This window comes from Balaenoptera musculus, chromosome 3 (genome assembly GCF_009873245.2).
Source record: "Balaenoptera musculus isolate JJ_BM4_2016_0621 chromosome 3, mBalMus1.pri.v3, whole genome shotgun sequence".
Lineage (NCBI taxonomy): Eukaryota > Metazoa > Chordata > Mammalia > Artiodactyla > Balaenopteridae > Balaenoptera > Balaenoptera musculus.
This window is the reverse complement of record NC_045787.1, coordinates 125,217,665-125,500,618: the sequence shown is the minus strand read 5'-3', so window position 1 is coordinate 125,500,618 and position 282,954 is coordinate 125,217,665. Positions and strand designations below refer to the sequence as shown.

General features: G+C 48.3%; 9 protein-coding genes, 1 non-coding gene and 1 pseudogene across 25 annotated transcripts; 5 read left to right on the top strand and 6 right to left on the bottom strand.

The window, feature by feature from the left end:
• Positions 1-7,184: 7,184 nt before the first annotated feature.
• Positions 7,185-27,483, bottom strand: SLC6A7 (solute carrier family 6 member 7). Of its 5 annotated transcripts, none has more exons than XM_036849109.1 (14): positions 27,272-27,483; positions 22,384-22,567; positions 20,561-20,692; positions 20,191-20,425; positions 18,376-18,514; positions 16,920-17,054; positions 15,872-15,975; positions 15,625-15,749; positions 14,822-14,934; positions 14,353-14,484; positions 13,761-13,860; positions 13,469-13,569; positions 12,723-12,890; positions 7,185-8,962 (listed from the first exon to the last, which is right to left on the bottom strand). In XM_036849109.1, exons 1-14 carry the CDS (start codon positions 27,302-27,304, stop codon positions 8,753-8,755), a joined length of 1,911 nt encoding a protein of 636 aa, XP_036705004.1. In that variant the 5' UTR covers positions 27,305-27,483; the 3' UTR covers positions 7,185-8,752. The 5 variants fall into 5 exon arrangements, with proteins under 5 accessions (XP_036705004.1, XP_036705007.1, XP_036705006.1 ...); XM_036849112.1 differs by lacking the exon at positions 27,272-27,483 and adding an exon at positions 20,907-20,934 and having other exon boundaries at positions 7,858-8,962; positions 22,384-22,523; XM_036849113.1 differs by lacking the exon at positions 7,185-8,962 and adding an exon at positions 10,798-11,339.
• On the bottom strand, positions 10,800-10,961 carry LOC118893726. Its single transcript, XR_005019575.1, has one exon. It is a non-coding gene; the product is annotated as a U1 spliceosomal RNA (small nuclear RNA).
• A 5,257-nt stretch (positions 27,484-32,740) lies between the features above and the next one.
• On the bottom strand, positions 32,741-48,573 carry CDX1 (caudal type homeobox 1). Its single transcript, XM_036848984.1, has 3 exons — positions 48,059-48,573; positions 34,321-34,466; positions 32,741-33,764 (listed from the first exon to the last, which is right to left on the bottom strand). The coding sequence occupies exons 1-3, from the start codon at positions 48,489-48,491 to the stop codon at positions 33,552-33,554; spliced, it is 792 nt and encodes a 263-aa protein (XP_036704879.1). The 5' UTR covers positions 48,492-48,573; the 3' UTR covers positions 32,741-33,551.
• Positions 48,574-59,398: 10,825 nt separating this feature from the next.
• On the top strand, positions 59,399-98,155 carry PDGFRB (platelet derived growth factor receptor beta). Of its 5 annotated transcripts, none has more exons than XM_036846639.1 (24): positions 59,399-59,803; positions 75,480-75,634; positions 75,873-75,918; positions 77,038-77,361; positions 77,890-78,156; positions 78,877-79,004; positions 79,120-79,291; positions 79,836-80,028; positions 80,736-80,851; positions 82,187-82,310; positions 82,741-82,955; positions 85,380-85,474; positions 86,531-86,663; positions 87,212-87,316; positions 87,669-87,779; positions 88,828-88,987; positions 90,053-90,213; positions 91,128-91,246; positions 91,489-91,611; positions 92,413-92,524; positions 92,962-93,061; positions 93,612-93,717; positions 94,614-94,846; positions 96,114-98,155. In XM_036846639.1, the coding sequence occupies exons 3-24, from the start codon at positions 75,879-75,881 to the stop codon at positions 96,289-96,291; spliced, it is 3,315 nt and encodes a 1,104-aa protein (XP_036702534.1). In that variant the 5' UTR covers positions 59,399-59,803; positions 75,480-75,634; positions 75,873-75,878; the 3' UTR covers positions 96,292-98,155. The 5 variants fall into 5 exon arrangements, with proteins under 5 accessions (XP_036702534.1, XP_036702535.1, XP_036702536.1 ...); XM_036846640.1 differs by lacking the exon at positions 75,480-75,634 and adding an exon at positions 72,048-72,136 and having other exon boundaries at positions 96,114-98,154; XM_036846641.1 differs by lacking the exon at positions 75,480-75,634 and having other exon boundaries at positions 82,744-82,955; positions 96,114-98,154.
• A 27,669-nt stretch (positions 98,156-125,824) lies between these two features.
• Positions 125,825-126,911, bottom strand: LOC118893101 (chromobox protein homolog 1-like). Its single transcript, XM_036848307.1, has one exon. The coding sequence runs from the start codon at positions 126,866-126,868 to the stop codon at positions 126,377-126,379; it is 492 nt and encodes a 163-aa protein (XP_036704202.1). The 5' UTR covers positions 126,869-126,911; the 3' UTR covers positions 125,825-126,376.
• Positions 126,912-145,591: 18,680 nt separating this feature from the next.
• Positions 145,592-146,003, top strand: LOC118892726 (60S ribosomal protein L36a). The gene has a single exon (XM_036847585.1). It carries the CDS (start codon positions 145,621-145,623, stop codon positions 145,939-145,941), a length of 321 nt encoding a protein of 106 aa, XP_036703480.1. The 5' UTR covers positions 145,592-145,620; the 3' UTR covers positions 145,942-146,003.
• A 3,294-nt stretch (positions 146,004-149,297) lies between these two features.
• LOC118892542 lies at positions 149,298-150,674 on the top strand (annotated as a pseudogene).
• An 8,403-nt stretch (positions 150,675-159,077) lies between these two features.
• Positions 159,078-189,140, top strand: CSF1R (colony stimulating factor 1 receptor). The gene is given in 26 exon segments (XM_036845457.1): positions 159,078-159,290; positions 163,240-163,409; positions 163,412-163,463; positions 163,466-163,511; positions 163,933-164,009; positions 164,012-164,064; positions 164,067-164,217; positions 165,909-166,049; positions 166,719-166,835; positions 166,838-166,876; positions 171,116-171,302; positions 173,504-173,619; positions 173,772-173,892; positions 173,988-174,175; positions 175,870-175,985; positions 181,324-181,450; positions 181,566-181,670; positions 182,155-182,265; positions 182,975-183,137; positions 185,202-185,293; positions 185,384-185,481; positions 186,140-186,262; positions 186,342-186,453; positions 187,079-187,178; positions 188,045-188,153; positions 188,243-189,140. Coding segments are annotated over 26 exon segments (2,994 nt in total). The 5' UTR covers positions 159,078-159,139; the 3' UTR covers positions 188,372-189,140.
• Positions 189,141-189,222: 82 nt separating this feature from the next.
• HMGXB3 (HMG-box containing 3) lies at positions 189,223-281,242 on the bottom strand. Of its 7 annotated transcripts, XM_036845449.1 has the most exons (21): positions 250,833-250,960; positions 248,085-248,223; positions 247,029-247,203; positions 243,279-243,776; positions 242,026-242,124; positions 235,861-235,992; positions 231,288-231,434; positions 231,016-231,191; positions 228,365-228,540; positions 228,130-228,227; positions 225,827-225,925; positions 224,125-224,274; positions 219,548-219,849; positions 218,912-219,039; positions 200,287-200,418; positions 199,183-199,367; positions 195,607-195,826; positions 194,226-194,359; positions 193,308-193,424; positions 191,613-191,822; positions 189,223-190,614 (listed from the first exon to the last, which is right to left on the bottom strand). In XM_036845449.1, exons 2-21 carry the CDS (start codon positions 248,219-248,221, stop codon positions 190,147-190,149), a joined length of 3,783 nt encoding a protein of 1,260 aa, XP_036701344.1. In that variant the 5' UTR covers positions 248,222-248,223; positions 250,833-250,960; the 3' UTR covers positions 189,223-190,146. The 7 variants fall into 7 exon arrangements, with proteins under 7 accessions (XP_036701344.1, XP_036701342.1, XP_036701341.1 ...); XM_036845447.1 differs by lacking the exon at positions 250,833-250,960 and adding an exon at positions 281,199-281,242 and having other exon boundaries at positions 231,016-231,434; XM_036845446.1 differs by having other exon boundaries at positions 231,016-231,434; positions 250,833-251,244.
• Positions 251,468-255,774, top strand: TIGD6 (tigger transposable element derived 6). The gene is made up of 2 exons (XM_036845455.1): positions 251,468-251,527; positions 254,117-255,774. Exon 2 carries the CDS (start codon positions 254,200-254,202, stop codon positions 255,772-255,774), a length of 1,575 nt encoding a protein of 524 aa, XP_036701350.1. The 5' UTR covers positions 251,468-251,527; positions 254,117-254,199.
• SLC26A2 (solute carrier family 26 member 2) lies at positions 264,788-281,284 on the bottom strand. 2 transcript variants are annotated; one of them, XM_036845454.1, is made up of 5 exons: positions 281,199-281,268; positions 279,523-279,553; positions 272,794-272,974; positions 270,382-271,078; positions 264,788-268,537 (listed from the first exon to the last, which is right to left on the bottom strand). In XM_036845454.1, exons 4-5 carry the CDS (start codon positions 271,051-271,053, stop codon positions 267,017-267,019), a joined length of 2,193 nt encoding a protein of 730 aa, XP_036701349.1. In that variant the 5' UTR covers positions 271,054-271,078; positions 272,794-272,974; positions 279,523-279,553; positions 281,199-281,268; the 3' UTR covers positions 264,788-267,016. The 2 variants fall into 2 exon arrangements, with proteins under 2 accessions (XP_036701349.1, XP_036701348.1); XM_036845453.1 differs by lacking the exon at positions 279,523-279,553 and having other exon boundaries at positions 281,199-281,284.
• Positions 281,285-282,954: the final 1,670 nt, after the last annotated feature.

The following is a 282,954-nucleotide window of genomic DNA, read 5'->3' as shown; positions in this document are numbered from 1 at the left end:
AGAAAGTCAGAGGGGGAGGAACGGTCTCTTTACCCACAAACTATCTGTGAAACTAGTGTCGGGGGCATTTTCACCTGTGTGGGGGCTGGTGAGAGGGTTGGTGGACCGGCTCCACTGGAGGAAGGGAGGCCTCTGCTGCATTAGAGGCTAGTTTGGTTCCCTGAGCCCAAGCTGCTCAGGCTGGGCCAGGGGGGTGATACAGAGGCTTTGGCCCCCTCAGGCCATGACAGGGTGACCAACCATCCCGTTTGCTGACATGGAATTTTCAGTGCGAAACCCGACAGTCCCAGGCAAAACAGATGAGTTGCTCGCTGTAAGCCATGCTCCCCCCCCCCCACCTAAGAGGCCTGATTCCACAAGATTGGGGTGGGGGGTGACTTCTGGAGCCTATGGTCCTCTCCAGACCACGCTATGGGTGTCTGGGCTCCAGAATTCCCACACCAGCTGCTTTCTGGGTCTGTCCTGCCTGCTGGCCTGTGAGGTGGCCAGGGGGCATGTCTATGGGGCATGTGGCCCTCGCACACGTGAGGACCTTGGCAGTAAGGCTGAAGAGCACAAGGAAGCGGGTCGCAGAGGGACCTAGGGCTTTCATTTGCACTCTTGCCCTGGAGCCTGGCACGGCAGTGCCAGGACTGCTTGGACCTGAGCCTTCAGGCGCCTTGGATCTCCCGCCTGGGCAGCAGGAAGGACTTGAGAACTTGGGCTGTCATTGCAGGCACTTGCCGGCAGGAGGCAGCCCAGGAGCAGGTTACAGGAGGTCCGGGGTTCTGTGTGCCTGTGAAGCCCTGGGAGCTCCCAGTAGACCTCAGGAAGTATCCTTTACCTCGCAAAGTGCCAGCTCCACTTAAAGCACTATTATTATCTACAGGGGCATGATCCTTTACAGTTCACAAAGTGCTTTCACACCTCTTGTCCCAGTTACAACAGCCCTATTTTGAAGATGAAGAAAATGAGGCTCAGAGGCAAAGAGGCTTCTTACAAGACAGAGAGCCGGGACTCAAACACGCAGAGCTCTGTTCTCTCCAGGCCCCTGGTCTGTGTTTCCCCATCTGTGGACGGCCAGCAAACAGTGGCTGGGATTCTCAGGAACCCCCTCTCTTTGACCCCTATCCCTTCCAGCTGCTGCCTCATCTCTTAGTGGTCTACACCTGTAGTCTCCCCCTGTTCACTGCCCATTTACGCCAGAACTCACTGCAGAGGGCTGGTTTCCCTCTTATTCCTTGCTCAGTGCATAGCAACGCCTCCGCACCCTTCAGGACACAGCTGCGGTACCTTCTCCGGGAAGGCCCCGCCTCCTTCCCAGCATGCATTGTGTTAGGTTCCCTCCATGAGCTCCGCGGCCTCCTCTACCCACCTCGCCAGAGCTCGCTGGTTTGAAGTCACGTGAGCAAGTGTCTACATAACCGTGTGCTCCTTGAAGGCGGTCAGCACTTTGTCCATGCTCAGGATGCACGCAGCAGGTATCATCATCCTTGCCCCGGGGTAGACCCCTGACAAATGTGTGCTGCTGGAATGTGTGCACACCTGACCTCCTTTATATGTGCTCTCACAACTTTCAGTTCACCCCCCTCCTGGGCACTACTATTCTCTTCATTCCACGAACAAGGGGACGGTGGTGCAGAAAGTTAAGGCAGCACTTGTCCAAAATGGCCCAGGAAGGGAGGGAGGTGAGACTCAGAATTGGAACCACTCCGAACACCTGCTAGGGCATGCGGCAGACGGGCTGGGCTCTGAGGGGCACCCAGAGATGAGCTAGCTTGTCTCCTGTCCCCAGGAATCCCTGATGCCACCCGAGAAAGTGAGAACCAGCATTCAGGGTGGGCTGGGATGAGGGCTGGCCCTGGTGTGAAGGTTGTGGGAGCTAGAAGAAGGAGCAGGAGGGGCATGGCAGTGACTGGGGGTTCTGGAGAGGATTTGTGTGGGTGCTCAGCAGATTGAGATGTGGTGGAAGAATGCAGGCAAGAGCCAGGCTGAGAGCCTAGAACGGTGGGTCAGGTAGGAGCTGGGGGAGAAGGGGGCCAGAGGTGTCAGAAGACTGAGAGTGCCCTGAACCTACCGTGCTGGAGGTGTGCCTTTCCAGGGCATGGGTGGGTCCCCAGCAATGGAAATGGCCTTTCTCAGACCAGGGCCATAGTATATCTTTTAGGGAACATCCCCCAGCAGGTGCTGGGAGTGTTTGCAGAGGGCAAGGTGGGGCAGGTCCAGTCCTGTGGGAATGGCCCCCCTCCTTGTCCTTCCTCCTGGGATGAGCCACACCCTCCCTTCTCCACCTGGGCCCGCCAAGGTCTCAGAGGCCACTTCCCTCTGGGCGGCCATCCCTTCCAGGGCCTTGGGCCACAGCAGATGGTGAATGGAGTTATCTAGAAGTGGACTATCTCTTCCCGCAAGAAAAAGGGGGGGAGATTATCATCATTCTCTCCTGGTGTGACCTTGGGTGTGTTACTTTCCCTCTCTGGACCTCAGTTTCCTCATCATTACAGCAACAGGGGTGAACCCGTGGGCCCCAAATGTATATGGGAACTCTGCTGGCTGCTCAGAATCACCCAGGAAGTTTGCTAAAAATACAGATATTTCAGGCTCCACCCGCAGGGATTAGGAAATGCTGGACTGGGCAGGGCTCCAGGCGGCTGTAGTCTTAGCAAGGACCCAGTTTGGGAATTCTGTGTTGAGCACCCCGTTCCCTGGTTCCCACAGTCACACTGGCAGCTGGAAGATCCAGTTATCGGCAGGCCCCACCCCAGCCTTCCCGCTTCCCCATCCTGCTCCCCTGACTCAGCTAGATCAATATTGACCATCGGCCCCTCCCCTGCCTCTGACTCCCATCACCACAAGCCCCCAAACTCTCTGAGACCCTGACCCTGGGTCAGCAGAATCAAGGTCAAAGCAAGGCTTTTGGCCCAGAGGATTTTATTCCTGTCCCACTCCCCCCAGCCCCACCCAGCATCCTCCGCCTCTGACTGGTTTGGCAGGGCATCCCAGCTCACTGCAGAAACCATCAGGGCTCCTACTCATAACTCCATCCTACAACAGGGGACAAGCCCTGAATCTGGCTCCAAAGAGGTGGTGCTCCCCCTGTAGCTCTCCACGGCATGGTCACTGGCAAAAGCCTGAATTGGGCAGGCAGGGGCACAGAGCTCCCCTCTGCCCACGGCTCTCCCTCCAGCCACCTCTGTGGGGCACAACACGGTTCCTGTCCAACCCATTCATCTTACTTATGGGGACGCTGGTCTAGCCTCCAAGGCACTTGCCATGGAGCTGGAAGGTGCAAGCCGTGGGCTCCATCTTGGCCGTCTCTGGCTCCAAGCACACCACCCCCGGGTTGGTTGGTTGGAGGAGCGAGCTAGGCCTGTTTCTTTATTTGTACAAGGGAGAGCAGGCTCTTGAGAACCAGGACACCTGGAGAATTTCTACGTGCCACGTTTTAGGTTAAGCATTCTGATCTTTTTTAAAAATTATTTTATTTATTTATTTTTGGCTGTGTTGGGTCTTTGTTGCTGCACACGGGCTTTCTCTAGTTGCGGCGAGCGGGGGCTACTCTTCATTGCGGTGCGCGGGCTTCTCATTGCGGTGGCTTCTCTTGGTGCAGAGCACGGGTTCTAGGCGCACGGGCTTCAGTAGTTGCAGCACGTGGGCTCAGTAGTTGTGGCTCGCGGGCTCTAGAGCACAGGCTCAGTAGTTGTGGTGCACGGGCTTAGTTGCTCCGCAGCATGTGGGATCTTCCCGGACCAGGGCTCGAACCCGTGTCCCCTGCCTTGGCAGGCGGATTCTTAACCACTGGGCCACCAGGGAAGCCCTTTTTTTTTAGTTTTTTTTTTTTTTTAATATGCATCAAGCAGCTATATTACCTCATATAATCCCCTGCCAGGGGAAAGTTATTCTCCCCATTTGACATCTGAGGACACCTGGGTTCAGAGAAGGGCAGTAGATTCAGCTGGTCACACAGCCAGTGAGCAATGGAGTCGAGATTGGGCTCTGACCAGTGGATGTCCAAGCCCTCCTGGGCTGCTACCCACTCCAATACTCGAAGGGATACAGCTCACAGATGCTGTGGGCTTTAGTGGGAAAAGACTTTTTTCCCCCAAATGAAAAGTGATCCTGGATGGGGGCGCTGGGAGGAGGCCTCCATGTGGCCAGAGGGGGCGGGCTGCTGCTCTGTCCTGGGGGAGAAGGTCAGGCAGCAGGAAGTCAGGCGGACATGCAATAGGGGTGCTGACCAAGGCTCTGCGGGTGGGAGGCGCCCCTGGTTGCCCTTCCAGGGCAAGACCAGCGTCAGCGAGGCCTCAGGCCCCAGAGGGAGTGGCCTGGAGCTCAAGGAGCCAAACTTTCCATGAGCCACTAGCAAAAAATGAGTCTGGAGAACAATGTCCACCGCAGACCCGGAGGCTCTGCAAGCCGGGTCACGTGGAATTCGGAGGGGCTGGGACTGTCTTAACTCTTCGCTCGCTGTCCCCAGAGCCACCAAGAAACTGCTTTTAGATTGATGCTGCATCCATTGTGCAAAGCTGTGAACTGGCACTGTGGGTCCCCAAGGCCACACAGCCAGGAGGGGCAGAGCAGGGACTGACCCCAGGTCTGTGTGGCTGAGCAGCACACCCGCCCCCCCATGGTGCCCCACTGCTGCCCCAAGCACTCTGGGGTCCAAGGAGCGTGATGTAAGGGTCTTAACTGCACGGAAATTAAATGGGTTGTCTCAGAAGACCGTGAGTGCTCTGTGCAGGCTGGGCTGGGCAGGGCTGGGTTGCCAGGGCTCACCAGATGTAGGGCTGAGCCAGCCCCCCTGAAGACCCCAGGAGTCCATACCTGGGGGTGATAAAGACTGTATGGAGGTGGGACCTGAAAGGATGGACAGTATTCCAGTGGGTAGATGGAGAAGGCACTGGGTCAGGGAACCTGGGCCTATTCAGGGAACCATGCGGAGATGAACTTGGCGGGGGTGGTGGAGGGGGCAGGGCCTACTGACGACCAAACACCAAGATAACCAGCGGGACCCCCGGTGTTATCTGTTGACCCTAACTTGACCTTGGGAATATGGCTGCCCTAATGGTGTGGCCTCTCTCTCCTCTGCCCCACCCCCACCCCCATTTGCTCTCACAGATCATAGGCTGGAAGTCACGGCAGATGGTCCACGGCCCCATCTCAGTGCCTCTCGGTCTCTAATGACTCCCAGAACAGGAATGAAGGGCCCCAGGTCACCCCTCCATCACACCCCAGCCAGGCACATCCACTGCCTCCCGGGGCCCCCCATCAGCCTCCCAGGGTCAGGGGTCCATGGACACAGAGATTAGCGAAGACAGGAAGCAGAGCGCTGAGCAGGGCTGGGGAGCCCTGGGCCTGGCTTCAGCTCTAGGCCACTCTCACCGTGGATCCCCAGGCAAGCTCTGCCTCTCTGACTGCTAAGCCCCTAATTCTGCCGAGCTGTCGGCCTGCACTGAGAGGCCGACAGGAGGCCCTAAATGCTCTTTTACACTTTCTGAATCAGTTTCCCACATTTAAAAATGGGAAATGTCTCATGAAAATCCAGATTTCCCTCTTCTCTTAAAAAGCCAGGATATCTGGAGACCTGGGCCCACACTTCTGAGGGGTAGCTCCCCCTTAAGGGAGGCATCATGCCTTCTTCTCCAGTTCATCACAGTCCCCACCAGGCCCTTTTGTCTCTCCAACACTCACTAAGGGTCAGTTGCCACTTACTCTCCCACTTACACCCACAGCTTTGCTCGCCGGGGTTCCCTGCCTGGCCCTGTAGGCACTTGGGTTTGGCACCTGCTGGGACATTCTAGGATTCCAGGTTGGGGTTCTACTCCAGACAGGGCTGATGTCTCCTGTCTGATGCGTACTATGCGCTCAGGGATGCCTCCAGCTGTGGGTCCCTGGTCCTTAATCAGCTCCCACTGCAGTCGGGGCCTGGCTGGCATCTGGTATGAGGCAGGGAGACCTTAAGTCAATATGGGGATCAGGATGGGAGCAGTAGGGAGATGGCATGGGCAGCAGAAGAAGCAGAAGCGTGGGGCAGCTGGAAAGGCTGTCGGAGCAGCGGAAATGGGAAAAGCAGGACAGACTGGAAGACTGGGCCAGGGAGGACAGTCCAGGAACCGCAGGGCGGTGAGCAGGGGGAGTGGAGGCAGGAGGAAGCAGGGCAAGGGAGGTGAGGCTGGAGGAGCTGAAGCTGGTGGAGTCCGTAGATGCCTAGAATCCGCCAATTGCAGACTCGGAATCTGGGAAAAGAAAAGCCTAGACTCCTAGGATCCTCCACTCCTGACTTCCAAGATGCAGGGCTACAGCCAAGAGGCTGGGTGAAGAGTACTCACAAGCCACGCTCAATCCTAGAGCTCAGGCTCAGTCCTAGAGCAAGCCCGGAGCGCGCCTCCTTCCGGGCCAGAGGTGGCTCTGGGGGTGCTGAGAGGGCCAGGCGCCAGGGGCTTTGTGAGCAAGGCTGGAGCCCGCCCCCGGGGTGTGGGAAGAAGCATTCTGAATTGTGAAGGCCATTCCTGCATCCTCTGCAAATTAGCAAACCCATCTCTCTTCCCCCACCTAGAGCCCCAAACAAAGGGGGGGGGGGTAGGAGGGGGTCCTGGCCCTTTGTTAGGGGAAATTTATTAATATCCGAAATATGCAGCAGCCCTTCCTCTCCACCCGCATTCAAAGCCTTTGCAAACACCTGGGCCTCGCATTTGAAAGGCACTGGGGCCCTTTTATATTGGCAAGGTCCTGCCAGGTGGGGGTGGGTAGAACCAGGAAATTCTTCCGGCCTGGGAAAGTCTTGGCTCCTCCCAATTCTACTCTTGGAGCTCCAACTGCAACTGCAGGTAAGGCTGGGAAAGAGCTGGGGAGGGAAGGAGGGCAGCTGGCCAGGGAAAGGAGATGGCTGACGGGCCCTGGTTTGTCCCCAGCTCTGCCTGTCTCTGCTGGGTAACCTTGAGCAAGTCTCTTCCCCTCGGTGGGCCTCGGTTTGTCCATATGTATAATGGGAGACTAGGTGGTCTTTAAGGGCCTTCCTCATCTTCATCATCCTTTCTAAGCCCCACCCACCGACCACTGCCACGGAGAAATGGCAAAGCTAGGGTCAGAAGCCAGGTGGGCCAGGAAAGGAGACAGCTGAGCCTCAGTTCCCTTATCTGTCCGATGGGAACCAGAAAGTTCTGTGCTGCCCACCTCGTGGCTCTCAGCAGTAAGGAGACAGGGTAAGAAAGATGACTTCATTGGCGTTTATTAACAGAACACAGATGGGTTGGGGAAACACCAGCAGAGAGGGCACAGGGGCTGGCACAGCTGCACCAGGCCACCCTGCCCCACTGGAGGATGCCATGTGCAGGGGACCTGATCAGGCGTTTTCCCACCCCACCCTCATCTCTCAGGGAAGGAGGGACCCCAGGGCAGCCCCTCCCAAGCCTGGGGATTGAAGATGCCAAGGTCTCTGGCTACAGGCCTGGGGTGTCACCTGCCCTCTGCTCTCTGCCTCCACTCTCGTGTCCATGCCCAGGGACCCGCGTGCTGAAGCAGAGTGGGCAGCGCTGGGACCAGACAGCCATATGTGTGGACCACCTCCGAGTCTCTTAGTGGCCTGGTCGTCCACAGCCAAGGCCAATTCCCCAGCAGTGCCTGGAGCTGGAGGAAACAGTGAGGGCCGCCAGGACAAGGGAGGAGGGAAGAGAGGGGCCCTGGGTCCTGACTATGACCCCTCGTTCCCACCTCCACAGTGCAGGTCAGGCACCTCCCTCCCTTCCCCGGTTCTAAGCATGCCCAGGGCTCCCCACACTAGAGGGCATGGGGTCCAGAGAGGGAAGTTGTGGGGTCCTCCTTCTGTCCCTCCCTCCACCCTCCTAATACCCAAGCTCAGGCAGTAGCCCCTCTGGTCTGTCCTCTGTCCCCTCTATTCCACCTTGCACGCTGAGCCAGAAGGATATTCTATCTAAAGCACATGATCATGCAAATCCCCTGCCCGCCCACGTCCCTGGCTTCCCCTCCCCATCAATCTTCATTCCCACTTGAATCCTTTTGTAACCTGGTAACACCTGCTTCTCCCACCACTCTCCCGCTCTCCTCGCTCACTCACCCTTGGTCTCTCCCCAGGCCGCCTCCTGGTCCCAGGGGAGGAGAAGGGGGCTATATTCTGACCTCCACACCTTGGCTGGATCAACGCCTTGGCCAGAGGCCCTCCCCACCCTGCCGTCCTCTTCCTCTCTCTCTCTCCAAACTTGCCCATCCTCCAGGGCCCTCAGGTCCCACCTCCTTCAGGAAACCTGGCCTGCACACGTGAACCCACAGGGATCTTTCTCCCACTTGACTTGATAACCCTTGATGCCCGGGGCCTCATGGGCCTCGAGACAACCTGAGTGTCCCTGCCCAGCTCAAGATTCTGATTCGTTTAAGTGTATGGGGCAGGCTCCCCAAGAGAAGAGAAGGGACTGGGCCCTGAACAGAGATGAGAGGGTGGTGCCAGCTGCCACATGAGAAAGGGAGCTGGCTGGTCAGCAGGCCTGGGGTCCAGTCCCTTCTGTCGTGTGACCTTGGGCCTCAGTCTGTCCATCTGTGAAGTAAGGGCTGAGCTGGCTCATTCTCAGCTTTGAGTGTGAGTGTGTGTGTGTGTTGGGAGTAGACAGAGGCTTTAGGAGAGGCAGAGGCCACAAAGAGGGTCTTGCTCTGGGGACCGGCATCACCATGGCAACCTCCCGCAGCCTCAGGCCTCTCAGAACCCCAGAGGGTGCGTGGCAACCCTTGGGGGCCGGCAGGGCCTCCTGTCTGCCTGCTTCCCATCTCACATCATGGATTCCTCCTCCTCTGCAATCTCTCGGTCCACCTCGATGGCCGTGTTCTCGAAGCTGGTGATGCCCCCGTACTTGCGCATGTGCACCATCAGTGGCTTGGGGGACTGGCTCCCGGCCAGCGTGGCCACGTACATGCCTGTCCGGTTCTCCTCCAGCGACGGGCCCCAATCTAGGGCTGGCCGGCTGGCCTGCTGGAGCCGCTGCAGCAGAGCAACCACAGGGCTGAGAACCAGGGCTCAGGGACTGCTTCCAGGGTCACCGGCAAAAAACTTACCGCATCACCTGGATTAGTCTGTGCAACAACCCGGGGAAAGGGCGGGGGCACTGTCACTTCCCCAAGGGAGTGAGTCACATGCCTGGGGAGAATTCTGCACTGCCACTCACAAGTTGGGTGGCCTTTGGGCACGGAATTTAAGCTCTGCTTCCAGCATCTGTAACTTGGGAATCATGATGCCTTCAAAGGGTGGTTAGGAAGGCACTGGGGCGAAGCACTCAGCAGGGTGCTGGGAACAGAGTAAGGCTCAGTAAATGGTGGCTGTTGTTATGGTTACATGGCAGGCAGTCCAGGAGTCCACTCTGGGTCCCTCCCCTAAATGCTGAGTCCTGAAGAGCTGGGAGCTTTGGGGAGAGAGCCATGCACTGGGAAGATGGAGACAGAGTGGCCATGGTCGGTCTGACTCAGATGTCTGACCTTTCCCTCTCCAAGCTCCAGTTTCCATGGAAGGAGGGAGCTAAGGTGATGACTAAGCCTGGACATTCTAAGGTTCTGTCTTCCTCAGACCAAATTCCCAAAGCCCTCTGCCTGCCCTGCCAGGGAGAAGAGCCCCAAACTCTTCAATGAAGGGGGACAACCAACATTAAGTGGAGCCTACTGAGTGTACATTCCAAGGGAGATAATGTGTGCCATGCCCTTAGCGTGGGGCCTAGCACAGCTCTATACTCAAAGCACGGTGATGCCCATTAAAATGTATAGACAGCAATGTTATCCCACCACTCAGGAACCTGCCAAAGGCTTGTCATCTCACTTGGAACGAAATCCAAAGTGCTCACATGGCCGCCATGTCCTGACCCCTGTCTACCTTCGTGATCTTGGCTCCCGCCACTCTCTCTCCACCCCCTCTGATCCAGTCTCGCTGACCTCAAACTTGCCGGCCCCTCCTGCCTCAGGGCCTTTGCACTGACTGTCCTTCTGCCTGGAATGCTCTCCCCTTAGACATCTAAACCAATCACCTTGGCGATTTCGTCAGGTCTCTGTCACCTCCTCAGAGAGGTCTCCCCTGGTCACCCTGGCCAGAACACCGTCCTCCATCACTCTCTATTCCTGTACTCTGGTTTTGTTAGGTTTTGTTTTGTTTTTAAGTATTGCACTTACCACTGCCTTCATGTGTTTGTTTGTTTATTGTCCGTCTCCCGCATTAAAATACAAGCTCCCTGAGTTTAAGGACTTAAATTTGTTTACAGCTGCACACTAGTGCCTAGACCAAGGTTTCTCAACCTGAGAGCACCACTGACATTGTGGCCTAGGAGGTGTTCTGCCCATTGAACCCTGTGTAGCAGGATCCCTGACCTCTAGATGCCAGTAGCATTCCCCCTCCAACCCCACCCTCTCAGGACAATCAAAAATGTCTCCAGACATTGCCAAGGGTGCCCTGAGGGCAAAATCACCCCTGATTTTGAGGTGAGAACCCTCCAGCTTAGAACTGAGCACTCACCGGGTCCCAGCTCTGTGCTGAGTATGGACTTATTTAATCCTTACACTATCCCTATGAGAGGGGTATTATTATTACCTCCACTGCCCCACACACAGATGCTGTCTGAAAGTACGGTTCAGAGACATTAGTTAAGTTGGCCAAGGTCACACCGGTGGGAAGCGGTGGTGTGGCATTTGAATCCAGGCAGTCTTGACCCCATCCTGAACTTTAAAAATACCCTGCTTTTCTGCCTGTCACAGTACTGACTTCGTTGATGAGCTTTTTTTCTTCTCACAGCAACCGTATGGGCAGTTATCACTGTACTCATTTTTTTTCTTTTCTTTTTTAGGGGAAAGCACAAACGCAGTCCCCCACTACTACAAATTCTGCAGTCGAGTTTCCCACGTTTGGGGAAATCGCAGGGATCAGCACATCAGAGTGCAATGGATGAGCCGCGCACTGCAGAACCACCTTTGTGATCACGGTATCTCCCCTGACAGGTAAGGATCACCGTCCTCATTTTAAGGACTGAGAAAGCAAGGTTCAGAGAGGTGCGTTCACTTGCTTAGGGTCACAAAGCTGGCAAGTGGCAGACCCAGGATTCCGATCCTAGTGTGTCAGTGCTGGGAAGCTTGGTCTCTGAAGGTGGCACCCCTGAGTGGGGCAATGACTCCTCTGGGGGGCTCACCGATCCCCCAACAACCTGTCCCCTCCGCCTGGCTGTGGGCAGCGGTGGCAGCAGGACAGGAGGGAGGCAAAGCAAGGCTTGGGAACCATGAGCTTCCTGGGAGCTCCCAGGAAGCCCTGGGGCCCTCCTCCTTCCCTTCGCAGACACCCTGGCTCTCAACACGGAGACAAGTTTCCTTTAGCAGCACAGGTGGGGCTCCTGAGGTTCAGAAAAGGAAAGGGGTTTGCCTCGAGTCGTACAGCAGTTGGAGGCAGAGCAGTGGCTGGACTCCAGGACTCTCCTGTGATCTGCGCAGTGTGACCACGGCGCACTTCTGCCAGGCAAGGGCTCTGAGCCTCCCTCCAGAAGCTGGAAGGTGGGGCAAGGGACAGCCAAGGAACAGTGGAGGTGTATGAGGTAGGGGGGTGGGCAGTAGTGAGCTGGTTAGCAGGCTGGGGAGGGGTGGAGGGGCACAGGAGCCCTGATTTGTAGCCAATCTCACTGTTGTAATTATCCCCACCCTTGTCAATTTCAAGCTCTCAATGGTTTAACAGCTGGGTCTCCTATTCCTGAATATTTAACAATTAGCTCTCATGAAGCAGTACTAGTGGCTCCAGCACACCTCTGATGGTGTGTGTGTGTGTCCCAAGGCGGTCTCTGGGCCCTAGCAGGCTCACTCAGCTCTGCTCACTATGACAGCCTCTTGCCACCAGAGGACTCCAAACCCACGGCCTCAGAGGTGGAGGGCTCAGACACAGATGTAGAGAACAAACGTATGGACACCAAGGGGGGAAAGTGGGGGTGGGGGTGGTGGGATGAACTGGGAGATTGGGATTGACGTATATACACTAATATGTATAAAATAGATAAATAATAAAAACCTGCTCTATAAAAAAATACATTAAATTAAAAAATTTTTTAAAAAAAGAAGAAATGGAGGGCTCAGTGTGCAGAGGGCACTTGAGGCTCAGAGAGGGGCGGGATCTCCAGCAGCTGCACGGCATCCCAGCATGTCCACTGGCCCACAAAGGGTCCCCATTCCCCTCTTCCGAGCCTGCAGAATCCCATACCAAACAGCTTGCACTCTGTATGCTTTCTGGGTCTCTCCACAAAACCCTGGCCGTGGGCAGGGCTCCCCGTCACCGGAGGAGGGTGACAGCCCACGCCTGGGGTCCTTCAGTGTTGCCTCTGACCCTGAGTTCCACAGGGAAGCTAGCGACCCAAGTTCAAGTCCTGACCCCTGCCCAACTCACCATGGGACCTTGGATAAGTCCCTTGTCCTTTCAGGTTCCCCCAAGACACGTGGGCACTGGCCAGTATCCATGGTCTTTGGATTGTGCCCCTCCCTTGCCAGGGGCCCCGGGTGGTGGGAGGGGCCACAGGACAGGACTCTGGCCCCAGAGCCTGCCACAGACCAAGCAGATCTGAGCTGATTCATAGCCCAGGCTACTGGTTAGAAAAAAATGCTCTTCCCAGTTAAAAGAATCCTGCAGGCCCTGGAAAAGGTGTTGGAGCAGATGTGTTTTCTGTTCTAGAGGTTGGGCCCAGGGCAGGGCCACAGGTCGGGGGGGCTGGGAGCAGGCAGGGGTGGGGCAGACTCACCTCCCAGAGCGAGCCCTCCTCTCGAAGCACAGCCACCAGCATGCCGGCTGGGATCATGAGGCAGGACAGCAGGCCCATCAGGATGCCCAGCAGCTCCGCCCAGGCTGGGAAGCGGTAGCTGCCATATTCTGAGGGCTGGTACTTGACGATGCTATACACCAGCAGGGCCTGCAGGTGGGGGGCTCCCAGCATCAAAGTGGGCCTCGGGCATGGCCCAGGGCTCGGGATAGCCCAGGTCTGAGCTACCTTAAAGCCTGAGATAGCTCAGCCCAGGGCCATCCCAAGGCCAAGAGCCCAGCCCAGAACCACCCAGTTTCTGAGATATCCCAGTCCTAAGCTGTACCAGAACCTGAGATGGTCCATCTTGGGAGCCTTTGCAAGTCCTCAGACAGCCCTGCCCCAAGCTGACCCAACGCCAAGACCTGAGACAGCCCAGCTCTGAGGCGCCCTAGTTCCTGAGACGGCCTACCCCTGAGCTGCTCTGACCCCAGCCTTAAGGCTCTGAGGCCTGAGAAAGCCCCACTCATTTTGCCAGCCAAACGCAGGACCAGGCTCAGCACAGCTACAAAAGCTGGGGGCATCAAGGGGGAGGCGAGTAGACCAGGATCCCGGTGCCCGCTCCACCCCTCAGCCCCGACAGAGGTCCACCGTGGGCCAGGGCAGTCCTACCAGACTGAACGCCCAGAGGGGCCCTGCTCTCAGCCCTGAGTCCCCAGCCAGCAGCCCTCCCTCCCACCCCCGGTTACCAGGAGCGTGGCCGGGGACAGGAACAGCCAGCAGGCCCTGAAGTAGAGGCCCGGCTTGAAGCCCAGCATCATGTGGATATCCCGGCAGAACCTCTGGATGCCTGCACAGGGGAGGGAGGAGAATGGTCCCACCCGCAGCCCCACAGGCGCCAGCAGCCCCTCCTCCACTCCAGCTGCCCCCACCGGAAACCCTGGCCCTCGGGACCAGGAACCCAGTGCAGGGGGGCTCCAGGGTAGACTCCCACTCTCCCACGGTGGGGAGCCTGACTCCGCCTCCCACGGCCCCTCTCACCATACACCCGGGTGACAGCGAGGCACGTGGTGATCACCACCACCATTAGCCCGAAGCTGGCGCTGTAGTCGTCCAGAAGGACCAGCCAGTACATGCCCCCCTGGAACACAAGTCGCAGCTCTGGGGTCCCCTCACCCCAGCCTCTCTCCCTGATGCCACCCCTTCCCCGGGCAGGAAGTGAGCAGGAAGCAGCCAGACCGGCGGGGAGGGCAAGATGATGACAGCGTGACTGCTGTCTGCCTGCCGAGCCCTTTATACACATCGTCTGATTGGAGTCTCACAACAAGCCTAGACGTAGACCCCATTTTATCAGTGGGAAAACAGCCTCAGGGAGGTGAAACCACTTGTCCTGAGGTCGCTTAGCAAATGCAGGAGCGAGGCTTGAACCCAGGTCTTTCAGACTCCAACGTCAGGACTCTGGGTCATAGGCCAAGCTGCCCCTTGGGAGAGAGGGCCCGGGGTGGATTAGGTTCCTCCCAAGGAGGAAGAAGCAGGTAGCTCAGGGAGTGCTTGGCCTGGCCGCAGACGGTGCCGCAGGTGTGTGCCCCAGCCTTGCCCACCAGCTGCCCGCCCACCCCGCAGCGCCACTCACATCCGTGGTGAGGACCAGCCCCATCAGGTACATGGCCACACAGATGAGCCCTGAGAACACAGCCTTCTTGGGCCGCAGGTAATACGGGAACTCATCTGTAACAGCTGTCACAATGGTCTCCAGGAAGGCAAACTGCGGGGGAGAAGGGGGGGCGGTCAGAGTTCTGTCCCACCACAGACATACAAACACACACAGATACACATCCCACAGACACAGATACACACACGCCACACATACACACACAGGTACACACATATACATAGATATACACAGACACATCACACAGGTACACATCACACACATGCCATACACACAGACACATCACACGAAGACATACACAGATACACAGTCATACATCTCACACACGCACAGACACACATATAGATACACACATCACACACAGATACACACGCATAGAGACACAGACACACACCACAAGGTGCACCCCCACTGGCGTGGAGCAGCTCACCTGGCTGTCCAAGCCAAGAGTCAGCAGCATGAAGAAGAAGAGGAAGGACCAGAAGGGCGATAGAGGCAGCATGGTCATGGCCTGTGGATAGACGACAAAGGCCAGGCCAGGGCCTGGGCCAAGGGCACACGGGGTCAGCAGTCTGGGGAACGCGGGGGTCCCACATACGTACTCAAACGCACATGGTCGCTTACACCCACTTGGGCACACTTGGTTCAGCCAGACCCAGAGATGTACACTCACTGCACACTTCCAACACTTTCTTAATTTTTAGGATACAGTCCAGCACACTGTCGGTGCTCCATAAGCACAGGTTGATAAAATAAATGAATTAATAATGAGTACACGAGGTAACACAAGACCAAAGAGAAAACCTCATTTGAATACACTTATGTACACAATCATTTGCACAAACAGTTCCATGAACACACATACTCAGACACTCCCATTGGCAAAAGACACTGATTCACATCATTCAAACCCTCAATGAACTTGCACAGCCATCTGCACACAGGTTGTGACTCATCTGGACAAGCAAGGCAAGTTCCTAAGATGCGACAAAACAAGACAATCTCCTACAGAAAGTCACTTATCTCCAGACACAGGTTGACACACACTCATTTGTACACTCATCCCTTTGCTCTAGGACACCCAGAGAGCAGCTAAGACACATTCATTCGTGTGCACGCACACGCACACGACATACCCATCCACAACCTTGCTGGGCCACACGTATGTTAACTTGCCCAGCCCAGCTGTCCCCGACACACTCTCCACCCACCAGGGCTGGGCAGCCTGCTCACCTGCTTTGGCTACTTGGTCCACAGGCACACCCAGCTCCTGAGACATGTAGCCCAGCACGGAGAAGATGGCAAAGCCAGCCAGGATGCTGGTGATGGCGTTGCCCAGGGTGACGATGAAGGTGTCTCTGCCGGGAGAAGTCCAGGCACAGGCCAGGGTGAGCGGGCCACGGCCTCGCCCACGAGGCCCTCCCCAGCCAGCCACTCTCCTCCCCACTCCAGCCCCTGGGGTCTGGGAGGCAGCCCTGACCTATAGATGTTCTGGTGAAACGTGTTGTAGGACGCAAAGGTGAGGAGCCCCCCGAAGCCCACACCCAGGGAGTAGAAGATCTGAAGAGCAGCTTCGATCCACACCTGTGGCAGGAAAGGATGCAGATGGAGGGCAGAGAGAAGGGGCTGGCACCCCATGGTGTCCAGAGGAGGAAGGAGGTGGGGCAAGAGCCGGTCGACAGGTCCAGGGATGCTGTGGTGACGAGCCTGGCTCACGAGTGACAGCGGCAGGAAGCAAGCCCTGCTCCGACACTTACACTGCAGGACCTGGGCAGATCCCTTCCCCTCTCCGGGCCTCAGTTTCCCCATCCAGGATCTAGGAGATACTCTCTAAGCTTGGTCCGGTTTTGAAGGAAGTAGTGCCTCGTGTAAATTTTCAGTAGATGCATACTGACAATAAGCCCCTGTAACCCCTTTACTTCCTCCCTAGAGTTGGAGGGACCTGAATTTGAATCCCAGCTCTACCATTTTTTATCTGTGTAACCTGGCCAGGCCACATCACCTCACCAGGCCTCAGGACCCTCGTCTGTACTGAGGAGATAGGCACAGTACCTCCCTCATAGGGTGGTGGAGGCACAGTACCTCCCTCATAGGGTGGTGGTAAGGATTACATAACTACATACATGCAAAGTGCTAGAGCAGGGTCAGGCACAGTCATCCATCAACAAATAAGAAACGTTAGGTGTCAGTACCATTGTTGTTTCTATTATTATTACTAATGCCCTCCTTGGGGTTTGGAGTCAGACAGATCAGGGTGGAAATCCCAACTCTGCCAACTCCCTAGTCATGTGACCTTAAGCTTATCACCAACTCTTTTGCGCCTCAGCTTCTTCATCTGTAAAATGAGAGAATAATGTCTACTGCATAGGATTGTGAATAATAATCAAGGAAAGTGCCAAGCACAGCGCCTGGTACAGGGGGCTCACCATGTGGAAGATCCTTCCCCCCACCCCCTCTTTTCCCAGGGAGCCCTCTTTCCACTCCCCAGCCCGACTCCTCCCTCCGCACGCAGGCTTTGAGGGCCTCACCTTGGAAGACAACAGGTGGTGGAACTGCGGGGTGAGATAGAACTGGATGCCCTTCCAGGCCCCTGGGAGGGTGACTCCACGGACCAGCAGCATGAGCAGGATGAGGTAGGGGAACGTGGCCGTGAAATACACCACCTGAGAGACAGTAAGGGGGGTGACCTTCCCTCTCCTCTGCTCCTCTCACAAATCCCCACCTTACCAACTCACCTGCCCAACCCAAGCTGGGACCAGCCACCGTGCTCTGTCTCCTTCCCTCACTCCCTCCACACATCACTGCTGTCCAAGGCTGTTCCCACCCTTCCACTCTCTCCAGCTCCACTGCACCCTGGTCCAGGCCCCCTGCAAACCCAGCCTGCATGGTCATCAGACATTGGACACGCCCAAACTCCCCTCTGCCCCGTCTCTGCCTGTTCCCAAACCTCCAGCCTTGCCCTCAGCAAACACCATCAAGTCTCAAGCCCCTCGCCGCCTTGGGTTGCACCACGATGACCTCTCCTGGCTTTCTAATGGTCTCTACAGTGTCTTTCTAGTCTTACTTTTAGTGGTTCTCTTCCTCGTGGACAACGTCTCTCAGCACTTTGCAGAGGGACAAGTTCTAATTTATAAATGATTGAGTAAACCACTCAGAAGGTTTCCAAGTCCTTCTGAAACAGCTTTATGGCCCTTCCTGCCCTTCATAACCTAAAACGGGCGTCTGCGGCTTTCTCTTCCCAGCATCTAGCTGGCCTTCTTCAGATAACAGTCGCCTGACTTTCCCACCTGGCGCTGACTCCATTCCCAGCCCCAGCCAAGCCGAGCACTCCACCCTCCTGCCCACGGTGACTGGTTCAGGGATGGGTATAAGACCTATGTATCCAGTGAGACTCAATTCTAGGATTTTTGAAACTTGGGGCAAGGGAGAACACTAAGCAGGTAAGATGTAAGCCTAGAGCTGCTAGTGGCAACCTCATGAAAAACGTAGCCTGAGAAGGAAGCCAATCTGGAGGAAAGTACTGCTGAGACACCAAGAGAACGACATTCCTGATAACTCCAACTGAACCTCTAGATCCAGCCATGCCTGAAGCAGACCCTCTAGACTTTCAAATTGAGTGTGACAACTGGGTTCTAGTGCTTGCATTTCAAAGAGCCGTCACTCATACCCACCCTCCAAGCATTCAATGAACGCTTGCTGAGGTTCTTCAAAGTGCCAAGCACTAGGTTAGGAAAGAAGCTTGAATAACAGATAGGTCCCGCTCTCGGCGTGTTTCTAGTCTAGTGAGCCAGCCTAGCCACCATCCAGGCTCACCTCCACATCTTTCTTCAGGCAGTGCCTCCCTCCCCCAGTCTCAATGCACTCTCCCACCCCCTCTTCCCAGTTGAAGTCCATTCATCCTCTCAGGCTCAGTCCACACCCTGCCTCCTCAGGAAGACCTCACCCTTCCCAGCCTCTCAAGCCTCCCGGGCCTCCCAGCTTCACCTTGCCCGAGGACTTCACACCCTTGAGGATACAGAGGAACACGATGACCCAGGCAAGCAGCAGGCAAAGGCAGAGGTTCCAGCGGATCTGCCCAGGACTTCCGATGCCCCGGCTGCCTTGGATGTGGAGAACGTAGCGGCTGTGGGAGACAAGGTCTGAATGTCCTCTGGTGACCCTGCCATGCTCCACAGACATGGAGTAAAGCTGTGGCCAGACTGCGAGACTATCCTGGCTTTTTTCTATTTGATTCCTCTCCATCCTTCTCTGACCAGCTAGCTCAGCACCCACGAGGTGGGCCTCTACAGACCCCATCACGCAGGCTGCCTTCTTCTTCAATTTCTATCTGGGTCTGGCTAATGGGAGGCAACAGCAGGAGACTGGATGATGGGTTGGGGTATTTGCACACATGTGTACACATGTACACGCATACATGCACGCACACCATCAGAGGGTCTGGCTGTGACTGCCTTCTTCTATAGCACAGCTTTTGTTGGGCAGCCCTTCCTCCAAGGCTTCAGATTTCCCCTGGTTCCAGTGACACTGCCTCCTTGCCTCAGGGGTGGTATGGCTGTCCCTCTTGCTGGTGCCTCACCTTTCCATGTGGATCCCCTCTGTAAAGTCCCTCCACTCACTCAACTCCCTTCAGCCCTGTGAGAGTGCCAGTCTGCTTCCTGCCTGCTCCCCAACTGATGCAGTGGGCCATGGCGTTGCCATGGAGACCCCTGGCAGCTGCCAGTGACCATGTCATGTTCTTTGGCTTTTAGCTGCAGACCCAAGCCCTTCCCCACTGGTCAGACATACTCCTCAGCAGGTGCAGACACTTTGGATGGACTTTAAATGGATAAACGGATGGACCATGTAATATGTGAGGGTTGGAGATTAAAACATTTCAAGACATGGGGCTCATTTGGGGGAAAATTCCTAAGAGCAGCCTTTTGCAGGTAAAGGGTTGGGGGTATCTGGTCTGTGTCCTCTGGTCAACCAATGGTCCCTACCTAGGAACAAAGCTACTCTGGAATGTTCCAGAACAAGATCAGGGATCAGGAGGCCTTAGTTCCAGTACTGCCTCTGCCAGTAAGTACCAAGCAAGCCTCTGGGCCTTGTTTTCTCAGCTATAAAGTGGGACTTTGGGACAGGCCAATGGGCAGTGATGCCCTTTTGATACCCACCATTCACAGGAGCTTGCAATGTGCCTGGCACTGTGTTAAGGGTTTTACCTGCATTACCTGCATAATTCTCATAGCAATCCCTTACTCTCCTATAGTCTTCTCTCTCCTGTTAGACTAACATGAGATGGTCCTGTATGATCATGGCCTCTGCTAAGTGCCTTACCCACTAGTACAGTCGGTACTCAATAAATACAGATTGAAAGAACGAATGAGTGACTGACTGACTGATACCATCCTGTGAAGCAGGGACTCTTATTACCCCCTTGAGCAGAGGAGGAAACTGAGGCTCCAAAAGTTGACGATTACTGTTATCATCAGCATCATTACTATCAGCTAGCATTTATTGAGCACTCACTATCCACCAGGCTGGGCAGCACAATTTATATGCTTTCTTTCCTTTAATCCTCACAGTAACCTTCAAATACTATTAGCACACCGACTTCAAAGATAAAGCATCAGAAGCAAAAGAAATTGTTCAGGGTCACACAGCTGGCCATGTGAAGAGCTGGGATTAGAACCCAGAGTCCGCCTAACACTAGCACCTGAGCTTGGCTTTTGACGTGCATGCTGAGCCCCTTGGGGACACGGGCACACTCCTGCCCTCTGTCCCTCCCTCTGACCGCTGCTGGGCCGGTGGGGGCCTGACCTCCAGTACTCCTCGCTGGGGCTGACGGTGCTGGTGAGGTTGAGGGGCAGGGCCCCGTTGCCGTCCTTGGAGCCTCTGTGCTCGAGGCAGAGGTCCGTGTTCCACCAGTTGCCACAGTGCTCCCAGGGCAGGTTGCTGGTGAGGGAGGCGAAGAGGTAGAAGAGGACGTAGGCGATGATCATGTTGTAGTAGATGGCCACTAGGCCCACGATGAGCAGCATGGCCGCGCCGGCACCTGGGCGGGGGAGCGGGCGGCCTTCAGGCCAAGGAAGCCATCCCCTTCCTGGGTTTCACTTCCCTCTCTGCCTACAGGTTGTGGCGGGAACCTCCCCGCCTCCCTCAGGCTCAGAGCACCTCACTGAAGCCTCACCTTTGAAGAGGGGGCTGATTTTCCAGACAGCCAGGGGTCCCAGGCTGGAGAACTGGCCCAGAGAGAGCTCGAGGAAGAAGAGGGGGATGCCGCAGATGGCCAGCATGAGGAAGTAGGGCACAAGGAAGGCGCCTGCGAGGAGGAGGAGGAGGAGGAGGGAGGGTGGGGAGGGTCTGGGGGTGGGCTCCCCCTAAAGCCCAGCTCTAGCCCCGCCCCGCCCCTCCCCTGACTGGCAGGCACCACCACTTCTCACGTGGATTAGGGCTGGGCACTGCAGGACTGTCTTCTCTTATGCCAGGAGATCACTGAGGGCCAAGGGGCCGGGGTGGGGGCAGGATTTACTCACCTCTGTAGCCCCAGCGCCCAGGCCAGGACTGGGCTCAGAGCAGACATTGAGTGAATGAATGAACAAATGAGTGAATGAATAAGTGCATTCCCTGCCGGAGAAAGTACAAACCCCTCAGTACAGAAATCAATGCCCTGCAGAACGTGGCTCCAGTCTGCTGCCCCTCCCCTCTCCCCAGCGCCACCTCAGATGCTTGTGGCTGCCTCCTATGGTCCCGTGTGCCCAGCATCCCTTCCCCTTTTCTTCTCATATCAGCAGCCAGCTCCTTTACAGGACTGCCCACCACCATATGGCTCTGGAAGTGCTGCCAGTCACACCAGCCAACCCCTGCCCACCCCTTCCTGGGCACACATCCCGAGGCAGGCCAATTAGATACCTTCCCTGCAATTCTATATAGATTCATTCAGAGAGAGCAGTGCTGGGAAGGAAGTCATTCCAGAGTTGTCTGTGGCCACCCCCGACCCACCTGTAAGGAGGAAGCCTGGTCCAGGGAAAAAGGAGGTCAGCACACAGAGAGGGAAGAAGCATCAGAACCAGGGAGAGGGAGGACAGAGACAACTATGGACATCCCTGAGTTCCTGGAGCTTTGGAGGTCAGCACTCGTCCCACACTTCCCAGTCATCCCAATTCATCTCGTCCTTGCTTCACCTAGTTTTACTTGGATTTCTGTCGCTCTGCCAATATGCGCTTCTTTAAGGAGTTTGGTAGAGTTGGGAGGAGACACAGTGCTGGTGGGAGCACATTGGCTCTGGAGACGATAGCCCTGGAGTGGAATGTTGGATCCCCATCGTGTGACCTTGGGCAAGGAACTTGGCCTCTCCAAGCACTGCTGCCTCATCAAGACGGTGCCCACCTAGGTGGTTGTCATCAGGGTTAAATGAGACAGGCCTGGAGAGCACCGAGCCTGGGGCCTGGCCGATGGTGAATGCTAACCCCAGCTATTGTTAATGAGACTTAGAACAGCCACTTGATGGAGAGGCAGGGACAGAGAATCTGTTTAAGATGGAAGAGATGCTGTGTTTGCAGCGTGAATGGAAGGAACAAGAGAGGAGGCTAGATTGAAGATTCAAGAGCAGGAATGACTGATGGAGGGAGCGAGGCTCCGGAGGAGGTGAGGTGGGAGAGGAGGGTGGGGAGAAGAGTGAGAGCCCAGTGATCACTGACAGGCAGACACGGCCCTTCATCACGAAGTAGAGGCAGCCCCCTCTGCCCATCACTCAGGGCCCAGGACGCGCCAGGGCTTGTCGAGAGACCCGAGTGAGTATCCATGCTGGGGATGAGACAGGAAGGAGGGGACTGGGAGAGGAAAAGGGACACGGCAGGGTGAGCTCCCCCTTCCAGCCCCAGGTCACCGCTTCCAACTAATTCAGCCCAAGGTCACATAGGAGACAGTGGCCAAGGCCACTTAACACCTCACTCCACCCTGAGCCTTGGCCCATTGGACTAGATGCCCCTCATGCAGGCATCAGGCCCATACCTCCTCCGTTGGTGTAGGCTCGATAGGGGAAACGCCAGACATTCCCCAGGCCTACACAGTAGCCGATGCAGGACAGCAGGAAGTCCAGCTTGCCTGTCCAGTTCCCCCGGTCTGCGGCAAAGTCCACGTCCAGGTCTACATCGCCCTGGTCACTGGGGGTCATCAGCAGGTCTGGGATGATGGGCTGCCAGTAAGAGAGACCAAAGGGGTGAGGGAGAAGGTGAGGCCAGGTTGAACTGGGACCCCCAAAATAAGAATATGGAATCAAACAGGGCTAAGTGCAAAGAACTCTGTTGGTTCAGATAATCAACCACTCTCACCTCGGCTGACAGGTTAATAGGCAGGAGCTCCTTGGGGTTTCAGGGGACTACAAACTTTTGAGACTAGCAGGGTGGCTCAGGCACTAAGAAAGCCACCTTGATCTTAGTTTGGCTAACACAGAGGTCCAATCAAGGGATGGTCCTATTTTGATGACGACGACGACGACGATCTTAATAACAGTTACCATGTGTGAGCGGTTACCACGCACTCACTCCACTAAACATTTTGCTCACATTACCTGATTTCATTCCCAGAACAACTCTATGAGCTAAGTACTCATCTAAGGGAAACTGAGGCTCAAAGAGGTATTATGACACACCCACAGTTTTTACAAGGCTGGCTAGTGGGAGAACTAGGTCTCAGGCCCAGAGCTTCCTGATGCTGAAGCCTGGGTCTTCAACCACCCAATGCTGGAGTTCTGCTACTCCATTCTGGGCACCATATTTTAAGAAAGACACTGGCAGTTTGGAGCATGTGCAGCTGACTAGATTGGAGTGTATTCAGGAAAGGCAGTTACAGGAGGACAAGAGGAAGAAGTGGGGCCCCTTAGCATAGAAAGGACGGGGCATGGAGGGAATGTGGGCTCCCCTGGGCTTAGATTTATGCTGTGTGGCTCAAGAAGGCCTACTGAGGACTGTGAATTTTAGCTCACAAGCAGGAAGAAGTTGCTGAAGCCCCAGTCTGCCTCAGAAAGTTGTAATCTTCCTGTCTCTGGAGGGAAGATGCATGTTCAGAGGGGAATGGGAACCAGCTGTCCCTAAGGTCCCCTCCTGTGATTTAAGGAGGGCAGGGAAGTCCACTGGGCATTCTCCCTTCAGGCTGGGGCTGGGCGATGGAGGCCTTCCTCCAGGTGCTTGGAACCCTGGCCCGAGAGATGAGTTAGTGTGTCCATGAGCTGTCCAGGCTTAGGGCCGGGAAGGAAGCCCAAAGTTACCAGGATGACTATCTAAAATTCAGACAGCAGTTCCCAGAAGTGACTCCAGGAATGGGGCAGGAGAAAGGGGCAGCTACACCTTTTCTGCTTGCCTCTGAAAGCCATGCCCCATTGCAGAGGAGGACAGAGCTGCAAAGAAGGCCCATTATCAAATCATGTTCATGGTTTTCAGAGAGAAGAAAGGACCCTCCTGCTTCCTGCTGAGGAACAACTGTGGGGAAACAGTGATTCTACTGGACTGGGCATCAGGAGACCACGATTCTCATCCCAGGTCTGTACCAATTCACTGTGCAACTTTAGGAAAGACTCTTTTGAGTCTTGGTTTCCCCGTATGGACACTGAAGGGATTGGATAGATCACTAATTCCAAAAACACGTCACTTGAAATGTTTGTAGATGTTTGGTGGAACAAAGGATTCTTGAATCAAAAAAGTTTGGGGAAAGCTGGGTTATCACAAGGTAAAACAGGTTTCTTTGCTGCAGGACTTGTCAGATCCTTTAATGGACCAATATGCGCTGTGACTCTCCAAGTAGGGACTAGAACAGACAGTATTCTCCAATTCTACTTAAGAAAAGGGTCTCAAGGAGCTAGGATGTCGGGATATACTTGGCAGAAATGCAAGTCTAGATAATCTTTAGCTAATGGTCTTCTGGCTCTGATGATCTGTGAGGCAAGATTCATCAAGGAGATTTCACCACAGTGGTCGAGGACCAGATCAGATCTCAGCACAGGGACTCAGCAAATAGCTACCACCCGATTTGTTTTATCCCCTAAAATTGCCCTTCCTGACACCAGCGCAAGTAGGTGTCTGCACACAAATCAGGTGACAGAGGAAACCTTGCTGGGGATTTGTCATATGAGCATTGCTGGGATGAGGATGTGAAAGGAGAGTCCGAGTGTCACAGGACTGGAGGTGACAATGACACGGCTGCAATGACATGGTTAGGGCAACGGGCTCAGGTGGCAGAAATGTGGTAACAGCATTGGGCTCTCAGTGATAATGACAACCATGGTGGTGATCCTGCCTGAGGCTGGCTATTGGGCAGAGGGGCAGTGGTGAGGGGGGCAGCCTGGCATGATTATGGGTGATGCTGACAATGATGAAGAGCATGAAAAAGCTGCTTTTCAAGCAACTGGGCTCCAAGGGTTGAAACAAATACGTTGCTGGTGGTTCTTTAGCTGTGATCTCAAACATGCTGGGGTGAGGATAGCAGCAGCTCCTAGACCTGTATGAAACCCACCCCTTCCCTCTGATGCCCCTCTCCCCAAGTCTTCCTCTCCAGCTGGGTGAGCATCAGCCCTCTGGAACCGCTCCCTCCCAGGTGAACTCCAAGAGGGATGGGGTAGCAGCCAGTTGACAGTGGCCCCTAGTATTGGGTGGGGAGGCAGACCTGTCACCCTGTGACCGCCCCCCCCCCACCAGTCCCATTCAGGCCAGCTGGCAGGAGGCCGTGATAATGAGGTTCCTCTGATCCCTCCTGAGAAGTTGCTGCCCTTTCTATGTTCACAGAGCAGTCCTGGCTCTCTGTTTCCATGGTGACAAGAGTTCCAAGAGCAGGATGCTGCCAGCTCTTCCGTCCCCTCCTCCCCCAATCAGAGGGAAGCCTGCTCCTGCTCCAGGAACAGGGGATGGGGTCCTCCAAAGCTGAGCCAGTCCAAAGCCCACATGGAGCCTCCAACCCCACCATGTGGTAAATCCCAGGAGGCTGGCACAGAGAGGACAGAACTAACTGAGAGACAGAGAAAAGCGACAAAATCAATGGGGCAGGGTTGGAAGCTTGATGAGTTGCTTCACACTTCTGCCTGGGTGTGAGGCTCCCACCCCTGATCCCCCCACTCTCCACCCAGAGTCACACAGGAACACACATCTGAGTTTGCCAGACTACACCCCCTCTTTTAGGGGCCAACAGAGGTAGGTCACCAGCAGTGTCAGGGCTGGGAGAGGTACGACTTCCCAAGCCAAGGCTTTCATACCTCCTTCAGGATGAGAGAGACAGCAGGAATCTGGAGTCTGACTTCATCATTGTGCAGATTAGGAAAGTGAGTTTCAGAGGAGAAGGGGTGAGCCCAAGGTCAAACAGCAAGTTAAGGGCCGAGCAAAGCCAGGACTCAGACCTCTGACGCTCAGTCCTGTGCTCATCTCTGAATAACGTCGCTGTAGCTGGCACTTCCTCACTCCCCGACCCCCTTCTCCTGGAGACCAAGGGAGGGGACACTGAGGCCTGGGGTCCCACCCCTACCCTGCTGGCCCTAGGTGGCTCAGCCCACCTTCAGGAAAGCAGTAACCTGCACCCCTCAGTTTCCTTGTCTATAAATTGGGGATAATAAGACCTAGGGCCCAGAATTGTTGGAGGATTACTTGAGCTAAGGCTTCATACAACATGGCTATTTACATAATGAGTGGCCCCGTGCCAGTGAGGGGCGGGAGAAGGAAGAGAGGAAGGAGGAGAGAGTAGGATGGAAAAGAACAGGGGCTGGACTCAAGAAGACCCAAAAGACCCACAAATGACCCCAACAAGTCACTTATGTCAGGAAACAAAAAGGACCCACTTATCACAGTGGTTCCATGCTCAGCTGCCCAAGGGCAGAGAGCTTGAACGAGTGTATGGTGGCGGTGGGTCTTGCGGGAGAGGGGACCGTCCACCACACCAGCAGCTGTGAGTTCACAGTATCCCCCGACCCCAGGACTGTGGGGCCTGCTTTGGTGCTACACACTGGGGATGGACCAGCAATGGTCCAGGTTAGAGAACAGACTTGCCCCAAGTCACAGGGTAAGCGGCATCTGTAGAAACAGTACCCAGGCGTTCTGACTCCTTGGCTAAGACTGGTACTTTTAAGCCAAAAGCTAGAAAACTTCCCCTGAGACTCTCCCTCTCCACATACATGTGACTTGGCTGGCAGGTCCAATCCCACAGGACAAGGTGGGGAGGGGCTGAGGTCTGGGCCCAGGGCTCCAGGAACACATAGACTTGGCCTTCTCTCTCATGCCAGCTTCCACCCCACCTCCATAGCCCTTGGGTCTCCCATTTCCTCCCTCCTTGCCTTTGCCTCCCTTGTGCCCTGCTGAGGGGCAGCCTGGGGTCTTAGCAGGGAAGCCAAAGCTGCCAGGAGAACGAAGGGGGTGGGGAGGGAGCAGGTGGTGGGCACTGCAGGGCAGGAGCACTGGCCGGAAACCAGGGCCCCCCTGCCGGCTTCAGCGCAGAGTGCACGGATGAGGACCTGCTCCAAGCCCCCACCCCCGACCAGTCCTGCTCAAGGCTGTCTCAGCTATTCTAACATCTCCCACCCCCCCACATCAGCCCCTGGGGGAACTGGACCCGGGTACTGGGGAGGGGCGGGTGCCTGGCCCCAGCACCCCTACCTCGTGCCTCCTGTGGCTTGAGACACCTGTTCGCAGGACCTGGCCCAGTGAACCCCAGGCCCCATCACACTGCATCCGGACCCCCGGAAGGGGAAGGCCACCCTCCACCCCATGCAGGCTGTGACCCCGCCCCTCCCTGCAATCCAGCTCTGCCGGCCTCCTCCGGAGCCCTGAGCCGGTTGCAGGTGCCCTCTCCCACCCTCCCAGGGGGCTCGAGAGGGGGCGGGCCTCCGCACCCCTCCCTCAGGTGCGCCCCTGCCCTCGTGCCCTACCTTGCTGAGGTGAGCTCCCTGGAGCTTCTTCATCTTGGAGGGTGGGTCTCTGGGGCTTCCCGGCTGGGCTTTCCCTGAGCGCAGAGAGCGAGCGAGGGAGCAAGAGATCTCGCCGCCAGCCGGCTGCAGCGCCTTGGCCTCGGCGACTCCCGAGCACCGGCTGGGGAGCCGCGGGAGGAGGCGCTGCCGTCCGTCGGCTGCCGGGCGCTGCGAACGCCCTGCCTCTCCCTGCGCAGCGCCCTAGGCTGGGGAGGGGAGCACCGCTGCGCCCGCGTAGACAGACAGACGGGCTGACTGACTGACAGCAGGGGGATGCGCGCCCCCGCACGCAGAGCTGCCGATTGGAGGGGCCCGAGCGCGTGGGGAGGGGGGTCCGCAACGGAAACCCTCGGAGGTCTCCAGGCCTCTGCCACTGTCCCCTGCGTGACCTTGGGCAAGTAACCTGTCCTCTCTGGGCCTCCCTTTCCCTAGATGGGCAATGAGGGAGGCAGGCCATGCACATGGACGGTAACAGCCCTGCCTTGGGTTCCAACATCTCTGTACCTCCTCTTTGCTCTGTGACGCTGCCCACGTTACTTAAACTCCCTGTGCTGCCATTCTCTGTCTAGAAAATCGGGACAAGAATCTTACCTCCCTTACAAGGATGTGAGGAATCCAGGAAGACTGTGCATAGAAAACATTTAGCACAGAGCCTGGCACATCATAGGAGCTCAGTTAACATTTATGGACCCACTGTGTGTTGTCCACTCTTGCCAACAAATGAACAGCCGATAGTCAGACATTTATTCAATCATCCAATCTACCAATATTTATTGAGCACCTAAAGTGTGCCAGATCCTGGGCTAGGTCTTATTTTTCTCAACACAGTGACCTGCAGGAGATGTTATTATCCCTGTTTTACAGAAGAGGAAACCAAAGCACAGAGAGGTTAAGTCACTCACTCAAGGTCACAGAGCTAGTGAGTGACACTAGTGACAGAGTCAGGCCTCATGGACCTTCCGGGCTAGCAGTGGTGCTGAACAGGCCTGTTTCCTTGGGATGAAAGTGAAACAGGGAGTTTGGGGTGAGGAGAAGGGACAGGGCAAGTGCCACTGTATGGTTGTGATGGTTTGTGACTTAGATCATGAGCACCTGGGTTCCTGTCCCCAGCAGTATGACCTTGGGAATGTTAATGGTTTCCTATCTGTAAAGTGGGCCATCAGCCAATTTGGGCCTGGCTAACCTCTCAGAGTGTTGTAAGGGTACAGTGAGCCCGCAGCTAGGATGGGAAATGATTAGCTAGAGTGATCATATGCGTTGGTTTGTGGAACTGAACCAGTATTTGCTAGTGGGCCCAGCATATACATTACAAATCATGCTCCTTTCACGCTCAAAAGTGTCCCAGTTCAGACACTCATAGCATTGCCCTACCAGCAGCCAACATGGGGAGGCCTTTGGGCAGAATGAGATCAAGTGTCTGCTGCCCCTCCCATCCCTGGAGCAGGAGGCAGGAAGGGTTTAAATCAGAGCACAGGCTTGGATAAAGGGCCTGGCTGGGTCCCAGGCCCACCTCTCCTCCCCAGGTCCCACCTAGCTGCTCCTTCCTTTAAGCCTGGCCTCACAGGGCAGGCAGGGACTCTCCAGACCCAGGAGGAAGGAGCCCCTTGGCCATGAATGTAAAGGGAAGGGGCATTCACTGAGCCCTACTGTGTGCATTAGATGAGCTCATATCCAATATCTAAGTTTTAGCTCTTTCCAACAGCCTAGAAAGACAAGTTTGTGTGTCCCCCTTTTGTACCTAAGGAAACTGTCTTGAAGGAGTGAAGTTGTATGCCCAAGGTCACAAATCACTGAATCTCTGAGCTTTGGAGATAAGGCGAGGAGGGCCTTGGGGCCGTGCCTGGGGAGAGGCAAAAGCTAAGAGGCCCAGACAGGACCCACCTCTCCTCTCCCCCAGGGTGTGTCACCACACCTCTTACAGGACAGGCAGCTTTGCTGAACCACTCCCTCTCGTTGGCTTGTGGGTTTCATCAGACGCTAAGGAAGGAAGAGAGAACCATGGGAACAGGGAGTAGAGGCGAGGCATTGGCTCAGGAGCCCTGGAAGACTAGCCTTGTTGTGGCCTCTTCCCAGCAGCACCTGCTCCCCCAGATCCAGCCCTGGAGGGAGCCAGCCCTAGGCGAAGGGAAGGGAACAGGGCTGGGACTTTAGCCTTTCTCAGACACATCATGGGGTGACCACTGAACATCAGCAGCAGTCACTGGGGCTCTGAATACAAATGGGTCTAGGCCCATGCCTTTCAGAGGGGAAACTGAGGCCCAGAGGAGGCAGGACTTGGAAAATCACCCTGTGAAGCAGAGGCAGGGTGAGGCCTGGAATCTAGGTGTCTGACCCCACCTAGGCTCTGCCCTCCGTATCACACCTTCTGCCATCCCCTCCCCCATCACCACAGCACTTGTTGGAAAACTCTATACTTCATACAGTAAACAACCCCCCAACATTTTTTACAAGACATTGTCCACATGAGTCAGTCTACCCTCTGAAACCCTAGTTTTATGATCATACAACTGGCCATGAGTTCAGCTGCTGAGCACATTTGACAATTGCTCTCCATACCACCCCCTCTCCCCCATCCCAGAGGAAGTTTGGGTACCACTTGGCCAAATAACTAGTTAGCAATTTAAACCTAGTAAATAATCTATTTCCCTTTCCCTCTCCCCTCCCTCTCTATTTCTCCTGGTCTCACATCAAACAAGAAGAATGGGCATGTGTGCTGATTTAAAGAAAATGTGAGATGAAAATGTACTTCCTTTTATTATATAGGGAGATATTTTTAAATGCATATAAATAAACATTTTTAATTTGCTTAAACGTTCAGACTTTATCGCTGAAGAGCATGTGTTTTGTTACACCAGAGTGGCGACTGAAAGACGAGGATCCAGACTGCTAATCCATCTGGTGAGAAAGTGGTTCTGGAGCAGCCGTGCCGGGACAGGGTTGCCCTCCAAAGCCGCCCTGTCCTACACCTGCTCTGCTCCCAGCTTCTGCGTCCCACTGGCTGGGCATCTCATCCACCCTGGGCCAGGCTGGTTTCCTTTGCTAGAGACCTCCTCTGTGAGGGCACTCCACTCCCAACCCTGACACCTTCCCTAGTCTTGAGCTGTGGCCCTCTCCACTCAGCCCACACCAGTCTCTTGGCAGTCAGTGGTGGGAGTCTCATCCACAAAACTCAGATTCTCAACATGGTGTCAGGGGTCTATAGAAACATAGTGCTGACGCGCACGTTTCTGATTTGCTAGAGGCCATGATCAGGCCCTGGGCCTTCCACAGCCAGGCCAGGCCAGATATCATTTTTGCCTGGACGCCCCCCCCCCCCACCTTCCATCCCCCATCTCTAGCATCAGCTCAGGGCCTGCCACCCAGCAGGGGAGAAGCATAAAATCACTATATGCAAAGCAGAAGCAGCATCGGCCATTCCCGATAGGAAAGCTGGAACACCTCTTAGCACTGGGGTGGCTGCCGGGTCTGACAGGACATAATGGGTCCTTTTCCCTGAGACATTACAACACCCCTGCCTCTGGTGGAACTCTCTGGGTGGCAGGGAATGCATTACTTCACACCGCAGCTCAAGACACTGCTTGGAAGTTGTCTTAGATAAAAGTTTCCTTTTCCACGGAGCTCAAACACCAGTTGACAGGTGATGGCCAATCCAACCTGTGGGCCCCACCCAAGGCCCTGACCGCCCACGTAGACAGCAACTGCAGCTCACCCAGCCTGCTCGGCCTGGCGACTGACCTCCAACCAGGCAGACGTCTTCCTGTGGCTGGGGGCAGGCTTGTCCTGCCTCAGATCTTCCCAGCCACCATCTGTCCTCAGCACTGGGGATGGGGGTAGTTAGAACATCAGTCAGGCCCGCCAGCATCACACTAGGATGCAGCAGCCCAGGGAACAGGTGGCTAAAACACAGCACTTACTGTGTGCCAGGCCCTGTGCTAAACATAACTCTGAGATAGCTTAGATAGCTTAGAGTATTTTATTTCCATTTGACAAATGGGGAGGCTGAGGCTCAGAGAAGCTAAGTAACTTGCCTGAAGTCTCACAGCTTGGAAGTAGTCAAGCTGGAGTCCAGGCCACGTGACAACAAAATCTGCTACTCAACACTGAGTCGCAGCTGAAGCGTGGCCCTCCAGCCCACAGCATTCCCACACTCCAGAGTGGTGTTCAGTGGGGTGCTGGTGGTGCTGGTAGGGGGCTCCTGGGTAGTGAAGCATGGGGAATGCTGGATTAAAGAAAATTCAAGGGTTTTCTTGCTGTGGGACTTGTCAGAGCCTTTGATGTGTTAAGGCACCACTGTGACTCTCCCAGAAGGGTTGAGTCTGCAAAACTTCTCAAACTGACTTGACCAGAGTCATTTCTTCTTGGTAAACAAGCTCCCCAGTCTTACAGATGGGGAAATGAGGCTCAGAGGGGGGAAGCAATTACCCCAGGGTCACACAGCAAACGCTTTTGACGATCAGAAACCTATATTCACTCACCGCTAGCCACCCTGCCACCAACCCTGTTCCTCTGCTCCTGGAACCCTGGTCCTCTCCCCTGGTACCACCTGGTTCCCATGCCTTAGATGTCCACCATCCTCAGTGAAGCCATGATGTCTCCCAGGCCAACAGCAGGAGGAGGAGAGAGAAGTGCCTCTGCTCTTCAGGGGCTCATGTGAGGACTGGATCCACCTCGTGCATTGTTGTCATGTGCCCCAGGAGCAAAGGGCAGGCAGGCAGGCTGCATACACTTTTTATGGCTAGGCCACCTCCCAGAACAGTAAACAGAGGGGCAGGCAGCTGGCACCAGAGCCCTCTAGGGAGTGAAGGCCCCAGGGAGCAGACTCCTGCCCACCTCTGGAAGGGAGTTCAAAATAGCAGCTTTTCTCAGGAGTTTTTAAAAAGTATAATTCAAGTTCATATTCCTCTTAATCTTTTTTTTCTACCTCCTTCTTGGCCTGACAGCACCTACTAGTCCTTTAGGCCTCAGTTTAAAATCACCTCCTCCAGGAAGCCTTCCAGACCCTCCAGGATAAGCTGGGAGCTCGCTCTGGACTCCCTGGATACTCTGCTACCCTGATACCTAGAGCATAGCTCAGACTGGGAACTTCTGGGTGGCAAGGACTGTACATTCCCTGGGCCCAGCCATGCCTGGCATATGGGGTGCCCAACGAATGTCATCTGTTGACAGAAAGCCCTGAGTTGAAAGTATTTGAAAAATTCAAAAGACTGAGATATTGAATCTGATGATTCTGCTTACAAAATGGACTTAAAATTTAACAGTCTCATAGACTTACCCTGATGTCCTGTTTTGATCTTTCAGAAGTATTTTAAAGGTGACCTTGCTGTAGGCCTACAGAGACTAGGAGAGACTATGCAGCTGCTGAGAAGGGTGAGGATGATTTACACTTCTTTAACATTTTCCCTTCGTGCTATGTATAATGATTTTCATACATTTTTAAAAAGAGAAAAAAAATTTTATTCTTGAAGCTGCATCCAAGAGATTCCACTCTCTGTGCAACCCTTGCCCAGCTGTGAGTCTGCTTGGTCCAGAGAAAGTTCTCTGGGGGCTCCCTGGGGCCTGGGCCCTGAAGGACAGCCTGGTGGGGTGGTAGAGACTTGGCAGGATGGACTCTGCCCCTCTGTCCCCCTTCAGAGGCCTCCCCCACAATCTGGAATCTCCACTGAGAATCTGAGTGAGGGAATATGGCTCTGTGGCCCAGAGCCTCTTGCTCAGGCCCAATCCTGCGGGCTTTGTGCTTCGCATCCAGCCTGGAGAGGGTTTGGTGCATGTTACATGGGGGCGGTGGGGGGGGCAGGTAGAGGTGAGGCTGCAGGAAAAGGCAGGTGTGAGCTGACACCCTCCCCCCTCCCCCCTTCAGGTCACAGTCAGCAAGCCTTCCATCTTCTCCCGGTTCCATCTCCTTTCTCCAGGAGTCTAGTCCCTGCCTCCCACCTTTGAGCCTATGGAGGAGCAGCTGGGTGGCCCCCTCACCTAGCCCCCTGGGGATTAAGACCTCCCACCCCAGGCTCCCTTGTCCGCCTGAGGCCTGGATCACCAGAGCTGGAAAAGGTCCTTATCCAGCAGGCTCGCTGCACAGATGGGCCCAGGGGATACAGGGGCTGGGTGGGTGATTGGTCCAAGGTTACTCAACAGGTCAGTGGCAGGGCCTGGGACTCAGACTAGGCCTCCTGGGCCCCCACAGGAGCCACATTCCTAGCCCCTGAGTCCTCAAGGCCCCCAGCCCACAAGGCTGGTCGGGCGGCTACGGCAGGTACTCCTCCTTGACAGGCATTGGGGAGGAGGTGCCCAGGAGGCTGGCAGAGCTGGGGCACAGGCCCCCCAGGGGTGGCCCCGCTGGAGTGGCGGTGACGTCGTGGGCTGCCGGGGGTGGCTGTGAAGGTTGCTGCTGCTGCTGTTGCTTCTTCTTGTTCACTTTGCGCTCTTTCGCCCGCCGGTTTTGGAACCAGATCTTTACCTGTGGGGTCAGAGAATAGAGATGGGGAAGGCGGTGGGGAGGCGGAATGACAGATCAAGAGGAAAACAGGAAGGGCAGTGGAGCTCTTGTTTTTCAATGTGGCGCTTGGGGCTTCCCTCTTGCTCCGGCTACCCCAACTGTTCATGGACCCTGAACACGTTCTCCCCCTCTGGAACTTGCTCCCCTACTCTTAAGACAACTTTCTCTGTAACCCTCTTCCTCTCCATCTTCCAAAGCCATGCTCTAACACCCCTCCTCCAGGAAGCCTTCCCTGTTCTCCCTGTGACTGCTCCCTCCTCTGGATTTAAACAGCACTGATCAAAGCCCGCTGTAGCCTATAGCTAATCAGGCCCCCATCCCCCTTTTGGTGGTCAGGGGTATTGGGTTTTATTGGCCGGGGGATTGGCAGCAGCTCAGTTTCTATTGTGTTGTATGACCATGGCTGGGAGACAACCTCTTTGTTCTTCTCCCTCGACTGAGCTCCATAATCTGCCTGGCAGCCTGGAGGCCAGACTCCCGGTACTGTTCCTGTGGCTGAGGTGGGAGCCCTACACACCTGACGTTCAGTGAGTCCCAGATTGGCGGCCAGCTCTGATTTCCGCCGTATGGTGATGTAACGGCTGTAGTGGAATTCCTTCTCCAGCTCCAGGCGCTGGTGGTCGGTGTAGACCACGCGGTATTTGTCCTTGGTCCGGGTCTTACCTAAGAAGCAGAGGCGCCAGGAGGAGAGGTGAGTGGGGAGGGGAGCTTGCAAAAGGCCAAGGCGGGGCTCCCAGGAGGAAGAGCAATCCAGGCCCCCTGAAGAAGGACCTTGAGGGAGTAACAATCATTCTCCCAGGCTCAGGCTTCGAGACTCCCAACCTAGGAGGTAAGCACTGTTCTCATGCCCATCTGGGGGCCTAAGGCTCAGAGAGGGGAAGCAACTTGCCCAGGGTTACCCAGCAAGCTGCGGGTGGAGCTGGGGGTTTCAGGCCAAGTCTCCGGACCCAGAGCCCTACTCTGATCGCCAGGCCCAGCTGCTTTCGTGCAACAGTTCCCAGGTGTGGCTGCACAACAGACATGAGGGGAGCTTGTGAAAAACAAAGCTTCCAGCGCGTCACTGAGCACGTGAAGTAGAAAGCCGTGGCGTGGAATCTGCATTTTTCACCAGCTCCCAGGTGGTTCCAATTTGGGGATCTTCAGACCGCAGGTCTGAGCACTAGAGACTTGGAGGAACACCTGGCAGCAAGGGTAGCTTGAGATAACGAGACGTCAGCTGCTCCTCTCTCCTGTGCACAAGGAGAGCAGGAAGGGCCGCCACAGCCGGAGGCCGAAGCAGGAAGCTCGCAGGAGCTGCCCTGGGGTATATGCTCCTCAATTCCTGTCAAATGCCTGGTGGTTGGTGGCCGCACAATCAAACAGAAAGGACTGGGGCTGCCGGTGGCTCCCCAGGACCTGTCAGGTTCCTCAGGAGGCCCCGGTTCTAGGCGCCAAGCCCTGAGCTGGGGCTGCACCAGGGGCCTGGGGACCGCGCTGCCTGGAGCCATCCACACTCCAGCCTGTGCCCAGGCACAGAGCAGGAGTACTCAGATCAGCCCGCAAATATTTACTGAGTTCCTGCTGTGGCCAGGTGCTGGGTACAGCAGTGAGCAAAACAAAAAGTCCCTGCCCTCATGAAGCTTAGGTTCTAGTGGAGGGAGGTGGACAAAAATAAATAAATATGGAAATTATTTGATATGTTGATTGATGACAAGTATTTCAGAGAAAAAGAAGGACTGGGAATTTAGGGAGGAGTGAAGCTGTGATTTTAAATAGAGTGGTCCATGAAGGCCTTACCTTGAAGGGGAACTTAAGCAAAGATCTAAAGGAGGTGAGGGAAAGAGCAATGCAGCTGTCTGGGGAAGAGGTTCCTAGGCGGAGGGAACAGTAGGTGCAAAGGCCCTGATGGGGGGCATGCCTGCCGTCTGAAGAGTAAGGAACAGTGAGGAGGCTGGTGCGCCCGGGGTGCAGTGAGCCAGGGGAGTGGACAGGTCGAGCTGAGCCTACGGGCCCTGGAAGGGACTCTGGGTTTTACTCCGTCTGGGACAGGAGCCATTGCAGGGCTCTGAGCAGAGGAGACAAGAGGTCTGATGTAGGATTTAAGATTACTCTGGCTGCTGCATGGAGAACAGATTGGTGAGAAGGGGGAAGTGTGGGGAGACCTGCCATAACTCAGGCAGGGTTGGCTTGACTTCCACGCGAGGCTCAGCCTGGGGCCCGGAAGTGGATTTGAGGACCGACTGGGTTAATGTCAGGGATCTCTTTCAGGATGGGCTCAGAGGTCCGTCTGGAGAGAATATTAAGAGTCATGCTTGGCCTGGGCTGCTGTGGGGGCCGGACTCAACACCAGTTTCCTTGTAAGAAGCTGAGCCCGCGGCTATAAACAGGAGGCACTCGTAAGCACTTTTTAGACCCACCCATGTGTCCCACCAGGGCATGGCAGGTCTGCATAACCATCGACCCCATCCCACTTCAGCCAAGGGCCCCCGCAGTAACCTGGCCTTCACCTCCCTGGTTCCAGCTCTGGGCCTGCCCGTTCCTCGGCACCCCTGCGCTAACTACCCCCCCACCAGCGCCATTCCAGCCCACACAGCTTGGCAGGACAGCGCTGGGCTCCTCAGAGCCAAGTGGTTTGTGGAGAACAGGAGACAGCAGATGTTCCTCGGCTCTTTTCCTTGGGCTTCCTGCCAGAGCAGCAGAACCACACTGGACTCTTCCACAACCACTGACCTCAGCACACTGCCCGACGCAGCACGGGACAGCCTCGGCCCTTGGCCAGGCCTAGCCCAGGAAAGGGACAAGGGAGTGGCCACCGGGGCCTTGGCTCCAGATGGGACCCCTCCTTGACCTAGAAAATTTAAGGCCGGCTCAAAAACTGTTCTGCCTAATGCACCACCACTGAAACCCAGCAGATCTCTGAACCCACAGCCCCACTGGGTTCACTGGGCTAAAGCCAGAAGGGGTCATGGGAGTTTAGTCTCCTCCCACTTTATAGATGAAGAGACTGACGTTCAGGATGGTTATACAGCGTCCAGAGGTCCAAATAAGACAGGCCTTGTGAGTCCAACCTCCCTGTACAGTCAGGGTCATTGAAGCCCCAGGGTGGCGTGGACTTGCCCAAGGCCATGTCACCAGGCCTGCAGGTCTCGCTCCTGCTCTAGTGCACAACTCCTCACCCCACCAGATTTAGGGTCCACAGAGACTGCTATAGGGCCCTCTAAGCATTGGCAGCAGAAGCTCAAACAACAGACCACTCATCTACTTGTATTTCTGGGAAGAGAGGGTCCAGACCATGGTGAGGGCAGATGCCTGAAAGCCCTGGGCTGGGGCTAGATGGCCCACAGGTTGAAAATGCCTAGAAGATTCACAGCCTGAGGTAGTGGGAGGAGGCTCCCTGCCCACTCAAACCTCAGCCTGAGAGATTATAAAGACACCCCCTTCCCTCAGGCACCCAACCCTCGGTCCCATCCTTCCTAATGAGCAAGTGGGGATCCACTGCACCCATTTCATAGTTGGGGGAAATTGAGGCTCAGAAAAGGGCACTTGCTGAGGGTCATCCTTTCTGGTAGTGGTATAAACCTGGGCTCAGGTTTCCTGACCTCCAGCCCAGGCTCTTTCGGGTCAGGGGACGGAGGGAATTAGATGAGAGATGGGACTCTAGCTGCATAGTTACTCCTCTCTGCATAGTTAGAGACTCTAGCAAGGCTGCCAGTGAAGACCCAGCCTACAGGCCCTGTCACCCCCTCCCTGGACCCAAGAGAAGGGCTGGTGGGCTCAGGAACACATCGGCCACTTCTATCTGGTGGAGTTGCTCAAAGCACACAATTTTATTGCTAAGAAAATGGCTCTGCCAAAAACCAAAATATTTGATATCGCACTGTGTGGTCCAGGAACCAGGGAGTCCCACTTGCTGTCCAGAGGGTGACCATGGTAACACCCTCCTTGGAGCCCAACTTGGTGATCTCAGCCTCATTTAACATGCACATGCCCTTTGACTCATTAATCCCACTTCTAGGGATCAATCCCACAGAAAAATGCCCAAAGAGGTAGCTGTTTCAAATAGCACAGAACTAAGGACAATGTACATGTCTATGAGTCAGGACTGGTTAATAAGATAAGAAATGGTACATCCATGGAGAGGAGCACTACGCAGTCACTAAAAAGAAATTATAAAGCTCCATAGGTGCCAATATGGAGCAATTTCTAAAAATATATTGTTAAGTGGAATACACACACACACACACACACACACTCAAACATGTTTGTGCACCGAGTTCTTTCTGAAAGAATACACAAGAAACCAGTAATGGGGGCTGGCGTGCCTTGGAGAGGGGACTAGAGGCTGGGGAGCCATAGGTAGGAGGGAGTCTTTGGGATGTTTAAATTTTTACCATGTGCAGATGTGAATTTGTATTTTTAGTGACAATCAGGAGCCCTGGGCTCCAGTCCCAGCTCAGGGTCAGAACTCCCCACTGCCATGAGCAAACCTCCTTTCTCCTCCTGTGAACACCTGTGCCACCCCGGGGGCCCAGGAGAGAGGGGGCAGGGAGGTGCGTGACAGTGGTGGGGCAGGGAGAGGGCCCAGGATGAATGATTTACAGGTCCTTGGGACACTGGGCCTAAGAGGGAAGTCCGGGCTCCTGTAACAGGTGTCTGATGGGGGCCAGGCCACTCCCAGCCACCTAATGAATAACCCTCTGGGCCAGATGCCAGTGCAAGTAGGTGGGAGGGAGGGTGGGAGCCCCCCTACCAGCTCTTAGGGGTGAAGCATGGGGAGAGAAGAGCCTTGGATAACTCTCCAAATGAGAGGCTCTCTCTCTGCTCTGGCTGTGGGATGTGAGGAATGGCCCGTCCATATGCATCAGGCTGCCATGGAGGTAGAAAACTTCCCATCCCTAAAGCATGCACGGTAGAGGTCCTGGGAAGCTCCAGGCTAATGGTTCTAAATACCTGACCAGCAGCCTCAGAACTGCCTGGGGAGCTTTTTAAAAGCACAGATTCTGGCCCAGAGGTTCAGACTCAATGGGACTGAAGTGGGACTCTGGGATTTGATACTTGAATAGCTCTCCAGGTGACCCTGACATGTGGTTGTTTGGGCAAGTAGACCTCCGGGGCTGTGCCATGCAGCTTCTCAATGGCTGGGTGATCTAGGACACCTCACCTCTCTGAGCCTCAAATTCTGTCTCTATAAAATGGGGATAATTATTATTCTAATAATGGCCAATATGTCCATGTGTCAGGCACTTTTCATATATCTCTCAACAACCTATGAAGCTGTGCAACTGTTATCCCTAGTTTACAGATGAGAAAACTGAGTTTCAGCAAGGTCTGCACATCTGGAAGGTGGGATTTAGCCCAGGTCTGTCTAGCCTCAGAAACAGCATTAGAACCTATGGCCCAGTGTAAGGTCTCCCATAATGATCTCCAACCCTCGGGTGTACAGGGGATCACTTGAGATGGATGGATGAATGATGCCTAGCACAGTACCTGGCACACAGTAGGTACACAGGGAAAGGTAGATCTTACTCATTTCCATGGTGGGATAACCACATGGCAGGGATCCTGGGAAATGGATCTGAGCAATGGGCTGTGTGTTGGATGAGACTGTTTATTTATAAGGTCCCTTCCAACTTGGAAACATGAAGCTCCCAATGTTTGTTGATGCTCTGATTATATTTGTTATTATTGCTGAAAGAATTCTAAGACTGATTTCCCTGTCTGAGAGTCTAGAAACTGGGCCTACCCAGCTGGAGGATAGGGGGCAGGAGCCTGGCGGTCTGCAGTGGGGCCTCCCCATCTAGCCTGGGCCAGAGTTCAGCCTCTGCCCCCAGGGCGGGGTAGGTGGCTCCAGGAAAATTGAGTGGCCTCTGGGTCAGCACTTCCTTTGACCTCTTCCTGCTGGGTTTGTGGCCCTGAGGGATGACACTGCCAGCTCTGGCCCTAGGGCTTGGAACACAAATCCATGACCCCTCTCTGTGTGGTCCAGCCCCACTGGCTGTACATCAAAATCCCCCCAACCCCGACCGACACACATACACACACACACAAAGAAATGCACATATGTATGCATGGATACTTGTTAAAAATACATATTCCCAAGCTCTCAGATCTATTGCATCCTGGTCTCCCTGCCATCTTTAACAAGCCTACCAGAGGGGATTCTGAACCACCAGCTGGAGTCAGTAGGTCCTGGTCCCAGTTCTGTGCCATCTGTGTGGCCTTAAGTAAGTCCCTTCTCCTCTCTGGGCCTCAGTTTCTCCTGTGCATCAGAAGAAGGTTTGGTGTCAGCTCCAAGGGCCCTGAAGATTCTGAACTTCTGTGTAGCTCTGAGTCCTCCCTTAAGGACCTGGGTCCAGGTCTGCCTCCTTAGCTAAAGGACTTGACAAGTGATTGAATTTCTCTGGGCTTTCCTTCCCCCGAGGAACAGATGGGTGTGAAAGCAGTTTGCAAAGGGCAAAGAGCTATGGACATGACAAGGAAAACTGAGCTATTTGCAGAAGTGGATGTTGGAGGGCTCCCTTGGGAGAGGGAGGAATGCTGCTGATGGGGAGCCGCAGGGCAAAGAACATTGGCCTGGGGGTGGGGAGGTCTGGCCAGGCCACCAGCCAGACATGTGATGTTCAGCTTGGACCCATTTTGTCATCTGTACCACCAGTGGGTGGGACTTCTGCTGCAGCAGCCCTGACCCACCCAGTTCAATGGTGGACGGATATCCTCCCTGGGCAATGAGGCTCTCTACTGGGCCCATGACTGGTCCTTGTTCCAGCTGGTTTGCCAGTCCCAGGCTGCTCTAGCACAGTTCCTCATTCACCCCTGCTCATTCCTGGAGCAGGGGTGAGGCTGGCATGGGGGCGGGGGTGAGATGAGAGGAGGATAGGCAGGCCAGCCACACTCAGGGGCCCTGTAGCCTTAGGCAAGCTTCTCCACCCCACTGTCACCCTCCTTCCTAGTCACAGCACTCAGTCAGCACCGCCCCCTCCTCCTCCCAAGCCTCTTCCCCTCTCCTATCTTCTCAAGGAGGTCTACAATCTGACCTGGCTACGAGAAGCAGTGAAGAGGACAGAAACTTCAGAGTCAGACAGACGCAGTGGTTCTAATCCAGTCAGGCCAGGTGCCAGCAGTGGGAACCCAGGCAAGTCACTGAACCTCTCTGAATCCCAGTTTACTCATCCGTGAAATGAGGACATGAATGCCTCCTTTAGACATGATAGCTGTGGAGATGAGATGTGATCATTTCTTTAACAAGGTAGTTAGTAATAAAAGCTATCTGTGACAATGATGAAGAAGAAGGAGGAGGAGGAGGAAGAAGGAGGAGAAGATGATGACTGCAGAGACAAAAGAGGCAAGAGAGATTCCTCAGTGGAGAATAAGGAGCCCACCTGGAATGGATTACATTCTAGAAACTCTTGAGAGGGATTTTCCTTCACTGTCCTATATGACAGCTACTAGCCACGTGTGGCTATTTAAATTAAAATTAATTACATGGAATCAAAAATTCAGCTCTTTAGTCACACTAACCATATAGCAAGTGCTCAATAGACACGTGTAGCTAGTGGCTAGCACACTGAACAGCATAGATATAGAGCTATAGAAAGTTCTATTGGACAACACGGCTAGACCAAACTCCCAGCCAGGGCCAGATGCCCACACCCTCATAGCATACCTAACCAGACTGCTTGGACTATCTACAAAGCAGCCTGTTCTTGCATCCATCACCCATTTATATTCTTCCCAGGATTTTCCACAAGGGGCACCAGAAATAAGGGGCACCCTTGGCCTAGAACAGCCCTTCTAAGAGTTGCAAGCAGCAACTGCATCCCTTCATGTCTTCTTCCGGGCTGAACAACTTGAGGCCACCAGCTGTTTCCTGGTGGAGTTTCCAGGCCTCTGCCCTACCCCGGCCATCCTCCTCTGGTCTGGAGGTGAAGTCCCTGCCTAATCATCCACAGGCGTGGGTCCTGAAGAGTCACATTTGGGGCGGAGGTGCAGGGTGGGGCTCTGGACTCCAGCCCTTTTCTAGCTCACTGAGGAACCTTGACAAATCCCCTCCCCTTGGTTCCTGGCTCCCTGAATGCTCTGTGAGGGTAGAGACCATGCCACCTTGCTCATTTGGTTCCACAACAGTGCCAGACACACACAGCGAGTACTTGATGAGTCCTTGTTAAACTTAACACAGACCTACTGCTTCCTGGTCTTCTCCTCGCAGTAAATGGCCCCCATCCTCCAGCCACTCAGGCCAAAAGCCTAGGTGGCACTTCCCCTGCTTCCCACATCCAATCCCTCAGCTGGTGGCTCAACCTCCAAAGGACATCCTTCTGTCCAGCTCCACTGCTCCCACAGCCTTAGTCAAAGCCACTAATCTAATGGAGAAATGTGCTGTTCTGGGGTCGAAAATACCTGCACTTGAAAAAACAGCCAGTACTCAGTAGATGCTAGTTCATATTATTATTACTATGGAAGGTGCTCAGTACTTATTTGTTAAACAGTTCATTCCTGTTTTTCATGGGTGGGGGGGTAGATTAAAAACAAACAAATGAAATAATTACAAACTGTGATTAGTGTGAAGGAAAGCAATGGAGCTGAGAGCTAGATTAAGTGGTGGGGGGCGGTGGGGGAGGGAACCTACTTTATTTACCTTGGGGCAGGTCTCCTGGAGGAGGTGACGTTTAAGCCAAGATATGATGGTTGAGAAGGTTTCCATGTCACCAATGGGGAAGAATATCCCAGGAAGACAGAACAGCATGTGCAAATGCCCTAAGGCAGAGAGCAGCAAGGGAGGACCAGTTCTGTGAGGGACCCTGTCTGCTTGTTCTGGCAGGAATCTCTAGCACCTAGCAGAATGTTTGGCACAGAAGAGAGACTCAGAGACGATTACCGCCTGCCTGCCTACGTGAATGAATGAGACAGGCATGTGCTGAGCCTGGAGAGGCTAGCAGGGCTTTGAGCCCTGGGGTGAGGGGTTTGGATTTGACTTCAAGAGAAATGGGAAGACATCAGAGGGGGTTGAGCCTGGAGTGTCAGTCTCGGCTTTCACTAACGCCTGCTCCCTCTCTCTGGTGATGCTGAGGGATCTATGTGGGGCATCCCTATAAGGTTGATGGGCAAGTATGGCATGGGGAGGGCTTAGCGTGTTAACATGGTGATGGACCTGACTCCAGATGTAAATGCTGTTTCCAAATCCCAAGAGCTCCAGGACAGAAACTTGAGGGGTCATCTCATTAAGATAATTCCTCATCGACAGGCCAGGCTTGCTGCTAACAAAGCTGTTTTGGACCTTCAGAACAGCTCCCCAAGCTCTCAGCAGCAATATCTGCCAAAGTGTGCATGTGGGGGAACACCCAACAGAAAAAAGCCTTCTGCCACCTTCTAACTGGGTCACTCCCCCCTTCCCAGGTACATCTGAGAGATGAGGTGTCAAATGGAGTTTCTGCCTTGAGAACCAGTTTTAAACAACCCGGCACCTGCTGTGCCCATCCTCCCCCTCCAGCCTCTTATAGCTCATCTCTGACTGGCCTCCTTTTCCCCACCTGGATTGGAATGCACATGGGGAGGGGGTCTTGGGCTCCCATTCTGAGTGTGTTGCTTTATTTGATAGATGCTCATGAGGCTGTAGAGTCTAGGTTTGAACCCTGTGCAGCACCATCCCAGCTGTGTGAGCTTGGGCAAGCCACCTTACCCTCTCTGAGCCTCATTAACTTTATCTGTAAAATGAAGCTAATAATAGATCCTCACACCTCTTAGAGTTGTTATGAGACTTAAGTGAGATCACCCATGCAAAGTTCTTGGCACAGTGCCTGGCACATGGTAAAGACGCAGCTGATGCCACAGTTATTAGCTTTATCGTGAGCTCCTACAATGTGCAAGGTATGGTGAGAAGGACAGGACTGATTAGCACTGCTCCTTGAGGGGATAACAGATGGTAGATGACAGGGATCAACAAGACAGTCAGTGATAAATGTTGTTCAAACAAGGGCCTGGTATAGTGTTTGCAGGGGAGGGAACCAAGGAGGGCTTCCTAGAGGAGGTGGCCTTGGAGAAGACGCAGCATTTGACCTAGTAAAGATGTAGGAGAGGGAAGGGAGGGCAGTTCAGGTCAAGGGACCCATAATAAAGAGGCAGGGAGTGTGAGGTGTGTGCTCGCGTGCACCTGCTAAGGACTGGCAGAGATGGTCACAGGCACCAGTGCACTGAGCGCCTACTGTATGCCAGGCTCAGGGCTATGCTCTACTGGCACCATTGCTTCAAGGTGTAATCTTATTATCTTAATGTTACAGTGGAAGAAGCTGAGGCTCAGAGAAATGATCCAAATTAACTTGCCTGAGGCTAATGCAGCTTCTGACAGAAATGCAATCCCAGGCCTGAGGCTCCCAAGCCGGACTCTTAACTGTCCCAGGTAAGCATTTCTGTATCTCGGCAAACTAACGGGAGAGTGGCTTCAAGAGAGGGTTGGGGCCAGTTCTCAAGAGGGCTCTGAAATGGAGCTGGATTTTACAGCATTGAAATGGCATAAAATGAAATGGCAATTCCATGGCAGTGGGGAGCCACGGTCTAGAGGGTGGCTAGGGCATCAGAGAGAGGCTGAAGGTGAGAGGCCAGGTTGGTGACTGTGGCAATGGGCCAAGGGAGAGGGTCTAGGATGTGGTGGGGAGAGGAGGGTTCATCCCCTCCACGGGCCTCAGTTTCTCTATCTGAAAGCTGACGGGGATGGACCAAGATCTAAGCCCTGCTGCAAGAGTCTCATCATCTGAGCGGACATCTCCGGACTTGTATGGGACCTCAGCCACCCCAATGAGCCATTAACCTGTGAAAAACTATTCACAAGGAATTGGAGGCTGAGCCTTCAGCAGAAGGATAATTTAGAACCTTCCTAAGGAAAATGCTGATATTTATAGATGTAAACGGAGAAGACAAAAAAAAATAGAGCCCCTTGTAGTCATTTCCTATCCTGGCCTCAGTCAAGTGAAAGTCATCACTCAGAACTGGTTAATGGACAACGTAACAGCCTCTCCCACATCTTCCTCATCTTCCCTGCCCCCTCCTTAGGGAAAGCTGGCATCTTAGTCCCAGCCTCAGCAATGCCAGTTCCCCAGGTGAGGATGGAGTACTGTCCCATCCATGGAGTAGGGAGAAGGGGACAACCAGGCTTCCACCACTGGCATGAGCTGCTCGGCTGGACAGTCGTGGGTCCCATCTCCAGGTTGAGATCTCATCTCTCCCCTCTTCTCCCAGAGCTGTCTTACTGTCCCTCACACTTGTCCTGTTCATTCATTCAACAAAATGTATTGAGCACCTACTAAATGCCACACACTGAGCTGGGTGCCTGGAATGTAGTCATGGGTCAAATAGATATGGTTCTGGACTTCATAGGAGTTTACCTTGGTCAGTGGGTGTGGGAATAGACAACACACAAACACACAAATAAGTTAGTGCTCTGAAGGAAACATGGCAAAGATGATCAATGGGTATTGGGGGAGGGGGAGGTGCCTACTTTGGAACATCATGGAGGACCTCTCTGAGGAGGTGGCCATTAAGCTAAGACCTGAATGGTGAGAAAGAGCCTGCAAAGAGTCTGGGGAAAGAGTTTTCCAGGGAGAGGGAACAGTATGTGTACAAGACCTGCCTGCAGTAGCACATATAGCTTTGTAGCCCTCAGGAAGGAGTGTAGGTTTTGCCCTAAATATACTGGGAAGCCACTGGAAAATTTTAAACTGACTCATCCAACATATATCCCAGCCCAGCCCCCACTTGTGTGAAACTGGAACATGCCTTAAAATCTCCAGGCTTCAGTTTCCCATCTGTATGTCTGTTCTCTAACTGTTCAGTTCAGATATTCTAGAATGCTAGAGGCACAGAAGGGGGAAGAAGGAGCAAGAAGGGTACAATAAGACCAGGTGACCAGCAACATTTGGGGAGATGGCATGCACTGACCTTCCCTCTGCTGTCCCAGACAACAGCCTTACCCAGGAAACACCCCCAGAGACCCTGTATCTTCATTGCCCAGAAGGAGAAACTGAGGCCAAAGAGGAGAGGGGCTTGGCCTCTCTCTCAGGGAGGGTCTGTAACCCCACCCCAATTCTGTCCCCACCTCAAGAGTCAGAGTCAGATGCTGCCTGAGTGTACAGGCAGCAGCTTCTACCTTCGAAAAGGGAGAATGGCTCTCACCTGGCTCCTGGGGCGGCCACTTTCCTCAGGAGCCCCCAAACCTCCCTTGGCCCTTCCTTTTACTTTCTGGGAGTGAGGGTGGAAAGAACGTTTGTCTTCGGGCAGAGTTACTCCTAGGCCCCCTATGTGCCCAGGGACAACGGTTTCCAAATGACTTCCGAGACCAGACCTGAACTGAGTTCGGCAGCTCCAGTGCCCAGAGGGACGTGACTTGCCTGACATCACACAGCCTGGAAGCTCCCCAGGGCTCCTGCCAGGGCTCTGACCCCCACTGACCCACTCTCTCCCCCTCACACAGTGATGGGCTCTCTCCAAGTCCCCGCCCCTGGGGAACCTCCCCATCCATCTCCAAAGTCGCCTGATCAGCAGGAAGTACCAACCAGAATAAAGGAGCAGGAAAAGTGGGCTTCCTTCTTCAGGGAACAGACACAGAACTGCAGGACCCTGAGGGTCAGTGGCTCCAGACACTTCCTCTCATATAATCTAATGCAAAATTCTCAACCGAGGTTTATGGATAAAGCTTCTGGGGGCCTTTAGAACCCCAGAAATTGTCTGCCCGATTAGGAAACACTTTTTTTCTAGGGAGAACATTTATACTTCCCATCAGATTTCACAAAGGGGTCCTTTTGTAACTCAAACAAAGGTACAAGACCCTTCCCTCTCATGGGATGGTCAAACTGAGACCCAGAAAAGATGGCTGATTTAAGAGACGCTGTTTAGAGGATTAGAGCACAGGCTTGGTCAAATCCCAGCCCCACCATTTACTCGTTATGTAGGTATAACTATACTTGCACAGCTCTGTAACCTCTCTATGCCATAGTTTCTTCATCTTGAAAACGAGGGTGATAATAGCACCTATGATAAGGTTATAAGAATTAAAAGATATTAGGTCAGTGCCCGCTCCGTTAGTAAGTGTTCCATAAACATTAGCTGTTATTATTTAGCCAAGGCCACAGAGACAAGTGGCACAGCTGGGACATAAACCCCAGTCCTCTGAGGCCTCCGGAGGCAGACAGGAGGTTCTGCGTCCCTGGGACTCCCAAGGAGGTGGTACAATTACAGCCAAACCTGTAGCTGCCGATCAGCCCTCCGCAGCGTCTGCTGGGAGTGTGTGGGGACATGGAGGTGAAGAGAGAGAGGAGGTGGGGGATGTCCTAGGCTCGCTCCCAGCTGGGGGAGAGGGAGGAGGGGCTGGACATCAAAGGGTGGGCAGGCCAACTTCCCGCCCCTAAGGCCAGGTGGCCTTTGTCAGGACAGGCCGGATACAGTCGGGACAATGGGTATCATGTTCACTTTCTGGCCGACAGGAGTCACTACCGAGCCAAGGCCCAGCCTGTTACATGACAAAGGGGGGACCTATGGAGGAGGTCAGGCCGCCCCTCATTAAAGCTGAGCCTTTGTCCTGCCCCCTCCCCTGCCTTTGAAGAGGGTGGATCCAAGAGGCCTGCCTGGGGGCAGGAGTTTCACAGGCTCAGGAGCCAAACAGTAGCCACCTTCCCAACTGCTCCTACTTTCCCCTCCCCCAGGGTCAAGAGTTCAGGGCGAGCCCTGGGATGGTAAGGTAGGGACCCTTCACCACCACCAATCTAACCAAAGAGGGCTCTTTTTTAGTCCAAAGGATATGACCCACCAGTCTCTTCCTTGTATGGACGGGGGACTGAGACCTGGAAAGGGAAGTGACTTATGGGTGTTCACATAATCAGTGCATGTCCTTTGGGGGTTTGCAGCCCCTCTTTGGGGCTGGGATAGGGGTGCATGAAACGGATGACCACCAGGGCCAGTGTTGCTAAAAGTTTACCCTGGGATGAAGGTCTGGGGGCCTGTGTCTAGTTCCGGCCTTGCCACGCAACCACAGGGAGTCGTTCTTCATGGCTGGGGTCTCAGTCTCCCTGTCTACAGGGAAAGACAGATTGTGCTTCCCAAGGCTCCAGGATTCAGAAGGGGGAAGCTGAGAGAACAGCCCCCAGGGACAGAGTCGGGGGGGTGGGGCACACTCTGGAACCCAAGCAGGGCCGGGGCAGAGGTCAGACAAGGGGCGGCCGGGGCCTCGCTCTAGCACCTGCCGGCGCCCAGGGGAACCGTCCAGAGGCGCAGGGCGAGGGAGGGGTCCTTACCGCTGCCACCGCCGCCTCCAGCCGCCACGCTGCGCCGCATCCACTCGTAGGGCGTCCGCCTTTGCGCTCCGGGCGAGGACGGTGCGCCTGGGCCGCCGAGGGGCTGCGCCAGGAGGCCCGGCCCAGGCCCCGGGGGCGCGGGCACCGCGCTAAAGTCCGGAGGGGGCCCGAATGCCAGCGGGGCCGGGCTGGCGGTGGGGGCCGCGGGGCCCGGGCCGTAGGCGGCGGCCCATTCGTCCTTGGGCGCAGAGAAGGGCGCGCTCCAGGCCGCAGGGGGCACGGGGCCCGGCTCCACGTGAGAGTAGCCGGTGAAGTCGGGGTACTGCGGAGGCGGCGGGGGGCCGTAGGCTTGCGGGCCCAGGCCGAGACTGGCGGGCCTGGCGGGGCCGGGGTACACGGGGGATTCCTTGTCCAGCACATAGCCCACGTACATGGTGGCCGCGGGGCCCCCCGCGCATGCTGGGCCCTGGAGCCGCCGCAGCCGGCCGCCCCGACGAGCAACTGCTCACCTGAACTCCCAGCCCTGCCGCCGCCCGCCCCACCCAGGCCTTTTATAGCTCCGGGCCGCCGCGGCCCCAGCCGAGGCGGGTTTGCATTTCAAAGCGGGGGGGAGCCTCCAGGCCGCGAATCAAAGGGGGAAACCCGTCGGGGGCGGGGGGTTCAAAAGGAGACAAATTGCCGCCCCAAGCGGGAGGTGGACGCCGGGGCCAAGGGGGGTGTGGGGGGGGCGGAGGGCGCATCCTGAGCGAGCGTCGAGGCATCGCTAGGTGTGGGAGACTCCTGCGAGGCCCCAGCCTAACCGCCCGAACACCTCGACCGCCCCGCAACCCCCTTTTACAGGTGGAGAGAAGGGATCCGAGGGGTGTGGGGACCCCAGGCCAGCGTCACGCAGCCACACCGGGCCTGTGGGGCAGTCCGCAGGGACCAGTTGGAGGTGAAGGGGAGGAAACGCTGACTTCAAACGGGGTTCCCGTCTTTAAGGTAGCGGGTCCTTAATCTTTTGCGGGGGGGGGGGCGGGGAGAGGAGGGGTCACGACCCCTCTGAGTGTCTCATGAAAGCTGTGGATGTTTTTCCCCCGGAGGGAAAATGCACATATGCACATACACGAGTCTGCAAACAATTGGGGAGTTCACCTGAGTTGGCTCTCTAGGGAAAGTTCTTAGAGAGGTGGTGTAGCGACATTCTTTTAGAGACATTCTAGAGAACTTCTCACAATTCTCTTGGCAACCCCCCTACCCCCGCCCTCACTCCCACCTTTATTTTAATGAGACGTTTCAAACATACACAAAAGTAGAACTGTAGAGTGAATCACTATATACCCATCACCAGTTTCAACCGTTATCAAGATTTTGCCACACTTATTTAACTGACTTGCTTCCCTTTTTTGGCTAAAGTATTTTAAAAGAAATTTCAAACATCATGTCATTTTACCCCTACATACTTCAGCATGCATCTCTAAAACACATGGACATTTTCTTACATAATATGCCATTATCACACCTAACAAAATTAACACAAATTCCTGGATCTAGAGACTGTCATACGGAGTGAAGTTAAGTCAGAAAGAGAAAAGCAAATACCGTATATTAAGGCATATATGTGGAACCTAGAAAAATGGTACAGATGAACCGGTTTGCAGGGCAGAAATAGAGACACAGATGTAGAGAACAGATGTATGGACACCAAGGGGGGAAAGTGGTGGTGGTGTTGGTGTGATGAATTGGGAGATTGGGATTGACATGTATACACTAATATGTATCAAACAGATAACTAATAAGAAACTGCTCTATAAAAAAATAAATAAAATAAAATTCAAAAAAAAAATTAACACAAAGTCCTGGGTATTATCTAATACCCAGTTCATATTCAAAGTGTTTCATTTGATTCAAAGATGTCTTTTTTTTTTTTTAATTTATTTATTTATTTATTTATTTTTGGCTGTGTTGGGTCTTCGTTGCTGCATGCGGGCTTTCTCTAGTTGCGGCGAGTGGGGGCTACTCTTCCTTGCAGTGCGCGGGCTTCTCATTGCAGTGGCTTCTCTTGTTGTGGAGCACGGGCTCTAGGCACACGGGCTTCAGTAGTTGTGGCACGCGGGCTCAGTAGTTGTGGCTCGTGGGCTCTAGAGTGCAGACTCAGTAGTTGTGGCACATGGGCTTAATTGCTCCACGGCATGTGGGATCTTCCCGGGCCAGGGCTCGAACCTGTGTCTCCTGCATTGGCAGGCGGATTCTTAACCACTGTGCCACCAGGGAAGCCCTCAAAGATGTCTTTTTAATAGTTGGCTTATCCTAAAGCCCTGATCCATTTATTATAGCTGGGGCTCTCTTGGATTTTAAATGTATCGTGCATCTCCCCGCACCTTGCCCAATTAAAGACTGCCAAACATTTCACAGCTACGGGGGTGGAGGGGTGTTAAATAGTTGAGAGGCCATCAGTGAACCGGGAGTGGGGAGCAAAGTAGAGGGATTTGGGGAAGGATTCATGAAGGACAGGGCTTTGGATCAGAAGGCCTGTGGGAGATGCGTTCCCTCCCCACAGGAGGTTCCGGGCCAAGGAGCTGCACAGAAGCCCCCTATGGGATTTGATCCTCCAGCGTTTCCTAGGAGCCCCCTAAATGTTCAGGGACATGTGGCCCCCAGAAGGTGGGCAGAATCAGGGTCTTATCTATTTAAGCTGTCCGTCCCTTGGGTCACCACATTAGCTAGGGCAGATCAGCAGCATCTCAGGGCTAGACAGATGTGTCAGGATCAGGACACAATTTACAGGGCCCAATGCAAAATTATAACGTGAGATCCCTTGTTCAAAAATTATTATAAATTTCAAGATGGCAACGGTAGAGCATTCAACCAAGCATGGGGCCCTTCTAAACACTGGGCCCTGTGTGACTGCACAGCTGACTCACCTATGAAGCTGGTCTTGGTCAGAATCTTGTTCTTCTGCAGCTCTGATGGATACTATAGCAGAGTGAGGGACATTATGCCCAGGGTGCCCCTTCCTGCTTGGAGGAGCTCTTTTCATTGCACAGATGGAAGTAGTGAGACCCCGAAAGGAAAGGGGTTATGCCCAAGTTTATGCAGCAAAATGAATGTTGTTCGTGGGAGGGGGGAAGAGGGCTGCCTGGGTTGTGGCTGACATGGATGAGCTCATCATTGCCTTAGCAGGGAAGGTCAGGAAGTGGATGTGTTGGTGAAAGTTTGCTCAGCAAGTCCTCTGGAGTGCTGGGCTCTGCCCAGGACCCATTTTTTCAAGGGGTCAGTGAGAAACTGGGAAGTATACAGAGAAGGGAGAAGAAACCCAAGAGGAATGGGCTCTACTCTCTGAGTTGATGTAACCAGGACTGCTCAGAATAGAGGAAGAAAAGACCTGGAGAGTGACTTGAAAGTCTGAGTTTGGGGTTGGGGACAGGGCAGACCTAAGTAAGACCTCAGAGAGAAAGCTGCAGGCACAGAAATGGATTCCAACCCACCCATAGTAAAGTGCCCTCTAGAGGGCGGTCGTGAAAGAGAGGTGAGCTCACCATCACAGAAGGTATGCAGGTGACTGTTGGAGGTCCCCCGTCAGGGATGTTGCTGAAAGGATGCCTATCCCAGGGAGTGAGAAAGTTGGTGCCCTCTAGGTGCCCTCTAATTCCAAGAATATGCTACATCAGACCTAGATGGAAGGCTTAAAGTTTGGGACTAGGTATAGGAATTCATTTGTTCATGTGTTCATATGTTTGACAAATGTATATTAACATTCCTCCTTTGTGCCGACCCTGTGTCAGGTACTGAGCGAGGCTCTGCCCTTGGAGTGCTTACAGAAGGGGAAGGGGGAGAAGCAGGTATGAATCAAATGATCACAAATAGGGGCAAAATTACATCTCGGTGAGGGCCAGGAATCCGGAGAGTTTTCCCAAAGGGAGGAGACATGGAAGTCTTGCAAGAGGAAGTGACATATGAGTCAAGGCCCTGGGGAGCAGGGAGGGACACTGTGGGCAGAGGGACAGTGTGAACAGAGGGGTTGAGGCTGGAGGGGACACGTGGTCCTCCAGAACTGAAAGACCAATTTGGAGTTCAGTGATGCGGGGTGGGGGGGCACAAGACGGGGGCAGGAGAGGAGTGTGGAGAGAGACAGAGCAAGGCCCGGCAGGACAGACCTGATGAGGGGTATGGGAGGTTGTTATCAAGCGTTTTGTGTCGTGGGAAGGGGGCTGTGGCTGGTGTGTGGAGAATGAGCCAGAGGAGAGGTGGGGAGCCTGAAAGCTGCAAGGAAGCTGGGCAGGGGTCCAGGAGTGATGAAGACAGTGTCCAGGACTAGGGTGGTGGCTGAGGGATGGGGGACTTTCCAGGCAAAGCAGGGACTATTTCCCTAGCCAGGGAGAGAGCAGAGTTAGGGAGGCCTAAGGCCTGGGGGGCCATCCCAGCTGCTCCGTGGTCCCCTCCGTGCTGTCCTCTCCCAGGGTGGAGGCAGGAGGTGACTGCCGCTCCACACACACCTCCCGGGGCCGGCCTCCACCCACCCCCACCCCACACTGGGTCTGCTCTTTCCTGAGCCCTGGGTACTGGGAAAGGTGGGACAAACTGGCCCCATTTGCTGGATGAGGAAAGGAAGCAGGAAGCACAGAGAGGTCTAGGTGCCTGGCCAAGGTCACAGAGGCACAGAGCTGGACACAGAAGCTAGGTCTCCTGACCCCACTGGCCTTTCTTGCTGCCCAGCCAGAGCGCCCAAGGGGTCCTCAGCCAGCCCTGCTGGTCCTCCAGACGGCACCCCTGGTCCGTGTAGTGTAGGAGAGCAAGGCTATCATACATTTCGTAGCATCCTGATCATGTAAGACCCTTAGAGAGTCAACTCACTCATTTTACAGGTAGGGAAACTGAGGGCCAGAAGCCTAAAGAAAGAAAGGATTTTTTTCCAAGTTCCCACAGCAGGTCAGTTCTATACTGGAATCAGACCCAGGTCTTCTGATGCCCAGCTCGGCGCCCTTTCACTGCATCTCTCTGAGATTGCAGGGTTTGCCCTTTTACCTGTGCTGAAATAATAACAAGAGCACCATTATTTATTGAGCATTTACTAAGTGCCAGGCATCATGCCAAGTTGTTTGCATGTGTTAATCTCATTTCATCCTCACGGCAGCCCGGTGAGGTTGGGTCATTGTTATCCCTGTTTTGCAGATGAAGCTGCTAGAGCTCAGAGAAGTGAAGTTACCTGCCTGAGGCCACACACAGCAGGTGAGTGGCCTGTCTGGAAGTTTTTCTTTCCTCTCCAGCTGAGCCAGGTGGAAGGATAGTGAGCCTGTATGTGCCTCTCCCTTCACCCCAGGGTTTTGCTTAAACAAATACCTGATTCCTCTTCCTCCTCTAGCTTCCTCATGCAAAAGAGCCTCAGCTCCCCCCTCGCCCTCACCCTTAGATGGACCCCTCAGTCAGAGGCCTGAACTACCCCTCACGAGACACCTCTGAGGACACTGTAACCTTGTTTAGAAATTCCAAGCTAGGCGTCTGAAATCGCAGGTCTTCCCCCACCTTGGCCTCTGACTCGCCAGGTGACCTTGGGTCCTTGCCTCCCTGGGCCTCAGTGTCCCCAGGTGCCCACTGGGGACTTGTTGCTTTGGACAGCCGTCCAGCTGTGGCGCTGTGACCATGTGTGGGTGGAGAAGCCGCTTCCTCGACCATGTGGCAGCCTCTTCCTCTCTGACAGCCCCTTATCTCTGGGAGCGGCTGTTTATTGGAGCCCTCCTTCCCTCTGGCTCCCCGGGTGGGCCCCTCTTCCCTCTGGAAGTCCTCCCTCTGGGCTGCTCTCACACACCCGACCAGGGCCTTCTGGGGTGGGGCTCAGAGACGATGGCCTCATAAAGATCTTGGTGATAACTTGGTTTTTAAATCAGGTTTATGGCCCTGAAAGAAAGAGGTTCTGGGCTCAGCTTCCTGTTGGAAGTGATTTGCTTAAGAGAAGCTTGTGGGCACCACGGCCAGCGTTAGGCTTACCTAGACTGCCCCGCCATTCCCAGCCAAGCTTTGATCTCACTCTGCGACCTTGGGCAAGGAACTCTCCCTCTCTGAGCTGTTTCTGAGGTGGAAGTGAGGATGATGATCTCTGCCCACCTTCAGGGGGCAGGTGTGAGGCTCATGGGTGAGTGCTGGAGCTGCTGGGAGCCCCCTCCAGAGCCCCCTCCCCCCTCCTCTCTCCCCTCCCATCACGGTCCTCGCCTCCTCCTGCCCCCTTCAGAGGCTGGGGCGCCACCTGCTGGCCCTTTGAGGTACTACTGGAAGGCTCACTGGCTGCCTAGTCTCAATCTTGACACAAGATGTGCTGATTCCCCTCCCCCTCCCAGTGGAGAAACAGAGGCGTGGCCTGGGTGGGGGGGCAGTCCCTCAGTACACAGCCACTTAGGGAACGGAAAGGACACTAGAGCCAGAGACCCAGGGGCAGAATGTGCACATCTGAAGGAGCACTGTGTCTGACCCATTGTCCAGAGGAGATACAGAGGCCAGGAAAGGAAGGTCACACTGTGAGTCAGTGGTCAAGCATGGACTGGGGCCCAGAAGTCCCAACTCCCAGTTGAATGCATTCCCGCAGCCTCTGGGATGGATAGAGTCAGGGTGGGGGCAGTCAGCCCACAGTCGACTACCATAGCCTCCCTACTAGCCCCTTGCCTTGCCTCGCCTCTTGCCCCTGTTAGCCAATCCTCCACAGCGTACCACCATGATCTCATCGGTGCCCTGTTTAAAATCCTACACTGGCCCCTCCTGACCCTCAGGACAAAAGCCAGACTCCTGTCAGGCCCACAAGGCCCCTTACTACCTCTCCAGCCTATTCCCCACCATGTCTCCTCTCTGTGCCTCAACCATTCTTTTCTTCCTGTTCAGACACACCAGGCTCTTTCTGGCCTCCAAGCTTTTGCACATGCTGTTCCTTCTGTCCAGAACACTGTTCCTACCCCTGCATTGTAGGTGGCCTCTTAACCTCAGATCTCAGTTGAACTATGTCTTCCCCAGAGAAGCCTTAATCTACCTAAACAAGAACCCCACCTACCCAGCCTGTTATTCTGACTCTTTCATCACATTTGTCACAATTTTTATATTATTAATTTGTGGTTTCCTTGGTGTTTGCTTATGAGCTCTATGAGGGCAGGGCACATAGCAGGTGTTCAGTTAACTTGAATTGCATGGATAAACGGTGGGAGAAACAGAAGGGCCTGGGAGTCCGAGGCCCCATTCCAGACCCGCTGTGTGCCCTCAAGAGGGTTCTGGCCTTCTCTGGGACCCAGTTTATCCAGTGAGGGGGAGATATGTGGCCTCTGAGGGCCCTGCTGTTCTGATGGTCCTTGAGCCATCTGTGTACCAGAAGGACATACTCTTGTTCCCTGGGGCACTGAGACCAAGGCCAGCTGGAGGCTGGGGAGAGGCTGAGGTGGGCAGGGTCTTGAAGCCCTTGTTAGGCCTTGGTGGTGACAGCCTGGGCCAGCATAAGCAGTTCTAGGAATCTAGGTTGGGAATGTGGCCTGAAGTCGCCATTGGTCCCTCTGCCCCACCAGCCAGCCACTATGCTGAGTGTCCAGGAGGGGAAGGGGCAGTTTCCACTGTGTGCCTCTTTTCACTCCCCCACCTGTAGGTACAGGGACCTACCTGCTCAGGGTGTGCAGGGAGGAAAGACACGGTGCTGGGGGTCAGGAGTCCTGCATTCCAGGCCCCTTCTGTCTCTGCTAACCTCAGGCGAGTCCCCTCTGCTCTCTGGGCCTCAGTTTCCATGCCTGTCCCTCTTAGGACTCTTCAGACCCTGACATCCAAGATGACTGTGCCAATGCCTGGGACATGTGTGCTGCATCCTCGGCCCAGGCCGGGGGAGCTTGGGAGGGGGGGCAGCGCCGGGAGCGTGGGAGAGCCAGATGTGGTGGCCGCTGGTGCTGCCTGAGTGAGCACTGAGCTGGCCTACTGGGAATTCTCCCACTCAGGCGCCCTTTCCGGGCCCCCTCCCCCGCCCCACGGAGAGCTCTGGCTTCCGGCTCTAAGCAGCGTGGGTTGGGGGGCTGAGGAGGGGATTCAGTTCAGCCCAGTTCCCTCCTTCAGAGAAGAACATGGGCCTGAGAGTCTAGACCAGAACCTGGGTGTCTGTCTTGGTCTCATATCACAGTCACTTTCCATCACTGGGCCTCAGGTATCCTGGCTATACAAGCAGCGGTTGGACCAGCTTCCCTCCAGCCTTGATGGTGGACTTTTGTGACAGCAGCTCAAGGCGACACCTGAGAATCAGGCACCTTCTGTGAAGCTTTCTCACTCTGCCCTAGTCCTTGAACAAAACACCTTCGGTGCAGGTGTTATTCAGGCCTCTCAACAACCCCATTTTACAGCTCAAAACACTGAGGCTCTTTGAGCTCAGATCATGTAATTCGTCTAGGGTCACACAGCTAGGAAATGGCAGAGTTGGGTTGGAACTACCCATATCAGAGCCCAGGTTCTTAATCCCCAAGCATGACACTGTGCAGTGGGAAGGGGACGTGCTGAACCCCAAGGCTTGCGGCTCCTCTCTCCCTCTGTACCCCATTGCACTTCACCTCAGGCAGGGCTCCCCACGCTCCACGCTCCACCCACCCACTCTCAGCCTAGCCTCTCCCAAGACAGGATTGTCGGAGGCTGGACCAGGCTCCCAGCGTCTGGGCAGGTGGGAGACTGCTCATGGCTTATCCTGTCCCCAGTGGGGCTGGGGGCCACGCTGACCACCCCAGCGTGACGGCACTGCACTGCCCACTGCGCACTCCTTCAGAGTACACAGGGGAAACTGAGGCCCAGAAAGCGGAGAGCTCAGCCTAGGGGTACACAGTGGTGGGCTGCAGCTGGAATGAGGGAAACGCACTATTTCAAGAACACTTCAGACACTGTACTTAGGCCTTGAGGTGTGCATTACAAATCACAACAGTCTTTCAAGTCATTCCTGGAATTATCTTCATTTTTCAGAGGAGGAAACTGAGGCTGAGAAGTTTAAGTGACTTGCCCAAGATCATGTAGCTTGGAACTGCAGAAGCTGGGATTTGAACCCAGCTCTGTCTCCGGCTCCAGAGCCTGCCCTGTCAATCATGACCCTTCTTCCTCAACTGTCCAGCCCTCAGTGAGTGCCCTGCGGTGTTCCATGTGGCTCTGCATCCCCCAACCCCATCTCAGCTATGAGGAGGCATAACAGTCCTGGTGCCTGCCAAGGGTTAATGGTGGTAGGGGCTAAGTGATTCCAGATGGGCCAGCCGGATGCCTGGGCTGGCCGGAAACCGGCAGCCGCCAGCTTCCCAGGGGAGCCACCAGCGGCCGCCCCCTCCCCTCTGTGCTGCATCTCTGGCCCCCAGCTGTCCCCTTGCCCTGGGGTCCACCAGCCTCCTCTCCCTAGCTAGAGTCCAACTCTAAGACACTTGTAGACAAAGCATCCCAAGGGCCCTCCAGCACAGTGAGTCCACCCCTGTTATGAATAGATGGGGAAACTGAGGCTCAGAGAGGACATGGTACCTATCCAAGGCCACACAAGAAGTGCACAGCTGGGTCTCCTGACTCCCAGACTATCTATTTTGGGTACTGGGAGTTGAAATGCCTCCTTGTTCTCCCCCACTGACCTGGTCCGAGAAGTTGGGCCAAGGCTTTAGAGGTGAATGGCCAAGGCAAATGCCTGGAGGAAAGTTATAAAGACTGATGGAATCTTTGGGCAGGAAGGCCTGACCCTGTGGTCTCTGGAGTCCCCCGTATTCCCCTGTGACTCCATTGCCACCAAGCTGGACCAGGCCCCCTCTCTTGGGAGGCTCTCATGGCCCCCACCACATTGCCTGGAGCTCGTCTGAGAACCCTTCTCCCTCTGTGTGGTCCAGCCAGATGCTCTGCTGGGCAGTCCCCACTGGGACAAGACCAAGAAATGAGTGCAAGATAGGTTACCGTGGTTGGCATGAAATCCCAACCTCCTTCCCCCCATGAACAGGAACCTGGGGTGAGGCCCAGGAGGAAAAGGGTGTAGACAGAGGGCAGGACGGAAGGAGCTCTGGGCAGAGTCAGGCTCTACCTGTGTGACCTGGGACACCTTTCTTCCCCTCTCTGAGACTCCGTTTCCCCATGTGTACAGTAATGGTGGCAGGGTGACACAACCCAACTCTATGCCCTTTTAAAATGATGCCCTTGGTCAGAAGTCTGTGATTAGAGACATGTTCTGATCCGAGGAAATGACGGTTGAAGAAGTGAGGGGGTAAGAAGCCGAGGGGCTCCTAGAGGAGCCTTGGCAGACCTTAGTGCAGAGGATGGAAACGGAATGCAACAGGCACTTGAAAATGAATGAGAGATGGGGAAGGGATAACCCAAGAAGAAGGTGGGACAGGAGGGCCAGTTGACACTGCAGTGTGGGTCTTCGGCTGGGGTCAGATCACCTGTATCTGTTCCACCATGTGACTCATGAGGCCTGATTCTGCTCTAGCTCTGCCATAACTGTGTGAGCTTGCGAAGCTCATCTCACTCCTCTGGGCTTCAGTTCCTTGTCTATACAGTGAGGAAATAATTCTTTCTTGGTACTCCAGGGGTTTTGAAATGATGGAGGAAGATGTCTGGAAATCTGAAGTCTGCTGGATGACCTTGGGCATGTCTCTTTCTCTCTCTGTGCTAATTCACCCCTGGACCTTGATTTCTTCTTATGAGAAGCGACTGATAACCTCAGAAGGGCTTTCTCTCTCTTCCAAGTCACCTTTTCTCAGAAGCCCTTTCTGACTCCCTTAAGCCTCTGCGAGTGCCCCTCTAAATGCACTCTCAGCCCCCCTGCCCTCCCTGGGCACTGTCTCTCCCACTAGCCTAGGTACCCTGAGGTCAGGGACTGTAACTTACTACTGCATCCCAACACCCAGCACAGTGTCTGGCACATAGTAGGTGCTCAACAAGCTTGTTTAAGGAATGAATGTCGACGGAATCAACCGGATAGGTTATCAGAGCTCCTTTTACAGATGGGAAAGCTAAGGCACAGAGAAGGGGCCCAGCCCCAGGTGCCACGGCAAGGGGAGTCTGCCACCCGAGACAGGCATCAGGTGAGTGGGGCCAGGCCACTCTTGAATAAAAGTGACTCAGCGGCTGGCTGGCGTGGGCTGCGGAATTTCTAAACATCTCCTCACATCCTGAGTGAGCAGGCTACGGGAGGGAGCAAGCAGAGGGAAAAGAGGAAGAAAAACAAGAAACTTGGGGGAAAAGAAAGAGGGAGGGGGAACTAAAATTGAAAACAGACGCACGCGTCCACCCTCCCCGCCCCCAGCCCCCCTTCCCCCAGCTGAGCCAATCAGAGGCCGCCCTGCAGCCTTTCCCCCAAAGTGGGGGGGGGGCAGGGAAGCCCACGGTGGTGTGAGCTCCTGGGGCTGCCAGCAGCCCACAGTCCCTGCCCGCCCAGTCTGGAGCTGGAGAGAAGGAGGGACTAGGAGGAGAGCGCCCGGGCCCCTCTGACCAGCGGCACCAGGCAGCAGCCTGTGCCGAGCCATACAGACAGACAGATCCAGGGCTGCCCCTCCTGGCAGCCCTGCTCCTCCAGAGGGATGCTTTGAGAGTGAGGCCACTCCTCACCCCCGTAGCCCCTCACTCCCTCCATTCTCCTGAGGCTCTGGGAGCCTGCAAAGGTCCTCACTGCCCTCCTACCCTGCCGCTGCCCAATTTCGGGTCCAGCAAAGTCTTTCTGATAACAGGAGAGGGTAGGCAGTGAGGAGGTCTTCCTGGAGGGGGTGACAGCCCAGCGCCCAGGACCTTGCCCACACTTCAGAAGGCATCAGCAGCAAGGTAAGTGCTGGGAAGAGGAGGGAACCCCAGCCCCTTGTCCTGTTCCCTTGTCCCAGACTGCGCCTTCTTGGGTAGGTCAAAAAATGGAAAATATTTTTAACCAAACCAGATGGGAGGAGGCCGGGAGGCTGTCGGCGACATCAGGGCTGGAGGAGCCAGCTCTCTCCTGCTCAGGCTGCTTCTGGGGTGGGTGCCCCCTGCCCTCATCAAACAAATCCCACAGGTTTCTGGGTGCCGAGCAGGGTAGGGGGGGGGCCTCCAAAGCAAAGCACCGCCTGTTGGGGGTTGGCGGGGAGAGCTGGGAGGAGTGTGAGAGGGGAATTGAGAGATGGCCAGCAGGGTACATGGCAAGAGGACCTAGCAGGGAACGGGGACCTCAGATCCACTGCCTCTTGTCCCTGGGCCCAAGCCTTGTCCCTAAGAATCTGTCTGGCTCTAGGCCAGTCGGCCGCCAGGCAACCTCTCAGGATTTAAATGGATTTGCAAATTTTCCAGATTCCTAAGATGTCCTTCCAAACCCCCAGCGGCTGGGAAAGTGCGAAGGCGAGGGGGCCATGGCAGGCCCGTCCTAACAGTCACAGTCATGTAGCCTGGGCTGGGGGTTTGGGATCTGGGGGCCCCTCTGTGAAGAAGGGGTGTTGGCTGCTGGGCCCTTTCCTCTGGTCCCAGGCAGCTGCTCAGGCCTCCTCACTGTCTCCCCGCTTCTCCGCTCCATCTTAAAATATGAATCTGATTCCTTCTGTGAGTCTCCCTAGTAGAAGGTGCCTATAGAAAGCCCAAACTCCTAATAGCGGCTGCCACTGATTGACACTTACTGCATGCCAGGACCATGTGGAGTGTTTTATAAGCATGATCTCATGTAACGCTCACCAGCAAATCCAGAGGCAGGGACTGATTTTATACCCAATTTACGAGTGAGGAAACTGAGGCTCACAGCAGCCACAAAACTGTACCACACAGCTAGTAGGTGGCAGAGCTCAGGGAGATAGTAACCTCCCTGCCCCATCACGCCAGACTTGGGCTTTGTGTTCCTGCCGGTCAGACCCCAGGATTCCCGGAAGGAATGTTCATGATCCTGCCAGTGTGCATGCCCTTCCTTACCACTTTCCCTTTTCCTTCAAGGACCCTCCCTATTCTACCTCCTCCAGGCAGCCTTCCAGGGTTCTTCTAGTCTTCCAAGAGCTTACCATGCCCGTCATCCTGGAGCCTTGTTGCTTGACCCTCTCTTTCTGTTCGTGTTCTGTTTACACATCAGAGGTTGTTTGGGTCCCAGCCTTCCCCATCTTGTGTTCTGGCCCCAGTGTTCCCAGGAGGCCAGTGGGGCTGAGAAAATGTGGTTGTGAAGGGGAGGAGGGACTGACTGAAGACCTTGTGTTCCCAAGGGTGAGCCCAGAACCCAGGCCTCTTGTCTTCCTTCAGGTGCCTTTCCAGAACCTTATGTGTGTCCTCCAGACATTTTCCTATATGTCAAGGGGGGGGAGTGCCCCTGCCTCTGTGATCCCAAAGTGCACAGAGGCCTCTAACGAGATCTTCTGAAATCAGGCAGTCCTCCCCTGCCTCCAAGCATCAGGGCCCTGAATCCACAGCACTTGGGGACATGCAGACCATGTTGGTCACCATCATGGAGTGCTTACCCTGTGCTGGGCCCAGAGCCTGGAACCTCGTACGCCTTATAATCCCCACAACAGGTTTTTGGAATCGGTATTATTCTTACCCCTGTTTTGTTTTGGTTTTTTTAACATCTTTATTGGAGTATAATTGCTTTACAATGGTGTGTTAGTTTCTGCTGTATAACAAAGTGAATCAGCTATACGTATACATATATCTCCATATCCCCTCCCTCTTGTGTCTCCCTCCCACCCTCCCTATCCCACCCCTCTAGGTGGACACAAAGCACGGAGCTGATCTCCCTGTGCCATGCAGTTGCTTCCCACTAACCATCTATTTTACATTTGGTAGTGTATATATGTCCATGTCACTCTCTCACTTCGTCCCAGCTTCCCCTTCCCCTTCCCCTTCCCCGTGTCCTCAAGTCCATTCTCTACATCTGCGTCTTTATTCCTGTTCTGCCCTTAGGTTCTTCAGAACATTTTTTTTTTTTTTATTCCATATACATGTGTTAGCATACGGTATTTGTTTTTTTCTTTCTGACTTACTTCACTCTGTATGACAGACTCTAGGTCCATCCACCTCACTACAAATAACTCAATTTCGTTTCTTTTTATGGCTGAGTAATATTCCGTTGTACGTATGTGCTATATCTTCTTTATCCATTCATCTGTCGATGGACATTTAGGTTGCTTCCATGTCCTAGCTATTGTCTTACCCCTGTTTTGAAGACAAGGAAAACAAGGCTCAGAGAAGCTAAGTGACTTTCCCAGGGTCACACAGTTAGTTGGTAGAGTTGGTATTTAGGCCGAGGTCTGCCTGAAACCAAAGACTTAACCCCCTTGCTCCCAGGGAGCCCCTGGTCAGAGCGGAGAGTCTCCATCCTCCCACAGAGCCTGCTCCTGGCTCCAGCACTTTCTCCAGCAGAAAGATTAGCTTCAGGCCTGACCTGCTCCCGGGTCCGCCCGGGCCCTGGCTTGGTCCTGAGTGAGGAAGGAGACCATCTGGTGAGTCCCCTCCCTTCAGTGGTGAACGGGCAGCCCTCCCTCCTCTGTGGGAAGAAGAGCTGAGACTTCTAATTGCCCACAGATGTGGGGCAGCGGAAAGCACCATGGATTCAGAGTCAGGAGACCCAGCGCTGGTCCTGGCTCGACTCAAATCCACTGTGTGGCCAACCTCAGGCCCCCACGTCCTCTTTCTTGCTGCCTCCGCATCTGGAAGGCAGTGGGCACGGTGGGTAAACAACACCAGGTTTGGGCATCTGATGAGCCCCCCTTGGCTCTGGCTGACTGTGTGACCCTGGGCTAGCGCTCTGCCTCTCTGGGCATCAGACCCCTCCTCTGTAAGCAGTAGGGTGGGATGTGGGGTCCACATAGTAATAATACAGATAAGGTGCTTAGCACAGTTCCTGTATCTCCTGGGGCTGGACTTAATGCCGAAGGCTAAGAGAGAGCAGCTGCTGTCCCCGCCTCCTGCACGGGACGACCTGGCTGTGAAATTAGTCTGCACCTCGTGAAGTGCTATGCCCACAAAAGGGAAGGGACCTGGGCACCATGGGTGTGCTAAAGGCTCAACTCTATCCTCCAGGCACAGTCTGGCTCTGAGACCAGCTGCCTTCTAGGTTGAAGGAGGGGACTCTGGAGGGGACTCTGGGTGCTTTGCTAGGACAGGCTACTGAGTGGTGAGGAGGGAGGAAGGAATGAGAGGGGCCCCAGACATTCCTGAAATGTACCCCCTCACCCCATTTCTTGCACGTGGTTCAGAACCCTGCAGGCAGTGGACCCTTGGAAGGGGGAGATCTTCCTGCCCTGTTTTCCACAGCTCCCGCGACCCTCCACCATGTCTCCCCAACTTCAGAGCTTGTAACGCCTCAGCTGGGAAGCCATGTGTGCAGGATGACAGAACTGGGACCAGCCCTCTCTGGGCACTTTCATTGTGCTTTACATCCATTACCATCAAGTCCACTGCTGTATTCCTTAGCGCTTGGAACAGGCCTGGCATTCAGTGAGTGCTTAATAAATATTTGCTGATCTAATTTAATCATCGCAAACCACCTCGAGGAGTGGATATAAGCTCTCCATTTTACAGATGAAGAAATGCCCAGAGAGGTTAAGAGGTTAAGTCAGTTGCCCAAAGTCTCACAGCCAGGATGTGATGGAGCCAGGATTTAAACCGGGTGTTTTTGACTCCAGAGTCCACGATCGAGAGGCTGAGTGGGGTCTGGGTCTCGGCTGTGGTGCCCCTCAGAGCTCCAGAGGTGGTCATCAGACCCAGGAACCCATCCTGTGTGACTGTGGGTGAGTCAGTCCCTCTCTGGGTCTCAGTTTTCCCATCAGTAAAACAAGGAGGTTGAACAAGATGATCTCTGAGCTCCTTCCAGACCTAAAACAATTCCAGGATTCCAAGCCACGCCAGCCCAGATTGGCAGCTGCACAAGCTCTGTTGTGTACTCAGGGATCATGCATATTTAACTTCACAGTGAAAGGGTTTTTTCTTACCCTTTTTCTACACATTACAGAAAGTGGTCAGGATCGATGACCGCTAATGGAAAATGGTGCCCTATAACAAGGAGGAGGAACATTCTGACAATCAGAGCGGCCTGTTAATGCACTCAGTTTCTTGGGGAGCTCTGAGGTCGTGTTTTCCCAGCGCCCACAGCCCTATTTTCCTGCGATACTGAGGAAGGAGGGTCAGGAGGAGTGCCTGTGAGGGGGTGTGTGTGGATACTGTGACCCTTTGCTGATTTTCGAACTTCATAGGCTCTGATTTCAAAAGGAAGCAAGGCTTTGGCCCATGGTAGATGAATGAATGATGGGCTCCAGAGGCAAGGGAATGAATGGATGCAGAGACCCACCTCTAATGGGAGGAGTGTGGAATTCACACACTAATGTTTCCAGTGTAGAAGCCCCTCCCAAGACTTCAGGCCCAGAACCTTCAAGCAAAAGAGCTTCCTGAATCCCCCAGGCCGTGGCCCCAGGATCCGCCTTTCCCAGATGCTTTCTGGGACGCCCCAGCCCAGCCTAGTGCAGGAGGTTGAAAATCAAAGTGTATTGCTTTAACTGCATTAGTACCCTCTCTTCTCCTCGCTTCAGATCAGAGCTATTTAATGTCTCAGGTGTCCAAAACCTTTCATCTGCCAGAGGTACCAGCTTCTCTGCCCTGTGATGGAAAGGGTTGTCGCTTGGGAGGTAGGGGCAGCAGGGCCAGGGGGGTCAGATAGTTCCTGAAGGTCAGAAGTGAAAAGGACCATGGGGATCACTGTGTTCAACTTCCTTACTGTATGCACGGGAAACTGAGGTCCAGAGAAGAGGACGGATGTGCCTCAGGTCCTACAGGTTGTCAGTGATAGCACTGAGCCCAGGACCTGGCCTGCAGGTCTGGACTTTCCTCTGTGCCAGCGCATGTGCTGAATCTTCACCATCCACCTCTGTGGTCCAGGGCTTGGGCTCCAGCTCTCCCCGGGGTGAGGCCACAGGGCAGAGTTTTGGCTGAAAAGGAGCAACACCATCCCGACGAGGGATGGGAACCCCTCTTGTGGACCATGGAGCCTTTGGTTACATCACTTCTCCATTCTGGCCATAATTTCCTTTTACATAAAGTGATGGGGTGGGGGGCAAGGGGACATTTCAGTGACCCCAGAGGTTCCATCCAGCTCTGTTCTTAGCCCCTGAGAGCTCCTGCCAGCCTTTGTGTGGCTATTTCACATGTTGTTGCTGCCCTGGTTACCTTCTGTCCTGGGAAGTGGAATCATAAGGGCTGTGACACGCCCTCTTCTAGCTTCTCCACTCCTGAGGCTGAGCCTAAGTGGTCATGGATGGTGGGGGGGAAGTTCCAGAGTCAGCCCCAGAGGGCAGGGCTCAGATTTACAAACCTGTCACTGAAGCCCTAAAGGTAAAGGCTCAGGTGTGACTCAGTGGACCGTGGGCTACTCCTGTCTTAACTGTATTTGTGTCCTTATCAGCCCCAGGCTGGGGCCTTTCTGCTGAATGGATAATGAAAGAGTGATAAATAAGTGTATGGAGAGATAGATAAACAGGTTGGTGGATGCCTGCATGGATGGATGGATGGATGGATGGACAGACAGATGGCCTCCCCTTTAGTCCAGGGAACAGGGGTGACTTCATGAGCATTCAGCATGTGCAGTCACAGCGGGCTCCACGCTTAGAAGGGCCTAGCATTACCTTGAAATGCTGAATAGTTTTTTAACAAGGGTCCCTGCCTTTATATTTTGCACTCGGCCCCGCAAATTATATAGCTGGTCCTGCCAGGGAGTTCAGGCTGGGTTTGAGATGGCTTCATCCCTGAGACTGGTCTCGCTGCCTCCACTGTCCCATTCTAATCCACGCCCTCCCACAAAATGCCAACCTACTCCTGTCACTCTCCTTTGTGGAGGCCCCCCATCCCCATAAGGGCTTGGAGTTGCACCATTGTCACTGCCCAGCCAGCAGCTAGCCCCCTACTCTCACTGTCAATACCCTGACAAGTTGGCATCCCAGTGCCTCCAGGGCAGAGCCCAAGTCCTTACTCAGTACCCCAAACTTTTCCCAGAGTGGCCTCTGCCCTTCTTCTCTGCCCATCCCCTGCCTCTTTGCTGAAGAGCCCCAGTTTCTAGCCTAACAGATCTCTCTCTTGCCACCACCACCCGGATGCCTCGCGATCTCCCCCTTCCCTAACTGCTCATGCAGAGCTTCTGTGGAATACCCTTCCCTGGCATCGTCCACCAGAGAACCCAACTCAAGGCCACCCTCTCCCGCCTTGAAATCGTCCTATAATCATAATAATTACCATTTACTGAGCGCCTGTTATACGTCAGGAGCCTTTCATCATCATCTCTAACCCTCACAGCAATGGAAAAGGATATCTCTTTTGCTGTTTTCCAGAAAATTGGGACTCAGGGAAGTTAAACTCAGAGAGGTCACATGTTTATGAGGTAGTAGAACTGGGACTTTGACCTCGATTAAGTGGCTTCTAGCTGGGACTGCAGCCCCTGGCCTGGCTGAGCCCCTCCATGTGCTTTCACTGCCCCGGGAGGCGTCAGGCACAGCCTGCTGGCATCAGGGTCCCATATGTCTGTGCTGCCCCCTCACCAGCCCTTCCCATCACCTCCCTGGAGGGGAAGGGTCACCATCGCCTGCCTATCCCAGTTTCCCAGCCCAGGGAATGCTGAGTTTTTAGGGGGCAGCTGAGGACCAGAAGAGCTGACTCTACACAGCCATTTGATCTCTCATGCTGGGTAAGCATCTATTGAGCACCTACTGGAAGCCTAATCCCATATGAGGAACTTGAAGGCATCCCCCAAATTGTTAGATGGGTTTCCTCATTTGTGAAAAATCAAACTAAGAGGCCAAGACAAAGGTAGAAGAAAGAGCTGGTTGGCAGACAGTGGACTGGGAGTCTTTAGACTTGGGTTCTGGTCCTGGGTTGGCCTTTAAATCCTTGAGTGCGCCAGGAGGAGACCCCACCCCACCCAAGCTGAGCCTGCTGACAATACCAATAACAAGTGCAGCTACCCTTCCTGGCTTTCCCATCACCCCATTTCCCACACGCATCCTTTGCTGACAAGCTTAGCCTAGCGGGGTCTCAAGGCCAGCGAGTGAGTGAATGAGTGAGTGACTTATCCTCCCGTGAGTGAATGAAGAACAGTCACGTGGCCACTGACTTGGCCGAGGGCTGTGCGCCAGGCCCAGCTCTGAGTATTTTCCTTGTATTAACTCATTCAAAGGCCTTGACAACTCGATGACGAGCCCTGACTTACAGATGGGAAACCCGAGGCACAGGGAGGCTGAGTAACAGTTAAGTGGGAGACTCGGGGTGAGCGACTGGAGGAAGGGGTGAAAGAACAGATGCTGGGAAAGCCAGAAGGGAGTGAAACGAGGGCATTTTCTCCCCTCTGGCTCTGCTGCCCAGGAGGGCTCTGAGGGGAATCTCAATGCTCCGTAATTGGCAGCAATTAGCGGCAGGTTCTCCTTAGCTAGCTGCCCTGCCCGATGTGCGGGCTCTGGGCTGCTGGGGGAAGGCCGCGTGCTGGTGGGTCAGTCTGAACGGCCGAGGCCTGCCCCCTGCCCACTTGGCTCTGAGAACCATTCTATGTGTGGCCCCCAACCCGGCCCAGGGCTGATCTCGGGCTGGCAGCAGCCAGGGGAACAGAAGGTTTGCTTGTCTGCGCCTGCTGCGCCCCCCTCCCCAGCCTCAGCCTGGGACCCCTCTCAGGGGCTCCTCTGGCTGCCAGGGCCTGACGCTCCCCGTTGCCATGGCACCGGCTGGAGATGAGACTCTGGGGGTTGGCTGCGGGGGGCGGGCTTCAGGGAGGACAGCCGAGGGATGGTGGAGGCCTGGAACTCTGCAGCTACAGAGGCCCCCAGGCCCTCTGTGAACAGTGGAAGGGGTGCTGGAGCTTCAGCAGGGGCAGGCCTGGACCCTGAGCGCAGCAGGCCTGTGGCAGAACTGACCACGCACCTAGCCTGACTACCGGGATGCCCTTTCTCAGAGGCGTCTGGGACAGGCCTCATGGTAGACCAGAGACCTGCTTGGGCACTGCCTCTGCCAGACCCAGGCTGTCCTCAGCAGGGACTCCTCTTCTCAGCCTAGACGCTGACCCTCAGACTCTGCAGTGACGTCGCAGAAAGGTTCTGAGTTCTACCCTTACTTGACTTCCAAATTCCTGGGTGAGCTGGGGTAGATCCCTTGCTCACTCTGCCCCTCAGTGAGGGAGGGACAGGACTGTAACCTCTGAGGATCCCGCATCCCTGAGAGCCTGGGTTCAGTGTGGACCCCCTTAGGGTGAACCCATGTGGGGGTGTTTCTCTGTGATCAGACCTGTTTCTGGGCAGAAGCTAGGCAGTCTAGCAGAGCAGTTAAGAATACAGGTTTGGAGTCAGATGGGCCCGAGTTTGCATCCCAGCTTATCATTGGCTTATTACTTATTGGCTGTGTGACCTTGGGCAAGTTGCCATACCTCTCTGAGACTTAGTTTCCCCCTCTGTGAAATGGGAATAATGATTGTATCCTCCTCACAGGATTGTTGTGAGGATAAAACAAAATCCCCAGGTCATCTCATTTAGCAGAGTGCCTAGCTCTGAATTAGTGAGGGCTTTTGTTTGTTTTCAGATTGTGGAGCATCAGAAAAATGAATGGGAAGAAAAAACGTCCTTGTTGCAGGGTGGGGGGCACTGGCATTGGTGAATGGAAGCAGGACCAATGGGTAGAGGATATGATGAGACAGATTGTGCTCAATGGAATAAAAATTTTCAAATAGTCTGACCTCTGAGGATCCTGGGCTGTCCAAGAATGGAATGGGCTGCGGGTGAGGTAGTGAGATCCCTATCATGGGAGGTGTGCAACTGGAGGCTGGACAACCCCTTTGTTTGCAGAGAGGGTGGGGGAGATGTGAATTGGGAGTACTTACAGCCCCTCCCAGCCCTAAGATTATAGGGCTCTGTGAAAGATGGTGTGACTTTCTCCCCACCTATCCTGCCAGGTTCACCTGGCTAAAGGAGACTGAAGGAGAGGTTGGAAAACAGAGGGTGAAAGAATAAACCTGGTGAATTGTATATTGAGCTCGTACTGTGTGCCAGGCACAAGCTTGACATCTTTGCCTCCTGCCTGAGAGAGGCTGTCACATGAGTGTTGAGCCCGTGTGCTGTCAGTCTGCCCAGGATCGAGCACCAGCTCCAGTACTAGTGAAATCGTTGGGCAAACGGTCTGACCTCTCTGTGCCTTGCTTTCCTCGTGTGTAAAATGTGGAAGCAACACTGATGTCATGGATTGTTCTGAGATCATTCACATTCAGGCCTTAGCCCAGGCTCTGGGTGATAAGAACTAAATCATGGGTAGTTATTCTTCTTCTTGTTGTGATTTTCAAGGCCTTCTAAGTCCTTGTTCCTTTTTGAAGGGGCCACTGGGGCCTAGCTGGGATCCAGAGGACTCTAGTCCAGGGATCACTGGGCCTGGGCAGAGCCAGGCCACATGGGCCAGGGAGTGGCCATGGGGATGAACAGGGAGGCCAGTGAGGCGCCGGGGGAGGCAAGCCGTGTTTGCTCTGCAGGCGGGTGGACAGGCGTGTGCAGTGGGCCTCCCTCCCTCCCTCCCTCCCTGACCTCCTTCTCAGGGCCGCTTCCCAGCCCATGTGGGGACCCAGGCCCCCTCCCCTGGGCCCCCAGCGGCCACGAGGCACACACTGAGCGCTTTCCCATGAACTGTTCCAAGTAGCTCGGCCTGCTCCCCCTACCCCCAAGTGCGGGTGAGGGGGTGTGCCGCAGGAGCGGGGGCTCGGACGGGGGGATCAGCCCGTTCTTTATCAGCCTGACTCCGATCCAGACAGATGTTTCATCTTATTTTGAACTTCCAGAAAATAGGTCATTTCTTTCCATTGTGTCCCTGGGGAGGCCTCCTGGGGAGAGGAGCACAGAATGAGTGACGAGAGCATGGGGGCCTCACTTGGGCCCCTGGGGAGCTGGGAGGACAGCATCCTCCCCCCTCTGTCATGATGAGCCATCTGTCAGCAGGGCCAGGGCTTGAAGGGTCTTAAAGGCTGGGCTAAGAAGCTGGCCTTTACTTAGGGCGGATGGAGAGCCATGGAGGTGCCAGGGAAGGACATGGTCAGATGGGGATTTCAGAAATGTTCCTCTGGTTAGCGTGTGAGAACAGGCAGGAGGGGACAGACTGGAGGTGATAGGGGAGGGGTTGGTACAATGGGGCAGGCAGAGACCACCAAGTTTCTGCTGGAGGGGGCAGGGGTAGGGGCATCAGATTGACGGTCCATGGAACTAGCACTGTTCTTCCACTCACTTGGACTTCCAGAACAGCTGGATCCCATGCCAGGCCCCAACTTAGCTGATTTCTGCTGCTTTGTTTGGGAGACCTCATAGGTACCTGGAAAGCAGGAAGGTCCTCTGAGTCTAGAAGCAGCATGGCAGAGAGTTGGGCCTGGGTGATCAAGCTGCATCGCTGTGTGATTTGGGGCAGGTTGCTCACCCTCTCTGACCTCCATGTGATCCTGAGGTCTGTGGGGAGATTCAGTGTGTCGGGTGGAGTGCTGAACCTTTAGCGGCAGAAGGGGCATAGGATGGAGAGGGGTAGGTGGGAGCCGCATAGCCTCAGCCCCTTCCCAGCTTTCTATCCGCTGCCCGTAACTATCTCCCAATCCAACGGAAACTGCTCTCCTTCCTGGCTCCTAGGATGGGGTTCCCCTACCTGTGTTGCAAGATTGTACCTATAACTCAGCCCACTTGGGGTAAGCCCACATGGGCCACACTCTCTGCCATCACTCTTGTACTTTCCCAACCGCTGACGGGAAGACTCAGTCTCCGGCTCCAGATGCCTCTTGCCCCTACACACGCCCAGGACTGGAGCTGGCTGCCTTCTTCGAGCTGAGTCATGACATCCTGGCTAGGGCCCCTCCCCCGCACCCCACCCCCACCCCAGCGTTCTAACTCAGCACAGCTTCTTCCAGAACAGGGTCCTGAGAGTCACACCATGTCAGCCCCAGAAGTGTTCCTAGGACAGCCCTGCCCACCCTGTGTACAGATGGGGAAACTGAGGCTCAGAGAGGGGCAGGACCATATAAGCAGGTGACAGAGCTGAGCTAGAACCCACATCCCTTACTCTCAGCCAGGGATCTGTCCCCGAAGTTTGTGTCAGGGGCTGTGAAGTGTCTGTGGCGTGGAGGAGAGAGGACTAGACCACCGGGCAGGAGACCGGAGTCTGTGTCCTCCTTCTGCCAGCAACTTAGCAAGTCACCTCCTCTGAGTCTGTTTCCAATCCCCGCCAGGCTGGGACGATGCAGGGAAGGTGATGTAAAGGTCTGTGTGTGGCAAGGGGGGGTTGGTATGCTGTGGGGAGGGAGGGAGCAGCAGCTGTGGTTTGAACCCTAGGCCCTGAGCCGCCAGCCTCACGTCTGAGCCGGGGCTGGAGGCAGGGGCTGCCCAGTCAGGTGTGCTTCAGCGCCCCATTGGCCAACTGAGCCCAGGATTGCCTAGGTCAAAACACTGAGACCTATCCCTGTCCTTTTCCAAGCCTCAGTTCCCCCATCTGTACAGTGGGGCACGGTAAGGGGGTTGGATCAGATAGCTGGTCCCTGAGGGCCTCTGAGCTCTGACATTCCAAGACTCTGACCCCACGGCCGGGCCTCCTCCTCCCTCTGGCATCTTGTTTATTCAGAGCATCCCTGGCCCAAGACTGCTGGCCTCAAGCACCCGCTTCTCCCTGAAGCAGGGCTTCCTCCCATCCCCATTTCACTGCTATTTCTGCCCAGCCTGTTCCGCACCTCCAGACTGAGTGTCCCTCTGTCCACTCAGATATGCACAGCCCCTCCAAATTCTAAACCAGCTCAGTGCCAGCACCCAACCCTTCTACTCCACCAAATTCTCATCTCAGAAAATGGTATTGTGCCTCCAGCACACACACACTCCTGCCCCCTAGTACTCTAAGCCAGAAATAGGGGTGGGGCTCATTTAGGATACCTCTGTCTCCAGCCCCCCTACATCAGATCACCAAGTCCTGTCATTCTGGGCTGGATAAACCTCAGTCCGGTCTGTTTCCATCAGTCCCCGCTGGCCTCAGCCCAGCCAAACCCAGTAAACAGAATAATGGTGGCAGAGCAGTCCGCCTTGGCTCAATCTCTGCTCTGTGTTCCTAGGCAACTTCCATAAGCTCTCTCTGCCTCAGTTTCCCCATCTAAAATGGGACGATCCTTGTATCTACCTCATAGTGTTGTCTGAGGAACAAGTGAGTAGATCTGTGTCAAGTGCTCAGAACGGCACCTGGCACAGTAAGTACACAACACGTGTTGGATCTGTGGCTTGTCTGTGCCCGCATGTGCATGTGTGTTCAGGTGAGTTTGGGGTACCGTGTGCACATGCTCTGTGCGTGTTGTATGTGCACAGCTTTGCTTGTGCCGGGTATACGTGTGACTTGCCGCGCATGTGCACACCTCACATGGGCACATGGGAGAGCACAGAGGCTGCAGTCTGGGCGCCGTGGAGCTGCGTGCGTGCATGTGTGGGTGTGCACGTGTCTGGTGCCGACGTGAGGGCTGGGCACACACAGGGCCCGCTGCACACGGGTGTGTTTCAGAGCAGTGTGTGAACGAGCGCGTAGGCAGTAGCCTGTGCTGTGTGTGCACGTGCTCTCCGTGTGCAAGCCTCCCCCACTGGCAGCCATGCAGCACACCCCCGCCCCCAGCCTGCCTGTGTCGTGGGAGCCTCGGGACCCCGAGGGAGGGAAGCTGCTGCTAGCGGATGTGGCCAAGATGGACTGGATTTATTTAGATTAAGGCGGTGGGAAAGGAGTGGAAGCTTGTATGAGCAGGAAGGAGAGAAGGCTGGGGCTCTGACAGTGACTCCTCAAGCACGCTTGCTCTCCTGGGCTTGGGGTCCTCTGCTCACTTGGGGTTCTCCCCTGGACCAAGTGGGGGGTCCCTCTGACTCACTGTGAGGAGCTGGGCAATTACCTCATCTTTGGACCTCTGTACCCCCAACCTGGCCAAAATAGGAGGAATCACGAGAACTCGCCTCATGTGCAAAGGGGGGGATCTCTGAGGGTCCCCTCCCTCTCTCTGCTCCAAGGGCCTCCCCAGGCAGGAGAGTGTGGCAGGAAGGGGAATGCCTCCTCCCTGACTATGACACCCACCTTGTCCCAGGTGGTTCCTCCTTGGAGCGCAGCCCTGCCCCTGAAGAAGGGCAGTGGTCACAAGCAAGTCCTCCACCCCCATATCAGCCACCTGGGCCCCTCTGGGGTCGGCTGGAAATACAGCAGCCCCTGGGAAGCACAAAAGTCTATAAGGCATTGGATGGACAACTGGGGGTGTCAGGGAAACATCCAAGATAGCCCAGGAGGTCATGTCCCAAGCCCCGCTCTGGTTCTTCCCAGTCCACCGGCCTGTGGCCCACACCACGCTTCCCCCTGCCACCTCCTGAGTGTCCACATCACCCGTTTATTTGTCTGGAAGTCATCTGAAAGACTGAAGTTCAGAGACGGAAGCAACTTGTCAAAGTACACGCAGCAAATCTGGGACCAAATGGTCAGGGGATTGAATCCACGGAATGAGATGGGTTATGGATTCTCAGTCTACGTCAGCCTCAGGAATGTTGCCCTTCCTCTCATCAGTCCCCATGTCCCCAAACCACCCTGGCAGGAATAATAGTGACTAGAATCTTCTCTCTGGCAGTTTTAGAGCAGGATGGCTCTTTGAGATGACCCATCCAAACCTCTCCCTGTGTGGATGGGGAAACTGAGTCCCAGAGAGGGCTGGAGACACAGTCAGTCTCAGAGTAGGTCTGAAGCCCCATGTGAAATGCTCATTTCATAAAGAGAGAAGCCAGTCCAAGATCCCTGGGTGTCCATACTCTCCCGAAGGTGGCTGCACTCTCCCTGAGCTCCTTTGCCCAGCCCATCCTCTCCCTGCAGCCTGATTCTGTCTTTTTGCTGTGTTACGGGGCCATGACTCTGTCTGTCTCTGGGCCTGTGCTGCCTGTTCAAGAAGGCCCCTCCCAGCTCAGAGTCTCAGGGGACTAAGCCCCCTTAGCGCCAGGCCTAGCAGGAGAGGAGCCAGGGTCGGGGGTGGTGGGGGAGGCCGCTTGCCCGCCCAGGGGCCCAGCCCGCAGCCTTCCAGAGCCAGGCCAGTCGTAGTTGCCGTGACCTCCCATCTCCAGGCCAGCCGACCAAATTCCTCCTTTAGAATAATAAACAGTGTGGCCAGCCAGGGAGGCCAGGAGGGGAGGGGCAGGGAGGCTGAAATGACCCCCTCCCCCAGCCTCCGCTGCTAACGATTTTCTTTGGCTGAGATCTCTGGTAGGAAGGGGGGATCCAGAGGGGCACCCACCAAGGGACAGATAGGCCTCTGTGGTGGATGCTGGCTCCGCCACGGCGCTGCTCCCTCCTGCTGGAAGAGGCCTGGCATCCAGTTGGAGGGCTGGGGCAGGAGGGATGGGAGAGGAGGGCACTGTGGAGGGGGCCTCAGATTGGCTGGGTTTTGAGTCTAAAGCAACCGGGAGAGGGGACCCTCAGGCAGGCTGGTCTGAAGGGATGGGGAGAACGAGGAGGAGGAGAGCAGATTCATTCAGGGAGCTTCTTAGGGCGCTGGGCAGAGCTGAGACCGGCGATCCCCAAGCCAGGGCCCTTGCCTGTGTCCCATGAATAATGTGTAAATGCAGCCCTGTAAGTGGGATACTTGCCATCGTCCCATTTTGAGAGCTGGAGACTGAGGCCACTGAGATAGTGACGGTGCAGGAGGTAGCCCTTCTGGGGCTCAAACCCAGATTCCAGCCCTGGAATGGGGACTGAAAGGGATGAGATGAGAGTGGAGTGGGAGCAATCGGTGTGTGGCCTTAGGAGCCGGGCCAGGCAGGGCAGCCACTCAGGGAAGGCGGGAGCCCCACTCTCCCGGTCGCCTTGTCACCTGGTCTCTCCCACATTTCTTGCTCTATGACCCCCACCCACTTCTGGCCTTCTTCCTGTTGATCCTGCAGTCAGACCTTTGCAAGCCTGGCTATTGATGGTTATTTTGGACCCTCGGATGGGGCTGCCAAGGGCACGGGTAGGGCAAAGACACACGCAGTGCGATCCATCTCTCTCCATGTCCCTGCTTCTGTCTCCCTCTGCCTCCGTCACCGGGTGCTTCCTTTCTCTCTCTCAGCGTCTTTGTCTTTCTACCTCGATCATTGCAGTCCCTTTGTCTCCCTCCAGGACAAGCTCCGATGTGTAGCCTCGGGCAAACTTCTTCCCCTCTCAGAGCCTCACTCTCCCCATCTGGACCCTGGAGGTGTGGGTGGGGGCTTTGGATTCAACAGTTTCCAAGGACCGCCGAAGCCATGCTGTGCGGGGTGGCCTCCCCTGGGCCCAGCCCCCCGCCCCTCCCTCCTGGGCCTCCCTGGGCAGCTTGGGGCTGAGTAAAGGGGGCCAGTGCGGGGGGGGGGTGCCCCCCACATTCCACAGCCCCCGCTTCCCTCCCCAACGCCGCCTCCATTTCCTGTTGTGCTTGTGGAGCTGTGGGAGTTCTCTGGGTTCTGGCTTACCCCCTCCTTCTCCCCTAGGCCTTTCATCACACTTTCCCAAATATTTGTCCTGGCAGATAAGAGCCTGGTATTGGAACTGTCACCCGGAGGACAGGCTGTTAGAGCTGGCGGGCCCCTGGACACCATCCAGCCGGAGACCCACCCCCCACATGCATGCAGAGAAACCAAGGCCCGGGGAGAAGCAGGGGGCTCAGCCAAGGCCATCAGGGAGGTAGAGGCAGAGCCACAGCAGGGTCCAGGCACCCTGTGAAGGGGCCCGGCACAAGGGAGGGAGCTCCTTGGGCATGAGTGCCCTCTTGGTGGGGGCTATGAGTAGCCTTTGACTTTAGCCCGAGGGATCCAGAGGCTGGGTGGCTCAGGCTGCGGCTTGCTCTGCAGGACCCAGGCAAAGATGGGCCCTGGCGCTGCCTCTGGCTACTCTGGGCCCTGACCCCTGTTTAACTCTGCAGGATACCATGCGGCCTCCGAGTGCCATGCAAGCTCCTGTCCTCAAAGGTAGGTAGACTCGGGGCAGGGGTAGAAGGCCCTGGGGAGCCATCAGGTAGGACCTGGAGCTGGCGGGGTGGTGCATGCCAGCACCAGGGCCCGGGCACTGCTCTGCTCTTGACCTTCAGTTCCCTGCCTTTCCACTTGCTCTCAGTGGAGGTCTCTTTCCACTGCCCACCCCTCAGCTCAGAGGCCTCAGTCGACCTCTGCCTGTCCAGAGACATCAGCTCAAATCCTCGGCTTGGCCCTCCACACCGCATGTCCCCTCACCAGCAGTCCCCACCCCATTCCCCAACAGTCACCGTGGTCTCCCATCTCTTGTCGGCACTCGTTGGTGCTAGTCCGGCCAGTCTGGTTCCAGTGGGGGACTCCCCTTCCCTGCCTGGACCCATCATTGGCTGTAAGCTCCCAAGTCTGGGTGGGCTTCTCCAGGCAATCAATGCTGACCAGGCAATCAGTGACCAGCCAAAGGCCCACTCAAAGATGACTGATCCACTGGCTGAGCACCCACCCATCTAAGTGGGTGCTTATTTTCACCTCATGTTCCCTGCTGAAGTGGGCCAGGGTAGGGAGGGTGAGGCTTACAGAATCCTTCCCCGGGGGGTGTCAGCAAGGGGAGGGGAAACCAATCACTTGACATCCCCTGATCCCCAGTCCCCTTCAGCCTCCAGGGGCCTCAGTATCTTTCGTGCCCCAGTCTGCCTCACTCTGGACTACCTTGGCCACCACTTCCCCAAGCAGGGCCGTCTCTGGGCTTTGGGGCAGAACCTGGACATCTGGGGCAGCTGCAGGGAAGAGGCTCAGAAAGTGACCTGGGAAGTAATGCAGGAACTGGAGGCCTGGGAATTGCTTCCCGAGGATTTCCTGATGCCTTTGAGAGAACATGCCTGCAGCCTGAAAGCTGCACTGCAGAAGGACTCCAAGGCTGGGGGTCTCTAGGCACTGAGATCAAGAGGCCAGGAGGCCAGAAGGAGTCCCTGGAGACCAGGCCCTGGGCAAGCAGGTCTCAGAGCCATGGGTTCCAGTCTGTATTCTCTATGGATTAGGGAGGTGTGTTCTTCAGGGTCAGCTGTGGGGAGAGGTGCTGATGCTCTTGTGCCCTGATGTCTGATGCCTCCTCTCCCAAAGGCCAGGTGCTGTTGCTGCCCTTGCTGTTGTTGCTGGGACCACAGGCCTCCTGCGGCCTGGTCATCACACCCCCAGGTCCAGAGCTTGTCCTCAATCTCTCCAGCACCTTTGTTCTGACCTGCTCGGGTCCAGCTCCAGTGGTGTGGGAACGGATGTCCCAGAAGCCCCCACAGGAAATGACCACGACCCAGGACGGCACCTTCTCCAGCGTGCTGACACTGACCAATGTCACTGGGCTAGACACAGGAGAATACTTTTGTACCTACAAAGGCTCCCAAGGGCTGGAGGCCAGTGAGCGAAAACGGCTCTACATCTTTGTGCCAGGTGAGGGCCCCCGGCCTGTGTACTCACTCCCTTATTCCTCTTCTCAACTGCAGGCATCTGGGGGAAGCTCAGAAAGTGCCTTACGGATATGGTGAAACACAGCTGTCTCAGAAATGCAGATGAATCAGGGAATCCAGCCTGGTTCAGTCCAGGAGTATGTTCACTCCCACCCCTTGCTCTGAATATTTGTCTGCTCCCTGCCAGCCCACCCCATTCCTGGTTCCTAAGAACTCTGCATTCTCAGCTGGTTCCAGTACGCACCCTCTTGGCCTCCACATCTCATTTTCCCCATTCTCCAAGCTCCAGGTACCAGCTGCCCTTCAACTTGCAAGTTGTCTTCTTTCTCAGGCCAGTGCTGTCCATATCAAATGCTAAAGCTAGAAGGGACCTCTGCGAGCATGTTTATTCTGTAGTGGGTAGACTGAGGCCCAGAGAGAGAAAGAGACCTGTTCAAGGTAACAGAGCAAATCAGGGCATAGCCAGAAACCCAGCTCCTCTGACTCATATTCTTGGCTTCACCTATGGCAGATCCCACTGTGGGCTTCCTCCCGGTTGACCCCGAGGAACTATTCATCTTTCTCACGGAAATAACTGAGACCACAATTCCATGCCGAGTGACGGATCCGAGACTGGTGGTGACGTTGCATGAGAAGAAGGTGGATGTCCCGCTGCCCATCGCCTATGACCACCAACGTGGCTTCTCTGGTACCTTTGAGGACAAGACCTACGTCTGCAAAACCACCATCGGGGACAGGGAGGTGGATTCGGACGCCTACTATGTCTACAGCCTCCAGGGTGAGCCCCCTTTCTGGCCTGGTGCTCAGCAGAGGCAAGTATGACCCTCCACAGAGGTACAGACCTTTTTGGATAATACAGTGTGCAATTCCATTTTTCACTGAATTCTCACTACAGCCTTGGAAGGCAGGTGTGTTGCCCCATTTTACAGATGAGAAAACTGAGGCTCAGAAAGAGGATGGAGTATGTCCAAGGTCACAGGAAGCATTAGTGGTGGAGCTGAGCTATATACTGCAGTGGGCAAAGGCACAGGCTTTGAACCAGTGGGGTTTGAATCCCAGCTCTGCCACTCCCCATCTGAGTGACTTTGCACAAGACACATAATCTCTCTGAGTCTGCTTCTTCCTCTGTAAAATGGGGATAATACTGACTGCTTACCTAGTGGGATTATTGTGAAGATTAAATAAAACAGAAGATGGAGAGTATGTGGTTGTGCTCAATAAATTTCTTCTGTACTCAGATGCCCAGAGAGTACTTTGATTTCAAAATTGTTACCCCTTCTAGAATGTCAGCTTCGTGAGGACAGGAATTTTGTCTGTTGTGTTTCCTGCTAAAGCCCCAGTGCCTAGAATAGTAGGTATTTAATAAATATTTGTTGAAAGAGTGAATCTTCCACACCAGTTATCCCTTCCCTCTCTGGACCCCCACCCCCTCCCTAAACGGATGTGCTGGTGGCTGGGGGGTGACTTCCTCAGCCCTAAGCCAGTCTCTTTCCACCAGTGTCATCCATCAATGTCTCAGTGAATGCGGTGCAGACTGTGGTCCGCCAGGGGGAGAACATCACCATCATGTGCATTGTGACTGGGAATGAGGTGGTCAACTTTGAGTGGACATACCCACGCATGGAGGTAATGCCGGGCCATGGGTTGGAGGAAGGGACAGGCAGGGATGGATATTTCAGCTTGTAGCCTGACTTCTTGGACCTTTCCTGATGTGGGTGGCTTGCCCCAACTTTCCCTACAGAGTGGGCGGCTGGTGGAGCCAGTGACCGACTTCCTCTTTGAAATGCCCCACATACGTTCTATCCTGCACATCCCCAGCGCCGAGCTGGGAGACTCAGGGACCTACATCTGCAATGTATCAGAAAGTGTGAGCGACCATCGAGATGAAAAGGCCATCAATGTCACCGTGGTCGGTGTGTGCCTTAGGCTTACCCCCAGCCCTCAGTCTGAACTGGACCCAGACCTTGTCACAGCCCTGGGGTACTGTCAGCCGTGTTCTAATCCATCTCATCCTTAGTGCCAACCACAGCCCCATTTTCAGGATAAACCAAAACCAAAGCACAGTACCAGCCCCCAATCCAATCCTAATCCCAACCTAGACTTCCCACCTAGCCAGAACCCGAGCCCCAACCCGATTTCTAAATCCCAGCTGCCATCCCTGGCCCAGGCAGCCCCATCCCCAAATTCAGCCAGGCTGTAACTCATCTCCACCACAATCCTGAGACAGAACACACCAAAGGGCACTACAACCCCAGTCCCAATCTTGAACCCAGCCCCCAAACCAATATCAGCCCCCAATTCGGCTCCTGCTCCAGTCCATCACAGTCCCAACCTGAACCCCAACTCTGGTAACTCCATCGCTGGTTCAGTTCCTAAAGCCTGAGGCCCCGCCCCCAGGAGGTGCGGCCCCATTGGAGGCCGGGCATAGCCCCGCCCCTGACGGCCCGCCCCTTGCAGAGAGCGGTTACGTGCGGCTGCTGGGAGAGCTGGACCCTGTACAATTCGCGGAGCTTCACCGCAGCCGGACACTGCAGGTGGTGTTCGAGGCCTACCCGCCGCCCACTGTCACGTGGTTCAAGGACAACCGGACCCTGGGTGACTCCGGCGCCGGCGAGGTTGCGCTGTCTACGCGCAATGTGTCTGAGACCCGGTGAGCAGCTGCCTGTCCTCTTCATTCTTGAAGTTATTATTCTCTGCAGCCGGCAGGCAGCCCACAGCCTTAAGCTACTTGGCAAACCTATCGAGGCCCATCTTTCCTGAGAGCCTACTACATGCCAGGCGCCCTACCAGGGGCCTGTGCCAGGCACTGGGGATGCTGCATAGACCAGAACAGACAGTTCCAGCCTTCCTAGAGTTTCCTGTCTAGAGGGGAAAACGGACGCTGGTCATACGATCACCCAGATGTTTAGTTGTCCTTGTGATGGGTGGAGTCAGCAGGAAGCAGCCACGGAGAAGAAGGCAGGATGACTGGAGAAGAGGGTGCCAGGCAGGCCACTGCCACCTATGCAAGAATGGTGGCCCTGAGGCTGGAGATTAGCAGGCTGAACTGAGGTGCTGCATGTTAGGATAAAGCAGTGTCAGGCCTTTCTGAAAGGGATGAGGTGTGGACGGATGGAGATGGTGCTTCCCCTCCACCACGCCCCCCACCCCATCCGTCCTAACCCTCCCTCTCGGCTCACTGGAGCTGCCTATGGGTGGGGATTCAAAAGTCCTGGCACTGCTGCTGATACCCATGTGACCTTGGCACTCCCCTTCCACTCCCTGGACCTTGTTTTTCTGTCTTTACAAGGAAGGTGGGGGCTGTAGGAGTTCTTCCAGCTCTGACAGCTGGGTCTCCTGGCCTGTCCTCCTCATCAGGTATGTGTCAGAACTGACACTGGTGCGGGTGAAGGTGGCTGAGGCTGGCCGCTACACCATGCGGGCCTTCCACGAGGATGCTGAAGCCCAGCTCTCCTTCCAGCTGCAGGTCAACGGTGAGGAGCCTTCCACCCTGCTTTCCTTCCCCTGACCCTCCCACCCCCATTCTCTCGCCATTCCTCCACTGTCCATCCACCCACAGGAGGAGGAGAAGAGAGAGTCCAGGACTCAGGAGGCTGGGTTCTAGGCCAGGCTCTGACACTGAGCACTGCTGTGTGCGCATCCCCTCTCTGGGCCTCAGTTTCCCCAGCTTTATGAGAAGGTCATTGGGCTAGATTGGTGTTTCCAAAACCTCAGGCATTCACATCCCAGTGGCATGATTTTTCCTTCTCACACACCATTTACACTATAGTACTAATTAGATATTTATTGAGCAACTACAATATGCCAGTCCATTCAAGGTTCTTGAGGCCCTGCCATTGTGGAGCTTGCATTCCAGCGCGGGGAAGATAAACATTCAAAAGTAGGGGGAAAAAACAGCAAACCATGTACAAGGTTAGAAGGTAACAAGTGCTGTGAAAGAAAACAAACAAACAGAAAAGCTGGGTAAGGAGGGTAGAGAGTCCTGGGGGCAGGGGAGTGGGGAGAGTTACAATTTCAAATAGCATGATCAAGATTGGCTGCATGGAGATGCCATTTGTGTGAAGACTTGAAGAAGGTGAGGGCATTAGCCAAGTGGCTATTTGGGGAAAGGGCACACCAGGCAGTGCAAAGGCAGGAGCAACGCAGAAAGCCTTGTGTAGCCAGAACAGAGTGAAGGGGCGAGCGGTGGGAGATGAGGTCAGAGCTGAGACGGGGCAGTTGAGGGCACAGGAGAGGGTAGATCGTGTAGGCCTTCCTGGGTGCTTGTATGGACTTTGGCTTTTACTGTGACTGAAATGAAGAGCCACTGCAGGATTTTGAGCAGAGAAATGACACGATTATGACTTACTGTTTTGTGAATTGACTTTCTAAAAATAAATTTATTTTGAATGAAAAGTGAACTTCTCCACTGTAGATGGAAAATCAGCATCACATGTCATAAATATAAAGCAACCACTAAAATAAACTCTGAGAAAACAAAACAGTGCTATTAAATTCTAACTCCATGTTCTTGCAGGTCCAGGGCTCTGATCCTGAGGCCTGCCCTCTCTTTGTTAAAAGGGAAGATTAGCAAATCTCAGAGAGGTGTTAAAGACAGACTAGCACCCTACTGAGATTTTCCCTTTGAAGTACCCAGAAGGGGAATCTGTCAGTTTTCACATGGTGATTCCTGGTATTTAATGTTCACCTGCAGTCTGAAGCTCCCCTCCCCCCAAGGGAGACTCGGACCAGGTCCTCCCTGAGGGCCTTTCTTACTGACTGTCTATCCTGACCTCTCCACCTCCTGGCCCGTGCCCCTCTCCCTGCAGTGCCTGTCCGTGTGCTGGAGCTGAGCGAGAGCCACCCTGCCAGCGGGGAGCAGACAGTCCGCTGTCGTGGCCGGGGCATGCCCCAGCCACACCTCAGCTGGTCTACCTGCAGCGACCTCAAAAGGTGAGCAGACCCTGGGCCAGGGTCTCCCAGGGTACCCATAGCTGACTGGAAGAACCCAATGAAGGTCATCTAGTCCAACACCTTCCTCTGGGAACACTGTTCCAGGCTAGAGCCATATCCTAGAAGATGTGGCTCCTTGGAGATGCTCGGCATGACCTAAATTGTCGCCTTTCCTTACCTTGACCCTGAGGGTCAAAGGAAGGGAGTGGATTTTGCAATCCAGGTTCTCAATTCTGGGGTAGGAGCGCCCCTGCTGGTCAGTTGAGGGATCACGGGAGGAACCAGCTCAGGACCAGGCAGTGGGAAAAAGGAACTGGACACGCCCAGCTTCCTTCCACCACCACCCCGTGGCTCTACCTGCTTTTGGCCTCAGTTTTCCCACCCGCATAGGGAAGCAAGGGACTGGAAGCCGACCTGGCTGGTTCTCCAGCAGGTGTCCGCTGGAGCTGCCTCCCACGCCGCTGGGGAACAGTTCCGAGGAGGAGAGCCTGCTGGAGACGAACGTGACATACTGGGCAGAGGAGCAGGAGTTCGAGGTGGTGAGCACACTGCGCCTGCGCCGTGTGGATCAGCCGCTGTCAGTGCGCTGCACGCTGCACAACCTCCTGGGCCAAGACGTTCAGGAGGTCACCGTGGTGCCACATTGTGAGTCCTCCATCCTCCGTAGCCCCTGACGACCCCTCACCCCCACCTCAACCCTGCTGTACTTGGAACTGTGCCTGTGTGCCCACAGCAGGCTAAAGTCAGCATTCAGGGCCACGGCATTCGGGAGCATTGTGGGTGTATCTTCCCAGGCATTTGCACAGCAACACAATATTGGCACACATGTGTACATCCACGAGTGTGTGTGTATAAACCATGACAATGAACAGTGCTATCTTCTTTTGTATGTACACTGTATGTATGTCCTAAGCTGTGTACGCGAGCATGCCTGATCCCTGGACATGGGTGCAAACCCTGCAAGTGTAGATTTGTAAAGCATGTAATGAAGAATGCCCAATCCCCACATACACGCATAAAGCTAGAGCGTGTGTCTGTAAGCATGTACACAAGCATGTTTATGGGTGTAAACCCACTTGAGGGTATGTTTGTAAACCATGTACATGAGCACCGCAATCCCCGGGCAGGTATATAAACCCACGTGTGTACGTCTGTAGGCGTGTACATGCAGGTGCACAATCCCCATGCAAGTGTGCAGACAATGTACAACTCCCGTGCACGTGTGCACACTGGCATAGTGCACGTCTGTGAGCGTGGAGATGCAGCACACCTTTTTGTAAAACTGTGCAACCCAGTCCCCGTACATATATGCTTGCTGTGCCATGCATGTCTGTTAGCAGGTACACATCCATGCATAACTCTTATCCGTATGAGCAGTCCCTACAGTGCCCAGATGCTTTTGCTACCTGCCAGTCCCTGTGCCTGCATGGACCTGTGTGCATGTGCTTCATTTATGCACCTATTTCCTCATGCAGTAAATAGTCACAGGGTCGCAGCTTCTCACTGGAGAAGGCCCAGCCCTGCCTGTCCTACTAGTGCCCACGGTCCAGAGAGGAGGCAGACAAGGAACTAGGCAACCTCACTGTGGGGGTCAGCATTTGGGGGGAAAGCCTAAAGGGAGAAGGGGCTCCATACCCAGCTGTGGGATTCAGGAAAGTGTCCTGGTAAAAGGAAGCTTTAGGTCAATACCTGAAAGATAACTAGAGTTAGCCTGGTGAGGAATAGTGCTCTGGTCAGACGGAACAGCCTCTGTAAAAACCCAGAGGCAAAGTGGGTTCAGAGAAATTAAAGGAATTCAACCTGGCTGGAGAACAGAGTGTATATATTTAGGGGCTGGGGGAGGAGATAAGGGGGAGGGGACTAGTAAGGGAGGGGACTACAGGAGAAGGCAGAAGCCAGTGCAAGCAGAGCTATGAAGGCTGTACAAGGTGTTTTGGACACACTTATGCCTACACTTAGGTAGGTCCATGGGCTTGTACAGGCAAATACTGCTCTACGCAGACCTGCCTCCCCCTGCCCTGTGGCGGGATGGGTGATGGGTTTGAATGCATTATCTCACCCACACTCCCACACATGCACACATATCCCTGATGAGCAAGTGGGCACCTGCAGACCAGCTCTGAGCAAAGCAGAAGTAAAACTTTTGTGTGCCACTGAGGGGGAAGCCATGTACCAGCCCACGGGGAATTTCCATGGCTGGATGGAGGCCCCTCTTTTTACTTGGAGATGGCTCCCTAGAAGATGCAGGCTTCCTTCCCAGGATGGGGAAAAGGAGGAGAGGAGTGATGTTGGTCTGGGTCCCTGAGGAGGAGGGACAGAGCTCTCTAGCAAGCAGAGAAGGGCAGGAGGGTGACACGGGAGGAGAGAGTGAGTTCCCAGGGGACTTCATGGGTGGCCAGAGGGGCAGAACAGGGGAGGTGAGGGTCTGGCTAGGGTGGATGTGGAGGGAGTGGGAAGGAGTGGGTATGTGCAGCAAAGAGGCTGAGGCTTTGGGGGTAGAGGAGACTCAGGGCTTGGGGGGGCACCCAGAGTTGGCCCTACTTGGTTACCCCAGTTCCCTGGCCCACACCTCGATGTACTTTACAACTACCATCACTATGGGAGAGGAAACCGGCTCCTTTCTGCAGTCTGGATGCCTCAGGCTGTGGGAGCTCAGTTATTGGGTCCATTGGCCTCTCAGTCAGGCTCTGTCCTAGCAGTGACAGCCCCAGTGAGGGTGTGGATTCAGAGGAGAGGTAAACCACAGCCCAGCTGTCAGGAGCTTGCATCCAATCTGGAGCTATGGCAGACAGGCCAGACTGACCCTGGCAAGGGCTGAAGGGATTTGGAGGCCAGTAGTGATCCAGGGGTAGTTAACTGAAGGCCATGGGGTATTTATGCAAGGGGCTGGAGGTGTGGCCCAGAGGGGAGAGGCTAAGGGTCTGACATCATAGGCCAAAGGGGGATGGGGCTGGTTCCATTCTGGTCAGGATGGGCAGAGAGAGATTTGTGGTGCCAGAGGTTGATTGAAGGGAGGGGAGCTGCCACATGCCCTGTTTGCTCATAAGCAGCTCTCGTCTCTGCTTCCAGCCCTACCCTTCAAGGTGGTGGTGATCTCGGCAATCCTGGCCTTGGTGGTCCTCACGATCATCTCCCTCATCATCCTCATCATGCTCTGGCAGAAGGTAAGCCCCACCCTTGCCTGATGGGTGCAGACTGGCACACCATTTTTTGCATGGACCCCCCTGCCATCCCCTATTGCTGGAGGATCAGACCATGGGCGGAGCCCAGCGTGGAGCTCAGGTGTGAAGTGATGCTGGGTGTTTGAGCTGCTTTCAACCCCAGCAGCCTGGGCAACATGGGCCTGGTCCAGGCCATCCAGGGTGCCCTGTCTCTGCTGTGCACCCCGCTTTCCATCCAGAGTCCTGCTCAGGCATCATCCCTGCCCATCGCAGCCACGGGGCACGGGACCTTCAGGGTGGACTGCACGGGCTCCAGCATTCTTCCAACTCTGACCCACAGAGACTCCCAGGATTCTACTGAAAGACATTCTAATCTTATTAATCTGTCATTTCAATGGACTGTTCTGAGATTTCACCATTCCATGATTCCACCAATCATGATTCCATGATTGCAGAACCCCATGATTCTATCATTCTAAGATTCCAATCCTGTGACTCCAACATCCTATGATTTCAACACTCTTAAGGTTATATCTTTCTGAGATTCCCGCTGTGACTGATCCAGCATGGGGAGGGGCCATCCACATCCAGTAGAATGTCCCTGCCTTGTGTTACTTTCCAGGGCTGCCTGTTCCTCTCTTCCCATCCGAGGAGCAGCCGAGGTTCTGGGAGAAGCTGGTGAGGAGGTTCTGATGAGCCTGCCCCTCAGCTGTGAGCTGCTCCTCAGTTGTGAGCTGCTCCTCAGCTGTGAGCTGCTCCTCAGCCGTCAGCTGCCCCTCAGCCGTCAGCTGCTCTTCAGCTGTGAGCTGCTCCTCAGCCGTCAGCTGCCCCTCAGCCGTCAGCTTCTCCTCAGCCGTCAGCTGCTCCTCAGCCACCTCCCCCTGACATCTGTTCCCGTGGAGCCCATGAAGGCCTTGGCTCTATTGACAGCTTGCTGTATGGCTTCAGATATGCCCCTAATCCTTTCTGGGCTTCAGGTTTTCCTGCCCCATCTGTTTCATAAGGAGCTGGACCTAGTGGTCCCCCTCTGATGATCCATCCCTCGTCTTGGTCCTGCAGAAGCCACGTTATGAGATCCGATGGAAAGTGATTGAATCTGTGAGCTCTGATGGCCATGAATACATCTACGTGGACCCTATGCAGCTGCCTTACGACTCCACCTGGGAGCTGCCGCGGGACCAGCTTGTGCTTGGTCAGCCCAGGGAGGCCTCAAGTGGCAGTCTGGGGACTTAAGGCGGGTGGGAACACTGTCTGAGCACGGCCTTGCCATGATTAGCTTTGAGATCTAGGGCTGACGTCTTGCCTTCTCTGGCCCTAGGGCCCCGCCCTCTGTACAGTGGCGGCAAGATGATCCCCCAGGGACCGTCCAGTGTTGAGGTCCTATGATCCAATGATGGTGTGAGATGGGACCCCTTCGTGGCGAGAGAGGAAGTATTGATCGAGGGCAGGCTGAGTGCCAGGCCTGTGCTTAGTCTAGCGGGAGAGGCTGAGAGGGCGTGGAGGAGCTGTGCTCCGCTCTGTGGGGAGAAGAAGGCTTCCAGGGACTAAAGAGGGGCCAGAAAGCAGGCAGGACTTAGGCGAGACCAGGAAGGTCTGCGAAGCACTGTGATTTTAGGAGTGTCCGTCGGAGAAACACCTTAAGTCCAGGGTGGCTTGAGGGATGTCTAGCTTGACCTCAGAGAGTGTAGGGGGGTGCAGCTTCCTAGTGCGCCAGGAGCTGAGAGATCATCTCTTCCCCAGGACGCACCCTGGGCTCTGGGGCCTTTGGGCAGGTGGTGGAGGCCACGGCTCACGGCCTGAGCCATTCTCAGGCTACCATGAAAGTGGCCGTCAAGATGCTGAAATGTGAGTCCTGGGAGCCCGCCCCTCCCTTACCTCTCCCCTGCCCCCTCCCCGCACATTCAGGCACTCCCAGAGAAGGCCTCACGCTGATTCTCCGGGCACAGGAAGTGCAGTCACACCAGAGCCAGCAGCACTCCTGATTCTGCTTTGGGAAAGAGGCTCCCTCACCCTGCCCCCTCCTCCGGGATCTTCCTCCCATCCTGTTTCCTCTTCTCCTGTGCACGGGTCCTCATCACCCTCAGCCACCTGGGTCTTACAGCACAGCCTGGGACAGAAGAGCCAGAATAGGCTCCAGTGGGGTGTCTGCGGGGCCTCAGTGACTGGACCAAGCCTGAGGGCCCCCTCTCTCCCTCAGCCACAGCCCGCAGCAGCGAGAAGCAAGCCCTCATGTCGGAGCTGAAGATCATGAGTCACCTCGGGCCCCACCTGAACGTGGTCAACCTGCTGGGGGCCTGCACTAAAGGAGGTACAACCCACCCCTAGAGGATTCTGGGGAAGTGCCAGCAGCCAAGGCCTGGCCCCTCCCCGCCCCCTCCTCAGTTTACGGACAGGACACTCCAGCTGGAGGGTCCGTGCCCACCCTGTCTAGTGCCCTCACTTCACAGAGCCAGATGGGTGTGGGATTTAGCAAGTCACCAAATCACATCACCTTCAAGACCAAAAGACTCTTTAGTTCACCAGTCCTAGCAGCTTCCAAATCAAGGGGTTCTCTGACATTTAAAAAATTTTCACGATACATTTTATTTTATTTTTACTTATTTATTTGTTTACAATACCTTTTAAAAACTATAAAATGTGACAGCTCATGTGACACTGAAATGAGTTATAGCCCCACCTCTGGAGCCCACCAACCAGCTTGCTCACTGTGAGCTGCTTTCACTCGGATCATAGAATAAGGTCTCTCCAGCCAAATGTGTTTATTTGAAGCTCTGATTACAAGTTAGGCCACAAAAAAAAATGTTTTCAATATTTGCAGCTGCTTATTGTGAGATTTGGGATTTTCCTCGGTATTGTGCAACAAAAACAGAATACAGAAGTACGCTGTGTACGTAGGCCAATTTATGTCTGCAATGATCACACATTTCAAAATTTTTGATTCCACCAGTATGTTTAAGCTGCCACTGATTGACTTTAAGTCAATGTATCGTGTTTGAATTTAAACAGTAACCTGGTAAACAGTTACCTTTGTTTGTTTTGTATTCTGGGCTCCAGAATCAGCTTTATCAATAACAGCTAACCCTGTGCTTGCTACTTGCCAGGCACTGAGCTGAGCTGACAAAGGCATTGTCTCATGAATACTCAATGCAGCCCTTTGGGGTGGGTATTACTAGCCCCATTTAATAGATGGGGAAAGTAAAGCTCAGGGAAACTAAGTGCCTTGCTCACGGTCAGGAAAGTCCAGGTTTGCCTGGCACCTAAGCCTCTTTGCTGACCCACGTGCAACCCCTCCTTAGCCTCATGGCCCTGATGGGAAGTCCCCCCCGGGGACTGTCCCTGAGCCTCTCCCTCCGCAGGGCCCATCTTCATCATCACCGAGTACTGCCGCTACGGCGACCTGGTGGACTACCTGCACCGCAACAAGCACACCTTTCTGCAGCGCTGCTCCAACAAGCGCCGCCCGCCCAGCGCTGAGCTCTACAGCAACGCCCTGCCCGTCGGGCTCCCGCTGCCCAGGTACTGGAGGGAGGGCGGGACCTGAATCTGTGGGGAGCCCTGAGGAGCACCTGCTCACTCCTTCCTTGTCCAGGACAGAAAGCTGAGGTGAGGGCAGGCAGAGCCACTCCTGGAACCAGGTTTCACTTGTTTCACCAGCCAGCCCAAGACGTGGCCCCTGGCCACCCCAGAGGTGGGCAAAACAATAACGGTGGTGATGATGGTGGCATCGGCTACCACCTACTGACTGTCCGTGGTGTGCCAGGCCCTGCGCTGAGCACTCTGGAGGCTCAGAGGGGGTGACCCCCTTGACCCCTCACCCCACCCCATCTCATCTTCTCCCGTCGTCGACAGGGGGCACCTGGGGCCCTCCCGTCCCAGGCTGACCCCTCTGTAGTGCTCCACACTCCACTCCTCCCTCGCCACACCTCCCCCCTCCTCCCCACACCAGTCTCTCCAGTGCCTCCAGGGCAGCTCATCCCCTTTCTTCTTCTTCTTTTCCAAAAATAACATTTCTTTGTTCTTTTGCTAATTACAAAAGCTATAATGTTTATTGCAGAGGCAAGAGTAAGTTCAGAATAGCATTAAAAGACATTAAAACTCATCCATGTCCTCCCCAACATTTTGATTGATTTCCTTCCAGTCTTTTCTCTAACCCTAGAGACACATGTGTACATAGTCCCGCAGCTCTCGGGGGAGCTGCTGCTGCAGGCAGAGGCATTAAGGCGATTCATTGCCCACTTGCAGGGCATCGTGGCTGGACGGTGCTGTAGCGGCCACAGGAAGGCACTTGGGTACAGGCCCTTCCTGTGACCCTGGTCCTGGGGTGCTGGAATCACCCCTGGACGTAAGTTCTCTGAGGACACACCTTGGGTCCTAGGTCATCTTGGCAGACCCAGCGTCCAGCTCAGGGTGGGTCTGAGGTTGGCTGGAAGGGCTCACTACATGGTCATTCATATTGTGACAGACTGTGTGGGCATGCGAGAGTGAGGGAGAGAAGAAATGCATGAGTGACGGGGCCTTGCAGGAAGGGGAAGAGAGGGAAGAGGCTGTGCTTCTCCTTTTGTAACGCTCCTCTGCCCCCAGCCATGTGTCCCTGCCTGGGGAGAGCGATGGTGGCTACATGGACATGAGCAAAGACGAGTCGGTGGACTACGTGCCCATGCTGGACATGAAAGGGGACGTCAAATACGCAGACATCGAGTCCTCCAACTACATGGCTCCTTACGATAACTACGTCCCCTCCGGTGGGTGCGCACAGGGTCCTCACACCTATGTAGTCATGCATTCTTTTTTTTTTTTATTTTTAAATTTTTTAAAATTTTTGGCTGCATTGGGTCTTCGTTGCTGCGCGCGGGCTTTCTCTAGTTGTGTCGAACGGGGGCTACTCTTCGTTGCGGTGCGCGGGCTGCTTCTCATTGCAGTGGCTTGTCTTGTTGCGGAGCACGGGCTCTAGGCGCGCGGGCTTCAGTAGCTGTGGCTCTCAGGCTCTAGAGTGCAGGCTCACGAGTTGTGGCGCACCGACTTAGTTGCTCTGCGGCATGTGGGATCTTCCCGGACCAGGGATCGAACCCGTTTCCCCTGCATTGGCAGGCAGATTCTTAACCAGTGCGCCACCAGGGAAGTCCCATGTAGTCATACATTCTTTTCGAAACCTTTCCTCTGCCCAGCCTGGCAACAACCCTGCTAGGAAGGTGACCTTGTGCCCATTTCATAGATGCAGAAACTGAGGCTAGCCACCTGCCCAAAGCTGCTGTGTGGTGGAACCCCAATATGAACCCCCTGTTTCTGGGTCCAGAGATGTGTACACAGCCCACAGGGAGGGGAGGAGCTAGGGTGGGCGCAGGGGTGCCTGACCTGCTGGGGCCGCGGGGAAGAGTGGTCTGCAGGTGCCAGGCTGATCTAGAGTCCCTAAAGAGCAGGCAGGCCAGGCTGAGCAAAGGTGGCCCAGAGCTAAAGCCAAAAGTTTTTCTGGCCAATGAGGGCTCTGATAAAGAAGGAGAATTTAAGTTAGATATTTGGAAATTGTTTTCCTTTTGCGGGAGGCTTAGAGGATCAGGAATCTTCTCTCTGGGACATTCAGCCTCCACGAGCCAAAGGCCAGGGGTTCTCTAGCCCCAGGGAGACACAAGACAGTGGGTGTCCTTCTGCTCTTCCCTAGCTCCTGAGAGGACCTGCCGGGTGACTTTAATCAACGAGTCCCCAGTGCTTAGCTACACGGATCTTGTGGGCTTCAGCTACCAGGTGGCCAATGGCATGGAGTTCCTGGCCTCCAAGAATGTATGTGTGGTCACAGTGAGCACAGTGGGGTCCTGGGGAGGTGGGTCACCCAGCCAGCCAGGGTGCTCCCAGTACATGGCCCCGTACGGCATCCCTCTGGTGGGTGAGGACGGCAAATGCCCTCACACCTGGTGGCCCGTCACACCTGAGCAGCGATGCATATTTCCCAAAGCCCCTGACACGGAGAGTCTTTCCCCACAATTGCCCCCCACGGTCTCAGCTCCCGTCTCCTCCCTCCCCAGTGCGTCCACCGAGATCTGGCAGCCAGGAATGTGCTCATCTGTGAGGGCAAACTGGTCAAGATCTGCGACTTTGGCCTGGCTCGTGACATCATGCGAGATTCGAACTACATCTCCAAAGGCAGTGTGAGTGCCTTCCACCGTCCTCATGGTTCGCGTGGCTGTGGCTCATGGGAGATCAGGACAGGGTTCTCATGGCCTGCCCTGCCCAGCGGCGATGGGCTCTGCCTGCCTAGCCCTGTGTGCAGGGACGGGAAGGGGAGCCACTAGCAGTGCATGGGGTGGGGGTGAGACGCCGAGGCCCGTGGGGTAGGCCGGGGGCTCAGATTTGCTGGTCATGGCAGGGGCCAAGGGACCAGCTGTAAAGGGTCCTGGGGAGGTTGAAGGAGCAACAGGCCAAATGTGCTGTCCCAGCAGCGATGGTGAACAGAGGAAGAAGCCCAGGTGACAGGCTAAGACAGATGAGTAGATGGCAGGCAGTATTTGGTTCAAAGGTGACCATCCTGCCTCCCACTCATGTCCCCACTTCCCGCATAGGGACAGAACTGGAGGGACACTGGGCCCCAGAGATCTAAGGCAGCTAGGATGAGAGCTGGGTGGCACCTTGGCACGTCTCTTCCTCCCCCCAGCAGGGGCCTCTCCTGGGGTCAAGAAGGGGAGCCCGTTCCATGAGAAGCCTCAGACCCTGGGGCTCTCCCTCCTGGACAGGGGTTACCATGTCCCCAGCTTGTGAGGAAAGAAACTCAGCCTCCTGATCCTCTGACCAGCACTGGGATGGGCGTGGGAGCCGTGCACCAGCAGAGATGGGCCCTCAGGGACCGGGAAGTGAGAACGAGCTGGGGGTGGGAAGTGCCAGGCTTCCTCCCGGCTCCCAGGTGCAGAGTGGGGCCCGGCCCCTCGCGCTCAGCAGCCTCCGCCCTCCCGCAGACCTTCCTGCCTCTGAAGTGGATGGCCCCCGAGAGCATCTTCAACAGCCTCTACACCACCCTGAGCGACGTGTGGTCCTTTGGGATCCTGCTCTGGGAGATCTTCACCCTGGGTACACTTCCTTCTTCCTCCAGTCCACAGCCTCACGGCACAGCGTCCGCCCTGACCGCTCACACCTCCATCCCGGTGGGGCTGTGGGACGGGCTCTGGGACAGGGCTCAGAAGCTCTGCTTCTTTCTTGTTACTGTGTGACCTTGGCAAGTCTCTTGCCCTCTCTGGATCCCTTTACCTCCCCATCTCAGTAGAGACGAATTTGGACAGTGACATCAAAAAGCCTGCTTGGCTCCGGTGTTCTCTGGTTCTCTGGTTCTGGGGAGGGATGCAGTCTCTGTCCAGAGCCTATGAGGGAGCCCACATGTCCCAGTGCCAAGACCACTGCACCCTCACCGACGCTGGGGTTGGTGTGCCTCTCCCTGTCCCATGGAAGAAGATTCTTGCCACTGTTCTGACACCCCTGAGCCTGTGTTTCTTGTCTCTGCTCCCTAACAGGTGGCACCCCGTACCCAGAGCTGCCCATGAACGAGCAGTTCTACAATGCCATCAAGAGGGGCTACCGCATGGCTCAGCCTGCCCACGCCTCTGACGAGATGTGAGTGGAGCACTTGGGAAGATACTTTGGGTGCAAACAGTAGATATCCAACTTTACCAGCTTAAGGCAAAAACAGATTTATTAGTTCAGAGATGTAGAAAAATGTAGGTATAGCTGGATCCTGTTGTTCATAAGACATCATCCACACTCTCTCGTTCTACCCTGGGGCTCTGCTCTCCTCCGCGTCAGCCTCACTTTCAGGTTGGCACCGTCCAAATGGCTACGTCCTAGCTGCTTTCACCATAGTTCCAGTGAAAGGTCCAGAGGTGACTGTCAAGGGCTCGGCTGGGGTCACCTGCCCATCCAGAAAACCAGCCACTGAGCTAAGGGGATAAAAATGCCTACTGGTCATGCCTGTGTCATGTGCTCACCAAGGTGTGATCAATCCCATGCAACCACTGAACTGAGGGTGGTGGGAGGGCTTCCCAAGGGGACATGCAGGTGCAGTAATGGAAAAACCCCTCCCCTCCTAACTCTTCATTACTCCCCTTGTTCTGGGAGGTGGCAGACCCTGAGCCAGAGACCCTGACCCCTCTGCCCCTCTCCCCAGCTATGAGATCATGCAGAAGTGCTGGGAAGAGAGGTTTGAGATTCGGCCCCCCTTCTCCCAGCTGGTGCTGCTTCTCGAGAGACTGCTGGGCGAGGGTTACAAAAAGGTATGTTGAGGCAGGGTTGGGGTGGGGAATGGAGAGTTCTGGTCCAGAAGTAGACACAAGGTACAAGGCTTTGTGTGACATGCTGGTATTTGGGGGACCATCCTTTCCCCTCTCTGGGCCTCAGTTTCCCTGGGTACTAATAGGGGATGGGCTGGAGCTGTGAGTGTAGTTTATTTTAGCAGCATAGAGTTTTTAAAGGTGAAATCCTATGTGGAAGCTGATTGATTTACAGTGGGGGCAGGAAGCCTCCAGCCCCCTTCATCCTGCATCCTTCCTCATGCCTTTGCACCCAGACCAAGTCCTGGGCCTCCGTCACAAGTTTGAACAACCCCAGGCGAGATGACTGCTGAGGGCCTGACCACTTGGACCCTGTGGCGGGCTCATGCAAGGCTTATGGAGCCAGCAGGACCTTAAAACCCTCCCTGCCCAACTACCAAGCTACAGTGAGGGGGATGCACGTGTCCTCTGGCCCAGACTCAGTCCGTTCCTAAGCCCACTCCCAACCACATCTGTTTACAGCTCCAGGACCAGTGAGATGGAATGGAGTGGTCTCCCTTCAGTAGCGAGGGAAACTGTGGCCCCAGCGAAGGAGGCCACGGCAGGCAGAGAGCCTGTGCCTGTCTGCCCTGAAGTGGGGGAAGAGTTAGGGTTGCGGGTGCTAGTCCGATCCCTGCCCCCTCCCTGGGTGACCCTGAGCTCATCTTGTCTGGTGAGAGGCCAGGTAGGAGAGCAGCTCAGCTGTGTGGCTTTGGGCAGTTCTTCCTCTCTGAGCACCAGGTGCCTTATTTACATGAGGCGGGAGGGGCTGGGTCAGAATCTACCCGTTGGATGATCCCTAAAGGCATTTCTGGTCTGACCCTCCCTGTGTCTCGGGTTCTTCCTGCCCTGCTGAGCAGAAGTACCAGCAGGTGGATGAGGAGTTTCTGAGGAGCGACCACCCAGCCGTCCTTCGGTCCCAAGCCCGCTTGCCCGGCTTCAATGGCCTCCGATCCCCCCTGGACACCAGCTCCGTCCTCTACACTGCTGTGCAGCCCAACGAGGGTGACAACGACTATATCATCCCCCTGCCTGACCCCAAACCCGAGGTTCCTGATGAGGGACCACTGGAGGGTTCCCCCAGCCTTGCCAGGTAGCCATTCTGACCTGCAGCCCAAAGCAGTAGTGTGCATAGTGTGTGTGTGTGTGTCTTTGTGTGTGTGTGTGTCTGTGCCTTCATGCCATCAGGCTTGCCTTAGAATTAAGTTACCTAGGGTGAGTACTTATTCCTGCCAGTGAATAGAAGAGAGAATTGAACTCATTTGACCTGTGATGACCTCGAGTGGAAATGGCAGGCTGGTAAGAGAAAGTGGCCTGGGACATATTTGTAAGGTAGCTGTTTTCCTTAAAGGAGCCTCCACAGGCCATCTACTCTGTCCCCTCTCTAGGCCCTGTCCTAGCCCTAAGGAGGAAAATCTAATTCGCGTCCCCAGCACCCCATGTATTACTCTGTGGTCATCGCCAGCCCTGTGGTCTGTCCTTTAGCACCATGCCCTGAGGACCCCAGGGAGCCTGGCACAGGGAGGCAGAGGTACCTACAGAAGTTCAGGCCAGAATTCAGACTGGGGAGGAGATTCGTGCTTTTCTTTTGCCTCGGGATGTGACGTTACAGTATGGGGAGGGCTTTGGAGGAAGACCACCTGTCGCCTGGACTAGATGTTCCCTGTGTGGCCAGACCCACACCCAAAACAAGATCCACGCTATGGTGAAATGGCAGGGACCCCAAACTGGGTGCCAGCTCCATCTCTGCCGCTAGCTGCCGTGAGACCCGGCCTCACATCTTCTCTGGGAGCCTGTATCTCCACGTGCACTGCCTAGTGCACACATAGGACTTAGCAGACCCTCCCCACCCTGTTTGAGAAGCTAATATTCCAAGGCTCCAAGTAGCCAATGTACAGAGGAGTTGAGCTCAGAGTTCAAACAGCTTGGGGTGTGAATGTTGGTGCTGCTCTGTGCCCTCAGACAAGCTGCTTCCCCTCTCTGAACCTCAGTTCCCTTAACTGTAAAATGAAAACAGTAAGAGTACTTCTATTTGGAGGTTGTTGTGGGGATTAAATGAGATCATTATACATTCAGGCATGCAGGAGAGAGACACTGACAGGTGAGCAATCAACTCGATCTGCTCTGAAGCCCCAACTCCTATACTTACCCGCTGTGTGATGCAGGGCCATGATGTAACCTCTCTGAGCTGCACTTTCCTCACAGCGCCTGCCTTGCATAGTCTTTACAAGGATTCAGTGAGTTAAAATGTGTAAGGTGCATGCTGCAAGGGTGGATAGATAGAAAGCTCTACGTTAATGCTGTTATTATTTCACTGTGGTTCCCTCCCAGCCTCTCACTCACTTGCCTTCCACCTCTAGCTCCGCCCTGAATGAAGTCAACACCTCCTCTACCATCTCCTGTGACAGCCCCCTGGAACCCCAAGAGGAACCAGAGCCAGAGCCCCAGCCTGAGTCCCAGGTGGAGCCAGAGCCCAAGCGGCCGCCGGATTCCAGCTGCCCTGGGCCTCGGGCCGAGGCGGAGGACAGCTTCCTGTAGGGGCTGGCCCCCACCCTGCCCTACCCGAAGCTCCCCCTCTACCTCCCAGCACCCTGCGCCTCCTGGCCTGGCCCAGCCTCCCAACAGCCAGGCTGTTCCCATCAGCTGTCCCCTCTGGAAAGCTTTTGCCCCTGGCACATCACACCCCAACCCCTGGGGCTGGCTTAGGAGGTAAGAGAACTGTAGGGACCATGACCGGTCCTCTGCCTCTGGAGAGCGCATGTGACTCTGAGCCAGGCTTCTCCCAGGGGACTCAGTTTCCCCATCTGTAAGATGGGAAAGGTGGGCTTGGCAACCCACAATCTGGGATTCTCACCCTGGCTGACAGATGTGGAGGCTGGAATCCCTGAGGAGATGCTCAAGGTTCATGAGGTGGTAGGTTAACTTTTTTTCTGTTCAGCCAGCTGCCCCTCAAGGAGCTGCAGCTCTCTCCTTGCACTTTTTCCTGCCCAAGAGCTGGGGAAGGGACCCTAGCATCTCTGGCTCCTGGCTGAGCTAGGGCCTGGCCTTGGACAGTGTTGCCTCATCCAGAAGCCACCTCCCCTCAATGCCAGTCTTTGCTTTCCCAGGCCCAAGCTGGTCTGGGGCCTTCCAAGCTTAATTAATGCTGGGGGCTGAGCCAAGGACAGGACACCCTGGCCTGTAGCCCCTGCCCCAGGCACTCGGGGTACACCTCCCCATAACATGCCTGTGTCCGTGTCTTCCTGGCCCCATGGATCCAGGAGTCTTTTTCCTCATCACTGCCAGTCTTACTCCACTCACCAGAGTCTCCAGGGCCAGATGGGCCCCACGTCTGTGACGAGTGTGTTGACGTGCCTGCAAGAGGTGTCCACGCGTGTGGACCAATGTGGCATTGGACCCGCTAAGAGACCTTGGAGGAATCCCTCGCCCTCTGTTTTCCCTGTTGAAAAATGAGCAGGTTGGACTCATTGACTTCTGGTGCCCTGCCAGCACTAACCTTCTAGAATATTCCAGGGGTTGCACACTTGCCCAGATGAAGCAAAGATAAACCCTCCGAACCTCTATCCCGGGTTAGTTGGGGTCTGGGGAGGTTCCAGACTACACATCACACTCCGGGCATTCAGGAACTGTGCCCCTTCCCCAGGCCCCTGGCAAGTCCCCAAAGGCCAGCTGCCCAGGCCTTGACTCTGAGTGACAGCCACTGTCCTGGAAAGCCCCCAGAAGCTGCCCCAGGGACATGGGGAGACCGTGAGACCCCTTTCAGCACCCACATGACCTCTGGAGCTATTCTGGGCAAAGGAGGCCGAGACGGCAAGTCAGACCACCTGACACAGCCCACCACTCCAGAGCCTGCTGTCCAGGTCTGTGCCGCAGGCCTAGAGGACAGCAAAAGGACAAGAAACCTTGGATGGGGGACCTGAGGAAGGGGCGCAAGAGGTGGGTACTTTGGGGGGTGTCTTCCCACCTGCCAGCTGCCCCACCCTGAGGCAGGAACCGTAGAACATGGCTTTGTCTGCCCGGGGACGCTCACCTCACTGTGTCTGCCAGCCCAGTGGGCACTGGAGGGGTCTGGGCCGTGAGGGCTGTGGCCAAGACTGCTGACAGGGGAAGGGCTGGACGGAGGGTGAGGGAAGGTCAGCGCCTCTGGGCACCAGCCCCCTGTGTTGGTTGGCACCTCCCCGCCCCAGGACCCACAAAGCCTGGTCAAGGAGAGGGCGTGGGTTCTCACTACGGTACCAAAGATGTAATCACCTAGGTTTACAAGTATTTTTAGGACTCACATTAACTCACATTTATACAACAGAAGTGCTATTTTGTATGCCATCAACTTTTCTTCTCTGTGTACTTTTTTTTTTTAAGAGAAAGATTTTAATATTAAACCTGGTGCTTCTCACCCACAGACCTTGTGGTGTCTCGCAGGTTTGGATCCCTGGGCCCGGGAGGTGGCCAGAGTGGGGTAGGGCAGCCGGGCTCGCCCAGATGTAGGATCCCTGCACAGGGCCCTTCAGCTCAAGTCTTGCTTCCATCTGTGAGATGGGGGTCTTCACACTCCCCCCAGCTCCTCGCTGGTAGCCGGGTGACCTGGACCTCAGGCTTTGGTTTTCCAGGTTGTGAAAGGAGAATGCTCTTCTGGCTCTGCAGTGCCTGGTTCTGGGTTGGGAGCCTGCGCTCCCCTGCCAGCCCCACTCCGCCCCACCATGTGCTTTGGCTTTGGCCGTTAAGCCAGGCCACCCCCCTCCCTCCCTCCGCTCTGCCCATGGGCCCAGATTGAGGCTGGTGTGGCCCGTGAGAGGCATCCGCTAAAGCCCAGATCCCAGGCCCCGGTGAGTAGTGGTCGTGTCTCAGGTAGGAGCAGGGCAGATGGACAGAGCGCCCAAGGGGTCCAGAGAGCCGGAAGAATGGGGAGAGAGGGTGAAGGAGAGGGAGGAAGAGGAAGGGAGGAAGACGCGGGGTGAGAGCCACCAGCACAAGGCCAGGGGAGGGAAAGGCGGCCCGGCTGGGTCTCTGAGAGCAAAGTCTAGCCAGGCTGGGAGAGGGGTGCGGACCGGCCCCCCACGGCTGCAGCAGCTCGGTGGCGTGGGGCTGGCACGGACCAGGCGTCTTGGTGTCTGCTGGCCGGCTCGGTACTGGACGTCGGCTCCACTGCCCAGCGCAGGCCTGGGAGACCTGGCAGCAGTAGGGGGCCAGGGCAATAGAGCTGCCAGGGGCAAAGGGCAGAGTGCACAGGTCCTGGACCCAGCCTGGGGCTTCCTGGCCCTCCCACCTGAGCCCTTTGGGAGGGGTCACCTGAGATGGAACCAGGTTTCGGCTTGAGATCTGTCACACCTCACTACGTGACCTTGGCCGTTCCCTGCTCACTCTGAACTGGGGAAGGGGCCTCTCAGTCTGTTTCTGGGGACAGGCACCTGGTTTTGGAACCACAGGGCTCCCTGGACCGCCTCCAGAAGTCTGGGGCCGTGGCTGCCAGTGGGGAGAGGAACAGAGACGTGGGGCAGCTCTGACTCACGGGCCCAGCCGCCAACTCAGGGGCGGTTGAGCCACCCCCAGGGAAACCCCGCCTGCTGCAGGGCCCACCCTCCTGGGGGTCCTGGCCTTAGAGCCCGTGACCCTGTCTCTCCTGGCTGTGGTAGGAGATGAATAAGCCATCCCAGACCTGCCCTGTAAAGAGAGTAAACAACCACATTCCAGATGCGGATTATCCTCGCCCGTGGGAGAAGTCTCCATCTGGAGGTCAGGGGACCTCGGCTCCCTCCATCTCAGGCCTGCTCCTGATGGGGCCTTGGGTGGATTATTCGGCCTCAGGCCTCCATTTCCCCAGAGGTAAATGGAGCTAATGATGCCACAAAGGGATGAAGGAGGATAGAGCGCTGGTGCTCACTTGCTGAACAGTTACTCTGTGCCAGGCCTGTCCTGTTGCTGCACACATTTTCTCATTCGCCCTTACATCCACCCTGTGAACCAGGGGCTACTATTGTCCCCATATTACAAAGGGGACACCAGTTCAGGGGGTGTTGAAGTGGCTTGCCCAAGGTCATCTGGTCGGTGTGGCACGGAGGGGATAGGAGCCTGGGCCTGGCCGACCCCCAGGTCAGCCCTAGGGGAGGCGAAGCCCAGGCCGGGTTGCAGGGCAGGTGAGTGGGGAAGCCTGGGTCCCAGCCCCGGTCTCCTGACTCCAGACCTCTGGGTCTGTGGGTCCCCAGGAGAAAACACTGGGGGAGAGGAGAGAGCTAAGTGAGTCTGAGGGCTAAGTGAACATAATAAACAAGAGTCTGGTGAGGGGCTTGGAACCCACAGGCCCCTGTGCAGAGGGGTGTGGGAGCTGGAGGACGGGGGAAACGTAGGTCAACCTCTGCGGGCTCCCGCCACTCAGGCGGGCCCACGGGAACGGGTGAGCTGGAATTTTCCTCCCAGACGATGAGCCACTTGACTACACAATTCTTCCGCCACCCTATTCACAGCCAGCGTCCTTGTTCCTGGAAAAAGAGGGAAAGACTGAAAGCTTTTGCTGAGGGGCCCTGACCCTCAGCTGGTGAGGGGCCCCACGACCGCCATTAATGCCCCTTCTTTGAATTAGAGCACTGTCTCCACAAGGCCTCTTCTATTTCAGTTTCTCATTCAGCTTCATAGTCATTTAGAATTACTTTTATAAAAGCATTTATATAATATATGCCTACACTAAAAAGTATCTATTACCAAATATGTAATATAGAAAGAGACCCTTGAGACCCTGGCTCTGTCCCGGTCCCTCACCATTTAGAGTGGGTTCCTATCGGTGGACCCATGTGATGTTGACAGTACAGCCAGGAGACATGCCAAGGGAAGATCCAGATGGGGAAGCTGAGGCTCAGAGCCATGAAGTGCTGGCCCGAGGTCACACACAGGGAGGCTCATGCCTGCCGGTCTGGTGTCCTTGCCACTGCCTTTCTCAGGGAGTCTCTGAGTCCAGTTCCTGGATGCAGAGTGGGCAGCTGGCTGAGCCTTGGGGTCAGGGTGCTGACCATCCACTCGGGGTGAGGCTCCTGGAATTCCCTGGGTAGGCTCCTCCTTGGAGGGGGCTTCTGGGGCTTCTCTGGGCTGTGATGGGTTCCCACAGCTCAGAATACCATCTGCCATGACCTGCCATGACTTTTGGGGCCTGATAAAGGGGGCCCAGCCTGGGGCAGGGGGTGGCCCTTCTCAGGATCCAGCAGGGACTCAGGGACATCACAGAAGCCAGACTATCTCTCTGTGGTCCCCCTCCCACTGGCTCAGCCCCTGCCCTTCTCTCTGGTCCCCCTTTGGCATGCTTGTCTGCCCTCTCCAACAGCTCCCTATGCCTCCACCCCCCCTCTTAGGGCTCCTTTCCTCCTAACAAGGTTGGGGCAGTTCCAGTCTCTTTCTGGTTTGGGGTTTTGTGGGTAATCACTGCAAGGAACTAGAAAGTCACAAACACAGGGAAGTAACAAAGCTTCTGGAAAATCACAGAATTCTCAGAGTGGTTGTTCCCCTTCTGAAGGGACAAGACGGCAGCTTCCACGCCTGAAAGTTTTTCTTCTTCGTTACTGATCTTCTTGAAGCATACTATGACCTTGGCTCTCCTTTGCTCAAACACCTTTGATGGCTCCCCACAGCCCAACAAACAAAGTCCAGACGTCCTCATGTGGTCTTCAAGGCCCTTCCTGACCCAGCTTCAACCTCTCCTGCTCCCTCTCCCACATCTGCCCTCAAGGCCCATCTACCCCTGTGTGGCCACGAGCTGTCCAACCTTCCAACCGTGCACAAGGCTTCCCTCTTCTCCACATCCTTACCAACACCTATCGCTTGTCTTTTTGATAATAGCCATTCGAACAGGTGTGAGGTGATATCTCATTGTGGTTTTGATTTGATTTCTTGATGATTAGTGATGTGCATCTTTTCATGTGCCTGTTGGCCATGTGTAGATCTGCTTTGCAAAAATGTCTATTCAGTTCCTCTGTCCATGTTGTAATTGGATTTTTTTTTTTTGCTATTGAGTTGTATGTGTTACTTATATTTTAGATATTAACCCCTTATCAGATATATAATTTGCCAATATTTTCTCCCACTTCATAGGTTACCTTTTCATTTTGTTAGCTTTTGCTGTGTAGAAGCCCCACCTCTGCATCTCTGTTGGCACTGTGCTTACCACCTAGGACTCCCAGCCCTCTATGACTGAAAGGCAAAGTCTTGCTCTAACTTCCAGCCCAGCCCAAAGCCACCTCCTCCAAGAAGCCTTCCTAATACTCAGCTGGAAGTGGATTCTTTTCCCAGTCCTTTGCTTGTGCCTCTGATGGGCCCTCATGTTTTTTTGACACCCTCAGTCCCCTGATGTCCTATGTGCTCTCTCACCTCCAAGCCTTTACCATGCTGTCTCTCCTTCCTAGAATTGTCCCTACTCCTCCCTGCACCTCTCCCCAACTCCTTCTCAGTTTAGGCAGACTCTTCCTTGTCTTCAGTGCTCCCAGGATGTCCTGCAACTCCGCTGATGTCCTAGTTCATCTTCACCACCAGGCTGTGAGCTCCAAAGGGGAGGGACCATGCCTGCCATGTTCAGCACTGTCCCTAAGGCCAAGCAGAGAGGCAACACTTGATAAATATTTGTTGAATGCACTTCACCTGCATTACTGTCTCACTGGATCTGAGTTAGTAACCCTTCCCCTGTTTTACAGATGAAAAAAACAGAGAGGCCAGGGACCTGGCTGTGGTCACACAGCTATGAGTGGGGAATGTGATTCCCAGTCTGTCTGGCTCCAAAAACCAAGCCAGTCCCCTCTACCCTTGACCTTCCTGAGAGCCCCAGCCATTGCTGAAGGCAGGTGGTTAAAAACATGGTCTCTGGGGCTGAGTTCCTGAGTTCAAATCCAGCTCTGCCACTTATCAGCTGTGTGACCCTGGGCAGAACACATCTCTGAGCCTGTCTTTCCTCATCTATAACATGGAATAATTATAGCTATCCCCTTAGGCGATTGTGAGGATCATATGAGATGACCTGTACAAAGAGTTTAGTCTGGAGATTGGCACAAAGAAAGTGCCCAATGGACAGGGGGCGACTCAAGACAGCCCCTCCTTATGTAACCATTTCACTGCAATTACTAATGACACCCCTTTTGGTCTGAAAGGTCCCCATTTGGATGATAAATCATAGCAATATAGACTGATGTCAGTATTATCACCTGCATTATAGTACCACCACTTAGGACAGGGAGGGCCCTGGAGGCAGGAAACTGCCCTGAGCCTTCTCCTTCCTGGGCCCAGAACAGGGCCTGGCACGTGAAGCAGTCACCAAATGGATTGGTTTCTGAGAGTGGAGGACTCCTTTTGCTCTCTGTTCGTTTGTTTATACATTTACTCATTTTTTCATGTATCCGGCACAGACTGAGCTCCCACCATCTGCCAGGCGTGGGCCAAGGGCAGAGGGTGTAAAGGAGACCAGGAGAGATGCAGGGCCTGCCAGGGAGCTGTGATGGGGGTGGAGGGTGTCAGGACCATGTTATATCAATAGCCTCCCTCACTGAGAACATCCTGACACTGAGAAGTGCTGTGACCTCAGGGGGCCAGTGGGAGTATGAGACAGACAAAGGGAGGAAGGGTGAGCACAGTCCAGACAGAAGCAGGAGCACATGGAGCAGTAAGAAGGAGCATGGCGAGTACCAGAGCTGAAAGCTCGGGGCTCAGTACAATGGGGAGAACAAGTAGAGAGGGCAGAGGATCTGAGGTCAGATGTGGGCAGGTCGCAAAGGCTCCTGTAAGCTCAGCTAGAGTGTGGACTTGATCTGCCCTGCTGGGCTGGAGTAGTAGATGGGAACAAATACCCCATAGTAGCCTAAAGCAGATAACTAGAACTCATTTCATCCTCAGTCCTAGAGGGAGGTGCAGTAGAAAATCTCTGGCCTGGGGTCGAAGCAGAACTGGTAGCCAAGTGTCCCGATGGTGGGTCCCTGGCTCCTGGCTTGGGCCCCTCCTCTCCCTGGTGGGGAAACTGCCTGCATCCCAGGGCATGGGCTGGGGCTGGGGTTGAGTGGTCAGGAGAGTGGGGGCTGAGCTCTCCCTGCCATGGGGTCCGGAGGTGCCAGGAGCCCAGAGCCAGGCAGGGAGATGAGTACAGGCCCTCAGTGTGTGCAGGAGCGTGACGGGCCCACACAGTGGCTTCAGGATATCCTAATGTTTAGGCTGACATGCAAACCCTTTGCAAAGCTCCTCTGCCACAGGAAGGAGTCATGGCAGTCTGGGGTCCCTGTTCATCACCCTCGCGGCAGCATCACTGCAGCTTCCCCAGTCAGGGTCACCCCATGAGCCCAGGGCACTCCCACCCACATTCATGGGTGGTCAGCACCCTCACATCTGAGAAAGACCCAGGGTCACCCTGTGCATTGTGATGGTCATTAGCAAAGTCTTTGCAGCCAGCTCTGTCACCTGCTGGCTCCGGGACCTGGGGCAAGTGCCTAACCTCTATGAGCCTTGGTTTCCTCATCTGCAAAATGGGGATAATTAATAGAACAGGTCTCCCGGTTGAGAGGATTAAACTAGATAAATATGCAAAGAACCTGGCATGGTGCCTGGCACATAAACAACACGTGGAAGATGTTAGGCCTCCAAAGGCCATATTTCCAGGAGGGTAGAGTGCCTTCCTGCTCACAGAGCTTTGGAACACAGCATTCGTTTGTTGATTCATTCATCCTTCAAACATCTAAAATCAGTGGATCAGAATGGTCAGGTATACCACAGGCTCAGGAGGCAGGAAAACCCTCACCAGCTGTGTGACCTCGAGAAAGTGACTTAACTCCTCTGAGCCTTGGGATAATAACCACACCTACCTCTAGGGTTGAGGATTCAGTGAGAAAATTCCAAAGAGAGCTTGGCATGCTGCCTGACATGTGGCGAGCACCTGATAAACCTCGGAGGGCTGCAAGTGAAAAGAGGACTGAGATGGGTGTGAACCCAGAAGGCTTGGGATGCATAGACAGAACCCCTGCCAGCCTGGCAGGGACAGGTAGGGAGTACAAACTGTTGGAGTTATAGCTGGGTGAACAGAAGTGACAACTTCCTCTGATCTCTGGGATGGAGACAGGTTCTGCTGAGGTGGCCTAGGTCACCCCTCGGGGTCACTGTGTCCTCCAGCCCCCTGACCAGCCACATCCCTTCTCCACCTCAACGCCCTCCACCAGGGAGGGGTCCCCGCAAGCCCAGGTCAGGGACTTTGTGTGAACTGCATGGAACGCCCAGTCCTGAGGCCAGACACAAACTTCACCTACATCTTAGAGATTCTCAGCTTTCCTCAAGGCCATCCGTGGGCTTTGGAGGACAATGGCCTCAGACACAAGTAAGCATCAGAATCCCCTAGAGAGCTTGTTTCCCGTGTAGATTCCCACATCCCACCTCTAATTCCAAAGGCTTGGGATGGCCCTGGAATCTGCATTTTAACAGGTACCCCTGTGATTCTGAAGCTGGGGTCCCTGGACTGTACTTGGACCCGGACTGTACTTGGAGGTACCCCCCTCTTCCAGTTCCCATGAAGAACCCTAGCCTGTAGGATAAAGCCTAAAACTCCAGCCACATGGTCAGGGACACTTTGCACTTGGACCTCGCCCCTTCCTACTTCTGCGTCTGCTCCCTTCCTCTGGCCGGCCACAGGGAGCTCTGACTTTTCGCCCTCTCTGCCCTCATGCCAGTCACACTCCTGGGTTTCCTTTCTGCCTGGAGGACTCCTCCAAGGACCAGCTCCAAAGCCACTGCTCTGGAAACCCTCGAAGCCTCTCCATCCTATCCCCCCATGCCATCTGATGGTGCCCCTGTCACCACATGAAGGGGCTCCTTCCAAACATATTGGACTTGAAAAAGTTAATGTCACACTGCTGACCCTGCATATTGTTGAAGATCTGATGAGGGTGAGGATGACCAGATGTGTTGGGAGACCAGGTCCCAGGAGGACCACTAAGGGATGGAGTGCTTGACCTAGAGACGTGGTGCCTCCGGGGGCCACAGGGGCTGCCCCCACACAGCTGGAGGCCTGTCGGGGGACAGGGAATAGAGTTGCCGGGGGATCCTGAGAGCAGCACCAGGAGTGACAGGTGAGTACCCCAGGGAGACAGATCTGTTCCCTGGTAGGGAAGCATGGGCTACAGCTTTCTAACTACAAGAGGTATGCAGGTGACCTGCCAGGAATGCTGTGAGTGTGTGGGGAATGGTATTGGCCGATTGACCTGGCAGCCAGGAGGGGTGTCCTGGACCTGAGACCCTGAGAATCCCAGTGCTGCCTCTAGGTCTACCCCAAAGTGACTGTGTGACCTGAGTTAAGTCACTTACCCTCTCTGACCTTTCTTTTTCTTATCTCTAGTGGAGATACTATGCACTTCACTGAGTCCCCGTGGCCCAGGCCTCTATGAGAAAATGGAAATGAAAGTGCCTTGTAAACAATTAATGGCTCAGCCTTCCTAAGCAAGACACAAAACCCAGAAACCAGAAATGAAAAGACCAGCAAATTTGACAACAACAAAGTAAAACTTCTGTGTAAATAGAGATACCAGAAAAGAAAGTTGAAAGAGAAGTGGTGGACTGGTGGAGAATATTTTCAACGTATCTGTTAATAGGGTTAATAGACATAATACAGAATATAAATAGTGCCAACAAATCAATAAAAGACAGGAAACAAACGGGAAAATGAGGCAAGGATATCTGTAAAAGAAATCCAAATAGCCAATATACATGTTAAAAAAAACGATCACTTCACCATCAACCTCAGAAATGCATATTAAAATCTCAATGAAATAACATTTCTTTTCTATCAGATTGGGAACATTTTTAAAGGTCAGTAAAAGCCAATGTCAGAAAGAGTGTAGTGAAGCTGGTTTCCCACACACTGTTGATGGGAATGCACATTTACACGGCCTTTTTTTTTTTTTTTTTTTTTTTTTTATTTTTGGCTGCGTAGGGTCTTCATTACTGAGCGCGGGCTGTCTCTAGTTGTGGTGAGCGGGGTCTACTCTTCATTGCGGTGCACGGGCTACTCATTGCGGTGGCTTGTCTTGTTGCGGAGCACAGGCTCTAGGTGTGTGGGCTCAGTAGTTGTGGCTCGTGGGCTTAGTTGCTCCACGGCATGTGGGATCTTCCCGGACCAGGGCTCGAACCCATGTGCCCTGCATTGGCAGGCGGATTCTTAACCACGGTGCCACCAGGGAAGCCCTACCCGGCCTTTTTTGGAGGGCAGTTTAACAGTGCCTCCACATTTTACTGGACCCACCCTTGGACCCAGCAATCCGGAATGGATCCCGCTTAGATGATGGCACACATGCACAATCATTTAGGTGCTCGAATGTGCACCGCAGTGTTGTTTACAGTGGAGAAAAATCAAGTAACTAAACTGTTCATACAGTAGAGGAATGGTGAAAAAAATTATGGTACATTTATCTCATGAATACAATGTAGCAATTTAAAAACTGAGGTAGATCTCTATGTATTGACATGGAAAGACTTCTAAGATGTGTGATTAATTGATAAACCCGAAGCCCCACAGTGCAATAAATAGCATTTACTACTGCTTTTTAAAACCACACAGTATGGCTGAGTGGATGGATGGATGGACCCATGGATGAGCATATAGCTGTGTGGACAAAGGTCAGGAAGGGTAGAGAATATACAGGATTCGTACCAGTGGCTGTTGCTGGGAAAGGGGCTGTGGTTGGGGGCAGGGTTTGTGGGGGGCACTTCCATCCGGGGGGAGAATAGATGCCTCTTTATGTATGACTACCTTGCAGTCAGCACTGGGGGCAAACAGGACTATAGCGTGCTGCTGGGAAGGGATTCCTGGCACTACTGCTCTCTGCCTGGGTTCTGTAACTGCCAGTGGCCGACTAGCTGCTCTGCTAATGGCCTTTGCTGTTCATTTCTTTCTAAATGCCCTTCTTTTTTTCTTCCCTGCCTCTGCCTGGCAAAACCCAACCCACCCCAGGCTTGGCATTTATCCCAGATCAATACATTACCAGTTAGCTTCCCTTCTATAGCATTCACACCAATAAAACCCCACATATCTACAGTAATAATAAAAAGCATTTATTTCTCTCTCATCTACACCTTGGGTGTCTGATCTTGTTGGACTCAATAGGGTTCACTCATGCATCTACAGGGCGCCAGGGGATCCTCCTCCAGGCTGGGCTTAGCAGAGGTACCTTAGCTGGTGCAGCTCTGCCTCACATGTTTCTCATCCTCGCCTTAGGACCAACAGGCCAGTTCAGTGATGCTAGAAGCATCTTCTTGTGTCTCTCCAGAGATTTCTCCATTTATTCTAACTTGTTGAAGTGATGTACCTAGAGCATTTTATAGTATTCCCTTATTATCCTTGTAGTGTCTGTACACTAAAAGGGTGATGTTCGTGATGATGTCCCCTCTTTGATTCCTGATATTTGTAACTTGTGTCTTTCTTGTTTTGTTTTGTTTTTCTTGAATATTTTATTGATTTTTTTTCAATGAAACGGCTTTTGGCTTTACTGATTATTCTCTGACATTTTCTGGATTTCATTCATTTCTGCTGTTATCCTCTTTCCTTCGTTATAGTTACTATGGGTTTAATTTGTTCTTTTTTTGGTTTCTTAAGGTGGAACTCAGATCATTGACTATTTTTTCATTCAGTTAAAAACATTTTCTGATTTCCCTTGGGATTTCTTCTTTGGCTCGTGGGTTGTTTATAAGGATGTTGTTCAATTTCCACATGTTTGGATTTCCCAGTTATTGTCCTGTTAATGATTTCAAGTTTAATTCTGTTATGGTACAAGAAATACTTTGTATGATATAGATGTTTAAACTTTACATGCTTTTAAAATTTTTAATGGTTTTTCATATAGATAAGGATATGGTACATCTTGGTGAATGTTCCCTGTGTCCTTGGGAAGAATGTATATTCTCTTATTGTTAAATAGAGTATTCTCTAAATATCAATTAGGTCAAGTTGGTTTGTACTTTTGTTCAGGTCTTTTATATTCTTACTTTCTCTGTACTTGTACCATCTGTTACTGAGAGAGATGTGTCACCAGAGATTTGTCTATCTCTTCTTTCAGTTCTCAGTTTTGTTTCATTTATTTAGAAGCTCTCTTCTAAGGTGCATATACATTTAGGATAGTTGTATTCTTGGATAATTGACTTCTTTGTCATTATGCAATATTCTTCACTAGCCCTAGAAATATTCCTTGTTCGGATGTCTGTTATGTCTGATATTAATACAGCACTCTAGCTGTTTTTTTGTTTTTTTTGATTACTGTTTACATGGAATATCTTTTTCCATCCTTTTACTTTTATCTTACCTACGTTTTTATATTTAAAGTGGGTTTCTTTTTTTTTCATTATTATTGAAGTATAGTTGATTTACCATGTTGTGTTAGTTTCAGGTATAAAGCAAAGTGATTCAGATGTATATATATATTATATATATATATATTTATATATATATATATATTTATATATATAATTTAGATTCCTTTCCAGTATAAGTTATTATAGGATATTGAATGTAGTTCCCGGTGCTATAAAGTAGGTCCTTGTTGTTTATATATTTCATATATAGTAGTGTGTAGCTGTTAATCCCAAACTCCTAATTTATCCCCCCCTTCCTCTTTGGTAACCATAAGTTTGTGTGTTATGTCTGTGAATCTGTTCCTCTTTTGTAAATAAGTTCATTTGTATAATTTTATTTTAGATTTCACATATAAGTGATATATGATATTGTCTTTCTCTGTGTGACTTAATTCACTTAGTAAGATAATCTGTAGGTCATGTTGCTGCAAACGGCATTAGATCATTCTTTTTAATGGCTGAGTGATATTCCATTATATATATGTGTGTGTATATATATATATATGCCACATCTTCTTTATCCATTCCTCTGTCGATGGACACTTAGATAGCTTCCATGACTTGGCTGTTGTGAATAGTGCTGCTGTGAACATGGGGGACATGTATCTTTTTGAATTAGAGTTTTTGTCTTTTCCAGTTGTATGCCCTGGAGTGGGATTGCTGGATCATGTGGTAGCTCTATTTTCAGTTTTTTAGGGAACCTCCATACTGTTCTCCATGGTGGCTGCACCAATTTACATTCTAAAGTGGGTTTCTTGTAGAAGCAAATATTCGGTTTTGCTTTTTTATCCCGTATGACAATCGCGTTTAACTGGTGTAGAGCTGACCCCTGAACAATGTGGGTGTTCATCCACCTATTGCTTATCGTCGTCCCTCTGTATCCAAGGTTCCTCCTCATCCGTAGGGTCAACCAAGGCAAGGCCCTCATATCTGTCTCCTTGGCAGTCAACCTCACAATAACGCTCTTCCTTCTCTCAAAATCCAGTCCCATAATATTGGCTTTTATGCACGTTGGGTAGCGAGCCCTTGCTCAGTAACAATTTTGGACTCCATGAAGGGACTCAGTCTTGTGACAGCCTGCCCAAGGCACTGTAGCCCCTGGCGGAGTGTGGGCCCTCACCACAGACCCTGAGTGGCCACCTAGACTGAATTCATGTAGAGGGTCAGCTGTCAAGTTCCTGCTTCCCCGATGTAACCCTGCAGGCCCCTAAGTGCTCCTTTCACTTTTGAGAGAAGAATCAGCTCCTAAATAAGATGTCTTTGGGGGAGAGTAACTTGTTAAAATGCACCTGTGCCTATATTGTCTAATAATCTCCTCAGGATTGTGGGTTAGAGTCGCACCTAAGAGAGACAATATCAAAGGTTGCAGCCACTGAGGTACCAAAGGATCAATCAGGTTAGAACCCCAATCCCTGGGTTAGAGCCCCATGCCTTTTTGTTTGCCTATGGTGACTGTTTCCTTTGTTAGGATTGGCTAATAGCGGTTGTTTCTTGGATGACTACAGCAAAACTTTCTTGAACCTGGATTAATGGGGTGGGGGGGAGCGGTCCTCTGACCCAGGAGGGAAAAGCCATTATTCCCTGACTAGAGAGCTTGCCTTACAGAGCTGTTGGGAGTTTTCACCTGTGCCTAATATAATTACCTGGCGGTATTGATAAAGGACTGTATTCTTAATGAAACCAGCCCAGATTACCTTGTTGGGGCGAGAGGGTAAAGGGGAAATGAGGGAGCAGGAAGCAGGAAAATCTCGACCCCAGAAGAACGTAACCCGTGTGTGGGTTAAAGGAATTTCATACAACTGGATATTTTGGGTTTTCCTCACTGAGAGTTTTAACCCTCTTTTGCATGAGCCAAACTAGCAGGGAGTTAGCATTGAAATGTTTTTCAGTATGTGTGTGTGTGTGTGTGTATGAAACTTTGCCGAAGGAGCGAGCATTGGTGGTGATGCTAAAGGCCACATGCTATATGGAGGTCTTGGGCTGAATGTATGCTACCTAGAAATTTCCCAGGCGCTGAGCTGAGCTTGTCTTTGAGCTCTGCTGGGGAGGTAAAATGTTTCAATCATCCACCTGGAAGATTAAACCCCAGCATGCCCACAAAGGAAGCCAGGGCTTCGCTATTTCAACCTGTATACTACTGAATTCCTCTCTCACATTCAGCTCTCAGTCTCAGACAGCATCCTCACTTTGGTTTCTTCAAGGTGATCCTGTCATTTCCTCCACCTGCCGCCCCGTGAGGTAAGTTTATCCAGGTGGTACGTGAGGCAGAGCCTGGGCTCTCCTAGGCCCCTCTGCAGTAGGCACGCCTGCTCTCAGCACACGGGGGGAAACTCTTAGGAGCCTCTGACCACCGTGGCTACAGTCTCGGAACTGCCAGGACAGATTTCTTGGCAGACAGGCAGCACGCGTGACGTTTAGGCTACAGTGCTTGGCAACCATTTTTAATGGAAACCTTTTCAGTGTTCCCTAAGGGAACCTTCAAGTCCAAGCTGGCCATCTTTGAGACTCTCCATTCTCCTTTGTGGCTTCTCCAGGGAATTCCTTTTTTTAAGTGAATGGTTTTTTGTTTTTTTTTTTTTTGGCTACGTTGGGTCTTGGTTGCTGCGCACGGGCTTTTCTCTAGTTGCGGCGAGCGGGGGTTACTCTTCCTTGTGGTGCGCAGGCTTTTATGGGCAAGTGAGGAAACGCCATTTTCTAGAGATTTGCAGTCCATAGACTGTTCTAAGCTCTTGGGTTTGAAACCTGGGATATTGACTAAGAGTTTGACTTAAGGGTTGTTTGTTTTCGTGCTCTCTCTTCCCATACATCCATTCTCGGGGGGGCCAGCTAACTCCTCGGAAGAGGCACTAAGGTGGAGAGTAGTTGGCGGGGCAAGGGGCCCGTGTGCCCAGGTGCTGCCTACAAAGGAGCAAATGGGAGCCACAGATTGGCAAGTCCTGGTGCTTTCCTTCATCTCCCATGAACGCTCAGGTTTTCCAGGTGCAGCCAGCATTGCAGCATCACGCAGACCTCGAGTCTCTGATAAGAGTGCGGGTTGGTGTTGGGCCCCAACCATAAAGGCTGGGAAGAAGCGGCAGGCGTTTGGTGAAGGTAGTGTTTCCAGCCTCTTCTGGGGTTTTGCTGGCCAAGAAGTCAACTATCTTGAGCACTACAGGGGAGGAAACCCAGTCAGCCAGCTGCAGAGCTCAGCTTCACTAAGTGCTTGTGTTTCTTCAGAGGAAGGACTCCTGGCTGTGCTACCGTCAGCTCTCTGCCTTGCACTGTGGTTATCAACTTTCCTCAGATCAAGAGTAGGCAGGTACGTTTGACCTCCACTGGTTTTTCTAAGTTATTTTGCAAAATCAGAATTTGTGGAAGAGGTGTAAAATTATGGTTCAAGGGAGGACCCTCAGTAAAACCTGTTTTGCCTGGCGGATTTTAAGGCTGATTCTTTATTTATTTATTTTTTTTAATTATTTATTTATTTATTTTTGGCTGTGTTGGGTCTTCGTTGCTGTGCGAGGGCCTTCTCCAGCTGTAGCGAGCGGGGGCCACTCTTCATCGCGGTGCGCGGGCCTCTCACTGTTGCGGCCTCTCACTGTCGCGGCCTCTCCCATTGCGGAGCACAGGCTCAGTAGTTGTGGCTCACGGGCCTAGTTGCTCCACGGCATGTGGGATCCTCCCAGACCAGGGCACGAACCCGTGTCCTCTGCATTGGCAGGCAGATTCCTAACCACTGTGCCACCAGGGAAGCCCCCTAAGGCTGATTCTTAACCACTGCGCCCCCAGGGAAGCCCTACACAGCCTGTTTTGGAGGGCAGTTTAACAGTGCCTCCACATTTTACTGGACCCACCCTTGGACCCAGCAATCCGGAATGGATCCTGCTCAAATGATGGCACACATGCACAGTCATTTAGGTGCTCGGATGTGCACCGCAGCGTTGTTTACAGTGGAGAAAAATCAAGTAACTAAAGTGTCCATTCAGTAGAGGAATGGTGAAAAAAAATTATGGTACATTCATTTCATGAATGCAGTGTAGCAATTTAAAAACTGAGGTAGCTCTCTATGTATTGACATGGAAAGACTTCTAAGATGTGATTAAGTGATAAACCCGAAGCCCCACAGTGCAATAAATAGCATTTACTACTGCTTTTTAAAACCAAACAGTATGGCTGAGTGGATGGATGAATGGACCCATGGATGAGCATATAGCTGTGTGGACAAAGGTCAGGAAGGGTAGAGCATATACAGGATTCGTACCAGTGGCTGTTGCTGGGAAAGGGGCTGTGGTTGGGGGCAGGGTTTGTGGGGGGCACTTCCATCCGGGGGGAGAATAGATGCCTCTTTATGACTACCTTGCAGTAAGCACTGGGGGCAAACAGGACTATAGCGTGCTGCTGGGAAGGGATTCCTGGCACTACTGCTCTCTGCCTGGGTTCTGTACCTGCTAGTGGCCAGGTAGCTGCTCTGCTAATGGCCTTTGCTGTTCATTTCTTTCTAAATGCCCTTCTTTAGAAAGGACTACATGAAGGGACTCTTCTTTTTGGACTCCATGAAGGGACTCAGTCTTGTGACAGCCTGCCTGAGGCACTGTAGGCCCTGGTGGAGTGTGTGCCCTCACCACAGACCCTGAGTGGCCACCTAAACCGAATTCATCTAGAGGGTCAGCTGTCGAGTTCCGGCTTCCCCGCTGTGGCCCTCCAGGCCCCTAAGTGCTCCTTTCACTTTTGAGAGAAGAAACAGCTCCTAAATCAGATGTCTTTCAGGGAGAGTAACCTTGTTAAAATGCACCTGTGCCTATATTGTCTAATAATCTCCTCAGGATTGTGGGTTAGAGTTCCACCTTAAGAGAGACAATATCAAAGGTTGCAGCCACTGAGGTACCAAAGGATCAATCAGGTTAGAACCCCAATCCCTGGGTTAGAGCCCATGCCTTTTTGTTTGCCTATGTCTGACTGTTTCCTTTGTTAGGATTGGCTAATAGGGTTTGGTTCTTGGAAGACTATAGCAAAACTTTCTGGAACCTGGATTAAAGGGGGAGGGGGGGCTGTCCTCTGACCCAGGAGGGAAAAGCCATCGCTCCCTGACTAGAGAGCTTGCCTTACAGAGCTGTCGGGAGTTTTCACCTGTGCCTAATATAATTACCTGGCGGTATTGATAAAGGTGTGTATTCTTAATGAAACCAGTCCAGATTACCTTGTTGGGGCGAGAGGGTAAAGGGGAAATGAGGGAGCGTGAAGCAGGAAAGTCTCCACCCCAGAAGAACATAACCCGTGTCTGGGTTAAAGGAATTTCATACAATTGCACATTTTGGGTTTTCCTCACTGAGAGTTTGAACCCTCTTTTGCATGAGCCAAACTAGCAGGGAGTTAGCACTGAAATGCTTTTCAGTATGTGTGTGTATGTGTGTGTGTGTATGGGGGGGGTGTGGGTGTGTGTGTGTGTATGAAACTTTGCCGGAGAACCGAGCATTGGTGGTGATGCTAAAGGCCATATGCTATATGGAGGTCTTGGGCTGAATGTATTCTACCTGGAAATTTCCCAGGCCTGAGCTGAGCTTCTCTTTGAGCTCTGCTGGGGAGATAAAATGTTTCGATCGTCTAACCGGAAGATTAAACCCCAACATGCCCACCAAGGAAGCCAGGGCTTGGCTATTTCAACCTGTATACTCCTGAATTCCTCTCACATTCAGCTCTCAGTATCAGACAGCGTCCTCACTTTGGTTTCTTCAAGGTAATCCTGTCATTTCCTGCACCTGCCTCCCCATGAGGTAAGTTTATCCAGGTGGTGCGTGAGGCAGAGCCTGGGCTCTCCTAGGCCCCTCTGCAATAGGCATGCCTGCCCTCAGCACACGGGGGGAAACTCTTAGGAGCCTCTGACCACCGTGGCTACAGTCTCGGAACTGCCAGGACAGATTTCTTGGCAAACAGGCAGCACGCGTGACGTTTAGGCTACGTGCTTGGCAACCATCTTTAATGGAAAACTTTTCAGTGTTCCCTAAGGGAACCTTCAAGTCCAAGCTGGTCATCTTTGAGACTCTCCATTCTCCTTTGTGGCTTCTCCAGGGAATTCTTTTTTTTAAGTGAATGGTTTTTTTCTTGGCTGCGTTGGGTCTTTATTGCTGCATGCGGGCTTTTCTCTAGTTGCGGCGAGCGGGGATTACTCTTCCTTGTGGTGCGCGGGCTTTTATGGGCGAGGGTGGAAAGGCCATTTTCTAGAGATTTGCAGTCCATAGACTGTTCTCAGCTCTTGGGTTTGAAACCGGAGATATTGACTAAGAGTTTGACTTAGGGGTTGCTTGTTTTCATGTTCTCTCTCCCCAAACATCCATTCTCGGGGGGACCAGCTAACCCCTCAGAAGAGGCACTAAGGTGGAGAGTAGTTGACGGGGCAAGGGGCCCGTGTGCCCAGGTGCTGCCTACAAAGGAACAAATGGGAGCCACAGATTGGCAAGTTCTGGTGCTTTCCTTCATCTCCCGTGAACGCCCAGGTTTTCCAGGTGCAGCCAGCATTGCAGCATCACGCAGACCTCGAGTCTCTGATGAGACTCCTGGTTGGGGTTGGGCCCCAACCATAAAGGCTGGGAAGAAGCGGCAGGTGTTTGGTGAAGGTAGCTGTTCCAGCCTCTTCTGGGGTTTTCCTGGACAAGAAGTCAACTATCTTGAGCACTACAGCGGAGGAAACCCAGTCAGCCAGCTGCAGAGCCCAGCTTCGCTAAGTGCTTGTTTTTCTTCGAGGAGGGACCCCTGGCTGTGCTACCGTCAGCTCTGCATTGCACTGTGGTTATCAACTTTCCTCAGATCAAGATTAGGCAGGTACGTTTGACCTCCACTGGTTTTTCTAAGTTATTTTGCAAAATCAGAATTTGTGGAAGAGGTGTAAAATTATGGTTCAAGGGAGGACCCTCAGTAAAACCTGTTTTGCCTGGCGGATTTTAAGGCGGATTCTTAACCACTGCGCCCCCAGGGAAGCCCTACACAGCCTGTTTTGGAGGGCAGTTTAACTGTGCCTCCACATTTTACTGGACCCACCCTTGGACCCAGCAATCCGGAATGGATCCTGCTCAGATGATGGCACACATGCACAGTCATTTAGGTGCTCGGATGTGCACCGCAGCGTTGTTTACAGTGGAGAAAAATCAAGTAACTAAAATGTTCATACAGTAGAGGAATGGTGAAAAAAATTATGGTACATTTATCTCATGAATACAGTGTAGCAATTTAAAAACTGAGGTAGCTCTCTATGTATTGACATGGAAAGACTTCTAAGATGTGTGATTAAGTGATAAACCCGAAGTCCCACAGTGCAATAAATAGCATTTACTACTGTTTTTTAAAACCCCACAATATGGCTGAGTGAATGGATGAATGGACCCATGGATGAGCATATAGCTGTGTGGACAAAGGTCAGGAAGGGTAGAGAATATACAGGATTCGTACCAGTGGTTGTTGCTGGGAAAGGGGCTGTGGTTGGGGGCAGGGTTTGTGGGGGGCACTTCCATCCGGGGGGAGAATAGATGCCTCTTTATGTATGACTACCTTGCAGTAAGCACTGAGGGCAAACAGGACTATAGCGTGCTGCTGGGAAGGGATTCCTGGCACTACTGCTCTCTGCCTGGGTTCTGTACCTGCTAGTGGCCAGCTAGCTGCTCTGCTAATGGCCTTTGCTGTTCATTTCTTTCTAAATGCCCTTCTTTTTTTCTTCCCTGCCTCTGCCTGGCAAAACCCAACCCTCCCCAGGCTTGGCATTTATTCCAGACCAATACATTACCAGTTAGCTTTCCTTCTATAGCATTCAAACCAATAAAACCCCACAAATCTACAATAATAATAAAAAACATTTATTTTTTCTCATCTACACCTCGGGCGGCTGACCTTGTTGGACTCAGTAGGGTTCACTCATGCATCTACAGGGCGCCTGGGGACCCTGCTCCAGGCTGGGCTTAGCACAGGTACCTTAGCTGGTGCAGCTCTGCCTCACATGTTTCTCATCCTCGCCTTAGGACCAACAGGCCAGCTCAGTGATGCTAGAAGCATCTTCTTGTGTCTCTGCAGAGATTTCTCCATTTTGTCTAACTTGTTGAAGTGATGTACCTAGAGCATTTTACAGTATTCCCTTATTATCCTTTTACCTAGAGCATTTTATAGTATTCCCTTATTATCCTTTTAGTTGTCTGTACACTAAAAGGGTGATGTTGGTGATGATGTCCCCTCTTTGATTGCTGACATTTGTAACTTGTGTCTTGTTTTGTTTTGTTTTTCTTGAATATTTTATTGATTTTTTTTTAAATGAAGCGGCTTTTGGCTCTACTGATTTTTCTCTGACATTTTCTGGATTTCATTCATTTCTGCTGTTATCCTCTTTCCTTTGTTATAGTTACTATGGGTTTAATGTGTTCTTTTTCTGGTTTTCTAAGGTAGAACTCAGATCATTGATTATTTTTTCTTTCAGTTAAAAACATTTTTTAATTTCCCTTGGGATTTCTTCTTTGACTCGTGGGTTATTTATAAGGGTGCTGTTCAATTTCCACACGTTTGGATTTCCCAGTTATTGTCCTGTTAATGATTTTAAGTTTAATTCTGTTATGGTACAGGAAATACTCTGTATGATTTAGATGTTTAAACTTTTTATGCTTTTTACATTTTTAATGGTTTTTCATATAGATAAGAATATGGCTCATCTTGGTGAATGTTCCATGTGTTCTTGGGAAGAATGTGTATTCTCTTATTGTTAAGTAGAGTATTCTCTAAGTATCAACTAGGTCAAGTTGGTTTGTACTTTTGTTCAGGTCTTTTATATTCTTACTTTCTCTGTACTTGTACCATCTGTTACTGAGAGAGATGTGTCACCAGAGATTTGTCTATCTCTTCTTTCAGTTCTCAGTTTTGTTTCATTTATTTAGAAGCTCTCTTCTAAGGTGCATATACATTTAGGATAGTTGTATTCTTGGATAATTGACTTCTTTGTCGTTATGCAATATTCTTCACTAGCCCTAGAAATATTCCTTGTTCGGATGTCTGTTATGTCTGATATTAATACAGCACTCTAGCTGTTTTTTTGTTTTTTTTGATTACTGTTTACATGGAATATCTTTTTCCATCCTTTTACTTTTATCTTACCTATGCCTATATTTAAAGTGGGTTTCTTTTTTTTTCATTATTATTGAAGTATAGTTGATTTACCATGTTGTGTTAGTTTCAGGTATAAAGCAAAGTGATTCAGATATATATATATATATTTATATATATAAATTAGATTCCTTTGCAGTATAAGTTATTATAGGATATTGAATGTAGTTCCCGGTGCTATAAAGTAGGTCCTTACTGTTTATATATTTCAGATATAGTAGTGTTTAGCTGTTAATCCCAAACTACTAATTTATCCCCCCCTTCCTCTTGTTAACCATAAGTTTGTTTGTTATGTCTGTGAATCTGTTCCTCTTTTGTAAATAAGTTCATTTGTATAATTTTACTTTAGATTTCAAATATAAGTGATATATGATATTTCTCTGTGTGACTTAGTTCACTTACTATGATAATCTGTAAGTCATGTTGCTGCAAATGGCATTAGTTCATTCTTTTTTATGGCTGAGTGATATTCCATTATATGTGTGTATATATATATATATATATGCCACATCTTTTTTTTTTTTATATGTGGAATCCAAAAAATAGCACAAATGAACTGATTTACAAAACAGAGAGAGTCTCACAGACATAGAGAACAAATTTATGGTCACCAAAGTGGGGGAAGGGATAAATTTGGAGTATGAGATTAACAGATGCACACTACCATATATAAAATAAACAACAAGGATTTACTGTTATGGCACAGAGAACTATATTCAATATCTTACAATAAACTAATTATAAGAAAAGAATAGAAAACAAAGTATATGTGTTTAAACAAATCACTTTGCTCTGTACCTGAAACTAACACAATACTGTAAATCAATTATACTTTAATGAAAAAAAGAAAATTATCACTAGAGTATGGACCATGGGGTCACAGGGAGAGATGGGGCTGAAGAGAGAAAAGGGTCCAGGTCACAGAGGGTCTAAATGGTGAGACTTGTATATTCTGATCATCTCCTGCTAACAGTGGGATCTGCAGAAGTGTGGGACACAAGGGGCCTAGGGTTCAACCAGCTCTAATACCAACCAGCAAAACTGCAGCAGGTTCATCACTTCTGTTCTCATCTTCTCAATTACCATATTAGTATGATCAAGCTGACCCATCTCCTAGCAGCAAAGGCAGGAATTAAAGCAACCCAGGGCCCCACAGTGCTAAGATGCTGAGGACAAAGCTTGCTGTTCTGCTCTCTCAAGAATAGTCACCTAAACGTCCCTCCCTGAAAGAAGGGGCTGAGCTCTTCCTTCCAGGCTAGTGTGTTTTTAGAAAGTTAAGTTCTCCAGGTGTTGCACATTTCAGATGGGTCAGGGACATGTTGGAAATTGAGAGGCCCTTAGCCTCTTGCAAACAGGCTGGGAGAGTCTTAGGTCAGAGCCCAAAGGAGAAGACTGTGAGATTGTTCATTGGCATCCAAGAGAGATCAAGCCTGTTCCAATAATTCTCTCTGCTCTTAGCTCCAGGCTCTGCCAGAATGCAGGTCTGTTGGAAAGTGGGAATCCTGACAGGTTCTGGGAAATAACAGGAGTCTATGCCACATCTTCTTTATCCATTCCTCTGTCGATGGACACTTAGATAGCTTGCATGACTTGGCTGTTGTGAATAGTGCTGCTGTGAACATTGGGGCACATGTATCTTTTTGATTACTAGAAATTAAAGACAAAATTAGAGTTTTCGTCTTTTCCAGTTATATGCCCTGGAGTGGGATTGCTGGATCATGTGGTAGCTCTATTCTTACTTTTTTAGGGAACCTCCATACTGTTCTCCATAGTGGCTGCATCAATTTACATTCTAAAGTGGGTTTCTTGTAGAAAGCAAATATTCGGTTTTGCTTTTTTATCCGGTATGACAGTCGTGTTTAACTGGTGTAGAGCTGACCCTTGAGCAATGTGGGTGTTCATCCACCTATTGCTTATCGTCGTCCCTCTGTATCCAAGGTTCCTCCTCATCAGTGGGTTCACCAAGGCAAGGCCCTCAAATCTGTCTCCTTGGCAGTCAACCTCACAATAAAGCTCTTCCTTTTGTAAAAACCCAGTCCCATAGTATTGGCTTTTAAACACGTTGGGTAGCGAGCCCTTGCTCAGTAACAATTTTGGACTCCATGAGGAACTCAGTCTTGTGACAGCCTGCCCGAGGCACTGTAGGTCCTGGCGGAGTGTGGGCCCTCACCACAGACCCTGAGTGGCCACCTAGACCGAATTCATCTAGAGGGTCAGCTGTCGAGTTCCGGCTTCCCCGCTGTGGCCCTCCAGGCCCCTAAGTGCTCCTTTCACTTTTGAGAGAAGAATCAGCTCCTAAATCAGGCGTCTTTGGGGGAGAGTAACCTTGTTAAAGTGCACCTGTGCCTATATTGTCGAATAATCTCAGGATTGTGGGTTAGAGTTCCACCTAAGAGAGACAATATCAAAGGTTGCAGCCACTGAGGTACCAAAGGATCAATCAGGTTAGAACCCCAATCCCTGGGTTAGAGCCCCATGCCTTTTTGTTTGCCTATGTCTGACTCTTTCCTTTGTTAGGATTGGCTAATAGCGGTTGGTTCTTGGATGACTACAGCAAAACTTTCTTGAACCTGGATTAATGGGGTGGGGGGGAGTGGTCCTCTGACCCAGGAGGGAAAAGCCATTGTTCCCTGACTAGAGAGCTTGCCTTACAGAGCTGTCGGGAGTTTTCACCTGTGCCTAATATAATTACCTGGCGGTATTGATAAAGGTGTGTATTCTTAATGAAACCAGCCCAGATTACCTTGTTGGGGCGAGAGGGTAAAGGGGAAATGAGGGAGCGTGAAGCAGGAAAATCTCGACCCCAGAAGAACGTAACCCGTGTCTGGGTTACAGGAATTTCATACAACTGGATATTTTGGGTTTTCCTCACTGAGAGTTTGAACCCTCTTTTGCATGAGCCAAACTCGCAGGGAGTTAGCATTGAAATGCTTTTCAGTGTGTGTGCGTGTGTGTGTGTGTGTGTGTGTGTGTGTGTATGAAAGTTTGCTGGAGGAACGAGCATTGGTGGTGATGCTAAAGGCCACATGCTATATGGAGGTCTTGGGCTGAATGTATTCTACCTGGAAATTTCTCAGGCCTGAGCTGAGCTTGTCTTTGATCTCTGCTGGGAAGGTAAAATGTCTCCGTTATCTACCTGGAAGATTAAACCCCAACATGGCCACACAGGAAGCCAGGGCTTGGCTATTTCAACCTGTATACTCCAGAATTCCTCTCTCACATTCACCTCTGAGTCTCAGACAGCGTCCTCCCTTTGGTTTCTTCAAGGTGATCCTGTCATTTCCTGCACCTGCCTCCCCATGAGGTAAGTTTATCCAGGTGGTGCGTGAGACAGAGCCTGGGCTCTCCTAGGCCCCTCTGCAATAGGCACGCCTGCCCTCAGCACACAGGGGGAAACTCTTAGGAGCCTCTGACCACCGTGGCTACAGTCTCAGAACTGCCAGGACAGATTTCTTGGCAGACAGGCAGCACGCGTAATGTTTAGGCTACAGTGCTTGGCAATCATCTTTAATGGAAAACTTTTCAGTGTTCCCTAAGGGAACCTTCAAATCCAAGCTGGCCATCTTTGAGACTCTCCATTCTCCTTTGTGGCTTCTCCAGGGAATTTTTTTTTTTCTTTGTAAGTGAATGCTTTTTTTTTTTGGCTACGTTGGGTCTTGGTTGCTGCGCGCGGGCTTTTCTCTAGTTGCGGCGAGCAGGGGTTACTCTTCCTTGTGGTGCGCAGACTTTTATGGGTGAGGGAGGGAAGGCCATTTTGTAGAGATTTGCAGTCCATAGACTGTTCTCAGCTCTTGGGTTTGAAACCTGGGATATTGACTAAGACTTTGACTTAGTGGTTGCTTGTTTTCGTGCTCCCTCTCCCCAAACATACATTTTTGGGGGGCCAGCTAACCCCTCAGAAGAGGCACTAAGGTGGAGAGTAGTTGGCCGGGCAAGCGGCCCGTGTGCCCAGGTGCTGCCTACAAAGGAACAAATAGGAGCCACAGATTGGCAAGTCCTGGTGCTTTCCTTCATCTCCCGTGAGCGCCCAGGTTTTCCAGGTGCAGCCAGCATTGCAGCATCACGCAGACCTCGAGTCTCTGATAAGACTGCTGGTTGGGGTTGGGCCCCAACCATAAAGGCTGGGAAGAAGCGGTAGGCATTTGGTGAAGGTAGTGTTTCCAGCCTCTTCTGGGGTTTTGCTGGCCAAGAAGTCAACTATCTTGAGCCCTACAGTGGAGGAAACCCAGTCAGCCAACTGCAGAGCCCAGCTTCACTAAGTGCTTGTGTTTCTTCAGAGGAAGGACCCCTGGCTGTGCTACCGTCAGCTCTCTGCCTTGCACTGTGGTTATCAACTTTCCTCAGATCAAGAGTAGGCAGGTACGTTTGACCTCCACTGGTTTTTCTAAGTTATTTTGCAAAATCAGAATTTGTGAAAGAGGTGTAAAATTATGGTTCAAGGGAGGACCCTCAGTAAAACCTGTTTTGCCTGGTGGATTTTACGGCCGATTCTTAACCACTGCGCCCCCAGGGAAGCCCTACACAGCCTGTTTTAGAGGGCAGTTTAACCCTGCCTCCACATTTTACTGGACTCACCCTTGGACCCAGCAATCCGGAATGGATCCTGCTCAGATGATGGCACACATGCACAATCATTTAGGTGCTCGGATGTGCACCGCAGCGTTGTTTACAGTGGAGAAAAATCAAGTAACTAAAGTGTCCATTCAGTAGAGGAATGGTGAAAAAAATTATGGTACATTTATCTCATGAATACAATGTAGCAATTTAAAAACTGAGGTAGATCTCTATGTATTGACATGGAAAGACTTCTAAGATGTGTGATTAAGTGATAAACCCGAAGCCCCACAGTGCAATAAATAGCATTTACTACTGCTTTTTAAAACCACACAGTATGGCTGAGTGAATGGATGAATGGACCCATGGATGAGCATATAGCTGTGTGGACAAAGGTCAGGAAGGGTAGAGAATATACAGGATTCGTACCAGTGGCTGTTGCTGGGAAAGGGGCTGTGGTTGGGGGCAGGGTTTGTGGGGGGCACTTCCATCCGGGGGGAGAATAGATGCCTCTTTATGTATGACTACCTTGCAGTCAGCACTGGGGGCAAACAGGACTATAGCGTGCTGCTGGGAAGGGATTCCTGGCACTACTGCTCTCTGCCTGGGTTCTGTAACTGCCAGTGGCCGACTAGCTGCTCTGCTAAGGGCCTTTGCTGTTCATTTCTTTCTAAATGCCCTTCTTTTTTTCTTCCCTGCCTCTGCCTGGCAAAACCCAACCCTCCCCAGGTTTGGCATTTATCCCAGGTCAATACATTACCAGTTAGCATTCCTTGTATAGCATTCAAACTGATAAAACCCCACAAATCTACAATAATAGTAAAAAACATTCTTTTCTCTCTCATCTACACCTCGGGCAGCTGACCTTGTTGGACTCAGTAGGGTTCACTCATGCATCTACAGGGCGCCTGGGGACCCTGCTCCAGGCTGGGCTTAGCACAGGTACCTTAGCTGGTGCAGCTCCGCCTCACATGTTTCTCATCCTCGCCTTAGGACCAACAGGCCAGCTCAGTGATGCTAGAAGCATCTTCTTGTGTCTCTCCAGAGATTTGTCCATTTTATCTAACTTGTTGAAGTGATGTACCTAGAGCATTTTACAGTATTCCCTTATTATCCTTTTAGTGTCTGTACACTAAAAGGGTGATGTGGGTGATGATGTCCCCTCTTTGATTCCTGACATTTGTAACTTGTCTCTTTCTTGTTTTGTTTTGTTTTTCTTGAATATTTTATTGATTTTTTTTCAATGAAACGGCTTTTGGCTTTACTGATTATTCTCTGACATTTTCTGGATTTCATTCATTTCTGCTGTTATCCTCTTTCCTTCCCTATAGTTGCTAGGGGTTTAATTTGTTCTTTTTCTGGTTTCCTAAGGTAGAACTCAGATCATTGATTATTTTGTCTTTCAGTTAAAAACATTTTCTAATTTCCCTTGGGATTTCTTCTTTGGCTTGTGGGTTGTTTATAAGAATGTTGTTCAATTTCCACATGTTTGGATTTCCCAGTTATTGTCCTGCTAATGATTTCAAGTTTAATTCTGTTATGGTACAAAAAATACTCTGTATGATTTAGATATTTAAACTTTTAAAAATTTTAATGGTTTTTGATAGAGATAAGAATATGGTACATTTTGGTGAATGTTCCATGTGTCCTTGGGAAGAATGTGTATTCCCTTACTGTTAAGTAAAGTATTCGCCAAATATCAATTAGGTCAAGTTGGTTTGTACTTTTGTTCAGGTCTTTTATATTCTTACTTTCTCTGTACTTGTACCATCTGTTCCAGAGAGAGATGTGTCACCAGAGATTTGTCTATCTCTTCTTTCAGCTCTCAGTTTTGTTTCATGTATTTTGTTTTTCAGGATTATAACTCTATAGTTTTATTAAGAGAAATGCTGACAGTGTTGGTATGAAGTTTAACATTTAAACAAAATTTTCACAGAAACCAAACACATGCCTAAAACGATTTTACAGCGGAGTTCTAGATGCAGGTCTAAATGATGTCAAGGACTGATGAATCTCAGGATTCAAGACAGCATTTTGGGTTTTAGTTAATTCTTAGGATTAAAAAAATTTGTTTTGTTTTAAAGTGAACCACTGCCCAGGTATGAAAATTTAATCTTCTCCTGAGACCAGGGCTTCAGAAATCATTCAACTCTTGAAGTGACTCAGTGAACTTGTGCTGTCAGTGACTGAACCCTGTCACCAATGGTTTGAAAGTTCAAAAAACAGGCTCCAAGAGTTTTCCACCCTCAGAGCACCGGCCCTTGTCTTTGCCTACTCTCCCACCTCCTATACCACCCTCTGCCCTTCCCCAAATACTTCAGCCAGTGGCTTGGATGGAGGAGCTGATATTTATATCTTCATAATTAGAAAAGAAAGGGTCTTCTTGTCAATTTCAAGAATTAGCACCTCTAAGACAGAATGATGTGCCTGTGTATACATTCCAATAAGACTTTTCCTCCTCAAGCAGTTTCCATCCTCCAAATGGCAGCTTTGGTAACTTCTTAACTGGAAAGTTAAGAAGTTACCAAAGCTTAATGCTTTTTGGGAACAGCGTTAAGCTTAGGCAGAGAACACCTTGGCTTCTAAGTTTCAGGCATTCACGGCTTTTAAACAGTCTCTCACAGTCCTCATGTAGGTTGCCAATGACATTTTTTTTTTTTTATTAACTGACAATTACTTTTTTTTTTTAATTTTATTTATTTATTTTTGGCTGTGTTGGGTCTTCGTTTCTGTGTGAGGGCTTTCTCTAGTTGCGGCAAGCGGGGGCCACTCTTCATCGCGGTGTGCGGGCCTCTCACTATCACGGCCTCTCTTGTTGCGGAGCACAGGCTCCAGACGCGCAGGCTCAGTAGTTGTGGTTCACGCGCCTAGTTGCTCCGCGGCATGTGGGATCTTCCCAGACCAGGGCTCGAACCCGTGTCCCCTGCACTGGCAAGCAGACTCTCAACCACTGCGCCACCAGGGAAGCCCCGCCAATGGCATTTTTCGAAAGGATGAAATATTCTGGACACAGAACCAAATCATCCTTAGTTCTTTCCTTTGTTTCACCATTTCCCCCCAAGAGGCCCCAAATTTTAACAAAACTGATCCTAACCCATCTCCCTTCTTTACCACACCATCCCTCCCACCCCAGATAATACACCAGAAATAGCCAAAAACTACATATATGCTACGCTGTAAAAATGCAGAGTTAACACTATTGGGAAGAAGACTGTGGGTTGTGGAGATGCTCTTTGAAGATCTACAGTATCTTTTGCTCTCCCACATCCCATTCTGCCAGTTTTGTCCTTCATAGAAGGCCCTTTGCTTTTCTCAGCAAAGTTCAGAATGGGTTGCCTTGAAACACTGACCCTCCTTCCCCTCCACTGGGATGGGTGTGCAAACTATACAGCATGGAGCGGCTTTAAAGCACTTGGGCTGCTGTAGGGCACAGAAACTATACTGGCTCTTCAAAGGCCATCTTCTCAAGCCCCCTCTATGGTGTCAAGATAAGTAGAACTCCTTCTTTCCCCACTTGAAACCCACAGTCAGATGTGACAGGGGCTGGTACTCAGGAGAGTTAATTCTTGTCATCTTTTTTGTCATCATCCTCCGAGGGGTAGGAATGCCACGTCAGCCTTTCCTCCTAGAAGGATATGACAACCTGTGGGCACTTGGCATTGGCTTCCTTGGCAGGGTCCAGGTCAGCCTCATCAGAGTTTTTGCATTTCATCAGGAACATGAGTTCCCCACTGGAGTCTGTAGCTCCAATAATCCGCTCCGGTTCCAAACCCCAGGCAAAGCCTCGTGGCTTTTCTGACTCTTTTTTCTGCTTCTTTGGTTTGCTCTCCTCCCCCTTACCTTCCGAATCAGAATCAGCTTTGCGCTTGCCTCCCTCTGATTTATCTGTCTCGTATGCTGTTTTCTGTGACCGTAGGAACTCAGCAATGAGGTCGGGGCAATCCGGGTTTTCTTCCGGCTCCCATGTGTTTTCCTCATCTGAGACCCCCTTCCACGTTAGGAGGTACTCCACTTTGCCCTTTACCACTCGACGGTCGAGAACTTTTTCCACCACATATTCTTCTTCCTCTTCTTCTAGCACCTCCTCCACTTTCTTGTTGTTTTGCTTTTTCCCCATAGTGCCCGCCAGCTTTCTTGTATAAAGGGTGACGGGGCTCAGAGCAGCGCCCACGAGCCTGAGAGGAATCGGTGCCACGCTACTGGCGCATCTTGACAGGCTGGCGAGGGGAGTGGCGACCAGAAGAGCAACAAGTCGGTTGACCGCGGTTGAGCCCCTCGCTGAAGCCTGTTCCATGTATTTTGAAGCTCTGTTCTAAGGTGCATATACATTGAGGATAGTTATATTCTTGGATAATTGACTTCTTTGTCATTATGTAATATTCTTCACTATCCCTAGAAATATTCCTTGTTCTGATGTCTGCTTTGTCTGATATTAATACAGCACTCTAGCTGTTTTTTTGTTCTTTCTGATTACTGTTTACATGGAATATCTTCCATCCTTTTACTTTTATCCTACCTATGTCTTTATATTAAAAGTGGGTTTCTTTTTTTCATTATTATTGAAGTATAGTTGATTTACCATGTTGTGTTAGTTTCAGGTATAAAGCAAAGTGATTCAGATCTATATATATATATTTATGTATATAATTTAGATTCCTTTCCATTATAAGTTATTACAAGATATTGAATGTAGTTCCTTGTGCTATAAAGTAGGTCCTTGTTGTTTATATATTTTATATATAGTAGTGTGTAGCTGTTAATCCCAAATTCCTACTTTATCCCCCCTTCCTCTTTGGTAACCATAAGTTTGTTTGTTATGTCTGAATCTGTTCCTCTTTTTTTTATAAATTTATTTATTTATTTATTTATTTTTGGCTGCGTTGGGTCTTCGTTGCTGTGCACGGGCTTTCTCTAGTTGCGGTGAGCGGGGGCTACTCTTCGTTGTGGTGCGCGGCCTTCTCATTGTCGTGGCTTCTCTTGTTGCGGAGCACGGGCTCTGGCCCGCAGGCTTCAGTAGTTGTGGCACATGGGCTCAGTAGTTGTGGCTCATGGGGTCTAGAGCTCAAGCTTAGTAGTTGTGGCGCACGGGCTTAGTTGCTCTGCAACATGTGGGCTCTTCACAGGCCAGGGCTCGAACCTGTGTCCCTTGCATTGGCCCCCAGATTCTTAACCACTGTGCCACCAGGGAAGCATCTGTTCCTCTTTTGTAAATAAGTTCATTTGTATAATTTTATTTTAGATTTCACATATAAGTGATATATGATATTGTCTTTCTCTGTGTGCCTTACTTCACTTAGTATGATAATCTGTAGGTCATGTTGCTAAAAATGGCATTATTTCATTCTTTTTTATGGCTGAGTGATATTCTATTATATATATGTGTGTGTGTGTGTATATATATACATATATGCCACATCTTTATCCATTCCTCTGTCGATGGACACTTAGATAGCTTCCATGACTTAGCTGTTGTGAATAGTGCTGCTATGAACATGGGGCACATGTATCTTTTTCAATTAGAGTTTTCGTCTTTTCCAGTTACATGCCCTGGAGTGGGATTGCTGGATCATGTGGTAGCTCTATTCTTACTTTTTTAGGGAACCTCCATACTGTTCTACATAGTGGCTGCATCAATTTACATTCTAAAGTGGGTTTCTTGTAGAAGCAAATATTCGGTTTTGCTTTTTTATCCAGTATGACAACCGCGTTTAACTGGTGTAGAGCTGACCCCTGAACAATGTGGGTGTTCATCCACCTATTGCTTATTGTCGTCCCTCTGTATCCAAGGTTCCTCCTCATCCGTGGGGTCAACCAAGGCAAGGCCCTCAAATCTGTCTCCTTGGCAGTCAACCTCACAATAACGCTCTTCCTTTTCTCAAAAGCCAGTCCCATAGTATTGGCTTTTATGCACGTTGGGTAGCGAGCCCTTGCTCAGTAACAATTTTGGACTCCATGAAGGGACTCAGTCTTGTGACAGCCTGCCCGAGGCACTGTAGGCCCTGGCGGAGTGTGGGCCCTCACCACAGACCCTGAGTGGCCACCTAGACCGAATTCATCTAGAGGGTCAGCTGTCCAGTTCCTGCTTCCCCGCTGTGGCCCTCCAGACGCCTCAGTGCTCCTTTCATTTTTGAGAGAAGAATCAGCTCCTAAATCAGGCGTCTTTGGTGGAGAGTAACCTTGTTAAAGTGCACCTGTGCCTATATTGTCGAATAATCTCCTCAGGATTGTGGGTTAGAGTTCCACCTAAGAGAGACAATATCAAAGGTTGCAGCCACTGAGGTACCAAAGGATCAATCAGGTTAGAACCCCAATCCCTGGGTTAGAGCCCCATGCCTTTTTGTTTGCCTATGTCTGCCTGTTTCCTTTGTTAGGATTGGCTAATAGCGGTTGGTTCTTGGATGACTATAGCAAAACTTTCTTGAACCTGGATTAATGGGGTGGATGGGAGCGCTCCTCTGACCCAGGAGGGAAAAGCCATCGCTCCCTGACTAGAGAGCTTGCCTTACAGAGCTGTCGGGAGTTTTCACCTGTGCCTAATATAATTACCTGGTGGTATTGATAAAGGTGTGTATTCTTAATGAAACCAGCCCAGATTACCTTGTCGGGGCGAGAGGGTAAAGGGGAAATGAGGGAGCGTGAAGCAGGTAAGTCTCCACCCCAGAAGAACGTAACCCGTGTCTGGGTTAAAGGAATTTCATACAAGTGGACATTTTGGGTTTTCCTCACTGAGAGTTTTAACCCTCTTTTGCATGAGCCAAACTAGCAGAGAGTTAGCATTGAAATGCTTTTCAGTGTGTGTGTGTGTGTGTGTGTGTGTGTGTTTATGAAAGTTTGCTGGAGGAACGAGCATTGGTGGTGATGCTAAAGGCCACATGCTATATGGAGGTCTTGGGCTGAATGTATTCTACCTGGAAATTTCTCAGGCCTGAGCTGAGCTTGGCTTTGATCTCTGCTGGGGGGGTAAAATGTCTCCATCATCTATCTGGAAGATTAAACCCCAACATGCCCACACAGGAAGCCAGGGCTTGTCTGTTTCAGCCTGTATACTCCTGAATTCCTCTCTCACATTCACCTCTGAGTCTCAGACAGCGTCCTCACTTTGGTTTCTTCAAGGTGATCCTGTCATTTCCTGCACCTGCCTCCCCATGAAGTAAGTTTATGCAGGTGGTACGTGAGGCAGAGCCTGGGCTCTCCTAGGCCCCTCTGCAATAGGCACGGCTGCCCTCAGCACACGGGGGGAAACTCTTAGGAGCCTCTGACCACCGTGGCTACAGTCTCGGAACTGCCAGGACAGATTTCTTGGCAGACAGGCAGCACGCGTGACGTTTAGGCTACGTGCTTGGCAACCATCTTTAATGGAAACCTTTTCAGTGTTCCCTAAGGGAACCTTCAAATCCAAGCTGGCCATCTTTGAGACTCTCCATTCTCCTTTGTGGTTTCTCCAGGGAATTCATTTTTTTTTCTTTTTAAGTGAATGCTTTTTTTTTTTTTTTTTTTTTTTTTTTTTTTTTGGCTACGTTGGGTCTTGGTTGCTGCGCACAGGCTTTTCTCTAGTTGCGGCGAGCGGGGGCTACTCTTCCTTGTGGTGCGCAGGCTTTTATGGGTGAGGGAAGGAAGCCCATTTTGTAGAGATTTGCAGTCCATAGACTGTTCTCAGCTCTTGGGTTTGAAACCGGAGATATTGACTAAGACTTTGACTTAGTGGTTGCTTGTTTTCGTGCTCTCTCTCCCCAAACATACATTCTTGGGGGCCCAGCTAACCCCTCAGAAGAGGCACTAAGGTGGAGAGTAGTTGACGGGGCAAGCGGCCCGTGCGCCCAGGTGCTGCCTACAAAGGAACAAATAGGAGCCACAGATTGGCAAGTCCTGGTGCTTTCCTTCATCTCCCGTGAGCGCCCAGGTTTTCCAGGTGCAGCCAGCATTGCAGCATCACGCAGACCTTGAGTCTCTGATAAGACTGCTGGTTGGGGTTGGGCCCCAACCATAAAGGCTGGGAAGAAGCGGCAGGCATTTGCTGAAGGTAGTTGTTCCAGCCTCTTCTGGGGTTTTGCTGGACAAGAAGTCAACTATCTTGAGCCCTACAGCGGAGGAAACCCAGTCAGCCAACTGCAGAGCTCAGCTTCACTCAGTGCTTGTTTTTCTTCGAGGAAGGACTCCTGGCTGTGCTACCGTCAGCTCTCTGCCTTGCACTGTGGTTATCAACTTTCCTCCGATCAAGAGTAGGCAGGTACGTTTGACCTCCACTGGTTTTTCTAAGTTATTTTGCAAAATCAGAATTTGTGAAAGAGGTGTAAAATTATGGTTCAAGGGAGGACCCTCAGTAAAACCTGTTTTGCCTGGCGGATTTTAAGGCGGATTCTTAACCACTGCGCCCCCAGGGAAGCTCTACGCAGCCTGTTTTGGAGGGCAGTTTAACTGTGTGTTTAACATTTTACTGGACCCACCCTTGTACCCAGCAATCCTGAATGGATCCCGCTTAGATGATGGCACACATGCACAATCATTTAGGAGCTCGGATGTGCACCGCAGCGTTGTTTACAGTGGAGAAAAATCAAGTAACTAAAGTGTTCATACAGTAGAGGAATGGTGAAAAAAATTATGGTACATTCATCTCATGAATACAATGTAGCAATTTAAAAACTGAGGTAGCTCTCTATGTATTGACATGGAAAGACTTCTAAGATGTGTGATTAAGTGATAAACCCGAAGTCCCACAGTGCAATAAATAGCATTTGCTACTGCTTTTTAAAACCACACAGTATGGCTGAGTGGATGGATGAATGGACCCATGGATGAGCATATAGCTGTGTGGACAAAGGTCAGGAAGGGTAGAGCATATACAGGATTCGTACCTGTGCCTGTTGCTGGGAAAGGGGCTGTGGTTGGGAGCAGGGTTTGTGGGGGGCACTTCCATCCGGGGGGAGAATAGATCCCTCTTTATGTATGACTATCTTGCAGTCAGCACTGGGGGCAAACAGGACTATAGCGTGCTGCTGGGAAGGGATTCCTGACACTACTGCTCTCTGCCTGGGTTCTGTACCTGCTAGTGGCCAGCTAGCTGCTCTACTAAGGGCCTTTGCTGTTCATTTCTTTCTAAATGCCCTTCTTTTTTTCTTCCCTGCCTCTGCCTGGCAAAACCCAACCCTCCCCAGGCTTGGCATTTATTCCAGACCAATACATTACCAGTTAGCTTTCCTTCTATAGCATTCAAACCAATAAATCCCCACAAATCTACAATAATAATAAAAAACATTTATTTCTCTCTCATCTTCACCTCGGGCGGCTGACCTTGTTGGACTCAGTAGGGTTCACTCATGCATCTACAGGGCGCCTGGGGACCCTGCTCCAGGCTGGGCTTAGCACAGGTACCTTAGCTGGTGCAGCTCTGCCTCACATGTTTCTCATCCTCGCCTTAGGACCAACAGGCCAGTTCAGTGATGCTAGAAGCATCTTCTTGTGTCTCTCCAGAGATTTGTCCATTTTATCTAACTTGTTGAAGTGATGTACCTAGAGCATTTTACAGTATTCCCTTATTATCCTTTTACCTAGAGCATTTTATAGTATTCCCTTATTATCCTTTTAGTGTCTGTACACTAAAAGGGTGATGTTGGTGATGATGTCCCCTCTCTGATTGCTGACATTTGTAACTTGTCTCTTTCTTGTTTTGTTTTGTTTTTCTTGAATATTTTATTGATTTTTTTTTCAATGAAGCGGCTTTTGGCTCTACTGATTTTTCTCTGACATTTTCTGGATTTCATTCATTTCTGCTGTTATCCTCTTTCCTTCCTTATAGTTGCTATGGGTTTAATGTGTTCTTTATCTGGTTTCCTAAGATAGAACTCAGATCATTGATTATTTTTTCTTTCAGTTAAAAACATTTTTTAATTTCCCTTGGGATTTCTTCTTTGACTTGTGGGTTGTTTATAAGGGTGCTGTTCAGTTTCCACACGTTTGGATTTCCCAGTTATTGTCCTGTTAATGATTTCAAGTTTAATTCTGTTATGGTACAGGAAATACTCTGTATGATTTAGATGTTTAAACTTTTTATGCTTTTTAAATTTTTAATGGTTTTTCTTATAGATAAGAATATGGTTCATCTTGGTGAATGTTCCATGTGTTCTTGGGAAGAATGTGTATTCTCTTATTGTTAAGTAGAGTATTCTCTAAATATCAATTAGGTCAAGTTGGTTTGTACTTTTGTTCAGGTCTTTTGTATTCTTACTTTCTCTGTACTTGTACCATCTGTTACTGAGTGAGATGTGTCACCAGAGATTTGTCTATCTCTTCTTTCAGTTCTCAGTTTTGTTTCATTCATTTAGAAGCTCTCTTCTAAGGTGCATATACATTTAGGATAGTTGTATTCTTGGATAATTGACTTCTTTGTCATTATGTAATATTCTTCTCTATCGGTAGAAATATTCCTTGTTCTGATGTCTGTTTTGTCTGATATTAATACAGCACTCTAGCTGTTTTTTTGTTTTTTTTGATTACTCTTTACATGGAATATCTGTTTCCATCCTTTTACTTTTATCCTACGTATATCTTTATATTTAAAGTGGGTTTGTTTTTTTTCATTATTCAAGTATAGTTGATTTACAATGTTGTGTTAGTTTCAGGTATGAAGCAAAGTGATTCAGATATATATATATATATTTATATATATAATTTAGATTCCTTTCCATTATACGTTATTACAAGATATTGAATGTAGTTCCCTGTGCTATAAAGTAGGTCCTTGTTCTTTATATATTTTATATATAGTAGTGTGTAGCTGTTAATCCCAAACTACTAATTTATCCCTCCCTTCCTCTTTGGTAACCATGAATTTGTTTGTTATGTATGTGAATCTGTTCCTCTTTTGTAAATAAGTTCATTTGTATAATTTTATTTTAGATTTCACATACAAGTGATATATGATATTGTATTTCTCTGTGTGACTTAGTTCACTTACTATGATAATCTGTAAGTCATGTTGCTGCAAATGGCATTAGTTCATTCTTTTTTATGGCTGAGTGATATTCCATTATATGTGTGTATATATATATATATATATGCCACATCTTTTTATTTTTTTTACATGTGGAATCCAAAAAATAGCACAAATGAACTGATTTACAAAACAGAAAGAGTCTCACAGACATAGAGAACAAATTTATGGTCACCAAAGTGGGGGAAGGGATAAATTAGGAGTATGAGATTAACAGATGCACACTACCATATATAAAATAAACAACAAGGATTTACTGTTATGGCACAGGGAACTATATTCAATATCTTACAATAAACTAATTATAAGAATTGAAAACAAAGTATATGTGTTTAAACAAATCACTTTGCTCTGTACCTGAAACTAACACAATACTGTAAATCAATTATACTTTAATGAAAAAAAGAAAATTATCACTAGAGTATGGACCATGGGGTCACAGGGAGAGATGGGGCTGAAGAGAGAAAGGGGTCCAGGTCACAGAGGGTCTAAATGGTGAGACTTGTATATTCTGATCATCTCCTGCTAACAGTGGGATCTGCAGAGGTGTGGGACACAAGGGGCCTAGGGTTCAACCAGCTCTAATACCAACCAGCAAAACTGCAGCAGGTTCATCACTTCTGTTCTCATCTTCTCAATTACCATATTAGTATGATCAAGCTGACCCATCTCCTAGCAGCAAAGGCAGGAATTAAAGCAACCCAGGGCCCCACAGTGCTAAGATGCTGAGGACAAAGCTTGCTGTTCTGCTCTCTCAAGAATAGTCACCTAAACGTCCCTCCCCGAAAGAAGGGGCTGAGCTCTTCTTCCCAGGCTAGTGTGTTTTTAGAAAGTTAAGTTCTCCAGGTGTTGCACATTTCAGATGGGTCAGGGACATGTTGGAAATTGAGAGGCCCTTAGCCTCTTGCAAACAGGCTGGGAGAGTCTTAGGTCAGAGCCCAAAGGAGAAGACTGTGGGATTGTTCATTGGCATCCAAGAGAGATCAAGCGTGTTCCAATAATTCTCTCTGCTCTTAGCTCCAGGCTCTGCCAGAATGCAGGTCTGTTGGAAAGTGGGAATCCTGACAGGTTCTGGGAAATAACAGGAGTCTATGCCACATCTTCTTTATCCATTCCTCTGTCGATGGACACTTAGATAGCTTGCATGACTTGGCTGTTGTGAATAGTGCTGCTGTGAACATTGGGGCACATGTATCTTTTTCAATTAGAGTTTTCGTCTTTTCCAGTTATATGCCGTGGAGTGGGATTGCTGGATCATGTGGTAGCTCTATTTTTAGTTTTTTAGGGAACCTCCATACTGTTCTCCATAGTGGCTGCACCAAATTACATTCTAAAGTGGGTTTCTTGTAGAAGCAAATATTCGGTTTTGCTTTTTTATCCGGTATGACAATCGCGTTTAACTGGTGTAGAGAGGACCCCTGAACACTGTGGGTGTTCATCCACCTGATGCTTATCGTCGTCCCTCTGTATCCAAGGTTCCTCCTCATCAGTGGGTTCACCAAGGCAAGGCCCTCAAATCTGTCTCCTTGGCAGTCAACCTCACAATAAAGCTCTTCCTTTTGTCAGAACCCAGTCCCATAGTATTGGCTTTTATGCACGTTGGGTAGCGAGTACTTGCTCAGTAACAGTTTTGGACTCCATGAAGGGACTCAGTCTTGTGACAGCCTGCCCGAGGCACTGTAGGCCCTGGCGGAGTGTGGGCCCTCACCACAGACCCTGAGTGGCCACCTAGACCGAATTCATCTAGAGGGTCAGCTGTCCAGTTCCTGCTTCCCCGCTGTGGCCCTCCAGACGCCTCAGTGCTCCTTTCATTTTTGAGAGAAGAATCAGCTCCTAAATCAGGCGTCTTTGGTGGAGAGTAACCTTGTTAAAGTGCACCTGTGCCTATATTGTCGAATAATCTCCTCAGGATTGTGGGTTAGAGTTCCACCTAAGAGAGACAATATCAAAGGTTGCAGCCACTGAGGTACCAAAGGATCAATCAGGTTAGAACCCCAATCCCTGGGTTAGAGCCCCATGCCTTTTTGTTTGCCTATGTCTGCCTGTTTCCTTTGTTAGGATTGGCTAATAGCGGTTGGTTCTTGGATGACTATAGCAAAACTTTCTTGAACCTGGATTAATGGGGTGGATGGGAGCGCTCCTCTGACCCAGGAGGGAAAAGCCATCGCTCCCTGACTAGAGAGCTTGCCTTACAGAGCTGTCGGGAGTTTTCACCTGTGCCTAATATAATTACCTGGTGGAATTGATAAAGGTGTGTATTCTTAATGAAACCAGCCCAGATTACCTAGTCGGGGCGAGAGGGTAAAGGGGAAATGAGGGAGCGTGAAGCAGGAAAGTCTCCACCCCAGAAGAACGTAACCCGTGTCTGGGTTAAAGGAATTTCATACAACTGGACATTTTGGGTTTTCCTCACTGAGAGTTTGAACCCTCTTTTGCATGAGCCAAACTAGCAGGGAGTTAGCATTGAAATGCTTTTCAGTGTGTGTGTGTCTGTGTGTGTCTGTGTGTGTGTGTGTGTATGAAAGTTTGCCAGAGGAACGAGCATTGGTGGTGATGCTAAAGGCCACATGCTATATGGAGGTCTTGGGATGAATGTATTCTACCTGGAAATTTCCCAGGCGCTGAGCTAAGCTTTTCTTTGATCTCTGCTGGGGAGGTAAAATGTCTCCATCATCTACCTGGAAGATTAAACCCCAACATACCCACACAGGAAGCCAGGGCTTGGCTGTTTCAACCTGTATACTCCTGAATTCCTCTCTCACATTCAGCTCTCAGTCTCAGACGGTGTCCTCACTTTGGTTTCTTCAAGGTGATCCTGTCAATTCCTGCACCTGCCTCCCCATGAAGTAAGTTTATGCAGGTGGTACGTGAGGCAGAGCCTGGGCTCTCCTAGGCCCCTCTGCAATAGGCACGCCTGCCCTCAGCACACGGGGGGAAACTCTTAGGAGCCTCTGACCACCGTGGCTACAGTCTCGGAACTGCCAGGACAGATTTCTTGGCAGACAGGCAGCACGCGTGACGTTTAGGCTACAGTGCTTGGCAACCATCTTTAATGGAAACCTTTTCAGTGTTCCCTAAGGGAACCTTCAAATCCAAGCTGGCTATCTTTGAGACTCTCCATTCTCCTTTGTGGCTTCTCTAGGGAATTCTTTTTTTTCTTTTTAAGTGAATGCTTTTCTTTTTTTTTCTTTGGCTACGTTGGGTCTTGGTTGCTGCGCGCGGGCTTTTCTCTAGTTGCGGCGAGCGGGGGCTACTCTTCCTTGTGGTGCGCAGGCTTTTATGGGCGAGGGAAGGAAGCCCATTTTCTAGAGATTTGCAGTCCATAGACTGTTCTCAGCTCTTGGGTTTGAAACCTGAGATATTGACTAAGACTTTGACTTAGGGGTTGCTTGTTTTTGTGCTCTCTCTCCCCAAACATCCATTCTCGGGGGGGCCCGCTGACCCCTCAGAACAGGCACTAAGGTGGAGAGTAGTTGGCCAGGCAAGCGGCCCGTGTGCCCAGGTGCTGCCTACAAAGGAACAAATGGGAGCCACAGATTGGCAAGTCCAGGTGCTTTCCTTCATCTCCCGTGAGCGCCCAGGTTTTCCAGGTGCAGCCAGCATTGCAGCATCACGCAGACCTCGAGTCTCTGATAAGACTGCTGGTTGGGGTTGGGCCCCAACCATAAAGGCTGGGAAGAAGTGGCAGGCGTATGGTGAAGGTAGTGTTTCCAGCCTCTTCTGGGGTTTTGCTGGCCAAGAAGTAAACTATCTTGAGCACTACAGGGGAGGAAACCCAATCAGCCAGCTGCAGAGCCCAGCTTCAGTAAGTGCTTGTTTTTCTTCGAGGAAGAACTCCCGGCTGTGCTACCGTCAGCTCTCTGCCTTGCACTGTGGTTATCAACTTTCCTCAGATCAAGAGTAGGCAGGTTCGTTTGACCTCCACTGGTTTTTCTAAGTTATTTTGCAAAATCAGAATTTGTGGAAGAGGTGTAAAATTATGGTTCAAGGGAGGACCCTCAGTAAAACCTGTTTTGCCTGGTGGATTTTAAGGCCGATTGTTAACCACTGCGCCCCCAGGGAAGCCCTACACAGCCTGTTTTAGAGGGCAGTTTAACCCTGCCTCCACATTTTACTGGACCCACCCTTGGACCCAGCAATCCGGAATGGATCCCCTCAGATGATGGCACACATGCACAGTCATTTAGGTGCTCGGATGTGCACCGCAGCGTTGTTTACAGTGTAGAAAAATCAAGTAACTAAAATGTCCATTCAGTAGAGGAATGGTGAAAAAATTATGGTACATTTATCTCATGAATACAATGTAGCAATTTAAAAACTGAGGTAGATCTCTATGTATTGACATGGAAAGACTTCTAAGATGTGTCATTAAGTGATAAACCCGAAGCCCCACAGTGCAATAAATAGCATTTACTACTGCTTTTTAAAACCACACAGTATGGCTCAGTGGCTGGATGAATGGATCCATGGATGAGCATATAGCTGTGTGGACAAAGGTCAGGAAGGGTAGAGCATATACAGGATTCGTACCAGTGGCTGTTGCTGGGAAAGGGGCTGTGTTTGGGAGCAGGGTTTGTGGGGGGCACTTCCATCCGGGGGGAGAATAGATGCCTCTTTATGTATGACTATCTTGCAGTCAGCACTGGGGGCAAACAGGACTATAGCGTGCTGCTGGGAAGGGATTCCTGGCACTACTGCTCTCTGCCTGGGTTCTGTACCTGCTAGTGGCCACCTAGCTGCTCTGCTAATGGCCTTTGCTGTTCATTTCTTTCTAAATGCCCTTCCTTTTTTCTTCCCTGCCTCTGCCTGGCAAAACCCAACCCTCCCCAGGCTTGGCCTTTATTCCAGACCATTTGAATGCTATAGAAGGAAAGCTAACTGGTAATGTATTCCATACATTACCAGTTAGCTTTCCTTCTATAGCATTCAAAACAATAAAACCCCACAAATCTACAATAATAATAAAAAACATTTATTTCTCTCATCTACACCTCAGGCGGCTGATCTTGTTGGACTCAGTAGCGTTCACTCATGCATCTACAGGGCGCCAGGAGATCCTGATCCAGGCTGGGCTTAGCAGAGGTACCTTAGCTGGTGCAGCTCTGCCTCACATGCTTCTCATCCTCGCCTTAGGACCAGCAGGCCAGGTCAGTGATGCTAGAAGCATAGTCTTTTGTGTCTCCAGAGATTTGTCCATTTTATGTAAATTTTTGAAGTGATGTACCTAGAGGATTTTATAGTATTCCTTTTTTATCCTTTTACCTAGAGCATTTTATAGTATTCTCTTGTTATCCTTTTAGTGTCTGTACACTAAAAGGGTGATGTTGGTGATGATGTCTACTCTTTGTTTCCTGACATTTGTAACTTGTGTCTTCCTTGTTTTGTTTTGTTTTTCTTGAATATTTTATTGATTTTTTTTTCAGTGAGACGGCGTTTGGCTTTACTGATTATTCTCTGACATTTTCTGGATTTCATTCATTTCTGCTGTTATCCTCTTTCCTTCCTTATAGTTACTATGGGTTTAATGTGTTCTTTTCTGGATTCTTAAGGTAGAACTCAGATCATGGATTATTTTTTCATTCAATTAAAACATTTTCTGATTTCTCTTGGGATTTCTTCTTTGACTCGTGGGTTGTTTATAAGGATGCTCTTCAATTTCCACATGTTTGGATTTCCCAGTTATTGTCTTGTTAATGATTTCAATTTTAATTCTTTTATGGTACAAGGAATACTTTGTATGATTTAGGTATTTAAACTTTTTATGCTTTTTAAATATTTAATGGTTTTTCATATAGATAAGAATATGGTACATCTTGGTGAATGTTCCATGTGTCCTTGGGAAGAATGTGTATTCTCTTATTGTTAAGTAGAGTATTCTCTAAATATCAATTAGGTTAAGTTGGTTTGTACTTTTGTTCAGGTCTTTTATATTCTTACTTTCTCTGTACTTGTACCATCTGTAACTGAGAGAGATGTGTCACCAGAGATTTGTCTATCTCTTCTTTCAGTTCTCAGTTTTATTCCATGTATTTAGAAGCTGTCTTCTAAGGTGCATATACATTTAGGATAGTTGTATTCTTGGATAATTGACTTCTTTGTCATTATGTAATATTCTTCACTATCCCTAGAAATATTCCTTGTTCTGATGTCTGCTATGTCTGATATTAATACAGCACTCTGTTTTTTTGTTTTTTTTGATTACTGTTTACATGGAATATCTTTTTCCATCCTTTTACTTTTATCCTACCTATGCCTTTAAGTGGGTTTCTTTTTTTTAATTGTTATTCAAGTATAGTTGATTTACAATTTTGTGTTAGTTTCAAGTATAAAGCAAAGTAATTCAGATATATATATGTATATTTATATATATAATTTAGATTCCTTTCCATTATAAGTTATTACAAGATATTGAATGTAGTTCCCTGTGCTATAAAGTAGGTCCTTGTTGTTTATATATTTTATATATAGTATTGTGTAGCTGTTAATCTGAAACTCCTACTTTATCCCCCCCTTCCTCTTTGGTAACCATCAGTTTGTTTGTTATGTCTGTGAATCTGTTCCTCTTTGGTAAATAAGATCATTTGTATAATTTTATTTTAGATTTCTCATATAAGTGATATATGATATTGTTTTTCTCTGTGTGACTTACTTCACGTAGTATGATAATCTGTAGGTCATGTTGCTGCAAATGGCATTAGTTCATTCTTTTTTATGGCTGAGTGATATTCCTTTATATATATGTATATATATGTGTGTGTGTGTGTGTGTGTGTGTGTGTGTGTGTATACATATATGCCACATCTTCTTTATCCATTCCTCTGTCGATGGACACTTAGATAGCTTCCATGACTTGGCTGTTGTGAATAGTGCTGCTATGAACATTGGGGGACATTTATTTTTCTGATTATTAGAAATTAAAGATGAAATTAGAGTTTTCGTCTTTTCCAGTTGTATGCCCTGGAGTGGGATTGCTGGATCATGTGGTAGCTCTATTCTTACTTTTTTAGGGAACCTCCATACTGTTCTGCATAGTGGCTGTACCAATTTACATTCTAAAGTCTGTTTCTTGTAGAAAGCAAATATTCGGTTTTGCTTTTTTATCCGGTATGACAGTCGCGTTTAACTGGTGTAGAGCTGACCCTTGAGCAATGTGGGTGTTCATCCACCTATTGCTTATCGTCGTCCCTCTGTATCCAAGGTTCCTCCTCATCCATGGGGTCAACCAAGGCAAGGCCCTCAAATCTGTCTCCTTGGCAGTCAACCTCACAGTAAAGCTCTTCCTTTTCTCAAAAGCCAGTCCCATAGTATTGGCTTTTAAGAACGTTGGGTAGCGAGTCCTTGCTCAGTAACAATTTTGGAGTCCAAGAAGGGACTCAGTCTTGTGACAGCCTGCCCGAGGCACTGTAGCCCCTGGCGGAGTGTGGGCCCTCACCACAGACCCTGAGTGGCCACCTAGACCGAATTCATCTAGAGGGTGAGCTGTGGAGTTCCTGCTTCCCCACTGTGGCCCTCCAGGCCCCTCAGTGCTCCCTTCACTTTTGAGAGAAGAAACAGCTCCTAAATCAGGCGTCTTTGGGGGAGAGTAACCTTGTTAAAATGCACCTGTGCCTATATTGTCGAATAATCTCATCAGGATTGTGGGTTAGAGTCCCACCTTAAGAGAGACAATATCAAAGGTTGCAGCCACTGAGGTACCAAAGGATCAATCAGGTTAGAACCCCAATCCCTGGGTTACAGCCCATGCCTTTTTGTTTGCCTATGTCTGACTCTTTCCTTTGTTAGGATTGGCTAATAGCGGTTGGTTCTTGGAAGACTATAGCAAAACTTTCTGGAACCTGGATTAAAGGGGGAGGGGGGGCTGTCCTCTGACCCAGGAGGGAAAAGCCATTGCTCCCTGACTAGAGAGCTTGCCTTACAGAGCTGTCGGGAGTTTTCACCTGTGCCTAATATAATTACCTGGTGGTATTGATAAAGGTGTGTATTCTTAATGAAACCAGCCCAGATAACCTTGTCGGGGCAAGAGGGTAAAGGAGAAATGAGGGAGCGTGAAGCAGGAAAATCTCGACCCCAGAAGAACGTAACCCGTGTCTGAGTTAAAGGAATTTCATACAAGTGGACATTTTGGGTTTTCCTCACTAAGAGTTTTAACCCTCTTTTGCATGAGCCACACTAGCAGGGAGTTAGCATTGAAATGCTTTTCAGTATGCATGTGTGTGTGTGTGTGTGTGTGTGTCTGTGTATGAAAGTTTGCCGGAGGAACAAGCATTGGTGGTGATGCTAAAGGCCACATGCTATATGGAGGTCTTGGGCTGAATGTATTCTACCTGGAAATTTCCCATGAGCTGAGCTGAGCTTGTCTTTGATTTCTGCTGGGGAGGTAAAATGTTTTGATCATCTACCTGGAAGATTCAACCCCAACATGCCCGCAAAGGAAGCCAGTGCTTGGCTATTTTGACCTGTATACTCCTGAATTTCTCTCTCACATTCAGCTCTCAGTCTTAGTCCTCACTTTGGTTTCTTCAAGGTGATCCTGTCAATTCCTGCACCTGCCTCCCCATGAGGTAAGTTTATCCAGATGGTGCGTGAGGCAGAGCCTGGGCTCTCCTAGGCCCCTCTGCAATAGGCACGCCTGCCCTCAGCACACGGGGGGAAACTCTTAGGAGCCTCTGACCACCGTGGCTACAGTCTCGGAACTGCCAGGACAGATTTCTTGGCAGACAGGCAGCACGTGTGACGTTTAGGCTACAGTGCTTGGCAACCATCTTTAATGGAAACCTTTTCAGTGTTCCCTAAGGGAACCTTCAAATCCAAGCTGGTCATCTTTGAGACTCTCCATTCTCCTTTGTGGCTTATCCAGGGAATTCATTTTTTTTTTTTTTTTTTTTTTCCCTTTGGCTGCGTTGGGTCTTGGTTGCTGTGCTCAGGCTTTTCTCTACTTGTGGCGAGCGGGAGTTACTCTTCCTTGTGGTGCGCAGGCATTTATGGGCGAGGGAGGGAAGGCCATTTTCTAGAAATTTGCAGTCCATAGACTGTTCTCAGCTCTTGTGTTTGAAACCTGGTATATTGACTAAGACTTTGACTTAGTGGTTGCTTGTTTTCGTGCTCTCTCTCCCCAAACATCTATTCTCGGGGTGGGCAGCTAACCCCTCAGACCAGGCACTAAGGTGGAGAATAGTTGACGGGGCAAGCGGCCCGTGTGCCCAGGTGCTGCCTACAAAGGAACAAATGGGAGCCACAGATTGGCAAGTCCTGGTGCTTTCCTTCATCTCCCGTGAACGCCCAGGTTTTCCAGGTGCAGCCAGCATTGCAGCATCACGCAGACCTCGAGTCTCTGATAAGACTGCTGGTTGGGGTTGGGTCCCAACCATAAAGGCTGGGAAGAAGCGGCAGGCGTTTAGTGAAGGTAGTGTTTCCAGCCTCTTCTGGGGCTTTGCTGGCCAAGAAGTAAACTATCTTGAGCCCTACAGGGGAGGAAGTCCAGTCAGCCAACTGCAGAGCCCAGCTTCACTAAGTGCTTGTTTTTCTTCAAGGAAGGACTCCTGGCTGTGCTACCGTCAGCTCTCTGCCTTGCACTGTGGTTATCAACTTTCCTCAGATCAAGAGTAGGCAGGTATGTTTGACCTCCACTGGTTTTTCTAAGTTATTTTGCAAAATCAGAATTTGTGGAAGAGTTGTAAAATTATGGTTCAAGGGAGGACCCTCAGTAAAACCTGTTTTGCCTGTGTCAGAGCCAAATTATTTTTATTTATTACATCTGTCTCGTCCTTGGGTACCTCCGCTCTTCCCTGTACTCAATTCGGCCCAGGGGCTACTCTGCCTCAGGCTGGGCAATATCCATTGAGATATGTTCCCACAGGTCTAGAGGACGAGGATCAACCAAGGGGATTTGTATGTGTGCCCTCCTCCTTTTCTACCTCTGATTTATATAATTGGGGAAAGAAATACACATTTAATGCACAGCTCGCACCAGCGGGCAGACAGCAGAAGCAAGAAGAATGACAGTTCTTCAGCCTGTGGAACGAAAACCACATTCACAGAGAGACAGACAAAATGAAAAAGCAGAGGACTATGTACCAGATGATGGAAAAGGATAAAACCCCAGAAAAACAACTAAATGAAGTGGAGATACGCAACCTTCCAGAAAAAGAATTCAGAATAATGATAGTAAAGATGATCCAGGACCTCAGAAAAAGAATGGAGGCAAAGATACGGAAGATGCAAGCAATGTTTAACAAAGACCTAGAAGAATTAACGAACAAACACCTAGAAAAATTAAAGAACAGACAGAGATGAACAATACAATAACTGAAATGAAAAGTACACTAGAAGGAATCAATAGCAGAATAACTGAGGCAGAAGAATGGATAAGTGACCTGGAAGACAGAATGGTGGAATTCACAGCTATGGAACAGAATAAAGAGAAAAGAATGAAAAGAATTGAAGACAGTCTGAGAGACCTCTGGGAAAACATTAAATGCAACAACATTCGCATTATAGGGGTCCCAGAAAGAGAAGAGAGAGAGAAAGGACCTGAGAAAATATTTGAAGAGATTATAGTCAAAAGCTTCCCTATCATGGGAAAGAAAATGGCCACCCAAGTCCAGGAAGCACAGAGAGTCCCAGGCAGGATAAACCCAAGGAGAAACATGCTGAGACACATAGTAATCAAATTGACAAAAATTAAAGACAAAGAAAAATTATTGAAAGCAACAAGGGAAAAACAACAAATAACATACAAGGGAACTCCCATAAGGTTAACAGCTGATTTCTCTGCAGAAACTCTACAAGCCAGAATGGAGTGGCATGATATATTTAAAGTGATGAAAGGGAAGAACCTACAACCAAGATTGGTCTACCCGGCAAGGATCTCATTCAGGTTTGATGGAGAAATCAAAAGCTTTACAGACAAGCAAAAGCTAAGAGAATTCAGCACCACAAAACCAGCTCTACAACAAATGCTAAAGGAACTTCTCTAATGGGAAACACAAGAGAAGAAAAGGACCTACAAAAACAAACCCATAACAATTAAGAAAATGGTAATAGGAACATACATATTAATAATTACCTTAAATGTGAATGAATTAAATGCTCCAACCAAAAGACACAGGCTCACTGAATGGATACAAAAACAAGACCCATATATATGCTGTCTACAAGAGACCCACTTCAGACCTAGGGACATATTCAGACTGAAAGTGAGGGGATGGAAAAAGATATTCCATGCAAATGGAAATCAAAACAAAGCTGGAGTAGCAATACTCGTATCAGATAAAATAGACTTTCAAATAAAGAATATTACAAGACACAGGAAGGATACTACATAATGATCAAGGGATCAATCCAAGAAGAAGATATAACAATTATATATGCACCCAACATAGGAGCACCTCAGTACATAAGGCAACTGCTAATAGCTGTAAAAGAGGAAATCGACAGTAACACAGTAATAGTGGGGGACTTTAACACCTCACTTACACCAATGGACAGATCATCCAGATAGAAAATTAATAAGGAAACACAAGTTTTAAATGACACAATAGGCCAGATAGATTTAATTGATATTTATAGGTCATTCCATCCAAAAACAGCAGATTACACTTTCTTCTCAAGTGCACGTGGAACATTCTCCAGGATAGATCGCATCTTGGGTCACAAATCAAGCCTCAGTAAATTTAAGAAAATTGAAATCATATCAAGCATCTTTTCTGACCACAGCGCTATGAGATTAGAAATCAATTACAGGGAAAAAAACGTAAAAAACACGAACACACAGAGGCTAAACAATACGTTACTAAATAACCAAGAGATCACTGGAGAAATCAAAGAGGAAATCAAAAAATACCTAGAGTCTCTCTTTCCGTGCCGATAGCGCTCTCGCAAACATGGTGAACGTTCCTAAAACCCGCCGGACTTTCTGTAAGAAGTGTGGCAAGCACCAACCCCACAAAGTGACACAGTACAAGAAGGGCAAGGATTCGCTGTATGCCCAGGGAAAGCGGCGGTATGACAGGAAGCAGAGTGGCTATGGTGGGCAGACTAAGCCGATTTTCCGGAAAAAGGCTAAAACTACAAAGAAGATTGTGCTGAGGCTTGAATGTGTTGAGCCGAACTGCAGATCTAAGAGAATGCTGGCTATTAAGAGATGCAAGCATTTTGAGCTGGGAGGAGATAAGAAGAGAAAGGGCCAAGTGATCCAGTTCTGAGCTTCATATTTTGTTTTGTTATGAAGACAATAAACATTTGAGATTGTTTAAAAAAAAAAAAATACCTAGAGACAAATGACAATGAAAACACGATGATCCAAAACCTATGGGATGCAGCAAAAGCTGTTCTAAGAGGGAAGTTTATAGCAATACAATCCTACCTTAAGAAACAAGAAAAATCTCAAATCAACAATCTAACCTTACACCTAAAGGAACTAGAGAAAGAAGAACAAACAAAACCCAAAGTTAGGAGAAGAAAAGAAATCATAAAGATCAGAGCAGAAATAAATGAAATAGAAACAAAGAAAACAACAGCAAAGATCAATAAAGCTAAAAGCTGGTTCTTTGACAAGATAAACAACATTGATAAGCCTTTAGCCAGACTCATGAAGAAAAACAGGGAGAGGACTCAAATCAATAAAATTAGAAATGAAAAAGGAGAAGTTACAATGGACACTGCAGAAATACCAAGCATCCTAAGAGACTACTACAAGCAACTCTATGCCAATAAAATGGACAACCTGGAAGAAATGAACAAATTCTTAGAAAGGTATAACCTTCCAAGACTGAACCTGGAAGAAATAGAAAATATGAACAGACCAATCACAAGAAAAGAAATTGAAACTGTGATTAAAAATCTTCCAACAAACAAAAGTCCAGGACCAGATGGCTTCACAGGTGAATTCTATCAAACATTTAGAGAAGAGCTAACACCCATCCTTCTCAAACTCTTCCAAAAAATTGCAGAGGGAGGAACACTCCCAAACTCATTCTACGAGGCCACCATCACCCTGATACCAAAAGCAGACAAGGATACTACAAAAAAAGAAAATTACAGACCAATATCACTGATGAATATAGATGCAAAAATCCTCAACAAAATACTAGCAAACAGAATGCAACAACACATTAAAAGGATCATACACCATGATCAAGTGGGGTTTATGCCAGAGATGCAAGGATTCTTCAATATATGCAAATCAATCAATGTGATACACCATATTAACAAACTGAAGAATAAAAACCATATGATCACCTAGATGCAGAAAAAGCTTCTGACAAAATTCAACACCCATTTATGATAAAAACTCTCCAGAAAGTGGGCATAGAGGGAACCTACCTCTACATAATAAAGGCCATATATGACAAACCCACAGCAAACATCATTCTCAATGGTGAAAAACTGGAAGCATTTCTTCTAAGATCAGGAACAAGACAAGGATGTCCACTGTCGCCACTATTATTCAACATAGTTTTGGAAATCCTAGCCATGGCAATCAGAGAAGAAAAAGAAATAAAAGGAATCTAAATTGGAAAAGAAGAAGTAAAACTGTCACTGTTTGCAGATGACATGATACTCTACATAGAGAATCCTAAAGATGCCACCAGAAAACTACTAAAGCTAATGAATGAATTTGGTAAAGTTGCAGGATACAAAATTAATGCACAGAAATCTCTTGCATTCTTATACACTAATGATGAAAAATCTGAAAGAGAAATTAAGGAAACACTCCCATTTACCACTGCAACAAAAAGAATAAAATACCTAGGAATAAACCTACCTATGGAGACAAAATACCTGTACTCAGAAAGCTATAAGGCACTGATGAAAGAAATCAAAGATGACACAAACAGATGGAGAGATATACCATGTTCTTGGATTGGAAGAATCAATATTGTGAAAATGACTATGTACTACCCAAAGCAATGTACAGATTCAATGAAATCCCTATGAAATTACCAGTGGCATTTTTTACAGAACTAGAACAAAAAATATTAAAATTTGTATGGAGACAAAAAAGACCCCAAATAGCCAAAGCAGTCTTTAGGGAAAAAAGGGGAGCTGGAGGAATCAGACTCCCTGACTTCAGACTATACTGCAAAGCTACAGTAATCAAGACAATATTGTACTGGCACAAAAACAGAAATATAGATCAATGAAACAGGATAGAAAGCCCAGAGATAAACCCACACACCTATGTTGAACTAATCTATGACAAAGAAGGGAAGGATATACAATGGAGAAAAGACAGCCTCTTCAATAAGTGGTGCTGGGAAAACTGGACAGTTACATGTAAAATAATGAAATTAGAACATTCCCTAACACCATACACAAAAATAAACTCAAAATGGATTAAAGACCTAAGTGTAAGACTGGACACTATAAAACTCTTAGAGGAAAACATAGAAAAAACACTCTTTGACATAAATCACAGCAAGATCTTTTTTGATCCACCTCCTAGAGTAATGGAAATAAAAACAAAAATAAACAAATGGGATCTAATGAAACTTAAAAGCTTTTGCAAAGCAAAGGAAACTGCAAACAAGACAAAAAGACAGCCCTCAGAATGGGAGAAAATATTTGCAAACAAATCAACGGACAAAGGATTAATCTCCAAAATATATAAACAGCTCATGCAGCTCAATATTAAAAAAAAAAACAACCCAATCAAAAAATAGGCAGAAGACCTAAAGAGACGTTTCTCCAAAGAAGACATACAGATGGCCAAGAAGCACATGAAAATCTGTTCAATATCACTAATTATTAGAGAAATGCATATCAAAACTACAATGAGGTATCACCTCACACCAGGTAGAATGGGCATCATCAGAAAATCTACAAACAACAAATGCTGGAGAAGGTGTGGAGAAAAGGGAACCCTCTTGCACTGTTGGTGGGAATGTAAATTGATACAGCCACTATGGAGAACAGTATGGAGGTTCCTTAAAAAATTAAAAATAGAACTACCATACAATCCAACAATCCCACTACTGGGCATATACCCAGAGAAGACCATAATTCAAAAAGACACTTGCACCCCAGTGTTCATTGCAGCACTGTTTACAATAGCCAGGTCATGGAAGCAACCTAAATGCCCATCAACAGACGAATGGATAAAGAAGATGTGGTACATATATACAATGGAATATTACTCAGCCACAAAAAGGAACGAAATTGGGTCATTTGCAGAGATGTGGATGGATCTAGAGACTGTCATGCAGAGTGAAGTAAGTCAGAAAGAGAAAAACAAATATCACATATTAACGCATATATGTGGAACCTAGAAAAATGGTACAGATGAACCGGTTTGCAGGGCAGAAATTGAGACACAGATGTAGAGAACAAACGTATGAACACCAAGGGGGGAAAGTGGGGGGGGGGGTGGTGGTGTGATGAATTGGGAGATTGGGATTGACATGTATACACTAATATGTATAAAATAGATAACTAATAAGAACCTGCTGTATAAAAATTAAAACTAAAAAATTGAAAGAAAAAAAAACCAAAACACAGCTCTCTGTATATGCCTGAATGCCCTATTCCCTTGTTGGGAGGAGATCTACAAACAGAATTAATGACTTTCTCACCAGAAGAAGTAGGCCTTAGAGAACTCACAGATCAAGCGTACGCCCTGCAAACTGTGCAGGAGACAAGCCTCAACCAGAAGGTCCTGAACAAATTCTACAAAAGGTAAGAGTGGATGTTTGGGCTGATGGGAGGCAGGAAGTGCCAAGAGGGCTGACCCAATAGTGGTAAAATTCTGTTAGATGCCAAGGCTCCAAATATAAAGCAATACCCTTTAAAGAGGCATGTGAAGGAAGATACAAAGTCTCTGATAACCACCTTTCTTAAGTGCCAATTAATCTGACCTTGTCAGATACAAAAAAAACTGGTACTGGAAATTGTTTTGTATGGGATTTGAGAGTCACTAACCAAGTAGTAGATAGGTACATCTGGTAGTACCAAATCCTTACACTTTGCTTACAACTTTATTTGGAGACTTGTGCTGGTTACAGTTCTGGACTTAAAAGATGCCTTTTACTGCATACCCCTAAGTCCTGAGTCCAGGAACTGTTTGCCTTTGAATGGGGACAATCCAGAGATAATATATAACAACTGTATTGTTGGATGGTACTCCCACAGGGTTTAAGAATGCCTCCACCATCTTCAGGGAAGTCTTATCCAAGGACTCTTAAGTGATGTCCATTAAATGAGGGAGTCTCACTGTAATATACTAATTACTAATAAAAATAAGGGAGCCTCAGACCAAAATACAATCCTCACTTTAAAGTTGCTGGCAGACTGGGGATATAAAGCCTCAAGGGAAAAGTGCAAATCTCTCAACCAACTGTAAAATACCTAGGATTTGAGTTATCAGAAAGACGAAGACTTTCAGCTTGGAGGGGACCAAGGTGCAACTTATTCAGTCCACCCGAATCCAAGTTCATCTGACCCCAGCTGCCCCCACCCTGCCGCCTAAGTTGGACCCCAACGATACCAAAGTTGTATACCCGAGGTGTATCAGTGGGGAAGTTTATGCCACATCTGCCTTGGCCCCCAAGATCTGCCCCTGGGTCTATCTGCAAAATAAGGTTGGTGAGGACTTCGCCAAGGCAACTGGTGATTGGAAGGGTCTGAGGAGTACCATTCAGAACAGACAGACCCAGATTGAGGTGGTACCTTCTGCCTCTGCCCTGATCATCAAAGCCCTAAAGGAACCACCAAGAGACGGAAAAAAGCAGAAAAAACATTAAGCACAGTGGAAACATCACTTTTGATTGTCAACATTGCCTGATAGATGCATCATCAATCTTTAGCTAGAGAACTCTCTGGAACCATTAAAGAGATCGTGGGGACTGCCCAGTCTGTGGGCTGCAATGTTGATGGCTGCCACCTTCACGACATCACAGATGACATCAACAGTGATGTGGTGGAATGCCCAGCTAGTTAAGAACTGCAAATAAAAATAATTTAATAAAGGGATATTTGATAACCATTTAAAAAACAAAATTTACTACTGGACTATTAGCTAGGGTGACCGTACCCACCCTCAGAAGGCAATGGTGAGGATTCTCAGGAATGGCTAGGTTTTGTCCTATTTGGATTCCTTAACTTGGTCTCATGGCCAATTCCTAGTTAGGTTCTCAAAGGAAATGACAGCCATTAAGCTGGACTGTGGGATGCCATATGGAGTTCCATCCCATACAATAGTCAACAAAGTCTATTCTAGCAGATTGCCTGATCAGCCTTTAGAAAATAGGGATATGGAAATATTCATGGACAGGAGCAGCTTCATAGACCAGGGACTCCGAAAGGCTGGGCATGCAATAGTAACTCATCAGGAAGTCCTAGAAGCAGAAGCCCTCCTCCAGGAATGCCTGCCCACAAGGCAGAGCTCAAAGCCCTCACGAGAGCCCTGCACCTTGGAGCAAAGAAAAGGTAACCATTTATACCAATTCTATGCTTTCTCTGTTATACATGCACATGGGGCCGTATGGAAAGCGAGAGGTGTACTCTTTCAGGAAGGAAAGAAATAAACATGCAGAGGAGATACTGGCCTTATGAGATTCTGTTATAATGCCAGAAGAAGTAGCCAAAGTATATTGCCCAGGCCACTGAAAGACTGATAGTTACATAGCTAAAGAAAGTAATTTGGGGCTTTCCTGGTGGCACAATGGTTAAGAATCCGCCTGCCAAGGCAGGGGACACAGGTTTGAGCCCTGGTCTGGGAAGATCCCACATGCCGCGCAGCAACTAAGCCCGTGCGCCACGGCTTGTATCTACACTCTACAGCCCGCCAGCCACAACTACTGAAGCCCACGCACCTAGAGCCCTTGCTCCACAATAAGAGAAGCCACCTCAATGAGAAGCCCGCGCACCACAACAAAGAGTAACCCCCGCTCACCGCAGCTAAAGAGAGCCCGCACGCACCAATGAAGACCCAACGCAGCCAAAAATAAATAAATTTATAAAAAAAAAAAAAAAAGTAATTTGGCTGATCAGGCCACAAAACAGGTGGCCCGAACCAAAAGCCCAGATCCCAAGGCCCTAGTACTCATTCTGAGTGTGGACCTATCCCTTTTAAGCCTCGGTATTTGGAAATGGATCTAGAGAGTGCAGACTAATGGGGATTTCATGCCGACCCTTGAGGCTTAGATGGTGATCAGTACCAAACAACCAAAGAAGGCTGGATTGATAGTGAACAGAGACTAGTGCTTATACCTGAGCATTTAATGGAAAGGAACCCATTATGGGAGGGACTCAGCCTATCACTGGTTACAAAAGCCTATTGATCCACAAATGCAAAGGACTATCTAAAAGGTAATATAAAATTGCCTGATCTGTGCCAGAAACAATCCATAAGCTGGGCCACACCCAACAGTAAATGGGGTGCAAACCCAAGGGACAAAACCAGGAGATGACTGGTAACTACTGTTATGCCAAGAGCCATGGGACATAATATATACTTGCTGGTGTTTGTGGATACCTTCACAGGATGGGTCAAAGCTTTCCAGGCTGGACAGAGAAGGCTTCCAAGAAAACAGTGGCCTTACTAAAAGCATTTTTTCCCTCATTTTGGTTGTCTCTTTCAATTCAAAGTGACAACAGAGGAGCTTTCATAGCCAGGGTAACTCAAGAGTGTCTGGGCCCCTCAGAACCACAATGGAAGTTACATGCTTCATGGAGACCTCAGTCTGTGGGAAAGACTGAAAAGATGAATCGTACCTAGAAAAAGACAATCGCCAAAAATGTCAAGAAACAACTTAACTCGGGAAAAGGTCTCACCAGTTGCCCTGCTTAGGCTAAGAGTAGCCCTAGAAGCCCGGGTCCAGCTGAGCCCTATGAAATGTTATATGGGGAGACCCTTCCTTAGACTAAGTGTTATTAGTCTTGAAAATGATCATATTGTAAAATAATTAGATACTATAAAATGTGTACAGTCTCTACGTGTTACTGTATCTGCTATACATAAACGCTTCTAGGTGATGAATGTTCCCCACAGACATTGCCCTGCTCTGCATAAGCCGGGGATTGGGTCCTCCTCAAGACTTGGAAAAATCAACACCCTGAGGACAACTGCAACCTAAGTGCAATGGAGCCTGCGAAGTCCTTCTGGTTACACATTCTTATCTTGTGTTTTTAAAAAGGCCTCCCACACTCGCATGATGATTGCCCAAGACTTAAGAGTTCAAGGTGGGACTTGCAAATATTTCAATTTCATTCCTCTTATAAAAATCTACGCTCCTAATCAGCAGAAAACAGCTAGAGCAGCCCTCCCCCTATTTCCCTCAAGGCTGAGGAATGTACCAGAAAAAAGGGGGGGGAATTGAAACAGCACCAAGTTAAACTGGTTTGGGTCCTTAAATAGGTTGTTGATCAAACCTATTTAAGGAGCTATTTTACAGGCACAGATGGGAACCCACGCCTACAGGGTAACCCTGAAACCAATAATATTAGTCTGTGGAACTCAAAGAATAGAAAGGTTGCCACCAGAGTCCTTTACAAAGTGCTAAGTCCTTCAATAAGGAAAATCTGGCTTCCAGCAGCACATGTAGCTTGTATGGACTGACTCAAGACTAGCCAATCACCTTCCAAGCTTGAAATTTCCCCAAAGCCTTAAATTTTCCCCAATCCTGGATAGGAGAGACTGCGCTCTAATTTTGAGAGCCTTGCTTCCTGTCTCCTTACCAGCTGACCGTGCAATAAAACTCTTTGTTTAGGGGGGGGAAAACTGCGGTAGGGTGGGGATGGTGGTGTGCTGAATTGGGCGATTGGGATTGACATGTATACAGTGATGTGTATAAAACTGATGACTGATTAAAAAAAACAAAAAAAAAAGAAAAGAAAGAACTCTTTGTTTCTCAGAAGCCAGTGGCATAGTATTGGCTTCTATTCATGTCTGGCACTGAGCCCTTGCTCGGTTACACCTAGGAGTGGAATTGCTGGGTCATATGGTAATTCTGTGTAATTTTTGAAGAACTATCAAAATTGATTACCACATCAGCTGCTCCACTTTTAAACTCTCACGAGTTGTACAAGGGTTCCAGTTTTTCACATCCTTTCCAACACTTGTTATTTTCTGACCTTTTTTTTTTAAATTATGGCCAACCTTGTAAGTATGAGGTAGTTCACACTGTAGCTTTGATTTGCATTTGCCTAATGACTAATGATATTGAGCATCTTTTCATGTTCTTGTTGGTCATTTGTGTATCTTCTTAGAGAAATATCTATTCAACTTTTTTGCTCACTTTTAAATTGAGTTGTTGCCTTTGTTGAATTATAGGAGATAACTCTAGAATATATGGGTATATTCTAGATACTTAACACTTGTCTATATGGTTTACAAATATTTTTTGCCATGTTGTCTTTTTATTCTCTTGTTGGTATTCTTTGCACCAAAATGTTTAATTTTGATGAAGTACAATTTATTTTTTTCTTTGGTTGCTTGTGCTTTTGGTGACATAACTATGAAACCATTTTCAAGTCCAGGTCATGAATATCTACCCCCATGCTTTCTTCTAAGAGTTTTATACTTTTAGCCTTTGTATTTAGGTCTTTGATCTATTTTGAGTTAATTTTTGTATATGGTATGAAGTAAGGGTCCGACTTCATTCTTTTGTATGTGGATATCCAGTTCTCTTAACACCATTTGCTGAAAAGACTGTTTTCTTCCTGTTGAAAGGTCTTGGCACCCTTGTTGAAAATCAATTGACCATTGATGTGAAGGTTTATTTCTGAACTCTCAAGTTTATTCTAAGCATAAATCTCTGTATCTATTCTTAGTCCAATAACACACTGTTTTCATTTCTTTAGCTTTGTAGTAAGTTGTGAAATTCAGAAGTGGGACTCCAACTTTGTTTTTTTCCAAGATTGATTTGGCTATTTGGCATCTTTTGAAATTCCATGTGAATTTGAGAATCAGGTTTTCCATTTCTGCAATTAAGTCCATTGGGATTTTGAAAGGGACAGTATTGAATCTATTGATCACTTTGGGGAGTATTGTCATCTTAGCAACATTAAATCTTCCAATCTATGAATAAAAATCTTTCCATTTATTTAGTCTTCTTAATTTCTTTCAGCAGTGTGTTGTGGTTTTCAGTATTTATGTCTTGCATCTCTTTGGTTACACTGGTTCCCAAGTATTTACCTCATTTGATGCTATTTATTTCAAATAAAATTAGTTTTTAAATTTCTTTTTTGGGTTGTTCACTGCTGGCATATAGAAATACATGTGAGTTCTGTGTGTTGATCTTGTATCCTGTAACTTTGCTGAATACCTTTTTTAGCTCTAATAGATTTTTGAGGGGTTTTAGATTCCTTAGGATTTTTCTGAATATAGGATTCTGTCATCTGTGAATACTTTACTTCTTGCTTTAATTTGGATGCCTTTTATTTCTTTTTCTTCATGATTGCTCTGATTAGAACCTCCAGTACAATGTTGAATAGAAGTGGTGAGAGCCGCTGTCCTTGCCTTATTCCTGATCTAAGGTCGGGGGCAGGGTGGCGGGGTCGGCGGGAGCTTTCAGTCTTTATCATTGAGTTAGCTGTGAATTTTTTATATATGCCCTTAATCATGTTGAGGATGTTTGTTTTAATTCCTACTCTTTGGGTGTTTTATCATGAAAGCATGTTAGATTTTGTCAAAGACTTTTTCTGCATCGATTGAGTTAATCACGTGAGATTCTGTTCTTGTTCTGTTGATGTGGTGTATTAGATTGATTTTCATGTGTTGAACATCTTTGCATTTCTGGGATAAATACCACTTGGTCATGGTGTATGATCATGTTAATATGCTGTAAGGTTTGGTTTGCTAGTATTTTGTTGAATATGTTTACATCTATGTTCTTAAGGGATATTGGTCTGTATTTTTCCTGTGATGTCCTTGTCTGTTGTTGGTATCAAGGTAATGCTGGCCTCATAGAATGAAGTGAAAGGTGTTCCATCATCTTCTATTTTTTGAATGAGTTTGAGCAGGATTGGGATTAATTCCTTAAATGTTTGGTAGAACTCACCAGGTGAAACTATCTGGTCCTGGGCTTTTCTTTCTTGGGAGGTTTCTGATGATTGATTCCATCTCTTTGCAAGTTAGAGGTCCAGTCAGAGTTTCAATTTCTTCCTGACTCAGTTTTTGGTATTCATGATTACTAAAGGTTCAAAACACTTTGCTAAAACACAAATGTATTTATAAAATTTATATATCTAAGTAGATGGAAATAATGTCAGAAATACCAGGGCAAACCAGCTTCCTCTGATCTCAGGGACGGAGACAGGTTTTTGCTGCGGTGGCCTAGGCGACCCCTCGGGGTTACTGTGACCTCCACCCCCCTGGATAGCCACATCCCTTCTCTACCTCAACGCCCTCCACCAGGGAGGGGTCCTGCCAGCCCGGATAGGGAAGTTTGTGAGAATTGCATGGAAGCTGAGCACCCTATCCTGAGACCAGACACAGACTTCACCTGCATCTTAGAGATTCTCAGCTTTCCTCAAGGCCATGCATGTGCTTTCGAGGGCAGTGGTCTCAGCCATAAGTAAGCAACAGAATCCCCTAGAGAGCCTGTTTCCTGTGCAGGTTCCCACCCCGGCCTGGGATGGCCCTGGAATCTACATTTCAACAGGTACCCCTGTGATTCTGAGGTTGGGGTTCCTGGACTCTACTTGGAGGTACCCACGTCTGCAGGCTCCCATGAAGAACCCTGGACCTATAGGATAAAGCCTAAGCTCCCCGCCACCAAAATGTTTAATTTTGATGAAGTTCAATTTATCTTTTTTTTCTTTGGTTGATTGTGGTTTTGGTGACAAAGCTATGAAACCATTTTCAAGCCCAGGTTATGAATATTTACCCCCATGCTTTCTTCTAAGAGTTTATACTTTTAGCCTTTGTATTTAGGTCTTGATCCATTTTGAGTTAATTTTTGTATATGGTATGAAGTAAGGGTCCAACTTCATTATTTTATATGTGTATACGCAGTTCTCTTAACACCGTTTGTTGAAAAGGATGTTTTTCCCCATTCAATGGTCTTGGCATTCTTGTTGAAAAACAATTGACCATAGATGTGAAGGTTTATTTCTGAACACTCAAGTTTATTCTATTGATCTCTGTATCTATTGTTAGTCCAATACCACACTGCTTTCATTTCTTTAGCTTTGTAGTAAGTTGTGAATTGGGAAGTAGGGACTCCAGCTTCTTTTTTTTTTTTTTTTTCCAAGATTGATTTGGCTGTTTGGCATCTCTTAAAATTCCATATGAATTTGAGAATCAGCTTTTCCATTTCTGTAATAAAGGCCATTGGGATTTTGATAGGGACTGAATCTGTAGCTCACTTTGGGGAGTATTGTCATCTTAACAACATTAAATCTTCCAATCTATGAATACAAATGTCTTTCCATTTATTTAGTCTTCTTAATTTCTTTCAGCAGTGTGTTGTGGTTTTCAGTGTTTATGTCTTGCATCTCTTTGATTAAATTGGTTCTCAAGTATTTTATTCTTTGATGCTATTGCAAATAAAATTATTTTTAGATTTCCTTTTTGGGTTGTTCATTGTTGGCATATAGAAGTACACGTGAGTTTTGTGTGTTGATCTTGTATCCTGTAACTTTACTGAATACATTTCTTAGCTCTAATAGATTTGGGGGTGTTTGTAGATCTTTAGGATTTTTCTGTATATAGGATTATGTCATCTGTGAATACAGATGGTTTTACTTCTTTCCTTTTAATTTAGATGCCTTTTATTTCGTGATTGCTCTGACTAGAACCTCCAGTACAGTGTTGAATAGAAGTGGTGAGAGCCGCTGTCCTTGCCTTGTTCCTGATCTAAGGTCGGGGAGGGGGGCGGGACGGGCAGGGAGCTTTCAGTCTTTTATCATTGAGTTAGCTGTGAATTTTTATATATGCCCTTAATCATGTTGAGGATGTTTGTTTTAATTCCCACTCTTTTGGGTGTTTTATCATGAAAGCATGTTAGGTTTGTCAAAGGCTTTTTTTCTGCATCAGTTGATGTGGTATATTAGATTGATTTTCATGTGTTGAACCATCTTTGCATTTTTGGGATAATCCCACTTGGTTATGGTGTCTAATCATGTAATATGATTTGGTTAATAATCTATGCATGATCTAACATAATATGATCATGTTAATAATCTATGCTGTTAGATTTGGTTTTGCCAGTATTTTGCTGAGTACGTTTGCATCTATGTTCTGAAGGGATACTGGTCTCTAGTTTTCTTGTGATGTCCTTGTCTGTTGTTGGTATCAAGGTAATGCTGGCCTCATAGAATGAATTGAGAGGTGTTCCCTCATCTTCTGTTTTTTGAATGAGTTTGAGAAGGATTGGGGTTAATTCCTTGAATGTTTGGTAGAACTCACCAGCGAAATTATCTGGTCCTGGGCTTTTCTTTCTTGGGAGGTTTCTGATGATTGATTCCATCTCTTTGCAAGTTAGAGGTCCAGTCAGAGTTTCAATTTCTTCCTGACTCAGTTTTGGTTGGTATTCATGACTACTAAAGGTTCAAAACACTTTGCTAAAACACAAATGTATTTACAATATTTATATATCTAAGTAGACGGAAAGATGATTATCTTCCTGGATCAGTGTTATATGGGGTTTTTTTGTTTGTTTGTTTGTTTTGTTTTTTAGTTTCAAGAAGTAATTTTATAAACATGTGAATCGAAATAAGAAGGAAAATACTAAGAGAATCAACTAAAAGGGGTAAACACAGTTGCCTCCAGGAAAGGAGGGGGCAGAGAATCTAACCTTCTTAAGAAATACAGCAGCACAATTAGGCTCTTTGTAAAATAAACTTAATTAATCCACAAAAAGAAGTTCTTCAGCCAGGCTGCCTGGATTCAAATTCCACCTCTACCATTTGGTAGCTATGTGACCTTGGGCAAGTTTACAGTGTTTGATCTCCATGACCCTCAGTTTCCCATCTGCGAAATGGGAATGATAACAGTACCTACCCTATAAAACTTCTGTGGGAACCAAAGGAGACAGTGAATGTAAAGGACTTGGCTAGTGAGTGTCCTGTAAATGGAAGCTTCTTGATGCTATTTATTATCAGGCTTGTCCAGACGAACCTAACTTCTCTTTCAGCTTAGCAAGAGCCACCTGGTCACTCTGGAGACCCCCATTTGTGCAACTGACTGTCTGTCTGACACTGGGCATGTTTCTTCTCCCAGGGCCCCTTGGAGGTGGCTTCAGAAGGGCCTCAAACTTAGCCAGTCCTGCCCCAGATTCTAACCCCTCCCCCTGAGGGTCATGGCTTTGTTTTTGGTTGTTTGTTTTTTTTTTCTTTTAAACGAAGATTTCCAAACTCTGTGGTTGCCTTGCCTAGCTAAAAGGGGAAGAGGGGGATCAGCCCAAGAAGAAGGAGGAAGAGGAAAACAAGACACACAGCCAGTGCAGTGGAGAGGAACGCATGTCCAGTCGTCCTGGTCCCTGCGGAGCTAGTGTCCAGGAATCGAGCTCCCTGCCCACCCCCAAGCCCTGCATTGGCCCTGCCGCCTTCCTCCCGAGGCCATGGGCCCGGGGGACTCTGCTGATCCTGTTGGTGGCCACAGCTTGGCACGGTAAGAGCACCACCTGGAGCCTTGGGGGATGGTGGGGGGTGAAGGGGATGTGACAGAGAGGGCTCCTGCGGAAGGACTCTGTAAACCCCTGCCCCTCACTGGGTGTCCTCACTTCGTGCTTCCACCTCCCCAGCCCTGGGCTTGCAGGTATGTGGGTGTCTGCTTTGGAGAGGCAGTGGGGGGAAAAGAGGGTATGAATGGGGTGGAACCAGCCTGGCCAAGGCTGTGGATCCGTCCCAGCTCAGATGTTGACTGTCCGTGTGTCCTGAACACGTCCCTGATGCTCTCAGGGCTCTTCAGTGTCCACTAAATAGTCAATAGCAGGTTGTCGGGGGCGGTGATGGACTAGACTAAATGCTTTTCAAACCTCACCGTGCATCCAAATTCCCCGGGGATCCTGTTATGGTGCAGATTCTGACTCAGTAGGTCTCAGATGTGACTTGAGATTCTGCATCACTAACAAGTTCCTAGGAGATGCCAATGCCCCTGGTCCAGACCTACACTGAGTAGGGAGGCCCCAGAGAACCCCTGATGGCTCTGCTGGTTCTGCCAGCCTGTGAATCACTAGGCAGACTAGGCAGGATCTGACTGGGAGAGGCCTGAGAGGCAATGGTCCTCCTTGCACGGCTTGGGCCAGGGGTCAGAAGGAGACATAAGAGGCTAGCCTCTCTGGCCCAGGGCTCAGAAGAGGTAAATTTGAGAGGAGAGAGTACAGGGCAAGAGGCTTTTCCGGGGGGAGGAGAGCAAGGGTCTCCTGGCTAGAGCTCTCCCAAACACAGGCTGCTGGGGCTCAGGATGGAGAGCTGTGGGGCAGACCCCAACCTAACTCCATCCCTCTGGCAGCAGCAGTGATGCAGGTCTCCATCTAGGAGGGTGCCTCACTGGAGGTGAGGGGCTGGGTGCTTGGCTTGTATCTATAGCTGGCCCAACAAACACATTAAATTTTATTGCTCATTTGGAGGGAGCTCAGGGAAGGATGCGGACTGTGGGTGGGGTGGGAAGGCAGCCTCAGCTCTGGCCTCCCCACCGTCCTGGGGCTGCAGGACCCTGGGGAGTAGGTGCGTCTGGTCCCTGATGAGGAGATGGCCCACTGAAGGTCTTTTTCTGGCCCAGTCAGTCCCACTGGGCTTGCATGTCTGTTCTTTTTTGTTGAGATGTAATTTACACACAGTAGAAAGCACAGATTCTTAAGTGTACATTCGATGAGATGTGACAAGTGTACACACTTGTGTCCCCACCAACTCAGTTAAGATAGAGACTATTCCCCTCACCCTAAAAAGCTCCGTGGGTTTTATTTCACTGCTTTGTCCTGTCCTCCTGCCCAGAACCTGCCTGTGGGGGACTGTTGGGAGGTGGAGGGGCTGTCCAGCATCTAGCCTCAAAGGAAAGAAGAGATGGGGACAGCAGGGTGGAAACCTAAGCTTTCAGCCCAGTAGACCAGTGGTGAGTGGCGGGGGGAGGGGGCTGCTGTGAGAAAGTTGGGGGACAGGAATCAGAGCACGCTAGCGACTGGGAGAGGCTCGCCAAGACCCTGGGCTGAGGAGGAGCTCTGCCCAGACCTTGGTGTGTGCTGTGTGTGTGTGTTTTGGGGGAGAGGAGCGGAAGTTGGGGCACACCCTGGGAGCCGATGATGGAGAGGGGTTCTCCCAGGCAAGTGGGAGGGGGTGGGGAGGTTTGGGGAGATGAGACGGTGGGGTGAAGGGCAGAAGGGGTCCAGCCCCAGCCCAGGGAGGACGGCCCTCAGCAGGCTTTTTCTTCCTGTCGTCAAGCCAGCAGTGGGGAGCTGGGGCGGAAGTTGAGGGTGTCAGCCCTGTCCTGCGTGAATATTTGAGACGACAGGATGAACAATAGAGATACCTCTCTGACTACATTTCCAGGAGGCCGAGGCCAGAGCTAGAGGACAGAGCAGGGAGGGGAAGGGAGAAGGCACCTGTGAGACCGGGCGGGGGCAGAAGCAGAACACAGAATCACAGAATCTGAGACCAGGGGATGTTACAGGCATAGGCTGTGACCTTTAAAAGTTAAAAACTTCAGCTATCAGAGTTGTCAGGACCAGAGGGAAGGTTAGAAGTGTAGCAGTTGAAGCCAGTAACCCAGGGCAGGAGAGTTGACTGAGCCAGAGGCTGCAAATCACCTCACTGAATCCCCCTAAGACCTCTCAGAGCTGGGAATGGGATTCTTCTCATTGGATGGAAGAGTAGCCTGAGGGTCAGAGGTTAAGCAACCTACCCAGTAGCAGGGGAAAACCAAGTTTTAGACCCAGGTTGGTGTGACCCCACGATCCAAGCTCTTTCCTACGATACAACATTGCCTGGGGCCCTGCATGGCTGCAGCAGTAATAGGCCAGCACCTGCTCTGTTGGGACTTGCCAACAGCCTGCCAGAAATGATGCTTGTCCCCATCCCTGGTGGTCAGCAGCACAGGAGTGCTGGCTAAACCCCCAGGTGTTGGCTTTGGCAGTATTCACTCAATCCTTATGCTGATCAGAAGCTCGGGCAGAGAGGCTGCGCACCTCTGATGGGTACAAAATGAAAAATAAGCCATCCTGATATCATTTGACAGAGAGGATCTTTCCAATTCTGGGGTCTATGGTGAGGCAGGGGTGCGGGACAGTGGGATAGAAAGACCTATTTAAGAAGCTTTTGTGCAGGACGACGGAGAGTCCCTGAATTTACCTGGCGCCCTCAGGGCTAGCGTGTCCGTGGCCCCATCACTGGGACAGAAGGTTTAGACTCACTAGGGGTACCTAGTGGGTCAGTGCAGAGCCAGGTCCCACAGCCTGAGACATGCCAGTGCCCAGCAGGTGGTACCCCCTGTCCTGGGGGCGAGGGGGTCTCTCCCCTAGAGGGGACAGTGGCCAGGAAGCAGAAGTGAGAGCATCTCTGGGAGAAGGGCTGCAGGCTTAGCGGAAACCGGGGCTGGGCCGGGTGCCAGCAATGTGTTTCCGCCTGCACAGGCTGGAGGGCGCCTGGCAGCCCCTCCAACGCCTTGAATCAGCTCTCACTTCCCTCTGCTGCCCCTATTTTAGGCCCTGGAAAATGCTGACACTGCAGAGGTGATGGGCCTTCTTCCCGGAGGGCCTGAGATGAGTTTCAAGTTCTCTTTTCTCCTTCAAGAAAATTTTCCTTAAAGAGATTGTCTCCCTAGTAAACGCAGCAGTGCTGGGATGTCAGGGTGGGCTGCTGGGGGTGGACTAGATAATAAACATAAGGGCTAAAGTTTACTGAGTATTTATATTTGGTGACAAGTGATGTTCTAAAGGCTTTCCGTGCATTTAAATCTCCTGATATCTATCCCAGTAAATGGGTACAATTGTGGTCCCCATTTTATAAGTGAGGAAACTGAGACACAGAGCCTCTGAACCATCTCACTGTGCTATAGACCAGACGTCCAATGATGGGAGTGGGCACAACAGAAGACTTCTGAACCTTTCTAACTCTGCTGGGCTAAGATCCTACACCCCTTTTCTCCTTCCCCACGTAAATTAACTCAGAGGACTTTGCCATGAACATTCCGTTCGTTTCCTCCTTTGCTTGTTTGAAGCCCTTCTTTGAGCTAGGTGCTAGGTTTAGCAGCAGGGATGCAGCCCACTTTGTACATGGGGCTGAAGGAGTCCCACTCCCGGGGAGAATGATGCAGTCATTGCCAGTAAGACTGAGGCCAGAAGCTGGGGGAGCCCCCATGGGACAGCGGCTGGGTTGGAGGCCGAGAAATCTCCCACTACCCTTCTCTCAGAGCCATCAGTCCATCACAGCAGGTTTGGGGCTGGGGGCCTGAGCAAGTGACCAGAGAGGGGCAGGAACTTGTTCAAGGTGGTCCTGCAAGTCACAGCTGAACCCCAGAACCAGCATCACCCCTGCCAGGGCAGCACCCATCTCAGAGGCAGGGTAATGACCAAGGGGGTGTCACCCTCAGGCCTCAATTCTGTTTGCCACCCCCCCGTCACCAGGTCAGGGGGTCCGGTTGATAGAGCCCAGCGGCCCTGAGCTGGTGGTGGAGCCAGGCACAACCGTGACCCTGAGATGCTTGAGCAACGGCAGCGTGGAGTGGGACGGCCCCATTTCCACCTACTGGACTCTGGACGCTGACGCCCCCAGCGGCATCCTCACCACGAAACAATTGCCACCTTCCTAAACACGGGAACCTACCGCTGCACTGAGCGTGGAGACCCCCTGGGGGCAGCGCCACCATCCACCTCTATGTCAAAGGTGAGGACTGTGAGCCCACTCCCAAGAGGACTAGCCAAGCAGGTCCCACCATGGATGGGCAGGAGGGCTGGGCCCCTAATATTAACAATCACAATAAGCCAGCTCCCACATTTACTGAGTACCTGCCACGAACAAGGACCTGTGGCAGTGCTTCTAATTTAATGTTGTCCTCACAACAACCCTGTGAGGTGGTTCTGTGATTCTGCCCATTTTCCAAAGGCTCAGAGGGGTTGAGTCATTTGCCTAAGGTCACACAGCATTAAATAGTGGCGCTGGACCTGGCTTCAGAGCCCCAAGCATCAGCTGAGCTTCCCTGGTATAGTGTGACCTCAGGCAAATGATCAACATCGCTGAGCTCCCTGTCACCAATGTCCAGGGACCTCTTGGCCTGGTGGAGGGAAGGCAGTTGTAACCCCGTATCCCCACGTTCCCAGACCCTGTCGGCCCTGGAGGGTCCTGGTCGACGAAGTGACGGTTGATTGAGGGTCAGGACGCGCTGCGCCCTGCCTGCTCAGGACCCAGCGCTGGGGGCAGGCGTCTCGCTGGTGCGGGTGCGGGGCCCGACCTGTTCTTGCGCCAAACCAACTACTCCTTCTTGCCCTCGCACGGCTTCATCATCCACAAGGCCAAGTTCATTGAGAGCCAGGACTACGAGTGCAGTGCTCGGGTGGACGGCCGGATGGTGAAAGTCCCTCAGCATCCGCTTAAAGTTCAGAAAGGTGTGTGGGCCGGGAGGGACAGAGAGCTGGCGCCTGGCCTGAGGGGAGGTAACGGGGGAGGGGAGGCAGGGGGGGCTTTGTTTCACCTCTTCCTTCCAATCGTGACAGAGTGATCTATGGGGCATCTACTGCGGCAAGACAGTAAGGTGTCGGGCACAGAAAGGCAGAGCACATGTAAGCCAGTAACTCAACGGGCAAGGTGGTCTCAGATCGTGAGACAGGCTATGAAAATCATTGAACAGGGAGACGGAATAGAGTGTGTGGGAGTGGGGGGGTGGCTCATGGAGAGAGTGACATTTTATTTGAGCTGAAATGTGAATTATGAGAAGGTGGAAACAGCAGAGGAAACAGCAGGTACCTAGTCATGAGCTGGGAACAGGCTCCGAATGTTCCAGGAATGGAAGGAGGGCCCGAAGCTCTCCCACACCCTCAGACGTGGATTTCCCACTCAGTGCCGGTCTGGTGCTGGGTGCTGGGCACAGGAAGGGGGTAGTGAGCCAGGAGATGGGGCATCGTGGTGGCGGGTGCATAGGACACCTCTCTCTTGGGGGGGGGGGCAAAAATGCTGGTGAAGTCTCACTCCTGTTCCGCCTCGTCTCTGCTGGGCTGGTGGACAGGATTCTGGTTTCTGCAAGGACTGGTATGCGTCAGCAGGACCCAGGCTCAGAACCTGGGCTTGAGGCAGGAATCAGGTGCCTGTAATGAGGCCAGGGTCAGAGCGCATGGCTGACCCAAGGCCCTGTGCTCGAGGCCACGAAACTGTCCAGAAGTCCAAGGACCCCACCCTGTAGGCAGAGGGAGCCATGAAGGCCCTTTCCCTGCACCTCACCTTGCAGAGAGAGCCCTGGGCTCTAGTTCGGCCATGACCCTCTCCGTGACCACGGGTGAGTCCCTTAGTGTCTGGACCTTGAGGAACTGAATTAGATTATCTTTCAACAACAGTAACAGCTAAATATTCATTCAATTCCTACTATGTTTTAGGCACTGGGCTAGCTGTGAGGGATAGCGCCTTCATGGATCTGACATTTACTGGGGAGACAGACGAGAGAGAAAGTCAGTAAATACCAATTGTGATGATCAAGAAATCAAGCTGAAGAAATATGGGGGGGGCGGGATGAGGCTAATCAGCGAAACTGTGACAGGAGGCCTCTCCGAGGAACGTCTCAGCTAAAGATCTGAAGGATGAGAAGAGGCAACCAGTCAAAGCATGGGAGAAGGCATTCCTGGAAGGAAGGGCACGTGCAGAGTCGCTGGGTGGGAAAGGCTGTGTGGTGGCAGCTGAGGCAGTGGAGGGTGGCAGGCGTCCACGGGTCGGGAGCAGGACCTGGGGAGGTGGGAGGGACTTCGGCTTTTATTCTGAGTGATGAGAAGCCACTGAATGTTGTCACGAAAGAGAGGCATGATCCAATTTTCGTTGCCAAGAGCTCACTTTGGCTGCTGCGAGGAAGGAGGGAGGCCTCCCAGGTGCCTGAAGGGGTCCAGAGCAGAGAATGAGGGTGAGACTGGGGAGAGGCACTGGTGATGGAGCAAAGGGGACTTTTCAAGGTCTGTTTAGGAGACAGGACTTGTTGTGGGGAAAACTGAGGCGTCAGGGCTGCCTCCCAGGATTTGGGATGGGAGCCTGGCCCATGGCAGGAAGCAGAGTGACAGCTCTGGCCTGGATGTTCATGGGTCCCTTGCTCTGACCTCAGTCATCCCAGGACCCCCGACCTTGACACTGAAGCCTACAGAGCTGGTGCGGATTCAAGGAGAGGCTGCCCAGATTGTATGCTCAGCCAGCGACGTTGATGTCAACTTCGATGTCTTCCTCCAACACGGAGACACCAAGGTCAGTCCCTGGGGAGTCTGTCCATCCTTCTGACATGGCAGGCCCTGCAGGACGCAGCCCCCAGCCCCACCTCAAGCTGGCTGTCTGGGCTGAGGGCATGGCCCAGGCCCAGAGAGGGGAGTGGGCTCACCCAAGATCTCACTGCCTGTCAGTAGCTGATCCAGAAGCAGGACTCGGGCTCGTGCCGCTAAATCTTGTGGGGGTTGGTGGGAGGAGGCAGTCCTCCACCCCCTTGACCCATGACCTTTGCCCCAGCCTGTAGACAAGAGCCCCATGTCAGCTCGCTTCTGACTTAGCAAGGGGTTCCTAGGCCACCTCTGAAGCCCAGGAATGTAAGGGTCCTTTCAGAAAAACTCTGGAGAGGAGAAGGAATAGGGGCTTTTCTCAGGAGGAAATGACATTCGGCTGCTTCTAAGAACATCCTTCCTCCTTGTGCCTACCGTGTGCCAGGCTAGCCCTGTGCCATTTGCCTGCTCAGTCTCACTTACTCTACAACCCTAAGAGCATGGGGCCAGTGTCAGTCCCATTTTGCAGATGAAGAAACTGAGGCTCAGAGTTCAGTCCCTGCCCAAGGAGAGGCAGATAGTAACCCTTAAAGGCTGAGAATTAGAAACCAGATCTTTCTAATTCCTAAACAACCTCAGTATACCATTTCCATTCCTTCTGGCTGCAGCTAACAATCTCTCACAATCCGACTTCCATGACAACCGTTATCAAAAAGTCCTGACCCTCAACCTCGATCACGTAGGCTTCCAAGATGCTGGCAACTACACCTGCATGGCCACCAATGCCCGGGCATCCATTCCACCTCCATGGTCTTCTGGGTGGTAGGTAAGCATCAGGGTGGAGGGGAAGGGTCAGCAGGGATCCTGGGGTGAGGGGGGTGCATAAGGGGATTGAGAGAGAGGAGTTAATGGCAGGGAAGGAGGAGACATTGTTAGAAGAGCTCGCTAGAATCCCCTTTTTCTGGGCCTGGCTAAGGAGCCACGTCACTGACAGCCCTCCCAGGTCCCCCCACCCAACCCCGGAATCCCTCCCTCCCGCCTTGGAGGTCCCACAGTGCATGGCTGCATCTCATTCCAGCATCATTAGTTCTGTTGGGGATTGGTGTCCAGTAGCTCCCTCCTGGGCTTCACTGTTCACTCATTCATTCCTTCCTTCCTTCATGCCTGGGAAACTCACATCACGGGGACACGTGAACAGACAATGATCACCCAGTGTGGTCATGGGGGAAGCGTGGGGTGTCCTGGGAACACCAAGGGAGACCCCCAACCAAGGCTTGGACAAAGTGGCCTCTAAGCTGGGACCAGAAGAATGGAGGTGGGTTAGCCAGGCAGAGGGGTGGGAAAGGATGGGGAACAGCACTGCTGGCAGAGGGAACAGCGTATGCAAGGCTCAAAGGCAAAGAGGGCAAGAGCGTCTGAGACATCCAAAGAAGCTGACAACAGCAGGGACATGAAGGGGAGGCAGGGGTGGTCACAGGAAAGCAGGGCCGAAGGTAGTATCTGATGGCAAATTGGGTGGGGAGTTTGCATCGTATCCGGTGGAGGTCGTTAAACGTTCTAAGAGGAGAGTGATGAGATCAGATTGCACAGAGGGTCCACTGTGTGGTGGTCAGGAACCCGCACTCCTGGGGCACATTCCAACCTGGTTCCACCAATGACTTAGGCAGGTTGCTTAATCTCTGTTTCCCCATCTGCAAAATGGGGATACTAACAGTAACTGTCTCATAAGATTGCTGTGAGAATTAAATGAATATATGAATATATATATATTTGAAGTACCTAGAATAGGACCTGGCATACAGTAAATGCTAAGTGTGCATGAGGAGATGTTATCTGAGAAGGCTCAGCCCTATGCCATGTGGGTTGGATGGGAGACTAGAGGCTGGAGACCCATGAGGGCAGTTAATGCAGTGGTCCAGGCTAGAGATGGCGAAGGGTGCTGGACCACGGCAGCGGCCCAGGAGAGTCTGTCATCCAAAACGATTTTGGAGGGATAATAGACCAGACCTTGTGGCTGCTGGGATGAAGGGGTGAAGGATAAAGGAGCCAAGATGACTCCCGGGTCTTTGGCTAGAGTGATTGGGTGAGAGGCAGCAACAGCCACTGGGCTGAGAATCCAGAGCCGATGGGAGTTTCTTCAAGGTTGGGACAGGCTCTGAGTCATTTCAGTCTGGCCACACCTCGTGTGTTAAAAGTTATGGGAGCCCGAGGGGCGGCGGGGACGGGGAGCATGAGAATCGCTACCTTCACAGCACAAGCAACACACTAGGCTTACAGAAGCACCTAAGCTCTGCTGTGGGCCCATCCTGCGCCGGGAGCTTTGAGAGGGCTAAGGCAGGAAAGGAGAACATTGAACTGTCTCCCAGTTTTGGATTCTAATCCTATCTGTTTTCTAGTGCAGACATACAGTAGTCACTCAATAGATGTTTGTTTACCTTCACACATCTGGCCGGATACTTCTCAATGCTGAGGATACAGCTACAAATGAAAGAGATAGAAAAACCCCTGCCCACTTGGAGTTCGTACTCTTGTTGGGAGACGACAGCAATAAACAAAATAAATTATAAAAAAGCAAATCAGTTTGATAGGGTTTTCAGTTTAAAATAGGGTGATCATCAAGGAAGATCTTACTGGGAAGCTGACATTCGAGCAAAGACTTGAAGTGGGTGAAGGACCAAGCCATGTAGAAATCTTGGAGAAGAGAGCTTCAGGCAGAGGGCAAGCAATGTTCTTAAGGCAGGTCCATGCTCACCACATGCAAGGAGCAAGTCAGCCAGTGTGGCTGGGCTGGAGCTCGAGAGGAAGAGCAGTACAAGATGAGGTCAGAGGTGAAGGGGAAGGTCCCCGTAGGCCAAGGTGAGGACTTGGGCTTTTCCTCTTGAGAGAGATGGGGTGCCACTGGAGGGTCTGAACAAAGGAGTGACATCATCTGACTTGGAGGTAACAAGATGTAACGTGGCTTTCTGGTGCTCTGTTGAGGACTGTCTATAGGGAGGCGAGGGTAGAAGCAGGGAGACAGGAGGCTACTGCTAGTCTGAGCTAGAGGTGATGGTGGCTTGATTAGGGTGGTAATCGTGGAGGTGGTGGGAAGTGGTTGGAGTTTGGATGGATGGATGGATGGATGGCTGGCTGGATGGATGGATGGCTGGCTGGCTAGCTAAGGGGAGAAGAGAGAAGAAAACAGCCTTGCCCTAAAAGCTCACAAACTCAGAGAGAGAAGACAGCTACCTAAAGGAGGAACCAGATACATGAAGTAGTGTAGATGTGGTGCCTAATGAATGTGTCATCTCAAAGGGCAGCAGAGGGTCATGCTAAGTGAAATAAGTCAGAGAAAGACAAATATTGTATGATATCACTTATATGTGGAATCTAAAAAAATACCACAAACTAATGAATGTAACAAAAAAGAAGCAGACTCACAGATAAAGAGAACAAACTAATGGTTACCAGTGGGGAGAGAGAAGATGGGAGAGGCAATATAGGGGTAGAGGATTAAGAGGGACAAACTACTATGTATAAAATAAGCTACAAGGATATGTTGTACAACACAAGGAATATGGCTAATAATTTATAATAACTATAAATGGAGTAAAACTTTTAAAAATTGTGAAGCACTCTGTTGTAGACCTGAAACTTATCAAATATTGTACATCAACTATACCTCAATTTAAAAAAAAAAGCAACAGGAATCCAGAGGAAGGAGAGCTCCCTTTAGCCTGGAGTGATGGGTGGAGTCTCCCTAATGGGTACAAGTCTTGGAGAATGAGAAGGATCTAAATAGAAGAGAGGAAGAATATGGGGTTCCTGGTGCAGGAAATGACTTGAGCACAGCATCCAAGGTTGGAATGACTGTGGTGTGTTCAGGGGACATGAGAACATCGAGATGGGCGGAGAATTGTGTGTGTGTGTGTGTGTGTGTGTGTGTGAAGTGGGGACGTGGATAGATGGGCATAGGGAGACCTGAGTGAGAAGAGCCTTGAATGCCAAGCTGAATAGTGGAGGTGATGGGGAATCACAGGGAGCTTTTTGAGCAGGAACAACAGAGGGTAGAAGAGTGAATTTTAGATTTCATAGAATTGAGTAAGAAGAGGAGCCCTGAGAGATCATCTAGTCTTTTTGCAAAGCCTTGGGATTTTAAGAGGGCATTAGAGTAGCTTCCATGAGAGGCAAAGAGAGGCTGAGTGGATGGGGGTTTTTGCACCTCTCCTTTGCCTACAATTCAATCAGAGCAGCTTGATTTTAATTCATGCAACATTTACTTAGAAGAAACCAGCCAAGACTCTTTCAGTTATAGGTACTAGAAATCAACTCAAACTGGCCTAATCAAAAGAGGACTTATAGCTAAAAACCCCATGGATATGAGCTTCTGGTTTAGTTAGATTTAGGTGTTCAGGTGTGGACAAGAATCTGTTGCTTCCCAACTCTTGGCTCTTTATTTTTCTTGCGGGGCAGCACCAAGTTTGGAAACCCCAGTGGAATGAGAGCTTCTCTTTCCCTTTTGTTGAGTTCCAACAAAAATCATGGAAATTAGAGTCATGGACTCACACGCCTAGCCCAAAAACCAATCACTGGTCCCAAGGGGACAGATCACCCTGATTGGCTGGCCTGGGTCACGTGCCCACTTTAGAGCTGGATATGGAAGCTGCATTGACTATACTACTACTGGAAAAAGGGGAAATGGGTGAGAGCGTGTGGAAAAAAAAAAAAAGCAGACTTTTTTTTTTTAACTGCTAGAAAAATTTCCATAAAGTTATAACAACATAGATATATTCAATCTCTTCATTATATAAATAAAGATGTAGAGGTGCCAAGGAGGTTAGGAATTTGCCCAAGTTGTCCCAGGAACTCAGTGAAGAAGAGAAGAGCTTGGAGCCCTGGGGGTGGTGGGAAAAGAGATGAGAGAGGGCAAGTCTGGGTTATGGGCGGGGTCTGTGTGCCTGGCACATGGGAGGTGCTCAGGGAGGGTCCAGCTGAAAGACTGGCTCAGTGCGTGGATTACTAAATGAACACACAGACTGGGGTATCTTCCCACTAATGCCAGATCTCTGTGCATTCTGCTTTCCAGACAGTGCCTACTTGAACTTGACCTCTGAGCAGAACCTCCTCCAGGAGGTGACCGTGGGTGAGAAGATCGAACTCAAAGTCAAGGTGGAGGCCTACCCAAGCCTGCAAAGTTTCAACTGGACCTATCGGGGACCCTTCCTTGGCCAGCAGCCCAAGCTCAATTTTGTAACCAACAAGGGCACATACAGGTATCACCTATTAGCTCGCATCTGCATAGCCCACAGCCAGCTGGAGCACTTCGGCCGGGAGTCAGGACACTTGGGTCCTATCTCAACCTTGCTGAGTGACCTGGAGCAAGTCCTTTCCCGTTTCTAGGTCTCATTTTTCTTGACTATGTAGAACCTTGATATCAGTCATCAGTGTCTGAGATGTAGATCAAATTAGTGTATCCCTCTGTCCTATATCCTTGGAAAATCCAATGTCCTCTTCAAGAATTCTACCATTTCTTGGGGGCGTGCATTCTGATGGTCACCCAAGGTCTCTCGATCGTATGCCTCCTCTTCTGTGACTAATCCAAATGCAGAAGACAATCCCCCATGATTTCCACTCATAGTCACACTTCTAATAGCGATCGCACGAGGTATCTGCCACATACACAGGTTTGGGGAATAGAGGGAATTAACATCTCTCAGTCACAGATACATCAGAAGTTCTTTAAAAGCCTGTGGTCATCCACCCCTGAGAATTTCTCACCGGCTGTGCTCTTCTCCACAAGCTCAGAGCTCTTCTTATAGAGTGCCGTGTGACTCTGCATCCTCACATCTCTCCACTCCCAGAATCCTGCTTATCCCACATGCACAACATTTTAGAAATCTCTTTTTCTTGTCTCCTATGGACTCTGTCCTCAGGGTCTTAATTCCTCATCCAAAGTGACCTAACCAGGTAGTTTTCTAAACAAGAGTGTTTCTTCCCCAAGGAGGAACACTGATACCAAGTGTGAAAATAATCACTTCTTTACCCTGTTCTATTTGAATGAGAGAGTACAGCTCCATCAAGGACAGCAAATATGCGGTGTGCGTGTGATAACTTCCCCTCCCACACTCGTGACAGAGACCCCTAATTCATTTTTGAACCCTTTCCTAATTCATTTTTGAACCCATCCTGCCAGATGCAGCCTCAGAGTCCTTCTCAACACAGTCTCTAGGCTATATTTCCATCGTAACTGGCTCATGAGAGGAGACCTGTTTGCCATCCCTGGGCTAGATAATCCCTAGACATATTCCAACTCCCAAATTCTCTGGAGTTCTCTTTCTAGCTCCAGAAGCCCAAACCTCTTTGATTCCTGGATTCTTGTGCTGTCGATCATCGGAATCAACAAGGATGTTCCCTTGTCCTTATCTTCCTCTTCCCAGTTCCCTTCTTGTCCTTTCCGGCCAGGATTTCTAGCTTCCCCTCGTCTAAAGCAGAAGTTCTCAATCTGGAGTCTGCAGACCCCTGGAAGGAGGCTGGTCCATGGATAGGTTTCAGGGGTCTGTAAGCAACAGGGACACTATGGAAAGGAACCAGGGAGATGCCCTCAAACATAGTAATCTGGGGCCATTCAGCACAGGGCAGATAAGCGTGGGCACCAAACAGCCCACGTGATAGGTGTGTTCATAATGGTGATTTTGACTCATGCAAAAAGTTAAATTCTTTCAGTTTAAGAAGGAGATGTTAGTTATCTCAAGAACTGACACACATAGAGGGGTTCTGTACGCCCAAGTCCTGGCTGAGTGAGATTGCTCTTTGTATACCATGGGGTTTAGTCTAGTAATGGCTGCAGATATTTTCCAATAAAGAGGCAAGTACCTACAATGAGTCAGGCACTCTATCAGGCACTCTGAATACATATCCCTTTAGTCCTTAGGTTGAGTCTGTGGATTAATTACTGTAAGTGTCACCCTTACAGAAAAGGAAGCAAAGGATCAGAGAGGTTAAGTACTTGTCTAAGGTCACACAGCTAGGAAATGGCAACATTAGGACTTGAGCCCTGGTCTCTGGAGCCCATGGCTACATCCTGCCTCTCTCCCCTCTCAAAGCCCCTCTTGGCAGGGTTGGCGCTTTAGGGATGGAAGCTGACCTGGGTGCTGGTGTCTTCAGCAAGGATTGTTTAGCCCAGTGATGGTGGTGAAAGTAGGTACATTCTTTGGGGCCTGTGACGTGCTTCCCGGTGTTGGCACTTTACAGACATCACCTCTACTAAACCTCAGAACAAAAGCGCTTTACGGATGAAAGAAGCAATTAAGGGAATTGGGTTGGGGGTTTTTGCATGTCTCAGGGGCACCCAGCCTGGGTACTTGGTTCAGCCAAGGCCTTTGTGCCCCAGACACTTTACCAAAAATAAACCCCTTATAAGGTGGTTGTCTGAGCCCACTGTCCTCACCCCAGATGGCCTGCTCCTCTCATGCAGATACACCTCCACCCTCACCCTGCTTCGCCTGAAGCCCTTCGAGGCCGGCCGCTACTCCTTCCAGGCCAGAAATGCCAGAGGCGAGGAGGCCCTGACCTTTGAACTCACCCTTCTATGTGAGTGATGGAGTGGGGCTGGGGACATGGGGTTCCTGAGGCTGCCGGGATGGATGGGCTGGGGGAGAGAAGGCTCAGTGTGGGGTGGTCAAGCCAGGAGACGGGGCCTCTGGGGCTGACCCCTCCCTCCTCGTCTCCTCCCTCTACCTCAGACCCCCCAGAGGTAGAGGTCACGTGGACCCTCATCAACGGCTCTAAAACCCTGCTCTGTGAGGCCTCAGGGTACCCCCAGCCCAATGTGACATGGGTGCAGTGCAGGGGTCACACGAACAGGTAAGCGGGCTCTGGTTGCCTTCCTCACCCGGGCACAGGGCCTGGGGCAGGGGCTGGGCACCCTGAAACTCTGAGCCACATTCTGTTCTTCCCAGATGTGATAAGACCGAAGTGCTGGTCCTGGACGACCCAAACCCTGAGGTCCTGAGCCAAAAGCCCTTCCACAAGGTGACCGTCCAGAGCCTGCTGGCCACTGGGACCTTGGAACACAACAGGACGTACGAGTGCAGGGCCTACAACAGTGTGGGGAACAGCTCCCAGGCCTTCGGGCCTGTCTCTGTAGGTGAGCCTTTGACCCGCCTGCTCCAGGCCAAGATGGGAAGGGGGCCCAGGAAACTGCCCCCCAGCCCCACCCCTGGGAACCAAGGGCCAGAGTTCCAGTGCCAAGCAGATCCCAGCCATACCGAGTTCTAGCTCTCTGCGTGTGACTCCAGGCCCCTCCTGACCAAAGCTCTCCTGAAGTGGCGAGATGGGGGAGTCTAGAACCCGTGGGGCTGGAAGTAGTGGGGAGGAGGGCAGAGGGGACGCAGACGTGAGATCCAGAGAGAAAGCAGCCTGAAGCATCCACAGCCTTATCTGGCCCCTCTCCTCATATTCCTGCACTTGAACTGACTCATTAGTTCATAAGTGTGTATTTGGGACCCACTTCGTGCAGGGAGCAGTGCCTCCCCGGAGCTTAGCCTGGTGATGTGAGCAGGCGACAAATGAACAGTCCTCTCCCCCCCTCCCCCAATCCCAGGGCCAGCCTCCATGGCCTTCTCCATCCCTCCCAGATTCCCTTCCTGCCAGAGACACAGTCCTATCTATTCAGGGCCACCGTCCAGGGCGGGGTCACTAACGCAGCTGCATCATCCGTCTAGAGGAAGAGGCATCTTTCTCTGTGTTGCACAAAGGCTGCATGTGGGTTAGTTCTCTGATTCTGAGAGGCCCAAGGCTGCACAGGCCCACAGAACCCTCAGGCCTCTAAAAAGCAGGTTCAGCACCTACCGTGTGCCAGGCCCTGGTGAGGCTCTCTGGGCCCAGAGAGGACAGAGTGGGAGCCTCTGCCTGGCTCCCAGGGGGCCCGCAGGTGCCCCAGCTGCTGGCCTTGCAGCAAGTGGGGCTGAGGCCCAATTCCACATGCCGCTGCCTTGGCTGCTCTGTCTTGCAGCTGGTGGTCGTATATTACAAATAATAAAGCCAACATTTTATTGAAGGCTTACACTGTGCCAGGCACTGTGCTAAGCCCTTTACAGGCATTATTTCAATGAACTCGCCCACCCCTAGGAGGTTAGCACAGTCTTCCTTCCCCCTTGGGGCATGATGAACCTGAGGCTTAGAGAGAAGTCACAGGTTCACTGTCACACCTCCTAAGTGGCAGAGGTGAGGCTGGGCCTCAGACTCATGCTGCTGCTCTGGGCCAGGGGGTGGAAATTATGTCCTTCCAAACACATCAAGGGAAGTAGGGCTGTTGATCTGGGAAGAGGAGACCCCGGGTCCATGAACCTGCCTTTCAGACTCCCAGAAGCGCTGTGTGGTCCCAAAGGGCACTCGGGGAAGCTGCAGGGAAATGCTGGGGAGGCAGATTTCAGTCTAACCTCTAGAAGGTCTTTCCATCCGAGCTGGCCAGAGGTGTAGGTGGTGAGCCTCCGCACTGGGGGAGTGTGCAAGTCGTGGCTGAGCCCCAGGCCGGGCTGCTGCAGCGGCTCCTTGCACGGGCAGTGGGTGGGCTGCGTGACCTGAGGGGCTCCCCTGGCCACAGAGGCTGCGAGTCTAGGCAGGGTTTGGAGCTGCTCGTGAGCAGTGCTAGAGAGGTGGTCCTCCCTGCCCCCGGCTGGGGGAGGGTCTACAGGCTTCCCGCTGAGAGGACTCCTCGTTCAGTCAGTAAGAACGTATTGGGCACCTACTGTGTTCCAGGCAACTGGCCTGTTCCAGTGGGGAGCCAGGGGGTCTCAGAGGCCCCTTCCGCTGCTCACTCCTCTGCCCCACCCTTTCCAGGAGCCTACATGCAGCCCCTTGACGAGCCCCTCTTCACGCCGGTGCTGGTGGCCTGCATGTCCATCATGGCCTTGCTTCTGCTGCTGCTGCTGCTGCTTTTGTACAAGTACAAGCAGGTGAGCCTGGGCAGGGCGGGGGGGCGGCCAGGCACCCGAGTGAGCCAGACCCTGGGCAGTGCCACCAGGCTGTGTGGATCCGCCCTTCAGCCCCTGTGAATACGAATTCATCTGTCAGCCAGTCATTGAACCAACAGCTCTTTAGTGGGTGCCTGCTGTATGCCAGTGTCAGTGGCTGGAGCCTCTGAGGTTTTGCCCTCGTAGAAGTCTCTGTCTAGCGAGGGAGACGGTTGCTAATCAAATAGCTGCGGAAGTGAGGGCGTGGATCACAGAGGGAGAGTTGCTACGGGGAGAGCCGTGGCGGTTGGGGAGGGCATGAACATGGGAACCTGTCCCAGCTGGGGGCTTCCAGGGACACAGAGAGGGTATCATGGGGCCAGGCCTGTGTCTCTGTCAGGTGGCAGGTAAGTTAGTGGAGGGGAAGGCCTGACCATCATCGTCCTCGTCATTATTTAATATTATTATTAATCAAGTCTGCTGTTAATTGCACGTTGATATTTAGTGCACTGCCTGTCACTCTGAGTGCTCAGTCAGTGATGGCGATTTTAGGGGCATTGTTATGAAGCATGATACCTACATCCCCTCATTTACTGAGCTCAACAACCATGGCATGTGGGTAGTACCACTAACCCCGTTTTACAGAGTTGGAAGCTGAGGTTCTGAGAGGGTGAGACAGTTGCCCTAGTCTACAGCCAGTCAATGACAGAAGCTGGTTTTTTAAAAGCCATTTTGTAAACCATGGAATCATCTTATTTTACCCTCAAAACAATCCAGAGGCAGGGACTAGAGCAGTCAGCATTTTACAATAAGGAAGCAGGCTCAGCAAGGTTGAAGGACCCACCCAAGAGTCCCAGTTGCCTTGCACCCCAGAGCCTGTGGCCTCCACCACTTAGCCTCACTGCCTCCCTACATAAAAGACTATTTCTGGTGCAGTCAGGCACTGAGAGGGCCAGGCCAGAAGGCTGTGGGAGGCCAGAAGTGGAGGGATCTTTTCTGGCTGGCAGGGAAGGGAGTCTGCTTGGAGGAGGTGGCTTGGCGTGGGTGGGAGAGGCCTTGGAGAACGGGGCAGGCAGCCAGGGGGAGATGAGATTCAGGGAAATGGTGTCTCTGGGGGAGAGGGCGCTGTGTACAAAGAGGCAGGTGGGGGGAAGACCAAGGTGAGTTCCGGAAATACTGATGCCTGGAAGAGGACGCAGGTGGGGACAGGTTGGGGGTCTGAGGGGTTGGACCCCATCCTGTAGGTTTGGCAGGTGTGAACAAGGGAGTGAGGTGAGTTAGGGGTGAATAACCCACCTTGTGGGCTCCTCTGCTGCCTTCCCTTCCCCACACCTGCCTTGTGGGTTTTAGTGTGAGTAGAGGACTTGGAGTAGACAGGTAGGTGGTATGCGGGGGGTGCCCCAGGGGCCCACGGGGTGCCCGGTGCTTATGTCAGCACACAGCATGAGGAAGCAGCTCTGAGCGCAGAATCCAGGGCCCCAGGTCAAGTCTTCAGGGATCTGGGTCCAGCTCGGACACTGGTTTGCCATGAGACCTTGGCTGGGTGACTGCCCTCTTTGGGCTTCATGCAACCTTGGCGGGTGGACTGCCCTCTCTGGGCCTCATTTTCCCCACCTGTTCACGGTGGGGTGGGTGACCTTTACAGCCTCCTCCTGTGACATGCCAAGAGGCTGATGGTCTAGTTTAAGAGCCAAGGGTTGGGAGTTGGATGGAGAGCCCAAGTTAGCTCATGCATCTTGGATGGGCCCAACTTCAGACAGCCCTCCAATCCCAAGATGCATGAGCTAACTTGGGCTCCCCAGCCAAGTTCCTCCTGGGTCCAGGGTGTGCAGCATCCACTCGGAGCACTGTCCGTGCCCACCACCCTGCTAACTCCTCTACACGCCGTCACCTCCGTGAATCTGCAGCACAGCCTGGTGCGGGGCCTGCCATTATCAACACCATTTCACAGATGGAGAGACAGAGGCTTACAGACACCAATTTTCCTAGAGTCCTAGAGCCTGGCAAGGCGGGATTCAGACCCAGATCCATCCAACTCCGCCCACCTCCGGGGACAGGACTTCACTCACTGTTGTGGCCTCTCGTTCCTTCTCTGAGCAGCTCTTTTGCAAAGTTCTTCCTTATATGGAGCTGAAAACTGCCTCTCCGTCCCCACAGAGCTGCCTCCTCAGCCCTGCAGAGATTCTAGAGAAGGGCCCAGTTCCCCCTCCAGCTCCTTCTGCCTTGGGCCGCTCAGCCCCCTTGGTCAGCCGTGGTTTGGGGACACCTTACCCTCTCTTCACGGGACCATTTTTGGAACATGTACTCCAGTCACTTCTTATCCCATTTAAGAAATTGAACTGGCCCCTGAGCCGATCCAAGGCCAAGAGAAGGAGGGCATCCCAGGGGTCAAGATGGCCACGCCCTGCCTCAGGGCTTGGTGTCCAAGTGTCCTCTGCTTTGCTCCACAGGGTTCTGAGTCTTGCCCCTTCACTGGGGACTCAGCCTGGCTTGTCCTCACTACTCAGGCCTGAGGGGAGGGGTGGCCCCGCTTGGGGGAAGGGATGCTTCTGCCTCAGGGCTGAGTCATCGCCTTTCTGGCCCCCAGAGAGACCACAAGGGGCCAAGGGGGAAGAGAAAAGGGCAGGAGTCAGCAGGCTGGAAGGAGGAGGGACAAGGGGAAGAAAGGATGATGGGGATGGGGAGGAGCGAAGGAGACGGGGAAGCCACTGGAGAGGCTGGAATTCTGGGGGTCGGAACTGAGCTCTGGGGATGGGGAGGTATATGGGGGATGCACAGGAGGGTCCCCAAGATTTCCAGTGGAAACTGTTCAGATCTCCCCCTTCCTGAGACAGAAAACATCCGCCCACCCAAAACAGCAGGCCTGGATGGGGAGTTGTGGGGACTTTGATGATTCCATGCCTACCTCGGTCACCAAGGGGAAGTGGCCTGGGCCCGTTGTGAGGATTAAGTGAGATGACGCACGTTGAGTGTGGAGCCCAGCGCCCACTCACAGGAAGTGCTCAGGAGGCGCTCACTGATAGCATTACATTCCGAGGCTGCCCATCCTGGCCTCCCCATTGGGGTTCTCCTTCAGAGGAGAGGCCCCTCTGGGTAGAAGCCCCCGGGAGTTACACAGGAGCCCCGTCTAGGGATAGCAGAGGCTGAGCAGAGCTAGTGTCCGCTTTCCAGGAAGAGGGGTGGGGATGCCTGAGGCAGGCGTGGGAGAGCTGCGTGGTCCTCCAGTTATCAGGTCTGGGATTCAGAGAGAAGGCTGAAGTTCCAGCCAGATAGCCTCGCCCTCCCTTTCCCCAATATCCCCTGCCCAGCTCGCGGTGGGCTGGGGAGGGGCTGACTCAGGCCCAGCTGCGGGGCCAGAGGAAGGAGAAGTGGCAGGGGGGAAGAAAACAGCCTTCACCACAGTGGCTCCTGGAGATGGAAGTGGCCAGGTGAGGTCAAGGAATCCCTCCTGGTTCTGTGTCCATCCTTTGGGTTGGGAAGGCACCCACACGCAGGGTTTGAATCCTCTGACACTCAGGAAGTCCTCTTCCTGTCCCGTTTCAGACTATCTGCTGAAACTGTAACGTGGATGTCCTTAAGTTCACCAGTAGTCTCTCGTCCTGAATCAGAACCTGGAAATTCTTCCTTATGTCTAACTGCAGTCTTTCCCCACAAACTACCATCTGGAAGTTCTTCCCTATGGCTATCTGGAGTCTTTTCTCTTAACCTGGTGAGACTTCAGTCACCCTCCTCCCCGAGCACCCACTTTAGCTCCCCCTGCCCGAGTTGGGTGCCCCATGTTAGGAGCCCAGCTGCTAAGCACAGCCCAGCTGGTCCCTGTCCCCCACGATGGACCGGAAAGAGAGCTGGACTGCTGACCCGAGGCCTCAGTGTCCTCCACCGCCCCAGCCCAGCTTCCACTTTCCACCTAAACTCCGTCTGCCATCAGCACTTCTCGTGGGCACCCCTGGCATGATGCCCCCATGCAGCTGCCGCCCGGGGCAGGAGAGGGGCAGCCACTCCTCCTCAGCTTCGGCTCTGCCGCCAGCTGGCTGGTTGGAACAGCATGGAGAGCCTGAGAGGAATGCGGGTCCTCCAGATGCTCACTGTCCTGTACGTGGGGTCTCTCTCTGTTGGTCCTTTAGCAATGTAGTCGGATGCATCACTCGCCTGCATCGAGCCTCAAAGGGTTCACCTTGCGCTTAGAGAACTCACTTGCTGATTGCAGCCCTCAAGACTTTCCTGCCTCCAGAACCGCCCCCGGTTCCCCTCCAGCCACACGGGCACCTTCCAGTCCCTTAGACTCGCCAACACCTTTCCCGCCCCCAGGCCTCCACACCTCTGTTCCCTGCACCCGCGAAGTGCTTCCCCTGATGCTCACGTGGCCAGCTCCCTCTCACCTTCTCAGGGGACCTCCCTGACTTGTCTTCAGTTGTCCCCGGCGCTCTCTGTCCTATTACTTTGCTTTCTTTTCTCCATAGCGCTATTCGAAAATTTCCTACGTATGTATCTGAGTTGATTGTCTGTCTTAGCAACTAGAATGCAAACTCCAGGGGACAGGGACTCTTGTTTTGTCAAACTCTGAATCAACGATTCCTGAAACAAATAGGTACTCGGTGAAATATTTGGATGGGAATAATATTCAGCCTTAAAAAGGAAGGAAATGCTGACATAGGCAACAACATGGATGAACCTTGAAGACATCATGCTAAGTGAGATAAGCCAGTCACAAAGGGACAGATCCTGCATGATTCCAGTTAAATAAGGTACCCAGAACAGTCAGATGCATGAGATAAGTGGCTGGGGGCTCGGGGGAGGGGGGAACAGGGAGTTGTTGTTTAGTGAGTACAGACTTCCAGCTTTTCAAGATGAAAAAGAGTTCTGGAGGTTGGTTGCACAACAGTGTGACTGTATATAACACTACTGAATGGTATACTCAAAAACGGTTGGGATGGTAAATTTTGTTCTTACCACAAGTGAAAATAAAACAAGTAATAATTGGATGGGAGGATGGATGGATGGATGGATCGATCTACAGTTCCACCCTCCCTCCTGGCTCGGGAATTACCAAATTATCAGAGCTGTCAAAACCCTCAGAGGTGGTCCTGTCCAAATCTTTCAATACACAGGTAGGGAAACTAAGGCTTGGAGAATGGCCATGGTAAGGCCAAGCCAGGCAGGGACGGGGTTCTCGGTGCCATGGGCGTGAGATGACACAGCCCCTCTCACCACGTCGGAGGCCACACCGACCTCCTCCCGCTGTGCGGTGGGCCTGCCCAGCCCGTCCTCCCGCGTCAGGAAGATGTCCAAGAGCCACCTGCCAGGCCCAGCTGACCCATGCCTCCTCCCTCTCCCTCTGCAGAAGCCCAAGTACCAGGTGCGCTGGAAGATCATCGAGAGCTACGGGGGTAACAGCTACACCTTCATCGACCCAACCCAGCTGCCCTACAACGAGAAGTGGGAGTTCCCCCGGAACAACCTGCAGTTTGGTGAGCCAGGGTCTCAGCACCCAACACGCCCTCCTGTCACAGGGCCAGCGTGGGTGGCAGGGAGCCTGTGGGCCCTTAGGTGCCCCGGGACCTAAGCAGGCTTTGTGTGTGGCAGGTAAAACCCTTGGAGCAGGCGCCTTTGGGAAGGTGGTAGAGGCCACGGCCTTTGGTCTGGGCAAGGAAGATGCTGTTCTGAAGGTGGCTGTGAAGATGCTGAAGTGTGAGTGCAGGAAGCAGGTTTGGGGGAGTGGGCAGGAGGTGGTAAATGCCAGGGGAGGGTCTGTTCTGTTGTCACAAGGGCATCACCCACATTTTCAGCCTGTCAGGGCCTGTGGAACAGAGCCTGGGATCGGGGGTGAGGACTCTTGGCTTCCTTTATGAGCTCCCAGCTCCCTCTAACTCCTGGGTGTGGAAGGGCTTCTGCCTGAGCCTCGAAGGGGCTGAGGTGCACAGAGGCCATCCTGGCCTATGGCCTGGCTACAGCTTGGCCTCCTGCCACCCAAAACCAGCTCAGTAACAGGCCATCTCTCCTCTCTCTCTCCCCGTAACTCCCATCGTGTGTCCTCATTTCTCCTGCCTCTTTCGGCTTCTGATTGCTTTGGTGCTCTGGGTCCCCTCTGCTTTGCTCCCCTGGGCGTCTGTGTACATGGCTCTCCATGTCCTGCCCTTTCTCTGTCTGTGGGACCTGTGGCCCAATCTCCCAGCCACTGCTCACGCTGACGAGAAGGAGGCCCTCATGTCAGAACTGAAGATCATGAGCCACCTGGGCCAGCACGAGAACATAGTCAACCTTCTGGGAGCCTGTACCCATGGAGGTAAGGGGCCCTGGCAGGCATGGGGGCCCATGGTGGTGGGGCCTCTTGGGTGTCTGAGGGCCCCAGGGCTACCTCACTCCATCTTCCCCTTCCCGTCTCCACAAAGTGAAGGTGGGATCCCTGTCTCAGCATCCCTTGAATTTCTAGGCCAGATGCCTGGACTGGTCAGAAGCTGCTTATGGATGACAGGCAGTTGTGTGAGATCTGATCAGTGGCTCTCAGACATGGGAGGGCATCAGAGTCACCTGGAAAAGGAGAAAAGAGTGCAGATGCCTGGGCCCTGCTCCAGGGAGTCTGATGCTATGGGTCTGGGTCTGGAGTGAAGCCCTTCAAATCTACCTCTTACAAAGCCCCCACTCAAAGAGGCTTGGACACTCACCGCAGGGCCCACAGAAGTGCCCCAGGGCCTGTTGGGACTCTCAGTCCGCTCCAATCTCTTCTCCTATAGCAGCTTTGACTTGTGTGGAACTGTCATAGATTTCCTTCAAAGGAAGAATTCTTCAGCTACAGTTTTTTGGAGGTTCCTCTGCTTTAGACAGTTGGGTCACTGAGGTCACCCAGAAAGCAGAGAGGGCTGCTTACAGACAGGCAGGATTAGAACCCGGGGCTCCTGAGTCCCAGTCCGGGTTCTTATTGCCCCTGCCCCATGTTCCTGTTCACACGGGGTGGTGCGTTAGGGGTGCACTGACCCCATTCTTGGCTGCTCTAGGCCCTGTCCTGGTCATCACTGAGTACTGTTGCTATGGCGACCTGCTCAACTTTCTGCGAAGGAAGGCTGAGGCCATGCTGGGACCCAGCCTGAGTCCAGGCCAGGACCCCAAGGCAGGCACCGGCTACAAGAACATCCACTTGGAAAAGAAATACATCCGCAGGTAGTATCCTGGTGAAAGACAGGAAGGAGGCCAGGACTGGGAGGTGGGGCCCCCATGTCTGTCCCCGAAGTCAGCTCAGGGTTGGGTGGCTTGCGTGGTCCTCACCTTCCCATTTGTGCAGTGGGGAGTAGCTGCCCATATTATATGGGCAACTCAGTTTTCCTCCTACTTATTCCCATCATCCAACAAATATTTGAGCCCCTACTATGTTCTGGGAGTATTGAGGGCAAAGATGGGCCGCTCACAGTCTGGTGGAGATAGGCATTAATGAAATCATTTTATCATACGTGAAAGATCAACCAAGATCCATTCGGGGCCCTAGCTAGCGATGGGCAAACCTTGGGGATAATGGCCCTGTTTCTCCCATAGCATGTGCTGTCGGGGGCTGGAGGGCACCCATTCCACTTCCGGGTAGCCATGGAGAAGTGGGATAGAGTCTTTTGGGCGTTGAATGAGAAGGGGCAAAACAGCATAGCTGTGGCCAGGTCCCTGGTCCACTTGGGCCTCAGTTTCCCCAGCAAGCCATCAGGGGTTGAACCCCTCAGGGTCTCTCTGCTCTCTCGTTCTGTAATGCTGTGATTCCTGGAAGCCACCCAGAGGCAGATGGACAGAGCCACATTGGGGAACCAGAGAGAGGAAGTGGCCTTTGCGTCATACATGAGTCAGGGGCAGAGGCGGAGCCTGGCTGGATTCCGCTCTGTTGACTCCTCGTCCAGTGCTCACCTGAGCTACACTGATCTCCTGGGAGTCTTGGACTCGGGGCTTGTGGGGCTTCAGGGCCAGGCTGCTGGGTCAGAACAAGAAGGGTATACACTGGGCTCCTATCCTACCAATGTCAGCTACCAAGCCAGGGGAGGCAAAAGGGGAAGGAGGCCATTTCACTCCATCCAGTGACCTCGAGTATGGGGGCTGGGGGGATTTTCTCTGATTTTCTGACACCCTTTTGAGAGGGTGGCTCATGCTGGGCCTCAGCAGGCTGGAAACTCAGGCCAGAGCAACTCAAAATGAGAACTAAAGTCAAGTATTAGCTTCCATCTTCAAATCTACAGATGGGGAAAGGATTCAGAGTCAGGTGATTTCAAGGGCAAATGGCATGTGAACCAGTCCTACTAATGGGATCCCAGGCTACATTAATAGAAGTATACTTTCTAGACCAAGGGAGTGGATAGTTTAATGGTCAAACCATAAATAAAGCACTAGGTTGTTTTTCTGGTAACATGAGAGTAAGGACATCGTCAAGGCGCACAGCTGTATCACAGAGGGAGCAGGAGGTGAGAGGTCCGGACTCCTATCTGGTTGGAATATTAGAAGCAGTGGTGGCTATTCAATATGAAGCCGTGCTTCTCAACCTGAACAGCCACGGGAAGCACAGGCTCGTAGGCTTCTGAGAGCTGTTTGGAATGTACAATCTCAGGCCTACCCAAACCTGCGGAGTCAGAATCTGCATTTAAATAAGATTCCCCAGGTGATTCATATGCACATGGATAAGTTTAAGAAGCACTGCTCTAGACCAGTCCTCAACTCTGGCTGCACACGGGAACTGCCTGGAGTAATGTGTAAGTGGGAATGACTGGGTTTTACCCCTAGTTTCTGAAGTCTCTGGTTTGGTGGTCTGAGTATCTGGAACTCCCTGAGTGATTTTAATGTGCAGCCAGAAGGGAGAGCCGTGATGTAGACAAGAGGGCTCAAAGAAGGGGCCCTGGAATATGCTCAGGGCCCTGGAATATGCTCAAAGCCCTGCTGGGCTGTTCCAGAGAAGAGAGAGATGCTTCTGGAGGGCAGAGCGAGGACCCCAGGAGGAGGAATAGCCCGGGGGCAGATTAGCATTAGGAACAGTGGAGAACTTTCTAACAGGCAGAGCTGCCCAAAGAGAGAACAGGTTGTAAGCTCCCTCACTGGATGGCCAAGCAGAGGTCACTGATCACTCAGAAAGGAGGTGTCAGAAAGGGAAGTTCAAGTCGACCCTGAGGTCCCTTCCTTTCTCTGCTGAGTGGCTGGGAGAGGCCTGAGTTGGGCAGTGCAGTGACGGGCACTGACCAGCCCGCGGCCCCCTCTCCTATGCAGGGACAGCGGCTTCTCCAGCCAAGGTGTGGACACCTATGTGGAGATGAGGCCCGTCTCCACTTCTTCATCAAATGACTCATTCTCTGAGCAAGGTGCGGAGGAGGTACCAGGGCTGAGGGAGACGAGAAGGGCTGCTTGGGTTGAGGTGGGGGGGCCGCCCTGACGCCTCTCCCCCACACCAGACCTGGACAAGGAGGACGGGCGGCCGCTGGAGCTGCGTGACCTGCTCCACTTCTCCAGCCAGGTGGCCCAGGGCATGGCATTCCTCGCTTCCAAGAACGTGAGTCAGAAAACAGGTCCCTGTGATGTGTGGTCAGCTGGGGGGCGGGCAGGGGCAGCCAACCCGCCGTGAAGCTGGATGGGTGAGGACAAGGGGGAGAAAAGGGAGTGTGTGAAGGGGGTCGTCCTCCTTACAACACAGGCCTGGGAGTCTAGAGCCTGAACGCTGGCTCTGCCTCTTGCTGTGTGGCTTTGAGCAACTGCTGAACCTCTCTGAGCCTAGGTTTCGACACCTATAAACACGGGCACAGTCGTAGAATGGCATGAAGGTGGAATTGGGTTACAATGTGTGCAGATGTTTAGGGAAGGGCCTGGAACGGTAGGGCCCTGAGGGTGGCAGCTCCTGCTCCTGTTAGGAGCTCCAGGGCTCACTGCTCCTGGGCCCATGCAGACCACCTAGCTCTGAGGCAGCTCCCGCCACTCAGGGCCAGAGGGCCAGAGTCACGGTGGTTTCTCAACACTGACCGTATGACCATATTAAATTTTCCCAGACCTGGGTCTTGGTAGAAGGTAGGGACAGGACCCAGGGTACAGGACCAAAACCGATGCCCACTTCCTCGAGGAGGACCCGAAGCCTTCTAGGGCCCTGGCTGTTCCTCCTGCACCTTGGGCTCAGGTAGGGGAAGGGTCAAGACTAACCCTACAGTGCTTTCCCTCAGTGCATCCACCGGGACGTGGCAGCCAGAAACGTGCTGCTGACCAGTGGCCATGTGGCCAAGATTGGGGACTTTGGTCTGGCTAGGGACATCATGAATGACTCCAACTACATCGTCAAGGGCAATGTGAGTGCTGGGAGGGTAGGGCCAGGCTGGGGAGGGGTGGTGACCCAGGGTGCAAGGTGACTGGGGTCTGCTGTGCCAGGCCCGCCTGCCCGTGAAGTGGATGGCCCCAGAGAGCATCTTCGACTGCGTCTACACAGTTCAGAGCGACGTCTGGTCCTACGGCATCCTCCTCTGGGAGATCTTCTCACTCGGTACGCCGCTGGCCCAGTGCAGGCTCATTGTGGGGCTGACTGGTGCTTGGTTACCCACAGTGTCCTACACCTCGTGGAGGATGCTAGTCAAGGACACTTGGTGGTCAGGGAAGAGCAAGGGCTGCTAAGAGTGCAGGGATGGGCAAAGTTATCTTAAAACCAAGCGTTGCAGCTCCACAGTGGGCGGGGCAGGCCCTCTACCTCGACAGGCACTCCCTCCAGGCTGTTTCCTCACCTGTCTGCTTGTGCAGCTGCTGTTTCCTAGAATGCTGTTTGCCCTCACTGTCTGAAACATGCATGTCCATGAAGACACAGTTCCCATTTCTGGAGCACTAGGCACAGGAACTTGGGCTAAGCCCTTCAATGTACTCCTCTACCAACCTCTTATTCCAAAGCCTGTGCTGGAATTTTGTGGGTGGGATGAGGCCTGGGTGAAGACTTTCAACGTCCTAGAAGCCTAAGCCTTTTGCAGTGCCCGGCATATAGTAAACATTTGCTAAGGGGAGCTGCTGTTCTATCATCGCAGTCCAGCTGGGACCCTTCACACCCAGCCCTGCCAAGATGTGTGGGGGAAGGTGACGGAGAGCACGGAATACGGCCTTTTCCATGATCTTGTCCTTTGCAGGGCTGAACCCCTACCCTGGCATCCTGGTGAACAGCAAGTTCTATAAACTGGTGAAGGACGGATACCAAATGGCCCAGCCCGTGTTTGCCCCAAAGAACATGTAAGTGAAGGACCCCAGGGAGGAAGAACACCCCAGGGTTTGTTGGAAGTGGATGGGAAGGTGTGTGGCCTGTCTTTCCTGTCCACAACGTTCCAGGGTCAGGCTTCCTCTTGCCCACAGTGGACTAAGACAGACCCCTTTTCTCAAGTTCAGGGTTTCCACTGGTTTCCCAGGTAGCGTGGGGGACATTCTCAAAGAGGGCTCTTAACTGGGGCTGGCCCTAAGACGGATGATGAATGTTTAACTCAGACTCTGTTATGACCTCAAGAAGGCTCTCTCTCCTTCCCTGTCGAGCTCTGTGGGCAGCCAGCCTCTCGCTCAGCATAGCCAGCCAGCTGCTGCAGCCTCTTAGCCGCCTCACGCCAGCCAGCCCGCCAGAGCCTCCCCACTGGCTCCCTGCCCTCACCACAGCCTTCCCCCACGCTCGCTGGCCCATCTCACCCACTGCATCTTTCTCCAGCCACTGTCTCTCCACGGCTGCGCCCTATGCCACCCAGGCGCTTACTGCCACGGTGGATGCACCCAGCCAGCTAGCTCCTCAGCCACTTCAGTCCTACCATCAACTGGCCTCTTAAACCTACCTGCAGGCAGTAAGAGTGCCCCTTCATCCTAGGAGCTTGGGCAAAATAGCATCTCTGAGCTTTTCTTCTCCTCAGTTACCATGCCCATTTTGACAAAAAGCCCTTTTTCCCAGGGTTACTGGAAATATTAGATAATGCACACCAAGGACTTCACACTGGCCTTGTGCGAAGCTCCCTTCTGACTTGGTTTTGGGACCTCTGCGGGGCAGGACCCTGTAGTGTGTGCGCGTGCGTGCACAGACGTGATGAGTCCCAGGCCCACAAGTAGCTTCTGTCCTGCCTCAGATACAGCATCATGCAGTCCTGCTGGGCCCTGGAGCCGACCCGCAGACCCACCTTCCAGCAAATCTGCTCCCTCCTTCAGGAGCAGGTTCAAGTGGATAGAAGAGAGCAGGTGAGTGGTGCCAGGCTCAGGGTGGGTGGCTGGTTAAAGCTGGGCCTGACTGACCAGTTCTGACCATCCCCTGACATCCCCCCACCCAGGACTACAGCAACCTGCCAAGCAGCAGCAGCGAGCCGGAGGAGGAGAGTTCCAGCGAGCACCTGGCCTGCTGTGAACAGGGGGACATTGCCCAGCCCCTGCTGCAACCCAACAACTACCAGTTCTGCTGAGGAGGTGATCACAGGGACGTACTGTCTCTCCCCTCCTCCAAGCTCTCAACTCCTCCATGGATGGGGCACCAGGGGGAGAACACAGACTGTGCCCTTGGTCATTTCACTCAACAGCCTGGCCCAGCTCTGAAACTCGGGAATGTGGGATCTACAGGAGGTGGAGAGAACCCCACTCCCAGGGCCTGGGCCATCACTGCCAGTCAGGGGCTGGGGCTCAGCCCCGCCCCCGCCAGTTCTCAATGCTGTGGCCTCATGTGTGCTATGCCAACTGGGAGAATACCCAGCTCACTCTTAGCCTGTTCCCACTTCCTCCCCTCCTGTTTCAATAGAAATGGACTGGTTTTGTGACTCTGAAGTCCGCAGGAGCTGCCCCAATCTTGAGAGAAAACAAGGCTCCTTGGGCCTTGGCCGAATGGAGGGACACCTGCTGAGTGGATCAAGGAGAGCAGACAGGTGCTCAGGGCTGCACTTGGTTCAGGCCCTTGGAGGAGGGTGGCTCCTCTGGAATAATCTAATTGTCCCTCTCTGCCCTCTAAGCCTTCTCTCCACGGCCCCACCCACCCTGGGTCTGATACTGCTGCACTGAGCCAGGTGGCAGCTAAAGATTGGGGTGCTCTGTCCGGCCCCCCCCTGCCATTCTGAGCTGGAAGGCAGGGGCCCCGTGTGGCTGGCCACACCAAGCAAGCAGCACACACTCGAGGTTGACTCATCATAACTAACAGTCACACTGTGGGATGTCTCTGTCAGCATTAAACTAACAGCATTAACACAGCTGGCCTCTGGTCTTTGTGCCATGCGGATTCCCGGGGACCTCCTTCCATCCTTCTGCGGTGAGTGACCAACCCCAGCACCTCTGGAGCCCAACCCCACTGAGCTGCATACAATGAGGCTGGAATTGACTCCTGTTGCGCCCAAACCATATAATTTAATAAACTTTATTCTGGTCAGGGAAGAGGGAGGGGGAAAAAAGCCACCTATTCCACTCCTCTCAATAAATTAAATAACACGGCCAATTTCCGTGCCCTAAGCAAACTTTGGGCACTTGAGCCAGTCCTGCTGTTTCCTTACGGCCCAGTCTGCTTCCCCTTCACAGAAGGGAGTTTTTCCTACTGCCCCCAGGTTATGTCATGCTCACGAGCCACATCCCCTCTGTGATGAGGGTCCAGAGAGGATGCAGGCCGCAGCAGCAGTGACCAGGAAAGGAGGAAGGGGATCCTCTTCCTCAAAGCTTGGGGCAGGGAGGCTAGGCCTGGAAGAGAGCTGTGGCTCACCCTTTCTCAGCTGCCCCCAGATGTGGGTGCAGGAAGAACAGGAGGGGAATGCATTCGTCCTCTGGGAGAATCGAGAGCCCAAAGGGACCCCTGGAGCTAATGAAGCCCCCAAGGCCCCGAGACAAAGGCTGCAGGGGCTGAAAACGGTGTCCCTGGGTGGGAAGGGAAACCTCAGCAGCCTTGGCCCACCCAGGACCTCCACCCCGACCCACAGGCGCCCCTGGGAAGCCAGCAGCTACCTGCCTTCTCTCAGCCTCCCTGCCCCTTTATTGAGCATATGGTGCCACCCAAGTGCTCTTTTGGGGCTAGTAAAGAGTGTCCTGGTGCCTCTCCCGACCCCCAGAAGGTTGAGAACCAAGGACCCTGGGCTCCACCGTGCTCAGGAAATGGAAGCTCTTTGGTCAGTCCCAGCATCAGAGGCTGGTCCCCTGGATGGATCTGCCTCGGGCAAGGGCCTTACTATGGCTTGAGAGAGACGGTACGGTCCCTGCGCAAGAGCCCGGCTTACTCTGCGGCTGTGGCCACCTCCTCTTCCTCAGCGTCCTCCTCCGTCTCTGTCTTGATCTGAGCAACCCCGAGGCGGTAGAGGGTGTCTCGGATGACCACCTCGCCAGGCTGGCAGCTCTGCACAATGTCATGGATCTGCCGGTTGACAATCTCGCGACTGGTAAGGAAGTCCATGAGGCGGTTGTAGAGGTAATAGTGGGTGGCATTGTCAAAGGCAATGGGCCGCTGGCGGACGCTGTTTGGTTTGCTGTCTGCGAAGGAGGACAGGATGGCTGCGTAGGGCGCCAACTCAGGACACAGGGCCAAGGAGTGGTGCCCAGCGCTGGGGTCGCCAGGACTGGGCTGCGTGCCTGCATGGACGATGCGCCGGGTGGCAGTCTTGGTGACCGGGTGCTGGACAGAGTGCTCAGCCTCCGTCATGTCCACCGTATAATGCTGGTCCAAGAGTTCTGGGCAGGACACGCTCTGCAAGGGAGATGATAAGCCACTGTGACATGAGGGAAGATTAAGGTCCAAGCTGTGTGATGGGTGAGAGTGAAAGCTGTGGGTGAGCCAGCTCTGTTTAAATCCTACCGTCACCACGTAACACGTTTCCTGGGGCAAGTCCCCCTTTCCTCCCCTCCTGTGCCTCCGTTTCCTCATGTGAGAATGGGGACAGTAACAGTGGCCACCTCCCAGAGCAGATGCTGGATTACCTGAGCTATTATTTATATCTGCCTAATCAATTCAGACTGGGGCTGCAGGGGAACTGGAAGGAAGTAGTTCCCGTGGAGGCTCAGATGCCCTTCTGCAATGCCTCACACCAACCTTACAAAGCCAGGGAGCCCCATGGACTAAGGAAAAGGCAAGTGATGACAATGACATCCCCTTCCTATTACCAGTCCTAATGTCTCTTCTAGCAAAGGGCATGTGCCCGTGCTAAGAACCACAGCCTGATACAGTGCACCAAGACACAGAGACCAGGGCCCTGCCATTTCATCTGCTGTGTGACACTCGACAGGTCCATTTTCACCCCGGGGCCTTACTTTCCCCTTTTAATTAGAGGAAAGGGGTTGATACGGTCAGCGTTTTCTAAGCCACTGTGCCTCTAGATCACAACACAAGGAATGCCATGCAGCATATTCACAGCCAAAACAGGGCTGCTGTGGGCCTTTAGTATGTCAGCACGCACAGTGTCCTCAAAGGTGGCAATTTTCTAGGGTTAACTGCAAGGTGACCCCTTTGACCCCAAGATACCTGGGGTCACCCTGGGCGCCCTAAGTGACATGCTGCGGCCTCACACACACACACACACACACACACACACACACACAGGGGTTGGTCAGTAAAATTTTGTGGAGTAAATGCTGGTTCCAGAGCATTGAGACAAAACACTGGTGGAGAAAAAAGATGGTGGATGGTTCGCAGAAGGTCTTCCCAACGAACCAGGGGGATGCATCCCAGTTCCTCAGAAGGGAACTCACCACAGGCGGCTCCGTGGGGCTAGAGAAACAGCCCTGATTCCTCCCCCACATCTGGTTGGTCAGCTCTGGGTAGCAGAGGTCAGCACACAGGGCCACTGGTGTGGCCATGTCGACCACATACACAGGAGGCCAATGGCGGGAGGAGACGAGCAGATCCACATGGTCGAGGGCACTCTCGCCCCGCACAAGATACTTGGAGCCGCACACCACCTGGTGGGGAGAAGGAGAGTACAGCACAGGGTGAAGAAGCCAATCTGCAGACAGACCGAGTCAGGTCCACTCGCTTCTTCCCAGGAAGATGGACAATCAGGTTTTATGACTGAGGTCACGCCATCCTGCCAGAGCCCATGACATTCTGCTTCCCTCCTACTTCTGTCCCTGAATGAAGTCGGCAGCTCACTGCAGGCTGGGAGAAGGGCTGGGAGCATCCGAGCCTCAAATGAGGCTGAGAGATCCCCCCCATTCCCACCCACCAAGGCATCACCTCCAAACCCCACCCTCCCCATCACCCCACCAAACACCATCTAGTCCAGTGGTTCCCAAGCTGTATGGCACCAGCAGCTAAGAGGAAGTTCCTGGGTCCCACTCCAAATCTACAGAATTAGCCACTGAAGGTGGAGTCTAAGAATCTATATTTTGAGCAGGCCCTGACGGTGCTATCCAGATGAGAACCCCTGATGAAGGTACAGCCTTCGTCAAATCCCCCAAATACCACTCCACTGCTGGGCAGCTGTGTGTCCACTGGAGAATTCTGCCTCTACCTCCCTACCTTCACACCTACCAGTCCTGGCTATCGCCTCCAAGTAATACCGCTGGCCCACCACAGCCCCGAGAGCTATAGCTCTCACATCCCTGTGTTGTCAAGTGCTTCTCCTGAGATGAACCCCAGTCACATGAACACGAGGCTCTGAGCAGGCTCTGACCTGCCAGGGGTTGTTAAAGGAGTTGATGACCTGACTCTCTTTCGACAGCTAGTCGCCCTGCCCACTCAGTGAAATGGAGGCTCTGCGAAGCCGTCTTCCCCATTTAGCACTGTTCAGGGGGTTTTCTACCCTGGCATCTTCTTGGATTGGGATGACTGTGTCACACAGGGCACAACCTTCCCAGTGCTATCCTGGTGCCTACCCAGTGCATGCTCTCTACGGGCCTAAGGAGTGATCTTCCTAGAACCCAAATCAGACCATTTCCCATTCAAACCATCCAATGGGCCCCTCATCACTCTCAGAAGAAAACCCAAACTGTTACTCTTGCCTCCAAAGCTCTACATGAACTGGCCTCCGGGGACCCCTCCCCACTCAGGACATAGTGGTCACATCCCTTCCCAAGCTTACATGGGGCTCTTTGCATGGGGCCCCACAGACAGCAGGTCCCTCTCCGCTACTTTGTATCTCTGGTCCTTGTCTAGTTCCTGCAGAGCTGTTGCCACAAGCCATGGTGACTTTATTTCTCAATATGAGGTCCCCCAGGGAGGAATGACATCTTCGTTGCTCACGTTTGTACCCTCAACAGCTGATGCAGGGGCCAGCACACAGTAGGGTGCCTAATACTCACTGGTGATGACCCATAAGGAGCTATTCCACAGCTGCCCAGTGACCTAAGTGCCAGCCCCAGGATGAGCTGAATCAATCAGATCCTCTGCGTGGGCAAACTGACATGAACAAATTCACCCTGAGTTCCTCCTCGTTATCCTCCTACCTGATGGGGGCACATCTTGTAGATTTTACCCCCTGTGAGATGAGGTGGGGGCTGTCGAGCTCTGGCTCCATTCTGAACAGATTCGTAGAGGGCCAACAAGGAGAAGCAGAGCTGGTCCTAGAGCCCAAGGACGAGATTAAACACAGCAGTGAATGCTAAGCAACCAGGCTTGGTACACAACACCAAATGCTCACTTCAAATACTCACTCAAAGCAAATGAATAAACTGTTAAGGCCAGATTGGGCCTTGGAGCCTCACCAGCCCAATGTCCTTTAGGTACATATGGGGACGCTGAGGCCCTGTAAGGGCCAGGTCACAGACAGAGCCAGCCAGACTGATCAAGCTGCCAGACTCTGAGGCCTGGGTTCTCTCTACTTTTTACAGCGCAGGGAAAGTGTCAAAGAGGAGCCAACATTTGAGTCTGAACTTGAAGCATCAGATTTTCAAGAGCACATTAGTATGAAGGGAAGTACAAAATATATGGATAAAATACACACACCCCTCCACATCCTTCTCTACGGATGCCATGGTGCTTGTTTTCTAAGAGCCTGGATAGGTGATAACTAGACACTGCAAACTTCATGAGGTTGGTATTTTGGTTATTTCCACTTTGCAAATGAGGAAAATGAGGCTCAGATGTGTAAGGCAGCTTATCCAAGGCCACACACAGTTAACAGGAGAGCCTGGATTCCTGAACCTGAGTCTGGACCCACCACCTCAACAGAGGAACTGCCTGGATGGGAAGGCCTTGCGTGCATGTCACAATCTGGCTGCTGGCTATCTCCCAGGCCTCCCTGCCCGCCAGCACCCTGTGTCCAACGCAAGGGCCCAGTCACGGGTATTCATATCCCTGCCCAGAAAAATGGCCCACCAGTCTGCTCCCAAAGTCCCTACCCCCAGCGCTGCCCCGAGACTCACCTTGGAGTCTTCTGCCCCGAAGGGGATGCCACACTGCCTCAGCAGGCAGTGCAGCTCCGCCTCGCTGTAGGAGCCGATCTCCTCGAGCTTGCAGGCACCCTCCTGGAGCAGCCGTACCAAGGCACCGCCATTGCCTGCAAGAGACGTCGTGCTAATGGGAGGGCGCTACTGCCAGCCACCTGAGGTCCTGCGGAGTCCCTCATGCACGAGGATGGGAACAAGGGGGCCTGGTCCACAATCGAGCAGGCTTTGCCCCGAGCACTGCCCTGGGGGCTGGGAGAGGTGGACTCAAGGCAGGTCTTAAGCTTCTATAGATACCCAAAGTCTCTGAGAACCAGCTTTCTGCCTTTGAACATCTAGGGGAGATACCCTGCAGAGCACCCATGCAAAGAACCCTGAAATGGGTCAGCTTTTAACCTTTTAAGTTTTTCCAGAACCATGATCTCAGATTCTTAACACAACTGCAGCAACATGAGGAACAGCAGCTCTCATTTAAAAAATGCTCTTTATATACTATGTTCCTGAACCTGATCAACAGAACTATGCAGGGGCCTTACTTATAAAATCAATTTAGCAGGTCATATCCAGGATTTTAAAAATGAAATAGAATAGAAAATCAAGTATGTTGCATTTGGTAAGGGAAAGTACTGTTTTATGAAAGTTGTTTTAGTTACAGATATACACAGACGTGTTACTTACATGACCATCACGCTGAGTCATGATGTAGAACCTATTGCTTACTCTGAGTTGCAGTTAAAAAAAAAAAGTAGGCCATCACTCTAACTGTATTAGCTCACTTAATCTTCACAACAACCTAGGTGGTGGGTAGCAATGTCATGCCCCCTTTGTAAATGAAGCAACAGAGGCTCGGGGCAATGCAGGGATTTGGTGGAGGTCACATGGTCACTGAGTGGCATAGCTGGGAATCAAACCCAAGTTGTCAGAAACTGATGCCCTCAAAAGAGCTAGCCCAGGGCTTCTCAACGTATAAGCACAGAGCATCTAAAAAACCATCTGAAAGACCTGTTTAGAAGGCAGACTAGACTCCCTGCCTCCCCCTACATCTCTCGGTGAGAATCTTTGGGGTTGAAGCCCTATCATCAGCATTTTTCAGAGGGTTCCCACTGTTCAGTGTAGTGCATCCCAGAAGGCTGACAGGGGGCTATGTGGGTCAGTCCTATACAATGTGGCTGGCAGCTCTTCAAAACTCTGCACATGACTTTAATCTCCAGGGGATTTTGTCACAGGTTGTCATTATCTTTCCAGAAAGAGCCCTCCAGGTGGGCCTGGCCCCCTCTCAACCATACATGCTGTCTTGCCATGGACAATGTTCCAGACGCGACGGGACCCTTCCCTGACCCCAGCTACCAGGTGGCCTTACCAGGTACTGGCTGCACATCCAGGTTTTTGTCTTTCTCAGTGTTGACGACCACAGCTCCTCTCATGAGTGGTGGGAAGAAGGGGGCAATAACAGAGGCATCAAACTTGGTGATAGGGATGCTGGCGGGGAAGGCCACCTGCTCAATCACTTCTGTCTCCATCGTGGCCCAAAAGTCCTCCACATTTACCTCACTAGAGGCCAAGAAGTCAGGCCAGGTGAACTAAAAGGTCAGGACAAAAAAGGTCAAACTGTAGGAGCCACAGAACGTCAGCAACACAACAGCCTACCTTCTCCATACAGGCTGAGCAGGGGATAGGAGTCAGACAGCCACACACTGCCGGGACACCCCTGAATCTAACATCTTAGTGCCAAACTGCTCCTTGGCCTCATTCCTTTCTCCCACACCACAGCACTTCCCAAGACCTAAGTCCCTTCTGCGTCTATGCCTTTATTCATGTCCTCTTCCCTGCCTCGCCAGGAGAGGGCAGCTACCACTGCCTGTCATGTGCCAGACACTGACTAATTAACTACTACTCTACAAGCCTGAGGGTGCCTGAGGTGAGAGGACTGGAGCGAGGGGCAGTCTGAACTAGAATGTGAACAAAGATCTAGTTCCAAAGCCCAAGCCCCTAATCCCTATGCCTGGCTGGCAGGAATCATCAGAATAAAACTTAGTGGCACTCCACCCACTTGCAAGGCCCTGTTGATACCTCACCTCCTCCCGAAGGTCCTCCCAGACCAAGCCAGCACACGGCTATCTCCTCTACGTGCAGCATGTACTTACCTACTGTAGACATCTAGCACTGTGCTACTCAATTTTTCTTCTTGTAAGCCCTCTTATGCAGCCCTCAAAGTGAGACCCTGATCCTATTACCTCATCAGAATCATTTGCATTACTCAGCAATGCTGATATCCAGGCTGCACCTCAACCTGTATGAACTAAATCCCTAAGGCTGCATTTTTAAAAGATTCCCTAGGTGAGTGGTTCTCAAAGCGTGGACCAGTGGCATGAGCACCACCTGGGAACTTGCTAGAAATGCAAATGCTCAGTCCACTCCAGACCCACTGAATCAGAAACCCTGGGGGTGGGGCCCAGCAAGCCTCTCACACTAAAAAGTTTGAAAATCATTGCCCAATGTAATTCTTATGCCCACAAAGTCTGAGAACCACTGCTCCACATAGAGACGTCTCTTATCAGTCCAGAGGGTCCTCCTCTACCAGTCCCGAGGGGAGGGGCCAACCCTACAGTCTCCTCATGGACAACTGCATGTTTGTTTTGTTCAATACCTTTCTGTTTTATTTCACTGACTTTAGAACACCCCAGCCTGCTCTCCTCGTACGCACTACCCAACTCTGCACTCCACACACAAAAGGGAGAAAACAAATTCCTGTCTCTAGAAAGAAACATCCAGAAACAAAGAAGAGAAGAGACACGCATACGGAAAGTGAAGGGAATGCTACTCCATTCCGTGAGGAGCGAGCCTTGATCAGAACAAGGCGGGTGCCAGGCAGGACTAGGACATGTGAGTTTTTGCAGGGAGGCGGGCTTCTGTCTATTCTAGAGAGCAAAAAGCCAAAAAGCCTGTGACCAGATGTGTTTAAAAAACCAGAGCTCAGGGTCCCAGGAGGTACTGGTGAGCATGGTGGTGCTTATGAGTTCAGATTCTGGAGTCAGGGAGCCAGACCAAGGTCAAATCCCAGCTCCACCCCTTCCTGACCAGATGAGCTTGGACAAGCCCCCTTCATCTACAAAAATATCACAGGGTTGAGAAGTCACCCAGAAAGCAATGCACTGAGTACAGAGTAAGAACTTGGTATATGTAATAAAATGCTCAATAAATCATAGCTGCACTACTATTAATATTTCCATTAGACAAGCAGATTTGAATGAGTCTAGAAACAGCCTCTTTGTGAGATAACACACAAAGGCAAATTTTTTTTACAGTTCATTTTACCTACAGGGAACACTTAGAAGGCTCCAGTAGCATTATGCTTGTTTTCATATATCTCATTATACACCACCATGCTCAAAATAGAACTATTTGATCAGCATATGTACTTATTTTTTTAATTGGGAAGAGAAAGAGGAATATGCATTAAATCCCTAATATGCTCAGCTGGCCGTGTCAAAATACACCAGAGCTTTTCTCCAGAGGTCCTGTACCACTCCCGGTGGCAAACAAGTGAACTGCAGGTCCAGTGCTTAAAGAGTCACTGTGGTAGAGTTCAGAGATGGAAAGCTTGCACCCACCGTGACTACTAGCATGCTCACGGGGCACTCCACACCTATGCAGGCAGACCAGACCTCTCAGCATGATGATGGGAAAGAGTTCACCCATGGAATTTTTGAAAAATTCCCTGTACCAGGTTAAATAATTTTCCCTATTAGTCTTAGTTTGTGAAGAGTTTTATCATAATGGGCGCTGAATTAAAAAGAAAGCCTTTTTTAGACACCCAGTGAAATAATCATATGGGTTTTCTCCTTTAAACTGTTAAGTACTGAATTACATTAGTATATTTTCTAACGTTGAAACAATCTTGCCTTCCTGGGATAAGCTTAGTCATGATTTTATTTTACTCATTGTTAGATTTGTTCTGCAATTATCTTATTCAGAACTCTGGCATCTATATTCATGAGTACTATCAGCCCAAATTTTCATCTTATATTAAATGTTTGGTTTTGTTTTCAGTTATATGGCCTTACACAATGACTTATATCCACTTTTGCTATTCTTCTATGACTGGAATCTTATTTCTTGGATATTTGTTAGAATTAATGTATAAAGCCATCTGAGTTTGGTGTTATCTTTGTGTGAACATTTTTTAGTTAAGAACCTAAGTCAGATCAGTCCACTATTCCTCAAAACCCTTCACTGGCTCTCCATTTCACTCAGTGGAAGTCTTTACAATGGCCCGGGCCACCCGTAGCCCCTTGAACCTCATACATCCGACCACTCTATCCCCCGCTCACAGAGGGCCAGCCACATCGGCCACCTTTCTGTTCCTCAACCATGCCCAGCAAACCCTCTTCAGATCCCATTCTTGCTGCTCCCTCTGCCTGGAATGTTCCCCCCACTGAAAACTACAAATGCCCTGGTGTCAGACAGGACTTCCCCGACTACCCTCTATAAAGCAGGAGCCCCTTCTTCCCACGATACTGCTCTCTTCCTTACCCTGCCTTACTGTTATTATGTTACTTTAATGTATTACATATAATATATATTAATAGTATTTTAATATAATATACACAATTATTAATGTTTGTCTCCTGTCTCCCCAAATCAGAAAGTGAGCTCCATGAGCTCAAAAACTCCATGGGTTTAACTGCCATTTCCCAAATGCCTAAAAAGTGCACCTATAGTTCATGTTTAATAAATTTGTTGAATAAGTAACAAGGGCCTCCATTTCCATCTGGGCTGCCTTAGATGAAAACCTGGGAAGTGGCAAGAAAAAGCTACTCACCTCACCCAGGAAAGAACTAGAGCCATCTGCTCCTGGAAACACCATGCAGGAAGGTGGCTGCCAAAGTGTGCAGACATGTCTAAAGGTCACCCGTGGTGACCAAGAGGCACTTACCTCCACACTCTTTAGTGCCAGCACGTTTTCTTCACTCCTCTGGGCAACTTCCACTTTGGGGGCCACACCACAGATGCCACAGATCATGTCATTGTAGTCTCGGACAGTGAGGCACTCAAAAGCCCAATAGCCATTGCACAGCAGCTCCTGCAGCTGGCTCAGCTCCTCTGAGGTAAGAGTCTTCTCTGGAAGGAGAGCAAGAGCTCTGAGAAGTTCACAGAAGAAGACCTGGAGGCCACAGGGGATGAGCAATGGCCAGCAAGAATAGCAATTCTGCAAGACTGCTTCTCTCCTAAGAACACCCAAGAGTACTAACCACCAAAGGGTCAAGCACCCTAGCCATTAGGTGTTCGGGTGGCAACTCAAAGGGCAATTCCAATGAGAGTTACAGCTGCCCTGTACTCAGCACCCACTAGGACCTAGATGCTGTGCTGAGAGCTTTGAATACATTCTCTCATTTAACTCTCACATCTTTATGAGCCAAGAGTATTATTATCCTCACTGAATAACTGGAAAAACTGAGGCACAGAGAATAACTTACTCAAAACCACACTGCCACTAAGTGGTATAGCGCAGACTCAAACACAAACCTGACTGACCCTAGAACCTTTCCTCTACTCCAACTGACCTCATAGTAGGGAAGGGGCAGGGGGCCTGGATTCTGTAGGAAGGGATGGGAAAAGCATAAACAGAAAGAAATGAGGAAAGCAAAGGGAAAAATAATTCCTAATAATAAGGAGGGTGGTGCCCACCTTCATGTCTCAGCATGAGCCTTGGAAATGGGAGCAGACCTCCAGAAGCTGCGTATTCAGAATGAGTCTGCTTAGCATGTAGTAACGCCAAGTCTACCTATGACCAAAGGATGAGCTTCTATGAAGTCTGTTTAATCTTGTGCTGAAGGTCTCTGGATACATGGAAAGACTCATGCTTTCCAAAGTTTGGCATTTGTAAAATTCAGGAGGAGTGTGTTAGGAAGTCAAGAATGTCTCCTTTTCAAAATATCAGACTCTCCTCCAAGGTAGTTATGTTAATGGAAGCCCATCACTGGAAATTCCCAGGGGGCTTAGAACTAACCTTGGGGAAACGGAGGAAGCCAACCTTTACCTGTCTGATCCTGCACTGACTTCAGAAGAGTGCTGATGGATACTCTGGGGTCCTCTCCCAGCTTGATGTGGTTTCGGATTGCAAAAAGCAAGTCCAGGCTCACTAGCAGCTTGTTTCCCACATTAAAGAGACCTGCAGGTTAAAAAATGGCAACAGAGAAATTCACTGTTAACAACATCCACAATGGGAAAAAACAGGAGACTAACTAAATGCCCATCAATGGGGGAACATCAAAAAATAAATTGTGGTACATTCAATATAATACAAAACTAGAGGTCACCTGCTAGTTGGTAACCTACAAGCAGCTGTGAAGGAAACTGTTTAATTGGATCCCACTGTACCCAGAGCACAGAGCAGCCTTTTCAGCATGCAGGGGCTGCTCAGAAACCTTGCCCAGAAGATGGCAGAAGAGAAGGACACGAGCTCATCTCTTCTTACGAAAACACCAAAATCACAACTAACTGCTGGAACAACCATCAACAAAAAAAACCACTGGAACCTACCCAAAAAAGATACCCTACATCCAAAGAAAAAGTAGAACCCACAACAAGATGGTAGGAGGGGAGCAATCACAATAAAATCAAATCCCACACCTGCCAAATGGGCGACCCACAAACTGGAAAATAATTATATCGTAGAGGTTCTCCCACAGGAGTGAAAGTTCTGAGCCTCACGTTAGGCTCCCCAGCCTGGGGGTCTGGCAATGAGAGGAGGAGCTCCCAGAGCATCTGGCTTTGAAGGCCAGAGGGGACTGATTGCAGGAATTCAACAGGACAGAGGGAAACAAACTCTAATCTCAGAGGGTGCACACAAGGTCTTGTGCGCACCAGGACCCAGGAGAAAAAGCGGTGACCTCATAAGACCCTGAGCCAGGCCTACCTGCTGGTACTGGAGGGTCTCCTGTGGAGGCAAGGGGCGGCTGTGGCTCACTGCGGGGACAGACACTGGTAGCAGTAATTCTGGGGAGTACTAATTGGCATGAACCCTCCTGGAGGCTGCCATTTTCTCACCAAAACCTGGCCCCACCCAACAGCCTACAGGAACCAGTGCTGGGATGCCTCAGGACAAACCACCAACAGATCAGGGACACAGTCCCACCCATCAGCAGACAGACTGCCTAAAATCTTCCTGAGCACACAGCTGCCTGCTAAACACATCCCTTGACACGGCCCTGCCCACCAGAGGGACAAGACCCAGCTAAACCAACCAATGGGCAGGGACCAGTCCCTCCCACCAGGAAGCCTGCACAAGCCTTGCAAACTGGCCTCATCCACCAGGAGGCAACAGCAAAAGCAAGAAGAACTACAATCCTGCAGCCTGTGGAATGGAAACCACACTCACAGTAAGTTAGACAAAAACGAGACAGCAGAGGAATATGTCCCAGATGAAGGAACAAGATATAACCCCAGAACAACTAAGTGAAGTGGAAATAGGAAATCTACCCAAAAAAGAATTCAGAGTAATGATAGTAAAGTTGATCCAAGATCTCGGAAAAAGAATGGAGGCACAGGTGGAGAAGATAAAAGAAATGTTTAACAAAGACCTAGAAGAACTAAAGAACAAACAAACAGAGATGAACAATATAATAATTGAAATAAAAAACACACTAGAAGGAATCTATAGGAGAATAAGCGAGGCAGAAGAATGGATAAGTGAGCTGGAAGACAGAATGGTGGAAATCACTGCTGCGGAACAGAATAAAGAATAAAAAGAAATTAGGACAGTCTAAGAAACCTCTGGGACAACATTAAATGCACCAACATTTGCATTATAGTGGTCCCAGAAGGAAAAGAGAGAGAGAGAGAACCTGAGAAAATATCTGAAGAGATATCGCTGAAAACTTCCCTAACATGAGAAAGGAAACAGTCACCTAAGTCCAGGAAGCGGAGAGTCCCATACAGGATAAACCCAAGGAGGAACATGCCGAGACACATAGTAACCAAACTGACAAAAATTAAAGGCAAAGAGAAAATATTAAAAGCAACAAGGGAAAAGCAACAAATAAAATACAAGGGAATTGTTGTAAGATTATTACCTGATTTTTCAGCAGAAACTCTGCAGGCCATGAGGGAATGGCACAATATATTTAAAGCGATGGAAGGGAAGAAACTACAACCAAGAATACTCTACCCAGCAAGGCTCTCAATTCAGATTTGATGGAGAAATCAAAAGCTTTACAGACAAGCAAAAGCTAAGCAAATTCAGCACTAACAGACCAGCTTTGCAACAAATGTTAAAGAACCTTCTCTAGGCGGAAAAGAAAAGACCACAACTAGAAACAAGAAAATTACAAATGGGAAAGCTCACTGGTAAGGGTAAACATACAGTAAGGGTGGGAAATAATCCACAAACAAATATGATATCAAAACCAGCAATCATGAGGAGTGTACAAATGCAGGATATTGGAAATGCATTTGAAATTAAAAGACCAGGAAGTTAAAACAATCTTGTTTATATATAGACTGCTATATCAAAACCACATGGTTAACAGCAAACCGAAAGTATACAGCAGATATACACAAAAAAAAGAAAAAAGAATCCAAACACAACACTAAAGTTAGTCATCCAATCACGAGAAGAGAACAAAAGAGGAAGGGAAGAAAAAAGACCTACAAAAACAAATCCAAGACAATTAACAAAATGGCAATAAGAACACAGATATTGACAATTACCTTAAAAGTAAATGGATTAAGTGTTCCAACCAAAAGACACAGACTGGCTGAATGGATACAAAAACAAGACCCATATATATGCTGTCTACAATAGACACACTTCAGTTCTAGGGACACATAACAGACTGAAAGTGAGGGGACGGAAAAAGGTATTCTATGCACATGGAAATCAAAAGAAAGCTGGAGTACCAATATTCATATCAGACAAAATAGACTTTAAAATAAAGACCATTACAAGAGACAAAGATGGACACTACATAATGATCAAGGGATCAATCCAAAAAGAAGGTATAAGAATTGTAAATATATATGCACCCAACATAGGAGCACCTCAATATATAAGGCGAATGCTAACAGCCGCAAAAGGAGAAATCGATGTAACACAATTTAATAGTGGGGACTTTAACACCCCACTTACATCAATGGACAGATCATCCAGACAGAAAATCAATAAGGAAACACAGGCCTTAAATGACACATTAGACCAGATGGACTTAATTGATATTCAGAGAGCATTCCATCCAAAAGTAGCAAAATACACATTCTTTTCAAGTACGCATAGAACATTCTCCAGGATTGATCACATGCTGGGTGACAAAGCAAGCCTCAGTAAATTTAAGAAAACTGAAATCATATCAAGCATCTTTTCCAACCACAATGCTATGAGATTAGAAACCGATCGTAAGAAAAAAACTAAAAAAACACAAACATATGGAGGCTAAACAATATGCTACTAAACAACCAATGGATCACTGACGTAATCAAAGAGGAAATCAAAAAATACCTAGAGACAAATGCAAATGAAAGCACGATGATCCAAAACCTATGGGACGCAGGAAAAGCAGTTCTAAGAGGGAAGTTTATAGCAATACAATCTTACCTCAGGAAACAAGAAAAATCTCAAAAAAACAAGCTAACCGTACATACCTAAAGCAACTAGAGAAAGAATAACAATCAAAACCCAAAGTTAGTAGAAGGAAGGAAATCATAAAGATTAGAGCAGAAATAAATGAAATAGAGACAAAGAAAACAATAGAAAAGAACAATGAAACTAAAAGCTTGTTCTTTGAGAAGATAAAACTGATAAACCTTTAACCAGATGCATCAAGAAAAAAAAGGGAGAGGGCTCAAGACAATAAAATTAGAAATGAAAAAGGAGGAGTTACAACTCACACCACAGAAACACAAAGGATCATAAGAGACTACTACAAGCAACTATATGCCAATAAAATGGATAACTTAGAAGAAATGGACAAATACTTAGAAAGGTACAATCTCCCAAGACTGAACCAGGAAGAAATAGAAAATATGAACAGACCACTCACAATTACTGACATTGAAACTATGATTTTAAAACTCCCAACAAACAAAAGTCCAGGACCAAATGGCTTCACAGGCAAATTCTATCAAACATTTAGAGACGAGTTAACACCTATCCTTCTGAAACTATTCCAAAACATTGCAGAGGAAGGAACACTCCCAAACTCATTCTGAGGCCACGATCACCCTGATACCAAAACCAAAGATACCACAAAACAAAAAAACAAAAAGCAAACAAAAAAACCACAGGCCGATATCACTGACGAACACAGATGCAAAAGTCCTCAACAAAATACTGGGTTGGCCTAAAAGTTCCTTCAGTTTTCAAGAAAAAATAAAAGACACATTTTTCATTTTCACCAAGAACTTTCTTGAACAATATATTCAGCCTTTCGTTCCACTACCTTCTGCCATTTATCAGGCAACTTCAAAATTCCATCTTTCCAAAACTTTTTACCTTTTTGAGCAAAGAATTGTTCCAGGTACCTTTTACAGTCTTCCAGGAAATTGAAATTTTTTCCATTAAGAGAATTTTGTAAAGACCTAAATCAATGGAAATCCGAAGGTGCAATGTCTGGTGAATACAGTGGGTGAATCAGAACTTCCCAGCCAAGCTCTAACATTTTTTGCCTGGTCATCAAAGAAACATGTGGTCTTGCATTATCCTGATGGAAGATTATGCGTTTTCTGTTGACTAATTCCGGATGCTTTTTGTCGACTGCTGCTTTCAGTTGGTCTAATTGGAGCAGTACTTGTTTGAATTAATCGTTTGGCTTTCAGGAAGGAGCTCATAATAGAGGACTCCCTTTCAATCCCACCATACACACGTCACCTTCTTTGGATGAAGACCGGTTTTTGGTGGTGTTGGTGGTGGTTGCCCCATGATCTCTTTCGTTCCATATTATCGTACAGTATCCACTTTTCATTGCCCGTCACAGTTTGTTTTAAAAACTGGAACGTTTTTACTGTTTAAATAGAGAACTGCATGTGGAAATACGGTCAAGAAGGTTTTTTTTACTTAACTTATGTGGAACCCAAACATCAAAGTGATTAACATAACCAAGCTGGTACAAATGATTTTCAGTGCTTGATATGGATATTTTGAGTATGTCGGCTATCTCCCGCATGGTATAACGTTGACCGTTCGCAATTCATGTCTCGATTTGATCTCTGTCAACTTCAACTGGTCTACCCAACCATGGAGCATCATCCAGCGAGAAATCTCTAGCACAAAACTTCGCAAACCACTTCTGACACGTTCGATCAGTCACAGCACCTTCTTCATATACTGCACAAATTTTTTGCGTTTCAGTTGCGTTTTTACCTTTCTTGAAATAATAAAGCATAATACACCAAAAATCTTGCTTTTTCTTCCATCTTCAATATTAAAATGGCTACACAAAACTTCAACAATCTTGATAAGTTTTAGTTTAAATGAACGCTGATATGACAGCTGTCACGATACAATCTAACGAAACTGTTTTGAATGAAGTTAAAGACAACTAAGGGCTACTAGAGCCATCTTACGGAAAAACACAAATGAGCATTTTGGCCAACCAAATACTAGCAAACTGACTTCAACAATACATTAAAAGGATCATACACCATGATCAAGGGGGATTTATTTATCCCTGGGATGCAAGGATTTTTCAATATCCGCAAATCAATCAGTGTGATACACAACATTAACAAACTGAAGAATAAAAACCATATGATCTCAATAGATGCAAAAAAAAAAAAAGGCTTTTGACAAAATTCAACATCTATTTATGATAAAAACTCTCCAGAAAGTGGGCCTAGAGGGAACATACCTCAACATAATAAAGGCCATATATGACAAACCTACAGCTAACATACTCAACAGTGAAAAGCTGAAACATTTCCTCTAAGATCAGGAACAAAACAAGGAGGTCCACTCTCGTCACTTTTAGTCAACATAGTTTTGGAAGTTCTAGCCATGGCAATCAGAGAAGAGAAAGAAATAAAAGCAATCCAAATTGGAAATGAAGTAAAACTGTCACTGTTTGGAGATGACATGATATTATATATAGAAAATCCTAAAGATGCTACCAGGAAACTACTAGAGCTCATCAATGAATTCAGTCAAGTTTCAGGATACAAAATTAATACACGGAAATCTCTTGCATTCCTATACACACTAACAACAAAAGATCAGAAAGAGAAATTAAAGAAACAATCCCATTTACCATCACATCAAAAAGAACAAAATATCTAGGAATAAACCTACTTAAGGAGGCAAAGGACCTTTACTCTGAAAACTATAAGACACTGTCAAAAGAAATCGAAGGTGACACAAAAGATAGAAAGATATACCATGTTCTTGGATGGGAAGAATCAATATTGTCAAAATAACTATATTACCCAAGGCAATCTACAGATTCAATATGCAATCCCTATCAAATTACCAGCAGCAATTTTTACAGAACCAGAACAAAAGATTTTTAAATTTGTATGGAGACACAAAATACTCCGAATAGACAAATCAATCTTGAGAAAGAAAAAGCAGAGCTGGAGTAATCAGGCTCCCTGACTTCAGACTATACTACAAAGCTACAGTCATCAAAACAGTACGGTACTGGCACGAAAACAGAAATATAGATCAATGGAACAGGATAGAAAGCCCAGAAATAAACCCACATACCTATGGCCAATTAATCTACAACAAAGGAAGCGAGAATACACAATGGAGAAAAGACAGTCTTCAATAAGTGGTGCTGGTAAAACTGGACAGCTACATGTAGAAGAATGAAATTAGGACATTCTCTAACACCATACACAGAAATAAACTCAAAATGGATTAAAGACCTAAATGTAAGACTGGATACTATAAAACTCTTAGAGGAAAACATAGAAAAAACACTCTTTGACATAAATCACAGCAAGATCTTTTTCAATCCATAATGGAAAAAAGAACAAAAATAAACAAATGGGACCTAATCCAACTTATAAGCTTTTGCACAGTGAAGAAAACCATAAACAAAATGAAAAGACAACCTACAGAATGAGAGAAAATACTTGCAAATGATGAGACCGACAAGGGATTAATCTCCAAAATTTACAAAAAGCTCATGCAGCTCTATGTCAAAAAAACAAACAACCAAATCAAAAAATGGGCAGAAGACCTAAATAGACATTTCTCCAAAGAAGACATACAAATGGCCAAGAGGCACATGAACAGATGCTCAACATCACTAATTATCAGAGAAATGCAAATCAAAACTACAATGAGACATCACCTCACACCAGCAGCCACCATCAAAAAGTCTACAAACAATAAATGCTACACTGTTGATGGGAATGTAAATTGGTACAGCCACTATGGAGAACAGTATGGAGGTTCCTTAGAAAACTAAAAATAGAGCTACCATATGATCCAGCAATCCCATTTCTGGGCATATATCCAGAGAAAATCATGGTTCAAAAGGACACATGCACCCCAATAATCACTGCAGTGCTGTTTACAACAGCCAAGACATGGAAACAACCTAAATGTCCACGGACAGATGAATGGATAAAGAAGATGTGGTACATATATACAGCGGACTACTACTCAGCCATTAAACAGAATGAAGTACTGCCATTTGCAGCAACATGGATGGACCTGGAGATTATCATACTAAGTGAAGTAAGCCAGACAGAAAAAGACAAACATCATATGATATCACTTGTATGAGGAATCAAAAAAATGATAAAAATGAACTTATTTACAAAACAGAAACAGACTCAGAGACTTAGAATACAAACTAACTTATGGTTACCAAAGGGGAAAGCGGAGGGTGGAGGGATAAATAGGCAGTTTGCGATTGACACATACACACTACTATATTTAAAACAGATAACCAACAAGGACCTACTGTATAGTACAGGGAACTCTGCTCAATATTCTGTAATAACCTAAATGGGAAAAGAATTGATACATGTATATATATAACTGAATCACTTTGTTGTACACCCAAAACTAACACAACATTGTTAATCAACTATATACTCAAAAAAAAAAAAACAAACACTAGAAATAATTAAGAAAAATAAGGCAAGCCTAAATGCTCTGACATGAAGTTGTACATAATACATTGTTAAATGAAAAAAGTAATAAAATATGTATCATACTTTTTTTTTTTAAATAGAAAAAAGAAACATCTCCCTACCACCTAACTCAGTCCTTATGACCAAAGGGGTCACTATTCCTCCACCTCTCACAACTACACCATGAGGAAAGGCCAGGAGCATCCTTTAGCCCAGGGATGTACAGGGGACGTAAAAAAGGCTAATAAAATCACCCCTATGCCAAATCCTGGGATAAAAGACCCAGAAGAATTTAAATGCAGTTAATTTAAAACAAATAAAAGAGGATGATTTTACATTTGCACAAAATGAACAAAAGCAAATTTTGGCATAAGTGTTCCCAGTAAAGAAGGGTATAGAGGAGTGGGGGAAGACCTTTTTAAGCATGATACCAAAGGTTGAAACCACAAAAGAGAAGATCAAAACTCTGATCACATAAAAACTTAAAACAAACAAGGCAAAAAAACAAAAACCAAAAAAACCCCTCATGTCCAAAAAAAAAATCACAAATTTAAAAGACAACTAATAAACTGGGGAAAAACTCTGCCAACAAAACACCCTAAAAGAATGGAAATGTTTACAAAAGAAATTCACAGAAGAGATAAAAAACACAGAAGGTATATAATCTTCCCAGTAATCAAATACAATAAATTAAGAAATGATATACCAGGAGGAGAGCAATCAAGATGGCGGAGCAGTAGGACATGAAGCTCACCTCCTCCCATAAATACATCAAAAATAAATCTACAAGTGGAACGACTTGCACAGAACATCTACTGAATGCTGGCAGACCTCAGACTTCCAAGAGGGCAAGAAAATCTCCACATAACCAGGTAGGACAAAAGAAAAATAAAAAAAAAAAAGAGAGAGAAAGGAATCAGGACGGGACCTGAGCCCCAGGGAGGGAGCTGTGAAAGAAAGGTTCCCACACCCTGGGAAGTCCCGCCACTGGTGGGGAAATTAGCCTGGATGGACAGGAAGCTTCAAAGCCTAGAAGGAGAGTGCAACAACTGGTCTGCGGAAGGCAAAAGGTTGAATAACTTGCACAGATGGTCAGTACTGCCACCCTGCACTCCCCTGCCTGAGATGCTCGTCCACCAGTGCGAGCAGGGGCTGGGTGCTGAAGCTCGGGCTTCCGAGATCAGACCTGGGGACAGGATTGCAGTTAGTAGCGAGGAGACAGCCCGAAGGGGCTGGAGTATGGCAACTGAGGGCGTACGTGGAAGATGCCTGGGCCCACCAGAGAGGCAAGGCGCCACTGATGGGGGGTGCATGATGAGAGAGGCAAGACCACCATAGGAGCTTCTTTCCCTGCACACACTCTCAGGCAACAGAGCACTGTCTACATAAACTCCAGGGGTGGGCATGAGCCACTGCTGCCATAGCGGGCTCCAGAGGCACGCGGGGGCCACCCCCACCTCTGAGAGATGCACGAGCAGGCGCCAATCACTGCGTCCACCGGCACAGAGCCCCAGGAGCATTCGTGGGCTGCTGTACCTACACATCCCCTATCAAGGGGATAATGGCCAGCACAGGCTGAGGAAAGTGGCAACAAGCATCCAAACTAAAAGCAGCCCTTGCGCCAAAAATATTAAACCCACACAAGCTACGCAGGGACACTCCCATGTATAAACAGCCTTCCAAGACTACAGTAGATAATTGTTTCTCTTAAACTCACAGAGTAAGAGAAATGTAAGTAAAATGAAGAAGTAGAGGAACCACTCCCAGTTAAAAGACCAAGAGAATTCCCCTGAAGGAACAAACAGTGAAACAGACCTCTTCAGTCTGACAGACACTGAGTTCAAAAAAAAGGTAATGGGGACTTCCTTGGTGGTCCAGTGGGACCCACACTCCCAATGCAGGAGGCACAGGTTTGACCTGTGGTCAGGGAAGTAAGATCCCACATGCTGTGCAGCACAGCCAAAAAAAAAAAAAGGTAATGAAAATACTGAAAGGATTAAGAAAGGCTATTGAAAGAAACTCAGATTACTGTGAAAAGGAAATAGAAACCATAAGGAGGCGCCACAAAAAATTAGGAAATTCATTTGCTGAGAATAAAGGGAATGAATAGCAAAATGAACAGTGCAGAAGAACAAAGAAGTGATCTGGAAGATAGAATAATGGAAATCACCCAATCAGAACAGTACACAGAAAGCCAAATAAAAATAAAAAAAAAATGAAAGCAATAAAAGAGGCCTATGGGATAATATAAAGCATGCCAATCTATACATAATAGGGATTCCAGAAGGAGAAGAAAAAGAAAAGAAGACTGAAAATGTATTTAAAGAAATTATGGCTGAAAACTTCCCCAACCTGAAGAAGAAAACAGATATTCAGATATAGGAAGGACAGAGGATCCCAAACAAGATGAACCCAGACAGACCTACACCAAGACATATGATAATAAAAATGGCGAAAGTTAAAGAAAGGATTCTAAGGCAGCAAGAGAAAAACAGAGTTAATCACAAGGGAACCCCCATAAGGCTATCAGCTGATTTCTCTACAGAAACATTGCAGGCCAGAAGGGAGTGGCAAAATATATTCAGTCTTGAAAGGGAAAAATTTGCAACCTAGAATACTCTACCCAGCAAGATTATCATTTAGAATAGGAGGAGAAATAAAGAATTTCTCAGACAAGCAAAAACTAAAAGAATACAGTGATATTAAACCTACCCTAAAAGAAATATTGAAAGGTCTTCTCTAAATAAAAAAAGCAAGAAGGGGGCTTCCCTGGTGGCGCAGTGGTTGAGAATCTGCCTGCTAATGCAGGGGACACAGGTTCGAGCCCTGGTCTGGGAAGATCCCACAGGCCGCTGAGCGACTGGGCCCGTGAGCCACAACTACTGAGCTTGCACGTCTGGAGCCTGTGCTCCGCAACAAGAGAGGCCACGATAGTGAGAGGCCCGCGCACCATGATGAAGAGTGGCCCCCACTTGCCGCAACTAGAGAAAGCCCTAGCACAGAAACGAAGACCCAACATAGCAATCAATCAATCAATCAATCAATAAAATAAATCTTTAAAAAAAAAAAAGCAAGAAGGTATAGGAAAAAGGAAATCACAGTTGGAAAGTAAATCACTTAAATAAGTCAGTATACAGATCAAAAAGAAATAATATCTATTTGTGAAAGTGATGATAAACACAAGGAACAAAGAAAGGATAAGCGCGAAGATGTAAAAGGGACATCAAAGTCATGAAATCTGGGGGACAAGAGTAAAAAAATTTAGATTCTTTTTTTAAGAATGTGATTGACCCTATATGTCTAAAGCAAGCGGATATAGGAAGGGGTTAACATACTTGAAAAAGAAGGTAACCACAAATCAAAAACATACAATAGATTCACAAAAAACAAAAAGAACACAAGCATAAAATAAAAGGAAATCATCAAATGACAAAAAGTAAAACAAAAAGGAACAAAAAAGAAAAATAGAGCCAGCAGGAAAACACGGTTTAAAATGGCAATAAACACGTATTTATCAATAATCACCTTAAACGTCAATGAATTAACTGTTCCAATCAAAAGACAGAGTGGCAGACTGGACTAAAAAACAAGAGCCTACAATATGCTGCCTATGAGACCCACTTTAGGGCAAAGGACACACATAGACTGAAAGTGAGGAGATGGAAAAAGATATTTCATGCAAATGGAAATGACAAGAAAGCAGGGGTCGCAATACTCATATCAGACAATATAGACTTTAAAACAAAGGCCATAAAGAAGATAAAGAAGGACATTATATAACGATAAAGGGATCAATACGAGAGGATATTACACTCATTAACATATATGCACCCTATATAGGAGCACCTAAATACATAGAATATTAATAGACATAAAGGGAAAAACTGATAGGACTATGATAATAGTAGAAGACTTTAACACCCCACTCATATTAATGGACAGATCTTCTAGACAGAAAATCAATAAGGCAACAGATTCAAAATGATACAACAGAACAGTTAGACTTGGTTATTTCAGGACATTACATCCAAAAAACCCAGAATACACATTCTTTTCAAGTGCACATGGAACATTCTCTAGGACTGACCACATACTAGGGCACAAAACTAACCAACAAATTTAAGAGTATAGAAATTAGTGCAAGCATCTTCTCCGACCACAATGGCATGATAGCAGAAATTAGCCACAGGAAAAGAAATGAGAAAAAAAACGATTACATGAAGACTAAACTACGTGTTACTAAAAAACCAATGGGTCAACGAGGAAATCAAAAAGGAAATTTAAAAACGCCTTGAGGCAAATGACAATGAAAACACAACCATACAAAATCTATGGGATGCAGCAAAAGCAGTTCTTAGAGGGAAGCTCACAGCTATACAAGCCTTCCTCAAAAAAAAAGAAAAATCTCAAACAACCTAACCTACCACCTAAAAGACTTAGAAAAAGAAGAACAAACAAAACCTAGTCAGCAGAAGGAAGGAAATAATAGAGATTAGAGAAGAAATAAAATAGAGATTTTAAAAAAACAGAAAAAAAAAATGAATAAAACCAAGAGCTGGTTCTTTGAAAGAGTAAACAAAATTGACAAACCGCTGGCCATTCTCACCAAGATGAAAAGAGAACACAAATAAACAAAATAAGAAACAGAAAAGGAGAAATCTCAACTGATACTGCAGAAATACAAAAAACCACAAAAGAATACTATGAACAATCATATGCCAACAAATTCAACAACCAAGAAGAAATGGACAACTTTCTAGAAACATACAGCCCACCAAAACTGAATCAAGAAGAAACAGATAATTTGAACAGATCAATCACTAGAATTGAAATAGAATATGTAATTAAAAAAACTATCTACAAACAAAACTCCAGGACCAGATGGCTTCACAGGCAAATTCTACCATACATACAAAGAAAAACTTTTACTGATCCTTCTCAAACTCTTCCAAAAGACTGAAGAGGAGGGAACACTCCCAAAGATATTCTATGAAGCCACCATCACCCTGATACCAAAACCAGACAAAGATTTCACTAAAAAAGAAAACTACAGGCCAATATCTTTGATGAACATAGATGCAAAAATTCTCAACAAAACACTAGCAAACTGAATACAATGCATAAAAAAGACCACACACCACAACCAAGTGGGATTCATCCCAAGTTCACAAGGATGGACCAACATACACAAAATCAATGTGCTATACCACATTAACAAAAGAAAAGACAAAAACCACATGATCATCTCAATAGACACAGAAAAAGCATTTGACTAAATTCAACATCCATTCATGATAAAAACTCTTACCAAAATGGGTATAGAGGGAACATATCTCAACATAATAAAAGCTATTTATGACAAGCCTTCCTGCTAAAATCTGGAATAAGACAAGGATGCCCACTCTCACCACTTCTATTCAACATCGTATTGGAAGTCCTAGCTACAGCAATCAGACAAGAAAAAGAAGTTGGAAGGGAAGAGGTAAAATTGTCACCATATGCACATGACATGATGCTATACATAGAAAATGCTGAAGACTCCACACAGAAACTAAAAGAACTGATAAATGAATTTAGCAAGGTAGCAGGATACAAGATTAACATACAGAAAGTCTTTACAACAATGAAATAGCAGAAAGGGAATGTGAAAAAAACAATACCTTTTAAAATCACACCCCAAAAAACCCCAAAAAACAAAAAACAAAACTTAGGAATAAACCTGACCAAGAAAGTGAAAGACTTATACGCTGAGAATTAAAAAACATTAATAAAGGAAACTGAAGATGATTCAAAGAAATGGAAAGATATCCCATGCTCTTGGACTGGAAGAATTAATATTGTTAAAATGGCAACTACCCAAAGCAATCTACAGATTTAATGCGATCCCTATCAAATTACCCAGGACATTTTTCACAGAACTATAACAAATAACCCTAAAATTTATATGGAATCACAAAAGACCCAGAATTGCTAAAGCAATCCTGAGGAAAAGGAACAAATCAGGAGGCATAACCCTTCCAGACTTCAGACAATACTTCAAAGCTACAGTAATCAAAACAGTGTGGTACTGGCACAAAAACAAACAGATCAACGGAACAGAACAGAGAGCCCAGAAATAAACCCACACCCCTATGGCCAATTAATCTTCAACAAAGGAGGCAAGAATATACAATGGGAAAAAGAAAGTCTCTTCATCAAGTGGTGCTGGGAAAGTTGGACAGCTGCCTGTAAATCAATGAAGTTAGAACACACCCTCACACCATGCACAAAAATAAACTCAAAATGGCTTAAAGACTTAAATATAAGACAAGACCCCATAAAATTCCTAGAAGAGATTGTAGGCAAAACATTCTCTGACAGAAACTGTACCAATGTTTTCTTAGGTCTCCCAAGGCAAGAGAAAATAAATAAAATAAAAACAAAAATAAACAAATGGGACCTAATCAAACTTACAAGCTTTTGCACAGCAAAGGAAACCATAAACAAAACGAAAAGACAACTTATGGAATGGGAGAAAATATCTACGAACAATGTGACCAACAAGGGCTTAATTTCCAAAATATACAAACAGTTCATACAACTCAACAACAACAACAAAAAAACCAAACAGCCAAATCAAAAAATGGCCAGAAGACCTAAATAGACATTTATACAAAGAAGACATATAGATGGTCAATAGGCACATGAAACGATGTTCAACATCACTAATTATTAGAGAAATGCAAATCAAAACTACAATGAGGTACCACCAACTCACACCAGTCAGAATGGCCATCATTAAAAAGTCTATACACAATAAATGCTGGAGAGGGTGTGGAGAAAAGGGAACCCTCCTTCACTGTTGGTGGGAATGCAAGTTAGTGCAGCCACTATGGAAAACTAAAAAGATATTACCATGTGATCCCACTCCTGGGCATATATCCAGAAAAAGACGTAGTTCAAAAGGATACATGTACCCCCACGTTCACTGCAGCACTACTCACAATAGCCAAGACATGGGAACAACCTAAATATCCATCGACAGATGAATGGATAAAGAAGATGTGGTACATATATACAATGGAATACTCAGCCATAAAAAAATAATGGGACATGCAGCAACATGAATGCAACTAGAGATTACCATACCAACTGAAGTAAGTCCAAAAGAGAAAGACAAATACCGTACGGTATCACTTATATGTGGAATCTAAAGTAGGGCACAAATGAACCTATCTATGAAACAGAAACAGACTCAGACATAGAGAACAGATTTGTGGTTGCCAAGGGGGAAGAGAGGTGGGGGAGGGATGGACTGGGAGTTTGGGGTTAGTACATATTACATATAGACTGGATAAGCAACAAGGTCCTACTGTATAGCACAGGGAACTATATTCAATATCCTGGGATAAACCATAATGGAAAAGAATATTTAAAAAGGATGTATATATGTATACAACTGAGTCACTCTGCTGTACAGCAGAAATTAACACAACATTGTAAATCAACTATACTTCAATAAAAAAATTTTTTAAAAAATGATATTTCAGTTTTTACCTATCAAATTGACAAAATTTAAAAAATTATAATACTAATCTACAAAAAGTTCCTAAAGTTAATAAGTGAGTTTTGCAAGGTCACTGAATAAAATCAATAGACAAAACCCAATTGTATTTCTATACTAGCAATGAACAGTTAGAAATTGAACCATGTCATTTAGTATAATCTAACAAAATATGTACAGGAACTATATGCTGAAAACAACAAAACACTGATGAGAAAAACAAAAGAAAATGTAATAAAATGGAGAGATAGACCATGTTTGTGGCTTGGAATACTCAGTATCTTTAAGCATGTCAAACTTCCCCAAACTGATCTACAGATTTAACACAATCCCAATTAAAATTCTAGCAGGATTCTGTAGACACTAACAAGCTGATTCTAAAATTTATATGGGAATGCAAGAAACTAAAACAGTTAAAAAAAAAACAAGGTTGGAGGATTCACACTACCTGACTATAAGACTTACTACAAAGCTGCAGTAATCAAGACAACGTGCGGTATTTGCTAAAGGATAGACAGCATAAACCAATAGAACAGGGTGCAGAAATAGACCCACACATACATGACCAATCGATTTCCAATAAAGGAGCAAAGGCAATTCAAAGGAGAAAGGACTACTTTTCAACAAATGGTGGAAGAAATGGATGTCCAAATGGAAAAAAAAAACCCTCAATCTGGGCCTCATACTTTATATAAAAATCAATTAAAAATGGATTATAGACTTAAATATAAACCATAAATTATAAAACTTTTAGCAGAAAACATAGGAAAAATACTTATGATCTCGAAAAACAATCTCTAAAAGAAAAAATTGATGAATTGATCTTTATCTTAATTAAGTACTTTTGCTCTGTGGAAGATTGTGTTAATAGAATGAGAATACAAGCCACAGACCATAATAAAGTATAAAGTATCTGCAAATCACTTATCTGACAAAGGATGTGTATGCAGACTATATAAAGAACATTTAAAACTCAACAGCAAGAAAACAACCCAGTTCAATGGGCCAAAGATGGAACGGGTACTTCACCAAAGACATACAGATGGCAAATAAACCCATGAGAAGATGCTCAACATCTTAAGTCACTGAGGAAATAGAAACTGAAACCACAATGAGTTACTACTACACACACCTATTAGAATGGCTAAAACACACACAAAAAACTAGACACTACCAAGTGCTGACAAATGAAGCAAACTGGAACTCTTACCCATTGTTAGAGGGAATGCAAAATGGCACCAACATTTAGGTAAACGGTTTGGCGATTTCTTATAAAATTAAATATACACTTACCACATGGTGCAGCAATCTGACTCCTAGGGTATTCACCCAAAAGAAATGAAAATGTTTGTTTACACAAAAGCCTATACATGAACAGATGTAAAGAACAAACACGGATACCAAGGGGGAAAGGGGGGGTGGGGTGTGGAATGAATTGGGAGATTGGGATTGCCATATATACACTATTGATACTATGTATAAAAGAGATAACTAATGAGAACCTACTGTATAGCACAGGGAACTCTACTCAGTGCTCTGTGGTGACCTAAATGGGAAGGAAATCCAAAAAAGAGGGGATATATGTATACGTATAACTGATTCACTTTGCTGTATAGTAGAAACTAACACAACATTGTAAAGCAACTGTACTCCAATAAAAAAAAAAAAAGCCTATACATGAATGTTTACAGCAACTCTATTCATAACTGCCAAAAACTGGTAAAATCCCAAACGTCCTTCAAGGAGTGAGCAGATAAATCAAGTGTGGTGCTCCACACAATGGAAAGCTACTCAACAATAAAAAGGAACAATCTACTGATACAAGAACAATATGGATGAATTTCAAAGGCATTACACTTAGTGAAAGAAGCCAAACTCAAAATGGTACTATGGATTTATATGATGTTCTGGAAAGATAGAACTATATGGAATGAAGAAAATATCAAATGGTTGCTAGAGGTTAGGGGTGAGGGGTGGTTTTGATTACAAAGGGACAGAAAAAGAATGTTTTGAGGTGATGAAACTGTTCTATATACTGATTGTGGTGGCAGTTACACAACTCAGTGCATTTGTCAGAACTCACAGAACTGCACAACAGCAAAGCAAATTTTACTGCATGTAAATTTAAAGTTAAAATTAAAAAAATATATATAAACCCTAGGTGTTACAGACTGAGACAGACTGCAGGGAAATGGCATTCTCATTAACTGTTGACAAGAGCATAAAGTAGTACAAACTCAATCTGGCAAACAAGACAATAAAAGCATGAATTCAAATAAGGCACCATAAGGTTCTGAAGACAAGGAGAATAATAAATACTCTTTAATCTTCAGCACTCCATTCTACATATAAAACCCAAGACTCAAATTTTCAGAGTGGTTGGTACATGGTCAGTGTTCAATGAATGATGCTGATGAATGAATGGAAGGAAAGGGTGAACATGCAGCAATTTCACTTTTGAGCATTTGCCCAAAGGAAATAATTAAGGCTGTACAAAAGACTTAATTATTAAGAGGACTCTAAAATGCAACATCACACACTCCTTAAAAATGGTCATGTATTTATTTCTCCACTTGCTGGCATAGGAAGATGTCCATGATACATCGCTGTTATTTAAAAAGAACACTCCAAAACAACATCCAGCACAGCCCCACTTTTGTTCAAAGAAAAACTACAGATCTATAAATCCTATATCTTCTTTTATTCTGCAGGGATGAATAACACATCTGAAAGACTACAGAGCACAGTGTTAAGTGTTCATCTCATGGCAGTAGGATTGCTAGTGATTTTTAGTTTCTTCTTTTTACTTGTCAGCATTTTCTGTTTTTTCCACAACGAAGATCTGTTATTTTAAAATTAACTTTGGAGTCCTAACACTTCTGAGATAAACGGAATCTTCTGGGGCCGAGATATCCAGGAGGAAAAACGACCTCTTCCTCAGAAGCCCTATCTGAGAGAAGATCCAGTCTGAAAGGACTAGAGGTCGGACCCACAGAGGCTGTTCTCAAACATGCCCTCTGAGGGAAAAAAGGCTGGCACCCACCTGTATAGATGTCCATGAAGCTGTGCAGGGCCAAACAATGGGGATTCAGACACATCTTCACCTGGGCAGTCACCACCTGCAGCCAGCTGGCTGTCAGCAACCAGCACTCCTGGGGCCCGGCCAGGGAGCTAGTACCAAGAACATCAACAAAAAACAGAAGGGAAATCAACTTAATGCAGTTCCTGGGCTCAATGATCAATGGCAAAAATCCTCAAGACTTTAAATATAGTAGGCAAATGAAGGTGTTGGACCTTGCGTTCCAAGGATTTTCTAGGTGGGTGTTCCCACTTCACTGGAATCTGGCCTATAGAATCACCCCTAAAGTTAATATAATTCTGAACTTATTACCCAATTTAACCAATCCCAATGAATTCCTAAATCCAAGCATTATGCCAGGCAGTCCAGAAGTAAACTAAATCCTAAGTTGGTGATAGTAACATTTCAATAGAAATGATGGATAATCACTATTATCATTATTATTTTATTTCTGACAATTGGAAAAGTAAAGGAAACCTAAGAAAAGCTGAGAAGAACATCTTCAAAGGTTATAGCCTTAAAGGTATTTGAAGAAAGGGGCAATACGGGCCAAGTAAGATGGGGCAGCTAGGGAAGGGTAAATCTGAAAGAGGTGCTTACTTTTGTCCCCCTTTGAGCAATGGGCTGCTACAGAGAAGGCACTGCGTGGATGGAGACTCATAATAATTCGACCAAGAAGTTTGCTCGATGGTGACCGTCTCCTCACTCACGTTGGACAGGACGAGTCGAGAGCTATTGAGTTCGTGAATCAAGGCAAAGACCTCAGCCAGCTCTGATTCATTCTCAGGAATCTGCAGGACTTTGCGCAGCAGCTGCAGCGTTGACTGGCGCTGGATCTCCCTCTGGGCTGCGCTCAGGGGCTCTGTGGCGCTCAGCACATCCGAGAGTGGTGAGCTCGCCTCCTGAAGAGAGTGGATCGATCACTAAGCGCCCAGGGCACAGAGAGCCAGTGTGAGGCGAAAACCATGAGTGGCAGAGGGATGGGCCCATGACTGAGAGGTGGGAAACCTAGGTTCCTAACCAGCTCAGCTAATAACTCACTGTGTGACTCACAGCAGGTGTTTTCTCTCTCTAGCGCTGTTTCTCTACCAGTAGAATGAGAGGATTATACACACCTCTTGGTAATGGTTTCAAGAGTCAGCTCCCATTCACCGGGTATTGGGTTTGGAGGATTAACAGTCCAGAGGTTCAATTCTGGTTAGGCCACTGAACAGCTATATACATGGGTGACCCACAGCAATTTACTTAATCTTCCTGAGCCTCAATTTCCTCACCTACAAAATGAAGGATCAAAATACTAATAATCTCCTAGAGTTGTTGTACAGTAAATTAGATAGTACTGCAACAAAAATTCTATGAATGGTAATTCTGATTTATAAACAAGTACCTGTGCAGCTTAAAGCATTTATCTTTAATAGTGTGTGGCTTCTTGGTACAAGGGAACTTTATACACCAGTCAGAGGCTTCCAGGAAACAAGGTTCTGAAACACTCACTGAAACAGGTCCTTCTGAGGCAGGTCCCTTTTCAATGGAGGTCCCTCCCTGATCCCTTGTGCAAATGCAGCGTGAATCAAGCCCTCCTTCTTGCGCCCAGAGTCTACTCCTTTACTGCAGATTTCATTTTCTCACAGTTGGTAAACCAGTCCCCTGCCCTGCTTATTTACTGATTCCCAATACCACCATGAGGGCACACAAAAGATGCTAATTCATATTTGCTGGACACATTATTTTGTTTTATAGAAGTTAACTGCTTAGTAACAACTTATTACTCAGTATACCTACGACAACTCGTCTCACTATCTGTAACAGTTTGGTTACCTATCTTTCCCCCCAACTAGACTGTAAGCTCCTAGAGGGAAGTGGCCATGTCTTATTCATCTTTGTAGCCCCAAAAGCCTGACCAATAATAGGCATTCAATACACATGCTTGCTGAAAGAAAGAATGAATGAATGAATGGCTGTAGAAGAGCTGAGTGACACTAGAATGAGTTGCCCCAGGAGGCTGTGTGTTCCCAGTCATGACTATGTTGAATCGTGGGCTGGAAGATCGGTTGGAAAGCGTACTATCCTTTGGCTCTGAGCCACAGATGAAAGATGGAAAGGAATGAAGATCATTCCAGCCCAGAGATGTTGTGGTCTTAATTACAGCCACTGGCAACAAACTGCACAGGAAATGTATGGTCACCAGGGGGACTCCAAAGAGAAGGCACACAAAGGACCTTGGGTTTCTGACCAGTGTTTTATTTTGTGGAAAACAATAATTATATTTTGCTTCTCCAAAATTTAGAGAATTAGAAGGTGAGGGAATGTCTGAAGATGAGGGTCATGGTGGTAAGCGGCTACCAGTTAGCCGAAGATAGAAGAATATAGTAAGAGTGGGATTTGAAACCAATTGGCGAAAGGTGCCTAGATAACTCCTGTCTAACCTGGAAAGTTAAGTCACCTCATCATTCCAGATCTAGAGACCAACATCCATTTTCACACTGCAAGTCACATCAACAGCTACAATGAAACAGGAAAAAGGAATGTTCAGAGCCATCTACCTACACAGAACTCAATTCCATTCCATAATCATGGACTGACACATTATATATGCAAGCTCCAGCATCAGAAGTATAGGGACTGGGAATTCCCTGGGCGGTCCAGTGGTTAGGACTTCTCGCTCTCACAGCTGAGGGCCCAAGTTCAATCCCTGGTTTGGGAACTAAGATCCCACAAACCACGCGGCCAGTTGGGGGGAAAAAAAAAGGAAGTAGTATGGGGGCAACAGACACACCTGTCCTACAAGTAATCATGGTCTCACAGGGAGCTAACAGGGAGTCAAGACAGGGTGTGGTCAATATTTTCTATTTCTCTACGCTTCCTTAGAATCTTTATATCCACATTTCTACAGAGTTCTAATTAGAGTACCCATACCATCTAAATTTTTTCACTTATTCGATCATAAACCATTTCCATTTTGCAGACTAATCTTTATATTTATCTTTTTATGCAGAATCTTAATATTCAGTTATAAAGATATGTTATAATTTATTTTATTTCAATGGTGGACACAGGTTATTTCTAATTTTCTCTGTTGTAATTACAGAATGTATGATGTTCTGGATGGGCTTTAGTTCAGATATTTTGTTTAATTCTGTCTAAAAATATGTATTCTCATATTTGTCAAAAACATGTGTTCTGAATTTGACTCTCAACACCTATCAAGAACCATGAAAATGTGTGTTGTGTGTGTACCAACAGTTTTACTCTGGGAAATTGACTTAAGGAAACAGTTCAAACAAACAAAAAATGTCTGAGTAATACAATGTTATAATGTTTCTTCATACTTTATTTAAATTCTGGGAATGGTAGCATAACTTTATTTTTTGTAACTAATGCTTTACTTTTTTTTTTTCTTGTTTGCATTTCTATAACCAAATAATTGACATGGAGTTCATTTGGGGTATAAGCTGTAGATCTAAATCAGTTTTCTTTATATTGCACTACAATCATCCCTATTTATTAAATAACATTCACTTTCTTGAAGGAAAAAAAAAAAGACAGGGTGTGGTTGATGCTTTTAACGTGAAGCGGAGCACATTAAACACATGGAGAAACCAAAAGGAAAGCTTACTGCCAGCAGAGGGCACCGTGTGGAAAAACAGAATATGATGGAAGGTATGGAACCATTTTACATGCAATTTCAAGGGTTTACAGATGCCTTTAAGCTCAATTCGGAGTCTTCTCTAGGGCTCATGGCCCTGAGAATAAAATGCCCAGATCTAATCTACCTTGCCTGCCTTGTTTTCCTGATGGGGAAACAAAAATTCAGGAGAGGGAAAGCGAGCAGCTTAGGGTCACTCCCAGGCAGGTCTCTCAATTCCTAGTCTCAGTGTTTTTTTCCTTTATTTTAGTTCCACTTCCCTTTCTCACAAAGATGATAACCTCAGAACACCACCTTAAGCAACAGATTGAAGATCAGGGGGTGAGATTCATCTGCCAGAAAGCCCCCCTCCCCTCCGTATGCATAGAAACTTAGCCTTGAGGCAGTACCCCGCCGCCACCCCCCCCCCCCCCCCCCCCAGTCCTGTCCACTCCCAAACCCCGTGACCTCCTGACATAACCTTCTGGGTATCTCCCTGGCTCCAAGGACATTCAGTGTGACCCCACTGCCTAAAAACAAACTGCCAGGTCTTAGCATTAAAAGAATCTTCCATTATATGGCCCCAATATGCCTTTCAAGACTTCTTTTCCATAATCCTCCCCGCACACTCTCTCCTCTAACCCAATGCAACGAACACCAGACTCCCTACCTCTTCACTTCTGCTCATACTAGTCCTTGAGTATATGGCATGCCTTCCCCTTCCACCCACATCCTGCACATCTTGTGAGGTGCAGCTCAGATCTGGAGTAACCAGGCTCCATCTTGGATCCTGACCTCTTGTTCCGCGTGCCATCCTCTTTCCCGGCAAAGCGGATGAATGAGATCTCTCTTCTTACCCTCATCCTAGTCATTCTGTTCCCTGCCTTAGGTGCTACATCTTTCTGTTCACTTAAAAAAATTCACATGTGGAAATTAAGAGGCCCTCTGAAACTGCCTATTTTCCCTGGTTCTAATAAACCAACAAACAACAGAAAAAAACAAGCCCTAAGGAGCCAAGTGGAATGTGTTTTACTATCCAAATAGTTTGGTCCAACTTCAGGGAGGAGGCCTGCCAACCACTGCTAGAAGTAAAGCTTTGTGGTTGGCCAAATGCTCTGCAAGAAACCTGAGAAGCAGTTATCTCATCTACAAAGTCCTGGGGTTGGCACTCTGTATTTACCAAAATTCTATTTACAGGCCCTTCACCAGCCTCAGAGCCAGAAGGATGTAACCCTTCCACCCCTCTCTTCTTCAGAATCCTCTTTAAGGCCTGTGTTGGCTTCCCCCCGGCACTCCCGTGAATGAAATCTTGGTCCACTGAGCTAGAAGGTTCTCAGAGATCAAGGTATCTGGTCAGCCCCCTCACCTTGGCAAAGAGGACAAGGAAGCCCAGAAAGAAGGCACTTGCCCAGGTTCAGAACCTGTAACTTGGTTCCAGTTCAGGTGCTAACTACTATTGTGTACTAAGAAATCCTTTTATTTCTCCTGAAGCAGGTCTGCTAACAGAACCCAATCCAAGGCTGCGGGGTGTGTTTGGGGAAGAGGAACTCACGAGAACCTTGGTGGTTTTCTCAGTCCGGTCTTTGGCAAGGTTAAAACCACAGCTGGGACAAATCCGCGGTTTATGCCGATTGGTGTAGACATAGCTACAAGAGGGATTCTTGCACTTTCCCCGACCTCTTGATGTAGCCAGGCCCAAATCCTAAAAAAGTAAGACTGTAGTTCAATTCTACAAGTCAACTTACACCTGGGCAGAGCCAAGAATCAGGATGACCTGCTATTGGTAAAACAGAGAGGGCAATCACAAAACCAGATTTAGACTAACTCTCCAAGAGCCTTGAAGCAAGATACTTTTTCTGCAGCTATCCCCTTTCAGTCTTAATACAGCCTAAATAATTTTGACAAGTCCTTCCCTATCTGTGAAACAAGTGAGTTGAATCTCAAAGGTCAGAAATTCAAATGCCTTCAGGGTCCAGGCAATCAGCAGAGTGAAACAGGCCTGTTCTAACAGAGTGCCAGAGACTGTGGTGAACCGAAGATTTCAAGCTCCAATAAAGATAAATTGTGACTTCTCGACTGTTTAAGCTCAAACCTCTGGCATCTAGACTCCTACGACAAGCTGCAGTCTAATCAGCCGAAGAGAAGGTCCTGGGCAGTTCCCACCAGATGGTATCCCTAGTGGCCTCTCATAGCCAAACGGAAGAGGTAGTGAAGGGATGGATGGCATGGAGAAGGTAGTAATTAGGTCTTTAGAAAAAGAAGCCTGAGCAGCTCTCTAGGATAAGAGAGACACTCTCCCCAAGATCAGGCCAGATGAGGCACTGACCCACCATACTATGCACTGTCTTGTTCCTACTGAATCCTAGCACAGGGCATGGCACAGAGCAGGTGCTCAATAAAGTTTCTGAATTTTTAAAAATCTAGCTGTTTTCTCAAGATCTGTGTACCTTACTCATCCAGGGAAACTGCCAAATGATACCTGGCTGATTGGTACCTTAAGGATCAACAAAATTAGAGAATGTTGAGCAAGAGAAGCCCTAACACGCTTTCTAAACCAACAGAGTATTTTACAGACAGTGAAAACTGAGGACCAGAGAAGGAAAGAGCCTTGCTCAAGGTTAGATGGCATGCTAGCAGCAGAGCCAGAACCACTTTTGGACTAGGTCTTTCGACACCCAGTGCTTATTCCACTGCTCTAGGCTGCTTACCCTGCAAAAGGACGACCCCAGAGTCACACATTCATTTATTGGGATGTTAACATGTGTTATGTTAAAAATTAAAGTGGGGGAGGGAAAACCTTGGTGACAAACACGAGGCTAAACAAAATAAGTTGCTTTACTAAAAGCACTTCTCAAACCCTTTCAGATACTAGTACTGAATGTGACTCTGTTTTAGGGAGGAAAAAAGTACATTTCTCAAACTTATATGTAGACCACACTTTTGAGGCTAAAAGGTCCAAAGACTGCTGAATGTTGAAGCTAGACTGGATTCTCATCTCCAGCTACTCTCAAAAGAAATATCCTGGTCTCAGCTGGCCTACACTTCATGGATCTCACCTGGGAAAAACAACAAACCTAGATGATTCACCCAGTAGCTATCATTTGTACCAATGACAGGATCTTCAGAATCTATGATCTATCCCTCACCCTACTCTCACTCCCAAGTACCACTCCCCACCCACCTCAGACTCCTACTCACCCTCAACCACACAATCAAACCACCTCTATGTCAACCCATCACCTGTCTGCACTTACCAGTGTGACGGTGCAGCTATACTTATATGGAGGAAACATATCAGGCTTGACCTCTACAACTTTCACCTGAGATGTCCTGTTGGCTGGGCCATTTGGTAGCTGTAGATCAAAACAAATTATTTTAGTGCTTCTGAACCTCAGTCAAACTCCTGAGGTCCTGTGTCCTGAAACAGCTTGAGGAAACAGTTGCCCAGGCATTTGTAGAGCTATGCTCCAAATGAGCCCTCTGAAATGCTAGTCAGCGGTCACCAGCCCACCAAAGGTTGAGTGTCACTTTCAACTCCAGGGGTTCCCACACTCTTTTGCACAACTTCTAACACTGCATATCAGAAACACTATGAGTCAGATTTACAACTACTATCAAGAAAAGCATGTAATAGCTCTATACACAAATATGTGGTTGAATTATGCTGACATAAAGAAGTCTGGGGAATTCCCTGGTGGTCCAGTGGTTAGGACGCCATGCTTCCACTGCTGGGGGTCTGGGTTCAATCCCTGGCCAGGCAACTAAGATCCCACAACTTGCATGGCACAGCCAAAAAAAAAAAAAAAACACAAGAAGTTTGAAAGATTATTCACTAAAATGTCACAGGTTGAGGGGAAAATGAAAATCATGGCTGTTTTCCATTTTACCACTATCTATAAAAATTTTCAAATGTTCTATATGGAATGTAAAAAAGAAAAGATGAAGAAAGCATTCTAAATTAAAAATAATTATTCTGTAATAATGAATTTAAGTTAATTTTCAGAACATAAGATTTCATGTAACTTTTTCATGTAACTTAACTGGTTTAAGACTAGTAAAAGGGTTTATGGCTTTTTAACAAATACCCAATTTGCCAATTAAAAGGAAACTACACAGAAGACTGGGAATTTACACACATGAAGTGAATCAAAGGGCTGGAAATCTAGGAAGCAGCTAAAGCAGACTCGATTACTATCCTTCTATTCCCCAAGATCACACATGCACCCAGTGGTGACACCACATTTGGGTGAAAACAGATCAACCTTCAAAGTAGAAGCTGGCTGACAGCCTTGTTGGGGCAAATTTAGAACTGTCAAACAAAAGCAGTTACCTGACGGAGAGCACATGGCGAGGGAGATGGCAGACTGATATTCCTATTCCAATTTGGTCCATGTCAGGGTTTTCAATTTCAAACTGAGGGGTTGTGAAATTAACTTAATGGGCTGAAACCAGCATTTTGGAAAAAGAAATGGAAAAATGACTGCATAAAATAAGGGCATAGTTTCATTATACTTTTAATGTGTATATATATGTATATATTTACCAGGCTGTGATGTAGAAATGTGTTTGTTACTGACGGTCATGCTCACAAAAGTGCTGATTTAGGGATCTTTGATCATATTCAAGTCACATATGGCGAAAGAAATAAAAAAAAATCTAATAATACATATACTTGAACATATACAATTTTGACACCTGGGAAATCTTTAATAGCTCTATCATTAAATGGAATGAATTGTACTGGTTACAAACCAGTACATGGAGAAAGAGCCATGCTTTTAGGTTTAAAAAATTACATTTAAAAGATAAACACAGACAAATGCAGGAGAGGACTTGGCTGAATGAGCGCACACCAGATCATCAATAACAGTTATTTCTGGGTGGCAGGATCAGAAGAGACTTATTTTCTTTCTGCCTTACCTGAATTTTCTTTATTTTCTACAACAACCATGCATTCATTTTTTCTAAAAAGACATGACAACTAAATGCAGCATCTAATCCTAGATCGGATCCTGTACTAACGTAGAAAATGCTATAAAGGACAAAACTGGGTAAAACGGACGAAGCTAGAATACAAATGATAAAGTATCAATGTTTCAGTAACAGAATATCTCTAGTCTTAGGAAATACACACTGAAGCATTAAAGAGTAAAAGGCCATGTTACTTACCTTTAAATTATGTGTATTTTAAACATACACACACACACAATTGGGAAGACAAATGAGCACAAATGATAATGCAAAATGGGCTAATGTTAACAATAGGTGACTAGGTAAAGAGTGCATGGGTGCTCGTTGTACTACTTTTAGTCTTGCAACTTTTCTTGTTTTAAATTATTTCTAAATAAAAATTTTAAAACATGCATTCATTTTTATAACCAGAAAAAGAAACTAATTAAAAAACAGGTAACTCATTCATGCTAACCCTCCTGCCACAGTTCTACCAGTGTAAGAATAGGCTTTTTGCCTATGGCTTTGAGACACTCAATGGAAGCCCTGTTCTCGGAGAAGCCAGCCCCCCCCACAGATGGCTCCCCCTCTGGGGAAGGGGTCTTACCTTCACCTCACCAGTGCTAGATGGCTGTTGGATGGGCTGGCCCAGCTGCTTCAGCGTGCTTGGCTTCAGGCCACAAGTCCTCACAGAGGGAGTCTTATCTGAGACAACCAGGAGCCAGACTGGTGACTTAAGTGCATTCAGAGTCTCCCTAAGTCTCTCATCTCCATGCTCAACCCCGACTCCTGTCCCCTTCCCTTTAGACAGTCCCTCCTCCCGAGTCTGTCCCAGACCTTACCACTCAGGGGAAAGGCCTGCCTGGCCCTGGGCAGTCCCATGCTGCTGCCTCGACCCACGTTAGCTGGGGCTGGAAGAATTGCTCTCATGGGTCTTGCTGCAGCCAGTAATGAGGGCTTGCCCCGTGCTCTGCCTTTAAGCTCTGAGGCTCTGGGCACAGGAATAAGCAGGTCAACTCTGAAAAAAAAAACAAGAAGCGAACTCTCCTAGACATTCCAGACCAAGGGGAAGAAAACCAAAGTGCAATCTTTATTAGAATAGTGTCCTGGTTAAACTGTCAGGCTTTAGACATTAATGAAACCATTAAATAGCTGTGTAACCCTGCGCAAGAAATCTTACTCTTCTGTTTACCTCGTTTGTAATACGCAATTACATGTACTTCATGGGGTCATTATGAAGATAAAAAAGTGCAAAACAGTGCCTACAGTGAGGGATATCAATAGCTACTGTAGTTATAACATCTAATCTGCCTCTTATCAGCCCAAGTATTTAAAGTGTATCAGTCTCCCACATGAGGGCAGCAGAGAGACCCTGGAGAACAAGGTTCATGTTTTCTTCAACTTTGTAGCTCCAGTGTCGAGCATAAAGCCTGCCCATAGAAGGCCTCAATACACATTTGCTAAAGTGCTTCACCTGCCCAAAAGTGCACGGCTTCATTCTCTAAGGACACGGAACCATCTCAAAGTATATTGTTAAATTTTAAAAGACAAGATGTCAAAGTGTGTATGTTATGCTACCATTTGTGTAAAGAAAGGTGGGGGAAAAATATATATATACACACACACAGCTGACCTTGAACAGCACGTATTAGGGGCACTGACCCCCATGGAGCCAAAAGTCCACTGATAAACTTCACAGCCCTCCATATCCAGGGTTCCACATCTGGCAGATTCAACCAACTGCACACCATGTAGTACTGTATTACATACGTAATGAAAAAAATCCACGTGTAAGTGGACCCACGCAGTTCAAGTCCATGTCTATTCAAGAGTCAACTATGTACGTATATATATATCTGTGTACACACATGTATTTTTTCCCTACCTTTCTTTACACAAATGGTAGCGTAACATACATACTTCGACATCTTGACTTTTAAAATTTAACAATATTAATTATAAACACACATACACTCCTATTTGTTTGCATATACTTAAAATTATCTCTAAAAACACAGAAAGTTGGGAATATTGTCTCTGGGAAATGGGAATGGAGCACTCAAGGATGGGACAGAAAGGACATTTTTTTCAGTATATATTCCTTACACCTTTTCAGTCTGAACTATGTGAATATATTTTCTATTCAACAATAAAAGTTTTTTAATCGTAGTAATATAAACCAGAATTTCTAAACCTTGGCACTACTAACATTTTGGGCCAAATAATTCTCTGTTGCAAGAGGCTGTTTAGCAGCATCCTTGGCCTCTACCCACTTGATGCCAGTAGCACTCCCTCCCCAGTTGTATCAACCAAAAATGTCTCCAAACATTGCCACAATGTCCCCTGGGGCACTGTTCCCCTTTGAGAACCAATGATATAAACAAAAAAGAGCCTTCCATTTTACGACCATAGCTGCCTCTGTAAAGGAGCTACATACATGGAGAATTCAGTCAAGCCTCTAAGGTGAGAAAGCCTTTAAGGACGGAAGGAAACACAGCCCACACTTACGGACCTCTCCTATCTGCAAGGCACTGGGCTGCAAGCTTTACACACAATCTTTTTCAGGCTGTATGGTCAGCCATTGAGGATACGATTTTTTTTTATAACACCCAACTGAAGATTTTTTCAGAGGGGAAAATGGGTATGAAATGACTATGCCCACGGTCAAACAGAAGCCCTGGACAAAGTCACAACCAGAATTTAGTTCTATGACCACCAGGACAGGAATCTTTATTATATAAAGATGTCGTAATAAGGCTTCTCTTTCCAAATGTAGTATCCAGAATTGGATGCTAGGTTTGTAACATTGCCCACAGCCTGTACCAACAAGACTCTGTAATAACTGCTTTAGGGAGACTGACAAGAAGAGATGTATAAGGAACGGGACAGCAGTGAATAGACAGCAGAGTGTAGGAGGAAAAGCAAATCAACGTCTCTAGGCCTCAGCTTCTGTATCTCTAAAATAGAAACCATGAATTGGGCTCTGCTATCTCTCTCAAGAATGCTGTAAGGACATGGGACAAAATAAACGTAGGGCACTTCACAAGCTGCTGTTCTAAACACAATGCTGTAATTATATATTACACACTGGGGGACTTCCCTGGTGGTCCAGTGGTTAAGAATCCATCTTGCAATGCAGGGGACGCCGGTTCGACCCCTGGTCAGGGAACTAAGATTCCCACATGCCGCGGGGCAACTAAGCTCACACACCACAACTACAGAGCCCGCGTGCCACAACTGCAGAGCCCACGTGCTCTGGAGCCTGCGCGCCACAACTAGAGAGCTCGCATGCTGCAACCACTGAGCCTGCAAGCCCTGAAGCTCGCACGCCACAACTAGAAAGAAGCCAGCGCACAGCAAAGAAGAGCCCACACGCCACAACAAAAGATCCCAACATGCCGCAACTAAGATCCGACGCAACCAAAAAATAATAAACAAATAAATATATAAATATTTTTTAAAATGGGGGAAAAAAATAAACACATTGGGTTACCCTGTAGGCTTTTTAGGAGCAGGGAGTGAATTGGAGGTGCTGGTCCCCTCAGCTGGTGGTGGCATGTCTAGTCCAGGAGTGTCATTCTCAGCTGTCCCCAGAGAGACCTCACGCTGCACACCACTCTTGACCACTGGCTTCTTAATGACTGCTGTACCACGATTCCCAGGAGTTTCCTTGACCAAAACATGGGCATCTGAGATGATCACTTCCTCCCACTCATTCTCCTCACCCACGTCTCTTTGAGGAGCTATACTTAGGAGCTGGCTTACAGCTTCTGAGTTCTCCAGAGTCAGTTTGGAAGAGTTTTCCTTAGCAGAATTTTGCTCGGAGGTGAGAGGCTGCTGATTTCTTTTAACCACAGAGCCTTTGGAGGAGACTCCAGAAGTCAATTCCACTTTGACTTTGGCTGGCTTTTCCTAGGAAAAAAAAAGAAAACCTTTCATGCGTATAGCATTTTACAGTTGACAACACACTTACAAATATTCTCTCATTTGATCCTTGTAACAATAATGTATGAGTAACATATAAGAAGCTGAGGCTGAGAAAGGAAGAGGCTGACTTCAGGTCCCAAGTATAAAACTGGCCTGAATCTAAGTCTTCTGATTCCAGTTCCCTTTCACCACAGTATTCAATGTCCGAGTTAGGATAAGCCTATTCTAATAAATTTCTTAACGACATGTTTCTTCAGGTTTCAGCGAACAAATGCTGGCATTTTTTTTACCTCAACCTTTGATTGTTCAAGGCCTTCTCCTTTATGTCTACAAAGAGGCTGACATACTGCCATATTGGGCCTAGAAGTATTAAGTTGTTCATCTTGGTGGTCCCTTTATGAGACTCACTTAATCACAATGTGGTCACAATCTCGCATAGACTGAATGCTTCCAACTCCACTGGGGAAAACTCTTATCTTTTGTCCCAGATTCTTTCAGGTTGAGTCCTAAAAGTAAGCGTAAGGCTGATTTACACATACACCACGAACTTCTCACTGGGTCAAATCAGATCACACACATTAATTACATGCTAGAAAAGGTTCAGACTCACTAAAAATACCAGCTGCTGCTATCTCAGACAGACCCGAGTTTTATATACATATATGTACACACGAACACTTAAAAAAATTTAACAGTGAACTTTCCTGGTGGTGCAGTGGTTAGGAATCCGCCTGCCAATGCAGGGGACACGGGTTCAATCCCTGGTCTGGGAAGATCCCACGTGCCACAGAGCAACTAAGCCCGAGGGCCACAACTACTAAGCTTGCACGCTAGAGCCCGCGGGCTCTAGGGCCCCCGTGCCACAACTACTGAGCCCACATGCTGCAACTACTGAAGCCCGTGTGCCTAGAACCCGTACTCCACAACAAAAGAAGCCACCGCAATGAGAAGCCCGCGTGCCGCAACGAAGAGCAGCCCCCGCTCACCGCAACTAGAGGAAGACCACACGCAGCAACAAAGACCCAACGTGGCCAAAAAAAAAAAAATTTAACAGTGGTCATCTCTGTGGTAGGTCTCAAAGGTTTTTTCCTTCCACGTGAATAGTGAAAGGCACTATAAACTAGGAGACAAAACACAAAAGCACTCTGTCTAGGCTCTGCTTCAACCTAATTGCTTATGTCACCTAAGGCAAGCTTCATCTGATTCCTCATTTCCCATTATGGAATAAGAGAGCTCTGTGTTTGTCAACAGCAGCAAGATAGCCTTTTGGGTGGCCCGGCTCTTCATGATGGAGGGGCAGGACCCCCCTGCACTTCACAGGAAATTTAGCATCTGTGGCCAATGCCATTAAATTTCAGTATTATCTCCCAGTCACTGACTACCAAAAACCCCTTACATTTCAAAAGTCCCTCTGGGCAACACAGTGCCTCTGGTTAAGAATCAATATAGACGACCTTAAGAAATCTCCAATAAAGCATTCTCAGATTCTAACACACAATTACAAACCATGAGGACAAGAAAAATTCCAAATAAACCGTACTGAGCTTACTGACTGCTAAAGAAGGAAGAGTCAGCAGAAAAACAGGAGACAAGATAAACTAAAATCCTGAGATGAGATCTTTGAGCAAAACACTGCCCACTAAGTAGGCTATAGACAAAAATTCTTTGCAGGAAGACTGGATAATTTAAGCAATCAGAGCAAAAAACTCTAGCTGGTGATCTCACATTTCCTTAACTCAGCCTACCCTTTTTAGATGTCACTTTCTTTCAAGATAGAAGGCAAATACTACCAGTTCCTCGATCAGAGACCTCAATTACTGCTATCAGAGAGCCCATAGTAATGAGGCCTTGAGCTAAAGAGCCTTATATACCATCTTTTGTTCCATCCAACTCACTGGGAACTGTGCCACATGTTTCTTGGGCTAATTTTAGCCAGTATGAACTCCAGAACAATATAAGAAAAGGTGAGTCATTTCCTGACTGGCATGGACACATTTGGAGCTTTTAGAAACTATTTATAATTGCTCTTTCAAAAATCAGAACTCAGGAAATCTTAAGATTCTGCAGGTAAACAGCACAGCAATGCCTGAAAAGTGTGGTTTAGTGGAAAAGGCGACAGCATAATTAGCAATGTGAATGTAACAAGTCACTTCTCCTGAATCTATTTTTCCTTAGCTGGAAATTTGGGAGTTGAGCTAGCTGATAACCAAGTCACCTTTATCTCTAAAATTTTAAGTGCATTGATGCTACATTGTTACCCTTTTTCTTCTCACACTCACTTATTCTGTTCCTATGAGATTTTGAAATCACAGTATCTGGTCTTTACATGGTAATTCTTGCAAAAACCTTTGGGAAAAATATTCTGACTTAGCAAGTGAAGACGGGACAAGTAGCTAAGAAAAAAATTGTTTTCATGTCATGAGTTTGATCTCAAGAAGAGAATGGCTCAGAAGTTATTCAATCAAAGGGGGAAAAAAAGACAAAATGAAAAAGGAAAGAAAACCAAAGTAAAAACAGAATCTGAAGCAGACTAGGCACAGGATCGGTTACACTCTTTCATGCAAAAGCACAGGAAATAAGGTCATTTGACAGACCTGCTGTGCATCAATGAAGAAGGACCAAGGAGGAGTCCAACAACTATCCAATTCAATCTTCCTACTGCAGCTGGGGAAGTACATTTTGGGAGAATAATTAGGGTGGGAATAAATGAAATGGCTTCACAGTGCACACAAAAAACTCCACAAGGCCCTAGGTACTTCCTGCCCCTTGAAATGTTAATTGTTTCTACTGTTGCTGTTAATATTAATTATACTGTTGCCAACAATGGGAGCAGTGAAGCCCTACTGAGGATTGAATATTCAATACACTAGGAATGTGCCATCCACTTCGCACGGATCATTTCATCTGACCCCTCCAATAACCCTAATGAGGTAGGCACTATTGTTAACTTCCATTTACAAATGAAAGGAAGCCTAAATCAAGAACGGAGACATAAAATGACTTGCCCAGGGTTACAAAACTAAATACTTGGGAAGTAGGGGTTTGAACTGAGGAAGCTGACTCCAGAATTGTATTCTCAATTCTGCCTCCGAAATTGGTGCTATCCTGAACTCCAACACTCAGCCAGAGGGCAAAAGTCACCACCCCAGTAATTCTCCGAGAGATGTTCTGTGGAAACTGTCCAAAGGAACTTAAGTATGCTGCTATTTAAGTTTTCTATACAGAAATGAGTTTGGACCATGAGTCAAACACGTGATGAACACAATCCTAACCTAAGCTATTTTCACAAAAACAACGCTTTCTTTCCCCTTCCATCTACCCAAATTCTACTGATCTTTCCAAACCATCTCCTCTATTAAACCACCTCTGGCTATTCTAGTCCTTTTGTCCCTAAATAATTTATATCAAAAATATGGCAAGGGCTTCCCTGGTGGCACAGTGGTTGAGAATCTGCCTGCCAATGCAGGGGACACGGGTTCGAGCCCTGGTCTGGGAAGATCCCACATGCCGCGGAGCAACTAGGCCCGTGACCCACAATTACTGAGCCCGCGCGTCTGGAGCCCGTGCTCCGCAACAAGAGAGGCCATGATAATGAGAGGCCCATGCACCGCAATGAAGAGTGGCCCCCACTTGCGGAAACTAGAGAAAGCCCTCGCACAGAAACGAAGACCCAACACAGCCATAAATAAAATAAATAAATAAATAAATAAACCCAAAAAAAGTTTAAAAAAAAAAAATGTGGCAAGTGTGTATGATTCACATAGTCAGTGCCAAGCAGACAACAGGTAACAAACATGTGCTGAACTGAACGTCACAGGGGCTCAGCTCTAACGCTCATTTATTTACTGAGCATCATTTATTTGGAGACAGAGGTATACATCTGGAACATTAAGCTATGGCAGACCTTGAATATCGGGTTAAAGACCTCCACTTTTAATAGGAGCTATATGAAACTAAAAGGACTCTGAGCTAGGGAATGAGAGGTGTGCTGTGCGTGTGAATAGCTAAGCAGTCAGTGTGGAAGGCGGATTGTTAAAAATGTAACCCAAACAAGAAATGAATGATTTAACATGGTGTAGTCATTCATGGAAAACTATGAAGCAATTAAAGATAATGTTTTTGAAGAATATTTAATGGCATGATATGTTAAAGGAAAAAAGGCAAGATACAGAACTTGTATATCCACAGAAAAAGACTGGAAGAAAATATACTGAAATCTTAACAATAGCTTTTCTTTGGATGGTATGAGATTACGGATAACATTTTATACTTTCTTTTTAAAAAGAAAGAAACTGACTTATTTGTATCATCAGAAAATTAAATGAATATTAATTTAAGTCATCTGTTCTTAAAGGGAATAATAAGCCTACTTTGTGGGGTTTCCAAAACAGTGATGGCCAATGAACTTTACCTTTGGGATCCACTTCCCTCCTAGGAAGTTACCACAGGTAGGGCACTTAGGTGGTTTGTGCCTGGTGACATATGTGAAGGAGCAGCCTGGGCTGGTGCATGTCCCATGGCCCCGTCGGGTGTACGTAGTAGTCTGCGTTTAAAAAAAAATAAAAAAGAGCAAGTCAGAATCAACACCACAGTCTAATCTCTGTCAGATCCTGATGACCATTATAACCACAACAATGCCAGGAGGATACCAGCTTGCAGAAGGTTAGCCAATTCATGGTATCTTAAAAGGTCAGAGTTGGAAAGGTCCTAAGATACAACTAACTAGTTCAGTTTTTAGAAATGGAGAAAGTGAATTCAAATGAAGAAAGACAGCTGCCCAAGGTTACAGAATTAGGTACCAGAAGTATAAAGGTAAGAAGAGTAGCAATTAATTAAGCAAAGTACCACACAGTGCTAAACACTCTACCAATATCTCATTTAATGTTCTCAGCAATGCTATGAAGTATTATTACTACTGAGGTTCAGAGTAGTTAAATGCTTTGCCTCAAATCATGTAGTGACTCAAGGACAGAACTAGACCTAGAAGACAGATCTTATTGATTCCTGGTCAAGATTCCTTCCATGCATCCTGCTGCACCCTCTGGCTCTCAATACTTCAAAGAATTTGCTTCTTCATTCTTGTTAGTTAAAAATCAGAGAACCTAGGACCTAGAGTTCAAAGATATAAAAACAGTCCAGTCACTAAAAAAATGAGAGGGAACTCCAGGTCCTCTGACACTCAACAGAATTTGATCATCTGCATACAAATATATTCAGCCACTGGCTTGCACCATCTCCGATGATTTCCCTTTGAACAGAATGCATTACATTTCAGCTACAAATAGAAATTAGCCACACTCCATTTCTTGATTAATGCTGGAAAGAAAACATTTCCCTGTCAGATTTGTTCTGTCACTTATGGTTTACTCAGCTACTAATCCCAGCCTCCCTAGCCTGGCCAGAAAGCAAAAACTTCCCTTGGGAAACACCAAGCTTCCTCTAGGCTACCTCTGGCCAGAACACCTAAGGAAAAGGTGATTATGACAGTGAGAGCAGGTCAAAGATGAGTGTGAAGTTGTGTGGCACCAAGGAAAGAGACCAGGGTTTGGGTTCCAATTTTGTCACTGACATACTGAATGACCTGGAGGTAAGTCATCTTAGCTCTTGGGCCCTTGGTTTCCTCTTCTGTAAAATCACCTGCCCTTTCTGCTTAATGGATATATCTTGAGGAGCAAAAAGTCTGTGAGACTATTATTAATGGGTACAACATTATATCTTATCTTTTCTCAGACTGTGGCCCCACATGGAATATTCATTCTGAATACACCCTCAGAGCAAAGTTAGTGCTATAAATAAATTACCATGAATTTGGAAATACTCCTGAACAGCAACTTACAGAAATGACTTTAGGAAATAATGCTAGTGTTCAAGGCTGATGCTGCCTTCTTAAGTATTTCTAGAAAAGCTTGGCTGAAACTTTATTAAACCATGAAAGAATATAAATTTCCTGAACAGGAAAGGCTCAGGAAAAATAATTAGTTTACTACAACTTTCTTATCGAAGAAAGTATTGTTTATCCACAGCAGGGGTTTTAGAGGATAAGACAGACTGTGACAAGTTAAAGGTATGTACTATTAATCCTAAAAGAAACCAATACAATAACCAAGACAAAGTTAATAGCTCATAGGCCAACAAAGGAGATAGAATGGATTCATAAAATATACTTAATTATTTCAAAAGAAAGTACAACAAAACAGAGAGGACCAAAACAACAACAATAACAACAAATAGTAAGAGGACTGATTTAAACCAAACCATATTAATGATCACATTAAATACATAGGGCCTAAATACTATAATTAAAAGGCAGAGATCATCAGATAGGTCTTGCTCTTAGAGCCAAACTATATGCTGCCTACCAAAAAAGGTACTTGAAATACAAAGGTACAAACAGGTAAAAGGATGGAAAAAGATATACCTTGTTAATAACAATAATCAAAAGAAAGGGTGATATCAGAACTAAGTAAATTTCATAGGCAAGAATACTGCCAGAGATAAAGGTCATTTCATAATGAAGAAGCGTTCAGTTTACCCAGAAGACGTAACAATCCTAAACGTTTGTGTACTTAATAATAGTCAAAATACATGACACAAAAACTAACAGAACTGCAAAAAGAAACAGATAAATCTACAATGACAGATGAATGCTTTCTCTCAATAACTGACAGAAACAGTAGACAGAAAATCAGTAAGGATACAAAATCAATAAGGAACACTATCAATCAACTCAACCTAATCTGAAATGTATAGAACACTCCACCCAACAGCAGGAATACATATTTTTTTCAAGTGCACATAGAACATTTATCAAGACAATCCATATTCTGAGCCATAAAATAAACTGCAATCAATTTAAAAGGATTCAGATCTTATAAACTACAAAGTTCTAACCACAATGGAATCAAATCAGAAATTGATAAAGACAGACACATGGAAAATCCCAAATATCTGTTAAATAATTAAGTAACTCATGGGTCAAAGAAGTAAGTTAGAAAGTACTTTGAACTGAATGAAAATGAAAATGCACCGTTATCAAAATTTGTGGGATGGGCTTCCCTAGTGGCACAGTGGTTAAGAATCCGCCTGCCGGGGCTTCCTTTGGTGGCGCAGTGGTTGAGAGTCTGCCTGCCAGTGCAGGGGACACGGGTTCGCGCCCTGGTCTGGGAGGATCCCACATGCCGCAGAGCAACTGGGCCCGTGAGCCACAATCACTGAGCCTGCGCGTCTGGAGACTGTGCTCCGCAACAAGAGAGGCCGCGATAGTGAGAGGCACGCACACCGCGATGAAGAGTGGCCCCCACTTGCCGCAACTAGAGAAAGCCCTCGCACAGAGACGAAGACCCAACGCAGCCAAAAATAAATAAATAAATAAAATTAAAAAAAAAAAAAAAAGAGTCAATTTGTATTTGTAACCTAAAATATTAAAAAAAAAAAAAAAAAAGAATCCGCCTGCCAATGCAGGGGACACGGGTTGAAGCCCTGGTCCGGGAAGATCCCACATGCCGCGGAGCAACTAAGCCCGTGTGCCACAACTGCTCAGCCTGCGCTCTAGAGTCACAAGCCACAACTACTGAGCCTGTGTGCCACAACTACTGAAACCCACACACCTAGAGCCTGTGCTCTGCAGCTAGGGAAGACACTGCAATGAGAAGTCTGAGCACCACAGCAAAGAGTAGCCCCTGCTCCCTGCAACTAGAGAAAGCCCCACGCGGCAACGAAGACCCAATGCAACCAAAAATAAATAAATAAAATAAACAAATTTATTAAAAAAAGGTCAGAGATGGAAAGGTCCTAAGATACAACTAACTAGTTCAGTTTTGTGGGATGCCACTAAAGCAGTGCTTAGAGGGAAATTAAGCACTAAGCAGCTATATTACAAAAGAAGCTCTCAAATCAATGACCTCAGCTTCTACCTTAAGAAACTAGAAAAGACCAAATTAAACCCAAAGTAAGCAGAAGAATGACAGAAATGAATGAAACAGAAAGCAGAAAAACAATAGAGAAAATCAATGAAACCAAAACCTTGTTCTCTGAGAGCAATAAAATCAGTAACCTCTAGCCAAGCTTATCAGGAAAAAAGAAAGAAGACTCAAATTACCAGTATCAGTAATGGAGAAGTAAAATCACTACAAATTCTATAGATATTGAAAGGATAAAAATTCCACAAAACTTTAAACATAGAATTACCACATGATCCAGCAATTCTACTCTTAAGGTATATACCCAAAAGAATTGAAAGCAGGGACTCAGACATTTGTACACCAAAGCTCATAGTAGCACTGTTCACAATAGTCAAAAGGTACAAACAAACCAAATGTCCATCAATGTTTATGAATAGATTAAAAAAAATAGTACACATGCAATGGAATATTATTCAGCCACAAAAAGGAATGAAATTCTGATACATGCTACAAGATAGATGAACTTGAAAACATTATCCTAAGTGAAAAAGTCAGAACAAAAAGGAAATATTTGCATGTTTCCACTTACTTGAGGTACCTAGAACACACAAATACTAAGACAGAAAGTAAAATAGCGATTACCAAGGCTTGGGGTGGGGAATGGGGAGTAACTGTTTAATAGATACAGAGTTTCTGTTTGGGAAGATGAAAAAGTTCTGAAAATGGATAATGGTAATGATTGCACAACACTGTAAATATATTTAACAGCACTTGAATTGTACACTTAAAATTGATTAAAATGGTAAACTTCATGTTATGTATATTTTACCACAGCTTTTTAAAAAAAGAATAAGGGAATGTTTTGAACAATTTTATGTCAATAAATTTGACAATTCAGATGAAATGGACAAATTCCCTGAAAGACAAACTATCAAAGCTCACTCAAAAATGGATAATCTGAATAGTCCTATATATATTTTAAAAATCGGACTTGCCATTATAAACTTTCCCACAAAGAAATCTCCAGGCCCGGATGAGTTCACTGGTAATTCTAACCAAACATTTAAGGAAGAAATAATGCCAGTACTACACAAAACTCTTCCCAAAAAACTGGAAAAGCAGAAAATATTTCACAACTCATTCCATGAGGTAAGCATTACCTTGATACTAAAACAAGACAAACACTGTACAAGAAAATTAGAGACCAATAATATCCCTCGTGAATACAGATACAGAAATTCTGAACAAAATGTTATCAAATCAAATCCGATAATATATTAAAAGGATAATACATCATTGCCAAGTGGAGTTTATCCCAGGAACACAGAGTTAACACTTGAAAAATCATATTAATCACATTAACAAACTAAAAAAGAAAAAAAAAAAAAACACACACGAAAAATTTTGACAAAATCCAGCATCTCAAAAGACACACAAAAAATTCTGAAAAATCCAACATCCATTCCTGATAAAAGTTCCCAGCAAAAATAACTTCCTAAACATGATAAGGGTATCTTTGAAAAACCTACAGCCAATATTATACCTAATGATGAAAGACTGAATACTTTCCCCCTAAGACGACACACAAGACACAGATATTGGCTCTCACCACTTCTATTCAACACTGTACTGGAGAGGTCCTCAACAAAACCGTAAGACAAGAAAAAGAAATAAGGAATCCATATCAGAAAAGAAGAAATGAAACTCTCTTTATTAGCAGACAACACTGCCATCTATGTAAAAAATGCAATAGAATCTACAAAAAGGCTAGCAGAATACATGAGTTTAGCAAAGTTGCAGCACACAAGTTTAATAAGCAAAAAATCAATTGTATTACTATATACTAGCAGTGAACTACCAGAAATTGAAAACAGTTTTAAAATACCATTTACAGGGACTTCCCTGGTGGTCCAGTGGTTAAGAATCCCCATTACAATGCAGGGAACATGGGTTCGATCCCTGGTCAGGGAACTAAGATCCCACATGCTGTGGGGCAACTAAGCCCGGGCGCTCTAGAGCCCACTGGCCACAACTAGAGAGCTCGTGTGCTAGAGAGAAGCCTGCGTGCTGCAATGAAAGATCCTGCATGCCGCAACTAAGACCCAATGCAGCCAAATAGATAAATAAATATTTTTTAAAAAATAAAATACCATTTACAATATCATAAAGAAACGAGATATTTAGGAATAAATCTCAGCCCACATGCTGCTGTGTGTGATGGAAAAAACATCTGAGAATCAAAAGATCCAGGGTCCTTGTTCTGCCTTGTTTTGCAGCCCAGTGGCCTTGAATCATAGAGAGAACAAGTCCTTTCTCTTCTCTGGACCTTTTTCCTAACCTGCACAATAACAGGATTGAATTAGATCAGTGATCCCTCAATTTTTCTAAAACACGTATGCTTCAGAAATTTTGATAAAAGCCATGGAACCTATCCCAGGAAAATACTCTCTCAAGGAGAAAAGTTTGTATGTAACTTGAGGAGTTCATGGATCCTGCGGAGGTCCATTCACAGACCCTCCCCCACTCCCTCACCCCCAGTTAAGAATACCTGAACCAGAAAAATGTCTGAGATCTTTGCCAGTCCCAATGTCCTAAGTTTGTTAAGACTTCTAGAAAACTACCTGGAAGAGAATTCTTATGGAGCCTTAATCTCCTTCAACTCCCCACACACTGACCAGTTTGATGGAGGTGGGGTTCTCCACAACCGAGTAGGCAGGAAGAGGCAACATGATGAATTGTGCAGCTGGCGCAGAGGAGCTAATCTCACTGGAATCCTGTAGGTACATGGAGAGAAGAAAGTTTTATTGAGATGGAGTGAAGAACACCCAGGACCATCCACAACACTGAAGACCGATCAAGTCCAATAACCATAGATAATGTGCTTATCCAGTGGGCACATCAAAAAAATGTATGAATCTACAATTATCTCAAAATAAAAGTTTAATTAAGAACAATCAGCAACAGAGAAAACCAGTATCACAGGGAATGTGCTATCCTCATTTTACAGATGAGAAAACTGAGGTTCTTAAGAGACTCAGAACTCCTAAGATCACATAAGCAGTTAGTGAAAGAACCCAATTCTTCTGACCCTGTCAAATGTTCTTAGCGACCTATTAATCTGCCCTAACCAGTGGCATGCTTCATCATCGTAAACAGCACTGCGGCAACAAGTAATAAAACGGATTTACGCCTGGCACAGAATCCTCTGCAGGGGTATCTGCTCTCACCCGTCTAGGCCATAGGGGCCCCCGCATGCTGGTCCTCTTAGCCTAAGCAGAACAACTACCTCTTTGAGGATGCCATCGTACCCGGGGTAACAGCATGGTGGCAGCTCCCCCACTCTCCACTTCCAGGGGACCAGGCTGTGGAATCACTGAAATCACTGTTCTTTCTCCTCAACTGGGCATGATAGAAAAGCCACTGGGGAGATACCTCCCTCTTCTTTCTCAGCTATTAGTCCCATCAACCTGGCCCTGAAGAGAACTTCCTTCTTCCTACTTACTCTGTGCCCAACAAGACTATTTTTAAAAATTCTCCTGAACAGTTCAAGGTGCCATTGTGTTTGCTGAAACAATCTTAAGGGAACATAAAATTCTAACTAATACTAATAGCCAAACAGATCCTGGCTCTGACTCATGGACAGCCCAAATATCAACCCCATCCCTCCTGTTAATGTACCTTATCTCATGTGAAGAAAATGTTGCCTATACTGGGCAAGAGGAGTTGTTGAGAGTGCCTAAGAAACTGAAGCCTGGGGACTTGGACCAAGCCTGGGGACAAAAACGTTCAAAAGGACTGCAGTCCAACTAGAAGTGTGCCACACCAGTATTCTTACTTACTACACTACTTCAGAATTACACTGCATGGTGCTAGCTGCCTTTTTAACAATCCCAGGTAAAGCAAAATCATCAGAACCAAAGTCACTTACCCTCATGACTGTTACCACTGACATGCTCTCCCCCACCTGGGGGTGGGGCACAGCCAGGCTTCCAGTGGGGAGGTCTGGTGAGCCGTTCACTAAGGTCTCTTCAATTACCAGGCTTGTCTGGTAAGGTTGGTGGCTCTCCCCTACCTCCAGGGAAGCCTCATTTAGGAGCACATCCGGGCCGAGGATCTCTGAGGTGGTGATCTCCTGTACAGCACCTGGCTGGGCAAGGGCTCCCACATCCTCAGCTAAGGCCTCCACAGCCAGACATTGTTCTGCCATGCCTGCATGGCTGGGCACTGTCTCCAGGGCAGTGTTGGACAGAAGGGATGGTCCTTTAGGGGACATTTGGTTCTGGGCCACACACAGCTCTAGCTGAGAGCAGCTCCGCTCCTCCTGCAGGCTGCTCTTGGGGATGATGATATAATCTGAGCGAGGGAGGATCTTGCGGAAACCTGGGATGTCCGGAACCACAGCGGTCAGTGCAGAGAGTTTAGAGTTCTGAGGATGAAGAAGCCAGGTCGGGGAGACAAGCAGAGATAAATGGAGTAAGACCACATAGATATATACTTATAAGCCTTTTTTTTCTTCTTTTTTTTCTGCAAAGGAACCAGAAAGACTCCATTCTCTTGACCTAAGACTTAGACAGGGTCAGCCTCTGCCAATAGCGATGTCATCTTCATCTGAATCACACTTTAGCCAATGTAACTTACTCACTCAATCACACAGAAGACAGATAACATGGATTAGATTCCAGAAAGGGCACTGATCTTGGCATCTGAAACTGTGAGCTGACATCCCAGGTCTGGCGTAGTCTTAAACAAATCCTTTCCCTTTTTTTGGCCTTGCTGCCCCATCTGTAAAACGAGGGAGCTGAATCTGGCTATTTATGAGTTCCTTTCCAGCTTTGATACTTTAGGATTCCAAAGTGGTTGAAGATTTAGATACCAGAATGTAAAATGCTCAGTGAAACCTTTAAAAGCATAAAATACAAACCAACAGGCCATGTTGGGTCTCAGGGCAGCAAGCAAGGATCCTGACATCACTGGCTTCTCCCAGACTTGCAAAGAAGAGAATGAACAGATCACAAAGCTATCAGTAAGAAGGCTTCATGAGAGAATGTGTATAGGGAGGTGATTATCTGATAAGGACCTGAATATATTGGGAGGTAGTGGGGAGGGAGAAGAATATAAATATTAACAATGACCTAGGATCTTAAGGTTCAGAAAATACTTTCCTGACCTTTAAAGCAATACTACTAAGTTAGGTACTATTATTATTCCCATTTCACAAATGAGGGAACTGAAGCTCAAGGAGGGTAAACTTTCCCAAAACACTTAGTTAGTAAGTAGTAAAGCTGGGACTCCAGGCCAGGTCTTCTAAGGAGCAAGGAGACCAGGTACTAGAAGCACAGCCCTGCCTGGCTAACTGGCACCAAGAAAAAGGTGCTTTTATTTTTTTCAATTTAAACTGAAAGTTACCCAATGAGGAAGATAGAAAAGTTCAAAATGAACAGATAAGTGAGAACTGAAATTAAACAGACCAAAAAATAATTTCAGAAGCATCATTTAAAAGGAACTAAGTCAATTACAAAAGGATCCTTAAATAAATCAAAAGCAAGAAGTCAATGAGACTACTTAGGATACAAAGGAAGCACTCAGAGATGAAAGTTAAAAGAAGCACTGAGATGAAACGTGAAAGCAAACTGTCCAAATCCTTTATGGAGCCTTTACTGGAGAGATAATGAAGAAATGATATTCTCAAGTCACGCTTTGAAGCAGACAGGTCAAGAGAACAAGACTAAATGGTGGCAAATACATAGGTTGGTCTAGACTTAATCAACAAATCCAAGCACAAGAAACCAGGGCAGCATGAATGACAGTCATCTTACAGACTATAAGGAATGACACTGGAACCATGGGCCCAGCCACTTGGCAGGAGACCTGAAGGGCTGCCAAGGAGACAGCCTGCCCCAAGGTCTCTGACGGGCTCCCGAAGTATGCAGGCAGGAGGGTCCCACCTGTATACCAGGTAATCAGGGAGAGGTCAAACAGCATATAAAGCCTCACCCTGTCTTAGTACATTCCAGACGCTCATTAAATGCCACCTTTTCTTATTATACGGTCACTGGACATTTAATCTACTAAAGAGTGTTATTTACTCACCAAGTCAGTATGTTCCAAGAACTCAGCTAGGTGTTTTACATTGTCCATTTTAAACACTGTGAATAGATACTATTATCCCCATTTTACAAATGAGGAGAGCAGAACTCAAAGGTTAAGTGATTCTTCCAAGGTTACAGCTAGTTAATATTAGAGCTAATCTATTAATGATCTTGGGGGTAGTGGTAGAGATGATGGTAGATATAAATTTACATATGGATAAGGAAAAATCATTGTAGATGATCTACTTAATTTTTTTTTAAAAAGCCTTAATAAGGACCTATATTAGTGTCTGGTTTTAAAAACCATATCACTCCAGGATTAGGTAAAATTTTCTTATATCATGGGCAAAAAGTTTGTGACCTTACAATGGAGAAACCAAAGAGCATATGTGTACCTTTCCTAGACTCCGCCTCCCCCTCTCCACAGGGATTGTTTCCCAGACTCACAGTTTACAAACAAATCATCTAGAGGAGAAGTACAGAGTGGCATCTCCAAGACCGTAGGTAACACAAAGCTCTTCCAAGAAGGGAAATGCCAAGCCAACAAGGACAAAATAATCTAAATGGCAATCAGTGGCAGATGGGCTCCACTAAGGGAAATACAACCCATTCTGCTATAACATAGTTGTTGCATTCCTGAAGAACCTTTGCTCTACATTATCAAAAAAGAAGTTAGATACAATTGTTTCAATTGAAAAAAAAAAAAAAAAAGAGTTAAGGTTAAAAGGTTTCAGCTTGCAATAACAAGGTTATTTTTCCTGCAGGAATTTCAGTTTAAAAAAAAAAACAGCAGTGTTAACAGTTGTCAGTCCATTTTATTCCTGTGAACTAGAAATAACAAAATGGCTGACAGACACAAACCTAAGGGCTTCCTTGCTTATTCTTTAATCCAAGCACTCAAAGGCTCAATGTCCTCCATCAATTTCATCTTTAGCCTTGCACTTTTCCTTCTAGCACAGTTCAATACCACCAGTGGTAACAAAAGAATGTGGCCTTAAATAAAGCAGCTGTGTCTACCTCTAAATTTGCAAGCCTAATTGCTGATTACATTATAACTGACAGTGGTCAGCACAACACAAATTAATTATACTTACACTCAATTGATAACATGAAAATTCATGGTATAGGAAAAATGCCTGTAGAAGCTACTCTATAAAAGAAAAATAACACTAACTACCCACAAGGACAAGTGGCTCCAAGTTTTGCTAAAATTCAGAAAAGGAACCTAAGGCTCACTGGGGATCATGTACTGCTGCAAGCAAAGAATAAAGAGAGTACAGGGCATGACCGAAATGGAAACAGACAGGGAATTCCCTGGCGGTCCAGTGTTTATGACTCGGCACACTGCCATGGCCCAGGTTCAATACCTGGTCAGGGAACTGAGGTCCCCCAACCCACGCAGTGCAGCCAAAAAAAAAAAAAAAAAAAGGAAGCAGACAATATCAGACTCAAGAAAGGTAAAAATGACTCAACTCAAAGTTTTCCTAAGAAGAGAGAAAGAAACAGGAAAACAGGGGGTTGGACTCCCCAAAGCCTCACCACTAAGGCAATGGAGGTATTAGCTGGAGAAAAAAAAAAAAATTACTTACAGGATCCAAACCTTCTTTCTCTAGTTTGGCTTTCTCCAAGTAGTAACTCCTCTCGGCCACACTGAGAAGCCTCCAACTCTCACTAATCTTCTTATTGATCTCAGATTGAGGGAGGTGGGGGAGCTCCTGCTGCACTTTCAGGTAGATGTCGTAATAGTACAGAAGGTAAGCAGACCTGAGGAAGCAAGGACTTCTTAAGGTTTTCCCTCAACCAGTAAATACCACAATGTTTGAGTAGTGAAGAGCTAAATACAAAACCCAGCTTTTCATTTCAAAAGCATTTCTCTAAATACAGACTGAAGCAAAGAAACATTTAAATAACACCTCCAGAGGGTGAACAGGGGGAGGTTTCTCCCTCCAGAAATGTGGAAGCAAAGGCTTGTCTGGTCTACTTTTCCATGACCACTTTTTCTGCAGGGATGACTGGCCTTAAATCGCAACATGGGAAAGATAGATAAAGGTGTCCCGTCATTCCGCTTTCAGGAAAAGGTTAATTAGAGGACTAATTACCACTCACACCCTACTCTTCTACACAGCCTTTGGTCATCTCACTGGTCAACAGCACCTCGCCAAGGCTGAGAGAGGGAAGCAAGTAGAACTATCAAAGTGACCCAGTGCTGGGAGCCTCAGCAAGAAGTTTGGAGTGTTCACAGTTAAGAGGGAGATTAGAGCTACAATTTGGATATTCTTTATAGATATCATTGACGCTATTTATAATTCCAAATTTTTATTGATGTCCTAATTAAATATTTAAATAACAACGGCATTACTAATAAAGTGGTTCTCTTGTAGAGAGCTTCCACCATTTGTATGTATATTTCCTGCTAAAGCCTAGAAACATGACCAAGATTTGGATAGGAATGGCAACTGCTGCCATCAATCGGCCACTTCCCACTCTCAATCACCCTCTCCCCCCAACCCCACTGCCCATCAGGAGACTTCAACAAATGACATGGCACTCTCAGTGAATCTGGACACAGGCTAAAGTCTTCTTCAACACAGTTCTCCAAGCAGCTTCTGTTTATAAATGCCAGCTACCAAAATGTGTCGGCTAACCTGGGTTTCTTGGCCTTTTCTCCATGTATTTTATACTTTTTCTTCTTCTTGGGTGGCCCAGGGGAGGTGTAACAGTAGGCTTCCTCAATTTCCTCCATCACGACAGTTACCTCAGTACCATCATATGATGCATCCATGGCTGGAGGAAAGTCAAACATAAACAAGGTTCAAGAATCTACCCTAAAGGGGACAGCAGCCTCCCGATCCAATGACCCTTATCTCTGCCACGGCCTTAAGACTCAGTCACTTGCCAAACTCGGCAGATGGATCCTAAGAAGCACCTGGGGAACCTACTAAACATCCAGATTCCAGGGTTCCACCTCAGCCCTTCTGAATCAGAATCACTAGAGGGTGTGGCAATCCGTGTGCTCAACACCTGCGCCAGGTGAGTCCTCTGACTAGGCAAACCTGAGATCACTAGCTTAGAGAGCCCTTTCACTTATATTCATTCATGGGATACTCAGTAATCCTTCAACTCAAAGATTAGCCCCACATTACAAGAATTCCATATGGTAACAGGTAAATACTTGGCCAGGAGTCAGTTCTGGACACTCCCTCATGGTATCACCTTAAGCAAAATGCTTCACTGATTCACTCATTCATTCAAACATGTGTTAAGTGCCAATATGTAGCAAAGTTTCTTTACATTCCGCCAGTTTGTATGACTTTGGGCAGGTCCTTTAGCTGCTTTAGGTTCAATTTTCTCACACATTAAAAAGAGATGTCTCACCCACCTTACCACAGACTTATAGTGATAAGGCTCAAGGACATAACTCCATTTGAGAATAGTGCTATACAAAAAGGGTTCATTATTAAAGATGAATCATGTCTGCCTGAGATGCTTAGCGACCTGCCCAAGGCCACCACACCCAGGGACTTGAAAGGCAGATTTTTTAGTTCCAAAATCCAACTGTGAGCCTTCTTCCGTACTACACTGCTCCCATCTCCACCCACAACCCTCTAAACCAGCACTGTTCAAAAAACTTTTTGCGATGACAGAAATGGTCTTCATCTGTGCTCCTCCAATACAGTAGCTAATTATGGCTATTGAGCACCTGAAATGTGGCTTCTGTGATTGAAGAACTCAATTGATTTCATTTTATTTAATTGTAATTAGTTTAAATAACCACACATGGTTAGCGACTGCGGTATTGAACAGCTCAGGTCTAAACAGTAATCTGACAGACCGACATTAACTCTCTAGCACTGGCCTAAGAAACAGAAAACCTACTAATAGCTTTTCCTAGGGAAAGGAAGGCATTAAAAAAATTCAATGACTAGTTCAAGAAGAGTTAGTTTATTTGTGGCCACACGCTAAGTTGGAGTTTTACCCACAGACTCAATCCTTGGATGGAGAAAGGCTCCCAAAAACCACTTGAATTTTATGAGAGGTAGAAATAATATAGTTGCTCTGGAAAATCTGTCAGAAGATAATTTAGGATTCTGGGAAGAAGGAGCTGTGTAAGTAAATACAGAACCGGTATGTGTATTACAAGACCCACTCACATCTCATTTAGAACTCACTCCACAAATGATGAGGTATCTGATAAGGTATAATGAGAAAAAGAGCACTGTGTGTTGAGTCAGGAGACCAGGATCCAAGTCTAAATTCTAACCATGTGATCTCAGATAAGTCTACTCCCCTCCCTAAATTTCAGCTGTTCCTCAAATGAGACTGAAGAGGCTGAAATCAGTGGTTCCTAACTTGCTGAGAGGCAAGAATCCCTTTGAGAATGTTGTAAAGCGGGAAAAACCCTCTCCCAGAAAATGCAGACAAGTATTTCACCTATAATTTCAAAGATATACCTGAGGCTAAGAACACATTATTCCTAAGGTTCTTTCTAGTTCTGTACCACCTCTAAATGATTTCCCTTCCCATTGGAAAACAAAACAAAAACAACAACAAAGAAACCCCACTGCATTCGGTTATAGTGCAACTCTGGAGGAGAACATAACCCACAACTTGGCTCGGTAAGAAATAGGCCAGTGCCTTCATTGGGTAAGGGATGCTAGGGTTTAAATCAAGGCTATGTGGGGATGTGCTTTTTTTGCCTTTCATAATTGACTTCTCAGCCCTTGAGTCTTGCTGAGAAAAGCAATAACTGCAGGAGAGCTTCTGTAAAGAATGACATACAAGGTTTTAGCACCCAGACCAAAACAAATTAGAAAACAAAGTCATTACAATCATATTGGGGTAGGGGCAGGAACAGACTACCCTGGGTTTTGGCTTCTTTGAGTAGCCCGGTTTAAGCCTGGGTCCAAGAGTATTTTCAGATCCTAGGCCTCAGTACAGTAATGCAAAAAAAAAAAAAAAAAAAAAAAAAAAAGGCACGATAATATAAAGGTTAAAACCAAGGGCTCTGGAGGGCAGAAGATCAGGGTACTAAATTTAAGTTACGCATTTTAACAGCACGCGCACAGAGCTCTATGACCTTGAGCAATCTACTTACTCTAAGCCTCAGTTTTCTCATCTGTAAAAGAGAAGGCAGTGCTTGAAATTTGTGACACGCTTTCACTCCTATCAGATCCTCCTCGGAACCTCATTAAATGGCTTCTGACGGCTCAGCAGTGGGCCATGGTCGGCCTATGGGCCTTAGATGTCCCAAAGGTACCGAATGCGGGAGGTGGAAACTAAGGCTCACTACTCCTACTTCGTAGAAGAGGCAACAAGCCTCAGAGAGCCGCAGCTCCCAGCTCGCGGGCGCCCAGCCGGTGCGGTGCGGCGCGGCGCTCGAAGGCGGGACTTACCCGGAGAAGCGTGCAAGCCGCGCGGCTCACATTCCCGGAGGCGCCCGGCCAGGGGGCTCGACGGGGGGGCTGGCCGGCGCACTCGCACTCCCCGCTGTCGGAGAGAGGCGGCTCCAGTCGTGGCAGTGGCAACAAGGAAGTGGAGACGAGGGCTCGCGCGCGCATCCCGGGGGCTAGAGGAGCCCCGGCCCCGCGGCCCCGCCCGGCGACACACGGCACGGAGTCGCGACAGCCCCTCTCTCTCCCCTTCCTCGGAGTCGTGATATGGGGTTGTAGAGGGCGGGTGTGGGAGCACAGGTTCTCTCCGCAGGCTCTTCACCGACGCCTGCCGAGAGCCCCGGGGGTCAAGCCCCGGGGAGCCCGAGGAAGACAGCAGGGACACGGGCGTCGCCGCCGCACCGATTCAGCGGCAGCAACAGCAGCAGCACACCTCGGACCGCTAGGAAAACCCGTCCCGGCGACCCTCGCGGCGCGCCGGAAGCGGCCGGCGGCGCGTGACTGCGTGCGACCCCTTGCGCAGGCGCAACAGCCCAGCCCGGGCTGAGGGGCGGGCCCCTAGAAAGTGCTTAGAGGCTTAGAAGGGGGCCGCTAAGGCGGACGGACTACTTCCTGCTAGAGGTTCCGGGAGGAGGAGGAAGCTGCGGCCGCCCACGGTGGACGCCCTCAGCCCCAGGGCATTGCCGTAGGGCGTTCAGGTAAATGGGGCGGGGCTGTGGCGAGCATGAGGGGTCGAGGCCCCGCCTCGCCTGTCGAAGCCACGTCTGGCGAGGGGAGCCCGAGCACCACCCTCCCAGCACGGCGTTCAAGGCCTGACCCCAGTCCTCATCACTGTCCCGGCTTGTTCAGGACAGGGTTCTTACTTCCTAGTGCCGCATGAAACCATCCTCCTCACCCCAGTGATCTGCCCTCAATCCGTCTCTCCCACCGTCCCACACACAGTAATGGTAGTGAGTGATTCAAACGGAGCTGAATGACCATGTGGAGAGGCTCTGGAATCAGATAAGGATTGCAGTGTCCCTTTTCGCCGATGTCACAGATGGTGCCACATTCGTACAAGTCCCCTCACCCTCACTACCTTGCAAGTGCATTTCCAATCTGCCTACTTTTCTCCATCTACCACCGTCACCAGTCTTCTCCTAGTCACCGTCATCTCCTGCCTGGACTGAGGCAATTTCTTCCCATCTCCTCTCTTTTTCCTCTACAATCTATTCTCCACAACACGCAAATTGATCTTTTTGCACTGTAAGCCTGATTAGGTCACTCTCTGCTTAAGACCCTCCAGTGTCCTCTTGTTTACTTAGAATAAAATTCAAACTTATCTCGACCTACAAGACTTTGGTTTGGCTCTTGATTCATTCTCTCTCCACATCTCTTCTCGGTACTGGTTGTTCCCAGAACAAGCTATATAGCACTGTGTAGTGTTCAGAATGCTAGCTTTGTGCTGAGCCTCCTTGGGATTGAATCCCAGTCCTACCACATGTAAGCGATATTAAGCATGGAAAGTAACAAATTATGTTTACAAAGGACCAATAATTGGTTCTCATTTCAGTAAGTGGCATCACCATCCACTCAATTGCTCAGTGCTCAAGCCAGAAATCTGGGAGTTATCCTTGACTCCTCTTGCACCTCACATCCAGTCCATCAGCAAGATCCGCAAAAACATAGTCCCAAACTGACTACTTCTTACCATCTTCACTATTACTCTATCCAAGCCACCATTATCTCACATCTGGACTCCGGCAACAGCCTCCTAACTAGTCTCTTTCTTTTTCTCTGACACCCTTCCATTCCATTCTTCACACAGCAGTCATCTTTCTCCTTGCTTAAAATCCTTCAGGAGCTTCTTGTTGCACTCAAATTAACACATCCCAACTATATATGGCCTACTAGGCTAGCCTGCATTTACCTTCAGATTTAGGGCCACCTCTTAGGAAAATGGACTTTACCTATTAGGTTCTCCACCTTGCAACCAAAAGACTCTTTCTAAAGTGCAAATCTGATCATGTCATTCCAAAAACAGAAAACAAAACTCCAAAGGCATCTTATTGTCCCAAGATCCTTGTTCTCTTCTCCAAAGACTTTCTTTTTCCTGATCATGTCTTTTTATTTTCTATAGTACTTCATTGCCTTAACACATATTTCCTTCTATCTCATGAATTCCTATTTGTTTATACTTCAAGTCCCAACATCAATATTTTTTCCTCTTTGAAGTACACTGCCCATCTGTGTCCCACCCAGTTGATCATCCCACTTCTGTCTTCTCGTCCACAGTACTCTGTAACCTCTGTTATAGCACTCCATACTCTAGTTTTGTCTTCCCTGGTAAGCTCCTCAATGGTAGGCACTATGCTGCATTCACCTCTGTATGGCTGGCATCAAGCACAGTACTTAGCACACAGAGGATGCCATGATTGGATAGACAGATGTGTGGGGGTACTGACAGAAGCCAGTCCTTAAAAAGGGGCAGTCACAGCCTGAAGCACAGCAGCCTCCTCTTGTTCTTTGAGGACTCTCATGATAAAAGGTTTAAGCAGGCAATTACCAAAACTGCTACTGTTGGATCATGTTTATGTCCTTCATAGCACATATCACACTCTGTAATTAGCTAATTTATCTGTTCACTTATTGTTTGTCTCCCTACATCACATTGTATTATTTCATAAGGGCAGGGACCTTGACTATGTTGTTCTTCACTGTGTCCTTACCACTTGGCACCTGTAAATATTTATTAAATGAATGTGTGGCTATGAGAAGCATCTTCCGGCAGTGAAAAATCCTTCCAAGCCAAGCAGCGATAGAGCTATGAAGATCTCACTGTGGTGGAATTTCAAGCAGGACTATGGAGTTGCAGAAATAGCACTGATCTGAGTCAAGAAATCTGAGCTCTATGAACCTGGGTAGGCCCCTTCCCTGGGCCTCAGTTTCTGTATCTTTAAAATGAGCCAGATAATAATTCCTTGAATTTATACAATGCATTGCTATTTGCAAAGTTCTTTTACCATCTGTTACTTCAATATAGTCTCACAGTAGACAGACCAGACATTGTTATTATTTTTACAAAGGCTCAGAGAGTTTAAGTAAACTAGACTATATCTCTTTTATTTCAAACATTCTATGAGTCTGTATAAATAACCTCTACAAAAAGTCAGTAGCATGATCCTATCTTCTCTTGACTTCGGCCTTATATTATCATTTTTCTAATAGTTTTTTAAAATCTGAACCCATCTTTTAGGGGGAATCCATTATCTTCGGTTCCTGATAGGCACTCCATTTTGTCTTCTCAGTTTTCCTCACTTGTGGCAAAACAAGCCAAGAGGAGGAACAGACACAGCCCTGGTAGTTGTGGTCCAGCCCTCATTCTACAGATATGGCAAACAAGGGGAACAAGAAACGTCGGCAGTTCTCCCTAGAGGAGAAAATGAAAGTTGTGGAAGCTGTGGACTCAGGCAAGAGGAAAGGCGATGTGGCAAAAGAATTCGGTATCACTCCTTCTACTTTGTCTACATTCTTAAAGGATCGTGCTAAATTTGAAGAAAAGGTGCGGGAGGCATCTGTGGGACCCCAGAGGAAAAGGATGAGGAATGCTCTTTATGACGACATTGATAAGGCTGTTTTTGCTTGGTTTCAAGAAATCCATGCCAAAAACATTCTCGTGACTGGTTCTGTCATTCGGAAAAAAGCACTAAACTTGGCCAACATGCTTGGCTATGACAATTTTCAAGCAAGTGTGGGCTGGCTGAACAGATTTCGGGATCGCCATGGAATTGCTTTGAAAGCAGTCTGTAGAGAGGATAGTGACAGATTAATGAATGGTCTAGGAATAGATAAGGTTAATGAGTGGCATGCAGGGGAAATTATAAAACTAATTGCTGACTACAGCCCAGATGATATCTTTAATGCTGATGAGACAGGAGTGTTTTTCCAGTTGCTTCCCCAGCACACACTTGCTGCTAAAGGGGACCATTGTAGAGGGGGCAAGAAAGCAAGGCAGCGGTTGACAGCACTCTTTTGTTGCAATGCTTCAGGGACTGAAAAAATGAGACCATTGATTGTTGGTAGGTCAGCCAACCCACGCTGCCTCAAGAATGTCCATTCCCTCCCTTGTGACTACCGAGCCAACCAGCAGGCGTGGATGACACAGGATCTCTTTAATGAGTGGCTGATGCAAGTGGATGCCAGAATGAAGCAGGCAGAACGCCGGATCCTCCTGCTGATTGACAACTGCTCCGCTCACAACATGCTTCCACGCTTGGAAAGGATTCAGGTGGGGTATCTGCCCTCAAAGTGTACTGCCGTCTTGCAGCCACTGAATCTTGGCATAATTCATACCACAAAAGTGCTGTACAGGAGCCACCTGCTAAAACAGCTCCTCCTCAAGCTCAACAGCAGTGAAGATCAAGAAAAAGTAGACATCAAGCAGGCCATTGACATGATTGCCGTGGCATGGTGGTCAGTCAAGCAGTCCACAGTGGTGAAATGCTGGCAGAAGGCAGGAATCGTCCCTGTGGAATTGATAGATTCTGACGCAGAAGCAGCAGCCAGTGAACCAGATATTGCCATTGAAAAGTTGTGGCACTCAGTGGCTATTGCCACCTGTGTCCCAAATGAAATAAATTTCCAGGACTTTGTCACTGCAGATGATGATCTCATCATCTCTCAGGAGCTGCTGGACACAGAGGTCATCCAGGACATGGTGGCTGGTGAAAGTACTGATGAAGCTGGAAGTGAAGATGAGGGGGAGGCATCTTTACCACAGCAGCCAAAAGTCAGCATCACAGAGGCCATCTCAAGTGCACAGAAACTTAGATGGTTCCTTTCCACTTGTGTAGGTGTTCCTGATGCCATTTTTGGACAGCTAAATGGCATAGATGAATATTTAATGAGAAGAGTGTCACAAACTCTTGTTGATTCCAAAATTACAGAGTTCCTCCAAACAAAATAATGTAGAAATTAACTGCCTCTTTTAATTTAGAAGATGTAGTTTACAAGAATAAATATTTCTTTAGCTAGGATATTGAACTTAAATTTTAAGCAATATTATTTTGACAACATTCCAGTTTTCTGAAATAATCAGAAAACTTTCTTGAATGGAATTTGGGGCCCAAGACTTTTCATTTCTAACAAGTTCCCAGGTGATGCCAATGCTGATGTGGTCCAAGGTCCATGCTTAAGAACCACTGGTCCATCTGGATTCTAGCACTTCTCTCTTTAACTGGCCATCTGAATACTCCCAATCACTAACTGTCAAAAAAAAAAAAAAAGTATCAGCTGTTCTTACTCCAGAACTGTTAACTCCTTCCTGCTGATTTGGTAACTCCAGAACCTTCTTAGCTATTCTCTTGAATGCCCCACCAAGTATTCAGTAGAGGTGCATCTGTTTGTGCCAAAAGACTTAACAAGAGCCATCTAGCCTATCAAAGCATCTTTTAATACTTCAGGATTATTATTAGTACGATGCTGGGGTACAGGGAAATAAAGTGCCAGAAAGAGGAGACATGATACAATCTGGAAGATGTGGTAAATATCAGAGAATGCTGTTAATCACACTCATGGGAGAGAACATACCTTCCAGTGTACCTCTCAAATCCAGACAAAGTGAGAGGAACACTTGTGAGAGAGATGACATGTGTGAGAGTGTTTGGATTATTTGGATAATCCACAGTGGTCCTCTCCACACCTGTGGATAATCCAGCCTCATGTCATTAATGTGAGGGCACACTATGTTTCCCTTCACTAAAATCACTTCATAAATCACCCTTATTCCTTTGTGTTTGTTCTTCAGAGAAGTCTGCTAGAGCAGAGTTGATTTAAGTTATTTAAAGCTGTATAAATTTATCATCAAATTTATCTTAAAGTTTTTCTCCTATAAAAAAGGCATTCTTGGACTTCCCTAGTGGCGCAGTGGTTAAGAATCCGCCTGCCAATGCACAGGACACAGGTTCGAGCCCTGGTCCAGGAAGATCCCACATGCCGTGGAGCAACTAAGTCCGTGAGCCACAACTACTGAGCCCATGTGCCACAACTACTGAAGCCCGTGCGCCTAGAGCCTGTGCTCCGCAACAAGAGAAGCCACTGTAATGAGAAGCCCGCGCACCACAACAAAGAGTAGCCCCGGCTCGCCATAACGAGAGAATGCCCCCATGGGCAGCAACGAAGACCCAACGCAGCCAAAAATAAAAATAAATATAATTAATAAATTAATTTTTTTAAAAAGTCATTCTTAATATCCTTTAAAACCCTAGTATCTATTTTCTAATGAGTCAGTTTCATTTTTAGAAGGTACACACAAGACCTGTTAGCGTTGTAGTGTAGTTCCCTGCCCCAGGTTAATTTTGTGGCTATTTCAGAAACCCATAGCAATTCAGTTATTCTTCTTTCTGTAGTTACTTAATTGAAACATGTATAAAGCAGATTAATCATAGAAAGTACTCCTTCCACTTTGTTGAACAAAACAAAAAACACAAAAAAACAGCAGACATTTAAATAGATGTGTATTTAAAGCTTATTTGGGGTATTTTTCCTTTTAACGAACTAGTATAACTTGAATTAAAAGTACTATACGTATTTTAAATTATTAACACATAGGAAAGGAAAACAGTGTCTTCTGGCTAAGTCCCGTGGTTCCGTCTCATTGTCAGCACCTCAACTGCTCTCATCATCTGTGTCAGGATTACTGACGAAATTTCTAATTTCTTCCCTCATCTTTCTCCTGAAGTCCATTTTGCACATAATGTTAGATCTCTTTCCCTTGCCCAAGTGTCTGTGGCGGCTCCCAAATGCCTACAGAAATAAAAGACTATTCATCTGAGTCTTAGCACCCTCTGGAGTTGACTGCTTGGTTACTCAGTACAATTTAGTGTGTGTGGCCCCACCATGGGCCATTGTCTTCACTCCATACCCATGTCTGCTAGTGTGCCTTTGCCTGAATGCCTCACCCTGTTCTCTACCAAGCTGGGCCTTACATTCTTCAAGAACTAACTGGAGTCCTTTTTCTTCCAGCCTTGAAGACTCCAGCACCTGCTCCACCCTTTCCTCCCTCAACTCCTCAGCACTTTTGTCTCTAAACCATTCAGTTAAGCACTTAAATGTTTTGCCAATGTTCTGTGGCTCTTTAGACTGTAAGCTCCACGAGAGCAGGGACCACTCAGCCTTTGTAACCTTAAAGGTGCCTAGCACTGTGCTGGGAACATCATAGGCACGTCAGTAAACATTTGTGTATAAATTGACACACAAGTAATGTCAAAGCCACCTTATTTTTAAAGTTGCATGAAGCATTAATTCTACTAGAAAATGACTTGGAGATAAGGTAGGGCTGTCCTCTATTTAAAAGGATTTGCAGGGCTTCCCTGGTGGCGCAGCGGTCGAGAATCTGCCGACATGCCGCGGAGCAACTAGGCCCGTGAGCCACAATTCCTGAGCCTGCGCTTCTGGAGCCTGTGCTCCACAACAAGAGAGGCCGCGATAATGAGAGGCTCGTGCACCGCGATGAAGAGTGGCCCCCACTTGCCGCAACTAGAGAAAGCCCTCGCACAGAAACGAAGACCCAACACAGCCATATATAAATAAATAAATAAATAAATAAATAAATAAATAAATAAATAAATAAATAAATAAATAAATAAACCAACCCAAAGTTTAAATAAATAAAAGGATTTGCAGAATTTTTCCATGAATATCATTGCTCAAATATTATTCCAGTCCAGGTTATAATCTATTCTGTGATAATGAAGAATTCTGATATATGGAGCTAAACCTATTTCCTTCCACAGAAAGTCACTGCAGGATTCTCCATTTCTACAAGACAAGACTTTAGTGTGAAAGGCTTTGTCTAAGTGCTTTGCATATAGTAATATTCAGTAAGCATGTACTTAAACTTGGTATTTTTTTTTAAAAAAAAAATCTCACATTCTTGACTCATTTAACATATCATATGAATTATATCCAAGTAGATGGAAATCACATCCAAAAGAGAGCTTTTGCAGTCTGGTTTATATCAGGTGAAAGTTTGCTTCTCTTGGACATTAGGGGTTTTTTGACACTTTGTTTTTTAAACTAAAAAAGGTTGATATTATCCTTTCTTGGTCTGCTGTCTTCATCAGGCCCTCTGTGGCTTCTCCCTGACTCTCTGTTCCCTCCAACCCCACTTGAGGATATAGTTTTGTCCCATTTGACCAATCCACTCTGTAAGCCAACCTTCTGGGAGTAAGGACCTACCTCAATTGTGCTGTCATGAGGATAAAAAGGTATACCTGGCACAGACTAAGTGTTCTACAAATGCTGTCTGTTGTCATTACTATCCATCCTATTTGGAACCTTACCATCTAGAGGCAGGGACCTGCCTTACCACTAAAATATCTTGGGGTTCATTTTTCCAGAACCACACAGCCTGTTCCTAAGGGCTCTTTCATTAAAAAGGAAGGAAGATAAGACTTATTGATTGCCTATTCATGTCAAGCACTATTTCACTTATTTAATCTTTCCAGCAAGTCATAATACCAAAGGATAGATAGGTCTCCAAATTTGCAGACCTATTAACTGTTCTGCTACTGGGGCCATAGTTGTCTTTGAAGTGGGATGTGGTAGAGCATATTCCTGCCACCAGAGGGCAGAGGTGAGCTACATAAGGGAGACAATAAAGCCAACTGAAGAAACTAGGAGCAGCCACTTGTAATTTCTTAGTAGAGGCTGAGAACGTAGTCAAGGAAAGAGAGAAGAGACATAGGATGTGGGACTTGCTCAAACAACTGACTTAGAAATAACTGTACCTCAAACTACCCAATTCACCCCATTAGATACACCTATCCCTTCACCTACTGATAACCACAGGCCATGTAATTGACCCTGGGCAGATAATTGACGTGCCCTACAAATGAGCCAGTGTTAGAGAAATAGCCACCCATCAAACATATCCATGCCTTCAGTAATCACTGAAATATTGGACCTTATAAAATACCCACTGCTGGCCAGAGAGGCTCTAAGGATGAATTAAGTTCATGACCCTACCCTCAAGCAGTCCAGTAAGCAGAGGAGATAGATGAGAGGGAGAAAATAATACAGAGTGGTAAATGCCATTTTAGAGAATAATCAGAGAATTTACAGGAGATAGAGCCCAAAGGAGCCCCTGCATGAGAGAAGAGGAATTCAATAGGAAATGTTGCCAAGAGCAAGGGACACTTAATATGAAGTATCTGGAAGGAGGAGTAGGGAGTTAGGTATATGGGGTGGGGAAGCAATTCCTGGCAAAAGGAACAGCATATATAAAGGTCTGGGGTATTAGAAAATGGCCCATTTGGCAACAGTTAAGGTCAGAGGTAGGTATGTCAAGCAAAGGATGTGTGGTAGGACAAGTGACTAGAGATGTAAGCAAGATCACAGTTTTTAAGGTCTTGTCGGCTAAAGCATTCATTTTGAACTTACCCTGAAAACATTGGAGAACCACTTACAAGTAGCAAACGTCAAATTATTTTTTAGAAATTGATTGATAACTAGTGTGGAGGCTGAGCTGTAGAGATACAGGTAAACTAGTTAGGCTATGGCACCATCCTGAACAGAAATGATACACATGGAGGGCACGAAAGAGATGTTGGATTTGAAAGACTCTTGCCAGGTAGATAGATTTGGTGTGAGTTGAAGAGGAATATTCTAGAATTTCCCAGGATTCTGGCTTGAGTAGCTAGCTCATGCCATAATCAAGATAGATAAAACAGGAGGAGTTTGGGGGTATGTTGCTTATGAAATGCCCCTGGGCATCCAGGTTGAACTGTCCAGTAACAGCTGTGGAGATTTATATATAGACAGATAATGCTGGTTGGTGTTCTAGAAAGGTCAGGCTGGAAATCATGTTTGGCTGCCGTTAGCATGCATATAATAAGGTAGTTGAAGCCATAAATGTGGATATCATCTGGGGAGAGCTTACAATGCAAGGTGTTTATGATATGAGGGTCCATGAACCAGACTTTTTTATAATCACGTGTATGTATATACATGCACATGTGTATATTTCTCCAAGAAAAGCCATACTTTCGTCAGTCACAACTGGATCCGAAAATTAAAACCTTAAGCAGTAGTGCTATATGAGAGACAAGGCCAAGGACACAAGCATTGAAAGGACAGATGGGATAGCACAATCCTCCAAGTTGGTTGAAGGAGATGCTAGAGAATGAGTGTGTGAGGCACTTCAGGGGCTCTGGATCCCAGATGCTGCATGCAGACAGAGTGGGTGCACCCTCCTTCACTCTGTGGGTAAGGATGAGCTTAGAGGCAGAATGCTCAGGGTTACAGAAGTACTGCAAAAGGAAGACTGAAAACTGTCCTTAAGCCTATACTCACACTCCCACTTCTACAGAGCTGAGAAGCAGAAGAGGGAGGACATTCAAGAGGCTCTCGGCAGGTATGGGGTCGTGGGGTGGGGGAGGTGCAGGGGTGGTGCTGATTAGTCCTTACAAAGCCGTGTGCTCCAGTTAGGAACTGCATGCCCACTTCTCTCACTTAGCTGGTATAAGGTGTTAGCCTCAATGTACTGATGGGGAAAATGTGGCTCAAAATTCAGTGTTAGGACAGTAGTAAAACATAAACCAGATTTGGGTTTTCTGATTTCAACACAGTATGGAATAGGAGTCATGCAACATAAGAACTCAAAGGGTCTTCGAGCAATCTAGTTCTCTTCCCGCTTTCACCGATGGAAAAATTAAGTCCCCAAAGGGTTAACTGACTCAACTCAGGACCCCAAAGCAAAAAGGAAAGAACTGGGTTTCTTTATGCTTTAAGACTTTCTGTAAGGACAGATACTTTTGTGTGATGGGGAAAATGAATGACTGAATCACCCTCCAAATGTAAAGAGATGGTATTGTAAAGCTCACTGGTGACCTGAATGTGTTTCTTAGTTAGAAACCCTCCCCACTTGCATTTGAATAACTTATACACGGTAATATTTTATTAGCATAACAATTTATTAGCAGACAAATGAAATGACACCTCTAGATCACAACCCATATAGGATCTTATATAATAAACATCACAAATAGAGCCCAGATGAAAAGGATCTGCTATTAACCAATTCCCCCTCTCCTGCAATAGGCTGTAATCCATCAATAACTCATCCTCATCCCATAGAGGGTTAAGCAAGATTTATGTGGAATAGCATCAAGGCACTTGCTTTAATTTAAAAAGATATACATGGTATGAAACATATTCCCAAAAGTCATTAGCCTTGAATAAATTGGAAAAAAAAAGGCAGTATACTTTTTTAGTGAATAAACAAGACTGAGATTTTAAGTTCATTCACCTCTCACCCTGATATTGTCTTGATTCGTATACAAAATTGCAGAGGAGACCAAAAATGGTAGCGTTTTATACAGACTGGTTTGTTCACACTAATTTTTGAGAGATCATGGCAGCATCAGAACTCAAACAGTAACTTCCCAACTGATTTGAATTGAAAAGGCAAGAGCAGTTTCGTTCCAAGTAACTTATTATTTTAGGGATGGGGAATGGGGTGTGGGAAAAGAACCTCCCTAAAATAAGTTTCTTAAAACTGCAGTTAAAAATCCTTTCTGGCTAAGGCTGCTTGTCTGTTTGCCAAGTAAAGACCTTCAGTTAGAAATTCTGTCATTGGTATTTTTAATAAGATTATAATTATTTGGCCAATTTCGGAGCCATAATTCAAATCCAAGAAAGGTTATACAACGTTCCAATGTAGATTTACAAACATGGCAGCTCCAATAAAAGCATTTAGTGTCCTTCACTATTCCAGTTTTCATAATTCAATATCTCCTTCCTATTTTATATCACTAGGAGAAAAAGAAAACACACGCCAAAAAATCCACTATCTGGTATAACTGTATTTAACATGTTTACTTTAAAATTTCAGGTGCAAAACACTTTTTTAAAAAGTAGTCCTTCTCAGGATAAAAATAACCTTATAAAAATAAATTTCCCCCACTCCTACATCTAAATTCTCCATTTCTAAAGTTACTAACATTCAAAAAAAAAAAAAACCTATAATTGTACACCTATAGTATTTCAATAGTATTTTACTTTAATAATAGGCTATGATAACAAACTAGCTGGTATATTATTTTGGCCTATTGCATTATAATTTTCATTCTTGTTATTAGCACTCAAATGAATGATCCCACTCATGATTATCTAAAATCCTTACACCAAAAAAAGGAAAAAAAAGCCAAATTAGTTCAGAGCCTAAAAGCCTTCTAGATCCAATTTCTTCCTTTTTGCAGTTCTTGAAGCCCAGTTTCAAGTAAGGCATCACTAGAACAGCTGAAACAGTAGAAGAAAAAGAAAGAGAAACATTAAAGGACAGAGAAGTTAAGCGAAGTCTAAATCCTACGGATAGGATTCTTACCTTGTCACTGTGCAGTCATTCCTTGAGCAGACCAGGGGCATCCTTGTTTGCCTCAGCTGCCTGCCTCCTGCTCAGACCTCAGTCCAGGCTCAGCTTAGCCCCTCCATAAAGCGCCTCCAAGTGTCGCCATGTGTTACTAAAAGAGTTAGCATATAGCCCACCTACTGGATTTAGTGCTGTAGTCCCAGCACCTGGCCCAGGGCCCTAGACTCCTGCATAGGTCCTCAGGAAGTATCTGAGCTATTGTCTACATTGATGTTATGGCTCATCTATAGCAATACATAGAGGAAAACAATTCATTAAGAACATTAATAAGGATCACAAAGCTTGAATTTATTATCATTATAACTTCTAGGCTCAATTTAAGTTCCCAAGAAATTCACTGTAACACTTTTCTTACTATTATATTAAGAGCCGGGCTAACACCCAGACTGTGTGATCTTAAATGACAAATTACTAAGAGAATACTCACGCAGAGAATTACTGTTCTTGTTAAAATGTGGTCATTAGCATTAGACTAGCCTAATGAACTCATCTGACACCCTGACACAGTTCAAAGATCACCATTTACCATGCTGTAAATTTACCAACAAATTTTGGCTTCAGTCTACTGACGTTTAAAAGCTAAGTCAGGATATCCAAATTGTGTTTTCCTTTGATCCTTCTTTAAAAAAAAAAAAAAAAAAGTCAACTAGGCATCTGTCAATTTTACTACCATCAGAGGCTACAGTCACTCAGTCTAGTGCTCTGGAGTAGGTCAACCCGGGCTTTGGCCCCAACCTTGGCTACCAGCTCTTTCAGCTTTGGTGAATCTGTGCCCTCCCCTTCTGGAAGCAGAATCCAGTTCTGAGCTTGCTCTCAAACTAAGGTGTGGCTCTTAATCCTGGTCTTCCTACTGCTGTGCGTGGCTAACCAGGGATCGGATCCTCTTCAACTGAGTCCCTCTCTTTTATCCCTTGTTTGGTCAGAGATAGTCTTTTCAATGGTCTATTCCCTTCATCTCTCTCTTGAATGTTACCCTTAGTCTCTCGGTGCACTGGCCCACTCCACCCCTCTGGTTGTTTTAACCATCAAGAGTGTACACATATTTCAATTAAATGACCATTTTAAGATATTCAGAATTTTGTACATTTATCAATAAGCAATGCAAATAAGCTTCATTTAGACTCTGAAGTTTAGAGTAAGCATGATATCTTCATATCAGTTAAGTGTGTAAAATATCGCCTAATGAATTAAAGTCCAAACCCTTGAGTAAGAAAGCAAACGAAAAATATTAGTTTTATTGGTGAATTAGATTTTGGTTTCAGGTTTGATTCCTTTAAATACCAGCAATCAAAATATCTTAACATGTAAGTATAGGCAGACTTCAAACCAAGCAGAGAAGGTAAGATTTAAATTCTAGCGATACCTTAAATATCTTTACAAATGGCTTTCAAAAGCAGAATCTCTTGTTTGTTTGGGTTGGTGGGAGAAGAACAAACCAGAACACAATTCAAGAATCTGCTAACTGCATAAAGTTCCAGAATTGCTTATATCCACGTTATGGACAGAAATGGCAGGTAAAAGACAAACCCTGTTACTCTGTTCTTTTAAGAGATTTTCCAAATTCTATGGGCTTTTTTTTTTTTTTTTTTTTTTGCTGTGGTAGGGTTTGCTAAATTATAGAGTCGTCTTGAGCATGTACTCATTACTCTGTCACATGGCATTAGATATCTACAATGATCTGGATTCAAACCTGGCTTGGGGAGGTACAAGAGGGGTTGAAAACAAATGACAACCAAGACACTCTGATTTTACTATTACTATTCATAAGACTGGAGAGAAACAGCAAATACTGGCTACAAACACTAAGCAAAGGACACGAATACAAACAGCAGTTAACATTTCTGAAATTCTAGACTTAAGTTCTAAAAGGATGTTAAAACTCAGGACACTATTACATTTAATCATGATGTCAATCATCTCAAAGACAGAAATCTAGCTCCTAAGAAACTGCTTTGTTTTAATAACAGAAAGGTATTTTTCATGTAAACTGATGGGCAGAGCTCTACCAAAAGAAAAGCAAAACTTGCAGTTTACGGAGCCAACAAGAAAGATGGTTCAAAGTCTTCCACTCCAATAGATGCCCTACACATAGGCTTTGCTTCTTATAAATATTTAAACTGTTTAGAATGTAGGAGTGGGTTAAAAATGATTTTGCACTTTTGCAATTTTTATCTTGTTTGTTTAAAATGGTGTGCTAAATGTTTCAATTTTATATCAACTAGTCTCCTAGTCCTAACTTTGGAAAACCTGTTTTTTTTTTCCTTGCCCTTAAAAGTACAGATACAGAACTATAAGCTTTCAATGTCAGACATACTTGCTTTTCAAAAGGAAGTATTTCTGGGCCACAACCTGTGACCAGCTATCATAAATAATACACCCACAGAACTTAGGTTGTATAAATGTGATGCTTCTAAATTCTCTTACATAATAGTTTGAGGTGGCCTAAAGAGTTAAATGCTGTCACTGTCATCAATATTTATTGTCCATCAATAGGGTGCATGGCAGTAAGCGTTAGCTTTGTTTCACTAAAACATCTACAATTATTGATGTTCTTTTGGAAGCACTCTTATCACTTCTATGCATTCTTTTCCATTGGTTATAATAAATTTTTCTTGCAGAGTAAAGATGAACAGCAGCTTCTCAAATATGAGAAAGACTGTCAATTCCCAGCTGACCCTTGCTAAAATACAATGGGAAAGAAAAAAAAATTCACTGCTAAATAAACAAAGTCTTAAGGGAAGCTGTCAATCATTCCTTTTTGTAATTTGTCCTGAACAGTTTGCCTCAAGCTCATTTAAAAGGCTACATAAAATTGCTGAGTTAGCATTTTGCCTTTTATCTGGCAAACTTGTCACTCACTGGTAATCAGACATAGCAGTTTAGGACAGATTCCATGGGTAACACACTAAATGACTGAAAGTTAAAACAGAGCTTAATGGTAGAGAAATACTCAGAAACAGGGACAGATAGGGATCACAGAAGAGACAGAGAGGATTCTCATTATGTTGGCTGATTATGAAGAGCTCTTTTTTTCTTACCTACTTACCCTAAACAAAAAGGCTGACTAAAAACATCAAATGTATCACCAAGAGCATTCTGTATAATATGGGGCTAGCTGGTAGGACTTCACAAACCTGCTCAGCCATCAGACTCCTGATAAGACTGTGCCTGAGAGGAATGGTGCTCTCTTATTAAAAGCCAGAGATCCGACTGCCATCTGGGGGGCAAAGACAGGGAATAGAGAATTACAAGTGAGAACAAGCTTGTCTAGTTACTACCCCGCACCCCAGAAGCCTCTTGACCTGCTGTTAGGAGAGCAGACACAACATTCTCTCCCTACTTCCTTTCTACTCCCTCTCCAAAGAGCCATGCCAAACAGGCTCCAGCACTTCTCATGTAAATGCCAGCTTTACCCCTTTAACCTCCTGGAGAAGGAACAGTCCAGATGCAAATCTCCTAAAACAGGATGGTAATTAAGTTTTGGGGCTACTTTACAGTTCAATTCAATAGATATTTATTTAATTCCAAGAATATCTCATATTTGCAAGAAAGCTGAAAACCACAATATTTTCTTCTTTTTGATTCTGCCTGACTAAAAGCTCTGCTGCATCTGTGTATCTACAAAGGCCATCAGCTTCAAAGGAAGAATTCTGTCGAGCCAAAAGGTTAAAATTTCTAGTGTGCAACAATTTCCAGTTCCACAGTATAAAATGTTAAAAAATTTGAAATTTTAACCTCTGGGGCTAGACAGTATTCTTCCTTCTATTTACTTTCTCAATCAGTCACTGGAAAAACTCAGACCATTGGGAACATATATATCCTTCTGATTTTGAGAGTCTTCTGCAAAAGTCATTGCTTCATATACACTATAAAAGAGAAGGTTTTCTTCTTCCTTTTTGGAATACTCTCCCCGGGCCAGGGAATCCCTCACAGAGGGATTGCACTGAGCCAGCAGAACCTGGATGCCAATGGCTTCATAATCTCTGCGAACTTCTTTCAGTGTATGGATCCCTGCTGTATCTAAAAACTGTATTGCACTACAGTCAACCACTATGGTATGGAACTCTAAGGGATCATGGGAAAGTTGCACTGAAACTTCATCCTGGATTCCACTGAGAGTTGCTGTTTCCTTTTTGATCTTTTTCTTTGCTGCCTTCTTCTGAGCTGCCTTTACTAAGACTGGGTTGAGAGTTTTTTTGTATAAGGAAGATTTAAAATATTCTTTGTTTATGTAGTAGAGAGGAGCTACAAAGCGGAAAATCTTAATGCCTGACTTAGCCTGAAGGTTCTTGTAGGCAGACATGGATTCAAAGATTTCAGACTCTTCCACCACACCAAGCAATGAAGTCGTTGGCTTCTGAGTGCGGAGGATGACACAAAACATAGAAAAACAAACCCCAACAAGCAGGCCTATTTCAGTACTTATCAGTGCAGAGGACAGCATAGTAACAAACCAGATAACTGTATCCATTCTGCTAATCCTCCACATCTCGGGCAGATCCTTAAATTTACGTAGGGCTCCCCGGAGATTTACAATAGTGATCACACCAAGGACACTTTTCTGAAGGGAATAGAATAAAGGAGCTATTACCAAGAGGACCAACAAAAGAACCAGAGCTGTCACCACACCAGAAAGCTGACTTTGACAGCCTGTGGATTCTTTAACCAATGTCTTTGCAAGAGCTGCACTAGTAGCAAAGCAGTGGAAGAAGGAAGGAATGATATTGCAAAAGCCGATGGCATACATTTCCTGATTAGCTTTGACTGTGTAGCCATGTTTCTTGGCAAACATCTCAGAAAGTGATACAGTAATAGCGAACCCAATGATAGAAATAGCTATTGCATCTACAGCCACATTAGGAATTAAGTTCCAGTCCGGTGCTTTGGGTGCCATAAACCCAGTGGGAATATGTCCAGCAATACTGGTATTGTATTTCTCATTTAGTTTTCCAAAATGAGAGGCTAATGTGGCTGCCACAACAACAAAGAGTTCAGTAGGAATAGGTGCCTTAAGTTTGGACTTGAAGCGCTCATTGAGTTCTTTGGTTGGCAAAAGAACCAAAAGGCACAAAAGGCTGGTGATGAGATCACAGATATTGGTCTTATGGATGTTTCTGAAGATATGTATCCAAGTAGTGATGAGTGATCCCACGCCACTACTCCGAGGAAGGCTGAGTCCAAGGAGATACTTGGCCTGAGATGTAAGAACTGTGAAGGAGGCACCAGTGACAAATCCACTCAGCAAGGCATCTGAGAGGTAGACTGAAACAAAGCCCACTTGAAAGAAGCCCATCGCTACCTGGAAGGAAGGATATACAAATGTTAAATATAAATGGAAAAGAGCTTCTAAATCCTGTATTCCCCTGGTATTTCTTTGTGTGGAGACATACCATCAGAGCACCACAGAATGTCAGAGCTAGAAAAAAAACCACAATCATTTATCAATCCTCTCATTTTACAAAGAGAGGGCTCATTTTACTGACACTCAGAGGGCTAAGCAACTTGCCCAAGGTCACAGTGTTACTGACTAGCCCAGACAAGAGCTTAGGATTCCTACCTTCTTGCACAATGTTTCTTAAACTTGAATAAGGTTCAGATAGCTTTGAAAAAGAAAAAATTTCTCAAGGATCCATGAGAGGGCTTCCCTGGTGGCGCAGTGGTTGAGAATCTGCCTGCCGATGCAGGGGACACGGGTTCAAGCCCTGGTTTGGGAAGATCCGACATGCCGTGGAGCAACTAGGCCCGTGAGCCACAACTACTGAGCCTGCGCGTCTGGAGCCTGTGCTCCGCAACAAGAGAGGCCGTGATAGTGAGAGGCCCGCGCACCGCGATGAAGAGTGGCCCCCGCTTGCCGCAACTGGAGAAAGCCCTCGCACAGAAACGAAGACCCAACACAGCCAAAAAAATAAAATAAATAAATAAATAATAATTAAAAATGAACATCTGCTTAAAAAAAAAGATGTTAAAAAAAAAAAGGATCCATGAGAAATCATAAAAACACAAGTTGGAAAAATTCTAATTTAAAAAACATGTATTTTTCTTTAAATTACGTATCATTACCGTAAAAGTAAAGTTTTAACTGATAAAACAAAAAACTAGATTCACATCAAAATAGAATCACGCTTTAAAAATTATTATAGAATTCTTTAATCTAACTTCAAACTGAGAAACTATTTTCAGCCAATGCATATGTGCTTATGCTATACTGCCTCCCATGTTAATTCTATATCCTCAAAGATATAACATTTTATTTCTTTCTTTTTCCTCTTCCCAATAATTTCTCAGAATTCTATTCACCCTTCCTCGTTCTCGGTGAGGCATACTAACAAAAAAGCAAAAATGAACTCTGAGGAGCACAACTCTTCTGCACACCAGCCCCTTCTCCCTCTCCTTCTGTCCAAGCACCTAATAAAGTGAGCTACTCTTCCCCCTCCTATATTGGTTCCACATGTCTGTAACAGAGAAGAGGTTTAATGTTGGCGCTGACTCCTGAATGCCAAAAGGAAGAGGCATGATGAAAATGGCAGATTAGTGGATTCTAGGGGAGACCCAAAAGAATTTCATTTCTAATCCTTCTCCTGGCTGATAGCATGAAATAGTGGTCCCCAACTTCTTCCCTTCCCAGCAGTCCAAGAAAACTACTATCTTTAGTAAGAGTCACTCATTAGAGCAGCAATTCTAAAACAAGGGGGGAAGTCATCTGTAGTTTGAAAAACTCTTGCACTCTTCCTCTCCCAACCCCCATTCTATTGCCCTCTTCCCTGCTAGTGCTGACTCTGCCAATAACCAACCACAAATAACGTCAAGCAAATCTGATAGTTCTCGACATACAAAATTAAGAAGTTGTACTAGGTGGTCTGAGGTCCCCTTCTGGTCTGAATTTTTACAATCAAATAATTAAATTCTGGCTGACTGAAATTCATTGGTTAAGAGGCTACCTAGGGTTGAGAAAATAGAAGCAGCCTTATCTTACCTGTGGAGTCAAACCAGGGTTTAAATTTTGGCTCTACCTCTTCCATATCCTGAGCGTTCAATAAATGATAGCTTTAATTATTATGATTGCTAAGTTCCCTTACAGATCTGAGACTTCATGCATAGTGATTTCTTTTGCCAGAAACAACCACTTATTCCACTGTTTCTTACCTGATAAACTCCAGCCATAAAGGTTACAGTGCTGCCAACTATAATTGCATAGCAGCTTTTGTCACATATCTTGCCTGATGTCTGGCTTAATAATGTGCTCTCATTTGAAACCACTCCTAAAGAAGGAGCAACATGGGCAGTGTCATAGCCAGCTTTGTATAGTTCTCGGTCAACTACTTCACCAATCATAAGGCACAGTACTCCAAAAATGCCCACAGAAATGTGACGGGAGGTACCCAATAGGAAATAAATGAAGCTGGCAAAAAAAGATGTGTACAGACCATAGATAGGTTCTTGGCCAGCCAGGAGAGAATAAGCAATGGATTGAGGCACCAATAAGATGCCCACAATCAAGCCAGACATCACATCTCCTAAAATGTTTTTCTTCAGATTATATTTTGGGAGCCACTGCAAAACAGGAAGGAAGCCAAAAATGATATTTCTGGCTTTGGTTGAACTGCACTGGCAACTCTTCTCTAGTTTTTTGATGACAAATTGCTTGAAGTTAGTATCCGGTTTCTCTTGAGGCTCCAAATGGATCCTAGGATAAGGTCTGCATTGATCATTGGTCTCAAATTGCTGGAAGTCATTACATGATTCCTCTTCATGCTCCAGATGGATCCTAGATGGAGGACTGTATTGGTCATCTTGCTCTTTATTTTTCAAAGACATTTCTGGAGATAGATGTTTCAGCCTCCTACCCCAGAGAAAATACGAGGGTTAACTGATTAAGTAATTCTCAGTACTCACACATTTTAACAGTCCTACTTGTCATTCATGAGAGTTAAGAGAAGTTCACTTGGGGGTAGTATCTTATATTCACTTTCCTTAGTTGAGCCTCATTTGTCTTGATCCAGGAAAAAAGAATCAGACCAAGTTAAAGCAAATAACTCACTGAGTACAGGACTTCCCAAAAGTATAAACTATCAAGGATTCTTCTCCATCTCTGTCTGGCTCCCCCTGAAATTTTTTTCTCCAGAAACGGTATTGGGGTAGCCTGTCTCCTCCTTTCTATATGCTACTAACAGTCTTATTTTCAGATTTTTCACTCCCACGAATACTGCAAAAGAGGATCTGGTCTCAAACCTTGACACCTACCTTACCTGCAAAAGTCCCTGAAACAAGGAAGATGGTTTTTTTGTTTTTGTTTTTGTTTTTTCAGTGGGTGGGTCTCTTTTAAGATAACCTACTAGTTGTTGAAAATAAACAGAAAGAAAATGTGAGTGACAGAGTAAAGATATGTTTTGAGAAAAAAAAAAAAAACTAGCACAGAATGCATTTGTGTCTTTGAACAACGTGCTCTGGTTTGGTAGGAAAGAAAAGAGAGAAGCTGATAAGAGACTGTTGAAGGAAACAAACATCAACAGCATGGAGTAGGCTGATGGGGCAAGTGTCTGATCTCTGAAAGGTTTTGTTCTATTCTACTTTGTTCTAGTATAGAGTCATGTCTGCCCTATGGGCAGGATCTATATTCATGCAAAGAAAGATTCGCTTTACTATCCTAAGTATACACTCTAAAACATAAGCTGAATGGAGGAATAATGTTGCCCAACACTTCAACTAGGAGGAGATCCAGGTGATCCTGCATCTCTGGGTCCTAAACTATAAAACTACTGCCATAAGACCTACCACTAAGAACTACAGGAAAACAAAGAAGGTAAAAATAAGCAAAAAGAGAGGAGGGACAACAAAAAATAAGTCTTGTAATAAGAGTAAAAGAGAAGGAAAAAGAAACAGACCTTCAGAGGAACAGAGTGTAAACTGCCAAATACTTCACAAATCAGTGGCTTTGCATTGGCTGTTTGCTTAGCTTAGAATGGCCATCCAACTCTCTATCAAGACCCCAATCATTTTTAAAACCCAGTTAAAATGCTATCTCTTCTTCAAAGCACTGACCCCAGCCCAAATGAATCTGTGTCTCATAGCACTTCATGCCTCCGTTACAGTACTAACCATACTTTTGTATTAGTTAAGGAAAAGTCTCTCCAGGTCCAGGAGGAAAGGACATCTTGTTCATCATTGTAATCATCAACAATGTATGGTAACTCTGAGATAGCAGGCTTACAAAATGTTTGAATGAAGGAAATAATAAATGAATAAACAAATTTATGACTGTGGCCAATAAGAGATAAAATATATTAGACAAAGGACTCAGGCAGTTTCCTGTCTCAGAATTGACAGAAAGATAAGCCCTCGTGAGGTTCTATAAGCCTAATATTGCCAAGATGCCATAATCCAGGACCCATGACCCATTCAAGAACACAATATTTGTAAAAGTAACCCACATTAATTTTGTTTAGGATAAAAGGGCTATAGCTGGTCATCCCACTGAACAAGAGTAAAACAGTAGTTACATTGATGGTCTTGTTAAATAGATAAGGAAGAAAAGAACAGATTTAGATGACCACTTACCCTGGGCAAGTCAATTAGATTGGTGAATACACACAGCAGCTCTTCATTCCTCAATGCAACTGGTCTATAACTCTCTTCTCACTTCCTACTTTCAGGCCAAGCTAGTTTTGAGTGCATTCCTTATGTCCTTCTATTTTGGAATAGTTCTTAGTGAGTTCTGGGCCAAAAGGCTTTTCCAAACCTAAAAGAGGCATAAGAAGAAACTAACAAAATTCAAATCTTGCCCTATATGGCAGCTAGCTGGAAAGGAAAAAGATAAAAATTAATACTAGAAAGTGCAACAGGGTGATGGAAACTGTAAGAAAGAACTGAAATGTAATACTAAGAGTGAAAAACATGGTAACAGAGATAAAGAATGCCTCTGACAGGACCATCAAACCTGACAGAGCCAAAGAGAGAATCGATGAAATTGAAGATAGGTTGATAGAAATTACCCAAACTAAAACAGAAAGAGAAAAACAGAATTTTTTAAAAAATGAAAAATAAAAATTTAAGAGAACATCCAAGAGCTGTGGGATGTATTAAACAATCTAACTTATGCATAATTAGAATCCCAAAAAGAGAAGACAGAGAATGGGTGGAAGGAATATTTGAAGACATAATAGCCAAGAATTTTCCAAAATTAATGACAGATACCAAACTATAGATCCAAGAATCTCTGAGAATACCAAGAAGGACAAATACAAAACCAAACCAAAACAACACAGCACCACACACCTACACATGTCATATTTGAACTGCTGAAAACAAAAGACAAAGATAAAATTCTAAAGACAGCCAAAGGGGGGGAAAAAAAAAACCACACTACATACACAGGAACAAAGATATGAATTACAGCAGACTTCTTATTGGAAACCATACAAGCCAGAAGATGGAGTGATACCTTTATCACAGAAATATAACTGTCAACCCAGAATTCTATCCCCAGAGAAAATATTTTTTGAAGGATGAAGAAGAAATAAAAACTTTCTCAGACCAACACTAACAGAATTTATTGCCAGCAGACCAGCACTACTACACACACATACACACACACACACACACACACACTACACACACCAGACAAAAACTCAGGTCTACACAGTACACAAAAAATAAAGTCTAAGAAATGGAACAAATGAAAACAAGATTTATTTTTAACTAAAAAAATCTTTAATTGCTCTAAAAAAAATAACTGTCTAAAGCAAAAATAGAAATGCATTTTTACAGCACATGCAAAATAAAATGCACAAAACAAGAGCACAAAGAATGGTAGGGGGAATTAAGAATTGTAAAGTCTTATACTATATATGAAGTAATATAATACTATTTGAAAGTAGGCTCTGATTAAAGATGTACATTGTAAACTCAAGGGTAACCAATAAATTTTTTTAAGATATAAATAATAAGCTAATTCTGGAGACAAAATAGAATCATAAAAAATTCTCAATTTAACCCAAAAGAAGAATGAGACCTAAAACAGGTAGAACACACTGAAAACGGCTAGCAAGATGGTAGAATTTAATCCAAACATATTTTTTTAAAAAAAATCACATTAAATGTGAATAGTCGGGGCTTCCCTGGTGGCACAGTGGTTGGGAATCCGCCTGCCAATGCAGGGGACACAGGTTCAATCCCTGGTCCGGGAAGATCCCACATGCCACGGAGCAACTAAGCCCGTGCGCCGCAACTACCGAGCCTGCGCTCTAGAGCCCACGAGCCACAACTACTGAAGCCCGTGTGCTGCAACTACTAAAGCCTGTGTGCCTAGAGCCCGTGCTCTGCAACAAGAGAAGCCACCGCAATGAAAAGCCCGTGCACTGCAATAAAGAGTAGCCCCTGCTCGCCGCAACTAGAGAAAGCCCGCGCGCAGCAACGAAAACCCAACACAGCCAAAAACAAAATAAATAAAATAAATAAATATTTTTAAAATGTGAATTGTCTAAATATGCCAATTAAACAGATTGCCAGATAAGATTTAAAAAATAAGACCCAACTATATGCTGTCTATAAGAAACCCACTTTAAATATAAAGATATAGATAGATCATAATAAAGTGAAATGTCTTGACCAATTTAGTAATTCATTTAGCTTGTGTAAGTGACTGAGCCAGATAATAAAATCCAGATTTTAAGACTCCAAGAATAGCTTTTTTTGAGCATGTTACTATTCCTATCACCTACCTAATTAGCTTTCTCTAACTTCAGGTACTTCTAAACACTTTGAAATTCAGTTATCCTACACATCCCAGTTTCACCTACCTGCTACCCAAAATGACCTAGCACTGACATCTACAAACTCGTGCCCAACTCTCCTTTCTCTATACTCATGGCCATAGTCCTTTTCCATCTCCAGCTCTCAAAAACTTAGGTATTCACTCACAAACAGTCCTAGAAGTGGAAATGATTTAGCCATCAGTCTGAATCCAAAAACCATCTATAGTCTTTAACTGATCCTAGTCACCCCCTAAAATTCTCCTCAAAACTTTTTTCCCCTTTTTTCAAGCCTATTTTAAAACCCCAAACAATATAAAACTACATTAAAAATTATCTTAAACTAAATTGTAGGTATGACCTCCATACAAATTAAGCTCCTTGAGAGCAAGCTCCATTCTGTTTCATCTTTGTATCCCCTGAAGTGTCCAAGTATATGCTTTCGAAAATAGGAATGAAAATATTTGCTAAACAAATAACTGAAATACAGAAAAAGTAGGATGCAAAGCAATATTTATTTTCAGGCGGGACTATCTACTCTGGAACAAATTTTTCAAGTATCCCTTTTTGCACAAAAATCCTCTCATTCCCCCAGGCCTGTTACTGCTTTCAATTACAGTATTCACCAATTGCTTCATGAAAACTGAAGTTACAGCGTTTATCCTTGAAATACAGTCTATAGCCAGACTCCCATTTTCAGAAAGTTGGAATACATACTATATATTCCATGAAATTCAGTAAAATAGGATTCTCCTTTATCATCTAGGGTAGTTTCTCCCTTTATCAACATTGATAATTGAGAGTGAAGAAAAGAAAGGTTCAAGAAGAAAACACTTGAACCTTCCACATTACCTTGCAGGAACTGGAGGAAAAAACCAACAAAACATTTGAAAAATACATTTACATATTCATATATTAAAGTATAATGGCAGTTCAGGCAACACAAAAAGGAAAAACATTTCTGTACTTTCTTCTTTAATTAGGCACATGCAGTGTGACTACTTAGAAAGCTGTCTTATCCTGGTGACTAAACAGCAGCACTGGCACTGTTTCCCGTGTGAATTACTGAGAGTCTAAGAGAACTGAACTAAAAGAGAGGGATATCCCTTCTATGTAAGCCTGACAGCGGGTCAGCCAACTTCTTTTTGAAATTTTGCAGATATAAGAGAAACAATGTCTACTTTTGGTAAGTAATTACAGCATATAATTTTAACCAACAGTGCATATGAAACAGTTTTGCAATTTGTGAAACTGAAATGCCTTTTTGGAAGGCAACAGTGTTCAGAGACTGGTGAAGTCTGCCTCTGAAACATAACGGTTCCATATTCATGCTCTGCTCTGTGTATGTATGCCACAACTCACTGCTAAATAAAACTGAAGCTGCCAACTACTAGAATCAGAGCATCTAAGCAGGGAAGAAATCTGCAAGAGATAGAACAGTTTAGAAAGGCTTCCAGGGAACAACATATCTCACCTGGGATCTGAAGTCCGGGTCAGAGATGAAAGAATGAGGGAAGGACTTGGAAAACGGATGAGGAAGAAGAAAACACAAATAGCAATAGTTCTGGGGTTGGAGGGAAAGAATGAGAAATAGTATGATACGTTTAGAGCACCAGATGCATATGGGAGATCAATGGGAGAGAAAGTGGCAAAGGTACCTAGGGGAGATTCTGGAAGGCTTTTATGCCAGGTTAAGAAAGGTAGACTTTCATCTGCAGACAGTGCGTAGGCGCTGAAGGTTTTTGAGAAAATCACTTACTGTATCACTCATTTGGCAATCATTATCTTATTACATCTTCTGGTCTGTTATGTTATTCAATTCTTTTTCAAGCAAGCAAGTAATATTTTCCTTTTTTGCCCTTTATGAATAAAAATTAGTTAAGATGGTTTTTATTTTTATAAATTTATTTATTTATTTTTATTTATGTATTTTTGGCTGCACTGGGTCTTCGTTGCTGCGCGTGGGCTTTCTCTAGTTGCAGCGAGTGGGGGCTACTCTTCGCTGTGGTGTGCGGGCTTCTCTCATTGCAGTGACTTCTCTTGCTGTGGAGCACAGGCTCTAGGTGCGCAGGCTTCAGTAATTGTGGCTCGTGGGCTCTAAAGCGCAGGCTCAGAAGTTGTGGCGCACGGGCTTAGTTGCTCTGCAGCATGTGGGATCTTCCCGGACCGGGGCTCGAACCTGTGTCCCCTGCATTGGCAGGCGGATTCTTAACCACTGTGTCACCAGAGAAGTCCCAAGAAGTCTTAGCATGAACCTAATATTAATGTGAACAAGTCATCTACCAAAAAAAATCTCTTCTCCTAAGTGGAAAATTCCAGTTAAACTAGGCTGGAATAGGTGTGGACTCTACAGTTCGGAAATAATTTTCCAGTACTCACACAGCTTATAAGCAGTAGAACCATGACGAGAATCAAGACCTGTCTGATTCAAACCTACTCTCTGTCTCTGGACTGCTTATTTTGAAACTTTTCAAATATTCAGAAAAGTTGAAAGAATGATACATGGAACACCTTATTCAAAATTCACCCATTTAACAATATACCAATTGTTAATGTTTTGCTACATCTGCACTACTTCTGCACTCTTCATACACTCAGGTTGGTTTGTTTTTTTTTTTTTTCCCTCAACTATTTGAAAGTTGCAGACATACTTCAGCCTTAAACACTGAATTGGACCAATGTTTTTAACCACCATCCCATGTTGCCTCTTCTTCAAAAGAAGCATTCGTTAACAACATGGCATCAAACCATTTGGATACACTCTTCAAAAACCTGCAATGGCTCTCCACCTCCTACTAAATATAGTCAAATAACTTTAGTATAGTCTTCTCTCTGTGAATGAGCCTGCAACTGCCTTTCTCTTGCTTCTTTTCATGCACCAGTGTTCCAATCACCAGTCCATGAAAATACTAATAAGCATCTTTTGCCCTTTGGGGCCCTTGCTCATGTCGTTCCTTCAGTCGGGGATGTCTTTCCCTTCTATCTCCATCTATCTTGGTCCTTTTTATAATCTTTTAAGTCCCACCTCAAATGACATAGGAGAAGGGGGCTGAAACTTCTTAGGCTATGCTTCCCCAACATATGACACATAGCTATTTAGCACTCAAGTTTACATGTGTCTCAAACGAGAGTATCACTTTAGGGCAGACACCAAGTCATCCTCGTGTCTACATAACCCAGAACCTAACACAATGCCCTCCCACTTGCTATGTATGGTTACAGATCTATGTTTATTGAAATGAACAAACAGGTGAAGTTTCAAGTTAATATAATGAAGCCAAAAAAAAGTATTCCTTGTTTTCCAGTTATCACAAATGATTAACAATGCCCATTTATTTCTGTGATGCAAAAAGAAGAACCACCACAAGGCTTGTATCAGTAGTATAAGCACTATGATATATTTTTTCTTGTATAAAGCCCAATATAAGACAAAATAATAAAATACCCAAGAGGAAAATAGCTTAATGTAAAACCATGGTAAAATAATTAAATAGTTCCTTGCATAGTAATTCACTGCTTTCAAAAAGATTTCATCTAAATAAAAAAACCCAAAAAAGAAAGAAAAAAAGAAAAAAATTTTTAATAAAATTTTAAAAAAGATTTCATCTACATCTCCCACTTGCCTCCTCAGTAAATCTGAGAATCAGAGTATGAATTCCTATTCTCCAGTATGAAAAACATCAAAGTTTAGTCACTTGCTTAACTGGTAGGACCAGATTCTCAATCCTCATCTTCCAATTTCCAAGCTTAGATCTCTTCTAAAATACCACATGACCCCCAAATTTATTTCCTTGCTAAGAGGTCTTAGGAGCTAGTTCAAAGCAATAATTTTATGGCCAAGTGCTCATCTCATTTCTGAGCCTATTATTAATTTTAATAATTAATACAGTTCACAGTTGTATTCCCAGTACCTTGAAACATGTAGAGCACCTAATAAGTGCTTAACAAATATTTGTTGAGTGAATGGACGAATAATAGTTTAAGAGCTATGTGGTAAAGGGCTTCCCTGGCGGCACAGTGGTTAAGAATCCGCCTGCCAATGCAGGGGACACAGGTTCGATCCCTGGTCCGGGAAGATCCCACATGCTGTGGAGGAACTAAGACCATGTGCCACAACTACTGATCCTGCGCTCTAGAGCCTGTGAGCCACAACTACTGAGCCCACATGCCACAACTACTGAAGCCCGTGCGCCTAGAGCCCGTGCTCCACAACAAGAGAAGCCACTGCAATGAAAAGTCCAGCACCACAGCAAAGAGTAGCCCCCACTCATTGCAACTAGAGAAAAGCCCGCACACAGCAACAAAGACCCGAGGGAGGGAGGGAGGGAAAGAAAGAAAGAATCCGCCTGCCAATGCAGGGGACATGGGTTTGAGCCCTGGTCAGGGAAGATCCCACATGCCGCAGAGCAGCTAAGCCCGTGCGCCACAACTACTGAACCTGCGCTCTAGAGCCCGCGAGCCACAACTACTGAAGCCTGTGCGCCTACAGCCCGTGCTCCACAATGAGAGAAGCCACCACAGTGAAAAGCCGACTCACCGCAATGAAGAGTAGCCCCTGCTCACCGCAACTAGAGAACGCCCGCATGCAGCAACGAAGACCCAACGCAGCAAAAAAAAAAAAAAAGAATAAAATAAATTTTTAAAATATATATTTAAAAAAATCTTTAAAAAAAAAAGAGCTCTGTGGTGAAGAAAAAGCAGTTACTCCTCCCCCTCCACCCCCACACACCATAACCAAGTTTGTGTCAAGAAACTAGTCTGGCAATCATCTACCTGGGGGTTTATACTCATTAAAAGTAATATCAATGCTCAAAATGACCCCTAGTGAATCTAATCTAGTCGCCAAATCCCTGAATAGGTCATCTCCAGATCTTCCTCCAGGAGGCAGCAAATTATAGTACAATACAATGATATCAAACATGAAGATCTGCTAAAATGCAGATTCTCAGACAAATCCAGGGATGAGATCCAAGACTGCTTCCTGGGTGATTCTGAGTCAGTGGGCTGAGGGCCTATTTGGAGAATCACTAGGTATGTTCTGGAGTCAGACAGATCTCTATTCAGATCCCAGCTACACTGTTCAACAGCTGTATGGCACTGACTGAAAAATTTCATTTTACTCAGCATTAATTTCTCACCTGTAAAATGGGGATAACATTACTCAACTTGCAGTGTTGTTTTAAAACTAACCCAAGTAAAGTACCTAGCACAGCGCCTGGCACATAGCATTTGCTCAGTAAATGACAGCTACTAGTCTCCGTCCCTTGAGATTACTGAAGAAAAAAAAAAGGGGCTTATTTCTTGCCAACAGCTTTGGCTCTCCATTTCTTCTTGACTCAACATTCAAAGATAAGAACTTCTGCTTAACCCAATACTGGATATCACATTAGTTCCAGATTTCACATAAAATGCCTTAGGGACAAGGAGGAAAAAGGTACTAGAATGAGTGCCAGAAAGGAGTTTAAGTCCTGAATGCGTCTAATCCACCGTGGTCCCCAATCTGTGCAAGGAGGGGCCCAGCCTAATAGTCTATAAGTTTGGTAAAGCTGGGTACAAGTCCTAGTTCTGCAAATGACTTGCTGTGTAATTTTCGGCAAGGCTCTGTCCCTCTGTGTCCTTTCAGTGTCTCCATCTATCCAGTGAAAGAATTTCAACTTAAGTCTATGAGTCTCGAAAAACTACAGGTCCTGATTTCTACTTAACCAGGTGTGTGGTTTTAAAAACCAAGGTAATCAAGTCCTCTCTCCTACCCAAGCCTCAGTTCCCCCATCTGTCTAAGGTGGTGGTGGCGGCTCTTATGTCCTTGGTCCTGCTCCCATATATCTGGGTTCGAGAAGGCGCTACGAGGACTCGGGAGGAAGAGCCGCACCGTTACCAGCGGGGTGCAGGGCACCCGGCGCGAAGTGTGGGGTGGAGGGTAGGCAGCCCTCAGCCGTCGGAGTTGGGTCGGGATCACCCGGGTGTAGGGAGTGGGGCTTTGACGCTGGCCCTGCCTCCGCCCCTGCCGACAGAGGAAATAACTCCTACGCACACCCACCTCTCACGGCCCAGCCACGACGGGCCAGCCACGACGGCCCGCGGCGACCGCTGGTGCGCGCTTCCTCCCACCACACCTGGGTCACAGGCGAGGACGACCCCAAGAGGGGCCCACTGACCACGGGAAGGCCGCCACCGCTGTCTCCCCCGCGTCTCAAGTCCCTCCCCTCTCCTCACCTCTCGAGTCTGGGCCGCCCCGTGCGACCAGGATCCAAGGCGCGTCCTCTGCCGTGGCGGGACTGAGGGGATAGGGTGGCGCGGGCAGAGGCAGCCCACTCCCGGGGCCGGCCTCCCTGTAACCCGCCAGCCCCCTTGCCCGCCCATCGCCCGGCCCCTGGAGGAGGCGGGGCCCAGGGGAGCAGCGGGAAGGCAACGGCGGCGGGGAGGTGCCGAAGGGGACTCTAACAACGAAAGTTCAGCATGCACAGTCACGTGGCACCGCGGAAGAACGACGCGGCTGTCAGCCAATGACATGACCAGGACAGGCAAGGGTGCTGCCCCCTGGCCGCTTTCCTCCTTGCGATTGGCTGCCCTGTACAGAGGGAGCCACGCGTCCCTGATTCTTAGGGAGATTCCTCCTGCGCTGTGCCCGGGGCGATGAATCATCTTCGAAGCGGGCAGATTGCTGGCTCTCCGCCTTAACCCCGAGGGTATTTCGAGGAATCAGTATCAAGGGAAACGTGGAAATGCTCTAACGAGAGCTGTAAACTACTCTTTGTTTGCGAGGGGTATCGTCTTCATCTTCGACTCCGTGGGACCCCCGTTCCCACCCACCCTCCTTTATTGTTAGAGAAATGGAGGCCCTGAATGGGAAAAGGTCTGCTAGAAAGTTAGAGGGACTCTTGCCCCAGTGTAACTTACTTTCCACCAAAGTTCCCAATAGCCAGAGGCTCTTTTTAAGATGTAAAAGAAAATATAAAAATAAATATGAAATGTAATTCCAATCCTCGTTTAAAATCCTCAGTGGCTTTCCTTGACATTTACAGATAATATCAAATTTCTCCCTATGCCCCCGAAGCCCTGAATGCTCTGGGCCCCGGCCCCTTACTCCTCACGCTCCTCACGTGGCATCTCTCCCTCCCTCAGCCCTCTCCCACCCATCCTGGCCTCCTTTGCTTGCCAAGCTTGTTCTCTTCCGGACCTGAACACTTGTTCCAGTACCTGGTTTCTACTTGTCTCTCGGGTCTCAGGCTAAACCCCCAACCGCCCTTTCCTCAGCGACTTCCCTGCTAGTCACTTCCTAGCAGGTAGTCTTGATTTAATTATCTGCCACGAACTGGGCACTATCTGATATAGAGTATATGTTAATTTGTTCATTTTTGCTCTTGTACTGCCTGCGGAGCCCACAGATGACGATAGGATAGATGGGAGTGGAAGAGGACGGATGAAGGAAGCAACTTGGTTAACTGCCTTTTCTTCCCTTTCCCATGAACTTCTTCACAGTCGTTTATGGAACTCCCTTTCTTATCCTGAGATGAGCCTCAGATTCTGTCACCCACCAGATTCAGAACTTCCAAAGTCACAAGCCATATCAGAATCAGAACACCTGGGTTCTAATCCTGGTGCTTGTCCCGTACCACTGGGGACAAATCACTTAATCTCAATTGATGTTCTCACCTTTCCAAGGGTAATTAATGGCCCCACACTCAGAGTCCTGGAGGGGATCAAGTAAAACAATGGGTGTTAAAGTACTTTGTCAACTCCCTATAAGCTGCAAAACAAGCAGAATGACAACAGTTGACAGTTTCTGGGTATTTATTTCTGGATGCACAAAACTTCACATTTATTATCTTACTTAAGCCTCACAGAAGCTTTTGAGGAGGTGCTATATTGTGAATCTCCCTTTATAGGTGAGGAAATGAGACTCAGAGATATTAGGTGACTTGTCCAAGTTAATAAATGGCAATAGCATGATTTTAACCCAGTTACATCT

Coding starts and splice junctions, on each gene's coding strand:
- SLC6A7 (XM_036849109.1), bottom strand. CDS start 27,304: ATGAAGAAGCTCCAGGGAGCTCACCTCAGCAAG. Junction 20,426..20,560: donor AATCAGCCCCCTCTTCAAAG/GTGAGGCTTCAG, acceptor TCCCCCGCCCAG/GTGCCGGCGCGGCCATGCTG. Junction 18,515..20,190: donor CCCAGCGAGGAGTACTGGAG/GTCAGGCCCCCA, acceptor TGTCTCCCACAG/CCGCTACGTTCTCCACATCC.
- SLC26A2 (XM_036845453.1), bottom strand. CDS start 271,053: ATGTCTTTGAAAAATAAAGAGCAAGATGACCAATACAGTCCTCCATCT. Junction 268,538..270,381: donor TTATGGCTGGAGTTTATCAG/GTAAGAAACAGT, acceptor CCTTCCTTCCAG/GTAGCGATGGGCTTCTTTCA.
- TIGD6 (XM_036845455.1), top strand. CDS start 254,200: ATGGCAAACAAGGGGAACAAGAAACGTCGGCAGTTCTCCCTAGAGGAG.
- HMGXB3 (XM_036845447.1), bottom strand. CDS start 248,221: ATGGATGCATCATATGATGGTACTGAGGTAACTGTCGTGATGGAGGAA. Junction 243,777..247,028: donor AGAAAGAAGGTTTGGATCCT/GTAAGTAATTTT, acceptor CTTCATCCTCAG/AACTCTAAACTCTCTGCACT. Junction 231,435..235,860: donor GAGGGAAGTGGATCCCAAAG/GTAAAGTTCATT, acceptor TTTTTTTCCTAG/GAAAAGCCAGCCAAAGTCAA.
- CDX1 (XM_036848984.1), bottom strand. CDS start 48,491: ATGTACGTGGGCTATGTGCTGGACAAGGAATCCCCCGTGTACCCCGGC. Junction 34,467..48,058: donor TGGAGGCGGCGGTGGCAGCG/GTAAGGACCCCT, acceptor TCTGCTTCTTAG/GTAAGACCCGGACCAAGGAC. Junction 33,765..34,320: donor TGGGACTCACTGAACGTCAG/GTGTGTAGGGCT, acceptor CTGACCCCACAG/GTAAAGATCTGGTTCCAAAA.
- LOC118893101 (XM_036848307.1), bottom strand. CDS start 126,868: ATGGGGAAAAAGCAAAACAACAAGAAAGTGGAGGAGGTGCTAGAAGAA.
- LOC118892726 (XM_036847585.1), top strand. CDS start 145,621: ATGGTGAACGTTCCTAAAACCCGCCGGACTTTCTGTAAGAAGTGTGGC.
- PDGFRB (XM_036846639.1), top strand. CDS start 75,879: ATGCGGCCTCCGAGTGCCATGCAAGCTCCTGTCCTCAAAG. Junction 79,292..79,835: donor CATCAATGTCACCGTGGTCG/GTGTGTGCCTTA, acceptor CGCCCCTTGCAG/AGAGCGGTTACGTGCGGCTG. Junction 91,612..92,412: donor ACTACATCTCCAAAGGCAGT/GTGAGTGCCTTC, acceptor GCCCTCCCGCAG/ACCTTCCTGCCTCTGAAGTG.